The sequence below is a fragment of the Eumetopias jubatus genome, unplaced genomic scaffold, assembly GCF_037043125.1.
Source record: "Eumetopias jubatus isolate StellerSeaLion01/CBP00866 unplaced genomic scaffold, mEumJub1_p1.0 scaffold_7, whole genome shotgun sequence".
Lineage (NCBI taxonomy): Eukaryota > Metazoa > Chordata > Mammalia > Carnivora > Otariidae > Eumetopias > Eumetopias jubatus.
In genome coordinates, this window is record NW_028274813.1 from 117,746,879 (window position 1) to 118,025,178 (window position 278,300).

Genomic DNA, 278,300 nt, shown 5'->3' on the forward strand with positions numbered 1-278,300 from the left:
AACACAGACGATTGATAAGTCCATGTACAGAACATGGTGTCAAGGGGGAGGGAGAAGAGGGCGTGGCTCCCGTCACTTAGACAGGGGTGAGGTCAGGGGTTAGGGGTCGAGGGGGGTCTGGCCCAGGAGGCCAGACTGGAGCAGGCAGGTGCCCGGGGAGAAGAGACGCTGCTCTCCTGCAGAGGGATGGGGTGGGTCTTTGTTAGACATTCGGGAGAACCACCCAGAATTCGGTGGAGCTGATAAAGACACGCACCGTATTCCTACAACACTAGTATTTTGAGAGCCCTATTCCAGTGATCTCCGCCGGACCGCCGTGTATTTTATTGTGTGCAATTCCGAGAAGTCCGTGGGCATCACCAGACCCCAGAGGGGGAGCTGGGGAAGCTGGGATCCGACGCAGAGTCGGTCTGCTGCCAAACTGAGGTCCTGCACATATTCAAATGCAAAGAAATGTGTTTTTATGATTTTCCATGAGGCATTCTCTCCCTACCTCCCTTTTAGGCACTACTCTCCCTGGGTAGAACCTGGTCATTTGCATAGGAAGACAAAGGCGTTTTGTGCTCGAGGGCCAGGCTGAGGATCCCCGGTGGGGCAAACAGCCTGGAGTCTGTGTCTGAGCTCAGAGAACGGGTGCGCAAGGCCCAGGGTCTCCTATGGGTGGGTGGTCCCCAACAGCGCCGCCCACCCCGCTGCTCAGTCCCCACCGTGGTCATCTGGGGGACACTGGTGTGGCCGTGCCCCTTCAATTCCCCTTCCCCGGGCGCCCTGGCCCCCGTTGGCTGGCTCTGCGGTAGGTCCTAAACCTCACCATCTCTCAGTGCTCTCGTCTATACAAACGGAGGGGAGAAACCGCCCTGGCAGGGTTTGGGGCATCAGAAGCCCATGCAGGTTGTTGGGCGGCTGCAAGAAACCTCAGCCCCCACTCCAGGTCCCCAGCGGCTGGGGAGTCTTCCAAAGCCAAGTGCGTCTGTCGGATCGACACCTCCTCGTGCTGGGTTCTCCTCCCAAAGTCATGCTCCTCCTGTGACCCACTCCGGGCGGCGGGCCATTCCACAGGGGCTCCCGCCTGAGGGCGCCCAGTCTGGCTTGCCCTCCTAGAGGCCACCCCTGAGGTCTGTCCAGCCGCCCTGCCCGGGGACCTGGCCCCAGCCCCCCACGCCTCCTTTCCTGAACCCATGCGGTGGCAGCGGGAGGCCAACATGGCCTCTTCAGAGAATTCTAGTGCTTGTCGTTGTTTGTGGACATGATGTTTTCACACCCTTGGTCGTTCTGTTATGGGCGTGGGTTTGCTCCCTGGAGAACGAGCAAGCCGACTTCTTTTCTCTCAAGTCGTCTGCTTCAATCTCTACTCGGTCCTGTGCCTAGGACAGGGCTTGGTACCATTAGAGGCTCAACAGGCACATTTAATTTAACTTAAATTATTTACTTATTTAGGTAATTATTCCAAGGGCGGAATACTATACTGTACTTGTACAGTGTTTCGCTTTATAAAACAATCCATCCTGGAGCTCTGCCCGTAGGAGGACGCCCAGGGCGCCGTGCGGGCCGTGGCAAAGGTACATTCCCGCCGTGGCTGCACCATAGGCTTTGTGACCAGCCCCCCGCGGGAGGTCACCTGAGTCGTTCCTAATGTTCCCCTATTTCCAACAACGTGGAAATACGCACTCGACCATGCACAAGCGTGAGAACACCCACAGTGGTCCCCCAAGTGGGACCCCTGCACTCAAAGGGTGCTTGCATCTGTGGTTTTGATAGATGTTGCCAAATTGCCTTCTTTCGGGGTTGTATCCATTTGCGCTCAGTAAATAGTGGAGGAGTAGTTAGATGGATGGGCAATATTTTCAAGCTCAGTCATTTTGGGGCCTCCTGTTTGCACGAAAAACCAGGGGAGGGGCTGACACTGGTCAGGAGAGGTCACCAGTTTCACTATGACTGTTTCGGCCCCTCAGTGCTGCTGAGCAAGTTTGTTTCTGCATAGCTGCTGGGGTGGAGGGGGGCTCCCGGGAGATGCCCTCAGGGCCCCCACCCCCCACCCCATGCACACAGGTCTGTTGTAGCCACAGGACAATGGCCATGTCCTGGGAACTCGATGAGGGCCTGTAAAAATGTGTTGGACCCGAGCAAGGAAACACCCCCCAACTCACACGAGTGCTGGCTCCAAAATCCAAAAAGAGAAAACTGTAAAATCACTATGAAAGAGTGCGTACGCAAATGTCTATACAATGGAATATTGCATCAACTTTATTGAGCATTCATAAAAGATTCATCACATCTGAAAACGGTTTGGAGGTCAGATGGTTCCCCACCCCCAGGACCCCCGAGGGTCGCAGGAAAACTGCCAAGAAATTATCACCAACCGCCAATTAAATGAATTCTCAAAGCCAAATCATTCCAAAGCAAAATCATAAAAATAATATTTTCCCAAAAGTTCAAAGCAAAAAAATGTATATATATGCACACATTTTTTAATAATGTAAAATGGGACTGTCATTTCAGAATTATATATATATTCAATATGAAGTGAAATGGGGTCTCCAAAGAGTATCTTGGACCTGTCATGGTCTTAAAAACACCGCCAGCCCCACCTGCTCCACGGAGCACCCGTGCGTGGGGCCTGTGGGCTCCTGAGCACCGCGGAGGAAAGGGAAACCACCTATCAGACCAGCGGGCCTCCCTGTCCGCCACCTCTCAGTCTTAGTGTCAAGAAGTGAACTTCTCCATAGATTATCTGGCCTCAGCAGTGACTAGTTCTGAATCCAGGCAAAAGTGAAAACCCGCAGCGTTGCAGGCCATATGCTCGTGAGGCCCGAAGGACGGGCAGCCATGGAGAGGTCAGCTTCCGGCGCACTGGGAAGATCGGGGTCAAAGACCGTACGTTAAGAACCCTGTTCTACAGCTTCTCGGAGGCCAGATGGCTGCCCCGGGCCTGGCACGACCGCCTGCACGGAGGCCCCAGGGTGCCCTCCACCCCCCACAGCTAGGAGCATGGAGCCGACCACGGCAGGTCCGCGATGATGCACCGGGCACTTCAAATACACCCCATTTCCTTTCATCCTTGTCCCAGGCACAGTGGTGTGACTGCGCCCGTTTGTCCCCACCGCAGAGACGGGAACCAGACTCAGGACTGGAAAAGGCCCGGCCCGCCTCAGACCACACAGATTCTGTACCTAGCTTCCAAACGCACCGAATCAACCTTAGTAGCTATTTAGCCATATATTCAAACTTCAAAATACAAAAGAAACTCCAAAACAGACTCCATATGGGGCCAGGGCTGGGTGCCAGGCAGTTGAGGCCTGCACAGGAGTTCGGGGGAGCCCCAGGGCCCAGGGAGCGGGTGAGGCCTGGGCCCCGGGGCAGCTGCAGAGGCCCTGGGTCCTTCCCGTTCCCCGTGCTGTTTCTCAGCCGGGCCCTGTGCCCAGTACAGCAGCCCACCTGCCTTGAGGGCTCCCCTCTCTGGGCCCCCTGCCCTCAGGTTCCTGCCCCTGGGCAGCTCCCCTGTGAGGCCCGTCTGGGAGCTGGGGGTGTTTCAACCGCGTGGAGAGGGGCTGCACTAATGGCAGAGTTGGGGCAGCATCCTGGCTGGGTGAGGGGGTCTCAAAAGGAGCAAAGGAGGGGAGCAAAGGAGTTCTCTTGCTGAGTGTCCTCACATCCTGACCCCTCCTTCGGGGGGTCTTCCCCCCCTCCAGCTCTGCTCCCCTCATTGTTCGGCCTGCATCAGCACCTCTTAGGCTCCTTTTGAGGCAGGTGGGCTGCTGTACTGGGCCCAGTGCCCGGCTGCCTGCCCCGGGGCCCAGGCCTCACCCGCTCCCTGGGCCCTGGGGCTCCCCCGAACTCCTGTGCAGGCCTCACCTGCCTGGCACCCAGCCCTGCCCATCCTCTGTCCTCCATTAGTTCCCTGGGGCAGCCTCTGCCTGTCCAAGCCCTGGAGCCCTGGACCCCGGGGCTGGGAGGTCACCTCAGGTGACCTCCCTCTAGGAAAGGCAACCACAAGGTGTGGAGATTTGCCTGCACATTTGGTAGGGAAATGAGGCTTTCTGGAAGCCAGTCTGCAAATCCAGGCCGAGAGGGCCTGTGGGGGTGGGGGTGGGGTGGGGTGCTCCTGTCTCTGCAGCTTCCTCGCCTGCCCAGGCCGCTTCCTGCAGCGGGGGGCAGGCCTAGGCTCTCCTGAGACTCAGCGGCACAGAGCCCAGAGTCACACAGCCCCTCTCTTCCTTTGGCCCCCTCCCACGACCCTGTCAGGGCAGGAGGAGAGGTGCAGGGCTGTGTGGACATGCGCGTTGAGGGCCCTCCCCTGCAGCTGGTGGTGGGGCCTCCCCGTGGGGCGGCTCACTGGGCATCACAGCCTCGGCTCTGACGTCAGCCTGGCTCCCCATTCCCTCTCCGGCACCGCACCCTGAACTCCAACCCCCTTCCGTCCAGGCCAACTTCCTCCTCACGTGCTCTGGGGTTAGCAAGGCCCTCCCAAGATCCCCGTGTCCCTGACCTCCGGATCCTGTGCTCTCTGCCTCATGCACAGGAGGGCTCCATCGTGCCATCTGGCCAGGGGGCGGGGGGGCAGGCTGTGGTTAGGGCCGCTTCCCAGCAGGACCCATGGAAGACGCAGACGTGTGACCCCCCAGGGGGAATGCTTGCACTGACCATAGAGCCCAGGATGGAAGAGAGCCCCGAAGGGAGGGATCGGTTGCCTGTAATGCTTGAAAGACTGAAGAGGCTGGAAAGAGGAGTCTCCACTGACCCCAGGAGCTGCAGGAAGAAGGCCCACAGGCCTTACAGCTGGGCCTCACCTGGCCGCCCATCCCCTTGCCGTACAGGCGGGAAACGGCAGCCCAGAGAGGGCACAGACGTGTGAGGACACGCGGCACAGCAGGTGGTGAGGTGCCTCCTCTCTGGAGTCCCCGCTCGACTGCGGGGTCCTCCTTCGTCAGGATGGCGACCCGGCGAGCTCGTCCCCCTGGGGTCTGAGACGGGTAGAGGCTGTGCGTGGCCGGGCCTCTCACCCCATCCCTCTTGGGGGAAACTGGCCTAGGATGAGTCACTGGCTCTGTGTCCCTGGGGCTTGTCCGGAGGCTGGCCACGTGGGGAGCAAGCTCACTGCCCAAATTTCCCCTTTCGGGTAAACAGTAGCCACTTCCTCCCGGGTTGGCCACTTCCTTCTGGTCACTGGGCTCCAAGAGGCTAGAGGGGGCAGACCCTGTAGCCCCAAGCAGGCCTGTCCTAGACACGGGGGGCGGTGGTACACAGGCTGCGTAAAACTGGCCCCTGACCACGGGACGCGGACATTCAGCTCGGAGACTTGGGGACCAGCAGGGTGTCCATGAGCCATGGAGGAAGGGCCACGAGGGAGGACACAGGAGCCAGCAGAGTTCCGGTGTAGGAAGGCCCTGAGCTGGGGGTCTGGCTGGAAAGGAACTGAAGCTGCATTTGTTCAGCATTTTACATAATCGACTAAACTTGTCCAACAGAGGGTGGGGGAGGGGCAGCATGGGACGAGATAAAGCGCCATCCTGTAGCCCCTTGAGGGCATGGCCCTCGGGACCCAGGCATGACACAATGCAGGGTTTGTTCCTGGAAAGCCAGCAGCCTGGACTGGCCTTGAGGGAGTGGGCAGGGCTGGGGGCCTGGGAGAGGTCTGGGGGGTCGGGACGGGGGCGGGGTCTGTCCTGGAGGCTCAGGCCCCTTCTACTTGGCGGGGCTGGGGGACAGGGACTTGGATGACAGGTTGTGGCCACTTTGTCCGGCTCACTGGGGTCTCAGGGCCTGCGGCTGAGCAGCCTCCTCAGAGGGCCGCATTCTGGGCCTGGCCAGGGCAGTCTGTTCCTTAGCTTCTGTAGGCTCAGCGCCTGGCTCTGCCAGCTCTCAAGGGGCCAACGAGGTGTCTGTAAGACAGATATACTCGGGCTCCAAAGCCTGAGAAAAAGCAAAATCTACATTAATATGCATTTAATGAGATGTCAAGTGTAACATTATGTCAATGTCATAGTAATCATAAAAACGTCACTCCTTTTCGGGGCGCCCGCCTGGCTCAGTCAGCAGAGTGTGCGACTCTTGACCTTGGGGTCGTGAGTTTGAGCCCCACGTTGGGCGTACAGGTCACTTAAAAATAAATAAACTTTAAAAAGAAATGTCAGTCCCTTTGAAAACAATGCGTAGGCTGGATTTCTCTCACTCGGCCAGGGTGCCCACACAGACATGATGATTGCCAAGAAACTGTCAGCCAAACAAATTAAAATGAATTCCTCACAGTCAGATAATATCAGGATCATAATTCTAGAAATGCCTTCAAACATTTTTAGAGCAATGTTTACCGTAGGATTTGGGGCATTTTAACGTGTTGGATAGGATGTGGGGTGTGGCCCCGGCCCAAGGAAGACGGCGGCAGAGGCAGCCTCCTCCTCTGCCAGGGGTGGCGGGGGACAGAGAGCCAGCTCCGGTGCAGGAGGGTCAGGCTGCGGCCCCAGCTTGTCTGTCGAGAAGCAGAGACATCAGCCACGGAGGGACAGGGACGGTAGTGGTCCTTTGTCCAGTCCCGTCTGCCCAGGCTGGGGGCTCAGGCCTGTGCCTTCCTGACACTTAGCAGATCTCGGTCTCTGCAAGGTGGACCCGGGCTCAGTTCTGTCCTCTGGGACCACAGGCCTCAGCCACCCCCACTTTTGAACAACTGGCTGACAGAGCTGAGGACAGTGGGCCGTCCCCTGCTCCTCCCTGGCCTCCTGTGCGCATCTGGCACAGAGCTTTGGCTACACGTACCCAGGGCTCCCGGCTGTTCCCCTTTCCACGGGATTTCCCGGTCATATCCCACCCTGGCTGCCTCGCCCTGCAAGCCCATTAGTCACTGCCCCTGTCACCCACAGGGCGAGGCCCAAATCGACCTCAGTTCCCTCTGTCCTGCAGGAGAGAGACCCACCCCACTCCTGCAGGCGCTCTCAGGCCTCCCCTGGTGGGGGCTGGTCCACCGCTGGATCGCCCCCTCTCAGAAACTGCCGGCTGAGGAGGATATCTGTGTACGGGACTGGTAAGGACCGAGTGCCGCCGAGCACGTTCATGAGCACAGCTCCTGGAAGCCTCACGAGAACAATGGCATGAGTGGTATGATCCCCATTCCACGGATGAAGAGGCTGAGGCTCAGAGAGGTCAAATAACCTGCCCAAGGTCACAGCTGTGGTGCGTGGCAGAGCTTGGAGACAAATCCCATCCACCTGGCTCCAGAGCCCACCCTCCACACCGCGTGTTTGGTGCTCAAAGAGCACCGGGACACGAAGGTGGGGGCACCCTCCCGTGGCCACCGGAGGGACGGCTGATGGCCACGGGGAGGGGGTGTCCGAGGGGTAGCAGAGGCAGGGCCCGTGTGTGGCTGGCTGGCTGGGTGGGTGGGAGCTCACTCTTCCTGCGTGTCTGAAGTTGGCAGACTCCTGTGGTGCCCTGTCCCTCCCAGAAAGCTAAGCTTTCCCGCTTTCACGAGTCTGTGTAAGAACAGGCAGAAGGAAGGCGGGGGCTATCTGCTTTGATTTGGACCTTGCAGAAACAGAGCTAGAACCTTCTTTCCTTCCGTGCATGTGTAGTCGACACGTGGTGTCACATCAATTCCAGGTGTCTGACGCAGCGGTCGGCAGGGTCGCTGCCCAGCAGGTCCCGCTCCCCCCGCTGCACCTGCTTCGCGGGCCTCTGCAGGCCCCGACCTCCCGTCGCCCCACCTGCCCTCTGCTAAGGTCCACTTTCTCCTCACATTGAAGGCCTCCACGCACAGGTGAAATCGTGCGGGCTGCGTCTTCCTCCGGCGTATTTTGCTCAGCACCCTGGCCTTGGGTCCACGTGGTTGCGGCTGGCTCGGTCCCGTCCTTCCTCGCGCTTCCTCTTTCGGGCGACGGCCAGTTTCGCAAGGTCGTGGCCGCTGCTGGGCCGCCCGCCGTCTGTGGCGGGTTCCTTGCGTCCCTCCCGGAAGGGCGTCCCGGGCAGGTGCTGCGGGCCTTGGGATGCAGGTGCGCCGAGCGCGAGCTTCCCGCCCGCGCCGGCCGTGTGACCGCGGGACTACAAGTCCCAGGCTGCCTTGCGCGCCCGCGGGCCGTGCGCAGCAGCGGGGCGGGGCGGGACGGGGCGGGGCGGGGCGGGGCGGGGCGCGCGGGGGCGGCACGGGGGCGCGCGGGCGGGGGCGCGCAGGGCCGGGGCGGCGGCAGCCGAGGCGGCGGCGGCGGCGATGCCGGGCCCCGGGGCGCGGGCCGAGGAGGAGGAGCGGGAGCCGGCGCGGCTGTGCGGCTACCTGCAGAAGCTGTCGGGCAAGGGCCCGCTGCGCGGCTACCGCAGCCGCTGGTTCGTGTTCGACGCGCGCCGCTGCTACCTCTACTACTTCAAGAGCCCGCAGGACGCGCTGCCCCTCGGCCACCTGGACATCGCGGACGCCTGCTTCAGCTACCAGGGCCCCGACGAGGCGGCCGAGCCCGGCACCGAGCCGCCCGCGCACTTCCAGGTGCACAGCGCGGGCGCCGTCACGGTGCTCAAGGTGGGAGCGCGGAGCCCGCACCTGGCGCCCCTCTCCCCGGCCCTCTCCGCCGCCGCCGCCGCCCTGCCGGCCTCCCTCTCCCCGCGCGCCCTCCCGCCTCGGGCCGGCGCACCCGGGCTTGTCCCCCTATCTCCCCCCAGGGGCTGCGGGCTGAGCGGTGCCGGCACCCCTCCTCCGCCCCTCACCTGGGCTCCCCCACGCGCGACGTGGACGCCCAGCGCAGCCGTCCCAGCTCTTGGCGCCTGCAGGCTTCTGGACCTGCCTAGGTTGCGACCCCTTGGTGCTTCCGCTGCCACTTCTGTAACGGGGCGGAGGCGGGGGGGGGGGGGCGACCGTGGACTCCTGGTGGGGGGGTGGGTCGGAGGGGGCAGGGCCCTCCCCGGTAATTCCCTGCAGCCAGTGCACGGTAGGGCAGGGGCGCTCAGCGAAGGGAAGGTTGCACAGCCTGTAAGTGGCCAAGCCTGTTCTCTTGCTCGTTACTTTGCTGGGAGACGTGGGAGGGGGTTTCTTCAGCCCGTTCTGCCTTGCCCATGCGAGGCTTCCTTCACCCTGTGGCAGAGAAACCCCGCGTGGAAGATCGGTGGAGAGTCCTGGTGCTGGTGCCCGGAGGCCTCCCCTGGCCTGGGGGGGTCCCCTCCTCTCCCCAGGGCCCTCGGGGCCCTCATGCAGGAACTCACACCTCTCTCTTGGCCTGGCTCCCTGCCTGGGGGCTCTGAGCCCCCACCCTCAGTCCTCAGGCTGGGCTTTCTCCGGGGCAGCAGGGCTGGGCTGGCCTGTTTGAGCGCTCTCCCAGGCCAAGTGCAGAGCAGAGTGGGCTGTGCCTGCTTCCCTTGGCCGTTCAAGCCCAGGACTGTTCCCGGGCCTCCAGAGCACGCAGCAGCTGGGGCTGCTGCCCGAGGTCATCTCAGAGCCATGTCAGCTCAGCTGCTGCCATTCAGGCAGACTTTGATTCCTGGGTTCTTTCCGGCCCCTCCACGCCATCTGAGTGGGTGCAGACAGCCTGCTTCTGCAGGGGAAGCCAAGCAGGGTTGCAGTACAACTCCGGCTGACTTGGAAACCGTTTGTATAAACTTGGGAATGACTCCAGGGAGCGCACAGGGACTTCTGCCAGAGAAGGGCTTGTCCTCACTGTGCATGCGGGCAATCTGTGTCAGATGGATTTCCTGTGGAATTGTTTGTTAACAAAGAAAATGGAGCATCCTGTTTCAGGTTTTCTCAGCTGACTTTGGAGCCCTCTGTCCATTTTCTCATTGAGAGAAATGTGAGTAATGGAGGTTCGTCCCTCCATGGGGCTTGGAGGTTCAGGTGAAGACGGTGGCCGTAGAGCCGAGTGGCCTGAACTCGTGTGGGTCTGCCATGCACGTGTGTTGGGCAGTGTGTGCCCCCTGTGTGTCCCAGCCCCCTCTGGTCCAGTGGGACGCTCACCTTCCTCCTTAGGGGGTTGTGAGCATTCTGGAAATGTGGTGGGAACGTCTGGCCCTGCATGGCAGCCGTACGAAATGACGAGTAGCGTCTTTGGCCGAGTGTGTGGCATATTCACGTAACGGAACGTTTATACAGTGGTGAGCATGAAGAGTTGACAGCTGAAACATTAGCTCACATAAAACGGGGCACGAAGACGGTACAGAGTGATTGCAGGCGGACGGCACCGTTGATGGAAAGGCTATGAAGCTCACGCGGCTGTCTGTGCCGTGTGGTGAGTGCAGAGCGGCGGGGGGATGAGCCCTGGATTTGGGATGGACTTGCCGCATAGGAAGATGAGGCAGGCGTCCAGTGTGTTTGCAAGTGTTTATTTCCAGGACTGGGTGGTGGGTGCCCCAGGGCGCTTTATAGCGTTCCGTCCATCTTGTTGTATGTTCAGAATATTTTTAAAAAAGGAAATCCGTTTTCATGTGGATTCCTGACTGAGGAATATGGAAGGTTGACTAGTCGGTAAGGGTCTGCTTTACAGAAACAGTGGGAACGGGAACACAGGCAAGGCTTCTCAAAAGAAGGGAGTTGTGGAGACTTGGGCTTCCGGAGTAGGGGCACGCTTTGAGAAGGATGGTGTAGGGAATTCCTTTTGAGCTGTGGGAGTAAAACTTCCGTGGTGGTAAGGTGGGGAGAAGTCATTTATCTTCCTTGTCACCTGTCAGGGCCTGTAAGCATCTTCGGCTAGGGGAGAGCCCCTGATCTGCAGGGAGGATCTTAGGCTACTGAGGACAAAGCCCTGCTCAGGCTTGAGCTGGTTGCATATCATTTTACAGATACCATTTTCCTGGACAGATGACTTAGAAAAGAAAAATCAGCAATTTGCTTATTGCATTATCATGTGTTTCTTGTTTTAAAGCGTCTTTTCAGCCCTCCCTGGCAAAGCTGTGGTTTCGTTGGGCTTTTTCGAAATGTTTTACTGCTTGAGTCTTAATGAAAGCTGATACTGGAATTTCTTGCTAAGCTTCTCTGTTGCTGAACTCGGGGATCTGGTCCAGCGCCTTGTTTTACGGATGAGGGAACAGAGGCCAGAGAGGGGCTGGGATTTGCCGGAGATTGGGAAGCTAGATTGAGACCCTTTCTGAAAGTCAACACTCCGGGAATAGTGAGGGTCTGAGATGCAGAGTGTGTAATTGTGTTAGGACGTCAGTGCTTTGGGATGAGATAAGGTGTAGTGCTTTTCCCTTTACTGCATTTGATTTCTGTCCTCCTCACGTTGTGAGAAAGCAGCAGGGGCATTTTACATTTGGAAGTTGCTACGGCGATCAGGCAGAGAGGCCAGTGGTGCTGGGGCCGGTGAGGAGAGCGTGCTGCTCACCGGGCTTTCCGGGGCTGTGAGGAGCAGGGGACAGTTCTGGAGGGAGGCCAGCGTGTGACTGATGGGGGGATAAAGTGTGAGCAGGAACTAGCCTCCTCTGCCGGGCCTCTGCAGGCCCTGGAACAAGGGGCAGCGTCAGCCTGTCAAGGACCAATTCCCCGCCCTCCACCCCTTTCTTGGGGCCGTTTGGTGCTCAAATGGACAAGGGGTCAGTTTCTGAGTCACACGTAACTACCCAGTCATGAACCCACTTTCCTGGGAAGGATGCACATTCTCTGGTGTTGAAACCACTCGCAGCTTAGTGACAAACATTTGTCAGCCTGGGTAATCATTGTGTGTCCCACACAGAAGAGAGGTGGGGAACTCTGCCTTCCTGGCGCCACTAAGCTGTCCTGCCCGAGGGCATCCACTCAGGGGTCTCAAAGTGTTACTTAGATCTTTGGTCCAGACTTCGCTTTTCAGGGGTTTGTCAGGGCGGCCCAGCTAGGACACTCCTTAAAGGCAGGTGTGGTGTCCTACGTGCGGTACCTCAGTGGTTTGCCCAGTCCTGCTGCCTGGCCCAGTGCTCCTTATGGTGTGGTCTGCACCCCGCTCCTGAAGTTTGCATCCTGACCTCCTGAGCGGTACCCATGCAGAGGAGGCGCCCCAGTGGGTATGTGTGCAGTGAGAGCACACAGGGTGGTCGCCCAGTAAGCGCTGGTTTGGGGAGGGTTTTGGCCCTCTGGGAGGGTGAGCCAGATCTCCCATTGTATCCAGTGACGCTCTCCCCTTGTGGCATGCTGTGAGCACCCACTGAATACAACAGGCATCAGCTATGCAGAGAGGGTGCGGCCCACCCAGAGCACAGTCGGTCCTGATTTTCGGGCTCTGGTGTTTCACGCCCCTGGCTGGACACCCAGGACACTGGTGTAGCTGTGGGTGAGTGTTTTAAGTCCAGGGCCGCGTGGAAAATATTTTAGGTCTTGCCACCACACCGTCTGACTCCTCTGCTGTCATGGTCCAGAAACAGCCATAAAAGCGTTAACAGTGTTTCTGTAATTTTTACTTATGGACTACGAAACTTGAATTTCATGTGATTTTCACATGTCACAAAATACTGTTCTTTCAATTTTTTTTCTCAACCATTTAAAAGCATAAAAACCATTCCTGGCGTATAGGCGCATCCGCAGGTGATGGGCTGGATATGGCCCCGGAGTGTGGTTCAGGGACTCGCATGTTTCGGGGGGCCTGGGGCCCCTCTCACCCTGCGCTTAGGCACTGGGTGTGCAGGCCCAACGACATGAGCCAGTTCCTGCCTGGCGGGGCTTTCGGTGACGTGGGGAGACAGACGGTCACAGCAGTGGGCGCCATGCAGTGTGGGAGGAACGAGGTGTGAGCATATGTGACAGGACCTCATCTAGTTCACAGGGGAGGGCGGGGAGAGACTTGCCGAGATGTGAAGGTTGGGTTGGTGTTGACCACAGGGGGAGGGGGCCTGGTGGGAGCAGAGGTGCGTAGGTGGGAGTGCTGGTCGCGTGGGGGGCTCTGGGAGTTCAGGGGGGCAGCCAGGGAGAAGGGGGCACAGCCTTTGGAGGGGAAGGCCTTTGGGGCCAGAGTGCAGGATCAGCAGAGTTTTCAGTGGGGGTGAGGGTTTTTTTCCTCTCTTCCAAATGGGTGGGTAGGTCACCCCCAGTACTCGCATCTAACCGCCTGGAGGACTGTGCAGCCTGCGTGTGAAGGGTTGGCGTATGTATGTGACAGCCTGCAGCCTGGTAGAAAGGTTTCAAAGGAAACAAACACAAAGGTGAAGATACTGTGGCCTCTTGCTTCTTAGGCACCATGGTTTCGGGGAGAAGCGGGGTCTGGGAGGCCGCCCGGGGGGGGGGCTTGTGTGACTGGGGCCTGCCCTGTGGGGTGGACTGCCCATCCCAGAGCATTCCTTGTGACCACCTTCACCAAACGCTTGTCTCTTCCACCCGCTCTGCTCAAATGCACGTTGCCAACTTCCTTCCCCTTTGGAGGCAACTGTTTCTTAAGAAATGGGGGGGGCCACACACATTTGGGGTTGAGGTGTAAACACCACCTGCCACTTCCCTGAGGCTCCTGAGGGCTAGACAGGTATCCTTGTTCAGGTGCCTTTACCCATCAGCCACTGGGGTACAGCCTTGCCGTGTGGTCAGAAGTCAGACCATAACCTTCCCTCCAAGAATGGAAAAGACCCCGTTATTCTAGAAATGACTCTCTGATTCAGGAGGGGCTTGGATTAGCAACTGTCATTTCTCTTAGAGACTGATGCAGTCGGGTCTGAATGACACTGGAGTGGGTGGTGTTGGCCTACTTCCTGTCGGGTGTGGGCCTCCGCCGAGCTTGGTTGCTGTCCCAGAGTGAGCGCGGTATGGGTTCGGGAATTAGGGAGCCGCGGGGCTCCTAACCAGCCCCCTGCTGCACACCCTCCGACGCTCTGGGCGCCACCAGGCCGCTCAGGAAACCCCGCATACACAGGTTGCCCCCTGAAGTCGGTCCAGTCCTGTCCAGGTATGTGAGCGGCCGGTGCTGTGTCCAGCTGTGTCCAGCTGGGGCACACACAGCCCGAGGACAGAGATTGTCTGCAGCTCAGCACTGTGTCCCGGGCGCGTAAGGGAAGGTCAGGCAGGTAGTCAGCGCTCAGGGCACCCTGGCCGGCTGAGCGAATGCTCCTGTTGCACAGAGGAGGTTCCCGGTGTCTGTTTATCCATTAGCACCTGCTGCCGTGTAAGCATTACGCTTTTTCTGCAGATACAGCAGTAATTTTCCTATTTGCTTAAGAAACTGCAGTACGAAGACTTTAAAAATACCTCAGCACCTGATGGCTTTGGAGAACCTTTGCAGGAAATCGTATTTGTCTGTCGCCGTCAGTGCGGGTGTGAATATCCAAGGCCCGCCCGTGTCCTGACCCTGGGGGAGGTGTGACATCTTTCGGCAGTGATGACGAGGAGGGAGACCTGTATGTAAAGGACTGATTTGGATGCGGCCCGGGGCCAGAAGGCTGTGGTTGGTGTGATCATTGCAGAATTGGAGAGGCCTGCTTAGTTATTGTCCGAAGTGCTCCCTGGAGAAGGTGGGCTGGGGAGCAGTCCCGTTCGGGTGGAACTGTAGCTGCTCAAAGACTGAGAGCCTCGTGCGTCCGCGGACGTGTCGCCGGTCAGACGGGAGTCTGTGTCTTCATTCGCTGACCTTTCTCAGGTTGACTGCGTGGGGGAACTGGACCCTGGTGGGGAGGGGTCCCGAGCTGCATCCTTGGGACCGTTCCCCGGGGCCAGCCTCCGGGAAGGAGCGCATTCCTCGTGCAGTGTGCCCCTCAGACGAGAACCTGTCTGAGTGTCGGGTGGCAGGCCTGGCGGTGGACAGGGTGGGCAGGCCCTGCCATCGGAGATGTAGATATTGGATTAGAGGGATTATTTCGTTTCCCCTCCAGCTCTGTGATGTCCAGGGAAGACTGCTGGCAGACAGGCTGGCCTGACTGTCCTGGGCGCGATGCAGCCAGTCAGCCCTTCGCCTGGCCAGTTCTGTGGCGTGAGGCCCTGGCGGGCACCTGGCAGGAGTCAGCCGTTGCCTCTGGCCTTGGGGAGCTTGCCCAGCCTGTTCCGGGCTGTGACTGGGGCGTTGTCATTAAGCGGCTCAGTGACTTGGAGGGAGTCCTTACACGCTTTTGCTCCAAGGGTCACTATCCCTGAGTTGGAACTGAAGGGGCCGTGACCCGGGGTGCCAGCACGAGGGAACAGGCCTTCAGTGGGGTGGTGGTGGATACGTGAACCGTGTGTCCTGTTCACCCAGCAGCTCGGTGATGTTTGCTTTGTGTTCCCGCTCTAGGCCGTGGGTAGGCAGTTTGGCTCACGCAGGGTCAGTGGTGGACAGGCACCTAAAATGGGCATTTGCCCGTTTTGTGCTGCAGTGTAGCTTCAAGATGGCAAGTCGCGTGGGATTAGACGTGAGCGGTGTAGACGGTCTGCTTCCAGGAGGGGTTGGCTTAGCGGGAAGTGCGCATCCTGTCGGGAGCCTTCTCTTGGGCAGCGTGTGCCAGAGGGGGAGAGGCCCCTGGCAGCTGGGGTGTCCCGTGAGCCGTGCCCGCTCGCCTGGCGTCCGGGTTCGCACCGCACCCACACACTTCCTGTCCCGGGCGACGTGCTGACAGAGTGCTCGCGGCTGGCTGCCATTCGGAGGAAGCGTGCTGTTCAGAACCATGGTTCTCAGCTATAGGAGAAAAGCCCGTGGAGAATGCACACGGCGGGTTCGCCCCAGTGACCCTGATGCGGTCGGTAGGCGGGGTGCGCCCTGGGGAGCAGCACGCTTATCACCCCTGACGCTCCGGTGGCAGGTGTGCGCGCCTGTGTCTGGGAACCACTGCTGCCCTGGACTGTGAGCGACTGCTCCCTCCGCGGTGAGCACAGAGGGGCCCATTCGGTGACGGCCTTCTGTGTGGACTGGAAATAGCTCAGCCGCGTGGGCGGATGCCCGTGAGGCACAAGCCCCTTATCCTTGGGCCAACGCTCTGTGGTTTCTGTGTATCTGCTTTGCATTCTGAGTTTCTATAGCACTGGTTTGGGGCCTGTCACCCTCTCCCCAATTCCCCGAGGCCCTGAGGTTTGCGTCTCCTGCGCCGGCCGCTCGGTCCCTGGGCAGCACGGCGTGCTGGTGCTCCTCCAGGGGCATTGGTGGGCATCCTGGGGGTATTTCCAGGAGAGCGTCATCATGGCCACCCCCGCATAGCTGGTCAGGACTTGGAGGGCCCCCAGATTTCACCCAACCAGGGGTGAATTACGGAATGACGCCGAGGAGCCACCCAACCCATTCCTGAGATGCCAGCTTGGCCCGAGAGGCAGTTGGAGACCAGGTGCCTCCCAGACACCCCGCAGACTCGCTTGAAGGGCAGTGGATCTCTGCGGCCACACTCCCCTGCCCCCCAGGTCTCTGGCTCGTGGAGCCTGGGACCCCAGTTCCTAAACCTTCATACGAAGTCCTTCCTGTGTCTCGCGTCTGAGTAAAGCACGTCCCGCGGGAGCAGGGCAGCGTCGTGCAGTGTGTGGGAACCGTCATGGCGGGGGGGCTGGGGTGCGGACCGTCCCGCGGCTGCTGCAGCTTTTAATTCCCCTGAGCTCACAGGCCCTGGCTCTCCCCAACTGTGCAACAGCAGGGCTGATAGGGAGCCACGGGAATGCAGCCGGGTCCACTGGGGGCCACATGCCCCCATTGTGTCACCGGGCTTCCTGCAGGGAGAGCAGAGCCAGAGTGGCCCGAGTCTGTCACCTGGCCCAGCCCCCCACAGCCCTTGTCTTTGAGACCCCTTTCCTGCGAGCGTGCTTCACCTTGTTCTGTGTCTGGGTCCCCTTCTCCCCATCATCACCTTTGCTTGCCGGTCTCTGGGACACCCGTTAACACCGGGAAGGTGTCAGGACAGGTGAGTTGTGTCAGCGTATTTGCTTTTGAAAAGAAGGTGCTTGAGTGATAAACGGGAGTCCCCAGCTGACTTCCGCCTCCCGAGTGGGTGGCAGGCGGGGCACCTCCCCTGGGGTCTGGGTTCTTGCTCAGCCTTTGGAAAGGATTGAGATTACAATTGTGTAACTATTTTGATAGATAATATGAAAATGCCGATTTTAAGATAGTTTGAAAAGAGAAGAGGTAAGAGTTCGTGGCACTTGCTGGAGGAACGGAGGGCCGTGCAGATGCTCCCCACTCTGCCGGGCCTGGAGATCCTGCCCGGGTTCCCTTCCCGGCGTCTGCCGCTGGCTCAGACACAGGACTTCCCGTCTGTTTCGTTGGTTCGGGGCCAGATCTCATGAGATTCTTCCCAGGCTCGTGATTTTGAAACATTCAAAAGAAAATTTGGAACCTAAAGTTATTTATCAGATCTGGCTTGTGGTCTGTTTTTCATCAGTGTTGTATCGTCAGGCTGCTTACGATATTCTTGTGCTTTTATTGCTTAGATGTGTCTTGGGAATCCAGATGTCCTCCTTCAGATTTAAGAAACAAAATTCCTTCCCCATGAGCAGCCATTGGGTCCTCTTAAGCAACACGCCGAGTGAGGTGTGTGCACAGAGCCCCCCGCCCCCCCGTGTGTACCCTCCTTTCTGTAGCCCTGCTGTGAATGGTGGTCATGCTGTTCTTCGTAGAGATGGGGGGGGCGGTCCTCTGGGGAGGAGCCCAGAGTCTGGACAACTGGAGTGCTGTCCTCACACTGCAGGATTGGGTTGGGGGGTGTTTGGACTGGGCAACAAGTAGGAGTTTGCAGGTGGTTGCTGGTGCAGCAGGGGCTGTGGAAGCTGAGCCGGCTTCCGTGTGTGTGTGCATGCGCGCGTGGGAGGGGCAGGCGCAGCGTGGGCCCGGTTAGCATGCGGGTCGCATGGCTTGTGGACGCCGTCAGGGAGTCTGGAAGCATGGGGCGCACGTGACTTCGCTGGGTCTGGAGGGGGACGCCGAGGTCGACAGGCCCGTCAGCTCGCTGCTGTGGGGCCCGAGGTGGATGTGCCAGGAGAAAGCCAGGGAGCGCGAGTGGAGAGACTGACGGGGTCCTTGCCTTGATGGCTGGTGACTCCTTCGGGCTGGAGCGCGGTCTCCCTGCAGTCTGTCTGTGAGAAATGTCTTCAGCGCGGGATCGTGGGGCCCCTGTGGACCCGTGGCAGCATTCTCCCTGACCCGGTGCAGCGGTGCTCACCCTGCTGTGTGTCCTGAGGGCCGCCGGCGCCGGCGGGGAGACCAGCTGTCCTCGCCGAGGACCCCGCACACCCACAGAGGCTCACGGTCAGCCTCCCAGCATTCAGGGAAAACCGTGCGGAGCTTGAGTCCTGCTGGGATGCTGGGAAGACGGGCGTGCGCTCCTCCCTCCTCCTCTGTGTGACAGCAAGGAACCCAGACCCCCGTCTGAATCTCCACGGAGCCAGCACCGACTGTGAGGTCTCAGGTGATGGTGGAGACGCGGATCACCATGCCCAGGGAGGAAGCGCCCTGATGAGCTGACTTAACCCTCAGAGCCGCGGCTGCAAGTGCGTTACTGTTGTTGCTCACGCCTTCCTGGGGGGCATTGTAACCCCCGCTCATGGCACGCGGGGCGTGAGCCCAGATGTCCGGCTCCCAGCCCTGGTGCCTAACCCCGGGGGCACGTGGGTACTGCTGTCTGGCAGTTGTGCGCTTCCAGTGACCGCGTGTGCCCCGCGTTCAGTCCACTGTCCGGCATGTGGTGATGGCGCCCCTGACGATGCCTGGCGCTGTTGCAAGCGTGTGGACACATCACAGCCGGTGTGTTGTGTTCGGTTGTGTGAAGGAAAGCGGGATGGGTGTCTGGGGACAGAAGAATGTTTGGAAGGACTCCCAGCGAAGTGTGCATGACGTCATGTCTGGTGACAGGGTTGCGGTCAGTTTCTCTTTTTTTCTGCGTTTTGCAGAGTTTGCACAGTAAACGTGGGTTGTTACTATTATTTGAAGTAAAAGTCTACAATATGTTGTGGTATTTGTTAGCGAAGGTGAACGGGAGCTCCCAGGCAGGCAGGGATCCTCGCGGCGTGGACGAGTGCTGGCTGCATGCACCTCCGCCCCCTGCAGGTTGTTTGCTCTCCGTCTCCGTTTGTCATTTGTCGTTTAATTCTGGGTGGTGTGGTGGAGTTTTTGGACAGACAGACATTTTCTCTACTGCCTTGCTTTTTGGGATTAGAAAGGTCTTTCCGTTCCAAGAGAATAGGATTGTTGCAGCAGCAACCTCCCCTTTGTTTCTGGGGAGAATAATCAGCCCTGTGAAACCCACACCTCCTGCCCGGAGCCGGCTCCCGGGGCCGCGTGCGGGAAGCAGCCCTCGAAGGTCAGTCCCTCTGGCCTTCAGTCTGGGGCTCAGCCTCGGAAGAGCGCTTGGCCTTCCCAGGTGCACGCAGCCCTGGTGGTGGCCGCCAGCGGTGCTGGAGCTCATATCTCTGCTGGAAGCTTCTGTGTGGACTGCGCCTGCCACTCAGTGGGTTTAAAGTCCAGAGTCAGACCCGCTGTGCGCACCTTTGAAAAGCGCGGAATTCTACGTGGCTGTTGTGGGATGCAGAAAGAGACAGAAACTTAATTACGTAGGCATTTTCTTTGGGAGCTTTAAACGACTTTTATGGCCATTCAAATCTGGAATCAAATTTGAATTCATTTTATTTGCAAATTTCTAACCGGTTGTCCTAAGGCCATTGTTTAATAATGACTACTTCTCCTTCTGATCTTGTTTGGGATGCTGCATTCGATACCTGCTCAGCTCCCCGCTGGAGTCCCGGACGCACACCGGGCCAGTTGCGCCTTCCTCATGGCCTCCCTGCTTGGAAGGCCAGAGCCCCACGCCTCCTTTGTTTTGTCCAGAACTCTTGAAGGTTGAAATTTAGGTGAGTTTTACTTTAGAATGTTGACTGGATTTTTGGAAAGTTTCTGTAATGTACGAGGGTTTCTTAGGCCAGGCATTTTGTATTTTGGTTGAAATTAGGAACGTGTTTTTCTAGCTGTCTATTGCTGTTGGAAAGGAAACCCTTTGCTCACTGGGTGTGGCTGAGGCAAGAATCAACCCAGTCGCACCCAGTTCTGTGTCCCCGGTGTGGATGGCGGCACTTGGCCTAAGTTAGGCGCTTGGTAAATATTTGCCGAGCAAATGAACAAACGTTTTTGTGTATGTGGCATTTTTCCCTTTTCCTTCTTTTGGATTACTTCAGATAGATGCTCAGGACTGACGTTGGGTCAAAGGGGATGAGCTTTGTGCGGCTTCTTCCGTGTGCTGAGGTTCGGTGGGTGGAGGTTTCTTCCCACAGGGCCGGGGAACCCGGGGTGCAGAGCTTGGCCCAGGGGGTCGCATGGCGGGAATGTGGGGACGGCGCCCGACGCCCATGATGCTGCTGGGCCGCTATACCAGCCCCTCCCCCAGGAACACGCCCACCTGCTGGGAGTGGGCCCTGAATGAACTCACTTGTGGCCAGATGACCTTATTATAGGACTTTTCTGCGCCCCAGGGAGAGAGCCAGGCTTGGGGTAGTGTCCAGGGGAAGGGGCAGGGGCTGGGGCCCTTCTCCCCAAGTGTGGGCTTCTGGGTTTGGGGCCGGTGGAGGCCTGGGGACTGAGTCTGTGGGAGCAGCTGGGGCACCGTGTGGTTCTTCTCAGCCACTGAGGACTCAAGTTCACGTCCGGCTGGATGTGGGTGGCCTGTTTTCATTCTCTGACCTGACCTGACATGGCACCTAAATGCAGCAGATGTCTCAGATCAGGACCATGCCCGCCCAGTGCAAGTCTGTTCCCTGGCCCACAGCTCGTGTGGCTGGGTAGGGACCACCAGAATAGCTTTCCAAGATGTTCTGTGTGGCTCGTGTTGGGACTGGGATTAGCAGCCTTGGGGCAGTGGGAGCAGCTAGACACGAGGGGAGAGTCGGATATCTGAGTGTGTCAGGCATCTTGGACTGCGTTGAGAGCAGCAGGTCTGACCTCTGCCTTCAGGGAACTCAGGCTAATGAGGGGCACATGAGGCGTGTGCTGCCCTCTGTGGGAAGCTGACCTGGGGTATGCAGTGTCATCCCGTTCAGAGGATAGAGAGAACATGCAGGCTCAGGTCGTGGAAATCTCTTCTGGAGGTAACATTTGCATTGGGCTTTGAAGGATGTATAGGAGTTGGGGAGACAGTGTTCTGGGAGACCTAGGGTATGGCCCTCGCAAGTCTTCTGACGGCAGATACTGGTACCTGGCCTCTTGCTGGACCCTTGGCTCCCACAGGCACCTGCTGAGCTGAGCCTTGGCTCTGCGCCTTCCACCATGATTAGAATGCCCATCTGGCTCTCCAGAATTTGGGATTAGAGCATTGTAAATTGGGGGTAGGGGGCAGATCCTGTCTCCCAGTCCTGCTGCCCATCCCTCTGGCTGGCAGGTGCCGGGCAGATACGGTGCGGTGGTGATAGGCTTCAGCTGGGCTGGGGCTCAGTGAAGGGCACTCCTGGTGATGGGCTCATGGAGATGATGTTCTGTGATGTCACATCGCTTGAGGGTCCTACTTGCCCCATTGGAGAAGGGCAGAGGAGGTATTGAAACTGTGAGCCATCAGCCAGACTAGCCGGACTCGTCGTTGGTCCCTAAAGAGCGTTGGCATCTCCATGGTTAAAGGACAAAGAAGTCACCTTGAGTCCTATAGTCCTGTGGGAGGGGAGAAGTGGAGGCTGCCTGATGCCCTTGGCCTCCACGTCAATCCCCAAGGCTGCTTCCCACCCGGTGGCCTTCCTACCAGCCTTGGCTCCCAAAATGGTCTGCATTTACCATCACAGTCCAGAGTAGCACAGTTGAGACACACATGGTATGAACCATGATATACGTGCTTTAAGTTTTCTTTTTTTCTTTTAAGATTTTATTTGTCAGAGAGAGAACGTGAGCACCAGCAGGGGGAGCGGCAGGCCGGAGGGAGAAGCAGGCTCCCTGTTGAGCAGGGAGCCCGATGTGGGGCTCGATCCCAGGACCCTGGGATCATGACCTGAGCCGAAGGCAGATGCTTAACGACTGAGCCACCCAGGCGCCCCCATGCTTTAAGTTTTCAAGTGTAGGTGAGATAATGTGATGTATCCAGAGTATTCTGTCGTGTGGCGCCCGCTGCATTTCCCGTGCTCTGTGGCCTCGTGTGTCCAGTGGAGGCTGTGCTGGGCAGATCTGGAGGGACTTTCTGTGTTGAACCCAGATTGAACCCGGGGCGACCGAGAGCCTCGTTAGTGATTGTGATCTAATCAGGTCGGGGCGAGGTCTGCTCAGGATCGACATCGACATGCCTTCAGTGCTTTCCAGATTTTTAAAAGGGGAAGGAGCCCCAGTTAATCATTGCCTCGAGGCGGTTTTCCCTGCTGTATTGACCAGATTTCTGTAACATGAATAACAGGTCAGACATTGAAAGCATGTGACTTTAATGTTTGTTTTTGCCTGGGGAATTTAGTGAGAGAGGATCACAAGGTTGCTAACTGTTGCCCGGCCAGATTTTCCCCTTTAAACCGAGGATTCCCGTTCAAGCAGATCTGTCGTGTGCCTGCCATGTGGGGGCACTGGGAGAGGTTCTCGACAGGGCCTGCTGCCCAGCACCCTTCCCGGCACTTGGTGTCAATTTTAAAAAGTTTTACCCATCCGACACGCCCTCTGGTTTCCAGCCTGCCGTGTCCTTTGGCGCCCTCCCAGAGGCTAACAGGTGGAAATACGGTTATTCGACATGGCGAGGCCCGGACTCCACCCCTGCCTGAGCGAGGTGTGAGCTCTCTAGACGGACGTTGTGCATGCCCCGCGTGCAGGGTCAGCGAGAACATCAGCCGTCCTGAAACCATCTGCGGACGGTGTTCTGTGGTCCTGGAATTCCAGGCCCCACAGGCAGGAGGGTTTCTCACCGGGGCTGAATTCCCGCTGTCCTTGCTGTTTGCTCCGCCCGCTTGCATGAGCAGTGGCTGCCTGTCCCGATGGTGAAGTCTTTGACCTGTGCTTCCTACCAGCACCGTCCACGGGGCAGGGCGCGTCCGCCCGTCCCGCGGTGTGGCCGTAACGCTCTCTCCGCTTCCGTCTTTGCAGGCTCCTAATCGTCAGCTCATGACCTACTGGCTGCAGGAGCTCCAGCAGAAGCGGTGGGAGTATTGCAGCAGTCTGGACATGGTGAAGTGGGACAGCAGGGCCTCCCCGACCCCGGGGGATTTCTCTAAGGGTCTTGTAGCCAGAGATAACTCAGGTAAGTCACAGGTGGGGGGACCCGCGTCTGTTCCTCGTGCACAGCCGTTTTCCACGGCAGGTCAGCTGGATGGACGTTCTGAACCAAAGTAGCAATGATCTCTTTCCAACGGTGGTGGTCCCTGCTTTCCGGGGGCTTCCATGTATGGAGTCGTATTCAAGCCTGATGATGACCCCTGTGTTGCCTGCATGTGCCCCCCCTCCACTAAGGTGAAGCACCCGCCCCCCGCCCCACCAATGCGTTCACAGACATTTGTACGCGCTTAGTTCTCAAAGCCTGTGCTCCCGACATCTCCCCAAGGAGACTTTAACCAATTCGATTTTATTCTAGGTTTGTGGCATTTCAACAACTCTTGCTAATTCCCAGTCTCACTGTAGAGATAATGGGTCTTTTTGTTTGAATATCGAGGCAGTGAAACACCACGGCATCTTCGTGCTGGGTTGTGTTGAGCAGCATTCTCTTGCTGACCGTCCATGCCGGGGCTGTGTGCTGGGCCGGTGCTGGGGCTCCTGCCTTCCTCATGGGAGAGGGCAGGCCACGGGGTCCTGAAGTCAGGCTGACAGGTGCACATGTCAGGGCCCAGCCAGTGAGGGCTGGTTCTCTCGCCTACAAAGAGGTGAGGTCTGCACTTCCTGACACCCACGGGACCTTCTGCTCCCCAGAGCACAGGCTCCGTCAAGATCCCTGCAAGCCACAGCCGCCTTGTTCCAGAAGCAGATGCCCACAGAGCCCCACCCCTGCAGGCCCCTGCTGCCCTGCCCACCGTGTGCTCGACAGCCACAGCAGGGTCTACAGCCAGACCCCGCGGTCAGTGACATGGTCACACCTGTCCACATGCACTCCCGTGAGGTCCTCATGTTCTCAGGGGCATCCACACCCTGAGGACACCGAGAGCCAAGGGGGCACCTCTGTGTTCGTGCACAGTTCTGCCGGGTGTTTGAAAGCCGCTCTCCTAGGGGTTTTGACCAGAAGCAGCTGCATGACTCAGTCTTGTTGAGCACACTCGTGACCCCGCCGGTGCCTCGGGGGTGGGGCACACACCGTCTGTCCGTTCCTTTAGTCTTAAAGTTTAGTGATTTATAATCTCCACGCCCAACGTGGAGCTCAGCCTTGAGATGGAGGGGTACACGTTCTAGTGACCAAGCCAGCACGATGCCCTGGTTCCTTTATTCTGAGGACGGAGTACGTCTGACAGACCCAGGGCGCTAGACCAAAGGGTGTTTGTAACTCAGATTTGTATTAAAAATAAAGTTTTTCTCATCTTCTGACCTCGTTGCCCCTTGTTTGGGGCATTCTCATTTTCGTCCCATGCTGTCCCGCCAGCACCCGTGGGCCCTGACGTCGCAGGAGTGGACAGCTCTGGTGGGCAGGCGGTTGTGCATCTTGGGAGGAAGCTCCATCCGCTGAGGCGGCCCTGGGGCCCCGAGCTGAAAGTAGGTACTACCACCTGGGCCGCCGGCAAGTCTGCCGAGCCCTGCTCCACTGCCCCTGGCGCGTCTGTCTGTCTGAGCCTTGGTCTGCTCATCAGCGGGATGGAGAGCATGCCCCACTCCGACAGTCTGTGGTCTGGGTGGTGGGGTCTAAGGACTGAGAAGTCACAGTCTGTGCTCTCGAGGAGTGCATGGCCGGGTGAGGGGCCTAGGCCGGTGCGGGCAGCTCTGAGGAGCATGGCGCAGCCATGAGGCCGGCCAGGGATGCAGAAGGAGGTCCAGCGGGAGCGAGAGGCCAGAGAGGAAGCAGGATGGATGGTCGGGGGTCAGACCCGGGGGGCACCACCAGACAAGGGAGAGCAGGGTGAGCGACGGCTGGGATGTGCTGAGTGCTGGGGAGGGGACCGGTCAGTGGGATGAGGCTGCGATCGGGCTGGAAGCCATGGTGGCCACAGTTCTGGCGGGGGGGCAGGGGCATGGTGGAAGGGCTGGAGGATTTGGAGGTGGGTCAGGTGGGAGGGAGGGGAGGCCCGGCAGGGGGCTGGAATGCGAACCACCTGTCCAGCCCTCGCAGTCCTGTCATGAGGGGCAGATGGGCGACTGCATTACATGTAAAAGTATGTTGAAATTGAGTTGGTGAGGATTACGTTCAGCTGCAGTCAGTGGGGAACCTGACTCACAGGGATGTGTTTGTCTCTTGAGGCGCTGTTCGCCGTCAGTCCCAAGTGGGTGGACTTTCCCAGTTCCCTCTTGCCGGTGCCCCGGGGGTCGGAAACGAGGCGGCCCCCGCCCTCAGTCTGTGCCTCCTTCGCAGGGGGTGGGCGCGTGGCCGTCCCGAGCCAGGGAGGGAGCGGGGAGGCAGGGCGCACGGCCACCGTCCACAGCAGCGTCTGTGAGGAAGGAAGCTGCGAGGAGGGCAGCTGCAGGGAGCCCTGGAGCAGCACTGTCACCCGCTGGCCTACGGCTGGCCTAGGGAACATTCCTTCTCCAGAGTTCGCCTCCTCTGCATAGGGGTCTGTTGTGTCGTGACTGGGATTTGCCGCTTGACATTCGTCAGGCTGCACAGGAGGGATGGCTTGGCTGTGTCTGTCTGCTCCGCCTGCCTGCACTCTGCACGTCTCCGCCTGCCTGCTCCCCGCAGCCTGGCCCCGCACGCACACGGACCCCGCACGTCCCTGGCCGGCTGCACCCCGCGGGAGCACTGTGCCGCACGCACACGGACCCCGCACGTCCCTGGCCGGCTGCACCCCGCGGGAGCACTGTGCCGCACGCACACGGACCCCGCACGTCCCCGCCTGGCTGCACCCCGCGGGAGCGCTGTGCCGCACGCACACGGACCCCGCACGTCCCCGCCTGGCTGCACCCCGCGGGAGCGCTGTGCCGCACGCACACGGACCCCGCACGTCCCCCGCCTGGCTGCACCCCGCGGGAGCGCTATGCCGCACGCACACGGACCCCGCACGTCCCCGCCTGGCTGCACCCCGCGGGAGCGCTGTGCCGCACGCACACGGACCCCGCACGTCCCCCGCCTGGCTGCACCCCGCGGGAGCGCTATGCCGCACGCACACGGACCCCGCACGTCCCCTCCTGGCTGCACCCCGCGGGAGCGCTGTGCCGCAAGTACACGGACCCCGCACGTCTCTGGCCGGTTGCACCCCGCGGGAGCACTGTGCCGCATGCACACGGACCCCGCACATCCCCGGCTGGCTGCACCCCGCGGGAGCGCTGTGCTGCACGCACACGGACCCCACACGTCCCCGCACCTGCATGGTAAAGACCTAGTTTCCACACAAAGGAATACTTGGCGAAGACGAAGTGCAGGGTTCAGAGCCTTTCCCAGCTGCCAGGCATGAGACAGCCAGACCACAGGAAGCAAGCACAGGAGGCTGACGGCCCCGCTCCAGGAGCTGCACGCAGTTCGTTTTGCTGAGCTTACTTCCCATGTAGACTGATAAGCAAACAGCCAGGGATGACAACACCTTGTCTTTTGAGACTTCCTGCAAGTTAGGGACCACGGAAGCATGGTCACAGGCTCTTGAGTGCCCAAGTACCTGTTAGAGCATGGCAGGTGCTTCCTGCAGAAAATGGCAGGACGGTTTGAGGGGAGACCACACACTTCCTTCTTGGGCGGGCGGGTGGCAGCTGCTCCTTTTGGCCCCACGGTCTGTGCAAGGACTGCAGCTGGCAGAGGGAAGGCCCACATGGGGCAGGATGCAGACCCAGCCCGGCAGACTGTGGCGGCTCCACGTACTCGTTTCACATGTCACCTGGTGAGCTGATCAGAGAGGCTGTGCTTCTCTCTGTGACCCCATTTGTAAAGTACTGCAAATGCTACATGTTGTTTGGAAGTGTACGTCTCGGTGACTCTCGCGTGATGCCCAAGGGGCAGCCGGTCCCAGTGGGGAGAGCTCACAGGACTTGGGCACACACCATTTCCCCATGTGTGAACAGGATGTCCTCTGAGGCTCCTTGTGGCCTCACATCAGGCTGAGAAAGTGTGTGAGGATGGCTTCTAGTTGTACCTGGGAGGGGCCTCCTTGAAGCCCGGCTATGGGCGGAGGAGAATGTGGTGCAGGTGAACTGGGTGGGCGTTCGTGTGGGCAGAGGGGGTGCAGGTGAACTGGATTGATGCTGAGGGCAGAGGGGGTGCAGGTGAGCTGGGTGGGTGATGCTAAGGGCGGAGGGTGTGCAGGTGAGCACCTGGGTCTGCATCCTGCCCCATGTGGGTGGGTGATGCTGAGGGCGGAAGGGGTGCAGGTGAGCTGGGTGGGTGATGCTGAGGGTGGAGGGGGTGCAGGTGAGCTGGGTGGGTGATGCTGAGGGCGGAGGGGTGCAGGTGAGCTGGGTGGGTGATGCTGAGGGCGGAGGGGGTGCAGGTGAGCTGGGTGGGTGATGCTGAGGGTCGAGGGGGTGTAGGTGAGCTGGGTTGGTGATGCTGGGGGCGGAGGGGGTGCAGGTGAGCTGGGCGCATGTTGGTGCGGAGGCTGGGGTCTGAAAAGTTTGCAGAAGGTGGGGAGGTGGTACAGGCAGGAGAGGGAAGTCATCTGCCAGGTGTGGGCCCCACCCGACTCCGGGGTCTCTTAAAGGTAGGTGGCAGGGGAGGTAGTTCACAAGGGAGACCCATGAGCCCTGCAGGGAAGTATAGGGCCTCCTGCCCCAGCTCCTCATCACTCCGTCTTTTGTTCGTCCATGGTCGGGTTCCCCAGTGCGTATGAGCCCCTCTTCTCTGCTAGCTGCTGGTCACAAGGCTTATGCCCATGGCGGGAGCAGCCGGGCAGGATGCGTGGGCCAGCCTGCTGGGGGCCCAGAGAGCCCCTCCTTTTTGGTGCTTGGGCATGCACTCTGCCCCCGCTTAGGAGATTTTCTTCCAGCTCTGATCGCTCCTCCATCATCTGGGTTAAAACTCACTCTGATAAAGGGGACAGAAACGTTTTCCCATTGAGCCTGCTCTGTCCTCCGGCTCCCACAGAGACATGTTCCGTGCCGCCTGTGGAAAGGGCCTTCTCCCGTGGCTGTCCCCCTTTCGTGGACGGCCCAGCGTCCTGGCCGGGTCAAGGCAGCGGGAGAGGAGAGGGAGCCCTGCTGTCAGGACGCGTCGGAGTTGCGTTTGGAAAATGTTGGAAAGGAGCGGAGAGCGTCTGAACGCCATCAGGCTTGAGCACAGATGGTTTCCCAACTGAGGCTGGCAGGTCCCGTGGCTCCCGGCAGGACCGCAGGGAAACCCTGCTGTGACCTAGTTTGTGTCCCCGTCCGGGCGGCTCCCGAATCCGGATGTGCGGATGCGGGAGACGCCAGCGGCTCTGCTTCTAATTAAGTAACGGTCACGCAGTCATTTAAAAACCAAAGACAAGGCAAAATGACAGTAATAGCAAAAATGGGGAATTGCTGCTTTTTCACATGGAGTAATAACTTTTGGAGATGGTGTGTTCTGACAGCACCTTCCCCGGCCCCTGGATCCCTGTCTCCAGCAGGCCCCTGCGCCTCGCTGTCCTCAGGAAGCATTTGCAGTCCAGCCCAGGGGGGCCGCAGGGCCTGGGGTTTTCTGGGCAGGAGGTGCTTCACAAGAGCGGTTGACAGTTGGCGCCCACAGCGGGGCCGCCGCTCACCTTGTCCCCAGCCCCACAGAAGCTCTCAAGAGGCTGGCCCAAGCGCAGCAGGCAGGAGCCCCAGGCCCCACGTCCACGTCCTGGCCCAGCCTGTGGAGCTTCGCTGTGAGCTCTGCGAGGACCAGCCCTTGGGAAGCCCGAGCTTGGCCGCCCGTCCTCACAGGGATGGTCACGGCACCTGCTGTGTGGGGTCTGTCTTGTGAGGGCCGGGGAGCTGGACCTGGTTCCCAGTGCTTGACCTTGTTTTTTGTTTATTGGAACTCTTTCCAAGTGAAATCTCGGGAGCTGCAGTCTGAAGGAGGGGAGAGGAGCTGCCGTGGTTGCAGCCGTGGGCGGGGTCCTTCCTCCGCTCCCTCTGAGGTCCCAGGCTCCGGGTTCCAGGGGCTCCCTGCTTCTGCGTGACCTTCTGTTACTTTATGTGTCCTTCCTAGATGTGTGTTCTCGTGGTTGGCTGTACACCGTGCTCACCGTGGGGTGGTAATTCAAACCAAGAATCGGGAATCTGATCTCTCTCCCAGTGCCCCTTCTGCTTCTCCCACTCAGGACCCCGCTCTGGGCCACAGCCAAGCTCCCCCGACAGACACGGCCCTCACTTCTTTCCGTCACACGCGGTGTGCTTTCCCCGCGAGTTCTCAGAGCCCCTCCCACGCTACCTGGTCACTTGGTGCCCCACCTCTGCTGCAAGAGCCCGTGGGTGAGGTTGGTTCCCCTGCTGGCGCTTGCGGCCCTCCGCGGACACCGTCCTGAGCAGCTCGGATCCGACGCTCCTCTCACGAGAAGTCGCATTTTCCTTGGTGTCCGTGCTCAGCACGCTGTTCTGATTTTGCTTCACAGGGAGAGTGAGGGTCAATGCGGCCAGAGTAGGGGCACTTTGTGAAAGGGACGTGTAGGGCAGGCTGGCCTCTGTTTACAGACATGCTCCGCTCTCAGGGAGAGGATCCACTGTGGAGAATACAAAGTATTTGTAGCTGGGGACATTTTTTCAGAATGTTAAAAGAAGTTCTTATTACGGGGAGTTTTATGCAAAGAAAGAACCTGTAATATTACCCCACGTTTCCTGGGTGATTTCCAAAATTACTATCTCATGGACCCACCTGGTTTCCCAGACACCCCTACCCACTTTGTTATTTTGAAGCAAATATTACTGTTAAATAACCAGATATTCTTATCTTAAAGCAAATCCTACACGTCAACCGTTTCAACATTCGGTATTTCAAATGCTTACGTTTTGAAACCATTCTGAGATGTGATCGCGCTTTAGCGCCAGTGTTTGCCTTTTCTGAGCCGCTCCTCTGGGACGTGCGAAGTTGCTTCCACGGATCACCACTGCCGATGTTAGCAAATGTGTGTGGAATACTCCCATTCGCCCGTTTTCGTGGAGGCAGAGTGTTCGTATGATCTGATCTGCACTTTGCTTTTCTACATAATGACCCCAGTTGTCCCTTATCAGCACAGGCGAGTGGACCCTGGCCACAGCTTCCTGCCGCTTTGCTCATCTGCGAGACCGCGCAGGGGACCGCGGCCCTGGGGCCTTTGAAGCACCTCACAAACATGGAGGTGCTTGAGGTGAAAACAGTTGCAGAACGCTGATGCCACCACGGGTCCCGTCCCGTGGCTGATTGTGCGCGGGTCCGTGTCTCACGTAGGATACGGAGTTCCACATGGAAGCGTTGAGGACTGACCTTTGTTTGCCTGTCTTTCAGATGTAATTTGCTCACATCCGGATGCTTCTGCAGAGAAAGCCAGGAATGTCCTCGCTGTGGAAGCCACCCCCGGAGGGCTGGTAGGAGAGGCAGCAGCTCACCAGCCGGCCCCCGGGCACCCAAATTCCATTAATTTCTCTTTCAAACAGTGGGGCACTGAGCTCAAGTGAGTCTTTGGAAAGCAAAGTATGAAACTGAACGTGGGTTATTTCTGATAACGTGTTACAATTTTGTGCATGAAATCCTGCAAGCACCTTGCATCTGTCGCTGACAAGTTCCTTTCAGGTGCTGGGTTATTTCTTTAGCCCATGTAGAGGGTCTGCTGCACACCTTGTCCTGAGCCAGACGTGCTCACACCCGGGGTTTGTTTTCACTAGCTTGACTCTGTGAGCTAGGTCATAGGGCCGACATGCTGCAGAAACAGAAACTGGCCCGGGAAGAGTCCTCGTCCGAGGTCACGAGGCTCCCAGGCTGCGGAGCCGGAGCGTCTTCCCAGGGGGCCAGTCCCCTTCCCAGGCCCCCGGGGCTGTGTGTGTGTGTGTGTGTGTGTGTGTGTGTGTGTGTGTGTGTGTGTGTAAGAAATACTTGGTTGAGATATAATTCACGTGCCATACCGTTCACCCATTTACAACGTGCAGTTTGGTGGTTTTTAGTGCACACAGCTGAACAGCCGTCACCGCAGCCAATTTTAGGACACTCTCATCCCCCGAACAGGAACCCTAGCACCCACTAGCAGCCCCTTCCCACTTCCTGGCCACCCTTGGCAACCGCTGATGCGCTTTCTGTCTCCGCGGCTTTGCCTGTCCGGCACGGTTCCAGTGAATGCCCCCCGGGAGACGAGCCCAGCTCATGTTTGCGGGCCCCCCCAGAACCATAGCCTCGGTCGGGACCTCGTGTCTCCGTTCTGTGGGCAGACCACACTGTGCGTGTCCTTTCTGCCCTTGACGGCCATGCTCTTAGGAATGGCGCTGCTGCGAACACTGGGTACGAGTTCTGTGGGGCGTGTTTTCGTCTCTCTTGGGTCGCACTAGGGGTGGCCCTGCCGGACCGGATGGTAACTCTGGGCGTGACCTTCTGGGGACGCAGTGCGTACCCGCCAGCGTGGGTCAAGTTGCGGTCCCCTGTCTTTCTGGTCCTCACCATCCCCCTGGTAAAGTGGAGTCTCGTAGTTGGGGTTTGCATTTCCCTAGTGACTCATGATACGGAGCGACTTCATGTGCGGATTGCCATTTATAGATCTCTGCAGAGACCTCCCCTTAGATCCTTTGTCCACTTTTTAATTGCATTGTCCTTTTTTTTTCTTTTAATGTCTTCAAGGTATTCACAGGCTGACACGCATGGAAGTATCTTGTTCTTTTATTTTTTATTTTTATTTTCTTTAGAGAGGGAGGTTGGGGGCCAGCAGGGAGGGGCAGAGGGAGAGGGAGAAGCTCAAGCAGATGCCACACCCAGCACTGAGTCTCACACAGGGCTCGCTCCCATGACCCTGAGATCATGACCTGAGCCAAAACCAACAGTCAGATGCTTAACCAACTGAGCCACCAGGTTCCCCCAAATTGTCTTTTTTTAATACTTAGTTTTTTAGAGCAGTTTTAGGTATACGATAAATTGAGTGGAAAATAGAGATTTTTTGTACATCCCTTGCCGCACACATGTGTATCCCACCCCCATGATCACCGGAGTGGTATATTTTTTACCAAGGATGAGCCTGCACTGATGCATTGTACTGACACAAAGTCCGTCGTGTATGTTAGGGTCACACTTGCTGTCGTGCGTCCTGTGGATCTGGACACAGGTATGATGACGTGTGTCCATCTGTTACAGTATCACACAGAGGATTTTTCATGGCCCTTAAAATCTTCCATGCTCTGCTTATTTGTCTCGCTCCCACCCCCCAGCCCCACCATTGGCCGTCACTGATCTGTTCATTGTCTCCATAGTTCTGCTTTTTCCAGAATGTCCATTTTGTTGGAATCATAGAATATTGGCCTTTTCACATTGATTTCTTTCACTTGGTGATATGCATATAAGGTTCCTCCATGTCTTTTCAGCCTGACAGCACATCTGCTTTTAGTGCTGAATGATATTACATTGTCTAGATATAGACAGTTTATTAATCCATTCACTCACCTAAGGACATCTTTGTTGCTGCCAAGTTTGGCAATTATGCACAAAGCTGCTATAGACATCCACATGCAGGTTTTTGTGTGGACATAAGTTCTCAGCTCCTTTGGGTAAATGCCAAGGGGCATGACTGCTGGATTGTATGTAAGAGTATGCACACTTTTGTAAGAAGCCGCCAAACTGTCTTCCAAAGTGGCCACACCATGTTGCATTCCAGCCATCAGTGAGTGAGCTCTGCATCCTCACCAGCATGTGGTGTTCTTGGTGTTCCAGGTTTTGGCCATTCTTCTCGATGTGTGGTGGTGGCTCACTGATGTTTTAATTTGCATTTCCCTGATGACATATGACACAGAGCATCTTTTTGTATGCTTATTTGGCATCCTATATCTTCTCTGGTGGGGTGCCTGTTAAGGTCTTTGGCCCACTTTTTTAAAAAATTTTTTTCTTTAAATTCAATCTACATATAGTATATTAGTTTGAGAGGTAGAGTTCAGTGATTCATCAGTCTTATATGACACCCAGTCTTTGGACCACTTTTTAACTGAGTTATTTATTTTCTCATTGGTGAGTTTTAAGAGTTCTTTATATATTTTGGATAAGAGTCCTTTGTCAGATGTGTCTTTTGCAAATATTTTATCCCAGTCTGTGGCTTGTCTTCAAATTCTTTTGATCTTGTCTTTCCAGAGCAGAAGCTTTTACTTGCAACGAAGTCCAGTTGATCATTATTTCTTCCATGAATTGTGTCTTTGGTGTTGTATCTAAATAGGCATCATGACACCCAAGGTCATCTAGGTCTTCTGTGTTATCTTCTGGGAGTTTTAGATGTTTTGCATTTTACATTTTGGTCTATGACCCATTTTGAGTTGATTGTTGTGAAGAGTGCAAGGTCTGTGTCTAGATTCATGATTTTGCATGTGGATGTCCAGTTCTGGCACCATATGTTGAAGAGACTGTCTTTGCTCCTTTGTCAAAGATCAGTGGACTGTATTTATGGGGTTTATCTCTGAGTCCTCTTTTCTGTTCCATTGATGTATTTGTTCTTTCTCCAACACCACACTGTCTTAATTACTGTAGCTTTATACTAAGTCTTAAAGTCAAGTATGTCATCCTCCAGCTTTGTTCTTCTCTTTCAGTACCATGTTGGCTATTTTGGGTCTTTTGCCTCTCCATATAAACTTTAGAAATAGTTTGTCGATATCCACAAAATAACTTGCTGGGATTTCGATTGGGATTGCATTGAATCTATAGATCAATTTTGGAGAACTGATATCTTGACAATATTAAGTCTTCCTACCCATGAACATGGAATATCTCTCCATTATTTTGTTCCTCTTTTTTTTTTTTTTTTAAGATTTTATTTATTTATTTGAGAGAGAGAGAGAATGAGAGATAGAAAGCACGAGAGGGAAGAGGGTCAGAGGGAGAAGCAGACTCCCTGCTGAGCAGGAAGCCCGATGCGGGACTCGATCCCGGGACTCCAGGATCATGACCTGAGCCGAAGGCAGTCGCCCAACCAACTGAGCCACCCAGGCGCCCCTATTTTGTTCCTCTTTGATTTCAGTCATCAGTTTTGTAGTGTTCCTCACATAGATCTTATATATATTTTTTTAGATTCACATCTAAGTGTTTCATTTTCAAGGGTGCTAATGTAAATAATACTGTGTTTTTAATTTCAAATTTCACTTGTTCATTGTCTGTATATAGGAAAACAATCGGCTTTTGTATATTAATCTTGTATCCTGCAACGTCACTAATAACTGCTTATTAATTTCAGGAGATTTTGCTTATTCTTTCAGAGTTTTTACATAGATGATCATGTCATCTTGAACAAAGACAGTTTTGTCTTTCTTCCCAATTTGTATACTTTTAATTTCTTTTTCTTGCCTTATTACATTAGCAAGGATTTCTGGTACAGTGTTGAAAAGGAGTGGTAAGAGGGAACATCCTTGCCCTGTACCTCATCTTAGTGGGACAGCTTTGAGTTTCTTACTATTAAATATGATGTTGGCTGTAGGATTTTTGTAGATAGTCTTTATCAAGTTGAGAAAGTTCCCTCTATTTCTAGTTTACTGAGAGTTTTTATCATGAATGGGAGTTGCATTTTGTCAAATGCTTTTTCTGCATCTATTGATATGAACCTATTTGATTTATTTTTAGTGTTTTGATGCGATGGATTACATTAATAGATTTTCAAATGTTGAGTGAATCTTGCATTGCTGGGATAAATCCCACTTGGTTGTAAGGTATAATTCTTTTTATATATTGTTGGATTTGATTTGCTAATATTTTGTTGAGGATTTTTGCATCTGTGTTCATGAGAGACATTGGTCTGTAGCTTTCTTTTAATGTCTTTTTGTGATTTTGGTATTAGGGGAATCCTGGCCTCATAGGTGAGTTAGGAAGTATTCTCTCTGCTTCTATCCTCTGAAAGGGATTGGACGGGTTTGGTATAATTTCTTCCTTAAATGCTAGGTAGAATTCACCAGTGGACTCATCTGGGCCTGGTGCTTTCTGTTTTGGAAGGTTATTATTGATTCAGTATTTGTAATAGATATGGGACTACTCAGATCTTTTTTTTTCCTTGTGTGAATTTTGGCAGATTGTGTCTTTCGAGGAATTGGTCCATTTCATCTAAGTTATCCACATTTATGTTACAGTATTTATTATCCTTTTAATTTCTATGGGATCTGTAATGATGTCCCATTTCATTTCTGATATTGGTACTTTGTGTTTTCTCTTTTTTTCTTATCCTGCTAGAGGCTTATTAAATTGATTGATGTTTTCAAAGGACCAGCTTTGGTTTCATTGATTTTTTTTTTTCCTATTTCATGTTGACAGTTTCATTGGTTTCCACTCTAATTATTATTTCTTTTTTTTCTACTTATTTTTGGATTTAATTTGTCCTTTTTTTAGTTTCTTAAGGTGGAAATATAAATTATTGATTTTTAGATCTTTCTTCCATTCTACGGTGTGCATTCAGTGCTATACACTTCCCTCTGAGCACTGCTTTGGCTGCATCCCACAACCTTTGATAAGTTGCATTATCATTTTCATTTAGTTTAAAACATTCTAAAATTTCTCTTGAGATTTCTTTTTTGACCTGTGTTTTTTTTTTTTTTTAGAAGTGTGTTATTTATTGATGTATTTTGGGATTTTCGTTATGTTTCTGTTACTGATTTCTAGTTCAATCCCACTGTGGTCTGAAGGCAGACATAGGATTTCTGTTTTATGAAATTTGTTGGGCTTTGTTTTGTGGCCTGGAACGTGGTCTGTCTTGGTGAATGTTCCACACGAGCTCGAGAGGAATGTGCATTCTGCTGTCGTTGGACAAAGTTGTCTACACATCAGTGATATCCAGTTGATTGATGGTTGTTGAGGTCAGCTAAGTCCTTACTGATTTTCTGCCTGCTGGGTCCTTTCATTCTGACTGAGGGTGTTAAAGTTTCAAACTATGGTGGTTGGTTCTCTTTGTCCTGAGGTTTTATCAACACTCTGTTGTTAGGGTGTATGCGTTGAGGATTGCTGTGTTCTTGGAGGATTGACCTCTCATTATGAAATGCTTTCTTTATCCCTCATGACTTCCCTTCCTTTGAGGTCTGCTCTGAGATTCGTACAGCTGCTCCTGCTTTCTTTTGGTTAGTGTTGTTCACACAGCGTATTTCTCTCCTTTTACATTTCATCTATGTGTGCGTGTATTTAAAGTGGGTTCCTGGAGGCAACATGCCCTTAGGTCCCGACAACCTCTGTCTTAACTGGTGCATGTGGGCCTTTGACATTCGCAATGATTCTTGGTGCAGTTGGATTAACGTGTTTGGTACTGTATTTCGTTTGTGGCCCTTTTTGTTCCTGGTTTTTGTCTCCCACTCTTTTTCTGCCTCGTGTGCTTTTATTTTATTTTTTAAGTAATCTCTATGCCCAGCATGGGGCTCAGAGTCACGACCCTGTGATCAAGAGTCACGTGCTCCAGTGGTGGAGCCAGCTGGGCGTCCCTGTCTCTGTGGTTTTCATCGAGCATTTTATATGGTTTCATTTTCTCTCCTTCCTTAGTATATGTTATGCTTCCTTTTTAGCTTTTTTTTTTTTTTTTGCGCTTGCTCTGGAGTTTGCAACACACATTTACTGCTAATCCAAGTTCACTTTAAAATCACACTGTGCTGCCCCACAGGTGGGAGGGTGCCTCGTGACAGCAAAGCCGTCCCAGCTCCTGCCCCCATCGCTGCTGTGGTGTTTGTTGGGAGACAGGGGCGTGTGTCGTGGGCATGTGGGGCACACGGGGGGCATATACCCACGGTGCACATGCAGAAGCAAACACAGCATTGGCACTATTTGGAACAAGCTGTTGTAAGTTAGATCAGTTGGAATGAGAAGAGTAAAGGTCTGTATTTTACTCTCCCAGTCCCATCTCTTCCTTCCTTCTTTCTTGCTGGGTCTGAGTTTCTGATCTGTATCGTTTTCTTTCGCGCTGAAGAACGCAGCATTTTTTTGCAGGTCTATGAGCAGCAAGTGCCCTCACTGTTTATCTGAGAAAGCCTTTTTCTCCTTCACTCTTGAAGGCTGATTTCGCAGCGTACGGAGTTCCAGCGTGGTGGTTTCCTCTCCAGAGGTTGGGCTTCGCCCTCCACTCGTGTCTTGCTTGCATGGTTGCTGAGAAGACATTGATGCAGGTCTTATCTTTGTTCCTCTGCGGGTCACGCATTTGTTTTCTTGGTCTTCTGTCCGGATTTCTTCTTTATCTGTGATTTTTCTGTAGTTTGGGAAGGGTGTGCCAAGTTAAGGGATTTTTGGCCTCTGTTTTGCTTGGTGCTCCCTGAGCTTCATGGAACTGTGGTTGGATGCCTGACCTGAATTTGGGGAAATAACCTTCCTTGATTAAAATATTTATCCTCCTCTTGTCTCTCGAGGATTCTATGGTCATGTCCTGTAGTTCACAGAGTCTTTCCTCAGCCGTGTCCGTTCTACTGACAAGCCCAGCAGGGGCACTTTTCATTTCCCTTGGGGTGTTTTTTTTCTGTCATTTCTTTTTGGTTCTTTCTTGGGGGTCTCCGTCTGTTTATGTCACACATCTGACCTTGCATCCTGGATGCTTTATCCCTTAGAGCCCTTAGCATGTTAATCAGAGTTGTTTTGATTTCCTGGTCTGAGGATTCCAGCGTCCCTGCCTTGTCTGGCTCTGCTGCCGCCCGCACACTCCACATCACGTTGGTTTGCTTTGTCCCTTTTTCTTGATAGCTGGACAGGACGTACTGGGGAAAAGGAAGGCTGCAGGCCGGCCTCTAGGGGGCTGGTGGTGAGGTGTGGAGGGAGGAGGTGTTCTGTGGTCTTGTGACAGGAGAGCCCTGCCACTGTATGTGGACCCACAAGGGTTTCTCTGTCTTTTCCCCTGTAGGTGGCCAGGATGGCAAGGGAGGCCAGAGCTGGGGGTCCCTGGGCCCAGGTCAGTGAGGCTCTGGCTAACCAGGTTCCCCTGAGGGCAAGCCTTGTTAAGAACAGAGTGCTCTGGAGAATTTAAAACTGGTTCCTTTCTGTCTCTCTGCCAGAAGCCCAAGGGGACTTTCCCCCACGTTCTCTGGTGGAACCTGGCTGAGCTCCTGGAGGTAAACCTCACAGCACCTTGGGGGCCCCTGGGACCCAGTGCCCCGGGTCTGCTGCCCTCAGAGGGGTCTGCACGAGCCTCCAGTGACTGCCAGTCACAGTTCGGGGTCCCGCCCTGCACAGGTGTGCTGCTGAGTCTCCCCTGCAGGAAGCTGGGCCTCCCGCGCTCGCCTGCCTGTCTCTCCCGTCTTGGGGGCAGCACTTTGCCCCACGTCCCTGTCCCTCGTGGATCTGGGAAGGTGTTGGCTTTTCCGTAGTTCCGCGCTCTCCTTGCCGTTGGGATGCAGTGGCCCCTTCCAAGCTCCTCAGGCAGGACAGGAACCGGGCCGCCCCGCTGCCTTCTTGCAGCCGAGCTGGGGGAGTTCTCTGGGTTGTGGTGTTTCTGCTCCTCTTCAAGGCAGCCACAGAGCCCTGGGGACTCGGCTCAGCGTGGCTGTGCTGCGGGGACGCGGCTGGGGCTCCCTGCTTTCCCGCTGGGCCACCGGCTGCGTGCGGTTGGCCAGCCGCTCCCACGGGGTTTTGGGGTGGGGGGTGGCCACAGGAACTACGCACATGCGGGGACACATTCTTTCCCCCAGTGGCCCCATTCTCCCTTTACCTTTCTGGCTGGATTCAGTATAACAAAGAAACTCATTCTCCCCATGTTGTCAGTGGTGAAAATACGGCTGCAGTGTGCAGGGAAGCTGAATGGGGTGTGGTGGGGCACCCCACCAGCGGGAGACTCACCCCTGCTCGTCCGGCCATCTGCTCTCCACATGCTGCTCTCTGCCCGGGCCGTCCCCCATGTCGAAGCATCACTGGTCCTTCTACACCTGTGGGTGTCTCCTTGGTCTGACTGTGGTCCCGTCGGCCCCTGCGTCCCCATATTCTGACCCTGGAGCCACGGTGTGTGGCCACAGGACCCTTGCTCCCCCAGGACCTTCACGCACTGGGTGTCCTCCCATGGGGCCCCCGGCCGCCAGCACATCCGGCTCATCCAGCTCCCGGGCAGGCGCGGAGGAGGAGTTCTGTGCTCCTGCAGATGCTGGGGAGCTGCTGAGACTCTGTCTATGCGACCGGCTACGTAGCGGAGGCTTAGAGTGGGAAGGTGACTTGCTCAAGGTCTTAGCAGGCGTGCGGCAGAGCAGCGAGGCACCCGGGGTCCCTTGGTTGGAGCCCGAGGCCCCCCCACCCCCATCCATCGTAAGAATGTAATTGGGGAACTGTTGATGTGCCAGATTTTCATGTCGTTCTGTCAGCAAAACGGTAAGCCCGTGTGGATGAAAAGGAATTGTTTTCTCTGTGAAAAATAAGTTGAACACTTGGGGGAAATTTGATAAAAGTGAGTCCCTAAAGAATTGTCCCTGGGATGTGGGCGACACGCTCGGGGAAGAGTTGTGAACAACCTAGAGACTCTGTACGTAGATTATTTCATAACCCTAAGTCCAGGGTCCACTTTTAAAAGAAGCAAAACAGCTTTGGACAAGTGAGATGATGTCCTGTGTGGGTGTGGTTGACCCATGAGAGATGCCAGGGAACGGGGTCAGCAGCCCAGACTCGAGGACCAGGCCTTGGCCCGCACGGGTACCTGTAGAGGTGCTCACGTTTGTGTTCAGTTCCTTTGGGATAAGGTTTCCTGCTTTTACCAACCTTTCCGTTAAGGTCGCTTCAGGTGAGAGAATCGTTCTCTCCGAGAAGCTCAGGCTGGCCCGCGTGTGCGGGTAGGCTCAGGGCTGGGGGCAGGCGTGCATGGGCAAGGCGGGGGAAGCGTACACCCAGGCACTCGGTAAGCACGTGCCAGACGGGTGTGTGTGGGAGGAGCGTGCGGGCCGTCGTGAACAGCGCCCTGTGGCTCCGTGGGCCTGGAGGCTGGGCCCGCCGATGGGCGCTGAGCTCTGCGCGCTGCGTGACCGGCAGCTCTGGGTCCTCCATGCAGGGCTGGTCCCACCCCGGCCACTGCTCTGTGCACCCAGCCCTGCTGCTCGGGAGCTGTGTGTGCTGGGCCAGTGGCCGAACCTCTCTGAGCTCTGTGCTCTCCGTTAGTAAACCGGCGTGTGTGTGCATGTGTGTGTAAACGCCCTCTTGCTGGTGGGTGTGAGGGCTGAGGTCATGAACAGGAGCTGCCCAGCTCGGTGTCGGCTGCTCGTGAGCCAGACCTGCTGACGCAGCTGCTGAGACCATGGGCGCAGTGGATCTTCCCATCAGGGAGCCGGCGGCAGTGGACCCTAAGCCGGCTGGGAGCACCTGCCCATCCTGCCAGGCCTGCCCTCGAGCCTTTGGTCTTGCTTCTCTCTTGCCCCTCAAGCCCGGTGGGAATGGTTACTTGTGCACGTGGCCAACCATCCTGGGGGGCTGTTTCGGTCTCGCTGGCTGGGACCATGCACCCACATGTTTGGTGAACCCAGGGAGGCCACACCCGGAGCTGTGACGTGTTCATTTGGGGTCGTCTTTGCAGGCACAGCTCTGTCCACACAGGGAAAACGAGGTTCAGGACTTGGAAAAATTCTCAAAAACTCTTTGTGATGAATGTTAAGGTGTAGGGTGCACTGTTTGCAGGGTGGGGGGCTGACAGCCCCTGGGGAGCACGAGGGCCTGCTCAGCACACCCGTCCGGCAGCTCTCTTGACCTCGGCTGGCCCCACGCTCCACGTCTGGGGCCACGCATCGCAAGGGCCGCCGCCACGGGATGCCCCGCCCACCCGCGGAGACCACTGCGGCCCTGAGAGGAGCTGCAGACCGTTAGGCCTGGCTGGAAAGTGCGGTTGGTCACCTGGCACATGTGGGATGCACTCAGAGGATGTCAGTGCATCGTCCAGGCTGCCAAGGGCGTGACTGACCCTTGCCTCCTCTTGTATTTGGAGTTGGGGGCTGGGAGGGGGACCCTGTCTGCATTGTCTGCCGGTCCTGGACCCTCCTGTTGCAGGGACCCTACTCCCAGTGACCCAAATCCGTTCTTCCCAGTACCGCAAGCCTTTCAGAGGTTCCTCACTGTCGGCTAAAGGCTGTGCTCTGAACCTGGCCTTCGAGGTCCCGTGGGCTCAGCCGTGTTGCAGGCCTGCTTGGCCTCTCTCAGTTCTTCAGACACTGTCTTCCCCCCAGGCCCTGCCTCAGGCCATCCCTCTGCTGGGTGGGTTGTCTCTCATGGGGAGTCCTGACCTTGCTCTGCCCCCCACCCTGAGCTTCTCCACAGCCGTCCTACCGCTGGTACTCATTATATTTCTCTGCGCCCTGGCCTGTGGCCCCACCTCCCACGTGAGCCCGTGTGTCCCCGTGTGTCCCCAGCACCTCGTGCAGCGCCGGACGCGTGCTGGGTGGCTCAGCGTACACAGGGAGGGACTGATGGGTGCGGTCTCTGCCCGGAAACCCACAGCAAATGGTAGGCTCTTATATATAAATGTGTGCTGCTTGGGGGCGCCTGGGTGGCTCAGATGGTTAAGCGTCCGCCTTCGGCTCAGGTCATGATCCCAGGGTCCTGGGATCGAGTCTTGCATTGGGCTCCCTGCTGAGCGGGGAGCCTGCTTCTCTCTCTCTCTCTCTCTCTCTCTCTCTCTGTCTCTCATGAATAAATAAATAAAATCTTTAAAAAAATAAAAAAAAAATGTGCTGCTTGGAAGCACATGAGACCCAGACAGAAAATTCATAGAATGCCAGCGTTCATCTGGTAAAGTCGTATTTTCTCTCCCAGTGCATGGACAGCATGCTTGGCATGACCTTCAGGATTGATGTTATGAGTCCTTGACTCGACTTTGTGACCTCTGCTGGGATCGCCGCCCACACTTGAGAAGCACACTCTGGAGGACCGCCCCGGCCGTGCAGCCTGGCATCGTCCTAATCACCTGTGTGCCCTCCCGTGCCCTCCACGCAGGATGGGGCTGAGGGTGCCCGCAGACCAGAGCTGGCCGCTCGCTGCCATCGGGGAGGGGGGCGGCGGGGGTGCCTCACGCACGAGGCCGTGGGGTGCCGTTGAGGGCCGAGCCAGTGGTCACTGCCCTCCCTGGGTGCACGGAGATGTGGAGGCGGAGGCTCTGCAGGACGGCGGGTTTTGACTTAGGTCTTGAAGCACAAGGCGGGACCTGCAGAAGGGGGGGCAGGAGCGAGGCAGCTCATGTGAGGCAGTGGCTGTGAGAACAGGGTTTCCCGAGTCCCCAGGTCCGCGTGCCAGGAGCTCGGGCGCTGAGCAGAGGTGGTGCAGGGGGCGGGGGCTGGATGCAGGGTCTGCGTGTCGGGCATGGGGCACCAGCCCGGCTGCCCCTGCCTGGAGGTTCACCGCTGAGATGATTTCCACTCCGATGGGGTTTTTGAGGTAGGACACACTGTCGTAGATGTTGCCGTATATGTCTCGAAGCGGAAGGATGGTGTACTCGTTTGTCCATGTGCGGTGGACGGGCAGTGGCCTTTGTGACCACATTCCCGCGTCACTCTGGCGGCGCTGCAACTGCTTTAACGGTAGACGTGAGGTTCCAGACTTGCATGCCGGCCGGGGCTTGTGCAGGGATGAGGAAGGGTCTCCCGCGGCCACGGGGCTCTGTTTGCTCCAGCTGTTGCAGCAAATCACCCCAAACGAGAGCTTGAAAGCAACACAAATTCATTCTCCCACACTTGGAGCCAGAAGTCCAAAATCAGTGCCTAGGGCTACAGTCCGGGTGTTGGCCTGCTGGTTGCTCCCCGAGCCCCGGGGGGCCCTTGTGGCCACCTCCCGCCCCTGGTGGCTGTGGCACAGCTCCCTGTCGTGAGGACGCCATGAGGCTCCCCGTCTCCAGGCCCCTCGTCTCATCTACAGGCCCCTTCCGGTTACTTCTGCTTTTTATCACTTCCGAGAATGTTTCCTGATGCGCTCGTCTATCCTAAGAACTGATCTGTTATCAGGGGCGGGGGGGGCCTCCCCTCTGTTGGGGACGTGGCCTGTGTCTGTCAGACACGTTGGGCATCGTAGATGTAGGTGGAGAAATTGATCTGAAATACGTACATTTGGAAACAGCTGTTGTGAATTACATCGATTGCCGGTGTTCAGACAGTTGGGGCTGAAGGTGCCGGTTGGGATGCAGCGGTGGAAACGTCACGGGATTGCTGGTTTCCCTGCAGTCTTTGGTCTAGAGCACTTCAATATGGTTCAAACCAGGCAAAAACCATCTGCTTGGCAAGCACACCAGCATTGAGGAATGACCGTTGTCCGTGAGGGTGTGGTCGGTCTGCCTCCCACGGACCTGCGCCCCACTCCGTCCCCCGCTCCGCATCCACCTCAGGGAACTCCACACGACACACGTTTCTCCCCGCTCTTTGTTTCAACCACGTCCCCGAGGTGTAATTTACCTGCAGGAAACTCAAGCGTGTTCGGTGTATAGGCTGACGAACGTCTGACACCGAACGTGGTCATATAAATTCCTCTGTAACGGAAACACCGGGCGTTTCCATTCCCCTGCGACCGACTGCTCCCCTCGCCCCGGCCGCCACTGGCCCGCCTTCTGTGGCTGCCACTTTGTGAACGTGGCCATGCTGTGTGTGGTCCTTCGCAGTTGTCTTCTAGAGAATCATCATCTTCGTGGCCCCTCTGGGCTGACGAGTGTTTCATGGTTCATTCCCTTTCTTTGCTGAACAGCGTGCGGTGTGCGTGGACGTGTCCCAGCTGGGCCACCCACTCCCACTCGGGGACACGTTTGTGGCTGTGAGGAGTCAGGCAGCTGTGACTGTCCATGTGCAGGCCCCGCGTGCACACACGTGTTCTCATTTCTGCGGGTAAATCGTGGGCTGTGCAGGCTCAGCTGTGTGGGCTGCCGCGTGGTCTGTGCGTCCTGGGTCCTGCTGCAGCCTGCACACCCGCCTCCTCACCCTGCCCTTCATGGAGGCGGCAGGGTCCTGTGTCCGGCGTTCACAGCCTTGCCACATGTGCAGGCACAGCCTCTGTGACCACTGTTCCCATGAAGGTTTGAAACACTGTCACATTGCACACATCATTGTCCCATTTTCTTTCTTCATTCAGCGGTGGATGCGGAGCGGGGGACGGAGTGGGGCACAGTCCATTGCACGGGGGCTGTGGCTGATGTGTTCATGGGGCAGGACTGTGTCTCGGGCTCGGTGGCTCCTGTGCTGGAGTCCTGGCCAGCGCACGGTGGGCTCTAGTGATGTGTGAATGGACAGATTCACTTACATGGCGCCGTGGTGCTTGATCCATCACACCAGTTCTCCCGTTGATGGGTGTTCAGCCGCCACGTTCACCTGGGTCCCACGTGAACAGCACAGCGGTGGGCACTCTCCTCCATGTCTCATGCCCACACCCGGGAGTTCGTTTGGGACACGCAGGTTCTTGGGGTGGGGCCCCCTTCACCTGAACTTGTATTGCTGATGGCCCCCCGTGTGACTGCCGCCCGCAGCACCAACCAGCCTCCCTCTCGCCTCCCTCCCTGACATTCAACATTCGATGTTACCGTATCTGTTAACTTTTGCCAGTCCTGTATATGTGAAGTTACATTTTATTTTACAGTGTTTTACATAACTCATTTCATTTCTCCTAACAGAAACTCAATGTCGTCTTTCCGTCCTGGGAGAGGACACGGTGACAGTCGGAAGAGTGTGTTTTACACCAGTGAAGAGTGGGAGCTCTTAGACCCAAACCCTAAGGACCTGGAGGAGTCCATGGCGCAGGAGGAGAGGAAGAAGCCGGCCCCCGAGGGGAACAAAGGTACGGACATGGCTCCTGCCACCGTCCTGCTCTCCGCGGCCCCTGTGGTACCAGGCTTTTCTGGAAGCAGGAGGCGCACTGGGGCTTGCGCCCTCTCTGTGGGCGATGACCCCAGAGGGCGTGTGAGATGAGGCGTTACAAGAAACGACCATCCAGCTGGTGCCTCGTAAGCTTTTTCGGGAGATAGAGCATCTAGAAGTCACAGTGCTCTTTACAGATATATGGATTTTTTAAAAACCCTTCTATTTACGGGAATCTGGAACGTACGTAAAGTAGAACGTACAGGGTCACGGGTTCCAGTGTAACCTCAAGCGGCTCCCACGGTTTCGAACTTAGGGCCGCTCTCTTCCTCCAAGCTTCCACCACCCCCTGCGTTCCGTGTCGGTGGAGTTGTTTTAAAGTAGATTCTAGACATCGATCCATTGCATCTAAATTTTTTATTTCGTACGTATCTCTAAGAGATAACGACTCATGTTAAAACCTCATGGCAGCTTCGTTATTCTACCTAGAAACAGCGGCAGTAAATCTAATAACCGAAGCCCGCTCTGGTTCCACAGCCGAGTGCGCACGCCCCGGGCACGTGAGGCACTGACGAGGTCTGCGGGCGGTTTCCTTGCCGGTCTGCACTGGCCTCTCTGCCCCTGACAGCTCCCCGTCCTCATCCTCCCTTTGCCTTGGCGTGCGCGTGGCCAGGATGGTCTCCGCGCCGAGGATTCCCCACGCTCTGGAGTCCGGGTCCCTTCTTGCTCCTCGTGTGCCCCATGTGTGGTCGTGGGCCGAGGCCTGCCCAGATGCAGGGCTGACTTCATCAGACGAGGACGCCCTGTGGTCGGGGCCTGGGGCTGTGCGCCCTCTGGCACCACAGCTGGAACCACGTCGTGTCTGGTCCCCGCCAGTTTTGGGGAGGGTCAGGGTTCACTTGTCGTCAGCCTGACCCCGTCTGTACGGCCACTCCTGATGCTCGTCTGGGGATCCACGAGGGAATATTGATGTTTTAATGTAAAAGGACAGTAATTTTGAAATTCTGCCTTGTGCTCGAGTCAAGCATGGGCTGACAGGTGGAGGCAGGATCATAGGAAGTTTATCGGGAGAGCAAGTATTTACTAAAGGAAGTACTTCTGTGCCCCGGGAGGAGGGCCCTGACTGGCTCTGCAGGGGGGCTTGCCTGTGTTCTCAGGGTCGTAGCGTGGGACCTGCAGTCCTGTGTGACGCGGGCCTGGCGTGCTGCGCTCCCTGGTCAGGGCCCGCGGGAGCACCTCCTGAGCAAGGGGGACCTGGGTTCTGGAGGAGGAACTGCGAGCTCAGTCAGGAAGGAAGGGTCTCTGAGGCTGAGCGGCTCGCGTGGGCCGGAAACTCCCCGGGCCAGACAACGCAGCCCCCCATGGGGTCTGCGGACTCTGATGGCGCGGGGTTGTGGACCCTTCCTGTACCAGCCGCGGGCGTCAGCCCCCCAGCTTGTCCCTGTCGTGCAGGGGGCGTGAACTGCTCTCCCTTCTCTCTGTTCCCCTGCGTTTAAGTGCACAAGTCCCCCCGCATCCATCAGAAATGTGAAGGCGACGGGTTGTCACAACGAACACAGCCACGTAGGCAGCACTTACTTCAAGAAACAGGACGGGGCCAGCCCTGTCCCCCGGCCCCTCCAGTGCCCCACCCCGCCCAGGGCAGCCACTGTCCCGACTTAGGAGCTTCGTGGAATCCAAGTACTGTGTTCTAGTTCACATTGCCTCCTCATAGTTTGAGTATAAATCTGAATTCATCTGTACTAACCTTTATTTGGATCCATCAGTGTTTTAAAGGCCCATCTTTAAGGAAGAGAATGTAGTCATGCTTTAAAACACTTGTTCACAACGAAGAAGACATACGTTTAGGGCAGGGCTTTGTTTTGTTTTCTGAGAACAGATGAGCGAAGGGAGCCAAGGATCCCTGTGTCCGTAAGTCCCGCCCGGGAGCCTGTTGTCTGACTGCAGGCGGGGCCTTGGGGAAGGGGCTCTGTGTTGCTGGGACGCTGCGGGCCCTCGGAACCACTGTGCTCTTCCTCGGCCTGTGTCTCTGTCCCCTTTGGTCCTGAAAGTGGCAGAAATGGGAAACTGGTGAGGAGACCTGAGCTTCAGGAAAAGAGACGGCATCCCAGATTGAGTCTTGAGCGAGGTGTCCCGCGGCCTTGTCCTAAATTCCTCATCTGTGCCAGTGCACTCCGCCCATTTTCCCCTGCGTCCTAAGGCAGACGTTGAGCAATCACAGCCAGAACGTCTTCTTGAAAAGGGACCACGTGACAAGTCTCCTAAGGAAGGATCCCAGGTGGGGGGGGCGGGGGATCGACTTTGAGTCGGGGCTCGGTTTTCATCAAGAGCGAGCCGGGGCCCAGAGGCGTCCCGGCCCCTGCCCGTGCTCTCTGCGTGGTGAACGCAGAACTTCCCCTGAGGATGGCGGGTGGGAGTTTCCAGAAGGATGACTTATCCTGCACTTAGAAAACAAGTTTTGTTTTTGTATGTAGGAGTAACTGGCTCAGGATTTCCCTTTGATTTTGGACGTATTCCCTACAAAGGAAAGCGCCCTTTGAAAGACATGATCGGATCGTACAAAAACCGCCACGTCAGCGGTGACCCTTCGGCGGAGGGGGCACAGAGTGCTGGCGGCGTCAGCAAGCCTGCGTCTGAGATGCAGCTGCAGGTCCAGAGCCAGCAGGAAGAGCTGGACCGGCTGAAGAAAGACCTGTCCAGCCAGAAGGTAACCGTCCTTCTCACCCGCGTGCGTCCCCCCCGGCAGCCGGCCGGCCGCGGGAGCACAGCCCGGGCCTCTGAGTGTCTTCGTCCCCAGAAGGGCTTTTCCCCGAAGCATTTGATGGAGGCGCCCGCACCCCACGAGGTCACTTCTTCAGGGACGTTTGGATTTCCAGGGCGTGTGGGGACGCCGCCAGTGGGTCGGGGGAGGGTCTCGGCCGCTGTGCCCACTCCCACCCCAGCGCGGCATCGGCCGAGTCTGTTAACAGGAGGGAAAGGAGTTCCCACGTGGTGTCCATTTCCCTCTGAGACCGAGGACGCCCCGTCGTTGGGCAGGTCGGAGCTGACGGAGCTCCCGTCCCACGCACAGATACGCGTGTGCTGGGGCCGCGGCGGACGGCACTGTGTGCGTCCACGGTTTCCTGTTTCCTGGCATTGTTCTCTGCAGGCGGGCTTGACGGAGTGCGTGTTTCTTCCTCTCGCTTCCGAGACCCTGCAAGAGGAAGTCCGGTGTGAGCGTGTCTCGGCCCCGCGTTGCTCCGTGTCGCGTTGTCACAGTCTCTGCTTCTCTCCTCCCCGCTCCCTCCTCTGCTGCAGGAGCTGGTGCGGCTACTGCAGCACACGGTCCGGTCCTCCCAGTACGACAAGTACTTCGCCAGCAGCCGGCTCTCTGAGGGGGTCCCGAAGGACACGCTCGACCTTCTGCACCGCAAGGATGACCAGATCCTGGGCCTCAGCAGCCAGCTGGAGCGGCTCTCCCTGGAGAGAGAGAGTCTGCAGCAGGAAGCCAGGACGCTCAAGAGCAAGGTGGGCGAGCTCAGCGAGCAGCTGGGGATGCTGGTGGAGACCATCCAGGCCAAGGACGAGGTCATCATGAAGCTCTCGCGCCAGCTCAGCGAGGGCACGGACCACACACCCTCTGCTGCAGGGGTGCCCGGCTCCCCCACCTCCCCCAGCAGGGAGCACCTAGAGCTGGACAGGCTGAAAGTAAGTGGAGCGTGGGCTCGGTGGGGTTCAGACAGCACGGCAGACGGAGCAGACAGAGCAGGACTTGTAGGCAAACGATGGGTAGTTCGCTAAGAAGCATCCTTGGAAAACCAAAGAGTGAGTCCAGCAATGCCGTTGCTCAGAGTGGTTCTGCAACTTTTCCTCCCTTGCTCTCAGGCAACTGAGCCTCCCCTTTCTGCTCTGCACCCCTAGAGCTTCGTTACCGCACGTAGCCCAGGGGGCCCTGTGCGCCCCCATGCATGAGTGTCCAGGCCAGCACCGCGCACACGGCCTGCCTCAGCTCCCTGGGGGTAGGGGGAGCCGAGGGAGCATCGTTTCTGACGGCTGGTATGGGGTTGGCTCCCAGGTAGGCTTGCTCAGAGTCAGGGCCCCTGCGCCCAGGCTGGGAGGGTCCTGGCGCTGAGGACAGGGGGGCTGCTTCCTGAACTCGTGACTGTCTGGGTTGTAACTGAGGTGGGGAAGGGCCGTGTCCCTGGCCATGAGGACGCAGAGAGGCGCTGAGTGTGGCCCAGCCCACTCCAGGCAGGTCTGTAGCCCCAGGCCGCACCCAGCCCTAACATGCTCCTCGCCTGGCTACCCTCTTTGCGTAAATACCTCGGCACCAGGGGTGTTTGGCTCCCAAGGGCAGGTTATCCTTGAAGGCAGAGATTTGCCATGTTGAGGTTATTAGTGAGCACCTACTGCATGCCCAGCATTACCTCTCTGGCTTGTCAGTGGAGAGCTGAGTCGGGGGGTGGGGGACAGAGTCCTCAGAATTTGGAACAGAAGTGAACACTGGGCTGACGGCAGCATCATCGGGACGTGTACGTGGCCTCCGTAGTGACCAGTTCTCAGTGACGCGCGTGCACGTGTGAGTCCAGAAGGACGACAGCAACAGAGCTCCCCACCCCATTCCTCTGTGATTCGACCACAAACACAGCCGTGCTTGCACAAACCATCGTGGTCGGTGTGGCTGGTAAGACGCGGCTCTGCTCGTATTCGCAGTCGAGAACGCGCCCGACCTGGACGTCACCGCATTGGCGATGCGCGTTTGACCATGGCTTACTTTAACGTCAACTGAAATTGGTATTTGGCGAGCATGCCTGTTTTGCGGTGTTTGGTTGCAGGCCTCGTGAGCAGGCTCAGCGGGGACACACGGGAGCTGAACCAGGGCATGTGTGGGAGCGAGCGGCTTGTCTCTGGTCCACACGGCTCCCTGTGAAGACAGCAGACAGACTTGATAAGAATTAGACGTCCCCCCCTTATTCACCCTTTAGATCTTGTGGCAAGATGGGTGGGGTGGTTTTGAATCATTTGGTGATTTCATGACTTTTTTCCTCCAACATTTCTCAACAGTTTTTAAGGCTCTGAAATCCCACCGTGGTCAGGTGACGTGCGACAGAGCTCATGGAGGAGGCGGCTGTTCAGGGGCCGGCGTGTGGCTCTGGGCTCCAAGTGGGCCAGCCGGCCGCCCTGAGATTTCTGCCGCCACCAGCGCCAGACGCCCGCTCCCACCACAGGCTCCCGCAGCGGCTCCACAGGAATTGAAAGCAGGCTTGCGGGCGGGGGGCTGTGGACAGAAGTAGGGTTTTGCCACATGTGTCCTCGGTGCCCCCCACTTCTCGCGGCTGCATGGTTTTCGTACTGATTTCTTGCCTTGACCCCGAATTTGGAATGCCTCCGCGGGGGACACTGTGTGTTACTGGGGGGGGGGTCTCATCCGTCACTGTCACGGCCCACTTTCTCCGGCTCTGGTCAGTTTGTGTGGCCTGTTTGGAATTTGCTGACACTTCTTGTTGCCTCTGGGAGAGGGTCACTTTCTGTTTCTGGGGTATTTTGAGGAAGGAACACACATTGGTCGTAGGATTTTACCAGTGTAAGTACTTTACTGTTTTTGTACTTCCTTCCCGGCCTTTCCGTGGCTCTGTGACTCTTCCTTGCTCGGCGTAGGTGGCTGTCTGCTTCGCTGGGCACGGTCGGGGCTGCTGTCGGGTCACTGTCCCCACCTACCTGTGCGGCTAGTCTTCCTGAGACTTGCTCTTTGGCGCGGGCCTCCATGCCAGCAGCTTTTCTTTGTCTGGACTCTGGCGTGCGCTCAGCCGTGTGCCAGGCTTTGTGCTGTGCTGGGAGCGCAAGGCCTCTCCAGGAGTGCCCGGCGTAGTTAGCACAAAACAGACCGCTTCACAACCGTAGGGAGCACGGGGAGGAGCTCAGACCTACCCAGCTTTGCCGCTCACGAACCCCACCTGGGGGTCGGGTCCCTTCCTGCCCCAGCGCGTTCATGTGTGAACCAGCCCTCCCCTGGCAGGGTCTGGCGCTTTGTAGGGGCTCCACTTGCGTTCTCGTCATCGTCAGCGTAGGGAGACTCCTCACGATGAGCAGTCACACGGAACATAACCGGAGGAGGACCCGCTTACTCTGCTCTCCGCCCATCACCCAGCCGCCCGCATCCCCCGCCCTCCTTCCGTCGGCCTCCTCCTTGTTACGTGTGTGTTGGCGCTGCCAGAGAGCTTTCAGTCGCCGGGACGGGAGGACGGAGAGCGGGGGGTCCAGGCTGCCATGGGTTTGGGCTTGGGTGTGTCACGGGCCTGTCGTGACGTGCAGTCCTACTGACACAGGAGGCGTGAGCGTATCTGTTGGGCGCGGTCGGTGGCCCAGAGCCTGGTGGCCCGGCTCTCAGAGAAACACGGGGACGGCGGCCAAGGGCTCTCACTCACAGAGACGTCCGGAGTCTCACGTGGACCCTGTAGCCTGTAGCGCGAGCTTCACAAGTGTTAGTGACCAAAGGGGCCATGGAAACATTACAGTCCCTCTACGTTTTAGGGTGATTGTGGGCCCCCATCATCATGGTGGCGTCCAGCCTGGAGACAGGGACGTGTCTCAAGGAATGGCCATGGCCTCTGTCCCGTGAGGGGTGGACACTCCCGGCCAGTCCAGGAATTGCCCAGTGACCCAGGGACCAGTGCAGCCCCAGGAACCCCACAGAGCGGGGGGCGCATGTGGGTGGAGGACTGCGCTTGGCCGAGCGCATTTGTCCCAGACGCTTGCCCTCCTCGCGGGCTTTCACAGGCCACAGCCGATCCTGTCGCCACACTTGGCAGAACTTGTCACCAGCCTGTGAGGCTGTCCTACGTCCCACAGCAGGTGCGGCAAACATTAACAGCTGGTGAATTTTAGGCGAAGGGCGTATCACGTTCCTTTTCTTTTCTGTCAGGTTTTCCAGAGTTCAAAATGTTTTTTGTTTTTTTTTTTTAAAGATTATATTTATTTATTAGAGAGAGAGAGAGAGAGCGAGAGAGGGAACACAAGCAGGAGGAGTGGGAGAGGGAGAAGCAGGCTTCCCGCCGAGCAAGGAGCCCGATGTGGGGCTCGATCCCAGGAGCCTGGGATCATGACCTGAGCCGAAGGCAGATGCCCAACGACTGAGCCACTGTTTCAACACACAAATGGGAGGAACGTGCTTCCTGGAGCACGTCGTCCACTGCAGGTGGCCCATGGGGTTCTGTAGTCGAGCGCCGTGTGTGCGCGAGGCCTTCCCTCCACCCTGAGTGACTGACAACCCACAGAGAACGTGTTGTTTCTCGAGCTACAGAAGAAACTATCACGAGGGTTTGCTTTGTGCCACGGTCAGTGAGTGCGGGGATGCAACACTCGCAGCGTGAGGATGTAATTCTGCTTGTTCCTTTGGCACCCCAAGGCTGGCGGCGGAGTCGTCTCCATCAGGAAGTGCCCGGCGGTCGGTTCTCAAAGCTCGCGCTAACTTGGGCTCTTTGCAGAGACGGTGATATATTAACAGAGAGAGACTGGTGAGAACTGATGGCTTTTTTTTCCCAACAGGATAACCTACAGGGGTACAAAACCCAGAATAAGTTCCTAAATAAGGAGATTTTGGAGCTCTCGGCACTGCGGAGAAACGCGGAAAGGAGGGAGCGGGACCTGATGGCCAAGGTGGGTCAGGGTGCAGCTGTTTCCTGGCAGCCGGGGACACCGAAGCCTTTAGAAGTGGGCACGTCGTAAACCAGCCCTGCCCCCACACTGGGGGCGCAAGGTCACTGAACCCGAAATACAGGGTGCAGAGTGCTGCGTATTCAGTGTCGCCGTGTCTGAGACGGAGACGAGTAGAGGTGCCCTGATGTGTCTTCATCCACACGCATCACGGGGTTTACGGAAAACCGTTCACTCTGATGCTCAGGTTCCCCAAACGAAGGGGGTTTGGATTGTGATTTTGTTCCATTGAGTTGCGTGGACTGGTTTCCCCTCTACAAACGGGGACGCTGGGAACCCGTCAGTTGCCTCTCTGTCGGCATTGTGGCCGGAAGAGCAGTGCCAGCATGGCCGCTGCCACCCGGTGGTGTCCGATGGCGCTCGTGGTCCCCGCTGTGTGTGCTCCGTGTACCTCTGGAACCCAGCTCCCCGCGTCCTCCCGGACCTGCGTCCGCGTGGCCCCAGGGTGTGCCTGATGAGGCAGCAGATGGGAGCTGGTCCTGAGGCACGGCGTGCTGGGAAATGTCAGTGCCACGTGGGCGCCTGCTCACAGCCCACATGCTGGGTGACACTCAGCATGACTGCAGGGACAGCCACGTGGTCCTGTTCCTGCCGCTGCCTTCAGCCGTGCGGGAGTGATGTGGGTGTTGCTGGGCCAGCGCCCCGGCAGGAGGGGGCCCGGGGCAGCTGCTGGACACGGCAGGTGGCCTGGGGCGACATGAATCTGCTGTCCTGTGTACAGTCCCTGGCTCACCTCCCCATAGCCGGTGCTTGTTGTTCTTCGGCTGCTCGAGGCACCGAGGGTTGCCGATGCTGCGCCCTGGTCGGGATGGAGGTAACCTCCCTGTTCTCTGTAGTATTCCAGCCTGGAAGCTAAGCTGTGCCAGATAGAAAGCAAGTACCTGATCCTGCTCCAAGAGATGAAGACGCCGGTTTGCTCGGAAGAACAGGGGCCTTCTCGCGACGTCATAGCTCAGCTGCTGGAGGACGCCCTGCAGGTTGAAGGCCCGGAGCAGGCATTCGTGAAGCCTCATCTTGTCAGGTAAGAGCACCGGCGACTGTCATGGGCCGTGGGACCTGTTTCAACGACGGTCGTCGCTCACAGTGGACCAGATGCAAGTGCGTGTCCCATTGTGTGCCCGTCATCAGAACGGATGCTCTCGGCGTTCTTGCCGTCATAGGCGCGCAGCAGAGCCAGGCTCAGGCCAGGTCGTTGAGTTCAGGACCTCCCTCCCAAGTGCATCAGGGTCCACGGTTCCAGCAGCAGCTCCGGTCCTGCTGGGAACCAGTCCCCCAAAGAGTAGGAGCCCCGTCCTGAGACACAGTTGCTCCCACGTGTGGTTCAAGAGCAGAGAGGCCCCCGCGTGGGGAGAAGGTTTAGCTAGCCTGGCACAGTGGCTCGGCACCCCTCAAGGGTCTGACCCACGCCGCGGACGCACACACTCCAGCAGGACCTGCCATTTCAGCTCGCAGCACGTGAGCCTCGCCCCCGTTGCAGAGCGCTCCCTGAGGCCTGCGTGCAGGAGCTGCGCCAAGGGCTCTACCCACTAGCGCGTGTTAGTGCTCCGCGGACGGGGAGGGACACACAGCCCCCGAGTCGTGGGGACAGAACCCCAGCCTGGGTGGCCGGCTTCCACACTGCGCTCTCCACGGGTCCGCGGGCAGCAGGGCTGCTCGTGAGGGCCTGTCTTCCTCCCTCGGGCACCTCTGGGCTCGTTCTGTTCGTGTTGTTTCCAAACCTCGTGTGTAAGCAGAACGGCAGCTGTGCATATTGATGTATTTCTGACTTGTGGAAAATTTCAAGCCTGCAGCATAGAGTCACATGACGACCCTCCAGGCGGCCCTTCTGTAATTACTGTCAGTCTGGTTGCACCTGCTCCTCCTCGCCCCCAGGGATTTTTCTGGAATACTTCACAGCAAATACCGGACGTTGTGTCCTTCCACATTACGACGCGTCAGTGTGCGTTTCTAAGTCCTCACTGGGGACACCTTCTAAGACACGAATCCCACCGTACTCGCAACTTTTTCAACGTTACTTCCTGGAATCTCCCAGGTGGATCCGTGTGGCCCCCGAGCTGCGTTTTGTGGGCCTCATGCCCCCTCCACTGTCGGAGGCGCCCGAACCTTGGTGTCTCTGCTCCTTCCCCTCGTGGTGGACACACAGGGTCCTTCCACGTCCCCTTGTGACAGATGAGGCATGGCGAACATAGGGATTCGTGTTTCCACGTGCCCGGGGTGGGGGGGGGCTCCTCCAGGGTGTAGACAAGAAGCGGGATCCCCGGCCTGCAGGGCACACGTCTCTCCAGCCCCACTAGGTTGGCACAGGTCACACCCTCGGCAGCAGGTGCGAAAGGCCCCGTGTCGGTCTGACCTCACAGGTGGTCACAGACGTGGCCGCTTACACACCACCCGTTTGCTGTCTGAGCTTGTGTGGGCCGGCTGTGCGGCGGGCCTCTCTGGATATTCCAGGTGTCACGGGCACCGTGTGTCCTCATGCACTCGAGCTGTTCCCTGGGGCTGTAGAGCGAGGGCTCCGTTTCCACGCTGGCTGTCGGGGTGGTCTTCCCTGCTTCTGGAGGCCACAGGCCTCCTCCTCCGTTCCTCAGCCAGCAGCAGTGGGCCCTGTGGTCCGCACGTCCGCGGTCCTGCCCTGTCTTCCACCGTGAAGGGTCTTGTGTGTCCACGGGCCCCCAGCGGTCCGGGGTAGCCTCCCCGTCCCAGCTGAGTCAGCGTGACGCCGTGTGCCTCTGCCATACGATGTGGCTATAGCCACAGGTGTGAGTCGCCACGGCTGGACGTCCTTGGGGCCACGGTCCTGCTCCCACACCCACATTGTCTTCATCCCCAACGTCTACGCAAATACTTTTTCTCTCGCCTTTCCACGTTTTAAAATGACATTTTCCGAACACGGAAGTTACACGTACAGACACGTATGATGTGTAAACACACGTTCGTGTGGCCAGTTTACCAGGTGCGTTTTTTCTTACGTGCTTTTCACAGGTAGGGCTTTAAACCATCTGGAATCTATTTTTATTCTAGTACCAAGAGATGTAATTTCATTTCCTCCCACGGAGCTAGCCACTCGTCCTGCCCCGGCTGTTGAGGTTTTTTCTGCCCTCACCGGGCTCCAGTGCCTGGTCCCAGATCAAAGGGCCACGTATATGTGGGCCAACGTGCTTTTCTGTTTGGTTGGTGCTTTTGTCAGAATCCCGTCATTCAATTTTCCCTCTGTTTTTCTCAACAGTGAGTATGATATCTATGGGTTTAGGACCGTCCCAGAGGATGATGAGGAGGAGAGGCTGGTGGCCAAGGTCCGAGCGCTGGACCTGAAGACCCTGTACCTCACAGAAAACCAGGAGGTGTCCACCGGTGTCAAGTGGGAAAACTACTTTGCGAGCACTATGAACAGGGAGATGGCGTGCTCCCCGGAGCTGAAGAACCTGATCCGGGCGGGCATCCCACACGAACACCGCTCCAAGGTGTGGAAATGGTGCGTGGACCTCCACACCAGGAAGTTCCGGGACAGCGCCGAGCCCGGGTACTTCCAGACGCTGCTCCAGAAGGCACTGGAGAAACAGAACCCGGCCTCCAAGCAGATCGAGCTGGACCTGCTGCGGACTCTGCCCACCAACAAGCATTACTCCTGCCCCACCTCAGAGGGCATCCAGAAGCTCCGCAACGTCCTGCTGGCCTTCTCCTGGAGGAACCCAGATATTGGCTACTGCCAGGGTCTGAACAGGTGGGTCTGAGCGGGTGGGTGCCCGGCCTGACCGTCCCCTCCACTCCTGCCCAGCTGAGGAAGGCCAGCATCGTTGGGCAGGGTTGCCGTCAGCTCGGCTCAGTTATGTGACATCCCCAGTTCTGGAGTAATTGAGAGAAACAAACATGCTTTCAGAAAGTGTGAAGAACACCAAATGGGCGCCTGGCTGGCTTTTGGTGGAGCGTGCGACTGTTGATCTTGGGGTTGTGATTTCGAGCCCCACGTTGAGTATAGAGACTACTTAAAAGTAAAATCTTTAAAAACACCACCACCACCATGAAACATTATCTGAAACAACTAGGTTTTCTCATTTTCATTTTTTACTACTCTTTGTCACGCTCCGGTTTTGACCAGAAGTTTGATTCCATTATAATTATAACTTTATATAATTTTGTGTTTATAACACACGAGGTGGACAGTGGTGGCCGCTCCTTGTTTATACCGGATCTTTGGGAATCAGGGAGCTGCCCCACCCGGCTCTTCAGCTGGCCGAAATCGGGCCCTTTTGGACCAGAGTCTTTTTCTGCGGGTGTCACGAGCGCTTCCATAGACAGGGGACACTGGACAGCCTGTCACCTTTCGTGATGACCCAGGCCTCCTCATTCGGAGCCGGGCCGAGGGGGGACGAGGCCCCAGGAGGCCCTGGGGTCTGTGCGGCACGGACTGCACGTGGCTGTTTTGTGCCACGTGTCCGGCCCATGCACCTCCTGCTCATGCTGGTGTTGCACGTGTCCACTTAGGTTCTCTCCGTGCAGGGATCGTGGGCCACCAGGCTGTTAGAGGTTCGGACAAAGAAGGAAGAAGCTCTGTGCACACTCTTTAGGGATTTTCCCAGGAGCCCAAGTGCTTGCCTTGAGTTTTGAATGCTGAGGTTTATTCTGGCACCTCAGAGGCCTTTTAAATTCTCCTCCACCAGCTACTGACCTCCAGGAAGGGCCGTCGGTTTGCATCTGAGATGCGTCTTGCAGGAAGGAAGGGTTTCGGGTGGAATGTCCAAACCAAGCTTCTGGGAAGTCACCCTGCCTCCGTGGTGCTGAGGTTGGGGCAGCCCCTCTGAGCCCTGGAAGTGAGAGGGATTTTGGCTGCCCCTCCATGGCCCCCATTAAAGAAACAAAAAGCAAGCCTGTCAATAGGATGCTGCCGAATGAAGCAGTCTTGTTTTGCTTAAATCCACAATTCACACTGAATACTCTAAAAATTTCCAGAAGCCGAACACTTCTAAAGCCCAGAAGATCCGGCGGGGACCTGTGCATGCCTGTTTGGGGGGACACTAGCACCCTGTTTATCTGGCATGGTCACAGAACCCGTTCTTCCCCACAAAAGTAAGACTTCCAGAAAATGAAAGCTTTCCCCCTGCATCCCCATCACCTTTAGGGCCTCTTACTTTTAACCATTTTACTGGATTTATTTTTTTCCAAATATTTTATGCGTGTGTCCTGAGAACTCAGAACTTTGGTAGAAGAGTGTTAGCCTTCTCTGAGTGACTCGAGCCCGTCCTGCGGGGTCCCGCTGGTTTTGGATGCTTGGCCCCGTGCCCCGGCTCCGTGGGTTCTGTGGCTTTGCTTTCTCTCCTGTCGTCCCTGCTGGGGCCACCTTCCTGCTGACCATGCGGTCAGGCCTGCTGGAGGCATCCCCTCCCCACCTACCCCATGCCCCTCCTTTTAGTCTTTTAGTTTGAGATGAGTCCATTATAATTTTATCTAAGGAAGCAAAAGGCCAAAAACAGCCTCCAAGAATCAGTTTTCAGGTTTTCCGTGACGCATAGCAGCTCCTTGTCTGAGAGGAACCTCTTGGATTCCAGATGCCAAGGGAGGGGCTCCTCTCTGGCTGCATTGTGTCCAGACCCTTCCTGGACGCCCACGGGGTGCCAAGCCCGGGACAGGTCACCTCTTGATTGGTGACCCCGTCTTGGCCAGGCCCAGGTTTCCATTACGAACACCCAAAGAGTGGAAGCCACACCTCCTTCCCCCCACATGCCCGCGGCGGAGACGGTTCCTCCCGAGAGCCCCTCAGAGCGGTTGTTTGTAAACCATTTTTATTCTTCGTGTGTTACACTCACCCCTGGGTTTTTTGTGCTTGGAAGGATTAGCTGCATTAACTACACCTCTTTTTTTTTTTTCTCTTTAACAAGGTTGATTGATCATTGGGAAGGAATTTCATCACCTTTTAACAAAAACCAAATGAAAAGTTTGGGGGGGAATAGTAGCTTTGCTTCTTGAACTTGAGAAAATGCCTCCCTTGGGGCTCCCAGCTGGCTCAGTCGCTAGAACGTGCAACTCTTGATCTTGGGGTTGTGAGTTCGAGCCCCACATTGGGTGTGGAGACTACTAAAAAAAAAGAGAAAAGAAAGAAAGAAAGGAAGGAAGATGGCTCACTTGCCTAGGAACGCTTACCTGTCATTTATCGGGGACTGGAGAAGTTGTGGCCGTGAGAACTAAGGGCACGCCGCGGTGCCACTGTCCAGACCGGCCGTGGGGCCTGGGTCGCAGGCTGCAGGGTGCTGGTGCTCACCTTGCTGTCATTTGCTTGCAGGTTGGTGGCGGTGGCCCTTCTGTACCTGGAGCAGGAAGATGCTTTCTGGTGCCTTGTTACCATAGTGGAGGTGTTCATGCCGCGAGACTATTACACAAAGACGCTGCTGGGGTCCCAGGTACGTGCAGACATACTGTGCCTCAGTCAGCAACGTGGAGAGTTCGAGCTGGGACAGGACTGAACTAAGCCTTGGGGAGGTGGGTTCCTGCTCGCGGCTTCAGCCACTGACCCCTGCGGCGGGTGCAAAAGGCAGGGCATACTGCGGACCCTGGGCCAGGCTGAGCGTGAGCCGGCGGGGCGGGCTGGCGGTTACACACCCTGAGGAGTGGACCAGCCCCATAGCCCTGCTGTTCATGGTGGCTGTTCTGCTGTCCACCCCGCCCCCCGGGCTCCGCTGTCCCCTCCCCGGGCTCCACTGCCCCCCCTGGGCTCCACTGTCCCTCCCTCCCCGGGCTCCGCTGTCCCCACCCCCCACCGGGCTCCGCTGTCCACCCCCCCCACCGGTCTCCACTGTCCACACCTCCCCCCGCCCCGCCACCCCCCGGGCTCAGCTGTTCCCGGACACAGCTACCTGCAGGGGCAGCTAAGTTGCGGTCCAAGAATGTCTGGGAACCTGGTGTGTCGTCTCGGGTTCTCCAAGAAGCTGAGCCAAGGCAGGAGTTGACGAGCCAGAGATTTCTGAGGGGAGGCACCTGTGAAGGATGAGCGGTGGGAGCGGGGAGGCTGGGGAACCCCCAGACCAGGGAAAGGAAGGAGGCGTGGGTGGGACGGATCTCCGAGGAAGTTTTGGCCAGGCCAGTGGGGAGTCCGCAAGCTGGGGCTGCCTGTTACAGGCATGCGTCTCGTGGGAACGGGCCGCGTCGGGGCCTGCCATGGTCACTTCCTGGCTGGGAGCAGCCGGAGGTAGTGCTGGATCCAGAGGGACGGCCTGGGGGCCACAGTCACCTCCCCAGCAGGAGATGTGAGGGCACAGCTCATGTCCGCTGCACCTGGAGCCTGAAGCCAGGGCCGGGCAGGGCATCGTGGGCGGGGAGAGCCCAGGGTTGTCCCCACGTGGGCAGTCCTGGCTCTGGACCAGCCCCTTGGACCCAGGCCAGGGCTCCCTTGGGCCAGGCTGGGGCCGCTGCCCCGCTGGCAGCCCTGCTCGTGGGCCTGACCTTCCAGGCCTTGCGGCCTCCAGCGTAACCCCAGCAAGACACCAGCAGGGGGCAGGAGGGAAGTGCATGTAGTTCTCAGCCCGCCCATCACAGGCACTGGCTGCCCGTGGCCTTGACTCCTCCCTGGCCCAGCTACTGTCTGGCAGGCCCCCCCATGCTGGGGGGACCTCCCTGCTCCAGCCTGGGGCGGCTTCCTGCCCTCACCTCTGGGCCACCTCACCACTAGCCACGTGGCTTCTCGGCTCTTCTGTCCTCATGTGACCGGTCCCTGCACAAAATCCTTCTGTCGTACACATTTAGGGTGGCGTCTGTTTGCCTGGCTGGGCCCTGAGTTCTGCTGTGTATGTGCATCTCTCGCCGTGGCCTCCGTTACCGCCTGCCCCCCACCCCCTGCGCCCCAGCCTGGACTCGCCCTCATGCCTCTCCCTCTGCGGCCCTGTGGTCACTGCCACCTGCCTGGCAGCTCGAGTACCTGCTCCCCCTCTGACCCCTGACCCCTATCAGGGCGCCACCGCTTCTGCATCACCGTGTGGCCTCCCCGTGTCACTCATGGGGTCCCCTGCTGGAGGCACAGACTGCCCCAGGACAGAACACTTGCCCCCAATAGCACCACTTGCTCCAGGTGGAGCTAACCCCCTCCCCAGGTCACTGTCCCCCGCTTGCCTCCCTAGAGAGCTTCTGCCCGGCCCGGGCTCTGAGCGCCCCGTCCTCTGTGCCCCACGCCGCCCCAAGCCCCCTGCTGTTCCTGCCGCTCTGGGGACGGGGACTCCCCATAAGCCTGCTTGTCCTGCACCTGGTCAGCGGCCCTGACGTTCCTTCCAGGATCACCGGCCGCCGTGTGGCGAGTGGCTGAGCGTCGTGCACGCTCCGACCACGGACGGGGAGAGCTGACACTCGGCACCAGCCCAGCCCGTGCCGGCAGTTGCACAAAACCACCCTGGTGAAGGCATCGTTGTCCCTGTTGTACTCGGGGAAAACTGGGGGTCAGGGACATGAAGCAGCTCTCCTGAGGTGCCCCCACCGTGGGCCCGGACCGGGGGCTGGGCCATGTCCCAGCGTCATGGGTGCCAACTGATCCCAGGACAGGCTCAGCTGGTCTCCCCGTGACCACGTCACTTTGCTACGTTACCTAGAGGCTCTTCTTGTCAGAATATTCTGTAAATTAGGAAATGAGAAGCCGTGGGAAGAGGCAGCAGTCACTGTCTGGTGGGAGTGAGGAGGCCAGTAAATTAAGTTCTGTGTGTCACAGACACCAGGGAGCTAACAGCTTTACAGACTCAAAATCTCAGATGACTGTGTTTCAGAATAAGAAGAATGAGGTCTTCATCTGTCGTAAATCCACTGAACCAGGCCCTCCCACCTATGAGCCGTGGAGCTTGGCCGCCTCACTCCACATCCCCGTGCCTCAGCTTCCCCAGCTGGAAGACCAGCATCATACTCCCCTCGTACGAGTGCTCCAGGTTGAATTTAGATGCGTTACAAGCTTACCCTAATGCTTGGATTGTAAAAACTCAATAAAACACAGAAGGGCAAAGCCTATTTTAAGCATGTAGATTTAAGATAAAATTTGCATCACATCGTCACATAAACATAATCGTAAAGTCCAAGGAGATTGTTTTCTCCCTGACGGTAAATGTCGTGGGTGCTCACAAAGGAACAGTTATTAGGGAATACGAGATGTTCAGAAGAAAATGAAAATCCTGTGTTATTCTAACCCACACTCGAGACCACAGTTGGCACTGTGACATAGTTCCTTTTTGGTTTTTTTCCCCCAAATACATTTTAGGTACTCACGTTGGGGGCAAGACGTGTCCTAGCTGGTTCACACGCTAGCTCGAGCGTCTTCCCATGTCATTCTGTGCTGTTTCACCGCCGTGTTTGGTGGCCGTCACCCTCCATCGGGTGAACGCATGTGACGCGTGTTCTCTCCTGCGGTGGGCTCCGTGTAAGGCCACACTGAGGGTCGGGGCAGCCGTGTGTGGCCAGCCCCCTGCGCCGTGCTTCACAAATCCCTGTCAGACTGCCACCATGGGCCAGATGCTCGCAGCCTTTCCATCTGTTCATGAGCTGAGTGCGTGTTGTGTGCCAGGACGTTGGCGGGCACTGAGGATACCGTCTTCCCACGTCCTCCCGAGCTCGGAGGGGTGGGGGCTGAACAGAGGCCCAAGGGCCGTTCCCAGCAGGCTGCTCCACGCTGGGCCTCCTGAACGAGGCACCACCGGCCACCTGACTGGGAGGGCCCAGGTCATGGCTCTACTCCCGCTCTGGGGTCAGTTTGCTTGCCCTTCCTCTGCAGAAGGAATCCCGCTGCTGTCCCTTGTCCCTGCGGCCTGTTGTCCATCCCCCTTGCCCGTGCACAGCTCCTACAGCTCTGGCCGGAGCCAGGTGCAGAGTGTGTGCGGTTCAGGGGCCGTCATTGGACGTCCAGCACCTCCTCTAGTGGGTGATGCTGACCCCGCCTGGTGACAGGAGCGGAGTTCCCGGGGAGACGGACCATGGGGGACGGACCCTGGGGATGTGTGCCCCGCCGGACGGTCGTCCAGCTTGCCCTGTGGGACTTTGTGCAGCTTTCCTGGGGGGCGCGGTGCGGTGCGGGGGGAAGGGGGCAGCTGGGGACACTTTAAAGGCGGCTTATATGCTTTTGTCTGTTGGGTCCTTAAGGAATATTCATTATAATTCATTTCAACCAGTTTACATCTTTGAAACTTTGTCTCTTGCTCTAGTCAGAGGGCAGATTGGCTAAAATGTATGTTTCCAACCTGATTCCTGTATTTTGTTGTCTTTTACGCACTGAGAAGATTTTATAACTCTTTAGAATCATTTTTTGTAAACAATGTTTTTGGCATTTTGTTATTTTGCCTTTTAAATTTTACAATTTCAACCAGTAATGCCTACTTGAATCTAATCATGCCCTTTAAAAAAAAAGAAAAAATACATTTTTGTTTGTTAAGGGTTCTATGATAAAGGAAAACTTCCAAAAAGGAGGAACTGTGGGCTTTTTAAAAGTTTCAGATTCTCCTAAAAAAAGAATCTTTTAAAATGTCATTTTAGGGGCGCCCGGGTGGCTCCGTCGGTTGAGCGTCTGACTCTTGATCTCAGCTCAGGTCATAATCTCAGGGTCATGAGTTAGAGCCCCGTGTTGGGCTCCATGCTGGGTGTGGAGGTTACTTTTAAAAGGTGTGGTTGTAGCGTGTTTGTGTAGATGGTTTCTCGTTGTTTCAGACTTCCAGTAACCCCAAGCATCAGTGCACCTTTCATCCTATAGCTTGGCTGGTGTGCAGTTGAGAGTTGGTTCCAGTTTCTCTGGAATCGATTCCGAGGAGCCGTGTGGCGTCCCCGCGCTTTCCGGGTGTGTCTGGGCTGATGTTGGCTCTGGCGGGCAGCGCGTGGCTTCCTGTGTGGTGGCCTTGGGGCTCACGGAGCACTGGGGGCTCCTGACGAGGGTCAGACCCTCCCCGCGGGGCGGGCCCTTCCTCGCTGGTGTTTTGTACGCGTGGCTTGCTGTCCTCAGCGGCCCTGGCTGGCACCCGTCTGGCTCTGGGAGTGCTACCAACACCCCTCACCGGGGCCCTGACCACAGCGGACCCAACAGGCCGGGCATCTGGCTCCCCCACGCGGCTTCTCGCTCCTCCGGGGAAGCGGAGGGATGCCTGTGCCCAGCAGAGCACCATGGCCGATGTGGGGAGGAGGGCCAGAGCTCCTAGCTCGATGGTGGTTTGTACGTGGCTTGTGGTACCCCCACGGCAGCCGTGGGAGAGTGGGTGAGATGTGCCCCAGGCCACCCCGTGTGTAGGAGGTGGGGCCGCACCCTGGACCCTGGAGGCCACGCCCCCTCACCGCCCCCTTGCGCTCCCACACCCCGTAGGCGTCTGTGGGACGGACCTGCGGATGTCGCACCTCCTCTGGGGCCCAGGACTCGGCTCCCGCCCCCCATAGCCCTGGATTGCGAGGGGGCAGCGAGGCTGACTCTTCCCCAGCTCTCTGTAGTCTCTTCTCGGGCGGCTCGAGGACAGGAGTGCGTTTCCGGCCGAGGCGCCCCGGGCGTGCGGGACAGTGGTGCCCGCGGCGCACGGACCCCACGCTCCCGCCCTCTGCTCCCCTGCAGGTGGACCAGCGGGTGTTCAGAGACCTCATGAGCGAGAAGCTGCCCCGGCTGCACACGCACCTGGAGCAGTACAATGTCGACTACACCCTCATCACGTTCAACTGGTTTCTGGTGGTGTTTGTAGACAGCGTCGTCAGTGACATCCTCTTCAAGATCTGGGACTCTTTCCTTTACGAGGGACCAAAGGTGGGCCCGCCGCTGGGTGACTGGGCAGGCCGCTGCACAGGGGCCAGCTCCCCGGGGACGTGGCGGGCCGCCGTGGGAGGGCCTGGGGCGCGGGAGGCCGCCGGGCGGAGGGCCTCCCTGCTGACGGACGTCCCCGTGCTGCCCGCAGGTCATTTTCCGGTTTGCCCTGGCGCTTTTCAAATACAAGGAGGAGGAGATCCTGAAGCTGCAGGACTCGATGTCCATATTCAAGTATCTCCGCTACTTCACTCGCACGATCCTCGACGCCAGGTGAGTCCTTGGGCGGGGCGGCCCCAGCTGCCTCTGCTCCCCGGAGAGCAGCCTTCCCGGGTGTGTGGTGTGCAAGGGGCAGTGGGAGAGGCTGCGGACACCCGGTGGCCTCCACCAACGGGGAACCAGGGTGGAGGACGGCTGGTCTTGATGCCACCGACATGTGTCCCACAGGCCGGTCTGTTTGTGTTCAGCAAGTGTTTCCCGAGCTTTCCTGGTGGGGCGGGCCGTCCGCCAGGCCCTGAGGGTGACGGGGGAGGGACAGGCCCTGACGTGAAGAACCCGAGTGGAGATGGTGGCCTGATGGGCTGGGTGCTGCCGTGGAGGAAGCCCGGGGCAGGACAGGTCGGGGGCAAGGCGGGGGGAGCGGGGCTGGGCCTTGTCCCCGGGGTGTCGGGCAGACAGGAGGGCTGGCAGCGGGGAGGAGGCCGGGGGGTCCGGGTGGCCTGGGGCGGGGCACGAGGTGCCCCCAGAGAGGGAGGGGGGCAAACTGGAGGGCAGGAGACGAAGTGGACCTGGGAAGACCCAGGACTGCGGGCCAGGCACCGCGTGTGGGGGGAGCATCTCCCCGCCACCCGCCCCCCCCCGCAGGCCACACAGTGTCGCCTGTGCCGGGCCATTGTCTTGCATGTGCCCCGACCGCAGCTGGCGGCTGTTCTGGCCACGCTCCCACAGACCTGCCGCGGGTTGGGCAGGGGAGGAATATCTGGGGCTTATATATGCTTTCAAAGTTTTTATTAAAGTATTTTATTTATTTATTTGAGAGCGAGCACAAGCAGGGAAGAGGGAGAAGCAGACTCCCCGCTGAGCAGGGAGCCCGATGCGAGGACTCAATCCCAGGACCCTGGGATCATGACCTGAGCCGAAGGCAGACGCTTAACGACTGAGCCACCAGGCGCCCCACTTTCAAACTCTTTGGACTGTAGCTCATAGGAAGGCTGCTCTGTCTCAGGACCTGGGATGCCCGTTCTGGAGTGTGTAGAAATGAAATAATTTGTTGAAATGTTTGTGGTTCTTGCTAAAGGTCTGTGTTAGATATTGAGGTTTTTGATTTCCTTTTGGTTATGAAATGCTTATTGCGACTCCCCACGCGGACTCCTCCACCCACTGATGTGTCACAACCTGCTTCCAACCCCCAGGGTCCCCGGTAAGCAGACAGGCGCCCCTCTCCGGGGCCGGCCCGTGAGACGCTGCGGGGCAGTATCCAGGCCTCAGCGCTGCAGGGCGCTGGTGTGGGGGCGAGCCCGGCCGCAGGCATCTGGGACCCGGGGCGGGAACTGGGGCTGAGGCCCCCGGGGGATGGGACGCTGGGAGCAGAAAGGGCTGACGGAGGCCACACCTGACTCCTAGAAGTCATTGCTATTTTTAGGGCCTCCCGCTGGGGAAGTGGATTTGTAGGGTATATTCCGGCATCCTGAGGTACCTGCAGCGGTGACCTAAGCCTCACCGTGTGGAGCCTGAGGGTGACGTTGGCCACTGAGACTCAGTCTGGGGTGAACCTCCAGGGTGTCCACTGACCTCGCACAGGGTCAAGGTTGAGAATGGCTTGGCAGCAGGGATGTGGGCGCAGCCGGCCCCTTGTCAGTGGCTCTGGGGCAGCTGCCCGGCTGTTGCCTTCAGGAAGTCGGGGTCCACCCTGGGACCCGGGTTTGCAGACGCCGTGACAGCGCAGACCCCAGGGTTTTAATAAGCTCCCGAGACCAGTGGTTCCGGGTAAGTAAGCGCTTCTCTGAGGAAGGAGGGAGAGGCTGTGGAGTTGCACGTGTTCAGGGGATGTCGGGTTAACAGGATTAAACCAGTGTCGAGTCAGGGCTCCTGGGTATTCAGCCTTAACTGACCACGGGACACCTGCTGGGCTCCCAGCCGGGCCTGCAGGGCAGTGTCCTGCTGTGCTCGCGGGGTGACCGGCCGCGGAAGCACCGGCCCACCGAGGACTTCGGGGCTTTCTGTGTTTGCCTCCTGTAGCGAAGTGGGGGCTGGACGCTCAGTCTCGGGGGTGTGCAGCCTGGGGCTAACAGCTGTGGGAAGCGGCCAGGCGCATGGGCCCTGGGCCCCAGGTCCTGGCTGGCACTTCCACTCCGCTCAGGCCAGCCCTGTTCTCCCGCACACCCGTGTTCTAGAACACTCCGGAATGTGCCCTCTGAAGCTGGCCTCTCTGACCTTCGTCCTCCTGCGGGAGAATGCTTTGGAGTCAGGCTGCGTGTAGGCGTCTGAGAAGTCGCCGGCTGACGTCAGGCCGGATAGCACCCCGGGCAGCCGGCGCGAGGCCTGGGGCAGGCCTCTTGGTACTGGAGGAACCGACTTCTGTTTTCAGCCCCCGGTGGCCACGGCTGACCCAGTTAGTGCTGGAACCCCTAGCCAGGCCTCGGGGTACATTCTGGCTCTGTTTTTGTTAAACTGCTGGTCAGCGGCCAGGGGCAAGTTAGCAGGGTCGGTGCCTGGACCTGCGGACGGTGGGAAACCCATCGAGTGCTCATCCGTCTCTGGACCATGTCCAGCCCTTGTCACGCGGCGGGCTGGGTCTGACCGTTCCCGCCAGGTGGGCTCCTTGCCCGTCAGTCCTAGGAAGCCTGAACCAGCCTCCTGCTGGTCCTGCTCAGGCACACCGGCCCTCAGCCGCCCAGCACATGCCAGGCGCTGTTCTGTCCTCATGGGGGCCGTGCTGGTAACCCCACACCCCAGGAGGTGGCACTGCAGTCCTCCCAACATACAGGGAATCAGAAGCCAGAAAGGGAAGGACCCTCACCTGCCCCACGGCACACAGCGAGCGTGGGCCCCCATCCAGGCAGTGGCTCGGGGCCAGCCCCGTAGCCTCTGCACGAGGGGGCTGACCTCCAGCTGACACACCTGCCCCAGGCCCCGTCCCGTGTCCTGCCGTGCTGACCTCTGTCCCCATCCTCTGTCCTGCCAGGAAGCTGATCAGTATCTCCTTTGGGGACCTGAACCCGTTCCCCCTGCGTCAGATCCGGAACCGGCGCGCCTACCACTTGGAGAAGGTGCGGCTGGAGCTGACGGAGCTGGAGGCCATCCGCGAGGACTTCCTGCGTGAGCGGGACACCAGCCCCGATAAGGGCGAGCTGGTCAGTGATGAGGAGGACACCTGAGTGCCCCCCACCCCGTGACACTGCTCTTGTCTTCACAACCAAAGCTGAAAGGATACACGGCACACGGGTCTCTGCTCATCGGAAAGGCCGAATGTAATGCCCGTGGTCTCTGGCAGTCTGCTGGGCGGACGGCCACGGCCACGCTGCACTTCCTCATTTCCACGCGGGGCGGGGTCCGCTCCGGGTACAGCCGTCTCCGTGCCATGGCGGGCGGTGTCCGTGTCCCGTGTGACTTGTGCACCCCCAGGGGAACCAGCTGGCTGTTGTCGAGCCTGTTGACAGCATCTGTCTGGATCCTGTGGTTGGCTTGCACCCGGCGTCTCCCTGTGTCGCCCCCTAGGCCAGAGCGTGGCTGCTTTGGGTGGCGTGAGGTGAGCGAAGCAAGTGCCTCTGTGTTCAGAAATAGCCTGGAGAAAACCCACACCTTCCGTGCTGGTCGAACCACCGGCCATGCCCCATCTCTGGACTAGCTTGGGGAGGGGCTGGTCCTCCGGACACCCCACGCTCCCCGCTCGGCCCCAGCCGGTGTCGGCGCACTGCCGGGCTGTCCCGCCCCCAGCCCGCACTCCGCCCGGCACGGCTCCATGAGGTTCTGTGGTCTCTTCTCTCTGAGGAGTGACTCGTGGAATCACTCTGCGTAGGGATGAGAGTCCACAGAAGCTGTGGACCGCCGTCCTGCGAGGCAGGCCCACCTCGGGGGCAGGCCTTGGTGGAGGAGACAGAGGAAGCTTCTGGGGACGCCTTACAGGGCAGCAGTGAGGCTGCAGGGTGACGCCGTCGGCCCGGCTCCCGGGGCCTCCCCCACCTGCTGGGATGGCGGGGAGGCCGGCTGCCAGCGCTTTGTTTGGGACAAAGCTTTGGTGAGCTGTCCCGTTCGGGATCCCTCCCCAGTGCTGCCCAGAGGCATCCGCATTCTGGCGGCCGGCCTCCCCGCTCCCCGGGGTCAGCGTGGTCCTGGCTGTGGGGTCACCACTGCCTCCAGCAGGTCAGGCTGCCCACGCTGTTCGGCGGACTGGGAGTGCTCTCTTTCTAAAGCTCTGCTAAGAGGCTTTGCCCAGGGAAGGTTAATTTTGCTTCGTCCCTCAGAGGACCATCCCTGATCCACGTGTGGATGCAAGGGTGTTTCCTGGCACGGTGTTATCCAAATAGGAAAGAAACCATTTCACACGGAATTTTTACATGACTTGGAGAAATTGGAAGTAACCCCCAGTTGAAACGTATCAGACGCAGCCTAAGCGTTGAAGGAGTCCCCTGAGGAAGCGCATTTTCTGAGGACGGATGTTCTCAGTCCGTGCTTATCGGTGTCCCGGCTGGGCTGGCGTCCCCGCATACCACACCGAGCTCGGCTTTTGTGCTGTGAGGTTGGTTAGCCTGATCTTTCAGATAGCAGACGCGGTGCACCAGTGCTCCGGCGGGGGGTGTGGATGGCTGCTGGAGGTCGGCCTTAGGACGCGGCCTCCCTGCCATCGCAGACCCCTCCCTGCCCCAGCTCTGCGCGGCTCACCTGCTGGGGGACAGCAGTGAGGACGCGCGGTAGGGTCAGACTCTAGTTTCCAAGTTGACTTCCCCAGAACTGCCACATCCTGGGGTGAAAATGCTGTCTTTTGGAATAGGCTGGTTTTGTCGGTTTTGCCCCAAAAAAGACCTATCTTAAAAGCACCTGGATTGGGCCCAGGTGCCTGCCGGGTGTGGCTGGAGCCGTGGTTTCGGGGAGTGGCCAGCAGCGCCGTGTTGGTGTCCGCAGGCGGCTGTCCGCGACCGGGCAGTGGCTGTGAGAGCAGCGCGGTCGTGGAGAGGTGGATGGGGGACACCTTCCCGGAGGCCGCCCTGTCTCTGGGTGTGCAGAGGGCGGCAGGGATGCTTGGCCTGGCCCAGACGGGGCAGGATGCTGAGCCGCAGGCCATGCCCCACAGCCAAGGGCAGCTACCAGCTTGCACGTGGACGGGTTTTGTGTCTTACGGGCTGAACATCTGTTAATACTTTTGTATATTTTTCACTACAGTTTATATTTTTATAGACTATTTTTATCAAGGGTTTTTAGATTATGTATATCTATTTTATATAACGAGTTCTCTGTGAGCGGCTGTGTGTGAGCGAGAACCCGAGCGGCCTGGGTCACTCTTGGCTCCTGGGCCATCTCTGGCCCCCGGGCTTGCGTGCGCCGGCGCGGCCTCCCGCGGCCTGTGGTCACGCGCACCGCCGTCCCACAGCAGCCGGGGCCCCCAGGGCTGGAACGAGTCTGCCTTCTTCCCACACTGTATCCATATAGGAAGTATTCTAGGCGAATCGCCAGTGCATTTTTTTTTTTTAAACTGTTTGTATTCTTGCACAGATCCCCACCCCGGCTTTGTCCGGGGCTGTCCTCCTGCACGAGCCCTGGGCAGCTGGGCCCCGCACGGGGCAGCCCCTGCAGGCGGGAGGCTGGCTGCTGCCTCAGGGGGCTGCATGGGGGGGCAGTGCCTGGTGACTTCCCCTGATGTCACTGCGGCTTCTCGGCTTCTGAGTTAAATTTTGGAACAGTCTTTATACTAAAAAGCCAAATAAACTAATTTGTATAATGTTCTGGTTTGAGATGCCGTTACAGTTGCTCCACCCCCAGGGCTCAGGGGGGGACAGGACTTCTGGGGGCAGGGGGGCTCCGAACTGCCAGCGGGCCCTTTTTGTTACACATTCTTGGTTTGTTCTGGGTTGTGTGGGATGCTTCCGTCGACCGTGCAGCCCTGGGAGCCAGAGTCAAGCTGCAGGTGAATGCGGGGGCACCGAGGTGAGCACTTTGGGGTCCCGGGCCTCAGCCAGGAGCTGGAGCAGCTCCCCCTACCCCACCCCACCCCACCCCACCCCAGCTGCAACGTGCCCTGCCTGAGTCACGGGCTGTTTGCCTCCTGTCTGGGCTGACCAGTCCAGCCCAGCTGCCACTGGGGACACCATCCCCCTCACCCCCCATCGTCGGAAGAACACACGAGAATGATTAAGACCAAATGTCTTTCCATGGTGTGGGGGAGGGGGCTCCAGGGAGGATTCCCAGAGCGAGCACATAAGGACCTGCTGAGCCCGTCTCCTCCTGAGGCCGACTCACTGAGGCTGTGGGTGCCGGAGGTCACAGCAGTGGCTGAGCCAGGACTGGGACCCACATGCTCAGCGTGGGTCAGGGCCCAGAGGCAGAGGCCCCGTTCCGTGGAAGGGTTGCTGCCGTGGACAGCACGAGCCCTGGGAAGCCGTGACGGAGTGTGGGTCCCCAGGGCCTCCGTGGGCCACGGAGCTGTTGCAAACACAGGAAGGAAGTCTGATGCTCCTGCAGCCCCTGACGGCGCAGTGATCCTGAGGCTCTTGCAAGCCCTGGTGACTCGCCTTCCTGAGTGACCTCAGCCCTGCCTGCCTCTGCGTGAGCCACCGTGGGGCTGGCCTGGAGCCGTCTTCCTGCCAGGTCGGAGGGCTCAGCACGGGCGAGAGGGGGCCTCCAGGATGGCGTGGCTAGGGCCTCGGGCCCCAAGCCAGACCCACGCAGAGCCCTGGGCTTCTCGGGCCCCGTGGAGCGTGTTACTGAAAGGGGTTTGGGGTGTGAGCGGAGAATGGGAAGCCGGAGAGCAGCTCTGCCCTCCATCCCTTCCAGGTAGGGACTGGCCTGGGGACAGATGCTTGCGGATGGCTTTAGCCTCTGCTGTGTTTTCTTGCTCTCAGTCCCCCGGGTGCGACTTTCAGTGATCCCCTCCCACCGAGCCACAAGTGGCCACATGGTCCTCATCCCACTACACAGCTCAAGGACCACCGTGCACATCACAGGCTGCGTCCCCTGCAGGCATCCACGGGGTGGGGGCCTGGACCTCTCTGACCCTCTGTGTCCCCCGTTTGGAGAAGGCGGATTCCACCTTCCAGGAGTAGGCCTGGGGAGCAGGCTCTAAAAGACATGGCTACTTCCCAGAGGAGGGGCTGGGCCTGGCAGGCTCAGGGCTAGCCTGGCTGGAGCCCAGGACCCTCTTGGAGCGCCTCCTGCCCATCTGCTGTCCACTGTGTCCACCGGTCTGACACCATGGACGTAGGTTTGGCAGGCAGGACAGGGCTGTGGGGGGCAGGGGCTGGGTCGCACCGGGGCCGGGCAGGGGGACAGGAACCAGCTGCAACCAACCCACACATCTCAACACGGAGCCCATGTCGGGAAGGGACGAGCGGGGGCCCAGAAGGGGGTGGCCGTCCGCGCCTACCTGCACCATCACTCCTGGGGGGTTGCCAGCTCCACTGATCTCCCCTTTGGTGCAGGTGAGTTAAGTGCTAGACCACTCACCGCCATCCCCGTGGGGGCAGTCCCTGCTGGAGGCAAGGGCCTTGGTGCCCGAGGTGGGGTGTGACCCGCTCACCACGAAACCACAGGTCTCTGAGGCCCGGGAGTGGGGACGTGGGGCATGCAGAAGGAGCGTGGCTGGGACCAGCACTCCCCCGCCCCTCAAATGCAGCCCGCTAAGGACGCCGGACTCCTCCTCGAGGAGCACGTGAAGAGGATGGAGGGCATATAGGGCCTCAAGTTCTCCCGATGCAAGAGGCAACCAAGCTGCACGTTGAAACTGTAGCTGCTCGTTTATGTATAATAATAATAAAGGTTATGCAAACCGTTAAAATAAAAAAATACCTTTTCTTGGGGGAGGGGGCCCCAGCCCGCCACCAGCAGGCCAGGTTAGCACCTTCGGGGTGCAGCCCGTGGTCGGGCGTGAGGTCCGTGTGTCCGGGTTGGGGGGTCGGCGGACCCGTGCAGCCTGGCCCGGCTGGGGTGGCTCAGCGGCGGGCGATGCGCTGATGGCCGCGGGAGGGGGCTCCGTGGCCCAGAGGGGGGCAGGAGCGGCAGCACTGGGTGTGGACAGCAGGCAACTGGCATCGGCCCAGCAGACGCAGAGTCTCACAGAAGCCGAAGGGCAGGCGGTCCCGCTCACAGCCTGCGGCAAGGCAGGGGGGGCCCTCAGGATGGAGCCCACACCTGCACCCCCAAACCTGCACGCCCCCGCGCCCGTAGCCCCCCGCGCCTGCACCCCCTGCGCCTGCAGCCCCCGTGCATTTGCACCCCCCAGCACCCGCACCCCCCCGCGCCTGCAGCCCCCACGCACCTGCACCCCCAGCACCTGCAGCCCCCGTGCACCTGCACCCCCCGTGACCCTGCACCCCAGCACCTGCACCCCCCGCACCTGCACCCCACAGGGGGCTGCCCGCCACCCCAGGGCCTCAGGTCCCCAGCTGTTGCTAGCCTTGTCCCACCTGCCCACCCAGGTCTCTGGGGACCCGGCCTGGCTGCACTCTGCCTTCCAGAGGAAAGGCGCGGGGACCCCCACACCTGACCACCTCAAGTGCTCGAGAGAAGTCAAAGAGCCTGCCACCCCTCCCATGCCTGCTGACCCTCAGTGCCCCTGACAGGTCCTGGTGTCAACGGAGGCCCCTTGTGCCTCCTGCCCGCCTGCAGTGGAATCGGCCCCCTGACCCCGACACCTGTCCTGCCAGGTCTCCCTGATCCCCTGCAGCCACCTGGGTTGGACTCAGCCTCAGTTCCGGGTCACAGAGTCCCATGGGGCCAGGCCCCTAGGCCCGGGCCCTGCGGCCTGAGTACAACCCAGGCCTCCTGAGGAGGGACGGAGGAAGGCTGCAGGCGACTTGCGTCCAAGGCTGAGGCTTGGCTGGCCCTCCCGCCCTGTGCTTATCGGAGCTATTTGGGGAAGCGGTTTGCTTCCCACCACCTGGCCGTGCTCCCACTGCTGCGGCCAGCCACCAGCTGCCCCGCTCGCTCCAGCAGGCGTCCCGGGGCAGGAGGAGGGAAGGGCAGTGGACGGCCGCGGGCCTGGGACATCCCCCTGGGCCCGGCAGAGGGGAGGAGGCAACAGCTCTGAGCTGCACATCTGCGGGCCTGCATCCTGTCTGCATGGTGTGACCTCATGCAAGCTTCTTAACCCTGGGTCGGGGGGGGCAGTTCCCTCCTCTGTTCATACCCCCCACCTCCGCAAGCGGATGTGGGTCATGCTAAGTCAGCTGCTCACCGTGGTGACCGCACACCCTGGAGTTTCCAGGCTTTCTAAATGTCTTGCCATGTAGCTCCACAAACTATCAAAACATCCTGGGGCTCTAGGGTCTTGGGGTCCGAGTCCCCTCCCTGCGCTGGCCTCCACCCCGAACACCTGACTTGGGACGGCTGGTGGTTCAGCCCTCTAACCCCTGACCCAGGCCCCTGCCTGCGGTCCACCCGACCCCCAGAGACCTGGTCTCAGTTCCCAGCAGACACCACAGCTGCCCGAGCCCCCATGGCCCCGAGCCCAGTGTGAGGGGCAGTGAGGAGCCGTAGCTGGCCTCTGTGTGGAGGCAGGTGCTGTGGAGGCTGCGGCTGGGAGATCTGACGGGCGGGGCCCTGAGGCCGTGGACTTGCAGGAGGCCTGGGCAGCATGGCGTGGCAGCCGCTACTCTGGGCCTGGACCGGGGCTGCCCAGAGCCAGCAGCTGTCAAGAAGGCAGGTTGGGGGGGAGTCTCCGAGGCGCTGACGGCCAGTCGGAGGACCGCAGGCTGTCCTCGGAGCAGGGGGCAGCGGCTGAGAGGCACAGAAGCTGCTGGGGCCTCCCTACTGACACGGGGCCCTGGGCTCTCTTCCTGACCTCACAGTGGCTGACCGCGTTGACGCAGTGACCACCTTCCCCCCCAGCACCTCGCTTCTGCTCCCCCCACCCCTCCCCAGGCTCTGGAAGGGGAGGCCCAGACAGGGAAACAGCCAAGGCCACCCAGCTGGGAAGGGGGCCCAGGTGTGACTGCAGGGCCAGCTTCCCGTGCTCAGCACCGCCGGGGAGGTGTGCGCGCCTGGGTCCACAGCCACCTCTGGCTCGGGCGCTTCCTCCAGGAGGACACAGCTGGCCGGAAGCAGCCAGCCAGACCCTGGCAGGGAGGCCGTTTCCTGCAGCCTCAATGCACACGCCGCACACCCCTCCTCCAGCCAGCGTGGGGGCCGGGGCTCACCCCGGTGTGGCCTCGCTCGGCGGGTCACGGAGACCCAGGGGGAAGAGGAGCTTGCTCGAGGTCACAAAGCAACCTGGGGGCACGTCCACTGCCTCCCCACTTCCTGCGCCAGAGAGGGGTGCCCATGGGCCGCCGTGGGGCTGGGCCTCACAGTCCTCAGTGGCTGATAGTTCGAGGATCCCGTGTCCCGCTGCTCTCCCTGCCCCGACTGCCCGCACGGCGCTGCGGACTCACGTGGCGCCTCAGTGAGCTCACAGTCCTGGGTGCCACACGGCCGGGAGCTCTCTGGCCAGGCCTCGTGGCCGCACTGCTCGCTGTCTCCCTCTGGCAGCCCCGTCTGGGTGTTGACGCACTGGACCAGGCGTCGCTGCACGCCCCCGCCGCAGGGGGCTGAGCACTGTTCGGAAGGGGGATTGGTGAGGGTCCACAGGAGCACCCGCAAGGGTGGGGAAGCCGCCAGCCCCTGACGCGGGGCCGGGAGGGCCTGCCACGGCCCCTGGGCCACCAAGGGGAGGTGGCGGCAAGTTCCTCCACCAGGACCCTCCTTCCTGAGTCAGGCTTTATCATCGATTAGGATGAGATGTTGTAAAAGGCCCGAAAAATAGGTTTAATCTCTGGCACCGGTGTCAGACCGTGGGCGAAGTGTCTACTGCTCTGCTCTGTGTATCCTGCACGCCCATTTTCCGGGTGAGAACACAGGCCAGCAGGTGAGGCCGCCTGCCCAGAGCCGCTCAGCAGCCGGGGCGCAACCGCGGAGCTCCAGCAGGCCCGGCAGGAGGGTGTCCTGCGCCTCGCTCGCCACAGCAGCCCCTGCTTCGCTCCCTAAACACTCAGGTCCTTCCTTCCTGTGCCAGGACTTCCCACTTGCTGTCCCCTGGCACCTCTGCTTCCAACCGCTGAGTCCCACAGGCCTCCCCCCTGCACCACCACCACCACGCCTTCCCCGAGCCTCTGCTTCCAACCGCTGAGTCCCGCAGGCCTCACCCCTGCACCATCAGAACGCCTTTTCGGAGCCTCTGCTTCCAACCACTGAGTCCTGCAGGCCTCACCCCTGCCCCCCCCCAACCCAGGGCCTTCCCCGACATCCCAGCACCCGCCTGTTTCCTTTCATCCCTATCTCCCCAGCAGGCCGGAGCTTGGGCAGGGTGGGGACCCCGTCTGGCCACCCCCCACATCTGCAGCGACCAGAGAGCCTGGCGCAGGGCACAGGACGATTCCCTCTTGAGGGAGCAGAGGGCTGAGCGGGGGGCCCCGTCCCTCGTCCGCACACTGGCTCACCTGGCTCCAGGGCCCCACCACCCACTGCGTACAGGGGTGCGTGTTGCAGGGCCGCGTGCTGTTGGGTCTCAGCGCCTCCTCACAGAGGCCCGGCTCCGGGCAGGTCACCAGACGGTGCTGCTCACCCCCACCGCAAGCCTCCGAGCACTGGAAGGGTGGGATGGGCAGGGAGAGGAGTCGGGGCGTGGCCAGGGTCTGAGGACACCCCCACCCCGTCCCTGGACCCCCAGGTCTCACCTCCCTCCAGGAAGAGATGTACCAGCTGAGGCAGGGCTGCACCCCGCAGGGACGGCGGGCGGGCGGCATGGCAGGCCCCGGCTGGCAGTGGAAGGGCCGCAGTGGCCGGAGGTCCTGTGTGTCCACACACTGCACGTCCCGCACCGAGGACCCTCCGCCACAGCTGCGGGAGCACTGCAGGCCAGGGGCACGGTGTGAGCAGACCCCCCCCACGCGCACGGCCCCGCGAGGGGGTGGCTGGGCAACAGCGGACGGACCCCCACCCCCACCCCGCCCGGGAGAGCCGGCCAGCCTTGGGCCGCGGGCGTGGGCCAGGGGCAGCCACCGCAGGCGACAGGTGGACAGGGAGGCACGAGGGACGGCGGGGGGGCGATGAAATCCCGGGCGGCGGGGAGGCAGGTTCAGAGAAAAGGACGCGGCCAGCAGCTAAGGGCCTGCGGCAGGGAGAGGTGAGGACGCAGCGGGACGAGCCCAAGGACGGCGGCGCAGAGCGGCCCCCCAACCTGCACTGGGGCCCGGGCGGCCCGGCTGGCACCCCGAGGCCCCCACGCACCTTACTCCAGTTGCCCGTGTGCCAGGCGGCGCAGGGCCTTAGGTGGCAGTGGCGGGCAGGTTGGGGCCGGCCGGCGGGCGCGCAGTCCTCCTCTCGGCCCGAGCTGCAGTGCACGGGCCTCCACACGGCACCCAGCCCGCAGGTGGTGGAGCACTGGGGGCCGGGGCACAGGCGTGAGGGTGGGCATGTCCCCACAACCCCCAGCCCCACGGCCAGGCGCTGCCCATCGAGGGGCGGGGCCCGTGCTGGAGCCAGAGCCTCGCCTTCCCCATCTGCAAAATGGGCTCCTCCGCCCCCCTCCCAAAGAGACAGAAGACAAAAACACCTCCGCAAGCATCTGTGCCTGCTCACGGGACACAGGAGGTGGCCCAGCTGTCCTGCCCAGACTCGCTGCTCCCCACAATCACCTATGAAGGGAGTCTGGATCCCTCGCTGAGTCCCTGCCTGTCCCTCCCCACCCCAGAATGAGAGGTCTGAACACAACTTCCCCAGGGACAACGCAGGGGCACCGGTCAGCCTCTGTCCGTCAAGTTCAGACCCTTGCTGGCCCCTGACTGGAAGGGGGAGGCGCTGATAGTGGGGGGTTGGGGGGGGCCAGACAATGAGGGCCTGAGTAGCCCCTGGAAGAGCCAGGCTGAGCCCGGGGGAGCCCGCTAGGCTTGGGGGCCACAGAAGCAGCTTTCCCACCAGCACAGCTGTCCAGGGGAGGGCCCTGCCCAGGAGCACACAAGCCAGAGTAGGAAGGACGTGGCTCCTGGCTGCCCCCCATTTGTGCCTGCCCCGCCTTCCCGGCAGCCCCCCGTGCTGCTCAGGCATGGGGGCCCCAGAGACTGGCAGATAGGCCCTCGTCCCACCTTACTGCTCAGATGGGAACCTGAGGCTGACAAGGCAGAATGCCCCAGGGGCACATGGAGGGCAAGAGGACTGATTTGGGGTCACGGGCTGCCAGTTCCCAAATCCCAGAATCCCCATGTGTCTGGGAGGCGGGGCCCGTCTCCAAATGAGGACACCCCAGCCCCTTACCTCACTCCAGCTGCCCACCTCCCAGCTGGCATTTCCGGCAGGTGGCAGGTCCTTGGCCAGGCCGGGTTCCAGAGGCTGGGCCTCGGGGACTCTGCTGCTGTTGGCTGAACTGTCCCGAGCTGGTGTGGGCAGCGGCGCAGGGCTCGGGGGCACCTCTGAGCCGGGGGCTCCCGGCTGGCCCACAGGTCCTGGGCCCGGGCCCCAAAACATGTGCTCGAGGCCAGGGGGGCCTGTCTGAAGGAAGGTTCCTGGCACGGCCGCGGTCTGCAGGTCCCAGGGGGCTGTAGGGGTGGGAGTGCCCAGTTCCGGGGGGCTGTCCCTGCCCCAGGTCACTGGCAGAGCAGCTGGGGGAGGAGAGGGGGAAGGAGCTCCCCCAACTGGGGGCCACAGCTCAGTGTCCACAGGGCCCAGGCCACCTTCCAGAACGGGTTCCCAGGCCACAGTCCCCGCCTTCCACGGATCTCCTGCGTCGGGATTGGGGGGGCCGTGGCTGGTGCTGAGGGAGGGCAAAGGGGGCGATGTGGGGCAGGGTCCTTGGGGCAGGCCGGTTGCTCTGCAGTCGAAGGCTCCCTCCTCATCCTTGGAAAGCTCGTTGGCCCCCTGCCAGTGCGGAGGAGGTGGCCGGCTCTGGCTGGCTCCACCTCCCGGGAGCCTGTTTCGGCTCCCAGGGGCAGCAGGTGTCTCCATGCCCCCGACTGAAGCAGGGGGCCAGGGCCAGCTGGGGAGCCCCAAGTCTGGGGCCCCGGCAGGGGCGTCTTCCTCTGGTAAGAAATTGGCCAGGGGGTTCCCAGGGGTCTGCTCTGAGGGCGGGGCTGGAGAGAGGACAGCCCGGCTGGGCCAAGGGGCAGGGGACCCGTCTCCCAGGGCCCCCTCCTTTTCGGTGCCAGGAGGCTCTGAGGCTGGCAGGGGGGTGCCTGCGGGGAGCTCAGCAGGACTGCTCAGGGGTGGGGGCGTCCAGCCCCCCGCACCCGGCAGGGCTGGGTCGGGCCCCCCGAAGGGCCCGTGGGACAGGTCCTCGTGGAAGTTAATGAAATTGTAGTCGTAGTAGAAATCGTCAACAAACACAGGCCCCGGCGGGCCCAGCTCAGGGTCCTCCTCGATGGCATTGCCCATGCTGGCCAGCTCAGGTGACGAGGGGGGCAGAGGCTGTGGGGCCAGGCGCGGGGGGATGAAGTCGATCTCATTGAAGAGCTCGCGGCTGGAGGAGCCGCTGCCTGAGCCCTCGGGGTCCAGCGCCCGGGGGCAGGGCGGCAGGGAGCAGGCCGCCTTGCTGGCCGGCCGCTGCGCCTCATCGCAGGGGATGCCGGTGTTGTCGGTGCAGAGGACGCTGCGGTGCCGAGCGGCCTCCCCGCACGTCGCCGAGCACTGCGGGGGAGAGCAGGCTGAGGGGCGCAGACCAGGAGAGGCCGGGGCCGAGCGGGTTCCCTGGCCCTGCCGATGTCAGACGAGAGGCCTCCGCCAGCCGTCTCCCCCGTCCAGCTCCAGACCGTGGCGGTGGCGGCTCGCCAGGGCGCCCTAGTCCCTGCGGCTCCGGGAATGCCCCAGCCTCCCCGCACTGTGGTACCTGGCAGTAGGGGCTCTCTGAACACCGTCTCCACCTCCCCATAGCCCAAGACCGATGGCGGAGCCGGGGCCGTGGGGGGCGGGCCCCTCCTGTCCTGACACTCACCTGAGACCAGTTCCCCACGGCCCAGGTGGCCGGACAGGGCACATCGCGGTTGCAAGGGGTTTCGGCGGGGGGCCGGGGGAGGTGGGCGCAGGCGGGGGGCTCCAGGGCACTCTGCTCATCCAGCCCCACGCTGCGGACGCAGAGCACAGCACGGCGGGAGAGGCCCCCAGGCCCACAGGAGCTGGAGCACAGCCGCCACTCCCCTACCCACCACCTGCCGGGCATACAGGCCACGTCAGCGCCGGGCTGGCTGGACGGCTGGGCACTCGGGGGCGCGGCAGGGTCAGGGCTGGACCCAGGGACGGGACGCGGTCCCCTGTGTTCCTGCCAGCCTCACACCAGGGGGAGCCGGGCAAGTCCCAAGCACGTCCGAGCACACGCGCCCTGGGACGTCCCAGGCTGGTGCTGGCTGCCGGGGGTCGGGGGACGCAGGCCCAGGCCAGGGTGGGGGCAAGCAGGGCCTGGGGCTTCGGCCTTGGGAAGAGAGGCCCTGCCCTGCTCCATCTGCCCCTCTGTGGGCCCCGGGAGTCAGGAGCCTGGGACAACGAGCAGGGTGGACTCACCGGGCCGGGCAGGGCTCCTCGCTGCACTTCCTCTGGCGGTCATCCGGCCGGCCCAGGGGGTCACAGTGTCTCTCGTCCACAGGCCCTGCCTGTCGCTCAGTGCAGTGCACGCTCTGCCTCTGCATCCCTGGGGGCCACAGGGGCTCAGCCTGGGCCTGGCACCTAGGGTGCCCCCTGCCCAAGCTGCGCTGCACCCCAACACAAGGCCACACCCACTCTGCTAGAAGCTCCCAGAGCAAGGCCTCCCTGCCCCCTCCTCGCTGTCCTCCCGGCCTTCACCACTGGCCCTGGAGCAGCAGAATGCAGGCTCGGGGCACGGGGGCCAGCCCCTGGCTTCCCAGCTGGGAGGCCTTGGGCAGCTCACTGGGCCTCTCTGAACCTCAGTGTCTTCGACTATAACAGTGATACCTGCCTCAAAGCCACCAGGGAGTGAGTCCAACATGGGGTCATGCAAATCCAGCCCCAGCCTGAGCGCCACCCCCCCAGCAGCGTCCGTGCTCAAAAAGGGGAGCAGCGGGGAAACTTGTCAGTTCCCTTCCCCCCGCCCCCAGCAGACATCCCTCTCCAGCCCCGGAGCCCAGGCTACCTGTGTCACTGTTCCCCTCCCCCTGCCACCGTCTGCCTCTGGGCCTTTGCACAGCCATGCTCCACACCTTCCCCATGCACCCCCACCCCATCTCCAGCTCTGCCTTCACCCCTGCCTCCCTCGCAGCCCAGAAGAGTGGATCTCTTCCACCTGAGCCTGCCACCTCCTATCCACTCTTCCCGCCCCGCTAACAGAATTCGGGTTCTGTGCAGGGTACCCACGGGCCCTGCGGAAAACACCCCCCACTGTGGTGCCCATGCACCGAGGGAGGTCCGGGACACAGTCCTTCTAGGGAAAAGAGGGCACAAGTCCCCCCGGGGGTCAGCCCCTGGCCCCTTCTTCTTCCTGCCCGGACCACTGGAGGCCAGGAGGGGGCCATCTCGACAGGTATGAGGGGGACTCAGTGATGGGAGGAAGGTCCTGGGTCCCTAAGGAGCATCCTGCCAGCTTGGATTCCTACTGCTGGGGGCAAACAGCCCCGGGCCGCACCAGCCAGCACAGGCCAGGAGCCGCACCCGCAGCTCAGCACGCCCCTCACCCATCCACCTGTGGGCCCCCCCTCGTGGAAAGACAAGTCCCGAACCTCTAGTTTGTCCAGATTTGCTTTCACGTTTGTAAACTTAGAGATGCTTATATGGCACAGAATATTTTAACAGCTTTTGAAGATTTCTGCCAAGGTTCAGGGGGCGGGTTTTCATGCTATCATCATACGGTCATTTTCGGGGACATTCAGATGTCTGTCCCAGATTCCTGATGCTGAGCTCCCTGGACACTGAGGGGCAGGGTCGGGGCATGGGGGGCGCCTGACGGAGCCGCATGGAGAGTTAGTGAGGTCCTTCTGCGTGTCCTACAGGCCACTGGGCGCAGAGGCTCAGAGTTGGAGCGGGGACAAGCTTGGCGTCCTGGCTCCGTCCTCCCTGAGCGGGGGGCTCCACAGCCTGTCTGCAGCACGCGCCTGAGGAAGCAAGGAGCCCATGCCCCCAGGGGCCTCGGGTCAGGCTCCGGGAGTACGAAGGGGTCAGTTCTCCGGCGAGGAGCCGAAACACAGGTGTGAGTCCAGCTGGTGCCTCTCTGGAGGCAGAATGCCAGCCGCTGAGACACAGTGAGCACTCCCCGTGTGCCAGACACGGTGCTGGCCGCATCCCTGCCCCGTGGACCCATGAGACACGGCTCTCGGCAGCCCCACTCTAGACCTGGGGCCATGGGGGTCCGGAGGGGCAGCACTCCAAGCTCGTGGTGGCTCCCCACCCAGCAGTGAGCTGCAGGTGGATGATGGGCACCACTGCCCAGAGATACAGGCCCTGGTGGGCAGCAGCTGTGCCCGCCCCTGTCCTCACCTGTGCCACAGGTGACCGTGCACTTGGTCCAGGGCCCATAGCTCCAGGAGAACTCGGGCGGCTCAACCTGGCCGTGGCCGTCCGCCTCCCTGTGGATGGTGTACTCGTAGCGCACCCCAGGGTTGCTCTCCTGGAACAGCAGCTGGGGGGGGGGGGGGCAGGCGGATGGAGGCCCTGTGAGCACAAGGTGTCCCTTCCATCCACCCGTGCAGCCATCCCCCAAGGAGCCGACCCAGCTCCCTCCGGGACCTGGGGCTGCACTGTGGCAGAGGCCCCAGGGCTGTGTCCTGCCGTGGGACGGGGGCCCTCCGGATCCCTCAGGTCCTGCCCCTGCCCCCCAGCTGGAGCCCCGGGAAGCGGGCACCTGGATCCAGACAGGCTCATCGGTGGGACCGGGGGATGTGAGGTTCTCCCAGTTGCCGGTGCGCGCGTACGTGAAGGTGGTGCCCGCCACCTGGTAGTCCCCGTTCCACTGGATGGTCCAGCCCCCATTCAGGAAGTACTTCTCGGGGTCCTCACTGCGCAGGGCCAGGAAGTTGGCAGCCTCAGCCACCTCCTCGATGCGGATCTCGCGGGCGCCGGCCGGGATCAACCCCACGTCCACGTAGCCTGTGGGCCGGGGTCGGGCAGAGGGTAAGGGGGTTGGCCGTCCCCTTCTACCCCGGGCGGCTGATGGCAGATTCCACCATGAGGTCAAGATTCTGAGCTCCCCGAAAGGCAGAGGCTTCCCCCGTCCTAGGTCACCTAAACCTCAGAAGGGCTCCTCAAATCCTGCCACCATGACCCACGCCTCTTGACCCCTCTCCTGGAGACCCAGGCTGGTGTCCATGTCACCAGCCTGGTCCCTTCCCCCGGGGATGCGGACCTCATGGCCAGCCTCTCTGTCCTTTCAGGGACTACACGCACTTCACCCTAGGATGCAGGTACTGCTGTCACCCTGTCTGACAGATGGGGAGACTGAGGCCCAGGGAGATGAAGTCACTTGCCCAGCTGGGCTCTGGGGGCTGAGCGTCCTGGCAGCCCCACCTCACGGTGCCTGGACAGAGACGCACCTCTACCTCTTCCCACCCAGCGCAACGCCTCTCCCACCTCTCCTGAGTCTTTCGTGATTCAGCTAACCGGCCACCGGACTTCCCCAGGTCAGGACCTCCTTCCGCAGTGCTCTCAGCCCCCCGTCAGACTGTGAGCTCCTCACCTAGCCCACAGTTGGCACTCAAGCAATGTACGCAAAACAGACCCGCAGGTGTGGGAGTGGACCTGGAGGTCTCTGAAGCCTCCCAAGAAGGGAGTAGCCAACTGCCAGGGCTGGGGTCACCCATAATTACCCCTGATCGGCCAACCCAAGGTCCCCAGGCAGGAGGACGCTCCCTGCAGACGTCTCCGCATCTGGGCCTATGTGCCCCGACACTTGCCAGGACCAGGCTGGGCAGCCTGGGCGGGACCCCCGGGGGCCAAGGAGGGGACACCAAGTTAAGAGCACCCCCCGCCAGGGGCCCCTGCCCGTACCCAGGCCCTCAGACTCCTCGAAGGTCCCGCTCACGGTGTGGCAGGTAGAGCCGTTGCCATGGCATACACCACAGCGATCCTCGACGGCCCCAGAGTCGATCTCGAAGTCACAGCCCACGTTCTGGAACACACAGGAGGCAGGCCCCAGCTGCCGGGGTCTGCCAGGCAGGGAGGGGAGGGCTCCGGGCGGGCCGCGGGCCTTTGCTGCAGGCCTGCCCCCCAGGCATGCCCTCTGACCTCAGGCAGCCCCTCTGCCTCTCCAAGTGTGCTTCCCCAGTGTGAGTCGGGGCGGCCCGTCTGGCCGTAAAGCCACGCTAAAGGGGGTGTGAGGCACGAGAGGGCAAGTTTTGTGAAGAGGGACAGCAAGCAGGGGCATGGGCATGGCAGGGGCGCCCACCAGGGTGGACAGGAGTCTCCCAGAAAAGGGATCCTCCCTGCTGCTCCCCGACACCCCAGGGATGCAAGCGGGGGAGAGTGGCTGGGGACACGAGCCGGGAGGAGACACCGCCACTGGTGCTAGAAATAAGAGTATGTGTTGCCAGCAAACACACACGCACCCGGCCAGAGCCAGAGCCCCGCGGGGCCCCGCAGTGACCTCGCTGAACCCCGCAACACGGATGCAGGCCCGGCCCACCTTTCCAGGACAGAGGGAACAGCGGCCTGGGGTCCTGGACGCAGCAGGACGCTGAGCCACACCTGGGCCCCGGATTCCTGGCGGGGGCTGTGCAGTTGCAGGCCGTGGCTCAGGGGCTTGGACAGTGGGCAAGGAGGGGGTGAGAAGGTCCGTGGGGCAGCGGCTGGGGTATGAGGCCCGCCCATGAGGGGCTCCAGCGCCAGGAGGGGTGGGGGTCTCTGCTGACGGGACAGCAGAGCTAGGAAGCCCGGGCTACAGCCTGGGGAGGGGTGGGGGCCGGAGGGGAACCGGGAGGGGCCCAGGGGCGGCCCGGCTCAGGCACACCTTGCAGATGCCGTTGATGCAGAGGTCGTGGCCCGGCTGGCCCTGGTAGCAGGGGGTGCCATCAATCACGGCGTCCCGCAGCTTCTCAGCGAAGTACTCGTTGGAGGGCCGGCAGTGCAGCTCACAGGGGTTCACTGGGGGCCCAAGCGGGGGAGCCGTGAGGGACAAGCAGGGTGGCAGTCAGGGAGGCCCCCGGGCCACTGGCTCTGCGCCAGGCTGCATGCTGGGGAGCAGGGGGCCCCGGACCAGGGTGGGTAACCTTGAGCTCCAGGCCCTGCCCCGGGGGCTGCCGAGGCCCAAGAACAACAGGACTCACCGTCGTTGACCACGGGCACCCACGTGTGCAGCTGGCCCTTGTAGAGCATGGCGTCAAAGTGGCTGCACTGGACGTGGCGGAAGGAGGGGCGGCCGGGGGGGCAGGCCTGCAGGTTGCACAGGCGGAAACGCCTCCGCTCGCCCACACAGTACTTGCCCTTGTACTTGGGCCTGTAGGGAGAGCCGGGTGGGGCTGAGTGAGTACACAGTGAGTGCCGACTGTGTACCTGGGTCCAGGAGCAGACCCTCGGACCGGAGACTCCAACGCCCACCCGCCCTTTGGCTCTGGCGCAGACCCTCTCCCTGTGTGTGAGGACCTACGGGTGATGGTGGCCGCAGGAAGCAGGCTCTGCCCTCACCCTGCAGTGCAGCCCTGTCTGGGCTCCAGTCTGCTCACCTGTAAAACGGGGATGGGGCTGCCCCTGCAGAGTGCTGTTGGGAGTCTGCGATGAGCCCTGCGGGGATGGGGCTGGCACTGCCCAAGGGGCGGCCCTGTCTCTGGCCCAGGAGACCCAGGGTCTCAAGGACCCCACATGTCTGCAGCCTCGTTCCTGGTGGCAGCCCCCCAGCCCGGCCTGGCTGAGAGATGCACCCGCAAGCACAGCACCTAAACCCCACCCTCACATGGGCCAGGGTGCCAGCAAAACCCAGCCTAGGCCACAGACTGCCGAACACAGGCCCTAGACGGCGCTGGCTCTGAGTCCTGCACCTGCCAAGGCAGCCTCACGAAGAGGGCTCATCCGAAGGTGCCAGGGACCCCTCGGTCTGCACTACCGCTGACTCAGCATCTCCTGAACCTTCAGATCACCCTTTTTAGGTGGGGAAACTGAGGCCCAGATTTGAAGTCACTTGCCCCAGGCCACACAGCTGTCCCCTCTCGTCTCAGACCCACAGGTGCATCCAATGCCAATAAGTGAGTCTTTACTAAATCCTTTCCATTGACTAGTTGCGGGTTTTCATGCTTTAGCTCTGCTGGGGGGATCCCTGCAGTCACCCCAGAGTACGGTTTCTCTGGAAACTGAGACCTGGAGGAGGGGTGGAGAGGGAATTTGAACCCTGATCCACCTAAGGTCCAGGGTCTAAGCTCCTGCCTCCCTCCAGCCAGTTCCTGAGCTGCTGGGCCTTGCTGTTCCCCTCTCTGCAGTAGGGCCAGCCCGGGGGACTCTGCCTGCCTCCTGGATGCCCCTCCAAGTGACCCAAGGCGGCCCTGGATACTCTGGGCACGGTCTCTATGGGGACACTGGACAGAGCCAGACGTTCCACGGTGGTGCCCAATCCCACCCGTCCCTGGTGCCCCCAGACGCACACTCACACGGGCTGTGTGCACTGCCGCTCAGCGCTCCGCACACCCCCGCCACAGCTCCGCGAACAGACAGACCAGGCGCTCCAGCCGGACCAGCCGCCGTCCACAGCCTCAGGCCGGAAGCCGACAGGAACGCACTCCCCATTCAGACACCACTAAGACAGATGGGGGTGGAAATGCCACCCAGTCCCACCAGTCATCCCTGCCCCTGTGGCACCGAGGAGTCAGGAGGCCCCCTCCTAGCCACCCAAGACCCAGGCCCCCCGGGGAGCAGAGCAGGGAATAGACAGAGCCCCGCTGCTGACTTTCCGCAGACAGGCCGGCTGCACCACGTCCGCTCTCCAGATGCGCGGAGGGCCGCTTGAGTCGGTCCGAACCAGGCAGCTCCAGAGCGCGGGCACGACAGGGGCCGGGCCTCTCCCCACCACCCACCCACCTATGCAGCAGGGGCTGCAGCGCCCCTACCTTGCTCTCCCCACACCTGGTACCATCCACAGCTGCGTCCAGCTTGGAGTGACAGGTGGTCCCCACGGAGCACCAAAGAGTGTGGCACACATTCTGCAAGGAGGATACGGGCCACGCTCTCACCCCCCCACCCCCCGGGGCCTCTGGGGGGTGGGGGTGGGGTGGGGTTGCAGATGGGGCTCCCAACGGGCCCCTCCCATCTTCCCCCATCCATGTGGTGGGGGGGTGCCCAGCCCTGGCGCCTGCGGCTCAGAGCGTGTCCAGTCTCACCCACACCTCAGCCCCGCCCACTCTTACAAGCCCTGCCCACGTCCCCCAGCCCTGTCCACTCACACCGGCTCCACCCACACCCCTCCCAGCCCCGCCCACTCCTACAAGCCCTGCCCACGTCCCCCAGCCCCGCCCACTAGGGCCGGCTCCACCCACACCCCTCCCAGCCCCGCCCACTCTCAGACCAGCTCCACCCACACTTCTCCCAGCCCCGCCCACTTACCTAGAAAGGCACCCACCCCCCCCCCCACAAGCCTGGGGACTCGGTAACAGGGCGACGGATGGCCTTCCCTTCAGGCGCTCTCCCCCGGCTCCATGCAGTGTAGGTTTTGTTTGGCCTTTTATAACCTGGCCCTGGGAGATGAGGGGCTCGCCCGGAGCCACAGTCGGCGAAGGGTCCACCCGGAAACCGGACCTGGGTCTCTGGCCGCCCAGGCCACAGCGGATGCCACAGGCCATGGTGGCTCCCAGGCACCACGTATGGGATGAGCCCAGGCCAGCGGGCACTGCAGGCTGGGGAGGCGGCCCCCCGCCCCGCGCGCACCCCAAACTCACGTCCATGTCGTCACAGAAAGCAGAGTAGGCCCCATACTGGAGGCGGCACTGGTGGCCCACGTCGTAGAGGACCCCGGGCGGCACGGAGGGGAAGTCGATGACGTCCTTGCTGGGAGAGTCATCCAAGCACAGGCCCCACCCTCGGCTGCAGAGACCGCACGGGACAGGTCAAGGGGGGCAGCCTGAGAGACCCACAGGGGCGGCCTCAGAGGGGAGGGGAGGGCACAGAGCCCAAAACCGTAGGAAGACCGCAGCCCACCCTCCCACCCCCCACCTAGCATTTGGGGCGCTCCCGCTTGCCCCCTTCACCTCCAGGCACTCTGGCCAGCCAAACAACACCCCTCCCCAGGGTCACACATCTGCACAAGCCGCTCCCTCCACCCGCAATGCTGTGCACACTCTACCGCAAAAACTGTCCCAGAGACGGAAGGCTCCCCTACAGCCCAGCCGGCCCCTGGCCCTGCCCAGAGCTCCCGCAGCCTCCACCCCTGCTTGGGGCCGGCACCACCTCACTCAGGGATCTGGAGAGCATCACCTCACAGCCAAGACAGCAGCCAGCCTCTGTGGGCCCCACCCTGGGCTGAGATCTGGGGTCTCTGTGGGGGACAACAGCCCAGGAGGGCCAGAGACAGCCCTGCCTGCCCTCCCTAGACTGACCTGACAGTGCAGGGAGCACGGACGCGGCCGGGCCCGGCAGAGGGCATTCCAGGCCCCGCTCGGGCCCACCACTGCCCGCATGTCTCTCCACCGGCCCCTCGTGCACAGCTATTGCCTCGGGGGGCCCGTGTCCACCCCACTGCCCTGGCCAGGTCCCACAGGTTGACCAAGCAGCCCAGGGCTCACTGCTGTCCTGTAGGAGTCAGAGAAGTGTCCGGGGACCTTGCTCAGGGCAGCAGGAACTGGAGAGAGCTGAGGCTGGGGGCGATGGGTAGTTGGCCCAGGCAGCAAGGACACCCCAGCCAGGCAGGGTAGGGGGAGGCAGAAACCCTCTGGTTTTCCAGTCTGGGGTGCTTGAGGGTGGCTGGTAGCAGGTGGGGGGGCCAGATGAGTAGAGGGTCCTGATAGGGTCAGAAGGGCAGAGGCGACGGGTGCTGGGGTCTGACAGGGAGGCGTAGAGAAGACACCACAGGATGGGGACAGGCCAGAAAATGGGAGCAGGCCAGCACATGGGCCAGTGGGGGGGGGGGGGTCAGCCTCTGGGATCTTGGAGTTCCAATTTCAGAGGGGAGCTGTGGGGCCCAGGGCAGCGTGGGTATCTGTGGGGCTTCCTGAGGCCTCCAGCACCACCCAGAGCTCAGGGAACACAGCCTCTGAGATGAGACCCCTGCTGAGGGCCCTGGGGACCCCTCCCCCCAAATCACCTGGACCGCCTATGCTAGTGGAAACCAGACCCTCTAAAATGTGTGTTGGCGAATAAGCAGCTATGGGACCCAGCCCTCTGCCCCCGAGTGATCATAGGCCAGGTCCTCAGTTGCTCCTCAAACACCCGTCCCCTCTCCGTACACACGCAGGGCCCAAGGCAGAGCGTCACTCGCCCTGGGTCACACCCAGGCACTAGAGGTCAGGATCTGATGCCAGGCCCAAGCAGCCCGTGGCCACGCATACCCACTTGCTGGGCGGCCCCGGTGCAGGACTCCTCCCCTCCACCCATAAGCCTGACCTCAAATACTTCACCCCAACGTAAGTTCAAAACCATGGCAGCTGAGCCCTGGCAGAGAGAAAGGCGCGTTCTGACCGCTGGCCTGGCCCGTGGGGCAAAGTGTTAGCTGGGGTGGAGCGTGGGGGGCCGGGTCAGCCTGGCCCTGGGGCTCCTTCTTTCCTGCAATTCAAGACATGGGCTAGAAGGGCTCGCCCACCCTCGGACTCAGACCAGGCTGGGGGCCCCTCCAGCTCCGGGTCTGACAGGCCTCCGTGCCACCCCAGCAGCCCCAGGGCCACTTCTGGCCTTTGTCAGCTGGCTGGAACTTGCCATGTGTCATGTCCTGTGGGCCGGGCAGCTGGAGGGACACCAGCCTATCTGATCCATCCTATATGTGTGTGAGAGGTCGGAGGCACTGGGGGACCCGCGCAGGACCCGCCACCAGAATCAGGGCCATATCCAGGCCCAAGTGCTGATGGGGAGTCAGCACCCCACGTTCTACTCTCTGCCAGGTGGCCTTGGGCCCTCCCTCCCGCTCCCTGGGGGACCTTGTCACCAGAGGCTGAGGCTGCCCGAGGGATCCCAAGCTGTGGAGGCGTCCCAAGCAGCATCTCCTTGGGAAAGTCACACGGGCAGCCACAGGCAGCCCTTCCTTCCTCCGGCCCGGCTCTCCGCCAGGCTCCTCACACTGCTGACCCCCACCCAGAGCTCTCTGCAGGGGCCCAGGAGCCTCTGGTCCCGTAGGGAAAGCCAGGTGGCCTGTGCATGCCTCTGAGCTTCCCCCAAGCCCAGGAAACACCTGACCCCACTGGACACTGTCTCTGCGTCCTGCTCATTCTGTCTCAACCCTGTTTGGGCGGAGCCCGTCCTACCCCCAGCAGGGAGATGGAGGGTGAGGGGCTGTAGGACAGACTGGCACCCCGCCTCCCACCTGAGGCCCCCCTCTCCTTCCCCCTTTCCTGGGCCCCAGAGCACCCTCTGCTGCAGGCCTCTCTCTGGCCTTTGCCCTCACGCAACCCCTCTCAGTGCCCCCCCCCCCCAAAGCCCCTGGCAGGCTCAGGCTCTGGACTGATCTTCCCGCCCTCGCCCCAGGCCCCGAGCCAAGGCCCTCCTACATTCCAGCGGCTGAAAGAGCACAGAGACTGTGTGTGTGACCTGTGTGTGTGTGACTGTGTGTGTGTCTGTCTGTCCTGGAGGCAGGGTGCTGGGTGGCTCCCTGGGTGAGGACAGCTGGGAACAGGCCCTGGGGGTGTTGTGGGGGTGGCTCATCTTCCCCCCCATTCCCTTCTTCTCTGACCCCATCTGGGGTAGGAGACACGCCCTTGGGATTTTTCCAGGCCTGCTCTACTTGCCCAGGCTACTGCGCTGGTTCAGATCCATCTCATCTGCCGCTTGGAAGTCGTGATAACAGGCACTCAGCACTGAATGCGAACCACGTGGTCGGCGATAGGCTGAACACTCACAGCCACCCGCGAGGCAGGCCCATCAGGAGCCCCCTGGAACGTGTCTGCCAACACGGGCAAAAGCCGGGGCCAGAGTCCAGGCCCTAACCATCACCCACAACTCCTCTCTGCCTCCGCCCTCCGCCCCCCAGCCGTCCCTCCACCGTCAGAGGCCAGAGTCCCCGCTCACACCCGCAGGGGACATGCTCTTGTCCCCACTTAAACCCACAGTGAGGGGCTTCTAGAAAAACATGGCAGACTGAGCTCCACACCCTCCCAGAACCCCACTAGGATGACAGCAGAAGAATAAACAAGGACACAGGGAAAGGGGGACATGATGAGGACAGATGACAAACGTCAGCACAATTCCAGAAGCTGGAAAGCAGATGGTCAATTAGTAGCTGGGCTGGTGGGGCAGTAAGAGCTAAAAGCCAAGTGCTACAGGGAGAAACCACCCAGAAGCAGAACCCTAGAAAGGCTCAGGCTTAGGGCCCAGGAAGCCATGCAGGCCAGGACACCAGGAGAACAGGAGACATCAGACCCCACCTCTGCTCCCCAACCCTGTGTGGCCAGGTGATGGCCACCTCCCTGCCTATGGAGAGCCAGGGGTCACTCTCCGAAGAGGGTGAACCAGGGGACCTGGCCCAGGGACACCTACGGAGGGACCTACAGAGAAGGGGACAAATGTAAGTCTACACATGGAAGGGTGGGAAGCCCCCAAGCCCCTTCCCCACCTGGGTGCCAGAATGTCACAGCCAGACTTCCCTCCCAGGGCAAGATGAGAGAGTATCTCCAGGGAAACAGAACCACTCCAGAAAGGACCCTAGGTGCTGGTATCTGAAGATAGTGTGTCCAAAGACACAGCCCGGTCCCGGCCAGTCCCTCGGCACAGACTCCAAAAAACCTGCCTGATCCACAGGCCTCCCAACTGGTATCCCGGTGCTGCCTCCTGCGCATGACAGGAAGCCGAACTGGTTTAAAACCTTTAACATGAGATATTTTTTAAAATTAAGGAAAGGGGGCACCTGGGTGGCTCCGTCAGTTAAGCATCTGCCTTCGGCTCAGGTCATAATCCCAGGGTCCTGGGATCGAGCCACAAATCAGGGCTCCCCACTCAGTGGGGAGTCTGCTCCTCCCTCTCTCTCTGCCCCTCTCCCCCACTTGTGCTCTCTCTCTGTCTCTCTCTTAAATAAAAATCTTTAAAAAATAATAATCCTCAAAAAACCTCTTGAACGGGTCCCTGGTTGGCCCAGTCGGTTAAGCATCTTGCCTCCAGCTTGGGTCATGATCCCGGGAGCCTGGAATGGAACCCCACATCGGGCTCCCTGCTCAGCGGGGAGCCTGCTTCTCCCTCTGCCTCTGCCCCTCCACCTGCTCATGCTCTCTCTCCCTCACTCAAATAAAATCTTAAAATATAAATAAAAGTAAATTAAGGAAAAAAAGATATTGCAGGGAGAGAAGAAAAAAGTTTAACCCATATAAGGAATAACCTCAGGAAGAGAAGAGAAGAAACCACGACTGTGGAAACGTGATAATAAAAAAGAAGTATTTAGTGAATAAGGAAGTTCAGGAAGTTAAAAGTATAGTAGAAAAAACTTAATAGAAGGGTGAACATAAGGATGTCATCCAGAAAACAGAGATAAACGCCAGTAAAAAAAAAAAAATACAGGGGCGCCTGGGTGGCTCAGTCATTAGGCGTCTGCCTTTGGCTCAGGTCATGATCCCAGGGTCCTGGGATCGAGCCCCGCATCAGGCTCCCTGCTCTGTGGGAAGCCTGCTTCTCCCTCTCCCACTCCCCCTGCTTGTGTTCCCTCTCTCGCTGTGTCTCTCTGTCAAATAAAGAAATAAAATCTTAAAAAAAAAAAAAGTAAGAATGTGAGAGAATAGCTGAATGTTGAGAGTTTCAAAAGGAGAAAATATAAATCATTGAATAACACAAGAACATGTTCAGGAAGGACAGGAGTTTTTAGAGAAAAAGCATCCACCAGGTCTAAAGAAGCAAGAAAAAAATCTCAAAGAGACAACAACCTAACCACCTTACATGTGAAGGAGCCAGAAAAAGAACAAACAAAATCCCAAACTAGCAGAAGGAAGGAAAGAATAATGATCAGAGCAGAAATAAAATAGAAACTAAAAAAACAGATCAATGAAACCAGGAGCTAGTTCTTTGAAAAGATCAACAAAATTGATAAATCTTTAGCTGGACTCATCAAAACAATGAGAGAGAGAGAAAGAGAATAGAGAAAGGACTCAAACAAAATCAGAGATGAAAGATGAGAAATAACTGATACCACAGAAATACAAAGGATTATAATTATGAAAAACTATATATCAAAACATTGAACAACATGGAAGAGATGGATAAATTCCTAGAAATATATAACTTCCCAAAAAGAAATCAGAAAGTAACAGAAAATTTAAACAGACCAATCACCAGCAATGAAACTGAATCAATAATCAAAAACTCCCAACAAACAAAAGTCCAGGATCAGATGACTTCACAGGTGAATTCTGCCAAACATTTAAAGAAGAGTTAACACCTATTCTTCTCAAACTATTCCAAAAAATAGAAAAGAAGGAAACTTCCAAATTCATTCTATGAGGCCAGCATTACCCTGATACCAAACCAGACAAAGACCCCACTAAAAAAGAGAATTATAGGCCAATATCCCTCATGAACATAGATGCAAAAATTCTCAGTAAAATACCAGCAATCTGGATCCAACAATACATTTCAAAAATCATTCACCGGGGCGCCTGGGTGGCTCAGTTGGTTAAGTGACTGCCTTCAGCTCAGGTCATGATCCTGGAGTCCCGGGATCGAGTCCCGCGTCGGGCTCCCTGCTCGGCAGGGAGTCTGTTTCTCCCTCTGACCCTCCCCCCTCTCATGCTCTATCTCATTCTCTCTAATAAATAAATAAAATCTTTAAAAAAAAAAATCATTCACCATAATCAAGTGGGGTTTACTCCTGGGTTACAAGGTTCACAAAATCAATACAATATATCATATGAATAAGAGAAAAGATAAAAACCATATGATCCTTTCAAAAGATACAGAAAAACCATTTGACAAAGCACAACATCCATTCATGGTAAAAACCCTCAACAAAGGGTTGATTCAGATTAGACAGAAGATGCCTCAACATAGGGCGCCTGGGTGGCTCAGTTGGTTAAGCGACTGCCTTCGGCTCAGGTCATGATCCTGGAGTCCCGGGATCGAGTCCCGCATTGGGCTCCCTGCTCAGCGGGGAGTCTGCTTCTCCCTCTGACCCTCTTCCCTCTCGTGCTCTCTCTCTCTCATTCTCTCTCTCTCAAATAAATAAATAAAATCTTTAAAAAAAAAAAAGATGCCTCAACATAATACCACATATGAAAAATCCACAGGCAACATCATACTCAATGAAAAAACACTGAGAACTTTTCCTCTAAGATCAGGAAGAAGACAAAAATGTCCATTTTTTTAAAGATTTTATTGTATTTATTTATTTGAGAGAAAGAGACAGAGTGAGCACAAGAGGGGGTGTGGTCAGAGGGAGAAGCAGACTCCATGCCAAGTAGGGAGCCCAATGCGGGACTCGATCCCAGGACTCCGGGATCATGACCTGAGCCGAAGGCAGTCACTTAACCAACTGAGCCACCCAGGCGCCCAAAAATGTCCATTCTTGACACTTTTACAAAACACAGTACTGAAAGTCTTAGCCACAGCAATCAGACAAGAAAAAATAAATAAATAAAAGGCATCCATATAGGCAAGGAAGAAGTAAAACTTTCATTATTTGCAGACGATGTGATACTACATATAGAAAACCCTCAAGACTCCACCAAAAAACTAAATCTCAGGATATAAACCCAACATACAGAAATCCATTGCATCTCTATACACTAATAGTGAAGCAGCAAAAGAGAAACTAAGAAAACAATCCCATTTACAGTCGTACCAAAAATAATAAAGTACCTAGGAATAAACTTAACCAAAGAGGAAAAAGATCTGCACTCTGAAAACTATAAAATACTGATGAAGAAAATCGAAGATGACACAAAGAAATGGAAAAACACTCCATACTCATGGATTAGAAGAACAAAAATTACTGAAATGTCCATACTACCTAAAGCAATCTACAGATTTAATGCAATCCCGATCAAAACACCAACAGGATTTTTCACAGAGTTAGAAAAAACAATCTGCATGGAACCACAAAAGTCCCCAAACAGCCAAAGCAAGCTTGAAAAAGAAAAGCAAAGCTGGAGGCATCACAATTCTAGACTTCAAGGTATACTACAAAGCCGTAGGAATCAAAACACTATGTTTCCAGCACAAAAACAGACACATAGATCAATGGAACAGGACAAAAAGCCCAGAAACAAACCCACAATTATATGGCCAATTAATCTTTGACAAAGGAGGTAAGAATATGCAATGGAAAAAAGACAGTATCTTTAATAAATGGTGCTGGGAAAATGGGACAGCCACATGCAGAAGATTGAAACTGCACCACTTTCTTACACCATACACAAAAATAGACTGAAAATGGATTAAGGACCTAAACATGAGACATGAAACCATAAAAATCCTAGAAGAGAACATAGGCAGTAATTTCTCTGACATCGGCCCTAACAACTTTTTTCTAGATATCTCTCCTGAGGTAAAGGAAACAAAAGCAAAAATAATAAAGTATTGGGACTACATCAAAATATAAAGTTTCTGCACCGTGAAGGAAATAATCAACAAAACTAAAAGGCAACCTATGGAATGGGAGAAGATATTTACAAACAACACATCCAATTAAGGGTTAGTATCCAAGATACATAAAGAACTGATACAACCCAACACCCAAAACAAATAATCCAATTAAAAATGAGCAGAAGACAGGAACAAACATTTCTCCAAACAAGACATCAAGATGGCCAACGGACACATGAAAAGATGCTCAACAACACTCATCATCAGGGAAATGCAATTCCCAACTACAATGAGAGATCATCTCATACCTGTCATAATGGCTAAAATTAACAAGTTAGGAAACAATGGATGTTGGCGGGGATGTGGAGAAAGGGGAACCCTATTGCACTGTTGATGGGAATGCAAACTGGTGCAGCCACTCTGGAAAAATAGTATGGAGGTTCCTTAAAAAGTTAAATATAGAGCTACCCTATGATCCAGCAAATGCACTAGTAGGTATTTAGCCAAAACATACAAAAATACTAATTTGAAGGAGTACATGCACCCCTATGTTTATTGCATTATCCACAATGGCCAAGATATGGAAGCAGCCCGTCAATAGATGAATGAATAAAGATGTGGTGTATATACAATGGAATATTACTCATACATCAAAAAGAATGAAATCTTGCCATTTGCAATGACATGGATGGGATTAGAAGGTATTATGCTCAACAAAATAAGTCAGTCAGAGAAAGACAAATACCGTACAACTTCACTCATATGTGGAATTTAAGAAACAAAACAGATGAACAAAGCGGGGGAAAAAGAGAGAGAGGCAAACCAGACACCCGTGACGCTGCTGGTCACCAGAGGGGGGAGGGGGGACGGGGGAGACAGGTGATGAACACCAGGGGGTGTATGGAACTGTCGAATCACTGAATTGTACACCTGAAATTAATATTACACTGCATGCCAACTATACTGGAATTAAAAGTAAAACAAAAAAAGAAAAGCGTCCACCAACTACCCTCCAAAATAAAAACAGATCAAGGCACATGATCGCAAAATTTCCAGTCACCAAAAGAGAGAGAAAAAGAGGAAGAAAAGCTTCCAGACGTTTTAGGAGGCCAGAGACAGAGGCCTGGGAATGAGACTAGAATGGGACTTCTCGGCGGCCATGTTAGGAGAGCTAGAGGACAATGGGAAAAAGCCTTTGAAACGCTGAGGGAGAGTGACTTCCAGCTTGAAGTTGATTATCAAATCCAACTACCAATCAGGTGTGAGGGTAGAATAAAGCCGCTTTTGAACAAGCAAGCCCCTCCCCTCCACACACCTTTTCCCAGCAAGCTACTTGAGGATGCGCTCCACCAAAACAAAGAGGCACCCCCTCTAACATCGGTAGCGGGATGACCCCACAGGCCAGTGTTAGGACAGGCCTAGAAAGCCCCCAGTCTACACTGGGACAGGAGACAGGAGGGGATGTGGGGCAGCCCCCAGACCCTTCTCCCTTCAGACTTTGCTTACTGGCTAGCAAGCCGAAGGTGGGGAGCGTTGGCAGAATGCACACATGTGAAGAAGGGAAATAAATCCCAGCAAGTTACTCTTGTGCAGGTTTCCATTATTCTGGTAAATAGCTATGAGATGCGCATTGTGGCATTTCAGTGACTCACATAGGAGTTCAGTGCTCTTACACTTGCATTTATAGGGGCGCTGTGCAAGATAAAGGCCAACGGTAACATGTGTGCTAATAATTTAAACTTTTCTTTGCTTAGAACATTAGATAGCAAATTAAAAACACTCTAACAATCTTGCCATTTGCAACGACGTGGATGGAACTGGAGGGTGTTATGCTGAGTGAAATAAGTCAATCAGAGAAAGACATGTATCATATGACCTCACTGATAGGAGGAATTCTTAATCTCAGGAAACAAACTGAGGGTTGCTGGGGTGGTGGGGGGTGGGAGGGATGGGGTGGCTGGGTGATAGACATTGGGGAGGGTGTGTGCTATGGTGAGCGCTGTGAATTGTGCAACACTGTTGAATCACAGATCTGTACCTCTGAAACAAATAATGCAATATATGTTAAGAAAAAAGAAAAAGAAGAAGATAGCAGGAGGGGAAGAATGAAGGGGGTAAATCGGAGGGGGAGACGAACCATGAGAGACGATGGACTCTGAAAAACAAACTGAGGGTTCTAGAGGGGAGGGGGTGGGGGGATGGGTTAGCCTGGTGATGGGTATTGAGGAGGGCACATTCTGCATGGAGCACTGGGTGTTATGAACAAACAATGAATCATGGAACAGTACACCAAAACAAATGATGTAATATATGGTGATTAACATAACAATAAAAAATTAAAAAAAAAACACTCTAACAAATTAAGAGGATGTGAAAGAAAGGAAAAACTTCAGTTTTGGTACCTTCAACGGCATGTTTTCCCTGGACTCTGCTGGCCATGTGGCCAGTCCTGTGCCCTGTCTGGCTTCCTTCCCATCCCAAACCCAAGGTTCGCATCCCCCTCCTGGACCCATAATCCCTGAGGCCTCACTCAGTGCCCGCCTTCCCGACAGCCCTCAGCTCCCTTGTGTCTCAGCCCCTGCTACGCTATGGGAACACCACTCATCCTCTCGCTTCTGCGTGTCAGCTCTTACTGGCTCTGAGACACAGCTCAAATGGCCTCTCCTTCCAGCCCAGGGGGACCCGCTCCCAGCTGCACCTGCTACCTTCTGTGCTTCCCTCTACCTGCTAGCCCCGAACTTCACCTGCTGCCTTCCATGCTTCCCTCTACCTGCTAGCCCCCAGATCTACTTGCTGGCCCCCAGATCCACCTGCTGGCCCCCCCAGCTCTACCTGCTGGACCCCCAGCTTCACCTGCTGGACCCCCAGCTCCACCTGTTGGCCCCCAGATCCACCTGCTGGCCCCCCCAGCTTCACCTGCTGGCCCCCGGCTCCACCTGCTGGCCCCAAGCTCCACCTGCTGCCCTCTGTGCTTCCCTCCATCTGGCACCAGAATGCCACTCCAGCAGCCCCCCTCCCACCCGGGGCAGGGCTTACTCCAGGAACCTGGTGATATACTCGCGGCTGCAGCGGGACCAGGTGAGGGGGGCGGTGTCGTACAGGAGCTGTGGAGACATGATGAAAGGCCGTTTCCCAATGGGCTCGCAGTCATTGCCGCTTCCGTCATGCTGAATGCCAAAGCTGTGTGAGAACACAGGCCGCAGGGGCGGGTGAGCTGCGGGATGCCACCAGCCCAGCCCTTCCCGCCGGCCTGCACAGCATGAATCCACCAAACCACTGTGTGGCCTCCGGGAGGTCAACCCCTCCGGGAGCCTCCGCCTCCCTGGCCTAACATGTGGGTGGGACCGCTGTGCTCCCTGAGCCCTCCTCCCGGGACACCTGCCTGAGCCTCATGGGCACCCGCAGGGGCCGGCCAGGGGGCACGGTGGGGCCAGCAGCCCCTGCTCCCTCCCTGGCACCCAGCACGGTCTGACACGGGTCCTCGGCCAAGGCTGTGCACCAGAGTGAAGGGTGTCTGAGCCGCCCTATCACAGAAAAGTTCTCAAGATGCCATCCTTGGGAAGGAGACGAGAAAAATCATATTTGCTTGGCACTTACAATGTGTCAGGTGCTGTGCTATGGCCTTGCAGAAACCCCATCTTGCTCAATCCTCAGAACTGGCCAGGGTGGGGCTCAGAGAGGCTCAGGAACTGGCCAAGGGGACACAGCCAGGGAACGTCAGATTCGGGGCAGCTTTGAGACCCTGCACGCGTGGCTGTCACTCAAGGAGCCCAGAACACGTAAACCATGACCCCCCCAAACCTCTGAGTGGCAGACCTGGCTGTGGACCACCCTCATTGGAGCCTGGCGGGCTGAGGTGCTGCCCCATCAGCCAGCCGAACAGTCTGGAGCCTCATGCAGGCGGGCCAGCTGGAGGGAGCCGTGAGCATCACTGAATCCAACCCCCTCGACCAACAGGGAGCACACAAAGGTCCAGAGAGGGCAGGGCACTTGCCTGGGGTCACAGAGCAATCGGGAATACAGGTGTGGCGGGACCAAGAGTCAAAATGCAAGCACAGAGAGCACTGTGGAGGGACCGCTCAAGACCTGTGCTGACCTTCTGGCCGTGTCAACCCCACTTCACATAAGACTCTCCCCAACCAGACCCAGGGGGACTGAGGTGGGCCTCTCCCAACTGGACAGGAGAGCAGCCTGGCTGTGGGGACAGTGCAGGGACAGCGTGTGGCCAGACCAGGGTGGACTCGCTTCGCTGGGACCTGGTGCCCCCAGCAGGGTGGGGAAGCTGGGCTGGTGGAGCGGCAGGAGTACCTGTGTCCAAGCTCGTGGGCCACGGTGAAGGCCAGGGGCAGGCCCGTGTCCTCGTTGATGTTACAGCTGCGGTGTGGCTGGCACATGCCCGCCACGTGGGACAGACCCAGCGTCTCGCAGGGCCGGTTCATGGCCGCACACAGGTCCTTCCTGCACGTGCAGAGAGAAGCGGGCCTCAGGCTGAACTGGCCCGGTGCCAGGCCCACCTGAGCCCAGAGCGAGTGAGCGAGCGAGGAGGGAGGCTGTCCCCTCCCGCCCAGACAGCCCACTGGCACCGCGGCCACGCGGGGGCAGGGCCCTCACGCACACGGGACACCCATTCAGGTCTGGGGAGCAGCCTCGAGCAGCACTTTGGCTCCTGTCCCAGGGAGGGTGCTGAAAGGCGCTGCTGCGGCCCGGCAGAGGGAGAACGGCCACCGACTGCCTCCCATAGACCTGCACTTGTCCGAGGTCGGGGGGGTGCTGGCGGCCGAGCGGCGGCCTTGGGCTGTCCCATGCGGGCACAGGGGCTCCTTCTAACGAACTGCCCCGTGTCCAGACCGCGGGGTGGACATGGGAACTCACACGTGTGATAAAAGTACGTAAAGCACATGCACACATGAATACCAGCTGGGGTAAAGCGGGGCAAGCGTGAGCGGGTCTGGACTGGACCAGGGTCCGTGTCCAGGTTGTGGGCTCGTGCTCTATGGGGCACCGGGGGAACGGGCGCGGGTGCGGACGTGAGCACAGGGGAAATGGCACAAGTGTATGGTGTCCCTGCTGTCTCTGACGGTTCTAGAACCTTATCATTTCAGTATAGAAAGGTCTCCCCAAGCGCTGACGGAATCTCGTCCCCAGCCCCCATCCTGAGGCTCCAGAGCAGCAAGCCCAGCCTCAGCCCTGCACCCCCCACCGCCGGTGGCACCTGGTGAGCAGGATGGCAGTGTCGTGGTGCAGTGGATGGGCATCTCCCTTCATGTTGATGCTCTTCTGCCACTTGCAGAAGCTCCTCAGAGTGTTGTCTGCGTGGTGTGTGATCTTCAGGTCTTCCTGGGGGCAGACAGAGCAGCCACTGATGCCTCCCCCGAGCCGTGAAGGGTCAGGCCCCATCCTCCCCCATACGGACAGAGGACACAGAGGTCGGGGGGGGGGGGGCAGCAGGAGAACAGCCAGCCTGTGGGCCCTGGTCCGGTTCCAGTCTGACCGCCCCTCCCGCAGGTACATCCCAGGGGGAGCGGAGAGAGGGCTGGCCAGGGGCTCAGGGGCTCAGGGGGCACTGCCCGGGGAAGGAGGCTCGCGGTGCCCTTCCACACGGGGCAGCTCAGGGGACGGGGCAGCGTGAGGCCACGTAACCTCTCACCTCCTCATCCTCCAGCAGGACCAGGCGCACGATGGTGATGTGGACAGGGTTCCCGATACTGGGGTGGTGAAACAGGCCGGCCACCTGCCCAAGAGATGGGGTTGGGCTGTCACCCTGGAGGGAGGGTGTAGACAGCCATCTCTGGCCCACCCAGAGGTGTGCACACCCACATTCACACACAGGCTGCACACTCAGTGTGTCCACGCGTCCCCAACCAGCAACAACACAGTCTGCACGTGACACCTGCCCAGGCCCAGGCCGCTCCTGAGCACCAGCTTGGGATCAGCTTCCCTGGCTCACAGCTCAAATACTGGCTTCTCAGCCCATCCCAGCGCCCTGGTTTGCCTGCTGTCTTGGGCTGGGACAGCCCTGCAGTCTCCTCCTGCCCCGGGGACATCAAGACCAGCACCCCAGGAGAGAGCCCTCCCACGAGGCAGGAGACCTGGGCAGGGCCTACAGAGGGGGCGGGGGCAGGAGTCTCCCCACTGCCCTGCTAGCCCATGGGGCAGGTATGCACATGTCTCCGAGGCCCCGTGGCTACACAGGAGCCCCCCACTCAGTCTGGGGACAGAAGGCCACCCCAAAGACGGCAGGTGCATCGAGGTGCCGGGAAAGGGGCGGGGAAAGCTAGCTTCTCCCTGAGAGCTCCCTCAGAACAAGAAAGAGGCCAGCCCACGACCGGGGCAGGCGTCAGGTTCCCAGCAGGCGGAGATAGCAGGAGCCTGTCCTGCCTAGTTATGAGCTGGCTGCTAGTGATTCCATCAAGAAAAATAAATATTCAACTGGGATGGACAAAACACAGACTTCAAAAGGGCACCGTAGGCCCCGATAACAGGGACGAATTGCACTTTGAGACCCAAGGTCAGGAATGGGGGAGACAAGCAGTGCTGCCGTGGGCCACCATCCACCTCCGCACAGGGGCTGGAGCCCCGGGGGCCCCCGTGGGCCGCCCCCTCCCACTTCCCCGCATCCACCTCCAAGGCCACCACCCAGGCCAAGGGACAAGCACCTCCTGTGTGGCCGGCAGTGGAGGTTGCTCCACGGTGTCCCCACGTACCCTGCCCACCTACAGCCTCGCGGCCACCTGCCACACAATCACACTGTGCCCTTGCTTAAAGCAGTAAGCGGGTCTTCCCGTCCACAGGGAGGGGACAAAGTCCCAGTCCTGACCCACACGCTGACCGCCCCTCTTGTCCCCACTCCCTGGTTCCGACCACTCTGGCTGGCTCTCAGAATCCCCTGAGCGTCTCTACCACAGGGCCTTTGCAGCTGCTGTGCCCTCAGCCCGGAATACCCTTCCTCTCATCTTTGCCCAGTTACATCCTCCCCTCTCTGCAGCGCTCAACCCTCCAGCACGTCTTCCGGGGAGCCTTCCTTCCAGCCGACACCCCCAAAGCACCATGAACTTGTCCTTCCTGGCAGCCCCCCTGCTGATCTGCGTTTTCTTCAGGATGATGGTTTGACTGCTGTCACTCTCCTCGGCCAGACCCAAGCTCTACGCAGGCCGTGTCTGTGTGGGCTCCCTCCGACAGCCCAGCAACCCATCCATACCGGACACACGACGGGCACTCAAGAAATATCTGCTGAATGAATGAATCTTGGGCGCTCGCTAAGTGTTTTCAATACATTATCTCATTTTTAAAGTAGCGGAAAATGAGAAAGTCAGATTAAAAGAACAAGTCTTTCCTAGATGACAGACAGGTGGATTTGGCAGTTAGGTCCCAGCAAAGTGGCTCTGGAGGGTGAGAAGCCCCCGAGTTTCTGCTAAGACCTGTCCCGACAACTGGCCCCCTATAACCAGAGTTAGGGCTGGGGGCAGCTCTGTGCTTGCCCCTTAGCACGTAGAACATCTCTGCCCCCAAGAAGCATGAAGGCAAAGCAGACACTGGAGGCTCTGGAGGGAGGCAGAGTCGTAACTGGCCGACCCACTCAACAGTGAGTGTCTGCCAATGGCCTGAGGTCAGTCAGCATGGGTGTTTCAACTGGATAAACGATCCCCAGGAAGCCCAGCCCTCCTCTGCTGCAGGCCCGGACAGCAAGCCCCGGTGTGCACTACTGTGAAAGATCTGGGGGTTACAGGTGACCACAAGCTTCCAGTGAGCCGACAGGACAACACAAGCTGCTCATAAAGGGCTGGTGACCTCAGACAGCGTAAACAGAATTAGGGATGCAAAATGGAGCAGGCAGGGAACTTGTGATGCCCAGTGCAGACCCAGCTGAGCTCCCAGACTCAGATCTGGGTCTGTCACAAAGAGGACACTAACAAACTGGGGCCTGCCGGAGGCCCTCACAGAGTGAGGCTGCGCTGCAGGTGGCTGTGGGGCTGGAGGGCAGCAAAGGACACATACCAAGCCCAACAGGAACAATCCCTGTACGGAGCAACCTACCTGCAGTATCCCGTTTGATCGTCTTCTAAGGTAGGTGTAACTATCTGGTCCGTTTACGGTTGGAGCAACTGAGGCTCCAAGAGCTAGGGTCAGAACCCGGTTTGACCCAAAGCCCCTGCTCTTACTTCTTAATTTTGGAAAATGCCATCTGTGTAGTTTTAGAGATTCTCATTGCATTTTAGCTCTGAAGGCTCTGAGAAGTCCTGCAGTAAACAAGTCTGTGTTCCATTTTGTTAACCCCGTTGCCAAACTTCTTCAACAGGGGCATCTTTTTTCACAGGATACTTATTAGCATCCCTTGGAATAAGTCCTCCGTGGAACATTCTTTGAGAAATGTTACAATGAGGCAGTTTCCCATACATGGGATCCTGTCTTGTAACAGCGTTCAATGAACACGCATCTGCTGCAGAGGGACAAAGGGGGTGAGCTCTCCCCATCTCCACCACTCTGTTCCCCCACCCTTCTAGCAACTCTGGCCACCACAGCCTCCCGGCTGCCCGTCTCTGGGCACAGAGGACAGAGTGGGGCTTTGGAGGCAGACAGATCTGAGCTCCAGCTCGGCCACTAACCAGCTGTGTGACTATGAACAAGTCCCTAGGCCTCTCTGAACCTTTGTTCCCTCCCCTATAAAATGGGGTGAGGTTGAGGCAAGGCAGTCACTGTGGGACCCTGAACGACAAGCAGGTGCTCACGAGGCTGCAGCCCTTCTCGGAGGCTGTCCACATGCCCCCCCACGTCCCTGCCAGCCCTGCCGCCTCCCCCAGGTGTCTGGCACTGTGAGGCTCCTAGGCGGCCCCACGCTGTCCTGACCAGTGCTAGACTTGCCAGCTCAGGAAAGCCTGATATGGTCCGGACAAGTGCGGAGAGCCCAGACCCCTCCTCCAGGACGGGCCTCACAGGGCGAAGGCATGGGTCCTGTGTGCCCCGACAGGGAGGCAGGCAGGGGCCCGGGCCCAGGCCAAATGGCTGACCCGTCCCCTGGGGGATGCCCTGGGAGAGCCTGGAGGGCTCAGCACCTGGCCTACAGGGAACACCTAGGAAAGGTGAGGGGAAATGAACGGCCAGGGGCTCCAGCCGAGCTCCTGGGCCTTTGTCAGGCGAGCCCTGAGACGGGAGGACCACCCCGTGGCCTCAGAACCTGGCCTTGCTCATCCTGCCCCCCACCCCGGGGGCCAGGCCCTGCTGTCCATCTATAGTCTCCCCAAACCCTGGCCTGTAGGGGGTCCCCTTGCTGGGCAGGTGGGGCCACACGGAGGCTTGGTGGGGCTCTGAGGTCTCCTGGGCCAGGCAGGGGATGGTGGCTCTTATCTGTAAGGAGCAGGGAACCTGGGGATGGCCATGTCAGGCAGCAACTGGCCCACAGCTGAGCTTGCTGGTGAGGCTGCGGCAGTGGGGGCGTGGGGGCCACGGACGGAGGCCCCCCCTGTCCCAGAGCCCCTGCCTCATTGCTAGAAGTGGGCGGCCAGACTGGATGTCTCAGGGGTGCGGGAGGCAGGCTCGGGGGAAGCAGCGACTCTGGCCCCGGCACGCAGGGCACACAGCCTCCCTCACCCAGGACAGCGGGGCCATGCGGCGCCTGCACGCTGGGCGGCCTGCTACGGCCGGGCCCAGATCTTTCCTGTCACGGGGCGGCCACAGGGAGGGAGTGTCGAGCACTGCAGGCAGTCCCGTAATCACCAGCCCCAGCCGGCCACAGGGCACCAGGGAGACAGGACGCCTGGGCTCCCGCCGGCTCGGCCTTGTCTCGCTCGCTATGACCCGAGCGAGGCACTCACCCTCTCACGGCCTACTTTTCTCAACCGGCACATGGGGCCCAGGTCAGTAGGACCGGCCCCAGCTACTTTATCATGCCTGGTTCACAGATGAGCAAACTGAGGCTCCGTTGGGTCACGTGTCGCCTGAGGTCAGCAGCTGGTGGACTGCAAAACCGGAGAGACCCTTCAAACTCTCATGAACACTGGTGTCGCAGGCAGGGGCTGCTCTGACCCGTGTCCCCGGGGCCCACAAGTCCCGGCACAGAGGAGGAAGTATTGCTTCCACCAGCATGAGTGCACAACCCCACTACGGCTCCCCCAGGTAGCGTGGGACAGTGGCTGTACCCCCGCCCCCGTCCGCCCACCGCCACTCCCCCTGCTCTGCCCGGCAGCTCCCCGCAAAGGCCAGCAGAGCCCACAAAGGCCCTGTTGCTGCCCCAGCTCTCTCGTGGTGACTCCCCGCGCCCTGCCCGCCCCACCCGGACTCCAGAGCCCGGATATCGTTCCTCCTGCCCAGGCCTGGGGTCCGGCCCGCTGGCCATCCGCACCAGCACCACCCACCTCAGCCACCGCCACCCCGCGCGGCCTCACCATGTTCATGATGGTCAGCACGTAGCTCTCGACCTGCGGCTGCCCGTGGTACTCCACCATTTTGGCGTCGGCGACCACCAGGGTCTCCACCCACTTCTCTCTGCTGACAGAGCGCTGATGGAGTCGCCGCGGGCGCCGCCGCCGGTGCCGTTGCTCCCAGCGCTCGCGCTGCACCTCCAGCTCCCCAGACGCTGTGGGCCCCGGGGGGTGGGGGTTAGCGGCCAGCGGGGTGCGTGGCTCCAGGGCCTCTGCTCAGCAGTTCGCTCTGGGGCTGCAGGGACAGCGCCGGGACCAGAGCATGCAGCCTGGACTCCCACCATGGCTCTGCCCCAGGCCTGTGCCGTGCGACCCTGCCCCAGCCACTTCCCCTCCCTGACCCTGAGCATCCCCCGCTGTAAATAGGAATCAGCCAGAGAGCTCAGAAGATGCCCTCGGGCCGCAACGGAAGGGTAGATGTGAACACAGCAAGGAGCTGTGGGCCCCCACCTCCCCATGTTGCTCCCGGTCTGCAGGGGTTGGTGGGTCCCAGCACAGGGGGACCCCAGGGCCCAACCCCCCCGCCGCCTGGGAGGCCGTCCCCACTAGAGACCTGCTCCCCTGCCCCAGGTTGCCCCAGGCAGAGGAGGACGCACATCTAGGAAGCCGGGAAGACTGAGGCCCCAAGTGTGAGTCTGGATGCCTGTTCCGCTGAATGGAGGCCCTGAGCTGTGGCAGCCTCCGAGGCTGGCGTGCTGGGCAGCTCCTTACCTGGATTGGCCACCGATGTGGCCGCCAGGCAAGGAGGTGCCGGCTCCCCAGTAACAGAGGTCAGCTTTGTGGGCTGGGCCCAGAGTGGGGAAGGAAGGGGGTTTCCTGGCTGGCCATTCAGGGAAGAATGGCTGACAGGTGCAGCAGGCAATGAGCGGGAAGGGGAGGCAGGTGAGGCGGGCGTGAGAGGGTCAGCCCAGGGCCTCGGCTGGGGCAGGCCCGGCAGGCAGAGGCCTCAGGACCGTGGCCCATTTGGAAGGTAGAGGCAAGCTATGGTGATGGGTCTGTCCGTCTGTCCGCATCCCTTTGGCTCGAGGGGAGCTGAGCATGGAGGTGTGGACAAGAGAGGCTTCTGGAAAGGAGCTCGATGCCTCTAGGCCCGTCCCCTCCCCCAGAGCTGGCTGCAGAGGCTCATACCTTGTACCCCACAGGTGCCTGGAGCCCCGGAGTCACCCAGCGCTGTTTCCCTCTCAGGCGCTTGGCGCTTGTAGACCACGTGGGGCTGGGCGTGGCCGGGCCGGGCCGGGACACCGTCTAGGGGCTCAATGAAGTAGTCCTCGTTGGAGAGCTGGAACACACCTTTCTGAGAAAGAGCCAGGGTCACAGGAAAGGGCCAGCACTGGGCGCTCTGCCCACCCGTCCCCAAGGCCCATCCTGCCCAGCTGAGTCCACCCCGCTCCCAGCACCCCTGACTGACCCCGAATGCACATGCTTTCCTCCCACAGGGCCTCTAACTCTGTACCCTCTGCCTGCCTTCCCTGCCATTTCACACAGCCCAAGGCTGAGCTCAGAGGCTACCAGTCTCAGGAGGATGCTGCCCCCCCCCCACCTCATCAGAAGCAGGAAATGGGGCCACGCTAAATCTAAGACGGCATCTTCCACGCAGTCCCGGATGGCTGTCGAGTCAGGCAGCCAGGCATCCAGACCATTTTCCCTCTTCTTGTCATGCCAGTCATTGTGTACTCTTGCATCCCAATCTCCCCGAGGTGATGAATCACTCCCAGGGCCGCTCTGCCCACACCCAAGCTACAGGGATGCCCACTGTCACCAGGACATCCTATCTCCTGGTCCCAGGGCCTGCCAGAGCAGGGAGGCAGGCAGGGGTGTCTCAGGCACATCCGCCAGCATTCAGAGAGGCCGGGGGGTGGGGGGGAGCTTGGGAAGTGTCTTTTGGGCAGCCCACCACCTCCAGAGGAAGCCCAGGCCTCCAACAGGAAGACAGGTTTTATCTCCCCTGCAGCTCCCTCCTTGGCCCCACATCTGCCCTTGGGCTGTGCAGGGCCAAGAGCCCGGAGCACCAGAAAATGCACCACCGGAGACTGGGTTCGAGTGAGGAACTGGGTGGCCCCAGGCAAAGTGCCCCTCTGAGCCTGTCTCATCATCTGTAAATGGGATTGGCACCCATATGCTCAGCTGCTGCACAGATTCAACAAGATTAACGGGATGAAGGAGGACAGGCTCAGGCTCTCCGAGGTCTAGATGACCTGCAGCTGTGGTGCCGGCTGTCTATCATCAGGTCCTACCCTGCTACAGCCCATGGACTTCCTGAGCACTCTGAGCTGAGGGCCCTCCTAGGAACGGTGGACAGCTGACAATGCACACGTCCCCCCACTCTTCCCACACCCCACCCGCACCTCCCAGAGTGGGGAGGGCAGAGCCGGTCACCTAACCGAGAGAAGGGGTCCCTGTGCTGCCCGGAGTGGGAGTCGCTCCGACCCAGCACCCAAATGGAGAGAGGCGACTGAGGCTGCAAGCCCTAGCCAGCATCACCTCCACCGGGAGCAGGGCGGTGGGGCCTCATCTCCCGGGAGGAAAGGTAACGGGGAGGCTGCCTGAGCCGGAGAAGAACAGCCTCGAGGGGTCCGTGGGGGAACACAGAACCGAGGCTCCCAAGGAAGGACTGCACTATGTTAGGAGTTACCCGGTCTACACAGTGATTCTCAAAGTCGGCTCTCTGCACCTGCAGCTTCCACACTGGGAAAGGGTCAGAAATGCGGGCTTAAGACCCACCCAGACCCACCCTAGCGAACTATTAACAAGGCCTGCGGGTGCTCCCGGCTCGAGTTCAAGCCTGAGGACTGCCATCCTGGGGGGCAGCACCCCCACCATACAGGCGCGAACAACGCCCCTGGCAAGTCCGACGTGGGGGGGGGGGGGCGCACTCACCAGCCCGTCGCAGGCGCTGATGGCCGCCAGGCCGCCCTCCAGCTCGGGGTCCTGCACCTCGCCGAGCAGGTGGCAGGCGGGCGCGCGGGCGCGGATGTGCGTGCGCCCCAGGCCGCCGCGCCGGCGGGTCTCGCTCACGAAGCCAGGCGCCAGCAGGTGCGCGTTGGCCGTCAGGTTGAAGCGCAGCTGGCGCCCGCGGTACTGCAGCTCGTAGAAGGCGGGCGCGGCGCGGCGTGTGGACACGTCCCGCTTGCGCAGCGCGCGCGGCCACAGCTCGTAGGACAGGAAGGAGCCCCCCGCGTCCACGCGCACCGGGTGCACGATGTCCAGCGCTGCGCGGCCGTCCACGCCGCGCCCTAAGGGGAGAAAGCCAGCGGCGACCGACAGGTGAAGGGGCAGCGGAAGAGTCCGAGGCCCAGATGCCTCCCCCAGCCCGCTTCTCTGCCCGGGGTTACCCGGATAACCTCCAACCGCCCCCCCCTCCTCCTGCCCCTGGGCCGCTTGCAGCACAGCGGCCTGAGGGAGTCATCCCAAACTGATCGATCGAGCCCCCCCCGCCCCCGGCCCCCAACCCTGCCGTGGCCACATCTCAGAAGGCAAAGCTCTGGCAATGGCCAAGGAGGCCCCGGGCAAGGTAACTCCTTAATCTCATCTCTGCTACACCTGCTTGAGTTCCTTCACCTCCTTCCCGTGCTGCTCAGAGGGCTCACTGAAGCCTCGCCTGACCACTTTATTTTCAAACGGCAGCTCCCTGTCCCTCTTAGGGGCTTTATTTCGTCCCAAAGCACATCGGACACACCCTGTGGCTTAACATTTTAACTATTTTTCTTTTTTTTTAAAGATTTTATTTATTTATTTATTTGAGAGAGAGAATGAGATAGAGAGAGAGAGACCATGAGAGGGGGGAGGGTCCGAGGGAGAAGCAGACTCCCCGCTGAGCAGGGAGCCCGATGCGGGACTCGATCCCGGGACTCCAGGATCATGACCTGAGCCGAAGGCAGTCACTTAACCAACTGAGCCATCCAGGTGCCCTTAACTATTTTTCCATTTGTCTATTTTCTCCCAGTGTAAAGCCCAGGAGGGCGAGAATCCTTAGTCTTTGCTGGAGACTTTACCCGCCAGCCTTTATCGGTCTCAGTGCTCTGGGTAGTTAAGACTTAGTGGTTCCTCAGTAAATGCTGAGTGAATCTGTAGAATGGGGATAATCACCGCTTGCACTCTTGGGGCTCTTGTGAGGATTAGTGAACTGAACCCCCACCCCCACGGCCATGCCTGGCCCGCTGACTGCACGTGTGGGCGATTGTGATTATTACGATGGATCGTATGGCCTGGTGGATTTTAAAATGTGCTCTCAGGGGCCTGAGGGTTCTGCACGTGCCTCCAGGACCCCTGGCGTGGGGAGACAGAGGAGGACCACCCAGATGCGTGGTCCCCTGCCCCAGCAGAGAAGCTCTGCTTTATTTGTTACCCCCAAGAGTTCATTTGAAGAGAAGTTTCCAGGCCTAGAAAAAATTTGCAGGCCTGCGCTCAGGCCCTTGCAGTTGGCAGAATCCCTGTCATCGTCCTCACGGAGTTCCCAGTAACACCAGACTCTTAACCTTTTTGGCCATGGACCCCTTCTCAGAATAACGTTTTGAATGCATACGGTAAGATGCAAGCAAGTGCCAGGAAATGGATTATATTGAAATACAGTCATCCAAATAATTCTGGAAGTGGGATATAGACTCAAGCGCCCCTTTATGAATGCATGAAGCAAGATCAAAGGGCAAATCTAACAACTACAGTAATTTTGCAGTAGTGATGAGCATCAGTCTGAGACAGAAAAATGTTGGTTTTCTGGCTCGGTAACAAAGTCACAGGTCTGCGAATGCTACTGCAGTTTGGTACTAATATGCATAATTGAAGGAAATGCTAACTTAGAGGTAAAAAACTTAAAGATGTGGTATCTTCCCAACGGAGTTCATGGATCCTCTAAATTTTGCCCATGTCCCTGGGGCTGGGGATTCCAGACGAGGACACCTGCGGTGAAGTCTGCAGCCTGCTTCTGAAGAAAGCAAAGGGAGGTTCAGAGATGTGCACAACTGGCCCAGAGCCACACAGCGAGAGGAACAGAGCTGAGACTGGGCTCCAAGTCTCCCACATGGCTTCAGTCTCCTTAGGAACATTGTTCTGCATTCTCAGCAGTCCGTCCCTTGCTGGGCCTGTTTCCCCATTGCAGCCATAAAGGACTTGCCCTAGATCAAGTTTTTCAAACTTCTGTAGCTACCAGACCTGGTCTTCAAAAGAAATCTTGTGTGGACACATAGACACATCAGAGCAGCGCCGCTGAGGGGGCCAGGGATCCTGGGGCTGATGCTCACATCCCATTCCCTCTCTGCTGTCCCCAGGCTCTGGAAGCAGTTAGGAAACTGGCCCGTCTGATGTTTCTCTCAGCCTGAGGTCCTGCCCTGACCAACTGGGTGTATGCCCAGCTCTCCGGAATCCCAGCTGCCCAGGACAATGACCCCTCGGGCCATAGGAATGCCTGGACGCCCTGCAAGTGTCCCGCCAGGGTCCTATCTGTGGCTGCCTGCTGGGGCTGAGAGGGCAGCCAAGCCCAGCCCGAAGCTCCATCCTGGCCAGGCTGCAGAAACCAACTCGCCTGTCTGCTGCCAAACCACATGCAGAGCCCTGTACACACCAGCGGTGTGCCCCCCGCCCCGGAGGACGTGCCCCAGTGTCCACAACTGCCCAGTGGGCAGCCCGCAGGGTGCTGTCCAAGAGCACAGTCAGTCGAGAGGCAGACAGGCGGGGTCACTCCGTGGGGTTCCGGGCAAAGCTTCCCTCTCCAAGTCTCCGGAGGACATGAGTGCAAGGACTTTCCAGACTTCTCGGGTAAGGATTTGTTGAAACCAAATTAAACCAAATTCCCAGGCCCCATCCCAGACCCACTGAATCAACGTATCCAGGAAATGGGACTGGGAAGCTGCGTTTTTTTTACCAAGAGCCCCAGGGGACTGTGATCATCAGGGAAGTCCGGAAATCCTCCATGGGAGTGAACTTGGCTGGAGGTCAGCGGTACCTGGAGAGCTCTGAAAGGCTGCAAGGGCTCAGGACCCGGCCCAGAGATGGATTCCATAGCCCCGGGGCTCTGGGGCCCCAGAATCTGTATGTTCCTAAGCCTCGCAGGGACTCTGACATGACCCTTACCGAGGCTGGCCTTTGGAAGCCAGCGGGCTGGCTGGTTTGAGGAGACTCCTCGCTCTGACGTCCTCGTGAGGGCATTCGGGGTTATGGCACTGCCTGCAGACTTGGTTTTGTCAGTTCATTGATCTTGTTTGTTCATTTTGGCTTGCAAAAATATTGAAAAAAAATCGGTTGCCTATGTTTAAAAATGACATGATCTTGTCCGAAAATGTCAATTTCCAGCTCTCCTTGAAAAGTCTTATCATCCATCCATGTCAGGCCTCAATGCCCACCTCGCAGAAGTGCCTGGCATGGAGCAGGGAGCCCCCTTGGAGAGGGTCCATACCCCCCGCCCATCCCCACTGCCCCCTATTGTGTTCCCAACTGTCCTTAAATGCAGGCTGCCCTTTAACCTCTTGTTACGCTGTCTTTCAATGACTAAAGCACCGAACTTCTGGGCGCCTGGGTGGCTCAGTTGGTTAAGCGACTGCCTTCGGCTCAGGTCATGATCCTGGAGTCCCCAGATCGAGTCCCATGTCAGGCTCCCCGCTCGGTAGGGAATCTGCTTCTCCCTCTGACTCTCTCCCCTCTCATGCTCTCTCTCACTCTCTCTCTCTCCAATAAATAAATAAAATCTTTAAAAAAAAAAAATAAAGCACCGAACTTCTAACAGAAATGGGGTAAGAAGAGATGGGCTGCCCACCATGTTTGTTCACAAGCAACACTGCCCTGGTGCATGGCATTTGCTGGGTCACCCCTGGCTACTAACTGTGAGGGAGCGTTAGGTGCGTCAAAGTCCGGGAAAATATGAGACACCATTCTTCTCCTTAAGATCGAGAAAGGGGTGTAGGGCCCTCCTGACCCTCGCGCCTAGCCCAGTGCTGAGAGGCCCTGCAGAGGGGAGGGGACACTGCCTGGATGGACAGAGGTGAAGAAAATCCTCATCAGACAGGGTGGCGTGAGCTCCTCTGACCCTGGAATGTCCTGGAGCGGACGCCACGTGATGGGCCCGGGAGATAATGCAGGTGCGGGCAACAGAAGGCGGTGAGCTTGGCCCACGCACGCGTCTTGTAAAATGAGACCGTGGCCTGGCAAAATAAGGCACTGTCAGGAACATGGGCTTGGAACACAGAAGGGTTCGGGTCCCAGCTCGGCCACCCCATAGCTGTGCGGCCCGGGCAGTCCCTTCATCACGGTGCTGAGCCTCAGTCTCCCCGCCCGCACAGAGAACCAGGGCCGTGATCGGAAGGAGCGGCACGGGATGAAGAGGCGGGAACGAGACTGCAGCTGCATCCCAAGACTCCGTTTTTAAGCATTATTTCCAGCGGTGCCCCGGGCACGGGCAATCCCCCTCAAGGCCGCTAAAGCCAGTTGAAGGGAAGGGTGTGCAGGTGCCGACCAGCCCGAAGCGCTCAGGGTCCTGAGGAACCGGAGCTGTGCGGCCCACTCCTGGGCAGGAGCAGCGTGTTCGGCGCATCGGGCGGAGGTGGGGTACAAATGTGATGGGGAAATCTGAACCACGGGGGGGGTGTGGCCCCAAGAACTCCAAACAAGTGTCCCTGCGGAGGGATCCACGTCCCTCGGGATGTGCTGTCCTGCTGAGGATCCCCACTGTAGACCTTGGGCAAACATCGCAGGACGGAAATTCAAAGTGGGTTATAAAGAAGCAGCCTATTCGGTTCAGAAATGTGACCGAAAGGCAGTTAAAAGGCACGAGTATGCGTGTGCTCTCCGGACAGCCCGGGATGAATCTCAGCTCTGCTACCCACAGCTGTTAGCCCACAGGTAAGTTACTGAACCACTCAGAGTCTATTTCTCCACCTGTAAAATGGGTACGATCATCACCATATCTGCTCCCTTCGGCTGTGTGAGTTGAATGAGCTCCCATGTAGGTGCTGACAACAGGAGACAGCATCAGCAATCGGGAGCTAAGTTAAAAGAGAAAATTAGCAAGAGAGGTTCTAAAGAATACGCCACAATTTCTTAGAAGCCTGGGCGCGGGGCCTGGCAGTGGGGATGGGCGGGGGGTATGGACCCTCTCTTTATCTCTTTATCTCTTTGCCTAATGGCTTAAAAAAGCGTTTTAATAAAAAAAGAAAAATACAAGAAGTTATCACTCTGCAATAACTTTTATGTTCTTGTTTTGCTCTGCACTAATCTTTTTTGTAACTTATATTGTTTTGCCATTAAAATATTTTATAAAGGGGATCAGGGCACCTGGGTGGCTCAGTCAGTTAAACATCTCCCTTCGGCTCAGGTCATGATCTTGGGGTCCTGGGATCGAGCCCCATGTGGGGCTCCCTGCTCAGTGGGGAGTCGGCTTCTCCCTCTCCCTCTGCCCCTCTCCCCTGCTCGTGCTCTCTCTCATGCGCACTCTCTCTCAAATAAATAAGGTCTTTTAAAAGATAAATAAAATATCTTATAAAGGGGGCTGAGTGAGTTACAAGTCAGACGTCCCTCCACTGTCTCCTAGAGCTGACCCCTGGCAGAGACTGGCTGAGACTCTCACCCCCGGAACTGCGGGCTCCAGGCTCTGTGGGTGCCGCAGGGCAGAACGAGAGTGTGGCTGCGAGCGCCAGGCAGCAAGACTCCCAGGTCAGGAGCCCTGTTCCGAACAGACTGAGCCCGGCCATACCGGGTGTTAAATACTTGGAATTTCATCCCTACGTGACAGAACTGTCACTTCACTGCTTCTACCAGAGAAATGCCAACGTGTTTACCCTCCCCTCCCTATCAGAAACCAGAGTTACAGTCCAGCCCTTCAAACGACCTGACCCCACGCTCATGCCAAAGAGGAAAAAAATAACCAGAGTGTGCGAGAGACAGGTGCTGCCCTCCTCCGGTCAGCCGGTGTGTGCCCGGCATGCACACAGGGCTCACACATGCCATTCAGCAATTAGGGTTGGGCATTACTGGGCCCCAGTCCCATCAACCCCAATAGGTCCCTTGATTAGTCACAGGAGAAAAACTCATAATACACTTTCCTAAAAGTGAGTCCAAGATATGCCCTTTTGGTCTCAAAGAAGGTAGTGTTGAGTGGGTAGAGCCCCTGGTCGAGGACTCCCAGGGCAGCCCCAAAGAAAATGACAGCTCAGCAGCTGGGACTCAGGCATCCTGAGTGGGGGCAGGTGGGGGGTCCCACACTGTGTACCTATGGGGATACCAGAACAGACATTCCCCCCGGGGGTGCGGGCAGATTAGATGGGAGAGGGTACCTGCCCTGTTTCCACTGCCAAATGACAGGTCCGAGCCACAGGACTCCCCAAGATCTCCCTAGTCTCACTGGGTCTCTGTGGGTCACTCTACCCTGTGCTAAGCAACTGACATTCAGCATCTGGATCCTCACAAGCACCCCGCGGGGGAAAATACCATTCTCCCCACTTAACTGCAGCCCTGGGGGGGGGGGCAGAGGGTTGGCCAAGCTCCTACCGGGGTCTGGCCTGCAGTGGAAGTGGAGAGGGTCCTGACTCCCCATTCCTCCCACCACTGCCAGGGGGCCTGGACCCAAGTCCGGGCTCAGGGACAGTTCCCTGGAGCAACCACTTCCTGCTGCCTCATCTCCATCACCTGGTCAGTCCTCACAGACCCGGCTCTGGGCAGTGGCAAAACAGGATTCTCGCAGTAACTAAGGGGCCCAACCTGGCAGGGTACAGCCTAACCCCTGGATCCTGAAAGAACTTTCTATCACCTGCCTTGCAGGGCTGTTGCAGAGATGATGAGAAATAAGAACGCATTAAATATTTGCTCCTCTCCACCCTGTCCACACTGCTGCTAGAGGGAACCTCCCTAAAACCCCATGAGCATCCATGAGCTACGCCCCTCAATGGCTCCCCAAAACCTCTAAGATCTGGTTTAAATGCCTCCTACACTACGGCCTCGGACGCTTTTCTAATCAGTCCCTGCACTGGGGAGGCAGGAGTCCTCCATCCTCAGCACGCAGGCCTAAGGAGGCCCACGCCCCGCCGCACGGACGCCCCCACCCCCTGCAGCCCACCCGGAGTTCATCCATCCCGCGTCCCTCCGGGCTCTGGCTTCTCCTTCCCTACAAAGCCTTCCCGACCGCTTCGCCCGCATGGCTCTCCCGGCTATCCGACCGGCCCCCATCAGATCAGGGGCTCCCTGGGCGCGGGGCCTGGGGTCTCCTAGACCCTCAGCTCCTAAACTCCCAGGCCGGCTGCCTCGGACGCGCCTGGAGCTCCGCGGCCGAGGAAGGACCTGGCCGCGGGCCAGAGGCTCGTCGGAGGCCGGCCGGGCGGGGCAGGGAGAGCCGAGCCCAGGGTCGGGAGAGAAGCTCCCCTCCGCTGCGCTCGGGCGTCTGCACACTCGGTTGAAGGGAGGCAGGAAGTGATAGGGGCGCGCGAGTCGGGCCCCCGCGCCACCGACCGCCCGCCGCAGCCCGGAGCTGTGACCCCACGCCCCGGCCCGCTGCGTCCCGGCGGGCTGCTCTGCGGACCAGGCGCCGACGAGGCTCGACATCGAGCCCTGGGCGAGCGGACCAGAACCGGAGGGGCCCCACGCCGTACGCCCGAGGGCGGAGGGGCTGCCTCGAGGCACAGGCAGGGGGCCGCCGGGTGCGCGGCTTCGCCCCCCGGCCCTACCCGGTCCCAAGCCCGCGGGGAACGCGGGGGGCGCGCGGGGCCGGCCGGCGGGGAGGGGCGGCCACCCACCTGGTGCGGGTCCGGGGTCGCCGGGCGCCAGGGCGCAGAGCAGCAGGATCAGGGGGCGCAGCCGTGCGGGGCTGCGGGGGCTGCGGGCGCTCAGGCGGCCGGGCATGGCCGGGGCGGGCGGCGCCGGGGTGGGGGGGAGAACCCCGCGCGCGCGCTCTCGTCCGTCCCGTCCGCTCGCTGTCCGGTCCGGGTCCGGCTCAGGACATGCCCGGCCCGCGCGCAGCTCCGGCGTCGGGACCCGGCCTGCGGCAACAAAGGCTGCACGGCCCGCCCCCTCGGCGGCGCAGGAGGCTCCAGGGACCGAGAGCCCGACGGCGAGAAAGAAAGAAAGAAAGAAAGAAAGAAAGAGAGAGAGAGAGAGGAGAGGAGTGAGGGAAGGCGGGAGGGGGCCGCGCGGCTGAGCCGCGCCGCCCCGCCCCTCCCGCAGCCCCGCCCCTCCCGGCCCGGCCCCGCCCCCTCAGCCCCGCGGGCCCCGCCGGCCGCTGTTTGGAGGCGGGCCCGGGCCGGACGCGCGCGGCGCCCCCCGACGGCCCCGACCGGCCGCCCGGCCGCGGGCGCCCTCTGGCGGCGGAGCCGAGCCGGGCCTCGGGCCGCGACCCTCCAAGGCCCCCTTAGAAGCCGGAATTTCCGGAATGTCGGCTTTCCCCGAACAGGCCGGGCCCCCTAGGAAAAGGGGTCCGGAGGCCTCCCGGGGACCCTCAGGTGGACCCTGCTCCAAAGCCGGCTCAGGAGAGAGGCCTGGCCGGTGGGCGGCGGCTCCCACGCAAGGCGGGTCCCACAGCCTTAGTGTCCAGTCTCCGTCCTGCTTGGCCGTTGGGTTAGCGCGGGCCGAAGCGGGGTCCCGCGGGCGCAGGCCCGGCCATCTGTCCTCGGTGGCCGCCGCGCTTCCTCCTGTGCTCGCAGGAGCCTGCTCCCAGGACACTCCTGCCTTCGCTCACCCTGGCCCGGCGCAGGGACCTCCTCGAGTTCGCCGGGCTCGGCAGTGGTCAGCTTCCCGGCCCTGCCCTCTGAGGCCCGCACACCTCCTTTGCTGAGACCTCCCCGGCACCTCATTCCTGGAAGCTCGCTCCCGGCTCCTGCTGTCCTCCTGGGACTCCGGGAGCCCTGGCCACTCAGTCTCTTGACGTCCTCAATTCCAGAGACCTTTCATCCCACCTCTGCCACCAACCCCCATGGCCAGAGCCTGGGCTGTGTCATCCCCAACTGCCCCGCGCCTGAAACCTGAGGACCAGGTGCCCGACCTTCAGAGCTGACACCCTCCCCAGCCCACCCTCCTCATCCAGTTGTGTGTGTTCCTCCTCTGGTCCGGAGTCACCTTCTTCCTCTGCCCCTCCTAGCTACATTTCACTGCTTGACCCCTGGCTCCCACCCAGCCACCTTCCATCCTCCCCCCATGCAGGGACAATGCACGCCACCACATCCAGCCACACACACCTCTCCTGGCGCACCAAGCACCTGTGACCGGCACCCAGCAGTTTGAGACAAAGGCTTCCACCCGGCCCCTCCGCTCGCCTTCTCAGTCCCGCTTCTCCAGCGCGTGTCTGGACCTCTCCCCTCCTGTTGGTTCCCCAGGCTCACCCCTCCTCCAGCCTCCGTGTTGGTGCATGAGCCCCTGGACCCTGCTCAGTCCTCATCTTGACCTGCCCTGAGCATTCTAGAGATGCCCCCCCGCCCCACTCCTGCACTCCACCCTCCTCGGCCTGGCCCGTCGCCTCCTCACCCTGCAGGTGTAGCGAACGACACGGACACAGTGTCCGTTGTCAGGGGCCCTCACTCGGGAAAAGGACCCCAGACCACAGGCACAGCGACAGACCTCGAAACAAGACCCACGGCTGAGAGGGGCTGCAGGGGAATAAAGCTGGGAGACCGGAGGGGTGGTCAGGGAGGGCACCTGAAGGCCCTTTGAGTGGAGCCGCCGGAGTGATGAGGGCCAGCCATGTGCTGTGAAGGCAAAAGGTGGGCGTAGACCTGGTACACCCGAGATTTGTCCTTGCAGACGCTGAACGTGTCCGCGCTCGCGGGCAGTCTCCCTTCCCCTTCTCAGGGCTCCCAGAGCACCTGTTGCCCCGCCAGTCAAGGCACCCATCACACGGAGGGCCTGTGGTCTGTTGGTGGGTCTGCGACCCCACCCACCGTGAGAGGCAGCGTCGGGTCTACTTGCCTTCGTGATCCAGCCCCCAGCACAGTACATCCAAGAGACAAGAGGATCGGGCGAGGGGACACACAGCCCTCCCCGGCCAACTCCACAACCTGCGACCCTCGCGCCTGTGGCCAGCCGCCAAGGCCCACACCGATCCGAGGCCTCTCTGAGAGAGTGTGTGTTTGCAGGCTCACCTGCTTCCGCTCCAGTCCCAGGTCCTGACCTTCATCCCGTGTGCACCTCCTCGCAAACCAGACTGGACAGCTCGGGGTACGAAGGCATGCTGAGCTCCGTGCTGCCCTTGGGACGTGCGTAGTAACCCAGCCAGAAAAACAAGGCCGACTCCAAATTTGGGGAGCAAAGAGTACATTTTGAACAAAGCAAGAGAGATGATATTTCAGCATGTTTGATGTAATTGTTCGGAATGTCCAATTAGAGTCCCCCTCCCAAACCTTGACAGATTATTTTGTTTTAAATGATCACCGTGCCACGTAGCCCAACATCCCCAGTGAGATTTATCTTAGCTAAAATGTGACCAGAAACTCATCAAACTACGTCGGAGACTACAAGTATTCTCCTTCTATATACCCATGCATATAGTGATCAGTTGCTTAAAAGGTAGCAAGCAGAACAGAGCGTTGTCTATTTAAGATTACAAACGAATAGGTAACAATAAAATGAGGCACACAATTTTTTTAAATTTAATAAAAACTCTGGGCCTCAACCGTTGTATCCAACTAACGGAGACGCTGATCCCCACTTCCCACTTCACGGGTTTTCTCGGGCGGTCGTTCTCAGCCAGGGGTGATTTCACCTCCGTGGAATTTTGCAATGTCTGGAGACATTTTTGGTTGTCACAGCCAAGGGGGAGGTGCCACAGGCATCCGGTGGGTAGAGGCCAGGGATGCCGCCGAACCTCCCACAGCGCACGGGCAGCCCCACTGCAAGGGATTATCCAGCGCGAACGTCTCTAGGGCCCAGGTTGAAAATCTCTGGTTAGTGGACTAAATCGTTTGAAGGCACGTGTGGCAAACCAAAAGCCTTATGTTCTAGTGTTTGGTTTTAGTTTGCGTTTTTGGGGTCAGGCAAGCACAGGGTAAACATTCAACCTTTACACACAGTGAAAAGTAACTCTTCCTCCCAAAGCGGGTCGTCCCTGGCCCCTCGGTGCTCCTCCCCAGGGGCCGTTTCTGCCTCAGGTTCTCACGAATCCTCCCAGGACGGCACACATCCACTCTATCTGTACTTGGCTTTTTTCACTTAACAGCGTAGCTTGGAGATGGCTCCACATCCTTGCTTGTGGATCCATCACAGCATTTAACGGCTCCTTAGCATGGGATGCACACACCGGATCGTGACCTGCAAGAGGGGAGGAAACCTTTGTTTTACCCACTGATGTACTCTAAGCAGCCGGCTCTTGCTGTGACCATCCTCCATGCATGAGGGTGAGTCCAGCTGGGGGATCAGGTCCAGCACCGGGCTTGCTGTCCCGGGCGTGTGTGTTTGTAACTTTGACAGAGAGATAGGTATCGCCAAATTGAAGGCACTTCTTTTGGTGGGTCTCCCCCACCCCAGTACATTGCAAGAGTTGCAAAAGTAATTCTAAATTCCAGTGTAGGGGGCAGATTGCTAAACAAGGATACCCCAAAAGCCCCCTCCGTGGGACAGGCACTGAGTGTTCTCAATTTGTCGCCATCTCGGAAGCACGGCACCTTCCCTGGCAACCACCCAGGCCTTGGGAGGGTGGCCTGCCCCATGCCGAGAGGGACAACTGCACGGGAGTCCCAGCGGCTACCCACCCGCGGAGTCCTGAGCCATCGGCCGGCTGCTGCCTGGCCAGCAGCCCCCTGGGCAGTGAGAACAGTGATTAGACAGGTCAAATGTGACATCGAACGTGCACCGAGTCCCATGCGCTGGCCCAACGCCCCACCTGCAATGTCTCGAGTGTCCTGCTCCCAAGGTGAAGTAGAGGTCATCACTATCCTCGGCATACCAGTGGAGAACTGCAGTGCCCCCAGGCCACGTCATCTGCCGAAGGCCCCCGATGTGGGGGTGTCAGGGCCCGGCCGGGCCTGCCTGCAGCACCTGGGTCCCTGGCCGCTGCGCGCCTTGTCCCCCCAGATGGCCAGTTTGGACTGCTGTCATCAAAGGGGCCATTGTGTTGTGGCTCCTCCTTCTGGAGCTGTTTCCTTGGGCAGCTAGATGCGTGGGAAATAGGCCCCTTCCCCTTCACCAGGGATTCGCGGGGGCTTCCGTTCACGAGCGTCTGGCAAGTGCCGGGGGCCGAGGGCCAGACTGAGTCCAGAGGGACCCTGGTGATGGCGCCGCTGTCCCCTGCAGTCCCTCTGGCCTCCACCCCAAGCCCAGCAGCCCCCAGAGGACCGGGGCTGGTCTCACGGGCCGGCACCCACCAGGACCGGGGTGGGGGGGGGAAGACTGTTGCCTGCGAATCCCAGCAGCTCTGCCCGTGAGCCATGTACCTAGCCTGAGCCTGGCACGAACCTGGCCCCCCAGCCCCGCTCCCGCCTCTTGCGGCCTGTGCACTCCAGCCGCTCATCACCTCCGCTGCTTTCCTTCTCTGTCCTGCCCTTCAGCAACGGGTGTCCCATATCCCTGTGTCTGGAAATAATTTGAAAACTTCTTAGGCTTTTCTGTTGCATTTACTGAGGGCCTAGGAGCTCTTTCTGCTCATTTATCCTTCAACATTTTTCCCCATGAATTTTGTTAACTTTTGTAAAGAAAACACTTGTTTCAACATTTATTTTTTTTAAATATTTTATTTATTTATTCATGAGAGACAGAGAGAGAGAGAGGCAGAGGGAGAAGCAGGCTTCCCACCGAGCAGGGAGCCCGATGTGGGGCTCGATCCCAGGACCCTGGGATCATGACCCGAGTGGAAGGCAGACGCTTAACCGACCGAGCCACCCAGGCGCCCCTTGTTTCAACATTTAAAGACCAGAATCTTGGAGCTCCTGGCTGGCTTAGTCGGGGGAGCATGTGACTCTGGATCTCGGGGTCATGAGTTCGAGCCCCACGCTGGGGCTTAACAATAAGATCTTTAAAAGAAGAAAAAAAAGAAAAACAGAATCTTCGCTGGTAATAAAATCCTGGATAAAATAGATTACATGGGCTGTTTTTCTTTTTCTTTTTTTAATCAATAGATTGTTTCTCTCCTTGATTCACCCGACGAAAATTCACGTGTGCTGCCTGCAGTGGAGCTGAGTTGAATGAAAACAGCACGAGCCTTATTATGAAATTACTCTCACCAACATTAAAAATGGACCTGGTTATATAATTTGGGGGTTGGGAAGAATACTTTAAAGATGAAATCAACAGCAAAATCTGTAGGGGAAAAAAAGTTAATAGATGTGCCTACATCAAAAGCAAAACTTCTTCCTATTACAATGCTCCATAAATCCAACATCCAAAAACCAGGAGACCTGGAAAGACCAGAGGGAACAGAGAAGCCCATCAAGCAAGAGGATGCATCTCAGACGGAAGCACCGAAATTTCCAGACTGGAAGAGTTTACTGGCATCCAGCACAATGGAGAGAAAGCAAACAGACCCACACAGGAACACAGCCTCCTCGCATCTTTACGTGCCAACACTCAGCTACTCGGGTACTCGAGAAAAGTCACGCCAGGAGTTTCCAGAGCAGGGGTAATGGTCACCAAGCCCATGGTCGGAAATGCGCAGGATTCTCTCCGGTAACTCCATGAGCAAGAGGCCCGCAGAGCCCTGCTTTCAAAGTTCCCAGGAAAATGGTTTCTGACGTAGAGTTCAGTTCTTGGACTCTCGATCCTGTTGCTAGGATATGAAACATAACGAAAGAGATAACCCCAAATCTGAGTGCAAGGGGGTGGGGGGGTTGCTCCTCTGAAAAGTGGGCGAATGTTTTGGGAAGACCCTGGAGACCCGCCTGGAGCCAGAGTGGATCACACAGGAGGCTCGGGGATGGCTGACACCTGGAGCTCTGGCCACTGGGTGCCCAGGGACAGCAGGCCCCCTGTGTACCCTGCGTGGGCCCTGCACCCCCCCAGTCCCACCACCCCGTTTACAGCGGCTCGCTCCTGGTAGAATACGAGTCCCCTTATTCCTGAGCTAACATTGGCTCCTGTACATGGCGGATGCTTTACCGGAATTTTCTAGTTAACCCTCGAGCAGCCTGCGAGGTGAGAGTTACTATCCAGTTCGCAGGCGAGAGAAATAGACCTTAAGTCACTGGCGTGAGGTCACACAGTAACTGACAGAGCAGGACCCAGAGCGGATCTGCGCGCACCCCACCCCGGTGCCAGGCTCCGACCGTCCCACCTCCGAGTTCCGAGAACACACACCGGGTGATGCTCATCCTCACCGGGGAGGAAGGGAGTGCCGGTCCAGGCACCCATGAAGCACTTTGGCACCTGTCAAATTTGCAAAAGTGTTTGTCTTTTGGTGTTTAATTTGCGTATCTATCCAAGTAATACATGTTCAAGGTTTAAAGAGGCAAATGGTGCTCCACGGAAGCTGGAAAGACGCAGAACCCGCCCCGACCTCCCCACCACACACGCCCATGGCAGGTTCTGTGGGGGGAGGGGACGCAGCTCCAAGGGGGCTCCTGAGCCAGGCCCGTCCCCACCGTGGCCCCACTGTCCCCTGCTTCCCGGACCCTGCGAATCCTGGGGGCTGTCCAGGACCGCTGGGCACACCCTCTCTGCGATCTTCCCAGCACCACAGAGCGCGGTGCGCCGGGAGGGCCGGGGGGCCTTGGCGGGGACTGTGAGGCAGGAGCCCAGAATAGCGCGGCCCGGTGACTCAGCCACCTGTAATCTCTCTGTGGGGGAATTATCCCACCGGGAAAAACACTGGCCACATCACTGGTGAAAAATGATCTATGGAAGTGTTATTTTTCCACTGTCCTAACAATAGCCAAGAGATTGTTTTTAGAAAAGAAAACTAAATGTCCCCAACCTGCGACCCTCTCCCACACATGACTGCTTCCTCTTGGGTGGGTCCCGAGCGCAGGTCCTTGGCGATGCCATCAGAGCCACACGGGGTAGACGGGAGGCACCTCAGTTCCCTCCCGTGTCAATGGGGCCCTGCCCCCCACCTCTCAGGGGGCCGTAGGGGTTGGAGGAGCCGATTCTTGTGACAGTCCTGGCCCTGGGCCTGGACACAGGGGGTGCTCAGCCACGGAGAGGGACAGTGTCCCCTCCCCCGGCCTCAGCACGGCTCCCTCCCCTGGCTCCATCCACCCTCCCGCCTTCTCTAGGCCATCCCCCCATCCTAGTGAATGCACTTTCCAGCCCATGTCCCCCACGGCCCCTCCAGCTCTGCCTGCCCGGGGCCCACAGGGGGTCTCCTCACAGCCACGGCCCACCCCACAAGGTGTGCTCACAAGTGCTGAGTCCTGCAGGCCCAGTGCAGAGCTCGGCCCTCCCGCTCCACCCCACGACCTCTGCCCCCAGCACTGTGTGTCCCCCACTGAGTTCCTCCTTCTCTGTGCTCCCCTATGCCCCTTGAGCTCCTGGGGTAGGACTGATGCTGGTCCAGCTCTGTCTCCATCACAGCGGTCCCCAAATGCTGGGCCTAGAATAGAATGGGCAATGTCCTGCAGGCTTTCAGGCCACGGTCCTTCACCAACCCCCTCCATGTGTCATGCTTTGCTTCTTGATGTGGGTGCTGGTTACATGGGTGTGTTTGGTCTGTGAAAATCCATCATCCATACACTTATGACACATGGGCATGTGTGTGGATATTACATTTTACTTAAAAGGTTTTTTTAAATCCTAGGGTGATGAGAGGGAGACTTGAGGTGGGGTGGAGTTGGGGATATAGGTAGAGTGGTCAGGGAGGACTTCTTGGAGGAGGCAACATTTGATCTGAGACCTGTGGGGTAAGAAGGAGCCAGTCTTGGAGCAAACTGGGGAAAGCATTCCAAGCAGAGGGTCTGGCAAGTACAAAGACCCCCGAGGCAAACAAAGGTTTCGTGCTCTGGAGGGAGGCCCAGGCCCCGTAGGTGGATCCCAGCGCTGAGTGGGTGGGGTTAGAGGACTGACTGGTCAGAGAGCAGGCACCAGATCAGGCAGGGCCTGTGGCCAGGTGAGGAGTGAGGATCTTACTCTAAATGGGACAGGAGGTCACGGCGGGTTTTGGTCAGGGGCGCGCTGTGATCTGACTCTCCTTCTGAATGTGGAGGACCTGGGCTGAAGCACCCAACAAGTCATACATGAGTGAACGAAGGCAGCGGGTGCACAGAGAGCTCTTAGAGTATGAGAACTCAGAGACCATTTTACAGAGGAGGAAGCAGGGACTAGAGAGGACTTGCCCCAAATCACACAGCATGTTAGTGGCCAGAGCACAGAGACTAAAAACCCAGGCCACCTGATGCACAGGGACACCTCCCACCAGACGAAGAAATCCCTAGGCCCCAGGGTTGAAAGTATGCTCTAATTTTGCAAACTTCCTATCAGATTACTAGTTCATCCAGGGTCCAGCCCAGACTAGAGCTGAGTAACTGGGTTAATTTACCCCTTTCTGGTCACTGGGCAGAGAACCCCACATGTTGCTGATTCTCCTTCTCCTGGGCAAGGGAGGCAGAGGCCTGGGAGCAGGTCTGGCTGTGGGGACTGATGGCGGTCAGGAGGCGTGGGGAAGACCTGGCCCCTGGGGACCACCTCCCAGCTCCTGGTGGCATGCCCTGCCATTGTTCCTGATGAAGGCGGGAAAGAAGGAAAGAGCTAGGGCCAGTGGGGGGCTGTCCACCACAGAGAGGAACCTGGGAACAATGAGAAGGAGGAGGAAGGGGGGAGGGGGAGGAGGGGGAGGGGAGGGGAGGAAGGGAAGAAGGAGCAAGGCTCCCCAGCAGCCAGAGCCAAGGCCTTGCCCCCATTTGCTGGGCTAATTCTCCCATGACCCTGGCAAGGGGTTATCATCATCTTCCTTTAGGCGAGGTTGATGGGTCAGCCCCAGGACACACGGCTGGTAAGTGACATAAAGGGGACTATGGTCTCCTCCTCCCCGGGGGGCCCTCCGGTCCTTCAGCCCATCCCACGTTCCTGGAGATTCACCGTATTTCCCTGTTTTGTTTTACCTGCTGCCCATTCCCTGCACGAGCTCGTCTGCTGTCTCACCCCCAGCAGAAGACACGGCCCCCGTGCGCGGCTGCACCCCTAGTGCCCAGCAGAGCGCCGGCTGCACACGAGGTGTGCGCGAACTACCCGGGGACGCGAAGAAGGGGGTAGTTGAGGGAAGGCTTTCTGAGGGGTGGCATTCGAGCCGCGGCCCGGGTGCTGAGGAGGAGCCAGCCGCGGGAAGATCAGAGGCAGGTCCGGCCCGTGCGCCTGCAGGAAAGTGAGGCAGGTTCACAGAGGTCGGAGACAAGGTCCAGGCGGTGGGCAGGCAGACGCTGGCGCACGCTGGGCTCGCTCGGGGCACCTTCACAGATACCGGGCCTTAGCCTCTACCCCAGACCTCCGGGGTACGGCGTTCGCCTATGGGTTTTGTTTTAAAGCCCCTGTTGAGGGTCTGCCTCGGTCGTGAAGCCCGGTAGGCCACAGCAGGAAATCTGATTTTATTCCAACTGCGCGAGGAAGCCACTGGAGGGCGTTAGGCCAACGGAGTATTGTGAACAGCGCAAAGCTGCCTCCTCTGAGAAGGCTTCCAGGCTTTCCCTGGTATGGGGCCCCTACTCCGAGTACGTTCAGCAGGGCGCCGCCCGCGGGTCACCCGTCGGCTTCTCCTCCCCGGGCTGCCCCGGCTTAGTCGCCTCTCAGTGTCCAGCCCAGGTGCGGCAGCCCTGCCGGCCTTGGGAACCAGGTCCCGGACACGTGAACAGGCCAAAACGGGGTTGGGGACGAGGGGTGCACACCGCTGCCGCGCGGGGGAAGCATCTTTATCAGGCAAGGGGGCTTCGAGGGCGCGGGGCTAGAGGCGGCTGGCCCGGCCTCGCGCAGCGGGACGCGGGGTACCCGCCAGACTGTTCCCCTGCCCCGAGGCCCAGATCCCGAGGAAGCTCGGAGAGACGGCCAATAGAAGCACGGCCTGGAGGCCCTGGGGCGGGGCTCGGCTGCGGCCGGCCAATCAACTCTCCGAACGTGCTGCCGCGCGGCGCCGCAGGCCGGCCTCCCCCGGCCAGAGGGCGCGGCGGGCGCAGCGGGCCCTGGAGCGGGCGGAGGGGGCGCGGACCCCAGAGTGGGCGGAGCGGACGGAGGGGGTGGAGCAGGCCCTGGAGACGGCGGAGGGGGCGGGGACCCCAGAGTGGGCGGAGCGGCCGGAGGGGGTGGGCAGAGGGGGCAGAGCGAACCCCGGAGCGGGCGCAGCGAGCCCCGGAGCGAGCGGGCGGACGGGGCGCGGACCCCATGGGGGGCGGAGCGGCCGGAGGGGGCGGGCAGAGGGGGCGGAGCGAACCCCGGAGCGGGCGCCGCGGGCTGAGCGGGCGCTGTGGGGAGCGAGGCCTGGAGCGGGCGGACCGGGCGGGGACCCCAGAGGGGGCGGAGCGGACGGAGGGGGCAGGGCAGAAGGAGGGGGCGGGAAGAGCGGGCGGATGGGGCGCGGACCGGGGAGTGGGCGGAGTGGGCGGAGTGAACCCCGAAGTGGGCGGAGCGAACCCCGGACCGGGCGCAGCGGGCGCAGCGGACCCTGGAGTGGGCGGACGGGGTGCGGACCCCAGAGGGGACGGAGCGGACGGAGAGAGCCGGCAGAGGGGGCGGAGCGGGGCGGATCCCGGAGCGGGTGCGGCGGGAGCAGCGGGCACTGGAGAAGGCGGAGGGGGCGCGGACCCCAGAAGGGGCGGGGCGGGTGCAATGGGAGGGGTCCCCGCCGTCTAGGCGGCCTAGGGCGGCGGACCGAGAGTGCCCAGCGGCGCCCCGCAACCGCGACGACCCGCAGGAACCGTCCCGGCCGTGCGCACCGCGGGGCGGGTCCCGGCGCCGCTCTAGCCGCGTGCTGCCCGACCGCATGCCCCTCAGCCTCGTGGCCACCGCCCTGCAGGAGGTGCGGACGCTGCCCGTCTACACTGTGAGCGTGTGCGCGATCGCAGTTGGGCCTTCGGGGCGCCGCGCGAGGGGGTGCGGACGCTCACACGCCCTCCACCCGCGTCGGCGGCGTCTTCCCCGGGCTGCCCCCTGTTCCCGGCTGCCAGGCCAGCGTGCGGGGCTGTCGCCTGTGCCCGCCGCGCTTCCCCGCCCGCCGCCCCGGGCCCGCTGGCCGGCCCTCCGCCGTCCGCAGGTGTTCGCCGCCTCCTTCGTGCTGCCGTGGGCCACGCTGGGCACCTGCTGCTGCTGCCCCTGTCCCGGCCTGTGTGCTACCGGCGCTCAGACTCTGCTGGCGGCCCGGCGGAGCCCCCACGTTCTGGGGGTGCTGACCAAGCTGGCAGCGGAGCCAGCTCCGTCTGCTCTGCTCACTCCAGCAGCTGCCCCAGCCCGCTGCCCTGCTGCGTGCGGCGCCCCGAATTCCGCCAGAGCGGAGGAGATCCGTGCGGCCCCAGCAGCCGCAACGCTGGCCAGGCCTGAACCCCAAGAAGCGGGGTTCTCAGTAAGGACCGCTCCCTCCATGTCAGTACTGGGAGCGATGGGGCAGAGTGGGTCGCTTGCGGGATGGGGGGTGACGTCGAGAAGCAGTGTCTGGCGTCAGGGCTGGTGTTCTCGGGTATCAGGAGGGCCGTGGAGATTGCTTAAGCCGAGAGCTCCCCACCAGCCTTCTGGGCGACCCGGAGTGATGAGTCCCTCCCTGCCGGCCTCTGCCCACCGCGCTCGCCACTCCTCGCCAAGGACTTAGTCTGACTCCCACTTTAGGTGTCCCTTTGTGTTTGTAGGGGAGCTATAAGACAGGCACCCGGGTATCTGTGGAATCCTCTAGGGGAGAAACAGAAGGCCGGAAGGTAGGCCTCCATAGCTGGAGATTTCTGAGCTCTCATCCGGGAGGCCTGCCTGCGATGGGTCCTCTCTGGATCCTGGGGCTTCTCTGACTAATCAGTATCATTGATTCAGCAGTGTGCTCGGACTTGGACAGTGCTAGCTGCTGCATGAAAAGGGGCCGCAAGGAGCAGCCCGGAGGCTTGAGATGTACATGGTGGAGTGGGGGGTGCTGGAGGGGTGCAGCAGTAGCCTGTGTGGCCACAGAGGGCGCAACTGCCACCTGTGGGGGAGAAGTCATGGGGAGCAGACTTTGATCCCTAGTTATGACAGACCTTTCCCATTTTTGAGCACCTTAGCATCATGAGGTAGTGAGCTCCCAGTCCTTGGAAGGATCCTAGTAGATGTTGGTTGTTCACAAAGAATGAAGGAGACAGACTGATGCATCACGTGGGGGTGTGGAGTTGCTAGGTTATTTCTGCAATCCCGTGAGCCTAGACTGGGGAAGCGTATCTTCAGTATGTGCTTAGTGTAAGCCTTAGCTAGAAGCACCTTCTCCCCTTGCTCCCCACATGCACCCCGAAAGGTTAATCAAGAGGTGCGTGATTTAAATGCCTTCCCTGGTAGACAGCAGTAGATTCTCCTGATTCAGAGCCAGTGTAAAGCATTCTCAGCAGCATCACTCGAGAGGAGGTGGTCAGAGCTTAGAGCCATATTCGCATCCTTGCAAACATCTGCGCATATATTTCGTGCCTGGTGCTTCTTTGCAGGAAGACTCGAGGCGAGAATGTAAAGGAAAACCCCATTCCCCCTGCGTGGTGTCCACCAGGCCGGGAGTCCACACAGGACCTCGGGTCAACCTAAATGTCTGCAGATGTGTCATCCCAGAGCTAGCACTGCACCTGACGGAATGAGAGTCCCTGAAGCCCACGGTGTGGGCAGTACAACCCTTCCTTTAAAGCACCACAATCTGGAAGAATCTTAGTGTCTTGGAGTACTTGTCCACTTACAAAGAAGATACTTTTTTGGAAAGTAAAGAACTGCAGTGCTTCATCGGTAGTGCCAAACCGTGATTATTTTTCTTGGTGTTCATTTTAAAAGCGATTTGCAGCTCATTTCTCCCTCATGTGCAGGGGAATGTGTTTTGTGGGAGCAACAGGAGGGGGAAGGACACCTACTGTAGTTTCCACCTTTCTTCCTGCCACCCAGGCCCCAACAGTGTGACACAGGGCGCTCTCCCGAGAGACTGTGAGACTGTCTGGGAGCCACAAGTACTCTGAAGTAATAGCTTACGGGCGCCTGGGTGGCTCAGTCGTTAAGCGTCTGCCTTCAGCTCAGGTCATGATCCCAGGGTCCTGGAATCGAGCCCGTGTTGGGCTCCCTGCTCGGCAGGGCGTCTGCTTCTCTCTCTCTCCCTGCCCCTCCACCCCACTCATGCTCTCTCTCTCTCACTTACTCTCTCTCAAATAAATAAATCTTAAAAAAAAAAAGAAAGTTACACTAATCGGTCCATAAATACCATCTTGTGGACACCAACCAAGGTGTGGGGAGGCAAAGACATTCAGCTTGGGGTCCACCTGGTCAGAAGCCGCTGGTCTGCCTTGCTGTGTGACCCTGAGCAAGTCACATTGCTTCTCTGAGCTCCAGTTTCTTCCTCCATAAAATGAGGGGGTCAGTGATTCAGGGATTAATTTTTACGCCTTCTGTGTTCTTTTCTAACTGCTCTTCACATGCAAACTGTTATTAGGGTCATTTCTTGCCACAAAGCAGAGATCCTCTAAAGCATCACAGTTCATTTGACTCTTCGTTCTTGTGAACTGTTTCCTTGTTGGAGGTCAGGGCGACCCTTCCTGGCTCTCATCATAGAAGCATCATCCCCAGGAAGACTGTGCATCTTAAGGAGGTGTTGGCAGTCACGGCCTGAGCCCTGCTCTGAGCCAGCTCTCATGAGGCTTCTCTGGGAACGGCCCTGTGTGTGGGAACAGGACCCAGGTGTGGCCTCCAAGGACAGCCCAGTCCTGCTCCTGGGGCGGAGGGGACAGTGAGGCAGGGGGCGCAGGTCCACGGTACCCACGTGCTCTGAGAAGTGAATCATCAGCAGATGTGACGATGAGGGACACAAGGGGATCCATGCACAGCAGTGCAGTGTTGGTGAGATTTCTGAGCGAAACATCTAACCCTGGAGCTTGCAGAGCATGAAGAGCAGTGAGCTGGCGTTGACCCATGCTTCCCAAGGAGGCAGGCGCAGTGCTTTGCATGCAGTGAGTCTCCCAAAAGGCTTAGAAGGGCAGAGTGTGATTCACGTGGTCTGGGAAGAGGTTCGGGAATTGCCTGCGGTCACCCAGCCTGGACAGTGGTTCAGCTCTCCGATTCCAAAGCCCAAACCCTTCACCACCATTCGATCGTCTGCCCAGAGCGGAGAAGGCAGGGAAAATGCTCTGGGAACATCTGTCAGTGAGAACTCACCTCCTAGACTCAGAAGCGCCCGCCCGAGGAGCCAGGTGCCTGCAAAGAGGACAGGTATTCTGGAGGCCAGGTTGACTGGGCGTCGGATGCTGCGGGGGCGGCAGGGCCTGGGGGGGGGGCGGTGATGGCCTGAGTGGCCCCAGACACATCTGGTACTGTCCTTCCTCCTGCTAGGTGCTCGTCCCCTCGGTGCCATGTGGGGGAGAGGCGTGAGGACACCCTCAGACTCCGGACGCCCCTCCAGATGGACGAAGGTGTGAAGCTGTCAACCCGGTGCTGGGAGTAGGGAGAGTGGGTGGCTGGAAGAGCACCTTCAGCGTGCACGGGTGGCCCACTGCCCCAGCGCTGCTGCTAAATCCCTCCCCAGCCCCCGGCCAAGAGGGCAGCACGCTTCCCTGCACCCCGACCCTGAGCCACCCAGCCGGTCCCCGGCACTTTGTCTTTGCCCCTCAGGCACTTTGTCTTTCCCATCCAGGTGCCCCCTCCCGTTGCCTCCCGGGAGGCCTCCAGGTGCTGGGAACCCAGCAGAAGGGTTCTAGACCTTGCCTCGATGCCTACCCGCTCCCTGTGGAAGCTTCTGGGGCCCTCTGCTCCTGTGCCGGAGCCCTCTCTCTGCCTCTGTTTTGGCTCTTGGTCTCTCTGTGCCGCCGGCACCCCTGCAGCGCATCTGAGGGCCAGGCGTGCAGGTCTTCCTTCCCCAGGTGCTGGCGGGCAGGAGCCTGCAGAGCAGGAGGGCCGGGCCTGGGAGCGGGAGGAGGCCATCCCTGTGGGCCATGACTTCAAGCTGACAGCCGTACTTGAAAGCACGTGCTTTGAGGACTGAGCCCCCAATGAGGTCAGCTCAGTGGGCCCCCGGGCCCTGGGGGTGCAGCCTTATTTGGAAACAGGGTCCCTGTAGGTTGATGGGGTTAAGGTTGGGCTTGGTCCTAAACCCCATTGCCGGTGTCCTCATAAGGAGGCCCCATGAAGACGGAGAGGAGCAATGAAGATGGAAGCAGAGCTGGGGCATCACCCAAGCACTGCGGGCATCGTCGGGAGCCGGAGGTGGTGGAAGGGCTCTTCCCCAGGGAGCGCGCCCTGCCAGCACCGCGGTCTCGGACTTGTGGCCTCCAGACCTGAGAGAAGAGAGCACTGTTGTTCTGAGCCGCCCACTTGTGCTGGTTTGTGCGGCCGGCAGCGCTGGGGGGCTAACCCGGATGTCCTGTGGGCCGGCCTCCCGGCTGATGTCCACAGCCCCCACGCCTTCCTGCCAGCAACCTGTGGTCCAGCGGCTGGGCAGGTAGGACATGTGGGACTGAGCCACAGCATCGAACCAGGAGCCACACTGGAGGTTTGGGCTCAGGGAAACACCTGTACAGTGGTGGCCGCGGGGCATGGAGGCCCTGAGCCTAGGGCAGGTCATGTGACCTCTGGGGGCCTCCACCTCCCTCACCTGGAAGCGAGTCCTAGCGGTGCACTTACTAGTGTTTTCATTCTCCTCGTGAGGATCAACTCACATCCAGCAGACGTTTCCTGCCGGCTGGCTGTGTGTCAGGCCCTGCGCCAGCCAGGGGGACAAGGATGCGCACGCACATGCGCGTGCACACACACACACACACACACACACACACACACACACGCTATTTATGCCCAGAGATTGTCAGACGGGATTTGAAAAACAACCCCACAGTCTAGCTCTATTCTGTTTGCACGGACTCACCTAAATACAAGGGCACTAACAGGCCGCCAGTTAAAAGGATGGGGACTGGGAAACCTGAGCCCGAGCAAACAGGGATGGTGGGGCTTTGCTAACGTCAGAGGAAGGCGTCCATGGGCGTGAAAGCATCGTGACGAGACGGGGGGAGCAGCTCAGGGTAGGACAATACGGAGTAACAATTCTCCAGCAAGATGCTTGGAAATGTTCAGCTTGTATTCACAAAACGGAAGAGCCTCAAATTATGTAATGCAAAGACCAATACAATTATCTGAGCAAAGGACAAATCCTTGATCGTGGTGGCAGGTTTTTAACACACCTCTCAGTAACCGAGAGCTCAGCAGATTAAAAATCAGGGTACAGAAAAATCTCAACGACGCCATTAACAAGCTCGATCAAAGGGATAAGCGCAAAACCCTGCAGCCAACAGAGAATACACATTCCTTCAAGTGTTCAGGGAATTAACTGTGTAAAGATTGACCATGAACAGCCACAGAAGAACTTAAAGAGAACTAATGAACTCCCGTTAGGCAGACCTCCAGCTTCCGATCACAATCCAGTAAAAACGGAACAAAATCCCCCATGTTGGAGAAAAACCTTATAAATGATGCAAAAAATAAACCACAATGGAAGTTAGGACACATTCAAAACTGAATAATGGAAATGCTACCAGCTAACATGTCCTGAGTGTCTGCCGTGAGTCAGGCCTGTTCTAGATGCTTCTTACCTCTGCATCCCCATTTCCCAGGTGAGAAAAACGAGGCAAGGCCTGGCTGAGAAAATCGTGCAGGGTTCCGGGGAGGCTAAGTGGCAGAGCCGGGAGCCAGAGCTGGCCTGGAGGTCAAGTTCAGAACTCCATGTCAAAACCCACCGGAGCAGCTGTTGTGCTCTCAGCTTCAACTCTTGGAGAGGAAGTGGCTCCCAGGCCAGTCCTACCCGCGGGAGGGGCAACCAGATGGCAGGTGCCCCGTCAGGTGCTGTCATTCCGCCTCGGGGGCCTCACCCACCACCCCCTGCGGCTCCTTAGTAGGAGCTCTATCCCCCACGTTATTCCCACCACCCCCCCACGCCCTGCCTGGCCTTTCCCGCCTCTCCTCCCTGGCTCACTGGGTGCCTCCTGACCCCCCCTCCCAGCCCCATCCTTCCCTGACATCAAGGCCCAACTCAAAGGAGCCGTTCTGGAGCCCTCCCACCATGTGGGGTGCCCTGGGGCCATAAACTGCAAAGCTGATCTTGCCGCCCCTCTGGGTCCCTGCTGCCTGGCGGTGCTCCCGCAAACTTCTCCAAGGACATATTCTGAAGGGCTCTGCATTCAGTTGGTAGGGAAGCGTTCCTAAAGCCTTGAGTTTTATCTTCAAAATTCATCCAGTTTGCAGTCTGCTCCGTGTTTATTTTATAATAAAAGCATCTTCATCCTCAAGTGACAGACTTAGAAAATGCTCGAAATATCTGCTGCGTAGCACTGTAGAGAACCCCGTGTGAGAAGCAGGCACTTGCAGGGTAGAGCCCCAAATCCCCTGCCTCCACATGGGCTCCCTGTCCAGCCTTCTCTGGACCCAGACCCTGCACAGATCCGCTCCTGCCGTTCCCTCTGCCTGGGGGGCCGGCCCCGCGACATGGGGGGTCTGCCTCTGCTCCCACTGCCCTCACTCACTCTGTGCCGTGATGCTCCGTTGTCCTGGCTGCCAGGTCCCTGGACTCTCAGCTTCCTGGTCTGAACCCCCTTTCCCTTCCCTGCCTGCCCTCTGTCAACACGTCTTCAGCTACCTCTTCTCAAGTGCTCAGGGACCACAGACAGTGGGTTGGGCCTGACAAATGTCAGGCACGTCCCCGGTTTATGCACTGATAAGTCTCACGGTCCAGCCGCCCTATGTTTCAGCTTCCCCCACGTCCTGGGGACCTGGAGGGCACCTGCCACAGGGTGCCTGTGGTTTGGTCCCTTGTGGCCTGACACCCTCCCTGGGCTGAGCAGGAGCCTCTTGAAGCCAGGGACCCACCTCCCTGCTCTGGTCGTCGGGCCAGGAGGGCTGTTGGAAGACTCCGCTGAACAGCAAATGAGCATGGTCCCCACCCTGACATTTCCACCTAAGTTTCTCAGCTCTTAAGTCATTGGTTAAAATGCCAAGTAAACAGGGATCCCACTTTCAACTCCCTGGGGGTGGATGGGCTCCATTTCAAATGCGGCTGTTGTGCTGAGCTTGCATAATCACCTCCTAGCTCATACACTAGATGAATGGGCAGGCGCTCCTGCAGGGGATCCAACAGCCCCCATGGGTTATCACAGTTGATGCTCTGCACAGTAGATGAACCGCGGAGGTTTGAGCCAAGCCCCTGCTTTAGAGATGGGGAGACTGAGGCCTGGGGAGGGGAACCCCATCACAGCCTCTCTCCCTCGGTCTGACGAGGTCCCAGGAGGAAGGCAGTCCAGCCCTGAGGGGTGAGCAACCATGCTTGTTGGCCTGAGGCTGGTTTTCTGACACCTGGGACCTGTCGTGCAGCATGTGGGCAAACACAGGTGGGGGTTCCCCTGCCCCCCTGCGTCACGGTTTCTCTCTCCTCCCCATCTATAAGGTCTCCCAGACAAGTTCTAGGGGGGAAATGAAACAGGCAGACATAGCTGAGGCCCAGCCTGTCACCTGGACCCTCCAGGCCCCACCAGGCAGCGGGCGGGCTGGTGGCCGGAGCTGCCCCGAGGCTCTAATGCTGCCCAGGCCCTGCCTTGCTGGGCGCACGTCCCCCAGATCTCTAGCGCGGCCGGTCTCCCACTGACTTGCTCTCTTGTACAAAGGACAATTTAAAAGCTCTCTTGGAGCTGCTGAACTTCAATCTCCGTAAACATTTCTTTTGATAAATGCCAGGATCCACACGGTGGGTATTTTGAGAGGCTGTTTAGCCACGTGCTGGCACGTTAGGGAGACCCAGACAGCTCTGTCCCTGATTCTCTGTGTAACCTTGAGCAAATCCCCACACCTTTTTTTTTTTTTAAAGATTTTATTTATTTATTTGACAGAGAGAGACACAGCGAGAGAGGGAACACAAGCAGGGGGAGTGGGAGAGGGAGAAGCAGGCTTCCCGCGGAGCAGGGGGCCCGATGTGGGGTTTGATCCCAGGACCCGGGGATCAGGACCCGAGCCGAAGGCAGATGCTTAACGACTGAGCCACTCAGGCGCCCCTCCCCACCCCTTTTTAAAAAAAGTTATTATTTTGGGCGCCTGGGTGGCTCAGTTGGTTAAGGGACTGCCTTCAGCTCAGGTCATGATCCTGGAGTCCCGGGATCAAGTCCCACATCGGGCTCCCTGCTCAGCGGGGGGTCTGCTTCTCCCTCTGATCCTCTTCCCTCTCGTGCTTTCTATCTCGCATTCTCTCTCTCTCTCAAATAAATAAATAAAATCTTTAAAAAAAGTTATTTTAAAAATTTTAATTCCAGTGTAGTTACTATTCATTTCACATGTACAATATAGTGATTCAACACGTCCATGTATTACTCAGCGCTCATCAAGCCCACGCCTCTCTAAGCCTTGATTTCCCCAAGTGTGACATGGAAGACGTATACCTCTACTTTGTTGAGTTGCTCTGTGAAGTAAGGGAGAAACCTTGGCCTGGCACATAGTAAGCCCTCAGCTAAAGCTCGCTGTTCTTATCTCTGACGCCTGATGGCTCTGAGGCCAGGCTGGTTTGGGGAAGGTTTGAGGATGTCAGCCAGGGTTCAGTGAAAACCCGGGGACTCCCTAGGGAAGGAAATTTAAGATTTCTGCCTCCTGGCCTCTGCCCATGCAAAACTCAGCTCTGCTGTTAAATATTCGTCAGTTTCTTTTTCAAGCTTGCTTTAGCTATTCGGGGAGAAAGGGGAACTCTTGTGCACTGTTGGTGGGAATGCAAGCTGGTGCAGCCACTGAGGAAAACAGTATGGTGATGCCTCGGAAAGTAAAAAATAGAGCTACCCTATGACCCAGCAATTGGACTACTACCAAAGGATGCGAAATACAGATTCGAAGGGGCACCTGCACCCTGATGTTTATAGCAGCAATGTCCACAATAGCCAAGTTATGAAGCAGCCCAGATGTCCATGGACTGATGAATGGATGAAGAAGATGTGGTCTATATATATAATCGATATAATTACTTAGCCATCAAAAAGAATGAAATCCTGCCATTTGCAGTGATATGGATGGAACTAGAGAGTATGATGCTAAGTGAAATAAATCAGGCAGAGAAAGACAAATACCATATGATTTCACTCATATGTGGAGTTTAAGAAAGAAAACAAAGGAACAAAGAGATAAAAAAAAAGAAAGAAAAAGAGGCACACCAAGAATCAGATTTTTTTAAAGATTTTATTTATTTATTTGAGAGAGAGACAGAGAGTGCATGAGCAGGGGGAAGGGCAGAGGGAGAAGCAGACTCCCAACTGAGCAGGGAGCCCGACATGGGACTTGATCCCAGGATCCTGAGATCATGACCTGAGCCGAAGGCAGATGCTCAACGGACTGAGCCACCCAGGCGCCCCAAGAATCCTTTCTATGACTGAAGACTATTCCACTGTGTGTGTATATTGTGTTTCGTGTATCTACAGACCTGTTGGGAGACAACTGAGTTGCTTGTACCTGTGGATGTTGTGAATAATAATGTTGCTGGGAACATTGGTGAACCAGCATCTGTTCACGTCTCAGAGGTTGTAAAATGGCCCCGTGGGGACCTGTTTCCTCCTTTGTAAAATGAGCAACTGGGTGACTTCCTGCTCTAAGAGTCTGTGAAATGTATCTGCTTCCAAAAAAACTAAGGGGGAGGTGAGGGTGAGGTCAAAGGTCATCCTACCCTCTGGAAGGACAGGGTTTGTCAGGGGCCCAGGGCGTTGCGCGAGCAGTCCTCCTGGAGGACACATGGTGGACACAGCTGCAGCCCTGGGGACAGGGGCTGGACCTGGAGGGGATGTCTTGGGTGGAGCGGTGCGGGGCATCTGCTTTCAGCCTTGGTGGCAGGACCCCTAGCCCTCAGCTGACCCCCACCGTGCCTGGGATGGCAGGAGGGCAGGGAGGCCTGACCCCACCACCCAACCGGTCCTGGGGGGGTCCAGGGACTGAATGAGTCCAGGGCAGAGGGTGGAGACGGGCAGCCTGCAGGTTGCACGTTGCCCACCGGCGGGTTTTGTTCAGCGGGCTTGGTGCTGGCTGCCCGGGAGCCTGGGTGGCTCAGTCGGTTGAGCGCTGGACTCTTGACTTTGGCTCAGGTCCTGGTCCCAGGGTCCGGGGTCCCACTGGGTGCTCAGCGAGGAGCGGGCCAGACGCCAGCGCCCGCTGCCCCTCCCCCGCTGCCCCCCCGCGCATGCGCACAGGCGCTCTCTCGCTAAAATTAAAAAAAAAACCTTAGTTGCCAATATTTTAAAAATCAGGAGTTTTTAGTTAAAATCCAGATTTGTGATCCCCTTTTAACTACAGTCAGAAAAGCTGGTGGGGCTGGCCCGCGGGCCCGTCTGATCCGGCCTCACAGGCGTCCATCCCCGGCCCCTCGTCTGCCCGCCCCATAGAGCCCATTCAGCTCTCCTTAAATCCCTTAGCCCGCCTTCCTGAGCTCCAGAAAGTGAAAGGTCAGAAGTGAGGTGCTGGGGCGGACTGCCTCATCCGTGTTCCAGCTCTATTATTCATTAGCTGTGTGCCCTTGAGCAAGTGACTCAACCACTCTGTGCCCCGGTTCCCTTATCCCTAGAATGGTAACACAACACTTTCCTCCCAGGACAGTTGTGCGGCTTCAGTGGATACACACACACACACACACACACACACACACACACACACACACACAGCGCTTAGGCAAGTGTCCAGGTCGTGGGCAATGAGAAGGGGCACGAGAGCAAGAGTCCGCAAGGGTGCTGAGCCCCGGCCTGCAGTACAGGCGAGCGTGAGGCCCAGTCCTGCTATTGTTATAGCTGTGTGGTCTCCCACGGGCCACGTTTCCCACCAGGCTGACGGTGCTTCTGGTCCTCGGAGACCCCACGAGCCCCACAGTCATTACTGTGAAGTGCCCGCTGAACGTTCTTGGCGCTGGTTCACAGCTCTCCCCAGCCCCGCGGCCCACCCCTTGCAGAGCTGGCCAGTGGACACTGATCCCAGAGGCTGGGAGATTGAGCTGAAACGAACAAAGAGGCTCTGCTGGGCTCACAATGGCACCATTGTGAGCACACGGGGCTCACAGTTTCCCTTCTGTCTTCAACCTGCACAGATGCCCTGGAGGGCCCCGGGGGGGGGGGGGAAGGCGTGGGAGCCCTCCCAGAGTTCTGCCCACTGTCCCAGAGGTCAGAGAGGAGGCACAGCCTGCAGGACCCTGGTGTGTGGGGGGGGTCTCCTTGTTATGCAGATGAAAAATCTGGGGCCCAGAGTGGGAGAGATACTTGCCTGACGTCACAGAGCAAATGGGGGGGCGGGTTGCAGAAGCAGGAGGCCCCTCTGCTCCAGGCCTTACCTCTGAAGCCAGCACCATCTTTCGGATATTTCCCCTAAAACTCTCCAGGGCTGTCCACTTCCTCGGGATGGAGTCCAAAGTCTGAACCCCGTAATCAGACCTGCCTCGTCTTGATGGGTCTTGCTTCACCTCTCGGCCTCGATGCCCGCCCCCCCCAGAGACTTAGACTTTAGACATTTGACCTTTTATCCAAATGAAGTTGTATATTCTGGCACTAAACACACTGACAAGATGTAAAAAAGTAAACATTTATCTTGCAACTTAAATATTTAGAATATATCTAAACTTGTATCCTGTTTTGGCATTTTTTCCCTTCTTTTAAAATAATAGCTTATTGAGATATAATTTACATACTATAAAATTCATTTTTTTGTTCCTTAGAAAAGGAAGGGGCCGACGGAGAGGGAGAGAGAGAACCCCAAGCAGGCCCCAGACCTGAACACTGGGTACAGGTTTTGTGGGGACATGTTTTTGTTTCTCTTGGGTCCACGCTAGGGGTAGCCCTGCAGGGCTGGAGGGTAACTCTGGGCACGACCTTCTGGGGACCTGCCTGCAGTTCTCCAGCTCCGCAGCCAGGTTCCGTTCCCGCCAAGCGTGTAGGAGGGTCCTGGTTCCTCTCCTTCCTCACCAATGCTCTTGTCATCTATCGGCTTCCCGACAGCCTTTGGGGAGTTTGGCAGCAGTGTGGCCTCTGCCTGACTGCCAGGCTGCCTCGCCACCCCCCCATGATGCCCAGGGATGGCCCTGGGCTACTTCTTCCCTACGGCAAGCCTGTCTCCTTGATATGAATGAGATCACTGGTAGAGAGCACCTGGCAGGTGGGAGGCACCAGGGGTGGGAAACCAGGTCCTTGTCCTGCCAGACCCACAGCCTAGTGAGGCAGTCAAGTGCCCTGCGGCACACATATCCACTCACGCAGGCCTCTCTGAAGTCCAGTGGGCAGTTTGCAAACCGCAGGCTGTATGGGTGCCCAGTGGGCATTCGAACCCAGCTGGGCTCAGGCCAATGCCTGTGTGCTTACTCTCTGCACACTTGACCAAGGGGCAGCGTTGAGTCAGGAGGGAGTGTGGTCGACCACGGGTGTGCAAAGAAGAGTATGTTCGCCATCTGGGAAGCAGTAACGCCTTCACGGGGAAGGCCTCCCCGACCGGGGTCTTCTAGGATGGAGCTGGGAAAGGAGAGTGGAAATGAGACACCAGGCCCAGGAGAAGGGCACCTGGCCTCCCGGAAGCCTGCAGATGCATGGCTCTGCTCTTCCCAGCTCAGTGTGGCTGCGGCGGCAGGCGCGGGGTGGGGGCGGGTGGGCAGGCGGGCGGGCATTGAGGCCGAGAGGTGAAGCAAGACCCATCAAGACCAGGCAGGTCTGATTACGGGGTTCAGACTTCGGACTTCATCCTGAGACGGTGGAGAGCCCTGGAGAGTTTTAGGGGAAATACCCAAAAGATGGTGGTGCTGGCTTCAGAGGTCTCCCCCAGATCACCGAGGAGTCTCGTTTAGCTGAGGCTGGTACCCAGGGGAAGAGGGGAGGAGGCCAGACTGGTTCTTGTCTCAGCCGTTTCCATGGTGACACTAGAAGACGGTAGGGTTCCTTTGAATGAAATATCCCTACCGACATTTCAAGTGTCTTTGTGTTTCAGGCTGGCCTGGATCCTGTCTCTGAACAGAGAAGGTGAGCGGAGAGGGGGAGGGGCAGGAGATGCTGGGGTCAGGTGGTGTGGGGCAGAAGGGCCCTGTCGTGCTGCCGGCCTGTGCAGCCTTAGCCCCCTATCCTCCATCCCTCCATCCTCGCCGCCAGGCCTCTCAGGACCAGCACCTAATGGTAGTCAGGTCATGCCTCTTGGGAAGAAGAGCTTTTCTCCTTGTACTCAGGGAGATTCTACGGAGACCAGCACTTTCATTCTGGGGCCTGGGCAGTCACTAGTTCATGAGCTCCTTAGGGACCTCCTGAAGCCCTTTCTCACCCCCCCCTCATATTTTGCAGCTGAAAAATAGAGGTCCGCATTTGGGAAATGGTTTACACGAAGGCTAAAAATTGCAGAAGACCTGCCTCAAAAAACTAAACTTAGAATTACCCTAGGACCCAGCAATTCCATTTTGGGATGTATGCCCAAAGGAGTTGAAAGCAGGGATTCCGACAGGTATTTGTACACCAACATTCAGAGAGAAGGGGAAGTAACGCAGATGTCCGTTGACAGACAAAGAGGTAAACACAAGGGGGCACAAGCACACGCTGGAATATCACTCAGCCTTAAACAGGAAGGACATTCTGACACCTGCTACAACATGGATGAACCTTGAAGACAATATGCTCGGTGAAATAGGCCATCACAAAAGGACAAGTACCGTATAATTCCACTTGTATGAGGTACCTAGAGGGGTCGAATGGCAGGTCCCAGGGGCTGTGGGAGGCAGAGGGGGACCTAGTGTCTAATGGGCACAGAGCGTCCGTTTGGGACAATGAAAGGGTTCTGGGGACAGATGATGGTGACGGTTACATGACTACATGAACGCACTTAATGCCCCTGAGCTGTACGCTTCAAAATGGTTAAAACAGAGAATTTTACGTATTGTGTTATTTCATCACAATTTTGAAAACAAGAAACACGCACACACAACTTCCACAGGAATAAGGATCCAGGTATCTTTGGTCTCAGAACAGCTCTTTCTGAATAACAGGCTCTATTGAGCTGTATCATTTTGGTCCTGCTACCCCAGGAATTAGTTTGGTTTAAACAGCTTAATATCGAGGGTACTATGAGCCCCACAACGATCAGCTTTCCTCCTTTGCCTGGACTGCTAGGAAGGTGTGGACCAGATTTACAGTCCTCTTATACATGAGAAGAACCCAGCACTTCTGGGTTCTCATTTCTGCCAGCCCAATTGTAAAGGAACGTATAAACACGGAAAATGTTCATTCTCTAGTCATACCTTTGTTTTACTTTCTTTTTTCTTTCTCATCTATTTTTTTAAATAACCTTTTTTATGATTATACAAGTATATATATGCATTTTAGGAAGCTAGAGAATAAAGACAAACAAAAATTCAAAAAGTAAAACTTGGGATTCCTCTTCCCCAAGTGTCACCATTAATATCTTACTACGTGGCCTTCTTTTCCTAAGAGAGATTACATTTTGCCTGCAATCTCCTTCTTTCAATCAGCCACCTCCACTTTTCTCCTATAGTGAATTTTCAGCTCGTCTGATATTCAAAATATACTCACTTTCCCCCCATGGATCCCCAAATCTGACTGATAGCTGGTTTATCCAGAACAGTGTCTGATCCAGGATCACCTATCTCATCTGCCTGGTATGGCCCTTGGGCCCCCTCATCTAGCAGAAGTCATTTCTAGAAATACAGAACTCAGCGAAGACCCTGGGCCAGTTGTCCTGCAGGTTTCCCATCTTCTGATTTTGTGTTACTGCTTCCGAGTGGTGTCATTTGTCTGGTTCATCATGCCTCTTCACTTCCTATGAACTGGAGTTAATATCTAATGGCTGGCAAATACACACAAAACATTTTTGGATAGAATAAATAATTACCACTGATCCTGTGTACTTCGAATTGCGTTCCTACCAGAGACGCACGCTCTTGTTGAGGATAAGTAAAGCCACTGGCAAAACTCAGATGAATTTCTCAGGGTGGTGACAGCCTATCTGTCCATTCTTCCATTCAACTGCCCCTCCTGCATCTAGGGAGTGAGGGGGGTCCTGTTACTTTGATCGTTGTGTATATCCAGTTCCCCACCAACTGTTAATGTAATGGTTTAACTGCAATTTGATCATCCTTGTTTCCAAAGGTTTGTGAAATTATGCTTTTACTCATCCTACATGTGTTTTTTTTTGTTTTGTTTTGTTTTTTGTTTTTCCTTTGAAGTAGAGCACTCCCTCATCAATGGGAACTAGGCGGTGATGAGAACTACAGTTCCTACTAGAAAAGCAAAATAAGTCTTTGATTTTTCAGTTTTAGTGGGGAGAGGCTTGAAATAGTGTCCCTTCCCACACTGAGGTGTTATCAGTCTATAGGATAAAGGTCTTCACCTTTTAGATCTGTAGGCGAAAAACACCATATGGTATTTTCAATTAATTTCTGAGACTGCTTAGTTTTTCCATAACCGTCTACTGTGTGAACAATATGGCATGGCTTAGTTGCAAAATCCCATAAAACCTCAGGAAAATTCCAGAAACCTCAAGCGCACACGGGCCCCCAGAGGCCAGCTAGCTCTACTACTGTGCCTTGGGCTCTGAGCTTTTCTGCAGGACATGCGTCCACGCAGGTGTCCAGCACTTCCCCCGCCCCCCGCATCGGGGCGAACACCTGCCCCGGGGGTCTCTGGGAGGACCTGGAGCAGGTGTCCGGCGCTTCCTAGGTCCCCATGCATGGCGGGCGAGAGTCCCGCCCCGGGGTCTCCAGGATGGACGCGAGCAGGTGTCTCGCACGTCTTAGGCCCCCCTGCATGGGGGGCCGGGCCCCTGCCCCGGGAGTCTCCGGGATGGACGCGAGCAGGTGTCCCGCACCTTCGCGGCCCCCGCCCCCACTCCCACTCCCGTCTCCAGGCCGCAGTGGGGGTAGCCTGTGTGGCCGGCCTTCCCTCTGACCACTAGAGGGCCGTCTGCACATTTCATCAGACAATAAAAGTTTGTGTGCGCAGAATCAGAAATGAACCCCAATGTTGAGAGTAGTGAAAAACTCTATTCCCCAAAATATGAAAAATAAAACTAATGAGAAGCATAAATCTCGAGCAGGTTAAAATAATCTTATTCCTTTGAAAGCCTCCAGAAAAGAGAAGGCTTGCACCTGCCCGGCTAGCTCAGTCGGTAGAGCATGGGACTCTTAATCCCAGGGTCGTGGGTTCGAGCCCCACGTTGGGCGACCGCGATTTTGCTTTTCTAATGAGCCCTGGGGGGCTCATCAAGCCCGGTCTCACCAGTGTGTTTTCATCCGCGGTGCTCACTGCGACCTTCAGCTTCTCGTTTTCAAACAATGCAACCCGTAAAAATCCACGGCTACGTGGGGCGGAAAAACCCTTGTCGCAGCGCGCCCTGTGTGAGGGCCAGTGACTCGCATGTTAGGGGTAAGAGGACTGAACATTGGTGAGTTTGTGGGGTTCTGCCCAAAATATTTTTAATTAATATTTAATTTATAATTACTTAATATTTAGTTGAATGCTGTGCAGTATTGATTAGTTTGGAGATCAGCAGTGACTCGAGGGGTTTATTATGCATATTGATTTCCTGTCCTTAAATTCACTTGCTTTCTGCCCTTGGGAAGGGCCCCTGGTTATCGGGGGCTGTTTAAAGCCCCCCCACCCCCCAAGGACCGCTTCAGTGATCAGCTAATGGGGTAGCTGTTGTGAACAGACCGTTAGGACTATTTTAACGTTTTTTCCCCCTAAGTTAGTGATTCAAACTGAACATTTTTCCACCTGCCATTTGGGAGTCTCAAAAGACCTTTTCCTGCATAGGTTTTCCTGAAAGAACCCAATTTCTTAGGGGCAAAACGTGGCTTTTATGTTGACAGCTGCAAATGTTTTCCTTATCTTAGACACTTTCCATCCTTCCTAGCAACTCCCAAACATTCTCCACAGCCACCGGATTGTTATCATCAATTCAAGATACAATGTCAGACTCTGGAAGAAACACATGGAAAATTTCAGCAACAGAAATGAAGATCCCTAAATACCTCTATTATTACAGTAGTTAAAAAATCTTTAGGTGATGCGGGTGATGTAGAATTTTTCAAAAGGCAAAAATCCCATCCGTCAGAGAAGAGGTAAACTGGTAAATTGACAAGAAGTCAATGAAGATATCACCCAGCTATTGATTTACTGATTTTTCATTCCAGTATCGTTAACATACAGTGTTATATTAGTTTCAGGTGCACCGCACAGTGATTCAGTAATTCTGGACATTACCCAGTGCTCATCACTGTAAGTATACTCTTTTCCCCAGAAGTATTCATCATGCATCCATTTTATTTTATTTTATTATTTTTTTAAAATATTTTATTTATTTATTTGACAGAGAGAGACACAGTGAGAGAGGGAACACAAGCAGGGGGAGTGGGAGAGGGAGAAGCAGGCTTCCCGCTGAGCAGGGAGCCCGATGTGGGGCTCGATCCCATGACCCCCAGGATCATGATCTGAGCCGAAGGCAGACGCCCAATGACTGAGCCGCTCAGGTGCCCCCATACATCCATTTTAAATTGAACACTGTGTTATGGGTTGAACTGCACTCCCGTAAGATGCATGTGTTGAAGCCCTAACCCCCAGTACCCCAGAAGGCAGCCTTATTTGGAAATAGGGGTTTTGTAGATGTAATTAATCAACATGAGTTCATACTGGAGTAGAAAGGGCTCTCAACTCAGTACGACTGGTGTCTTTATAAAAAGAGGGAATTTGGACACAGACACACACCCAGAAATGCACATTTTGGACACAAGAGAGAAGGCCATGTGAGGATGTAGGCAGAGGGTGGAGTGTTTCCACAAGGTGGGGACACCAAGCATTACCAGTAGAGCTAGAAGGAGAGTCCCAGACCAGGTTCTCCCTCCCGGGCTCAGGAGGAAGCAGCCCTGACCACACCCTGATCTCAGACTTCTGGCTTCCAGAACTGTGAGACAGTAAATTCCTGTTGTTAAGCCACCCACTCGTGGCAACTTGTGATGGTAGCCCCAGGACACTAATTTAATCAGCATTCTATTAGGAGGTGATTTTGATTTAAAATTTATTTTTTAATGCTCTGTATTAAGTAATTACCATTCATCTCATTTCATTTCATTTTAAAAAGTGTTAGGAAAAGCGATGGTTTGGTTGGATGCAAATGTTCAGCTCTAGGGAAGGAGTTAGGGTCACAGTTCCAGCAGAAGTAACATTTAAAAATGAGCTTGATCTCAAAGGATATTTTTTTCTTGTTGCTGGCTGGTGATTTATTATGTTGACTGATGATTGATTACTATTTTTGCTAAAAGAATATATTCAAAGATATGCCAAATCAAACACACTTTACTCTCCCATGGAACTTGTATTACAAGACTTGGCATTCAATTATTCTTTTTTTTTTCTTTTTTAAGATTTTATTTATTTATTTGAGAGAGAGAATGAGAGAGAGAGAGAGCGCACATGAGAGGAGAGAGGGTTAGAGGGAGAAGCAGACTCCCCGCTGAGCAGGGAGCCCGATGCGGGACTCGATCCCGGGACTCCAGGATCATGACCTAAGCCGTAGGCAGTCCCTTAACCAACTGAGCCACCCAGGCACCCGGCATTCAATTATTGTATAAATGATTCATTTTAAGAAAGTGCGCTAATTCTCTGTGGTTCCGTTTCTTTGACAAGCAAAGGGCAAGAAAAAGAGAGAGATAACTTACAATTGAAATGTGAAGAAATGAGTGAACTGTGTTTGGATCCTGATTTGAACCAACCACTCGTAAAAACACATGTATGACCACAATCTGGAGAATCTATTTGCTGACTGGGTACTTGAAGATACTAAGAAGTTATTTATTTTTAAATGTAATAACAGTATTGTATTTAAAAAAAGAGCCCTTCGATTGTGGTGAGCACCGGCTGTTGTAAATAAGTGATGAATCACTGAATTCTATTCCTGAAACTAATATTACACTGTATGTTCACTAACTGGAATTTAAATAAAAATTTGGAGAAAGAAAAAATAAAAAAGAGATGTGTACTAACTTGTCTATGATGGAAATAGGTATCATATCTGGGATTTGTTACAGATTTTGGTGGAGAGAGGAATGGTTGGTAGCAACGAAACAAGATTAATAACTGTAGTGGCTGAGTGATGCATACATCATCATACTACCCCCTCTACTTTTGTATATGTGTTTAAATCTCCATAAATTTAAATACTATTTGATTATGCAAAAACAAAATCGTCTAACCTCCTTAGCCCAGTGACCAAATTTAGCATCACTGATGAGACGCACAGACATCATGAGTCTCCTGATGTGACCCAGTTGAGAAGTACATAGCATCACCTATAAGATATTCTTGTCAAAAGCACTCAACTTAGATCTAATCAAGGCTTTAGACCCAACTTTAAGCTTATGGAAAGTATAAGGAGAAGAGACATGAGTTAAGTAAGGCCGTGAGTAAACAGTCAGACAAATCCAGAACGTCAGACATTCAAAAAGGCTCAGGTTCTTCAGAAAGCAAATGTCATGAACACACACTAATACCTTTAAAAATAAAGTGTGTACGTGGGTGGACTGTTCTGTGCAGAGGGCCCCCTCCCACCCTGCAGCAGTCTGGTGAAGTCATTGAGCTCTTTTCAGAATGATTTCAAATGTACAAAACAAAAACATACAGGATGATAAAGGAAAACAATTCTACTGAAATAAAGTTATCAAAATATCTTAAAATATGGTAATGTACATGCTTCATTTCTAATGCATTAAATAACAAGATCTAGCAGCAGGTCTAATAAGTATAGTAATTTCAAAATCATGATGAATGTAAATGATAGCTTGGAGATATATACAAGAACTGTCATGTGACATGAAAACACCTGGCAAAGGGGCAGGTGTTGCTGATATTGTTGTAGTTCGTTTCTTTCATTTATAATGAAAGGACAGGCTAAATTTCACTTTGAATGTGGTGAAAATAAAGACATAATTTTTTACCTTTGAATTGTATCCATGGATTCCTACCGTAAGAGCTTCTGGCCTAGATTTAAAAAAGATTTAAAAGATTTAACAACCAAATGCAAAATGTCATTTAATGGATTCAGTTTTGAAAAAAAAAAAAGCAACAAATATACAAATATTTTGGGAGCCAGTGAGGAAATATGGAATGGGAATTAAATGATTTTAGGGAATCACAGTTAATTGTGTTGTGTGTGATAATGGTATTGTTTTATATAAGAGAACGCCTTTCTGTGTTGGAAGTACGTGCTAAGGAAACCAGGCATGATACATAGTGTATTATTTTTTCTAGTTGTCTGTATTTTTTTTTTTTTTAAGATTTTATTTATTCGAGGGTGCCTGGGTGGCTCAGTCCTTAAGCGTCTGCCTTCGGCTCAGGTCACGATCCCAGGGTCCTAGGATCGAGTCCCACACCGGGCTCCCTGCTCAGTGGGAAGCTCGCACTCCCCCTGCTTGTGTTCCCTCTCTTGCTGTCTCTCTCTCTGTCGAATAAGTAAATAAAATCTTAAAAAAAAAGAGATTTTATTTATTTGACAGAGAGAGGGAACACTAGCAGGCTTCCCGCCGAACAGAGAGCATGATGCGGAGCTCGGGGCTCGATCCTAGGACTCTGGGATCAATGACCCCAGCGGAAGGCAGACGCTTAATGACTGAACCACCCAGGCGCCCTGTGTGTTTTGTTTTGTTTTTGAGGGAGAGAGAAAGAGCCCTGGGGGCAGGAGGCGGCACAGAGGGCCGCCTGAAGAGAGAATCTTAAGCAGGCTCCACACCCAGCGCCCAGAGCGGGATTGGGGCATCCATCCCAGGACCCTGAAATTAGGTTAGGACTTGAGCCAAAATCAAGAATCAGATGCTTAACCGACTGCCCCACCCAGGCGCCCCCAAATAAAGTGACTTTTAAAGATATTTTTATTAAAGTGCATTACTTGTAACTGTATAATGTGATGAATTTTTACAAGTGCCTTACTCGTAAAGTGCATTACTCGTAACCATACAACCTGATGAATCTTTACATATGTAAACACCATGTAACCCACCGCAGAGAAAGATAAAGCACACAACCGGCATCCCCTCCAGCCAGCCCCCTCCCGCCTCAGGTAAGCACTACCCTGATTTCTGTAGGAGATTCTGCTCCCGGTCTGGCTTCCTGTCCACGGAACACCAGGCTCTAGGGACTGATGATAGCATGGCTGGCAAGGATGTGGGAAAACAGGCTCTCTTAAATTGTTGGTTGAAATGTAAGCTGATGAAGCCTTTCATAAGGCTGTTGAACATGCCCCCAGCCTCTGACTCAGTAATTCCACATCTGGGGCCCTAAAATAATAAAAACAATGTGTACAACGGTTTAGGTCGAAAGACGTGGGTTTCCGGCAGTGGAGCCCTGAAAGCAGCCTCAGGGTCCTGTAAGAGAACCAAGATCCCATCAGTTAAGGTCTATGAATTCCGGGGATGTGGCGAGCCCTGGAACATGGCAGGTGGACGCAGACGTGATTGCAGGTGTGTGTCCCGGCGGCGCGGAGGCCGGGGAGGGACAGGAGGGCGACGCCGGGTCCCCGCAGTTGTGCCCCGTGTTTTACGCAGCTGAGTGGCAGCCTCAGGAACGAGCAGGGGGTGGTAGAATCACAACACAGAAGGCAGGGTGGGTGCCGGGGGCGGCCAGCGGACACGGGTGGGTCCGCGGCCACCGCCGTCGCGGGGGGGGGGGGGCGGGTGAGGGGCTGCGGCGGGAGCGGGGCGCCCACAAGCCGCCACCCCCACACCCCAGCCCCGGGCACTAGGACGCGGGCGGCACGGAAGAGCGCCGAGCGGGCTCGCAGGGACCCTCGCCCCCGCGTGTGCTCCAGGGGTGCGGACCTGCGGGCGGGGCGCCCCGGCCCCCCTCACTCTCGGGCCGGCCGCCCCTCCCCCACCCCGCGGAACTACCGATCCCGGCGTGCCCCGGGGCGGCGCGGGCGCAGCGGCGCGTGCGCGGCGGGCGGCCGTTGGCTGGGGCGGCGGCTGCGCGGTCGCGGCGCGGTGAGGTCTGCGGGCGCTGGCAAATCGGGCCCAGGATGTAGAGCCGGCGGTGCCTGACGGCGCGTCTGACGCGGAGCTGGGTGGGGTAGAGAGTAGGGGGCGGTAGTCGGGGGTGGTGGGAGAAGGAGGAGGCGGCGGCGAATCACTTATAAATGGCGCCGAAGCAGGACCCGAAGCCCAAATTCCAGGAGGGTGAGTCCGGGCCGTCGGGGAGAGGCGGCGGGCGGCGCGGGAGCGGGCGGGCAGCGGCCGGGGGCGGCGGGGGGCGGCGGGGGCCGGGGGGGGGGGCGGCGCAGGCCGCGCCCGGGGTGGCGGGCAGGGGCCTTGTGAGGAAGGCGCATTGCGGCGGCGGCGGCGGCGGGCTTGGCCGCGGGCGAGGGCGCGGCGCGGGCGGGGAGCCCGGGGAGCGCCGGGCGCCCCGGGGAAGGCGGGCGCGGGGGGCCGCCCATTGTGGGGAGGTGGCGGGCGCGCCATGGCGGCGGCGGGGAGCTGATGTGGCGTGGGGGAGGGGCGGCCGTGCGCGGTGCGTGGGGGGGGCGGCCGCCAGGCCCGGGACGGCCCCACGGCCGGCTCCCCGCCCGCCTCGGCTCGGGGAGCGGGGGCGCCGGGCGGGGCGCGGCCTGGCGGGGCCCTCGCGCGGGAGGAGCGCGCTGCTGCGAAATGGCCGCTGTGGGGCGGCCGCGCCATCATGGCCGCCGGCGCCCGCCTCGGTTCGCGCGCGCAGCGCCCCCTCCTGGCGAGGGCCGCGCAGGGGCTTTGTGCGGCCGCTGTCCGCGGGCGTTCGCGGGGCGGGCGGGCGCGTTCTGGCGGCGCGGCGGACGTTCTTCGGGCGCAGCACACGGCTTCTCCTAGTGGTGTTCGTGCGCCCGCCCGCCCCGCGCCCGCTGGCGGCGCTGCTGGCCGAGCGGGCGCTCGAGGCCCGGCGGGCCGCGGAAGCCGGCCCCTCCCGGTGGCCGCGTCTGTTGTCGGGGGGGGGCCCCCAGTGGGCGGGAAGGGGCGGAGAGTGTCGCAGCGGAGCGGGAACGCGTCCGCCCCTCGCCGTGGGTCGGGGTCGCTCGTGGAGTCGCGGACCCCGGCGCCCGCAGCCGAGCTGACGGCGGGCTCGGCCCCGCGCTCTCCCACCCGGACGGCTGACGGCCGCCGCCCGTGGGTTCGCCCGCTGTGGCAGCCGGCTGGTGTGGGTCAGTGCGCACGGCTCGGATCTGGGAACTTGGGAAGGGCTTTTGTGGGAACGAGGGAATCCCCGCGGCCCCGGCCGTACTAGCCGTGCGCTGCGCTGCGGGAGACGCGTGCACATGCTGGCGCTCCCGGCCCCTTCGGAGGCCTGGCGGGCTGGGGTTAGCTCGGCGTGGGCGTGACGTCACCGCGCTGGCACGGCCGCGCGGTAGAATTTCCCCCGTGGCGCCGGGCGCTTCGTGTCTCCGTAAAACCGTCCTGCGAAATGGGCGGCTGGCCTTACCAGCCCGCCCGGGGCCGTGGCACGGAAAGTAGCGCCTCGCAGGCCGATGTCCGAGGTGCGGAACACTCCCAGAGGCTGGTGGGCAAGGCGCCCTCGTTCGGAACCAGCGGGGGGTGGAGCGAGGAGGGGGTAACGGCGGAGGAGGAGCCGTGCGCTGCGCCCGAAGTGCGGTTGGAAAGTCGCGGGGTTTGCCCTGCCATCCCTTGGCACTCCTGCGTGGAAGCTGAAGTGCGTGGCCGTGTTCAGAGAACAGAGACGGCCTTGAGAGGGGACCGAATTGCGTTAGAACACTGCAGAGGTGGGCTTATGTAATGGGGGAGATACGATCCGAAACAGTATTTTTTTCATGGTTCCAGTAAACTTGGACGTTTTCCTCATTTAGTAATGGCTCAGCGTATGTTAGGTAAGCAGTTTTTAAGCGCTGGGACTGTTTTGTACTGGACTTGATCCGCCCTTTGAAGTTCTGTTACAGCAGAGAGTAAGGAAAACTGTTGGGCAGTTAACCCGTTGTCAGAGGGAATGCCCTTTTGCCTTGTCAGGAATTGACCAGCTAGTAGTAGCTTTTGAGCGTTCCCACTGAGCACAGGCTAGGGGAGGAGGGGGATTGGAATCTCATCAACCTTGAATTTGAGAGCACTGCACAGAATTCCCTTTGTCATAGGATACTGGAAGGATTAAGAGTGGGGAAGGGCTTTACAAGCCGTATCTGATACCGTGGTTTGCTCTTTTCCCCCATTACAGGTCCTTCTCTCCACTTTTATGAAAAGTAGGCTGTAGGCATTTGTTATCCTGGCTCCTGTGCCTCCAGCTCTCTGTGTATTCGTCAAGAGAATAGGCGGGTCTGGGAGCTGGAATGGAGGTCAGAAGGGCCTTAGTCTCAGTATAGTTGTTTTTGGCAGGAGCCAAGAGAGGGAGGAATAAGGCCATTTTCAGGGTGTCTTTATTATTTATTTTTAAGCAGGCTCCATGCCCAGCGTGGAGCCCACAGGGGGGCTCGATCTCATGACGCTGAAATCATGACCTGAGCTGAGCTAAGAGTTGGACGCTTAACCAACTGAGCCACCCCGGCGCCCTTCAGGGTGTCTCTAAACTGTACCTGGGAAGTGAAGTTAGGAGACACAGGTGTGATCTTTGGTGCTGCTGGTAAGCGCTGTACCTTACTTACATCCCCAGGTTCTCATCCCATAGTACTCAGTGATGGTTCCAGCCTAGCGCTCTCCTGAGCTCTAGACTTGGTACCCAGCTGCTTACTAGAGGATTCCATCTTGGATGTGCTGTAGCCACCGCTGTAACATCGTCCAAAACTGGTCTAAGCCCCCCTCCCTCCATTTCCTGTTCTGGTTAATGCTCCTTCCAGCCTGGAAGTCAGTTTAGACCTTACTGCTTTTGCTTAGTCGTCCTTTACTTCTCACTGCTTTTGGTTCAGACCTATTTCTCTTACCATGGACTGCTGGGAGAAGTCCTTGACTGGTCTCCCTATTTGCAGTCTCCACTTGAAGTTCTGCATAGGCCCACCAACCTCTGGCAGGTTCTTCAGAGGGGACCACTGCGCAAGAATTACATAGAGGACTTTGATCAAAGTAAAGTTCCTGGGGTTGCTAGGGGAGGGTCTAATACGTCTCTGGTGAAGCTTGAAAATCTGCAGTTTTAAAAACTCCCAAGAGACTCTTAGTCAGATTTGGGAATCCTTTTATAGGATAAGGTCCAGACTTGGTAACGTGACACGTAAGGCACTCTGTGATCTGTGTGATTTTGATTTCTCCTTCTATATGTTTATCCTGTGCTGCAGTGATGGTGAATTATTTATGTTTAAATGGTAGGTAGTCTGGTAGTGTCACCTTGTCATGTTTCTGTGCTTTTGTACCAGTTGTTTTCCTAGTAGCTCATCATTCACTCCTATTGCATATGAAGATAACATAGGAAATCCAGTAGATTGTGCAAAACTACTTGCTTACATATCAGTGTCCCCTGTTCTAAGGGTGCAAAGTAGGTATGTGAGATTGGGTATAAATATGTTGAAAGTGAATGTATAGATTTGCTTTAGATAACTTAGGTTTGTTGTCAGTTTTTTTTAAAAGTAGCAGTAGTTTTTTAAAACGGTGAAAACTTTTATTGCCCTATAATTTCTGAAGAGTTGAGCTGGGGTGCCTGGGTGGCTCAGTGGGTTAAGCATCTGACTTTGGCTCAGGTCAAGATTTCAGGTTTCTGGGATCAGCCCCCTTGAGGCTCCTTGGTCACTGCCCAGCTCTCCGCTCAGCGGGGATTCTGCCTCTCCCTCTGCCCCTACTGTTTGTGTGTGCGCACGGCTCTCAATAAAAAATGTTGAGCTAGGGGCGTGTGGGTGGCGCATTCGTCAAGCGTCTGCCTTCGGCTCTGGTCATGATCTCAGGGTCCTGGGATTGAGCCCCGCGTTGGGCTCCCTGCTCAGTGGGGAAGCCTGCTTCTCCCTCTCCCCCTCCCCCTGCTTGTGTTTCCTCTCTCGCTGTGTCTCTGTCAAATCTTTAAAAAAAAAAATCTTAAAAAATGTTGAGCTAGTAGGTAATTTTAATAATTTTAGAGCTTAGGGGCGCCTGCGTGGCTCAGTCGTTAAGCGTCTGCCTTCGGCTCGGGTCATGATCAGGGTCCTGGGATCAAGCCGCTCAGTGGGAAGCCTGCTTCTCCCTCTCCCACTCCCCTTGCTTGTGTTCCTGCTCTCGCTGTGTCTCTCTCTGTCAAAAAATAAATAAAATCTTTTTTTTTTTTTAAAGATTTTATTTATTCATGAGACAGAGAGAGAGAGAGAAGCAGAGGGAGAAGCAGGCTCCCAAGGAGCAGGGAGCGCAATGCGGGACTCGATCCCAGGACCCCGGGATCATGACCTGAGCCGAAGGCAGACGCTTAACCATCTGAGCCACCCAGGCGCCCCGAAATAAATAAAATCTTTTAAAAAAAAATTTTTTAGAGCTTTTTGTTAACCTTTGGGTCTGATGAAATCCAAGGGGACTGAAAATAATGTGCAAGAAATTCATTTCTACGATAATCAAATGTAGTCTTCAGGTACTGTCAGGAATTAACAGCCTGATTTGTCTGAGGAGCTGAGTTGGCTTCCAGGTCTTAATTCCTTCTATTTAGTTATTCGTGCAAGTCTTAATTTTAAGTTTGACATAGAATGTGATTTCCAAAAGTTGGAATTCTTATTTTACTTGACCAGTAAAAGGTTTGGAAGCAGAAATAATAGGGAGAGCATAAGGTCCTAAATATGGGAATATTTTAGGGGCACCTGGGTGACTCAGTTGGTTAAGTGTCCGACTTTTTTTTTTTTTGGTAAAAGATTTATTTATTTGTTTGTTTGTTTATTTATTTATTTTAAAAGATTTTTTATTTATTCATGAGAGAGAGAGAGAGGCAGATCCCAGGACCCTGGGATCATGACCCGAGCCGAAGGCAGACACCCAACCATCTGAGCCACCCAGGCGCCCGTAAAAGATTGATTTATTAGAGAGAGAGACAGACAGCTAGAGAGAGGGAACACAAGCCAGGGGAGTGGGAGAGGGAGAAGCAGGCTCCCCTCTGAGCAGGGAGCTCGATGCGCGGCTCGATCCCACGACCCTGGGATCATGAAGTGTCCGACTCTTGATTGCAGGTCAGGTCCTGATCTCAGGCTCCTCGTATGGAGCCTGGCATCAGGCTCTGCCCTTAGTGGGGAGTCTGCTTGAAGATTCTCTCTTTGCCCCCCCCCCCCCCCCCCAGCCCCGGGTGGCGCACGTGCACGCATTCTCTCTCAAATAAATTTAAAAAAAAAAGGAAATATTTTAAAAACTGTATTTTGAGATACACATTGAAAAACCCAAATTCTTCCGAAAGGTAGATATTGTAGAATTTTATTGCCTTAACAGATGATAGATGATTTGATGGTCTAAATGGATTGACATTCTAATTAATTGTTTTTTGTTTACATTGCATACTGAGGTGCTTTTGTTGAAGGGTACTATTGAGGTTTGATCCGAGGTATTATTCTGTACACGGCCATACTCTTCTAGTTTTGCGAGGATTACGTGCGAGTACAGATGTGATGGCTCTCACATGTGACCCTTAGGTATGAAGAGAAATTACAATTAACTCGGTATTTTTTTTTACTTTTACAGGTGAGCGAGTGCTGTGTTTTCATGGGCCTCTTCTTTATGAAGCAAAGGTATGAAACCTGTTTTCCTTTGAGAAGTTAGCTGAAATGACTGATTAGATGATTCTTGAGCATCAGATTGCAGTGGTTGGTAGGAAGAGAGTTAGTTGCCTTTTTCACAGATTGGTAGTCCATAGTGTCCGTCATTTCTCTTACTTGCCGAGTGGGTCAGATACAGCATTGCCACCTTGCCGTTCACCTTACGACCTGCTGAAGGCCCAGCAGCTGGAAGGAGCATTTGAGGGGAAAGGTAAAAGACTGGTTGGTTGTGGGAGCAAGTTGCATGTGTAGTTACTGACTTGTGAGAAAATACTGCCAGAGTCAGTTTTGGGTGTAAATATAGTATGCTGAGTAAGTCCTGAGCTAACTTGACTACGTTAAAGATCAAAGTGAACGTAAAAAATGTGAGGACATTTAACTTATTTGTTGCTTTGTCTGTCAAAGTTTGAAACCTAGGGGCTTCCTCTCCCCTGTATCGGGTGTGCTCCCGTTGTCAGAACTGATTTTACATTTAGCTAGAGGTAAATGAGATGATATATTCCCCAGTAAAAAGTGTTTTTAGTATTCTCTTTCTGGTAACTTTTAGCGCAAATATGTAAGGTGTAACTGTTTTTAACGCTTGTAATTTTTAAAAACGGTATACAAAACAATACAGCATTTAGTTAAATACAATTTCTACAGCATTCTTGGTGAGTATATGTGTGAAAATGGTCTTTTTTTTTTTTTTTTGAAAACGGTCTTAACAGTCTTGAAGTGCCCGTGTGACCAAATGACAACCATTTTCACTATTTTTCAGTTGTTTTGAATACATAGATTAGATACGTGTTTTTAAAGTTCTAAGATGACTGCATTTGGATTTATGGAGACTCTGTTAACTTTATGTGTATGTACATCTCTCAGTGATGCCATACTAACACAGCTTGTAAGTAAGTTGTGAGCTCTGTTGATCATTTATGTTCCTGAATATTATTTTTGTTGTGTCAACTCCATTAACCTGACAGTTTTTTTTTTTTGGTCTGGCAGCAGAAACTCCAGTGAACGATTTTTGAATGGCTGTTGGAATAGCTTAAACTATCCCAGCTCTCTTGGTTTGCGCAAGATAAAGACTTTGGATAGTGATCACTTGTCATAGTTGATAACTTCCTCTAATCGTGCATTCTAATTGTTAGGCCACTTTTAAGAAGAACATAAAATGTTTTCTCATCTGTAACTTGGCTAGTTGCTAATACTTTGCAGCAAAACAGTTTATTGCCTTCCATAAGTTAATGACACTTTTTAATGATATGGTATAAATAATTTTCTTCAGGTGAATTTGTCTTTGAAATATGTAATGGCTTCTGATTGGTAGATTTTGAGAAAGTGCAAACGTGGCTTCCATCAGCTGTTCTTAGAGAGCTAATCAAGCCCACTGATTGAAGGCTCAGGGTGACCTGTTACGATGGGTTTTCTGCGTTTGCTGGACTAGGTCCAGCAGATGGTGACTTTGAGGCAGTTTTATGACTGTGGGTGGATGTGAGTGAGAAGCTTGAGCGCTCTTCCTCCTGACCGTCACGTCGTGTCGTGCTCATTGTGGCCACCGGAGTTTGAGGGGAGGGTCCTGGAGATGTTATACCTGTAAAGCATACAGGTCGTTTTTTTCAAAACCTATTTCTGAGTGAATTTTTTCTTCTTTATTTCAGTGTGTAAAGGTTGCCATAAAGGACAAACAAGTGAAATACTTTATACATTACAGTGGTTGGAATAAAAAGTGAGTATTAGTATTAGATCTTTGAAAACAATGCTTTATTTCTAACAAGGTAGCTTGTGTCATGTGTGTCACAAACCCATGCCTCTTAATTCTTGTACAGTTTTAATGTATTCTGTGTATCAAAGCAAGGGTGAAACATTTGTAGTATGGAGAAAGTAATAGAAACTAGGGTACACAGCCATTCTATTTTAAATTCTTTGGATTATTTCTCGTGCTCTAGTATAATGTCTGATAATTGTTAGTCAACCAACTACTTTTTTTCTTGGTTTAGTACATTTTAGGACAGCTTTAGTTTTTTGCCTTAGCACAAACTCAGTTACTGTATATGTTATTGCAAATAGTTATACTCAGAGCTAGTTGGATTTTTCTGCCTAAAAAAGGAAAAAGGATGAGCTTGTTTGATTAGGAAATAATGACCAACTTATGTTCTGAACTTTGGTAACATAAATGTTGGCAGAGAGTGATTTCATGTGTTCACTTTTTAGAATATGGTTTAATACAGATAGAAGAATTAAATTACAGTACCTAACTTTTCACCTTAAAGAGTTAGACATTTTTATTTTTTTAAAGGAGTGGTGTATTGATCCATTGCCAGGCGTGGACAGTGGTCCTAGAGTGAACATATTCTAGAATATCTAGCCAATGGAGTTCTCTTTTTCAGTGATGACTCTTTCTCCTTGGGACCCACAAATATCGTATCTAATAATTTATTCATTTTTGGTGCTTGAAATAGAAGAGCCTGTAATTTTTACTGTGAGCGGTTTTAAATTACTTTTATTAGTGGTGTTTTGTCCTTCAAAGATTGCCAGAAAGTACTTCTTCCAGGGATGTTTGCAACTTTTAAGGCTTTGTGTCCCCTGAGCTGTGCTCTGGTGTCCGGTTCCCCACGTGAGCAAGCCATCTGATTGCATGAGCACTCTAGTGCTATGGAAGGAGGTGTTCTCTGACTCTCACTGGCCCTGTGATTTTAGTCTTGTTTAGGTGACCCAGTTTTATTTTTTAGAAAAATTTTTCACAAAGTGCTTTTAGCTAAGAAATTCCAGACCCTGGGGCGCCTGGGTGGCTCAGTCGTTAAGCATCTGCCTTCGGCTCAGGTCATGAGCCCAGGGTCCTGGGATCGAGCTCCGCATCGTGCTCCCTGCTCTGCGGGAGGCCTGCTTCTCCCTCTCCCACCCCCCCTGCTTGTGTTCCTCTCTCACGGTGTCTCTCTGTCTCAAATAAATGAATAAAGTCTTTAAAAAAAAAAAAAAAAAAAAAAACCAGACCCTTCACTTTTCTTCCATTAGTATAGTTGTAGAAAGGCGGACATCTAAAATGTTTAAAAGCACATTCCTTGTGATTTCCCCCCCCCCCACTTAAACTATTGCTCATAATGACAGGATTTTAAATATTGAGAAATTGGGAAAGCCATAGGGAAAACTATCCTTTTGTCTTTCAGAAATAAACTATGATTTTAAATGTGATTTCTAATATCTAAATTATTTCTAATATCCAGGAAAGTTCATCGTATGGCTTCTGGTGTGTACTGTAGATTTCCCTATTTAAACTGCGTTTCAGTCTTGTATTAGATTTATTATACATGCGGATAATACTCTGTTAGTATTGGGTAACGTTGAGAGCATTACAATACAATAAGAATCTCCATTCTCTACAGGTAATAAAATATCTCATTTGTGCATACCATGTGTGGGAAAATTAACGTCCATCCAGGAAATCGAAAGAAAAACAAATTCATGATACAGGATTGTCTCCCTCCCCATTTACTCTTGTAAATAAGTGTTTTAGGATTCATCTTAATAGCTGTGAACACACAGGTTTTGGGCTTAACTCTTTTATGTGCAATATTTTGTTTAAAATTACAGGTAGATGTGTACAGCTTAAAGACTTGGGTTTTGAGTGGCATTTGTAGCTTATAAGAAATTATGAAAGTGTCAAACACTTGCATTTCCTGATTTTAGGACTTCAAAATAATGTTTTTTGCTTTGTTAGAATTCAGTAACACACATAAAATGATAGGCTGCATAGATTTGTTTTCAGCTACTTTTATATACTGATTCCTTGGAAAATTTAAAAATGGCACTAAACATCAGAGATCTTTAATATCTTTTAGATGTATTGAGGATATTAATGAACAAAGATGTATTTTTTGTAGGTGATTTGGGATGTAGATCAATATACATAACTTTGAAAAATTTGATCTTAGTATTTAGAGAAGGCTTTAAATAAACCCCATTTTGAAATGGGGAAGAGTTACTCAGATGCCCAGCAAGTGTGTTATGTTTATGTTTAGTACTGTGTAAGTAATGCCGCAGATCACTGTGCTGTTGGAATTAGTGACAAGCTACCTTTAGAAAATTCTGACCTTACACTTGTGACCTCTGAAAATTTCTGAACGTCTGGCCTTCAGTTACCACCCTAGTAGTGATGTTCCTCAGAGCAAAAGATATTTCATCTTCCTGTGGTTCAGCAAGGGCTTTCAGCTTCTGACACATAAAGGAAACTCTGGAATTGATTTGGTTTTTGTTACTTTTTAATTAAAAAAATTTTTTTAAGTAAATACCATGCCCGATGTGGGGCTTGAACTCACGACCCGGAGATCAAGAGTCCCATGCTCTACTGACTGAGCCATCCAGGCACCGCTTGATTTGGTTTTTAGATCAAAGTGCTTATGAAGATGTATTTTATATCAGTGGGAAGGGGTCTGCAGGGATCTAAAATGGAGCTTCGTGGGAAATAAGAATTCTGACAGCTCCCCTTAATTTAATTTAATTTAATGGGAATATAGATACAAGTAGATGCATAAATAAAAATAAGATTCTCATTTTGAAAATGGTCCCTAAGGTACCTTACTTTTAGAAAGTCATAGGACAAAAGCCCAATCTCCAAATGGGAGTTTTTTAAACTTTAGTAAATATATAAATATTTTCAAAAGCACAATAGAGGATATATTTCTAAACTTTCATAATCCTTATTGGAACTTGTTGACACAGACATTTAAATACTCCATTTGTAAATAAATCTTAATAAAGCTTAAGCTAAATTCTGCACCTAGTTACTGAGATTACTTTGTACTATGCTGTCTGTATCAGAAGTGCTGTGAGGCCCAGGCGCTCTGAAAAAACTTTGAAGACACGTGAGGATATTGTAGCCCTTTTTCCTGTTCCTGAAGGAGCTCCCTCAGTACACCACCCCCTCCTGACCTCTAGGTAAATGCATGTTTTAAAGTTTTCTCTAGGAAATCATGTTGAGGATTGCTTTTTAATTACTTATTTTCCTTTTGGCTATCTAATGTAAGAGGTCAGAGGTGGGAAATCATTAAATGAAAGATTTTGCTTTGAGGATACATCTGATTGTGTCACTAAAGGAGCTCCCTCAGCAGGAGAAAAGAATCAATTTGCATGAATAGTTCAGCATTCCCTAAGAAATACCTTGTTTTTGTTTTCCCCTCTGGAGAAAAACCACATCAGAAATCTTGAAGGAGCTTTTCTAAGGGCCAGAATGCTTAAGCAACTAGTTATTTTTGGAGTGGTTCGTTCTACCTTTTGATGTTTAAAAAGCCATCTCTCTGGTTATGTCTTGGAAGTTAGTGCATTCGTTCATTCATGAGTGAAGGTTGAGGATGATGTAGTCTGATAAACCATGTGAGAATGGCTTGATCCACAGTCTTAGCTGAGTTGGTCTGGATGTTGTTTGAGTGTGGTAGACCTAGTCATGTTCCTGACCTACCGTGAGTGTATTTTGTGTGTCAGATTCCTGAGTATTTTACATGTATTATTTAATCTTTGTAACAGTTGTGTAAAGGTAGGTATAGTTACACTCATTTTACAGGTGATGAAAATCACGCACAGCTAGTTCTGTAACTTTGCTATTATGTTTCACAGTATTAGCTTTTGATGGACCTTTTTTTTGGAAATTAAAATTCTTTAAGATCTCTTTATTCTGTAAGGGTAGTTGCTTAGGGACTCTTTAAGTGCCATGCTCTTAAGTCATTTGAAGAAAGGATTTCAATAATCTGTTTTTGTAATCTGGCAGTTAAGATTTGGAATGCTGCTTCTGTGGATATGAAATGTTTACTTCCTTTATAGAACAGATTTTCATTTTAGTTGAGAATGGATTTGTAGTCCTACTAAATTTTTGTCAGAGAAATCCAAAGTCTTGCCTCTTAGATCTCTAAAAAGTAATTGGTGGACAAAGTCTGAATAGTGGTAAAAGTAATTTTGAATGATAATTTAACTTTTGTCTTTTTCAGTTGGGATGAATGGGTTCCAGAAAGCAGAGTACTCAAATACGTGGATACCAATCTGCAGAAACAGCGAGAACTCCAAAAAGCCAATCAGTAAGTTTGTTTTGCAGCCATGAATAGGAGGAGAAATGTCTGTAAATTAATTTTGGGAAATGGAATGAATACTAGAATCAAATTGGCTGCCCGCTGACAAAATGACTCTTGGTACCTGTCAGGTGCTGTGTTGGGGCTTTAAACTTCAATCAGAGAAGCCTTTCCTAGAAAAAGGAAGGTAGATAATTGGTCATTTCTTGAGTCTGTCCATAGAGTTAGATAGAAGACAGCAGGCTGTTGTTGGAAATTCCTGTAGTTGCAAACTCACTGTGATCTCCTTACCTCCTGGGCTCTGGGGGAGTTACACTTGGGAAGGGGATGTGGGACCTCAGTTTGAATATAAATTTCAAACGCAATCAAGCTGGCACAATTTATTTTTCCACATACGTACTCATTTAATGACAACTATTGAAATTATTTTTGAAGGGAGCAGTATGCAGAGGGGAAGATGAGAGGGGCTGCCCCAGGAAAGAAGACATCTGGTCTGCAACAGAAAAATGTTGAAGTGTAAGAAGCTCTATCTTTGTTTTAATTTTACATACTGTTTTATAAGTGGAATTCAAACTCAGTACTCATTATCATGTATTAGAATTTATTGAAAATGGAAACTGGAACATTTTAACTTGAAAAATGCCAATGAGAATCCCATTCTCAAGTGTTGGGTTGTTGAAAATATGTAATAATTACATATTCCTTAATTTCCCTTAGCAGGTTTTCTGTACCACCTCCCCCCCCCCCTTTTTATTATGGTGAAAAATGCGTAACATAAAATTCACCGTTGAACTCATTTTTAAGTGTGTAATTCAGTGGCATTGAGTACATCCCAGACCCTTTTTAAGGTGTGTTTGTGTGTGTGAGCATGTATGTGTTTTCTTTTACAAATAGAGTATTATCAGTAGAACACAAGTCTTAAGATATTTTTTGGGCAGATTTGCTCTTTTAGTAGTATTGAAAAGAAATACTAGCTTAACTCTTCTTTTGAAACCTGTGGTAAGAATGTGTGAGATGTTAAAGTTTCAAATTACCCACCCGCCCCCGGGGAGGCGAGGGGGGGTGCATTTCTTGTTGTTAACTCTTAAGATTTAGAACATCTTGGTAATAAAAACCTATGTGTGGAAGTCATGCACACATAACAGATCAAAAACTTCTATTAAAAGATCATTTTATTTTTTGTGACTTATTTTCATTTAAAAACAGGTAGTTTAGGGGTGCCTGGGTGGCTCAGTTGGTTGGGCAGCTGCCTTCGGCTCGGGTCGTGAATCCTGGAGTCCCAGGATCGAGTCCTGTGTTGGGCTCCCTGCTCAGTGGGGAGTCCCCTTCTCCCTCTGACCCTCCCCCATCTCCTCTCTCATTCTCTCTCCCTCTCTCTCATGAATAAGAAACAAACAAAAAAACAGGTAGTTTAGGGGGCGCCTGGGTGGCTCAGTTACAGTCCACCTTTGGCTCAGGTCATGATCCCAGGGTCCTGGGATTGAGTCCCACATCGGGCTCCCTGCTCAGGGGCAGTCTGCTTCTCCCTCTCTCTCTGCCTTTCCCCTCGCCTTTGCTCTCTCACTCTCAAATAAAGTCTTTAAAATAAAAGATCTAAAAACAGGTAGTTTAATGAGTGGTCATGTTCTTGTCAAAGGGTCAAAAGTAACAGTGTTCTAAAATATGATTTATTGAGGAGAAGTTTGTATGTTTTTCCTCAGAATTATATCGTATTGCTTTAGAGTTAGTGGTCTGACATTACTACCTAAACATGAGATGTTAGTCATGAAGGTAACTAGGCATTTGAAGGTTGATCTTTGTTGAGTTGATATTTGATAGGCAAGGAGTGGGTGTGCCACTGAGGGCAGCCTGCAGCTTTCATTAAAAAGCAATAACAAATTACGTTGTTCTTTGGAAAACTGCCATGTAGTAGTAGTCATTAGGATTTTAATAGCAAGTGAGTCTTAAAAGTCAGCAACTTTCTCATATGGGAGAATAGATTTTGATCGATAAAATATTTTTGATTTAATGTTAATCCTTTCTCGTGTTAAAAATTGGTGTAGAAAGTTAGTCTAGTAGTAGGCTTAAAAATTATTTGTGTTATAAAGTGTACAATTTCAACTACAAAAATAATGGCTCAGTAAATATGAAGTAAAATTTTAAAACTCAATTTTCCCTTCCTGTAGAGTGGGGTCCTCTTCAAATTTATTGGCTCCTGGGTCTTTTGGGTCTTCTTGTCATTAGGTAGGATAAGATATGCTCTAGGCTCACCTGGTACATTTTCTGATGTTCCTGAGACATGGAACTTCCTTTCTTCTCCAAGAACCTTTATTAATGGGAAAGATGACATTTTGTGGAGATCATAATCTGAGTAGTTAGAGAAAACATCAAGTAATTTTATTTTATTTTTTTCATATATTTTATTTATTTGACAGAGACACAGCGAGACAGGGAACACAGCAGGGGGAATGGGAGAGGGAGAAGCAGGCTTCCCGTGGAGTATTGAGCCCGATGTGGGGCTCGATCCCAGGACCCTGGGATCATGACCTGAGCCGAAGGCAGACGCTTAACTACTGAGCCACCCAGGCACCCCACATCAAGTAATTTTAAGTACTACTTTTCCCTGGTAGAATAGTAGGTATATTTTAAAGTAAAAAGAGTAATTAAACCAGTATTTTTTTCCCCATTTCTTTCATTTTGAGTTGAGGTTTGGATGTAGTTTGTAATGTTTAGTTTTATCCTACTCTATCCTTTAGCATTTAGTAAGTGTTCTTTCTCCGGATATGCATAAACACAAACGCATCTGGTTAGAAGATAGAACCAGGTTTACCTTCGCTTTGTTGACATTTCGGTCCTTAAGTTTGGGTGCTCATCTTTCTAAACTGTTAGTGAATACATGTGATGTTTGCTAGCAGTTTGGCTTCAAAAGGCTGTGCTTTGTTCATTATTTAGTGGAGTGGCTTTTTTTTTTTTTTTTTTAAGATTTTATTCATTATTTGAGAGAGAATGAGAGCCAGAGAGCATGAGAGGGAAGAGCGTCAGAGGGAGAAGCAGACAGGGAGCCCGATGTGGGACTCGATCCCGGGACTCCAGGATCATGACCTGAGCCGAAGGCAGTTGCTTAACCAACTGAGCCACCCAGGCGCCCGCTTTTTTTTTTTTTAACATTTTATTTACTTAGCACAAGCAGGGGGGAGAAGCAGAGGGAGAGGGAAAAGCAGGTTCCCCGCTGAGCGAGGATCCAGTGTGGGACTCCATCCCAGGACCCTGGGATCATGACCTGAGCCAAAGGCAGACACTTAACCGACAGAGCCATCCAGGTGTCCCTGGAATGGCTTTTCTTAAGAATGACTTAGGACTTCAGTTACTCTTTAAATTGAATCTAACAGCTGATGTTTTGACTATATAATACTTAGTCATAGGGCTTAGAGAAAGGAACACAGACAACACCAGACAGTTTATTGTAGGAAATCTGTTGCCTAGTTTGAGAAACTAGCTTGCTTGTTTAATTTATATAAGCAAGAAGGTTGAAGCAAGAAGTCTGTGAGTCTTTACTGCTGTGATTCATTGAAGTATAGTTTATAGATTTCAGAGTTAGGGTCAGCTGTCAGTGTTTTCTCTTTAATTTTGTGGTATAGAATGAGTGGGTAAGGAATACGTGTCAGGGCTCTAGGTTTCTCTTGGTCTCCACCTGTTCTTAACACATAAAAGTTCATGGTTTAATCTGAACCAGAAATACTGTCCCAACAAGTACTTGTGTTCCAAAAGTTAAACTTGGAGAAACAGGAAAAATCTCGTACTTTCAGATGGCCAGATTTTTGTACTTATCCCTAAACATAAGTTAATATAAATTGTAAAATGAACCTCATGCTCTAAATTAGATCAGTACAATTAATGAGATTTATAAATATCTTTTTAAAGCAGAAGAGTCAGCCTACTCTGGTGTTCTGGTTTGGTCCCACCAGATATAGCCCATAGTCATGGGCTTTGCACATGATTTTCTTGTATTCTATAAATATTGTTTATGAAATTAAAATGAATAATTTCCTGTTTGCTAGTTTGTAAATACACATGAGTTAAGTTGCAATTAGAGATGATGACCAAGAGGAAGGAGAGATTAGCTTTGTTCTGTGTAGGGGAAGAAAAGAGTATTAGGTGTAGAAAAGGACGGAATATCCAGTTGAGAGAAGTACAGGGAGACAGTGGCCCCTGAGGGTGGAGCACACACATGCCTCATCAGGTTCTTGGACTGAGCTGATGGGGTTGCTTGAACTTTTGGAAGTTTGTTTGGGTAGAACCAATAATGTAAGGTTCTTATAAACTATATAATATATGCTGTGAACTTGTAAATCAATAACATCATGGAAGTCTCCCAGCGTGGTTTTGGTTTAGTTTTGTATTATATGGAGGGAGGTGTGAATTTAGCTAACTATCAGTGAAAATTCTTGTCTGAGCAGGAAACTAATTCACAGCCTGGGCTTATCATCCAAGGCAGTATTTCTCTATGAACTTAACTCTGGTAAAAGGGAACTTTTACTAGCAATAATGACTTACTATTCTTTCCCTTTTCTTCCTTCTCCTTTTAGGAAAACCAAAAAGAACAAACAGAAAAGTAAGGATATTAAATTTGTTTTAAAATTATTTTATCTTTATAGCATTTACATTTTGAAATTAGTATTGTTAAAATTTACAGAGTTTTTAGAGTAAGCGTATGTTTGTTGCTCATGTCAGAGATCAATCACAGCAACATTCTACAGAATCCAGTACATAGTAGTATAGTACTTGGGTAGTGGAGACCCAGCTTTGATAACTCTTTTTACCATGGAGAAACCTGTGTCATGTTTAGTCTTAATGCTAGAGAAGATAATATTTTTTAATAAATGTAAGATGATATTGTAAATGTTGCCTTATGCTAAGTGTTCGGTAGAACTTTATAAGTTGTATTTTTGGTAGGACTATGATTCTTTACGGTAGATTTGAGTAACTCGTGTGTAATGGGAAAATGAAAACAGCGGGGGTGTCATGAGACTATTTTCCTTACGAGTCTCTCCTATGTGAAGCTGAAAATCTCCCTTCTCCTAAATCTGTGCAGCACCTGGAAATGGGGACGGTGGCAGCACCAGTGAGACCCCTCCGCCTCCTCGCAAGAAAAGGGCCCGCGTGGATCCCACTGTGGAGAATGTGAGTATTTTCTCAGCTTTATGAATTGCATTTTAGTATTTATAGTTTGTGCAATAAAAGAGTCAGAACTTGAGTCTCGAAAACATTGTTAATTTGGTTAACTACCGAAGTGAAAATATTCCTCCTCTTGGATAAAGGTTTTTTTTTTAATACATCTGTATTTCACTCGTAGCTCTGAATATGTCCCTGCTATGTATGTCCTCCCCAGCTCATCATCAGATACTTGTTTTCAAGCTCTGTTGATGTACAGAACTTAATATTTCATTGATGTTTGACTGTATAGACTTACCAGTTCACGTTAAATGGTTTAGTATGTCCCATGATGACTCAACAAACCCATAAAAAAAACCCACAAAAGCTTTATCCGTTCTACATACATGTGTGTGTATATGAGTTTAGAATTTCTCTAAGTGATAAAATGTCTTATTTTTAATTTACAAAGTTAATGAATTGGAAGTGGGATTTTTTTTTTTTTAATATCTTGTTTATTTGAGAAAGAATGAGAGAGAGAGAGCATGAGGAGGGGAGGGTCAGAGGGAGAAGCAGACTCCCCGCTTAGCAGGGAGCCCTATGCGTGGGACTTGATCCTGGCTCTCCAGGATCATGACCTCAGCCAAAGGCAGTCGCTTAACCAGCTGAGCCACCCAGGCGCCCTGGAAGGTAGGGTTTTAATTTAATTTTAATGTACTGACAGTTTATATTTCTGAAACTGAGATTAGGAAACTTAGAGTGCTGTGTTCTGAGAATAGGCAGCTTTGGGCAGTGATGAAACACTTCATTAGGAGTTTGTACATTTAATTTTATGTATTAAAGAAGTAATTTTAAGGTAGTCATATTTGGAACAGTCCCTGGATATCAACAATAGACACGAAAATACCGTTAGAGTGCACCAAGTCTGAGTGCTCATTTGCAGAAGAAAAGAAAATGTGCTGAAGAATTTGTGCCTTCACACGAAAAAGCACTGAATAGACCAATTATCTATGAAGACCAGATTCTTCCATCAGCTTAGCTATAGGTAGGGGTTTTTCATTTACAAATTTTTGAATGTTAACTCTGGCAGTCCATTTGAGTACTTCAGATTAGTTTATATCTTTAGTGCCTCTAAAGATTGAGGAAAGCCCTGAATTTTAGTTGTTTAGTGAGAAAAGGTGGGTTTTTAATGCCATTCCCTTTTCTGTCCAGGAGGAAACATTCATGAACAGAGTTGAAGTGAAAGTGAAGATTCCTGAAGAGCTAAAACCATGGCTTGTCGATGATTGGGACTTAATTACCCGACAAAAACAGGTACCTTGAAAGCGACACAGATTGTCATCTATAGATGTTCTAGGTAGTGTGAAACAAAGTTTTAAGGAAAAAATTGTATAGACTTGACTATTGAAGGGGTGTGACTGATGAGTGTTATTTTTTTAAGATTTATTTTTTGACAGAGAGAGACACAGCGAGAGAGGGAACACAAGCAGGGGGAGTGGGAGAGGGAGAAGCAGGCTTTCCGCTGAGCAGGGAGCCCGATCTGGGGCATGATCCCAGGACTCTGGAATCATGACCTGAGCCGAAGGAAGACGCTTAACCGACTGAGCCACTCAGGTGCCCCTGCTGAGTGTTACTTTAATTCAGAGACTGAACAGTGTGATCATCAGAAGGCCTCACTTGTAGAGGACTAAAACAAAAGTACATACATAAAAGTCGCATGAGTTTATAGTGAGAAGAGGTGGAGAGAACTCCGTTTTGGATGTTGCTAGGATAGGAAATCATTTCTGAAGATTGATAAGGACAAAGAAGCATGTGTTTCCTGTTCTACTGTCATTGAAAATGGGATATTCTCACATAATGTTGCTACTAGTGGAATGTAACAGGAAGCACACAATAGTTCCTGCAAGGTATTTGTGGCCTCCAAAAGAACCTGAATCTCCTCCAGCTCCAAGTCTGATTACTAGTGTAAAGGAAATAGGGGCATTATGAGGTACATGTGTGACATCACAAGGGTGCAGCCATCAAAACCAGAATGAGGACTTTATCAGACGATGAACCAAGTTTTTAGAACGGATGGCATGGGCAGGAATAGGGGCGTATAGACTGCTTGGGGGTCAGGAGACTTCAGAGACCTCAGTCCTAGACACTGTGTGGACCTCATTTGGTTCTTGATTTGGTTCTGGTGCTGAACTGCTGGACTCAAACCTTGGCCTTACCAGTTACTGAGTACTCAGCCTTTCTGTGTTTTAGTAGGTTCCTGTCTCCCACTACTGATGTGAGGATGAAAAGAGATTTCATTTTTGCTTCCAACAGGGTCTGGCACATGATCCACATACAGTAAATGTCAGTGTCAGGGAGGTACATTTCTACATTTCTGTGTGGTGTATTCCATAGATCGTGAGCAGTAGGAATGCGTGTCCAGCAGATGACTGGTCTTTAGAGCTGTGCTGTCCAATATGGCAGCCTCTAGTCAACGTTTGGCTATGTACTGAGATTACTAAACTAAAAAATTTTTATTAGTTCCTCAGCCACATTAGCCATGTTGTAAGTGCTGAGCAGTGCCATTTCCTATTTCGTAACTGTTAGGTGGTCTTTTATTGCATTAAAGCTTTTCCAGTGTAGCTTTTCTTAAAAAAAAAAAAGGAATACTGTGGTATTCAAGTTTTTTTTTTGTTTTCATAGCTTTTTTATCTTCCTGCCAAGAAGAATGTGGATTCCATTCTGGAGGATTATGCAAATTACAAGAAATCTCGAGGAAACACAGATAATAAGTAAGAACATATAAATCTTTTAAGTATACACAAAGGTATTTTTCTTTTAAGTATTATTTCCAAGTAAATTCTCTGAAATGTCTACTTACTCTTAGTGCCATCAGAAACCAGCAAAATAGAATTTCATTGGTTTGACGTGCAGTTTGGCTGGCAAACTTTTTTTTTTAAAGGGCCAGACGGTAAATATTTTAGGTAAAATTGAAGCTGTTATGTGTAAGTGCATGTATAACCATTTAAAATACAATTGAGAATTTTTTAAAAAACCATTCTTAGCCTGAAGGCTGTAGTTTGCTTACCACTGGTTTATTTTTGGAATTGATTTTTCTTGTTCTTTAAATCCCTTTAAAAAAATGTGTTCATTAAAAGTTCATTGCCATTAGTTCAGCCTTTCAGTTCAAGTCCCTTGCTCTTAATTGATTGAATTAATCCCCATTTCTCAATTCTTTTCAGTGACTTGCTTTGAAAGTAAATATTTTTGTCTTTGTATCAGGGAGTATGCTGTTAATGAGGTTGTGGCAGGAATAAAGGAATACTTCAATGTGATGTTGGGCACTCAGCTACTCTACAAATTTGAGAGACCACAGTATGCGGAGATCCTAGCGGATCACCCGGATGCACCCATGTCCCAGGTGTATGGAGCACCACATCTACTGAGATTATTTGGTAATGTCCTATTTAGAAAAAAAATTACTTTTTATCCTTTGGTTTTTTATTTCTTTATCTTATTCTTTCAGATTTTATTTGAGAGTGAGAACGAGTGGTGGGGTGGTGGGAGCAGACTCCCTGCTGAGCCCGAATGTGGGACTTGATCCCAGGACCCTGGGATGACCTGAGCCAGAGGCAGACGCTTAACCAACTGAGCCCCTCAGGCACCCCTATCCTTTGGGTTTTTAATATTTTTTGTCTTTACTAATTGATATCAAGGGGTAACAAAGTAATATTATAGAACATTCCATTTTGAACTTTCTACCTAAAATGTTAAATATCAAATCTGTTTAAAAGTAGAGTTTTTTAAAATCACATATTTTAAAGGAATCAGTGATCGCATTTGCTGCTCACATAAAAATAGTGCTTCCTAGTGCTGTCTCGTACGTAACTTTGACTACATTATTTGTTTACACAGTACGAATCGGAGCGATGTTGGCCTATACTCCTCTGGATGAGAAAAGCCTTGCATTGTTGCTAAATTATCTTCATGATTTCCTAAAGTAAGTTTAAGGGTGTGCTTGAAATTACAAACATGAATTAGCACAGTGTACCGAGAATCACTGATCCATTGGCACTGTAGATAAGAAGACAGACGAGAACACAGCAGTGTGCGGACGGAGAGAGATGTCAGTGCAACAACAAAAGTGTAGGTGGTGACTGTCGCAGATGCCGGGGTGGCGGCTGGCGGGATCAGCTGGCTAGTCTTTGGAAGGAAACAAAATCTGATCCACACTTACTGTCACAGACTAAAATTCTAGATTAATCCAAAGTATAACTCTGAAGTGGAAACTATTAAGATAATGATGGAAAAATGGTAACATTTTCATTATTTTTAGAGTGAGAAAGGTCTTTCTTAAATACTCACATAATAGAGGGAATAATCATCTTGACTTTGTAAAAAGTTAAAGTTCTGTGATTAAAAATTAGTAACACAGAAAGAAAGAAACAGTAACAGAAGAGGTATGATCACGGTGAGCAAAGCAGTGTCAGCATGGTGGGTTTCCACAGCAGCGGCAGCTCGGTGGCCTTCCGAAATGGTGCAGGGTTCCCACGGTCAGGGGGTCTCTGTCGCGCTGGCTGAGATCAACCAGACTGCAGAATTGGGGGAAAGGGCAGTTCTGGTTATTGCAGCTTTTTGGAGGGCATTTTGGCAATGCCTGTTGAAAGTTCAAATGTGCTTCCCTCGGACCAGACCGTTACCTCTCTGGGAACTGACCCCATAGATAAGTTGAAGTGCACAAAGATTTCCAAATGCACAAAGGTGTAAAATACACGTGTATAGTAATGAATTGTCAACAGCCAAGCCCCCTGCAAAGGGTGTAGCTGTAAACATCCTGATGAGAAAGCTTGTCCATGTTGCGGCAACTGAAAACAGCCAACTTGCAGGAAAAGTAGGTGTGTGAGTCCCCTCATTTGTGGAGAAACGTTTGTACTCTTTGGAAAAGATCAAGAAAAGTGTGGATCCTACCAAATGGTGGATTAGTTCCTGGGCACCCTTCTGGGAGGGAAGGCTGAAATGGTCAGTTTCTACTTCATCTCTTTCTGTATTTGAATTTCCTTAGCGTGATACCATGTGTTTTGTAATCATAAAACTGCGACAGGTGCCTGGGAATGTATGAGGCATTCTAGTCCTTGCTCTTCGGGTGATGAGGAGAGGTCCTCTCTCTGCCTGGATTTTTTTTTTTTTTTATTTAAATGAACTCAAAGTGTTGTACCACTGAACACTTCAGTTCAGGACCCTTTGATTTTTATGGTGTTTGTCAGTTTCTGAATCTGTATCTCATACATTGAGTTTCAAAGAGCTAAAGAAAACACTAGATGTTCCTTTAGGATGCCACATCTGTTTCCTAAAAACAGTCCTAGCTCTCAAGTTGGTATTCTGAAGACAGCTATTCTTTACTGTTCTGAAACGAGGGAGTGGCTCTGGACTTCTTCGTTCTTTATGCATCACTGACTGGTGTGTATGGGCCTATGTATCTGAATTGTAATGACAGGGTTTTACTGTGAAGTTGCCTTTATTTTAGTATATTTTCAGAGAAACTGTTCTGTGTGCCTTGATTTAGATCAAGGTAGGATTCTCCTTCATCTTTATAATGACTGACATTTTGTTTTTAGATACCTGGCAAAGAATTCGGCAACCTTGTTTAGTGCCAGCGATTATGAAGTGGCTCCTCCTGAGTACCATCGGAAGGCTGTGTGAGGCGAGGTGCCGGCCCTCACTTCGTTTGGATCTCTGTAAACACATTTTTGTTTAGTCCTTCTCTTGTACAAATGATGTACTTTGAAAATGTTAGTGTATAACAGAGTTGATGTTTGTTTTCTGTTTGATCTTAAACAGAGAAAATAAAAGGGGTTACAGCTCCTTTTTTCTTTTCTTTTTTTTTTTTTTTTTTTCATTTCAAAGTTGCTACCAGTGTATTCAGTGATGGACAACGGAGAGACATACTGTAGACTGTTCTATTGCCTAGTCGACAAAGCTGCTTTGAATGCTGGTGGTTCTATTCCTTTGACACTACGCACTTTTATAATATGTGTTAATGCTCTGTGACAAATGCTCTGATTCCTAGTGCCAAAGGTTCAATTCAGTGTATATAACTGAACACGCTCATCCGTTTGTGCTCCTTTTTTTTTTTTTTTTTTTTTTTTTAATGGTGCTTAAAGTAAAGAGCCCATCCTTTGCAGGCCATCCATGTTGTTCCTTAGGCATTTTATCTATGCTCAGATTGTTGAAGAATGGTGGCTTGTTTCATGGTTTTTGTATTTGTGTCTAATGCACGTTTTAACAATAGACGCAATGCATTGTGTAGCTACAGTTTTCTGGAGAAGTCAATCTTTTAGGAATTGTTTTTCAGATCTTCAATAAATTTTTTCTTTAAATTTCAAAGAGCAATGTGCTTGTGTGGATGCGTTACGAAACCTTTTCGTATCTAGACAGTGATTTTTCAGGTAGGTGTTGAATTATATTTGGCCTTTATGGAAGGAGGTGGGTGGCTTCAGCATCAACCTCTAATCCACGAAGCTTTGGCAATTTGTTCTTGAGTCGTGGCTAAGCAGTTAGAGATCCACAGGACTATTTCTCTACTTTTCCTAGATGACTTCTATACTTGCATGACATCTAGCTGTCTAATTACTTCAAAGTGTTTACACCAACACGGTCACAATGCGTGATGCCGCGTTTTCTTAAGTATTCATTAATCTCTCTCCTCCCATTACGAATAGAGTGTTGACAGGTTTGCCTGATGATACTAAAGGCAGTAATCATCTCTGGACAATAAATGTGTTAAGTAGTGGTGAGTATGTTCATTCAGTAGTGATCTTGGTGTGGCTCCAGAACGTGATGCGCAGTAGTGAGAGTAGCTGGAATAAGACATAGGATGGTCCTGAATGGATGGTTCTAGTTCATTGTAAACATCAATCTTAAAATCTTCAGTCGAGGTATAATTGATAATAAAACATTAGTTTTACGTGTAAAACATAATGATTCTGTATTTGTATTTATTGTGAAATGATGACCACAGTAAGTCTAGTTAACGTCCATCATGATAGGTGGTTATATCAACTTTTTAAAAACATTTTGTTCTGATCCCAGGACCCTGGGATCATGACCTGAGCCGAAGGCAGATGCTTAACGACTGAGCCACCCAGGCGCCCCTCTAATAGATTTTTTTAAAGATTTATTTGAGAGAGAGAGTGTGTGTGCGTGAGCTGGTACGAGGAGCAGAGAGGGAAGCAGAGGGAGAGAGAATTCCCAAGCAAACTCCCCTCTGAGCGTGGAGCCTGACCTGGGGCTTGATCTTAAGGCCCTGAGATCAGGACTTGAGCCAAAACCAAGAATCAGACGCTTAACCAACTGAGCCCCTCAGGTGCCCCAGTAGTATATCTTTTTAAACCTAGCTCTTTGTTGGGGGGCCTGGGTGGCTCAGTCATTGGGCGTCTGCCTTTGGCGCAGGTTATGAACCCAGGATCCGGGGGTCAGGCCCCGCATCGGGCTCCCTGCTCTGTGGGAGGCCTGCTTTCTCCTTCTCCCACTCCCCCTGCTTGTGTTCCCTCTCTTGCTTTGTCTCTGTCAAATAAATGAATAAAATCTTTAAAAACAAAAACCTAGGTCTTTGTTTCCAAATACCTGCACTTCCCAGTGTTTATTGCAGGAAGCAGTTTGGTGGGAGTCCCAGCCATGTTTGATACTTGGGGATCAGCATACAGCATGTGCTGCCGTCTAGAATTTTTGGTCTTAAAATTTATTCCTTGAACTAGTGATTGAACCACCTGAAAGGCAAGGGCTGGAAGGGCAGGAGGGGGCCTTGTTCCTGATGAGGGTGCTGTGAGACTAGCAGTCCTGCCGCTCCGCCGCCCATCTCCCTCCCTCGTACCTCCTGTGGGTCAGCTAAGGCAGGACTGTTGAAAGGTAGTGCATCACTTTCTAAAGCTCTCTATTTTCAGACCGCTGGTAAATGGCAGATTTTTACATCCTGCTTCAGCACGGTCCTGGAACCTGATGGCCATGTCTCTGGAGACCTAGCTTGGTGGGGTGATGGACTCGGCTCAGGGCGGTGTGACCGCATTCCCAGCACCCAGTGCACCAGTGTGCTGGCACCTCATTCACATGGTGGTCCTATTTAATTAGTTGTGCTATTTCCCAGGTTTTGAGATTGCTTGCTCAAAATCGAGATACTTTGCTCATCCTTAGGCTCCCAGCCTTGCCATTTTTTGCCGTTCCTGAGTATGCCTCTTGTGCGGCTCTGTCGCTGCCCTCTGTCCATGGACTTCTGTTCATGGTAGCGGCTGGTGTCTGCAGTGTCTGTCGCCGGGTGTGCGGTTCAGCTCCGCGTAGCACAGCCCCGGCCCTGTGCCAGCCCCTGGCCACACAGACCCCGTTCTGTGACTGTTGGCGGTTACTGGCCTCTTGGTGTCCACCGTGGAGCGTCCCTGCCCCTCACACTGGTCCGCTGTCCCACTGTTGCCAGTATTTACCTAAGACAGTTCTGCTGCTTCCCTCCTAAAAGTGGATGGTTTCCTGTTTGAGAGAGTTTGTAACCCAACCTGACTGCACTTTGTAATTCAGACCCAGCTCTGGAAGGGACACCACCTCACTCACCGCTCTCCTTGAGTGTGTCTACCCTAAATCTAGTTAACACACAGATACTACGTATAAAACACCCTCAATAATAGCTAAAGAGAAGAAGAATTGTACAGAAGAGAAAAGGAACATGGTGATTCAGACAGCCTCCCGCTGGGGGTTCTTAGAGCCTGAGTGGGACTAAAGCTCTGCTTGAAGGCACCTGGGGGCCAGGGTCCGCAGGAGGATGGGCCCAGGGCTTGTGAGCCCGTGTGCAGTGCTGCTGGTGTCCTGCCTGGTGTTTGTCCAGGTCAGGGCGCAGGGGCCTGATTGGCTCACCTGTGTTTTTGACAGTCTCCACTTGGGCGGAGGATGTGAATTCAAGTCGGGGGCTGCCGAGACCTTAGGACCCCACCTTCACTTAAGGTTATGAGTGAAGGAGACCTAATTGTTTATACAATAAATGTAAATAAAATGTTCAGCACCTCATTATGTGAGACAATGAAGAACAAAACATCAAGAGAAGATTTGAGAAACAGACTCGGGGTAGAGGCTGTTAGATGCAGTGCGTTTCTCCCACAGAACCAGCACCCTGAGCCACCCCCTGAGAAGAGTCGTTGAGATGTGGGAGGGACTAAGACACTTTAACTCCGCTTAGCATTTCCAGAGAGAGAAGCGTTGAGATGGAGGATTCCAGCAGAGAACTGAAGAGAACCAGGTCCAGAGTCAGGACCTCCAGGAGCTACAGTAGGAACTCCGTGAGCGTGATGACAGAAGCAGATCCGGAGACCCGGGGGCAGGAGGGGGATGGCTGCCGCTGCGGTACACCATGTAATGATGCGCATCGTGGCGCGGGGCTGTGATGGGGCGGCACCTTCACGGCCCTGCTGAAGGAACAGCGTCCGAAGGTGGAAGAGCCTCAAGCATGACAACCCATTTGAACCTCTGTCCTTAAAACCCGTAGGCGACTTAGAAAGCCTCCCAATGAAAGCTGATCGGTGCAGACCATGGAAGCCAGGAGACTGGGGTGCTCACGGTGATGGCAGAAAACCTCAACCCAGCAACATCCTTGAAGAAACAAAAACTTTCTGACAAAGCCAGAATATGTCGGAAAACTTACCAGCAACCGAGATAGAGAATCCCAGCGTATTCAGTGAAGGAAGCTGGACTTGGGTGCAGCTGCGCAGGCCAGGCAAGTTGATGAGTCCAAGGGAGGTCAGGGTGAGGTCATACCACTGAGCAGAGCTGCACAACCTCTCTCTCGTCCAGTCGCTAGGTAAACTCCAGCCCCATGATGACCGCAGCCTGGAGGTTCTCACATCATTGAGGTGAAGGCGAAGGTCAGGAAGGCATGTCGTGGAATCTAGAGTGCCCAGGAAAATGGATTGATTGAGAAAATGAAAATCAGAATAAGAAGGTGGTCTGTCCGGACCCAGATGTACTAATAATTCTAAGTGGCTAAATGCTTCTTGAAAGGTGGTCGTGCTGGTGAAAGGAGCGAAAGCCGATGATAGGCTGTTAGAAGGGACACAGCTAACATCCGGGGTGATGATGAAGGAAGAAGGAGTGGAGGCCTGAGAGAAGGCCGTTACTGCTCACGACAGAAGCTATGTTTTCTTAGGCCTGGGGGGCTTGTGGGGCTCAGCTGGGCAGTTCTGATGGTCCTGCCTGGGGTAGTGAGCCAGATGGGACGTGCCGCCTCGGTGGGGTGTCCCGACCTCGCCTTCCAGATGAGGGTCCACTCGGAGCAGTCTGGAGCAGGAGGCCTGGCACGCAGGGGCTCTATTGAGTGAGGCCCAGACCTGCTCCGATGTGTTTCTCACCACCCCAGAAGCAGTGGTTCTCCTTTGGTTCCCGTGGAGGACTCCAAAAAGTTCTTGTTGACATTGATCGTGTGTGTTGATATTTACCGACTTAGAAATTAAATGGAGAACTTAAAAAAATAAATCATGAAAAAAAACATTGTTACCATCATTAGCATATTTCTAATTAAAAAAATTATTCCCCAGTGGCATTGTTTTTTACACTTTTGCAAATACTAGATGACTCATTCTCAGTTGTCCCGCGTTCAGTCTGTCGTAGTAGTACCTTGTTTTGGCTGAGGCATGTGAGGAAGATCAGTCTCACATGGAGCAGGGGGCAGTTTAATAGTTGTCTCAGGTAATTATGGATATTCTTCGAGACTACACCAAAGCTAAACAGCTGGTCATTTTCTTTTTGTTAATTGGCCATTTGAATTTCTTCTTTGAAAAACTTTATTATTGAAGTACGGTTAACAGGTTCTATTTAGTTTTAGGCGCACAGTGTAGTGAGCTGACTGTTCCAGACTTGACTCCGTGCTCACTGCGGTAAGTCACCACTTGCCACGAGACCACGTCACTGCAGTAGGATTGACTGTATTCACTAGGCTGTACTTTTCATCCCCGTGATGCATGTACTCTGTCACGTCTTAGTCCCCTCCCCCTATTTGGTCCGTCTCCCTCCACTGCATCACCCGCACGGTGCCCCTTCTGGCAACCTCCAGTTCATTCTCTAGTTACCTGTGTGCTCATTCATTTTGTTTTTTAGATTGCACATAGGAGTGAAATTACATGGTATTTGTCTTTCTCTGCCTTATTTCACTCAGCATAATCCCCTCTAGGTCCATCTATGTCACAAATGGCAAGATTTCATTCTTTTTGGTGGCTGAGTAATATTCCGTTATATATATCTCCCACATCTTCTTTCTCCATTCATCAGTCCGTGGACATCTGGGCTGCTTCCATGATTTGGCTACTGTTGATTATGCTGCTACAAACATCGGGGTGCATGTATCTTTTCTAATTGGTGTTCTCATTTTTGGGGGTAAATACCCAGTAGTGCAGCTGCTGGGCCATAGGGTAGGTCTGTTTTTAACTTTTTGAGGAACCTCCATACTGTTCTCCAGAGCGGCTGCACCAGCTTGCATTCCCACCAGCAGTGCAGGAGGGTTCCCCTTTCTCCGCATCCCTGCCAACACCTGATGTTTTCTGTGTTGTTGATTTTAGCCATTCTGACGGGTGTGAGATGGAATCTCATTGTGGTTTTGATTTGCATTTCCCTGATGATGAGTGATGTTGAGCATCTTTTCAGGTGTCTGTTCTTTAGAGAAGTGTCTATTCTGGTCCTCTGCCGGTTTTTTTAAACATTATTTTTTAGGTGTTGAGTTGTATATGTTCTTGATATATTTTGGATATTAACTCCTGATACATCATTTGTAAATATCTTCTCCTGTTTATAGGTTGCCTTTTTATTTTGTTAATGGCTCCCTTCACTGTGCAAAAACTTTTTATTCTGGTGCAGTCCAGTAGGTTATTTTTGTCTTTTTTCTCTTGCCTGAGCAGACCTATTTTTAAATGTGTTGCTAAGGCTGATGTCCAAGAGGTTACTGCCTATGTTCTCTTTTAGGATTTCTATGATTTCAAGTCTCACATGTAGGTCTTTAATCCATTTTGAATCTATTTTTGTGTAAGAAAGTGGTCCAGTTTCATTGTTCTGCATGTGGCTGTCCAGTTTTCCCAGCACCATGTGTTGAAGAGATGGTCTTTTCCCCACTGCATGTTCTTTCCTGCTTTGTCGAAGATTAATTGACCATACAATCACGGGTTCATTTCTGGGCTCTCTGTTCTGTTCCATTGATGGGTGTGTGTCTGCTTTTGTGCCAGTGCCATACTGTTCTGATTTGTAGTAGATCTTGAAATCTGGGCTTGGGATATGTCCAGTTTTGTTCTTTCTCGAGATTGCTTTGGCTATTTTGAGGTCTTCAGTGGTTCCATACAAATTTTAGGATTATTCCATAAAAAAAAAGTGCTAATTTTCTGAAGGTTAATTGCAAAGTGGAATATGAAACCCTAAGGTTTTTTTACTCTTACGCCATTAAAATCATTTAGTCTCTGAATGGATACCATGCTCATGCATGGTTTTGTAACAGTGTAATGGTCCTTTGGAAAGTGTTGGTTCCCTGAGTCACGCACGTTTTCCAAATGTTAAACAGCTCTTCGTACCACACAGAAGGTTGGTACCAGCGTTTCTGGGGAGAGGGATGCAGTTGTGAATAGCTCCAGAGTGGGGATGTTTGGGCCCATGAGAGTTCACAGAGGGCATCCATGTGCCCCCCGGGCGTCTAGCCACCTTCAAGCCTTCTCAGCTGATACTGAAATGGGACAGAGATGAGCTGTGCCTTCCACATCCTGCCCAACCTGTAGATTTGTGAGCAAAGAAAATGCTCCAAAAAATTTGGGCAACTAAGTTTTGGTGTGATGTGCTACACAGGATTAGGTAACTGCCCCTCCTGACCTGCCATCCAGCCGCCCGTGACAGCATGGTAGATTTGGGTCCATCAGCCATATAGGGGAATCCTGTTTGTCCTTGCTGGATAGACGTACATTGTGGATACCTAGAGATGGATTTGCCTTCCCCACAATCCTCTGGCCAGCGCGGTCATCTGTGGACTCAGAAATCTTGATTTGCTTTCATGGCGTTCTGCACCACATTGCTTCCAACACCGCCATTGGCCTGCGAGTGTGGTCGGTTGCACTGGCCGGGACAGGCTCCACATGAAAGGACTGAGCGGTCCCCGCGTGGTGGCCGCCCCCTGAGAATACACGCTGGAAACAAAGAGGAAGAGTGGCCTCTCTCACACACCACATGCAGAATGTTTGCTCCCCAGCCCTGCAACTTCGGGCTCTGCTGGTTTGGAGAGCACGTTATGCGTGAGAGCCTGGGCTGTGGGAAGCAGAAGCCAGACGCTTGCGTGAGGGACTTGTGCGGAGGCGCCGTCTCTGAGTGAGCGGGGGACTCTTCATGCTTTGAAGCTAATCTATTGCAGTAACCTTTTGTTTTTTTTAGATTTGTTTATTTATTTTAGAGATTGCGAGCAGGAGGGGCAGAGCCAGAGGGAGACAGCATCTCAGGCAGTTGCCTTACTGAGCTCAGAGCCTGACGCGAGGTTCCCTCCCATGGCCCTGAGATGATGACCTGAGCTGAAACTGAGAGTCGGACCCTTAACCGACTGAGCCACCCAGGCGCCCCTGCAGTAACCTTTCTCTCCGAATCCGAAACGGAATTCCTCAAAGGGGCGGCTGAGTGATAGCAAAGAAGGTTTGGGGTCTGTTGATAGTGAGTCAGTTTATTCTAGGCTCCTGGGCCCAGTCTGAGAAATGAGCTTGCTTATTTGGATGTTCCTTTATTTCAGAGTATTTATCATATGCCCACTTCGTGCCAGGCTCTGGCCCCACCTAACAAAACCAGAGAGGAGAGTGGGAGAGGGATCTTACTGGAAGACACCCCCACCCCAGTCTGCAGTGCAAGGGAGTGAAGTTCTGCAAGAGCCTGGGGAGACTCGTGTTCCTTGGGAGGTCAGGGTGGGCTTCCCTGAGGAGGTGGTGCTGGGGCTGAGATCTGGCGCATTAAGAAGGGCTAGCGTGCAGAGTGAACAGCCTGCGTCCTGGCCCTGGGGCAGGAGGGTGTGGGGACACCAGAAGGACTGAAATCCAGTGGGCGAAGTGGGGGTGTCGGACAGGAGCTACTGGGGACGACTTGAGAGGTTCAGGTGAGCAGAGGTAGGGAGGGCTTGTGATAGGACTTGCATCTTGAGCAGCTGTGCCTCCAGGAGCGGGGTGGTTGGGGGGCATATGTGGGGGGGCTGGCGTAGTCACATGTGTGAGTTTGGTGGAGTTGGAGGGGTGGGGGGGCTGGTGTCACGTGTGAGTTTAGTGGAGACGGGTGGGGTGTGAGGGGCTGGCGTAGTCACGTGTGAGTTTGATGGAGATGGAGGGGTGGGATGTGGGGGGGCTGGCATAGTCACACGTGTGAGTTTGGTGGAGATGGAGGAGTGGGGTGGGGGGCTGGCGTCACACGTGTGAGTAGTGGAGATGGAGGGGTGGGGTGTGGGGGGCTGGCGTAGTCGTGTGAGTTTGGTGGAGACGGAGGGGTGGGGTGTGGGGGGGCTGGCGTAGTCACGTGAGTTTGGTGGAGATGGAGGGGTGGAGCGGGGGGCTGGCGTTGTCACACGTGTGAGTAGTGAAGATGGAGGGGTGGGGTGGGGGGCTGGCATCACACGTGTGAGTAGTGGAGATGGGGGGTGGGGTGTGGGGGGCTGGCATAGTCACATGTGAGTTTGGTGGAGATGGAGGGGTGGGGTGTGGGGGAGCTGGCGTCACACGTGTGAGTTTGGTGGAGATGGAGGGGTGGAGCGGGGGGCTGGCGTCGTCACACGTGTGAGTAATGGAGATGGGTGGGGTGGGGGGCTGGCGTAGTCACACGTGTCCGTTTGGTGGAGATGGGGGTGGGGCAGTTACGCGTAGTAGCCGCCTGTGGAGGGAGGGAGTGGGGACGAGGGGAGAGGTGTCAGGGTGACCAGGTGTAGAGCTGGGGCTGGGAGCCCCTCGGCTCCCTCTCCTGGAAAGGGTCTCAGGCCCCGCCCTGACAAAGGTGCTGTTTGCGGCAGAGTCCTTGAGAAGTAGCGGAACCTCGTGTGGTGCTTCCAGGGACCCCGTGGGTTGCGTTTGGTGTCCCTGGTGCCCTGGCGGTCTGCATGGCAGGTGGTGCAGTGCGGGCCGTCTCGGGGGGCTGGCAAGTCGAGGGACCTCCTGGTGAACCCTTCCCGGGCAGTCGCTCCCCCCACTCTGAACCTCAGGCTCTTCCTCTGGGGAACGGGGGCTGCTGAGTGCCTCCACGCACCCAGGTGCCCCGGGTGTGGACAGATGAATAATGAATGTTCCACGGTGGGGGAGAGACCGAGGCAGCTCTGGAAGGTTCTCTGCTGTGGGTGTTAGCTCAGTGGGGGTCAGGCTCCCCAGGCGCCCCGCTGGTGCAGCAGGGGCCTCATCATCCCAGGTCATGTGTCCAGCCCCCGCCGTGCCCCCCACCCCCACTACTGGGGAATCACGAGAGCCAGGGGTCTTCTCTCGGTCTCCCGAAAGGGCTGGTGACGTGTGTGGGAGGCCATGACCCCCCCACGATGTGAGTGTGCCAGCCGTGGTTCGCGGGACATCTCGGGCCACTTTCCACCTTTGAGACTGGGCTGTTGTGGGCGAGGGGGGCGCTCCCCGCCCCAGAGACCGCCACGTGGGGCTCCCGCCACGTGGGGCTCCAGCCACGCTCACTGTTGGGCTGTGAGAATCTTTCTCCATGTTTTATTTTGAAGGCAGTGTCACAGGAAGGTTCCAGAATAGCAGGATGAGCACTGGTTGTCATCGCTGCCCGTGGATACTGCGGCCACGTGTGCGCTGTCCACGCACCACCTTACCACTCTTGCTCTGCATCACCCGAAAGTCAGTACAAACGTGAGTGCCTCTTCAGCCATGTCAGCGCCAGCTTCTGTCTCAGAAAACTGGCCCGGATGCGACTCTGCCTGCATCCCCGGGGCGGTGGCGGGGCCGTGGGCGGACGGGCGCCGTGAAGAGGAGCTCACACTCTGGAACATGGGCCACAGTGGCCTGTGAGACGGCACAGGGTCACACATCCAGTGGTCGGCGTCCGGGGGGGAGGGTTTGGGCTAGTGTGGAGCAGGGGTGCTGAGGGCTCCCTCCCTGCTGCCTCCCTCTGCCTTACGGAGGGGGACCCTGGACACAGGTGGAGCAGAACCCCCCAGGGCCCCCCAGGACCCGAATGCCTCCCGTCCCCCAGGAGCAGCTGGGCGCACGCAGATGATCATGTTGGCGCTCTTCAACAAGTCCTTCCCAGGTGTTGGAGGGTGGCCTCCCCCCTTCCCGGTTCCTCCTCCGTGAAGCGGCGAAGCGAGCTGCCCCCTGCCCGACCTGCTCGTGACCCCCGACTCCCTTCTGTGAAACCCAGGCCACTTCCTTCTGAGTTGTCTCCTCGCGGAAGTGGCAAGAAGGCCGCAGCGCGGAGGCCTGGTGTGGCCAGAGGCTCCTGGGCCCTTCCCGTGGCCGCACACCTGGCGGGGCCACCAGCGACACAGGAGGCGTATCAGTCACATGACCCAGACGGCTGTGAATGCTCCCCCACGCTCACAGTGGGGGTGCAGGTCCTTCCAGAACTTTCCTTGGGGATGCCACTGGGGCCGGGCGGGGAGAGACCCGCACCGGGGGTACAGCCCTTGTGTGCACTGGGCAAGCGCTGAAAGCTGACCGGTGCTGCTGGTGTTGAGAAGCCGCTTGGGGGTCCCAGCGCCCTCGGAGATTCTGGTCGGGGAATCCTCGAGAACGAAACCAAAGTCAAATGGTCTTTGTCAGTAATGCCTGTCTCTATCGTGACACTTGAAATGTTGAGAATAATTAGGGGCGCCTGGCTGACATGGTTGGTGGCACCTGTAACAGTTGGTCTGAGGGCTGTGAGTTTGAGCCCCACGTTGGGCATAGAGATTATGTAAAAAATAAAAAATCTTTAAAAAAAATAGGAATTGAAAATGGGAAAGGAGAAGCAAGAGATGGGGTGGATGGTTTCAGAAGTAGAGGTGACGAGCTTCGCAAGGCAGCTCTGAGCAGGGTGTGTGGGCAGGCCTGCTGGACGAACTTCTGGGGCTTGTGTGTTGGGGGGAAGGGCTCTGCCCCTGTGGGGCCCTGTGGGGCCCTGTGGCCTGTGTCACCACGTGGAACCCGCGCTTTCAATCCCTCTTGAAGATGCTCCTCCAGCCTTCACCTCCACGAGCAAGGAGTGTTGCCCCCTTGTGACCACCCCTGCCCAGCCCTCCAGGAATTCTGGAGTTCAGTCCTCAAAGTCAGACGCAACCACGGGTCTCCCCAGAGCCCAGGGCCGGGCCCACTCCGGGGACACCTGCACCAGGTCATGCCAGCACCCCAGAATGCCCTAAAATGACGCCCCCCGCCCCCATTCCCAATTCCTTGGGGCTTTGCTCGGCCCTTCCTGGTGTGGGATCTGCCCCAGGAGCCTTTAGATTCTGAACTGGGGTCAGCTGCCAGGGCCTCTTCCCTTCCTCTCTGGGGGTCCCCTTCTTTCCACCACGAGCCTGCTTCAGGGCCACCCAGACCAGGGGGCTGTCCCTGAGCCTATCCTCTGGCCCCCTGTCACCTGGGAAGGAGGGCACTCCGAGGCAGACTGTGTCCCCACTTCCCAGCACAGCTGCGGGCTGCACTACACAGGGGCATGGGAGGCCGCTCAAGGGTTTCCCAGAATTACATCTTTGTCTGCAGCCTAGACGTACCTACTCTCAACATTAAAATACTTCCTTGAAAAGAGTTGAAACAGCTACCAAGGACTATAAGGAGAAAATAGAAAGAATCTTTCAATATTACCCTCCAGACATGGCCCTGGAGCAGCCAGGGTCCCGGCAAGACAAAGGGAGGAGGAGGCCTGGCCGGATGGTGGCAGCTGCTGGCCCGGGGCCTGGCCGGGCACGTTCCGATGACTCGGAAGGACTTTGGATGTTTAGGAATTGTAAGGACTATAAATCCTCCGGATTTAGAGCCGCAGGGCCGGCAACAGCATGGGAGCCTGGCCCTGCTGCCTCCTGATTTTGTGATTTGGGGCACGTTGCTTAACCGGTCTGTTCCTGTTTCCCCGTTAAAGATGGGGTCACGACAGCATCCCACTCATGGGGTCAGGCCGGGACACCGGCAGCTGAGCGCATCAGGGCGCTGAGCTGAGGGAAGCTGCCCAGGTCCTGCAAGGGAGGGCCCGCCTCCGCCTCGCCACGGGCCACACGTTAGCTGGTCTGGTGCCCTCAGCGCCCCGCGGGGGTAGCAGGGGAGGGCGTCCTGGGCCTCCCCCGCCTCCCCCGCCACGCCTGGCCCTTGTCCCCCACGGTGGCTGTGCTCTGGGGGTCCTCTGGCCCTGACCTCCCCCATCAGTCCCCGCGGACGGACGGATGCAGCCTCCAGCCCAAACTCGTGTGTTGACTCGAGTTCTGCTTGCCCGTTCTGTGCTGTTGGGAGCTAAGACAGTTACTAAATGTTTAAACTCCGGAGTTGAGAACAGTCACTGGATGAAGTGACTTGCTGCAGGGAGTCAGGGAGGCCTTGCGCTCAGCTCTTCGGCATGGAACCCGAGTGTGGGGTCTCCTGCTGTTGCTAGGAGCACCGTGGGGTTTCTCTCCCCCTCCCCAAGAGTGCGCTGCCTCACTTGTCTTAGTTTGTAAGGCGCGAGGAATATAGTTCCAAGGGATAACCGGGGTATAACGTATTAGTTGGCACAATCATTGGCGTTTGGCCTCTCGGCTCTCGTGGAGTGAACGAAACGTGATCGGGGTTTTGGGGGGAGGTCGGGCTCCTGCCCTGCTGCTCTAGCGGATGCACAATGGTCTAGGCTGTGCTCTCAATGTTCAGGATTCCCCCAGCGTCATCTCAAGACCCGATCCCGGATGTGAGGGTGTTAGGGGGTCTGTGGGGTGCTTGGGGGTGCACTGGGGCCCACAGGGCAGCAGGACGTGGGCCCTTGCCCACAGAGCTGCCACCAGGATGCTGAGCAGTGCACGTCTCTGGTATTTGTAGCAACAGCCCCAGTGGACGAGCAGCCTTTTTATTTGGAAGCTCTTGAGCGATGCTGCACCATCTTTAAGATGACACCTTGACCTTGAAATTACAGGCCGTATGTCAAAGGGGAGGGGAGAGCGAGCTGTTCTCTCCCCTCTTTCTGCGTTCCGTGCTTGGCGCCGGTAGCTTGCAGACACTGTCCTGGAGCGGCTGTGATCCCATGGGGAGCATGTGTCGTTCCCACTTCTGGGGTTCAGAGTGGGACCCAGGTCTGAACCCCTGCGCTGTTATATTGTATTATGTAGGCATTGGGGTCATGCTCTCACCTGCAAAGTGAGGATGACAGTGAACTCCCCCTCCCCCCCGTGGGGTGGTTGTAAGTGTTTGCAGGTCATACGCGTGAAAAAGCGCCGGACGGAAGCCGTGGGTCCGTGTTCGCTCTTCTGCCCGAGGTGATCGAGTACATGGCTCAGCGGGAATTGGAGCCCGGGTAACCCGAGACCCACGCTGCGGCCTGCCGTCCTTGTGTTTGGGTGACGGCCGGAGGGAGCAGGCCCTGTACGCTGTCCTGAGCGCCGGCTGTTCCTGGCAGTGGGCGGAGGTGGGAGCTCCGTCTCTGGGCCTTCCCCTGCACGTTTCCCTGGCCCAGGCCACGCATCCAGGGGCCACCAGGAGCTGGGCTGGGTGGTCCCATGGGTGCATGAATGTGGTGTGTGTGTCAGGACACTTACAAAGCATGGGGACTCAGGGTGCCCTTGGCCACCCACCCAGCAAGCTGGACCTGCCTGCCCGTTTTCCTGGGAATGTCACCACTTTAAATTCCAAGTCTCTGGAACCTCGTCAGTGCAGGCAAAATGGGATGGTTGGTCAGCTTACGCCCAAAGCAGGGCAGCCTCCACATAGTTCCCCTCAGTGCCCAGAGTGAGACCCTGAGAACCCAGAAGGAAGCTACTTTGATTTGTGCATGCACGTCCATCCGTGTGTCTCTCTCTCTCACACACACACACACCACACATACACGCGCGTCTGAGGAGGGAAAGGGGCTCCACCCTTTCAGGACTGGGGCCTCCCAAGGGCTTCATCCCTGTCCCCAGAAGGACGGCTTCTGTGCGTGGACACTGCTCTCTGGAGGGGGATTCGGAGGGGGGGGCAATGCCCGCCCCCCCATGTGCTCCCCCCAGCCCCCCGGGAGTGGGTGTCCTCGCGCTCAAGCTGGAGTCACTTGGCAGGTGTCACCCACTGTACTGAAAGGGAAGTTTCTTCTGCTGACGAGTGCAGCCCTTCTCATGGACGCCTGGCAGGCTTGCTCCTGCTGCTTCCTCTCCCGGGACCACAGCCGGGACCACCGGCAGGCCACAGCCTCAGGTCCCCCTCTGCAGACGAGGCCACCTCACCCACCAGAGGTCAGTGGGAGTCGTGTCGCGGAAGCCCCAGCCCTGGGCCTTTGCACGTGCTCCTCCCGTGGAGCAGAGTGTCCTCTCTGTTCCTCACGGAAGCCCACTCGTCTCTCCTCCCTCAGCTTGGACGTGCCCATCCGTGGAGCCCCCGGGGTTCCTGGTGGCAGAGCAAACCCTCACTCATCCCTGCACTTGTTTTTTAGACACCATTCACATACCATAAAATTCCCCCTTTTCATGTATACAATGCAATGAATTTCAGTAGAGGCACAAAGTTGTGCAAACATCACCACGATCTAATTCCAGAACATTTTCAAGACCCCCAAAAAAGAAAGCCCAGACCCGTAAGCATTCACCCCCTCCCACCCGCCAGCCCCTGGCAGCTGCCAGTCTCCTTTTCATTTTGGTGGATTTGCCTGTTTTAGACATTTCACATGGATGGAATATACAATACGTGGTCTTTTGTGTTTGGCTCCTTTGGCTGAGCACAAATGTTTCCAGAATTTACCCTGTTGTGGCAGGTGGTGGTGTTCTTTACTTCCAATAATATTCCGTTGGACGGACAGACCTCATTTCGTTTATCTGTGTGTTTGAGGAGGTGGACACGTGGCTTGTTTCCACATTTTGGCAGTTATGAACAGTGCTACTCTGTGCGTGTGCACACTTCTGGGTGGACATGTTCTCAGTTGTCGTAGGAGGGGAATTGCGGGGTCACACGGCGAGATGATTTTTACCTTTTTAAGGAACTGCCCCGCTGGTTTCAGAGTGACTTCCCGCACCGTTTGGTCACCAGCAGGTGCGTGAGGCTCGCAAGCCCTGCGCATCCTCACCAGCTCTCACCGCTGCCCGTCTCTCTGGCCACAGCCCTCCTAGCACCCGTGTGCATCTCCCGGACGGCGGGTGATGTTGGTTGTCTGTCCCGTGTGCTCGTGGGTCACTTGCTTATCTTCTTTGGAGGGATGTCTACCGAAATCTTTTGTCCAGTTTTAAATTGGGTTAGTTGTGTTTTTACTGTTGAAATGCATTTCTCTATCTGTTCCAAATACTAGATCACTATGATCCACAAATGTTTTCTTTCATTCTGTGGGTTCTCTTTTCACTTCCTTCACAGGGTCCTTTGAAGCACAAAAGTTTTTTTTTTTTTTTTTAAGATTTTATTTATTTATTTGAGAGAGAGAGAGCGAGAGCACGAGCCGGGGGAGGGTCAGAGGGAGAAGCAGACTCCCCACTGAGCAGGGAGCCCGATGCGGGGCTCAATCCCAGGACCCCGGGATCATGACCTGAGCCGAAGGCAGACACTTCACCAGCTGAGCCACCCAGGTGCTCGAAGCACAAAAGTTTTTAATTCTAATGAAGTCCAGTTTATTTTTTTGTGGTTGCTGTCACTGTCACCTCTGTGTTTGGTGTTATATCTAAGAAACTTGCCAAATTAGCCTTCTGAGGATTTGCCCCTTCTATGAGTTTTATAGTGTTAGCTTCCACATTTAGGTCGGTGATGCATTTTGAGTTAATTCCTGTAAATGGTGTGAGGCAGGGGTCCAACTTCATTCTTCTGCATGTGGACGTCCAGCTGTCCCAGGACCATTTGCTCAAAAAAAAAAAAAAAAAAAAAGATTCTTTCCCCATTGAATTGTCTTGGTGTTTTTGTCGAAAATCAACCACAAATGGAAGATTCCTTCTAGACTCTTCAGTTCCATCCCACTGATCTGTATGTCTGCCCTTATGTCTGTACCACCATCTCTTCACCACCGTAGTAGCTTTGTAGTGAGTCTTGAGGGGGAAGTGTGAGTCCTCCAGCTTTGTTCTTCCTTTTCAAGATTGTTTTGGCTGCTCTGGCCCTGATTTCCATATGAGTTCTAGGATCAGCTTGTCTACTTCTGCAAAGAAGCCAGCTGGGGTTCTAGGAGGGATTTTGTTTGTAGATCAATTTGGGGAGTATTGCCATCTTACAATATTAATTGTAACCCACGAACATGGGATGATGTTCCACTTATTTAGATCTTAATTTCTTTTGATAACATTTTATAGTTTCCAGCATAAAAGTCTTTTGTTAAATTCTTCCTAAGTTTTTTGTTCTTGCCAGTTCTGTTGTAACTTGGGTTGTCTGTTGCTGGTGTATAGAAATACAGTTGGTTTTGTATATTTATCTTGTATCCTGAAACACTGCCAAAATCACTGACTGACACCAATAGTGTTTTTGGGTTGTGTGTGTGTGTTCCTCAGGATTTTCTGCATACGGGATCATGTCATTGCAAATAGAGGCAGTTTACCCCCTCCTCTCCAGTTTGGTGCTGTGACATCTCCCTCTTGCCTAACTGCTCTGGCTAGAACCTCCCTTAAAGGTAGAAGAGAGTGGGGAGGACACCCATCCTTGTCTTATGTCTGATCTTAGGAGGGAAAGCGTTCATCTTTCAGTATTAAGTGTGACGTTAGCTGTGGGTTTTTCATAGATGCCCCTGTCGGGGTGAGGAAGTTTCCCTTCCATAATGAGTTTGTTGAGTGCCTTTGTCAGGAAAAGGGTATTGGATTTTTTCAAAATGCTTTTTCTGTCTATAGAGAGGATTATGCAGTTTCTGTCCTTTATCGATGTGGTGTATTTTATTGATTTCCATATGGTGAGCCAACCATTTATTGCTGGGATAAACCACACTTGCTCATGATACAGAATCCTTTTCATATGTTGCCGGATTTGGTTTGCTTTCAGTATCTTGCTGAGGGTTTTTGCATCTACAGCGATAAAAAACCGTTGCTCTGGAGTTTTTTCTTGTAATGTCTTGAACTTTCGCACTTTCACTGGTCTTGTTTGGTTGGTTTTACGTCTGTCTTTGTTGTCTTTCCCCCCCCAGCACGGGAGCTCCTTGGTGCCAAAGAGGTGTCCCATGAACTCAGACCTCCAGGGCCTGGCGCCAGGCCTGTTACAGAGGGGTGGGTGATGGTGACCCCGAAAAATGATAGGCCATTCTTCTTGTTTCACAGCAGTCATACCCATGGAGGACGCCGAGAGCATCCTCGCACCATCGTGCCCCCCCCCCCGCCCCCTGTGCCTGGCACAACAGGGGAGCTGCACATGGCTGACCCTGGTAGGTGTTTGGTCACTGAAAGGCTGGGAATTGACCTTGGCGGCCCCTTTTACAGGAGATCCATCATCACCTCTGGGTTCAAGGGCAGCACACAGCCCGCGTTCTTCGGGGGGCCGTCTGCCCCGAGACCCAGAGTTTGTGGCCACGCCTAAGCCCACAGTCTGTAATGAGTGTGGAAATTTTGAAATGGCTATTTGATTTCTTGTGGTAATTTGTATTTCTCTGAAATCTCCTCCAGAATATTTTTCAAAAAAAAAAATGAGTAACTTCATGAGAATAGGATTAATGAGTGTTCTGTATTGGTTCATTAATTTTGATAAATATACCGTACTCCATACCAAGACAGTAACAGAGAGAACTGGGTGTGAGATATATGGAAACTCTTTGTACTGTCTTCATAATAATTCTGTAAATCTGAAATGTTTACAAAATTTAAAAAGTTTATTTTAAAAAGTGTGGGTGAAGATTTAGGTTAAATTGTTGTTCCAAATAGTTGCCCAATTTCCTAGCACCTTTTATTTAGTAAAGATTAATTTGTTCACCTGCTACTTATGTCCTGAATTCTCATTTTGTGGACTTGGGGTCATTGATCTACCTGTTCTTAGATGGGGACACTTTCAAGCATTCACATCCATTCCCATCACTTATAAGATCTTCTTAACCATTTTGGCCTTGTTTTCCCTCAAAAATAAAAAGTATCAGACAATTTTATTCACATTTTATTTGGGAATGTACCAAACCCGTGCTTTTATTTTGGGCAAGAGTCAACTTCCTTGTGTTGACCTTCCCACTCAAGGGTATGGCGTGCTGCTCAATATGGTCAAGTCTTGCTTTTGCTTTTAATAATTGTGTCATTTTCTAAGTATGTAGACTTCTGGTATTTTTCTGATGGTGACTTCTGGCCACTAGTTTCGTTGCAGTCATGGACATGTTTTTCTTTTGGGTTTTGTTGACTTTCTGTGTCTTCTGTGTCTGGTAACCACCCACTTTCTGAACTGTTTATTAGTTCTGGGTTTTTACGTAGACTCTCTTGGATGTTTTTAAGCCACATTGTCATACTGTCTGCAGACATTCATTTGGTTTTTTTCCCTTATTGCAGTGGCCAGATCTTCCAGATTGATGTTAAGCAACAGTGCTGGTATTGGGCCTATTTGTCACATGTCTGCCTTTAATGCCACTGACCATGGGTCTAGGACTGTACTGTATCAAAGAAATACACTTGTGTTTCACAACTCTGTCTTGTTGTTGCAGCATCTCATGTTACTGGAATTTTCTAATAGATGAAAACCATACAGTTATTTTTTTTTTAAAGATTTTATTTATTTATTTGAGAGAGAATGAGAGACAGAGAGCACGAGAGGGGGGAGGGTCGGAGGGAGAAGCAGACCCCCCGCTCAGCAGGGAGCCCGACGCGGGACTTGATCCCGGGACTCCAGGATCATGACCTGAGCCGAAGGCCCTCGCTCAACCGACTGAGCCACCCAGGCGCCCCAGTTATTTTCTAAATGAACCTTATCAAAAACTACATTTTTTTTTCTCAAATGTTCTCAAGCCTTTAGCTGTCCAGGTGGCCCAAATGACACAAGAGCCTTCACCTTAAGGGAACCGTGAACCGCAGGACGAAGAGCAGAGCCGCAGCTCAGCCCGTGGACCCTGCTCCCGGAGCCCAGATGCCACAGGACGTGGCAGCAATCCTGCGGCCACCTTCTGAACGGAGAACCCTGAGTTCTCAAGAGGGAAGGGATGGCGTGGAGTCGGCAGGAGCATCAGGCATGTTCAGGGGAGGGGTTGGTGAGGATGGGGTGGGCAGTCCTGGCAGGAGGGCCGGTGTGTGGGGACGGAGGCCAGGCTTCCAGGCTGATGACCGGGTCTGAATCCTGACTCTGACAAGCCTGCCCATGTTTCCTCCTCCCCGACCCATGGGGCACAACCCGCCAAGGTCTCGACTTGAGCCTGCTCCTCCTCCTGGGCATCTCGCGGGGTGGACAGTGACCCCTGGGCCCACACCATCCTCCCAGCCAGGCAGCCCCTGGATGCCCCCCTGCCCCCCAGGGGACGGGAGCCTGCAGGATGGACCAGGCCCGTGTCCGTCCCGGGAGGGCCCCGCACACACACAGGCCTGGCCCGGGGAGGAGCTCACCACATGTTTATTGGGTAAAGATCACAGAAAAGACAGTCGGGGTGCTGTGGGAAATAAAGAGTATTCTCGAGTCAGTTAAAGGCATGTTTAAGGCACACAGCTGGTGGCCTCCTTCACCTCGGAAAACACGGGTAGGCCTGTTGCTCCGGGGCGGGCGGGGAGGACTCTTCTTCCTCATTTTCTCACGGCCTCCAGGCCCGGCACGGGGCCACGGGCCCCCCTTCCTGCAGAGCAGGCCTTCCACCACCGGCCCGCTCTGCCCTTGCTCGCCGGCGGGCCGCCGGGGCACCCCCACTCACACCAGGGGGATGGGGTAGGAGGCGCAGGCTGCCAGGCCGCACATGTTCTTCCCACGCTCGATGAGGAAGTACCTGGGTGGACAGAGCAAGCTGGGGCCTGGCTGGGGCTTCCTCACCACTGCCCTTTCCGGAATGTTCTGCCACTCCCCGAGATCTGACTCCAGGGGTGAGGGCCTGGCTTACCGCCAGGAAACCGCTGACCTGACTCTGGACAACTTCCCCTTCCGTCCCTCTGGCTGCCGTACTGTGTCCACTCTTGCTGTCCTCACAATTTACCGGGGCTCCTCAGCCCCCACGAGGCCCTCACTCAGTGATGGACTCGTCACAGGCCCCCCGAGGACCCGGGGTCTGACGGCAGACACGACACAGCCCCTGCGGGGTGTGCACCTGCGGCCCCCGGTTCCCTGGGAGAGGCTGTGAAGCGTCAGCGGTAAGCTTGCAGCCTGGATTTCTCCCGACCCGCCCTCCCGGCCGCCGGCTGGGTCCCGCCCCCAGATCCTACTGGGACAACGTCCCGACACAGAATCATTGGGATGTGGGGCCCAGGACAGGAGAGGGTTGCACGGGGGCCCCTCGGGTGTGGGGTTCAGCCTTGGGCTCCTCCCCCGGGCCTGCACTGGGGCCCGGCTGACCAGCCCTGGCTGAGACGCCATGTACCTGAGGGAGAGGAGACCCCCTAGGCCCCCCGACCTGAGCAGTGACGCCCCTCCCTGCACACGGGACCGGATGATGCTTACCCGTTCATCCCCCAGTAGGGGCCCCAAGAGTTCTTCACGATCCAGTAGGGTATCCCGTTCTGTTCTCCGTACCCAACAGCCAGGACCGCGTGGTTGACTTTATCCGGAGTTTTATGACAAGAAGTGCTGGAAATGGAAAATAAAGAAGGTCTGAACACACAGGAAGGAAGAATGCATTGGGACGGCTCAGCCCCATCCGACGAGGGTCCTCTGAGGCTCCGAAGCAGCGTTTCCCAGCGCGGGGAATCCGCTCTGCTCCCTTGGTGCAAGACCCCGTCCTCGGGAAGCTGCTGCGTCTGGCAGGGAGCCGACCCAAGGAGGGGGTCAGCCCAGTAGGGGTGGGGGGCCCTGGGAAGGCCCCTCAGTGTGGCTGCGGTGGGCAGTGGGCCCAGATCCCCAGGGTCCCCCAGCCCAGCTGACCCCGAACCCTGGGGGGCGGGGGACACTGGCGCCGCTGAGGCTGGTGCGCCCAGGGAGCGCTCCAGGAGGTGGATCCTGGCCGCGTAAGGGACAGACTGGTGGGGCCTGCACAAGGCCACACGGGTGAGCGTGCATGTCTGGGCGGCAGGGTCTCGGGCAGCACGGGGACGGGGAGGACACGTGCTGGATCTGAGGTCTCCGCGGCCACGGCTCGAGAGGGCAGGACGGCCCTGGGACTCGGGCCTGCTCACGATGCAGGGCAGGCGGGTGTCCGGGGGCAAGGGTGAGGAGAGCCTGTTCCAGAACAGCTCGGTGGGGAAGCCCCCCTTCCCGGATCCTGAGAGCAGCTCCTTCGTCCTCCCTCTCGGAACTGGGTTTTCGGAACTGGAGGCCGCTGCTGCCCTCGGACTGGGTCTGCCCTCCCCGACGGCCGCAGGGTCAACGCGGGGTGTGTGGAGGGCCAGCCCTGCCTGCCACGGGGACACCGCCCGGCCCCTGTCCCTGCGGGGACCCCGGCTCACCTGGAGTAGACACCTTTGCTGTACATCATGAAGTCGCTGGTGACCTCGAAGGCGAAGCTCACAGGGTTGTACAGGGCCACGGCTTCTACCATCGCCTCCTCGTCATTCTGTGGACACACACTCTGTCGCCCCTCTGCCCCCCTTCCCAAATACAGCCCTTTGCCCCGAGGCAGGGATGGGCGCCCGGGGTGGTGCGGGTGTCCGGAAGGAAGGAAGGGAAGGCTGTGTCAGGCCCAACAGCCACCGAGGGGCAGGCTGCCCCCTCCTCACAGCAGATGCTGGGGCTGTGTGGAACGGCCGGGCTCCTCTGGGTCTCTTATTTGGCTTATGGGTCCCTCCTCCGAAACCCTGGCTCCCCCGTGGGCTCCCCCACTTGGCTGGTCTGGTCTGTGGGCCCTGTCTTCCCAGGGACACCCCACCGTACAGTAGGGGCTGTGGGTGCAGGCGGACCGGCTCACTGGGTCCCTTACGGCCATTCGCGGCGGTCCCCCTCCAGTCCCCCTGGGACTCCCCCTGCCCTGCCCCGGCACCCCTGCCCCCACAAAGCCAGCAAAGTCGACCACTCTGTCCCTCTGCTTGCGTCCTGGATGGAAGCCAGCCTCCAGGAGTGCGGCCGCGCCACGCCGACAGCCCCGCCCCGCGGGAGACACAAACTCCACACTTGGGGGTTGTCTGCTGCCGCAGTGTAACCTGGCGCATCCCGACCGGATGAATTTGCATTCAATCTCTCACACGCTGACGCCGGTCGCTCTTGCGGTCATGCCCTCCCCCGCGGGAAGGGGATTACTGCTTGCATTTTACAAAGGAGAAAACAGACCAGACTGGAGCCCGGCCCAGACCCAGGTCAGAGCCTGAGTGCCTGATGCTCGTCCCACAACCCGACCCCCCCTCCTGCAGACACCGAGACTGGGGCGCCACGATCATCAAGCCTTTCTAGTCTCAGGGATATGCCACCAGGACGGCTGCTGCGCCCACTGCCCAGCCGACCGTGGTGGACGCTGGCCTCCTGGCGAGAACACCCTGCCCATCGGAGAGAAGGGTCGCTACTCACGATGGTGATGTTGGCCACATCCTTCACGAAAGCGATGGCCTTGCTGGGCTGGAACTTGCAGTCACCGTCCTGTTCAGGGCAGCAGAGGGTGTGGAGCTCGACTCAGGGGGGCCTGGCCCCAGGCTGAGACTTCAGGCCTCCCCTGTGCCACCTGCTGGCGTCTGTGCAGCCGAAGCTCCGAGCGCAGGGGCCGGGCGATGGGGGTCACTCAAGTCGGGGGTCAGAGGCATCCCTGTCCTCCAGGAGCTCACAGGGGCGACCCGGCCCAGCGCTGGCTCCCACGGAGGTGGGCTCGCGGAGCCTGGGGGACCTGGCGAGGACTGCAGGTGGGCAGGAGCCTGCCTGGCGGGGGCGGGGAGCGCCAGTCCCGGTGCGCACAGGTTCGCGGACACAAGGCAGGCCCAGCAGCAGGTCACATGGGAAAGAGCGCGCTCTCCCGAGACAGGGCAGAAGGTGGGGACGGCGAGAGGCACGGCGTGGTGTTTGGGAGCCAGCAAGCGGTTGGGCCGGAGCCTGAGGTTTACGAGGGGCCACACGAGGCAGGTGAGTGGTCAGAGCGAGGTCTGGGAGACCACCTGGCGGCCCCAGGACAGCTGGACGGAGACAGGGTCATGGACGGACCGCAGGAGCGGTGTGGGGTCTCTCATGGCTGGCAGGCAGAACTCAAGTGAGGGTCTGGAGTGGTCAGCCCGCCAGTGGCCAGCAGGTTTTGGGAGGACTGGTGTTAGTCATCAGTGAGAGGAAATGCTGGTGGAGCCACAGGTTTGGGGGGAAAGACAGGGCCGTGGACGGGCCGGGGTGAGGCGGCAGCAGGCCCGGGGCAGAGCGGGTGCAGGTGCTGGAGAGCGTGGTCAGCATGAGAGTGACCGCGCGGCCGGTGCTGACGGGCGGGAAGGGCAGTGGAGGCCGGCGCCCCGGTGACTCGGCGGGCAGGGAGGACCCGGGAGAACGGGAACTGTGGGGGGTGGCAGGGGGCTGCCAGAGACCGGGCCGGAGGCCGCGGGTCTGGGGAGGGCGCTGGGCTCGGGCAAGCCGAGGAGGTGAAGGAATGAACTTGGTGAGTGTACATGATTCTGGTGGGAGGGGCCCTGCTGCAGCTCAAGGGGAAGACGGTGCTCCCCGAGGCTGAGGCGGACTGCGGGCCGAGACCGGGATTACCTGGCCCTTGTAGGGGTAGCTGTCTTCACCCATGATGCCCTTGTTGTAGCGGATGTACTCGAAGGCCTGGCTGGGGAGGCCCCTGCAAGAAGCACACGCAGAGATGCCCACCTGCACCAGCCCAGGTGGCGCCTGCAGAGCTGGAGGCCTTGACCAGGGCCACGGCCCGGCGGCAGAAAAGCTCTCTGGGGTCCGGGAGGGGCTCGCGGAGCCGCCCCACCTGCCTGGCCCCAGGACCGCGCTCGACAGACTCGGGAGAGACGCCTGGAGTCCACAGACAGCTGCATGTGCATCAGGGACCCCGGGCCAGGCCCCTCGTCAGGACAGCGGAAGGGACCCGCCCGGCGCCAGGGATTGGCCACCACTGGGCCCCGACTGGCAGGCGCTCGACAAACTTGACTGCCGACCCCTCACACCCACCCTGTGGAGCCGACGCGGTCATTTCCTGGGGTTCAGAAAGGCTGAACAGCTTGCCCAGGATCCACGCACGGCCATCCAGCCACGGCTCCCGGCAACCCCGGCCCTCCCGCTCCCCCTCCCCGGCACCCCCTGACCCACGGCACACTGTTTCCAGTCTCACCAGCTAGAACTTCAGCCCCTCGCGCTGCACTGGCTGCTGTACCCCCAGGGCCCAGCCAGGTGCTCACAGAGCTAGAGCACACAGACTCCCTTGATACGTGGGGTCAGCTCCCCCCGAGCAGGTGGAGCCCGCCTAGGCCACGGGGGGAAGGGGGCCGGGCTGGACGCATGCCAGTGCCAGGACAGCTACCCCGGACTCGAGACACACGAGCAGATAAATCCCCGGCGACCATTCTAGGAAGGGGCCAGGAAAGCAGGTCCAATAAAGACACAGCCTTCAGGCCCGAGCACGTCACCTCGTAGAGGGTCCCTCACAGCCGGCGAAGCTGAGCTGCTTGGAGCTCCCTCGGTGCGGGAAGGCCAGCCAGACCCATGTGGTGACCTGGCCGCTGGCCTCGGGGGCTAATGGAGCCACGTGCACGGGGGGGAGAGGGCTGGGGGACACTGTGGAGGTAGGGCCCTGTTCTGGCCGAGGGACCCCAGGCATGTGAGGTGACCGTCCCGTTCGTGACAGTGTGTGGGGTGGGGCTGTGCTGGGCGGGACAGAAGCCATCGTGGGGAGGGAGGGGGGCTCCGGGCCCACGCGCAGTCAGGGCCGTACCCTTGGCAGCCGTGATTGTTGAAGTTCTGGGCGCAGTCCACTAGCTGCTGTTCTGCCTGCAAGAAGGCACGGGGTGCAGAGCAGGGCTGGACGCCGCCCAGGCCCGCTGCGGACCCTGCTCTGCCTCCCCTCGAGGCCCTCAACCGCCCTCGCCCCTCGCCCTGGGGTCAGCGGCTGGACACACAGGCCCTGGCCCTCTCTCGGGGAGGCCTGGGCAGGGCACAGCTCCTAGAGGCCTGCCCCCCCCCCCCAGCTCCGCTCTCCAAAGGCCTCGGGTGCCAAACAAGGACCAGCGGGACCCACCGGGAAGAGCCCTGGGCTGCCTCCTCAACAAGCCGCGTTTCTTTCTAGGAAAACGGGCGTCCGGTTTCGCAGGCCAAATGTCCATGAGGCTGGGGCGCCTGATGTCCAGGGAAACAGCACCCCCACCTGAAGCCCCCCTGGCCCCCCCGTCAGGCCTTGGGGCGAAGCTGTGACCTCGGGAGGTGACCCCCGCGGCAGACTGCTTACCAAAGACAGCAGCTTCCCACTTTTGATGGCGATGGCGGACTCCAGGGCCCCCGTGGTGGAGAAGGTCCAGCAGCTGCCGCAGCCGCCCTACAGAGGCCAGGGTTGGGGTCGGTCACGGAGACCCCAGGACGCAGGCCTGGGAGAAGCCCAGGCTCCCATCCATGCTGACCCTTGCGGGCCCTGTGTGGCTAGGGTCCTCCACGTCGCCACTGAGGTGACCAGCCTCACCAGCCTCACCAGTGCCCGCCCAGTCCCGGCCCCTCGCAGACCAAGCCCACCGGCCATTCTGTGTGTTGCTGGCTTTCCCTCTGCGTCTGGATCTTATGCCGGCTCCTCTCCTCCCCAGGCTTTCTCAGAAGGACTCACTCAAGTCTTGTTTCCAGAACCTTCTCTGCCGCCGCCCCCCCAACCTCATTCCACCCACAGTCCTCCCGCTTAAACTAGCAACTCCTCAAGCCTGGCACCAGCCCCGACCTCCATCCGGGCCCAGACACCTGCCTCTGCTGGGCTCGCCCCACCTCCTGCCACAGTCACGGGCCAGGCTCTGGACGCGAGGGTCGGGCGCCGGAGCCCGCCTGCCTGCCTGCCCGGTTCCAGTCCCGGCTCTGCCACGTGCCCACTGTGAGAGCCAGGGGGTCACTTCCCGCCGCTCAACCTCCGCTCCACCATCTGGAAAACGGGGCCTCGTGCCTGACTCCCAGGGCCGTCAGAGGTGCAGATGTGGTCCTGCTGGCTCGTCTGTCTCTTCGCCGGACGGTTCTGCCTCCCGAATCCCTCTCACCACCCACGCTCTTCCCTGCCCTCAGGTCAGTCCTCTCGGCTTGCGGGCCTCCCTCCTGGTCTCTGTCCCACATCCTTCCGTCAGTACAGGGACAACCCTGTGTGAGCGTCTCTGGCCGGTCCAGGCTTGGGCCTGGCCCGGCTGAAGGTGGCAGAGCAGGCCGAGCCGTGGGCGCTGGCCTGGGAGCGGAGACCTGCTCTGGAGTTGCCTGTGTCCCCCGTCTACCTGGCCGCCGGGCCAGCCCCTCGCCCTTGTTTGCTCCTCTGTGAAGTGGGAAGCCCTCGAGGGGTGGCCGAGCTAACGTTAGATCCTGCTGCTGTGTCTACATCACACAGTGGCCACGGCGAGATGCCGCGAGCCTACGGGTGACCGCCTCCGTCCAGCCCCCACAGCCAGGCGGCCCAGTCTGCCTGACGGACGTCTCTGCCTACCTGCCCAAGAGTGAGCATGTTCAGGCTTCCACACTGAAAACCTGCTGTTTTAAACTGTCATGGGATTCTTGGGGCGCTTGGCCGGCTCGGTCGACTAGGTGGCCGACTCATGGTTTCAGCTCAGGTCATGATCTCAGGGTCGTGACATCGGGCCCTGCACTCAGCAGGAATCTGCTTGGGATTCTCTCTCTCTCAAATAAATAAAATCTTTTTTTTTTTTGAGATTTTATTTATTTGACAGAGAGACACAGCGAGAGAGGGAACACAAGCAGGGGGAGTGGGCAGAGGGAGAAGCAGGCTTCCCGCCGAGCAGGGAGCCCCATGCGGGGCTCGATCCCAGGACCCTGGGATCATGACCTGAGCCGAAGGCAGACGCTTAACGACGGAGCCACCCAGGGGCCCCAACTGTCCTGGGATTCTTAGATGGTCTAAAAACTGCGTCTGGGTGGTAGGGGAGAGCGCGGCTTTGTTCTGCCCCTGGTGCTGGGAGGGGAGTCACTCTGGCTCCCGGGTGCTGGGGTAAGCGTCCAGATCTCTCGCAGGCTCCGGGAACCCCGAGCCTGGGAGGAGAGGATGCCGTGCCCCCCCCCCACCCCCCGGCTTGAAGGACAAGGAGAACATGTTTCTCAGGGAGACTTTCAGTGGGAAGGCCAGTGTCTCCAGGAGGGTAACCTTCCTCCCATTTTCTGGAGGTAAGAGGGTGACATCCTTCTGGAGGGAGGAACACAGTGGGCAGAGGAGACAGCAGGGGGCGGGCTCAGACCCTCCGGCACAGAGCCAGCCGCCTGGTCCGCAGCCCTGTGGGTGCAGAACGTGGGACACACGCTGTTCCCCGCGGCCAGAGTGCGTCCGGAGCCTGGCATCGCTGCCCGCTGAGCTCCCGCCACCACCCGGAGGGAAAGCGGCTGGGCCGGGCCCTGCAGAGCGGGGGCCCCGCTGTCCCATCTCTCAGGGCATAGGGAATATGACGTTTCGGGCGACTCTGAGGCCTGGGCCAGTGGCAACTCCGGGCAGGGGTGCAGGTGAACTGCAGTCCAATAAAGAGGGACCGTCTCTTCCTCCAGAGCAGCCCACGGACCTCATAACCTCCCAGCCTTTCAGAGGAGCGCAGCTGGAGGGAGGACGAGGAGAAGCAGAGCTGGGGATACGCCTGCCACAGTTCAGGGCTCCTTCTGAGGTTCTCTTCCTGGTGTACTGTCTGCGAATGAGGCTATTTTACGGACCAAGGATGGGGGTGGCGGCCCATACCTGATTTTTCACCGGTGACACAAACTTCCCTTTTTTCCTCCAGTCCACAAAGGGCGGGTAGGGACCAGTCCCTCGAAGGTAGTTACCTTTGGTGGCTGAGCAATTCTGGAAGGACCAAATACAATTCTTTCAGGAGAACAAAAAACCTTTTTGACAGAAAAGTGTGCAATTAAAACAGAATCACCAAGAGAGCATGAGAAAGACCATCTCTGTAAGAACCGTCCTGCCCCCACTTGCTGGTCCAAATGCTGGATGACCTGTCGCCCTGGGAGCACCGGGGGCGGGGGGCGGCGAGGACCAGGGAGCCAGATTTAACCAATAAAAACACAGTTCCCATAGTTCAATTTTAACTTCATATAAACGAGGAGTAACTATAGCGTAAGTATGTCCTGCCCGGTATTCATGATGGATTTACCCTGAAAGGCTAGGTGTTATTTACCTGAAATTCAGTTTTATTTCTGAAATTGTTTTAACTGCGCATCTGTGTTTCCTCTGGCAGCCCTAAGTTCGGGGCCCACGTGGCTGAGGCCAGGGGCGTGGACTGAGGAACTGCTGGGGGCCGCCTGACTCCCCAGGAACCTGCGGCCCCCCGAAGCTGGGTGGGGAGCAGTCTGGCTGGGAGCCGAGCCGGACTCTGAACTTATTCCAAAGGTCTGAGTGGGAAGTCAGATTGGTCACAAGGAACGACACCTACCTGAGGCTCCGACCAAAGATACTTGAGTTTTATTTCAGCAAAGCTCATGTCCGAAAACTGGTTCAGCCCCACTGAAAAAGAGAAGGAAAAACAAAAAAACCCAAAGAAAAAAGAGACGCTCAATAAGACAGTCATATAAAGAAACAGAAGAAAACCAAGAAACCCCAAGTTAACCTGGGTCCTATTTCTAGCTGCAGCAACTGGCTTCTTTTTAGGTTTTAAATGTAATTTAATGGAATATACCAAGGTCAACGTTCTCTGGGCTTCAGAGCTACCCACGTCTGGGCTGCACGGCGGGGTTGTGGGTGCAGGTGGCGTGTGGTGGGGCCCGGGCACCCAGCGTGTAGACCCCCCCCGGAGAGTCCGGTGGGCGTCCCAGCGAGGAGCATCGACACCTGCCCAGGTGCATTCCTACCTGCACCCCCTCCGGTCCCCACATTGTCCCGGGGCGGGGAGGGTTCGCATCTCCCCATGACAGCCGGGTAGAACGTGAGACGCTCGTCGGCCCCCCCACGGTCCCACAGAGCGCTGGGCACAAATGAGATTCAGGCACCACTTCCCCCCATCTATGCCTGTTGCCCACATTCACAACGTGGCTGAGGCTGCGTGTGTGTCCGAGGGCAGAGCCCGTTTCTGCCACCCAGCAGTCCAAGGGCAGGGCTCGGTGTCCGGGACAGACCCGGGGCTGGCAGGAACAGGTGGGGCTTGTACAGGGTCTCCCGTAAACTCTGCGACCACCCAGCCAGCCACCGGCCCCGAGCTTCACGGAATCTCCGAGAATAACAGCAGAGCCAGAACCTGAGATCAGCTCAGTACGGCTTCGGGCCCTGCGCTCTGACCATCCCTCCACCCTAAGTCCCCGGTGGGCCTTCAGTCATCACTGGTTTCTGAGACGCGGCCGCGAGGAGCCTGGAGGAAGGGCAAGCCCACGGTACTTTTAAATGTGTGGTTCCCAGCGTTGTGGGCATTTATCTTCCTCCAGTTGCCGACAAACGTCTGCAGCCTGTGGTGGTATTCCTCTGAGCTGTATTTCTTTTGGTGCTAAAACAAAACACATCAGCGGTAAGTCACGGAAGCAAGATGCAGCTCACCAGAAGGAGACAGTCTGTTTTCTAAGAGGAGGGACGGAGGTCTTCCTTCCAGCACAGTTCTGGAGCCAAAGCCGCGTTAGGAGGCAGGACACTGTTGCGGGTCTCAGCTGTGAAAGTCAGGAGGTTACAAAGCACACGCCGGGCCTCCAGGGACCCGAGGCCAGCCCAAAGCCTCGCAGCTGCCCGAAATCAGCCAGCATCCCACAGGCCCTGGTGAAGAGACACGCCAAGTGCAGGCCCTCCACGGACGCCACGGCGGGGGCTGGCTCCCGTCTCTGGCAAAAATCACCCTTTTGCAAAAGCATGTGCAGTAGAGTTCTCCAATTAATTTTGCGGCCAACACGCAATGTCCCTGAACACAAAATACGGACGCGGGTCCCAAGGCTGGAAGGCTGCCAGCCACCTTCACCGCTGGGGACAACTCTCTGGAAGGCGTGGACCTAACTGGATCTTTCCCACTTTGGCCAATTCCCAGTCCCGAGAGACCCAGGGGTGTGGGCTGGGAAGAGCCTTTCCCACTGCCTCCAATCTGGCCCAGTCGGGTCAGGTAACAGGCAACAGAGGAATGAAAAGCTTCAGGGAGAAGCTGAGCACTGACCTGCACCATCCATGACTTGAAGTGAACTTTCTCTGTAAAAAGAAAAAAAAAGAAAGAAAGAAATGAGGCCGGGGCGCCTGGCCAGGAAGTAGAACCTTTGGCCAAGCAGGGCACTTGGGAGCCGATTTGCATTTCAGGAAACTAGGTGACACTGAAGGCACCAAAAATGGCGTGCAGAATGCAGAAGTCCGGCTCGTCCCGCAGGGGTGGCGGCAACTAAGGTAACTCCCGACAGTCGGGACAGGGGATGTCCCCAGGGCGGGCGTCTGCACCTGCTTCTGCTCATACAACGGCGCGTGGATTGTGGAAATTCAAAGAAACGTGATTTAATGACTTGTGTACTTTACTGTATGATATATTTCAACACGCAGTTAGTTAAAAAACCTATACCCCGAGGGTCAGCATATTTTTTCTTCAAGGGACAGCTAACAAGTACCTTGGACTTTGCCGTGTCCGGTGCCCTCTGTCCCAGCCGACTTGGGGCACAGAAGCAGGCTGGCCTGCTATTTGTGGAAGGACCCCCCCGATTACCTGCCCTTGTGTGTGTCTGAATTACCTAAAATTTCATCCTAAATTTAAACAACCACAAAGAATGTATTCCAGCTTATTGGAAATACTGTCATTTTAATTTTTAAAAAAATTTTAAGTAGGCTCCACGCCCACCATGGGGCTTGAACTCACGATCCTGAGATTAGTAAGAGTCACACGTTCTACGGAGTGAGCCAGTCAGGCGCCCCCTAAATATTGTCATTTTAAAATAAGACTGCCACATCCTTCTTTTAAAGCTAGCTGAGGGAATCCGCGTACCATCTGATTTGATGCCCGCCGTCAGTAAGACGCACATAAGGAAGCGTATGTTTACACTGGATGCCCTAGCATCCTTTGATGCAGCCACAAGGACAAAAAGCATACACTGAAATTACTTTTGCTTCCCGTGACTCACACATCTCTGAACATTGTATGAATTTATTCTGAATTGAATACTCCTCATCAACACCCCAACTGATTAAAATATTTCAAATATATTATACATTATGAAAAGTAATTGTCAAACATAAAAAGTAAACTTGTATCAGAAATGCATCACTTGGGGCGCCTGGGGGGCTCTGTCGGTTAAGGGTCTGACTCTCAGTTTTGGCTCAGGTCCTGATCTCAGGGTCGTGGGATCAAGGTCCATGTCAGACTCTCCGCTCAGCGTGGAGTCAGCTTGGGATTCTCTCTCCCTCTGCCTCTGCCCGCCCTCCCCTCCATGCTCTCCCTCTAAAATAAATAAATAAATCTTTTAAAAAAGAAAAAAGAAGGGGCGCCTGGGTGGCTCAGTCGTTAAGCATCTGCCTTCAGCTCAGGTCATGGTCTACTCCCCCTGCTTGTGTTCCCTCTCTCGCTGTGTCTCTCTCTGTCAAATAAATAAATAAAATCTTTAAAAAAAAAAAGAGAAAAGAAATGCATCTCTTAATGAGATCAACAGGACTTTACTAACTAAAACCCCCTCATGGACTTATAAATTCATGGGTGAATATTTCCTTTTTATTTTTTTTAAGGGGTCAGCATTAATTCTGGTCTTTGTTTTTTTTTTTTTTTTAGATTTTATTTATTTGAGAGAGAGAGAGCACAAGTGAGCATGCATGTATGAGCGGGGTGGTGGGGAGAGGAGAGGCAGAGGGAGAAGCAGGCTTCCCGCGGAGCAAGGAGCCTGACGCGGGGCTCGATCCCAGGACCCTGGGACCATGACCTGAGCTGAAGGCAGACGCTCAGCTGACTGAACCACCCAGATGCCCCTGGTCTTTGTTTTTTAATAGGTCAAAAGACTCAGAAATCCTGCTAAATAAGCAAATCCCTAATTACTTATTGCTTCCAGGAAAAGAAGGCAATTTTTTTTTTTTTAAGATTTTATTTATTTATTTGACAGAGAGAGACACAGTGAGAGAGGGAACACAAGCAGGGGGAGTGGGGGAGGGAGAAGCAGGCTTCCCGCAGAGCAGGGAACCCAGGACCCTGGGATCATGACCTGAGCCAAAGGCAGACGCTTAACGACTGAGCCACCCAGGCACCCAAGAAGGCAATTTTTAGAGCAAGGTTTCTCCATTCCTACGCCTCAATCACATGACGCTCTAAGACCCCATCAGCTGATACCTCGGTGAGGTCCTCTCTTCTTCAATTTCAGTTTCCTTGAAGAACCAACAACAGTTTTGAAGAAGATTTGTTACCGTCTGTCTCTTGCTGCTCCTGATGTGTTTAGAACCACAAATTCAGATTCAGGAGGAATGAGAGGCACAGATTGGTTTTGGCAAAGAGGATGTTTGTAAAGGGGCTGGACACGGATCCCCTCTCCGTGCCCACAGTCACTTGGAATTTCTTTGTGTTTCTCCAGGGACTCCTCCCACTCCCCAGGCTGGAGATCATGCTGCTCAGCATTCTGATTTCCCTTTGTGGGGCACACATCTACCCTAGGAACCAAGCTACAGCCATTTTCCCTGGGGAAGAAATGCCCGTTTCCCCCAGGACAATCCTGCGAAGACTGTAGGATCCCCAATCCTGGTTACAGGGCCCTGCTGCAGTGGGATGGCTTCAGAGGAAGACAGACCTCAACCCAGCAGGATTTCAGGCAGGATAGAGTTCAGGACAACCCACTGGCCTTCACCTCTGGGATATTTCAAAAGCGACATGCAGGCATGACAAGCCCAGGCTATTTCTCATTCACAGGAGGTCAGTGGAAGAAAAAGCTAGAGATGCTCTTGGGCTGGACCAGAAGGATCTGTTGCTGAGCCCACGGCCCCAACCTCAGACAGACCCATTTCAAATCCACTGTGACTTCTGGGAGAAGTACATTTATGTATGCCCTGTCTGGGGGACTGGGGTGGGCAGCCCGGAGAACAGGGGTCAGAAAATGATGGCAAACTGAAAAATGTTTTTTTTTTTTTTATACTTTCAAAAGATTGAAAAAAATATATTAACATTTTGTAAGACGAAGCATCTGCATTCAAATTTCAGTGTGCATAAATAAAAGTTTACGGGAACACGGTGAGGTTCATTCATTTGCATACTCTGGCTGTTCTCAAGGGCCAGTTAAGGAGTTGCTGCACAGAGGGTGTGACCCACGATATTTACCATCTGGCCCTTGACCGAAGAAGCTTACGGAGCCCTGCTCTGGAGCTGGGATGGACTCGGCGCCAACACAGGCGGGGTGAAGCAAAGCCCCGGGGCACTAGGCCTTTCTTAGGTGGGGGATGGCCCGAAGCTGCCCTGCTCCCGGCCCCCAGGTCTGCGAGACTGGGGGCCCTTCTTGTACAAATGAGCAGAGAAGAGTGAGCAGATTCTGAGCCTCAGGGACCTTCATCCTGTCTCCAGGCTGTTCTCCGACAACCCTTCTCTGTGCCCAGGGTGAGTAGGGCAGGTGGTCTTGTGAGCTCAGAGCCTGCAGGTGGTGGGCTGAGGGTGGGCCGCAGCAGGGAAGCAGGAAGACCCACAGGGAAGGGCCTCCAGCCTGGGGAGGTGCCTAGACCCCCAGCAGGGCAAGGGCTGCAAGAACAGCGCAGCTGGACCCGGCACAGCGCACGTGGCCTACAGGGGACTCCTGGTGTCCGACACCTTGGGAGAGACACCCTCGGGTTTCAGGGCTTAGAACAGACGTCGCTGTGGCCACAGTCCAGCCAACCCATTTTACAGAAAGACTCTCAAGGCGCCCATGGGGATCCCCGGGAAGTTACCAGAAAGGCTGGAAAGCCCCTGCTCACACTGGCAGGGGGCATCGAAGTCCTCTATGCCCCCAGGCTGGGCGTGGACGCACGGGGGCTGCGGGCTTCTCTGGCATTCCAAGCCCTTCAGCAGCCTGCGCCAGGGAAACCCTGGACCCCCAGCCCACCGCTCCTCTGGTCACGCAAGACGCCCTCTGAGACCTCCCCCTCCTCCCGGCCCCTCCCATAACGCAGTTCACCCCTCCCGGGTCCCCACGCGCAGAGGCCCTGGTCCCGGGGCCGCGGAAAGGCCCTGTCCCGCTGCCCCCAGCCAGGTGCCCCCCACCGCGCAGTCCTCCGAGGACCCAGCCGGCCCTGCGAGGCCCTTTTCCCGCGGCGCCCCCTCCCCGTACCTAAGGAGCTCGCGTAGAGGTCGGTAGCTCCGCAGGCCGGGGGTCCCAGGAGCCCCGCGGCCGCGCACAGCAGCGGCAACACGACCCACATCGCGGCGGCTCGGCCCGCAGACTGGCTGCGGGCGCCCGGGAACGAGGCCGAGGCGGGGGCGGGGGCGGGGCCCCGGGGGCGAGACTCCCGGACTCCGGGGGCGGAGCTCCGGGGACAGCCCTGCGTGCCCGGCCCGCCGGGGAATCGGACGCACCTGCCCTCCGCCGCCCGCCCCACCGCCCCTTCCTGCTGCCGTGCCAGGAGGGGGCCCGCGGCGGGCGGGGGTGCTGCGGGGGCGGTCACGGCCTGACCTCGCCCTCTCCCTGCCCGCCCGGAGCCCCGGAGCTCGCCCTCTCCCTGCCCGCTACCACCCCCACCCCCGAAACCCCCCCCTCCCTGTCCGCCCCCAGGGGGCATATTCACCTACAGCCTCACCTAGCAGAGTGCATGTTGTTGACCCCCCACCTTCACTCCCATTTTACAGATGGGGAAACTGAGGCTCCAGAGTGGCTGGTAACTGATGTGGGAAACAAGGGGGCTTCCTCTGGGAGCTCAGCTGCCTCACCAGACACTCTGCTAAGGGCAAAAGGCAATCTCAGCTTAACACTATCCCAACCCCACAGGATCCTGTGAGTCTAAACAGAGAGTTCCTTTGGAAACGTCCTTTTTCTCAACCCCCCCAGGATACATGTTAGCAATCATCCCCCAAGCATATGGCCCCCTGATACACATTTTTTTTTTTTAAGATTCTTTTTATTTGAGAGAGAGAGAGCAGGGGGAGTGGGAGAGGGAGAAGCCGACTCCCGTGGGGCAGGGAGCCCAATGCAGGGCTCCATCCCAGGACCCTGGGACCATGACCTGAGCCGAAGGCAGATGCTTAACCGACTGAGCCGCCCAGGAGCCCCATCTAAAGGGTCTCCTGACTAGAATTTCCCTTGACAGTAATAAATGACCTTTCTAACAGGAGCTGGCCTCCTCAAGATCCTGGAAACCTTGCTTCCAAAATTCCTTAGAGACTTACACTGTCCCTAACCCCTCCCAACTCGAAAGTGTATAATAGGCCACTCCTCCTGACCCCAGTACAGCTCCTTCTGCCCAGGGTCGCTGTCCCCCGTGCTTTAATAAAACCACCTTTGCGCACCAAAGATGTCTCAAGAAGTCTTTCTCGGCTGTGGGCTCTGAACCCCAACATTTTCCTACATCCTTAACTTTCCTAGTCGGTGTGCAGAGGGAGTCTGAGCCCAGGTTTGATCTACTGCAGTCTGTCATTCTGCTTTTTTGCTGCCAGAGGCATTTTGGTGAGGTCAAAGCCCTTGGGGCTGGCCTGTCTCAGCCCTCCGCCCCTCCCCCCACACCCTCCCCCTCACCTCCCGCCCTTCCTCCAGCTGAGGTTTTCTCTCCCAAAGGGCTCAGCCCAGCCCTGCCTCTGAGGCCCCAGGGGAGCAGGTTCTTGAGTCTCTCTCCTGGGATCTGAATGGTGGGTAGGGCCCAGGAATGTGCACTTAAAGGGCCTCTGGGTGATCTCTGTACAGCATGCGCACGCGACACTGCCTCGGCTGGAGAACCAGCAGTCCAGACCATCTTTGCAGAGAGAGCAGATCTTTGTCAGTTTATGATTTTGCCCTTGTTTGGATGCCCCTCCGCATGCACTTTGAGGCAAGGATCTCAGAGAATACCCTGCATTGTTATTTGCAGTTAAGTCACTGGCCTTGGGAGAAAGGGGTCCTCTCTCTGCAGGCGTTTTGTCCTTTGGGTGGGCAGGAAGCTCCTCACCTTCCTGCTCATCCCAGTTGCCTGGAGTGTGGCGGGACCAAGGGCCCTAATGATCTCAGACCCCAGGCTTGCCCTGTGCTGGGTCCCTGGTGACCGTCTTTCGTTGATCATTCCAGAGGGTCTGAGCTGCGGTGTGAAGGCACTGGCTTGGTCAGTTAGAGACTAGTGTTTGGCTCTCGTCCTACTGCAGATCTATTGTGGGACCTAAGCAGGTGGTTCACACCATTGTAGTGACTCGCCCCAAACCTGGGCTCAGTCTTGTACTCTCCGTCCTTGGCTACCTGCACCCATTTTCATGGTGTTTGTCTGCATGTCTGGCTCCCACTGGGCCTCACCCATGTGAGGGCTTCTCCATAGTTCTGGTCATCTGTGCTTCCACAGAGGTGGGGTTGAAGACTGGCGCTGGCAACACAGCCCTGCTGGGCCGGGGTGGTGGGCAGAAGTCTGAAGGTTCTGTCCTGGGTTATTCAACCAGGCACAATCCGGGCACTGCCGTGAAGGGACTTTGCAGGTGAAATTAAGGTTTTGAGTCAGCTGACTTTAACTGGTGGTCCTGGATTATCTGAGGCCTCCAGTACAATCGCGTGGGCCCTTCAAAGCCAAAGAGGAAGGCGGAAGAGTCAGAGAGATGAGCCAGAAGGAGGGCCGAGAGCTTGAATCCCAAGAAGGGCTTTGCCCGCCATCACCTGCTTCGAAGGGGGGGCCAAGAACGTGGGCGGCCTCCAGAAACAGAACGGCCCCAGCCGACAGCTCTTGGGGAGGCAGGGACCTCAGTCCCACCAGCCAACAGTTCTGCCACCAACCTGAATTGGCTGGGGAGCGGACTCGTTCCTAGAACCTCCAGAAGGAAGACAGTGTGGCTGACGCCTTGAATTTGGCCGTGTGAGACCGAGGGCAGAGGAGCCCGCCAGATCCGCATGGACGTCTAACCTTCAGAGCGGTGGGATCGTGTATTTGTGTCGTTTGAAGTTGACAGTGACTGTTAGGCAGCAGTGGGCCACCAGCGCACCAGGTGAAATGCTCAGGTTAACTGGCGCCTCTGGAGACAGGTGGCGGGTGAGGAGGCTGGCCCGCGTTTGCACTTCTGGGGTCTGGGAGGCTAAGAGACGGGAGCAGCTTTTACCCTCCCCACTCAGGAGTCATTACCGCCTTCAGGGATGTGACAGACCCAGTGCCAACTGCTTTTTGTGAACAAACTTTCTTAATGCTCACTATTTATCCCCATTCTACAGACGAAATGACTGAAACACATAGGCAACTTGCCCAAGGCCACACAACCAAGTGACGGAGCTGGGGTTTGAACTGCTGGCCGACTGAATCCAGAATTCTCTTCAAAAGTAGGCATCGGCCCCGCGGGAGCAGGTGGATGACAGCGAACCCCAGGCCTTCCTACTTTCCTGACCGGCCGGGTCTGCACTCCCCTGAGGCACCAGCAGGGGCCAGGCATCCAACCAAACCACAGCTCCTGGATTCTGGGGTGACCACCTGCATGCCTCAAGCCTCCCACTTACTGTTCTTGGGACTGCAGCCTGCCTGCCCCACCTCTGTTTATCCCTTTTTTTTTAGGTCACATCTGTTGCTCATCCCCAGCTGTTACCTACAGGTTTAACTGGTTTTCCAGATCACCTGTCAGAGTCAACCTCTTAGGAGATAAACTGAGTGAGTCCTTGCCAGATAAATTTCTGCACCCTGGCTCTGGCATCTTGTAATAGTAGAAACTGCGTTAACAGTGTGATCTCATAGCTACCACTGACATGGATTGTGTTGTTCCAGGCTCATAACAACCCCGTGAAGCTTGTTGGAGTGTACATGTACCCACTTCCCAGGTAAAGAAGGTGAGGCATAGAGAAGTTTGGTAGGTGTACTGGTAGGTGGTGGAGCTTCACCCACACCCACATGCTGATTTTGTGCGGTAGGCAGACAGAGGTTTGGCTGAGTGATTGGGCAGATGACTGTAGAGGTGCATGTATGATGGTTGAGTGGATAAAAGGGGCCATTGCTTGCTGGCTGGCTGGCTGGTTGGAAGGGTGGATGGATGGAAGGATGGATGGAAGGATGGATGGATGGATGGATGGATGGATGGATGGATGGATGGATGGACGGAAGGATGGATGGATGGGTGGATGGATGGATGGGTGGATGGATGGATGGAAGGATGGATGGATGGATGGATGAATGGAGGGATGGATGGATGGATGGATGGATGGATGGATGGATGGATGGACGGAAGGATGGATGGATGGGTGGATGGATGGATGGGTGGATGGATGGATGGAAGGATGGATGGATGGATGGATGATGGATGGATTGCTGGATGGAAGGAAGGGATGGATGGATAAATGGGTGGATGGATGGACGGATGGAAGGAAGGGGTGGGTGGATAGATGGATGGAAGGAAGAATGGGTGGATGGATGGAAGGATGCATGGATGGAAGGATGGATGGAAGGGGTGGATGGATAGATGGATGGAAGGATGGATGGATGGATGGAAGGATGGTTGGGTGGATCGATGGAAGGATAGATGTATGGATGGTTGGATGGATGGATGGATGGAAGGAAGGGGTGGATGGATAAATGCATGTATGGAAGGATGGATGGATGGAAGGAAGGGGTGGATGGATGGATGGATGGATGGAAGGGTGGATGGATGGATGGATGGATGGATGGATGGATGGATGGGTGGGTGGATGGATGGATGGAAGAATGGATGGAAGGAAGGGGTGAATGGATGGATGAAAGGATGGAAGGATGGGTGGATGGGTGGATGGATGGGTGGATGGATGGGTGGATGGATGGATGGATGGATGGATGGATGGGTGGATGGATGGATGGATGGATGGATGGATGGGTGGATGGATGGATGGAAGGAAGGGGTGGATGAAAGATGGACGGATAGATACAGAGGTGAGTGACAAAAGGGCCTGCCGAGTGGGAAAGGTAAGGAATAGAGGAGGGGTGTAAGTCCGCATCAGGGAGGTTCATAGGAACTCAAACCTCTTGCTTATTCCATCGTCCACCAGGAGACACTCTGCTTAGTCATCTTGGTTACCACCTGGGCTGTGGGCTAGAGAAGTCACCCTGGAAATGTCTTCTGAGTGCAAGAGAAGTCATCATTTGTGCGCTGAGAAGACCGCAAGCACCCTTGGCTATGCCCTGGAGATGCTGCAGCCAGAAATGTGAAGGCTCGCAGCCAAGTCCAGAAGCTGCAGTTCGTCAAAGCCAGGACTGGGGCAAAGGCAGTAGGTTATGTCGTAGGAGGGAATGGTTAGATCCCATCATTGTTTTAGTTATTAGTGATATTTTGTTCATCACAGATTTTTGGCATTAATTTTTTTATTTTTAAAAATATTGCACTCAAATATAATTTATCTTGATTACTCTGTTCTTTTTTTTTTTTTTGGCACTCCCTTCCATTTTGCACCCGAGGGATGTGTCTCACTTCGTCCACCCTAATCCCGGCCCTATGAGGGAGCAGCAGTTTCTGGACTTCTCTGCAACCTCCCACACTTCCCCTGCTCAGTTGGTTTTGCTCTTGCATCTAGGGGAAGCAGGAGCTCGGGGGCTGGAGCCCAGAGCATGTCTGCCTCCAGTCATTTCTCCTACAGAGCCTCCTTCAATCTCTTGTTGTCCACAGATTCTCACTGTCTACACTCCTTTGCCTGTCACTTAAGACCTCCTATGATACATCCCTATTCTGCTTGTAGTGTCCACCACCACTGCAGTCCTCATCAGTCCACAAGTGAGCTCCTTGCCGGGCACAACCCCCAGCTCTCTCTCTGTTCTCCTGTCTTGTCCTCTCTCCTCTACAGAAGCTTCCTCTTCCAGAATCCCCGAATTAATAATGTGCACCACACACTGTTATGCTTTCTCCCTTACTGTTTTGGAGAGCGTCTCGCAGAGCTGGTTGATTTTCAGCCAGCTTGTACCCGTTAGGCTGTTAGTCTGAGTGGTCAGGGGCCAGGCTATACTGGTGGTTAGGTATTTTGAAAGTCAGGTTTCCTGTACCTTGCCCTCCACAGTGGAGATACCAGGGTGCTGGGGCTCACGTCCAGGGCCTGGTATACAGCAAGCACAATGTAAATGCAGCAGCAACAGCCGCAGTAGCTGACATCATTCATTCTGAGTCCGATGGTGACAGGCTGGGGCATTAAAGGTGACATTTGAAGGGCCCTGGGTCCCGGATGAGGGAGGTTTGGAGGTGCTGGGCTCCCCTCCTGATGGGGTTGCAGTCAGCACGAGAGGAACAGGAACGGGTGTATGGGTTTGTGGTTGGGTTTGAGGCTCAGGGGAAACCGAGGGAGAGGAAGCAGCAGGTGGGACCGGCGGAGGACCCAGACCCAGAAGAGGATCCGCAGGTTGGCCGGGCCCCTGGCCGTGTGAGCAGCACATTGCCGCCCCTGTCCTGGCAACGAGAAATGGCCTTTCCTGTTTCTAGCATGAGTCACTTGGCCTGAGTGTGGGTCACACTTGCACAGTGAACATACACGCTTGCAGGTGCGAGGGGGCTCACGAGGGGCTGCCTGAGGGATGGGACCCGGCGGGGCGAGATGGCCACGGTGCTTGGTGCGTCTGGGTGACCCCCGGCCAGATACCTCCCCTGCACCTGCCTGGTCCCCGGGGCCCTGCCAGCCATCATTCGGACCCTTCCTCATCTGACACCTGGCCCCTCCTCTCTCAGCCAGACCCCTTGTGTTCCTGACCCTGGGAGGCCCCGCTTGAGACACTCCGGCCGAGAAGCTCTCTGACTAGACTCCCTCTCTCTTGCTGCCGCGTCTTCCGGCTGCCGGGACATCTAGGCAGCTCACAACCCACCGGTCTGAAGTGTATACTCAGCGGCATATGCCACGAACTGATCTAAAGCGTTTCTGATCACAGCTGGAGTGCTTCTCAATGGATACTTGCATTCAGTTCTCTCTCTCCCTCTTTTATTTTTTAAGTAGACTCCACGCCCAACGTGGGGCTTGAACTCACGACCCCGAGATGAAGAGCCGCTTGCTCTCCTGACCGAGCCAGCCAGGCACCCCATTTCGCTCTTATTTTTTTTTTTTTTTTGAGCTGAAATTCAAATAAAATGAAATGAAACGTTTAAAGTGTGTAGTTCAGGGCACTTAGCACGTTCACAGTGTTGTGCAACCACCACCTCCATCTGGTTTCAAAACTTTATCATCCCTTTAGAACAGCCCACGCACATGAAGTAACCACTGCTCATTTCCTCCACCCCAAACTCCCCTGCAGACACGAATCTGTTTTCTGTCTCTGGGGATTTGCCTGTTCCGGACATTTTATATAAAGGGAATCCTATACCAGGTGACATTTTGTGTGTGGCTTCTTAACATCATGTGTTTGGGGTTCCAAACTGTAGCACGTATCAGTATATTTTATTTTATTTTATTCTTTTGAGAGAGAGAGAGAGAATGAGGAAGGAGTGGGGAAGGGCAGAAGGAGAGGGAGAAGCAGACTCCCTGCTGAGCAGGGAGCCCGACGTGAGGCTCGATCTCATGACCCTGAGATCATGACCTAAGCTGAAACCCAGAGTCCCACGCTCTACCGCCTGAGCCCGCCAGGTGTCCCAATTTTCGTTTAAGGCTGAATAACAGCCCACTGTATGGACAGACCACATTTTGTGTATTCATTCCTCTGTTGGTGGACAAGGTTGTTTCCACCTTTTGGTTGTTGCAGATGCAGCTGCTGGGAACATTTGTGGGGAGACACCTGGCCAGGGCATCACTGGATCCCATGGGAACCGCATGTTTACCTCCCTGAGCACCTGCCAGACCCTTTCCCACAGAGACTGCATCTTGTCTCAGTGCCCCAGCAGTGAGTGTGGGTCTCCGTTTCTCTTGTGGAGACCCGTGATTTTCTGGGGGTTTTTGGGCTGTAATCATAGCCATCTGAGTGGGTGTGAAGCACTATCTCATTGTGGTTGTGATTTGCATTTCCTTCATGACTAATGTTGTTGAACATGTTCTCATGTGCTTGTTGGCTATTTGTCCATCTTCTTTGGAGAAATGTCTGTGTAGGTCCTTTGCTTATTTTTTAAAATTGATTTACTCGCTGTCTTTTTGTTGAGCTGCAAGAGTGTTTTATATATTCTGGATACTAAACTCTTACCAGATATGTGATTTGCGAAAATATTTCTCCCCTTCTGTAGGTTGTCCTTCAGCTTTCTCCATGACGTCCTTGGAGGCACAGAGTTGGTAATGTTGGTGGAGTCCGCCTTATCTGTTTTCCCTTCAGTCCCTTCTTTGCAGCCCCTCTTGGAAGCGGGCCTGACCCCGGAGCTGGTGGGTCGGGGGTGCTGGGAGCTGCAGGAGACGCCAGGCGTCCTGCCTGTGTGGGGTCTCGTGGGAGGGAGGTGACACAGGTCTGTGGCATGAGCCATCGGCCGGCCTGAGATGGGGCAGATGAAGTGCTGGGCTGGAGAAAATTAAGGAAGACTTCCTGGAGGGACAGTGCAGAAGGGTGGGGTTTGGGAAGGCAGGATGGTGCTCTGGGTGGGGGGACCTGCATCAGCGGGGGCAGGGCAGTGGGGGTGCTGGGGTGGGGGGCTGCAGATCAGCAGACCTGACATCAGAGCCCGCTCTGGCAGCCACCCAGCAGCCCCGGGCTGCCACGTGCCATGTGACAGCCTTAGCCCCTTCCCCGTGTGGGAGGATGATGGTGCCCACAGCACCCGGATTCCCAGATGGGTCACTGTGGCTGCTGTCACAAATGATCACAACCTTAGGGGCTTAAAAACAACGCCAATGTATCAGCTCACGTTCTGGAGGTCAGTGCTCAGGTGGGCACGCTGATTCCTCTGTTCAGGTCTCAGACGCCCGGAATTGGGGGTCCGTGGGCCTGGGCGGGTATGTATGTATGTATGATTTTATTCATTTTGAGAGAGACAGGGAGTGCACACGCAGGGGCAGAGGGAGAGAGAGAAGCAGGCTCCCTGCTCCCGACACGGGGCTCGATCCCAGGATCCTGGGATCATGATCTGAGCCGAAGGCAGATGCTCAACGGACTGAGCCACCCAGGCGCCCCAAGGGCCTGGGCTTTTATGTACAGGTTCTGGGGGGAGAATCCTTCCCAAACTCATCCCAACTTGGGCAGAGTTTAGTTCCTGCAGTTGCGGGACTGAGGGCTCTGGTTCCTTGCTGGCCGTGGGCTGGGGTCTCGCAGCATAAGGCCACCTGCGTCCCCCTCCGCCCCCCGCCCCGTCTTCCAGCGGAAGTGGGGAGTCCTCCTCTGCGCCGTCTGTCTGCCTCCAGCTGGAGAAAGGGCTCTACTTTTAAGGGTATATGGGATTAGTTCGGGCCCGGTGATAATCAAGGCTAATCTTCCTAATTTAAAGCCTGTAACCTTGATTTCATCTGCAAAATCCCTTTTGCCAACATAATAGTCACAGGTTCTAGGGATTAGGGCACGGATGTCTCTGGAGGACCATCTGCCTGCCACAGGCCCAGGCGACACCGAAGAGAGTTAACCATGATAGATACCAGCCGATGGTGTGGTCTGGGTCTGGCTCGTGTGGGATTAGGGGGTGCTGAGGTCGTACCGGGGGCTGGAGCGACATTTGCTTGGCGAGGCTTTGGTGTATTATTCTCCAGTCCGGTGCTGCTGACACAGATCACCTGGGGATACACGCACATCACCAGGGATGTTGTTAAAATGCGGATTCTGACTCAGGAGGCCTGGGGGAGGGCCTGAGATCCTGCGCTTATAACAGATTCCCAGGCAATGCTGATGTTGTTGGTTTAGGGATCACATTTTGAGTAGCAAAGATCTGGTTCATTCCTTCAACAAGCATTCCCTGTAGACCAGGCTCTGTGCTCCGCAGCGATGAGTGTTCTCCCCCCCTTGCAGTTTACAAGTTAGTGGGGAGGACAGGGACGTACAAACAATTGTGTGATGAAAGCAGAAAGGGTTTTCATAGTAATGATGTAGGAAAGAATGTTAGGGTTAGAAGCCGACGGCCAGGAAAGACATCTTGAGACGTCTTTGGTGCACAAAGGTGGTTTTATTAAAGCACGGGGACAGCGACCCGTGGGCAGAAGGTGCTGCACTGGGGTCTTGAGGGGTGGCCCATTATATACTTTCAAGTTGGGAAGGGGTTAGGGACAGTGTAAGTCTCTAAGAAATTTTGGAAGGAAGGTTTCCAGGACCTTGAGGAGGCCAGCTCCTGTTAGAAAAGGTCATTTACTGCTGTCTAGTGAAATCCTAGTCGGGAGACCCTTCAGACGCGTATCAGCGGGCCATATGCTTGGGGGATGATTGCTAACGTATCTTGGAGGATTGAAATAAAGCTTCCAAAAGAATTTTTCTACGTTAAAGTAGACTTACGGGATCCTGGGGGTCGGACTTGCCCTCAGCCAGGTGTCCACATCGAGGCAGCTGAGCTCCTGGAGGAAGGGCACCCTGCCTGTTTCAAGGACTTGTCAATGGGCTGGAGGGAGTAAGGGAATGTAATCATTTTCCTTCTGCCTTTGTTCCCACATCAGTCACACGAACACATGGTGTGCCTTTCCCACTCTTATTTCTCATGAGTGCGCTAGAGGGTTTCCCAAGGGCCACATCACGTGTGGCAGATTGAGTGCAGAAGCAGATACGGGAATGCCATGCTTTTGTTTCAGCCAAACGTGAAGGAGATTTGCAAAAATGTACAGTGATGCTATTTTCCCTCACTGAATTATTATTTTTTTAAATTCAGTGATTTATCATTAAAAAAAAAATAGGCTATTTATGTCTGTTGAAAAACAGAAGTCATCCGAGCAAATTTGTAGATGTATGCTTTATTCGGTGACTCCTGGGTGGGGCAGCACGTCCCCAACTCACCAGCACGTTGGGGGCCTTGACAGGAGGGAGGGCCAGGAAGTCAGCGACAGGGAAGGAAGGGTTGTTTAGGGCCCGGCATCTTGTTTCCTGGATAAGGGACTGGCAGAGTGTTTATCCTGCAGATGCCCCCCGTCATGCTGGTCTGGAAGTTTCAGCCTGTTCAAAGGTGACCTTCTTGTCTACAGAGTAAACGGTGAGCCCACGGAAGAGGCCGGTGAGGAAACGCCCCCACTCTGCGTGGACGCGCGTTCTGTGACTTCTGGCACCACCGTCCGCTGAGCCACAGATTGCTGAGCTGGCCCTTGTTCCGTGCCCCCAGACACTCACCCCACAGGTGGTCTGTTTCCCCTCGAAGGAAGCCTGGTCATCCACATGCTGTCTGTCCCTGGTGCAGTTCGGCGACAGCTACCCCCCCGGCCCCCCGCCAGCCTGCACAGCCTGAATGTGGCACGGAGCTTCTGCTGACCAGCAGGTGCCCGATGGAGGGCCGGGCTCCGCTGCAGTCCAGCTCATGCCTCTTCCTTGACCCCTCGGGCTGGGGCAGCAAATCCCAGAACGCAGCTGGGGTGGTTTTCAGGGCGCAAAGCGATGGACAGAAGCAAGTGGGGTAGGGGCGCCTGGTGGCTCGGTCGTTAAGCGTCTGCCTTCGGCTCAGGTCGTGGTCCCAGGGTCCTGGGATCGAGCCCCGAATCGAGCTCCCTGCTCAGTGGGAAGCCTGCTTCTCCCTCTCCCACTCCCCCTGCTTGTGTTCCCTCTCTCTGTGTGTCTCTCTCTGTCAAACAAATAAATAAAATCTTAAAAAAATAAATAAGGATTAAAAAAAAAGAAACAAGTGGGGCTCACACCCGTAGGGTTAGTGCTTCATGCTGGGCATCGTGTGCGTGGGCTTGTGGGGTTGTCAGATCGCAAATGGACTTCTAAGGCCGGCTGCCCACCGAGAGGCACATGTTCCGTGCTTGTCCACACTCATCCTGCTCTTCTCGAGAACGTGAGTGGGGGCTGTGGGTCCTAGTGCACCTGAATCTCTCACCCACGGTGACGCACCGGTAAGTGGAAAAGCAAGGCTGAGACCTGGGTCTGTCCATTGCTTGCGGTTTGTTTAGCCGGTTGAAAACATAAGATTCTGTTAAATTTTTCCTAGTGTCTTGTCATTTGAAAATAATAGTCATGGGTGGTTGTGAAGGTCAGGCTTGTATCTCAATAATGTTCCAGCTTAAATTCCAAGTTACATGTAGTTGAATTGTATAATTTAGACTATAACGAATCTACTGTGTTAGTGAGACAGACACAGTGATGTTTACTACTGAGCACAAAAGAGCCATTTAATTTAAACAAGATAATTCAACATTTGCTTTGCCTGGAGCTCACGAAATGTCATTCCATTAAATCATGTCTCCATTTACGTAAGAGGACTGTCTTATCAAAGCTACTTTATTGTTACAGAAGTTAGAATGGTTCAGCATATTAAGTTATGAACATACCCTGGAAAACACTGTTTAGAATAAAGTACACTTGGCTAGAATAAGAACAACTGAGCATCTGCTATGTTGTGAGCACAGTTGTACACGCTTTGAGTCACGGAGGGAGACAGAAACAGTGGGGAACTGGATAAGGGTCCCCGCAAGATATCGGGCCCTGATCCCTAGAACCTGTACACGTCACCTTGCGTAGAAAGAGGTTCTTGTATTTGTTTTGTTTTTCTTTAAATTTTTATTTAGGGGCACCTGGGTGGCTCAGTGGATTAAGCATCTGCCTTTGGCTCAGGTCATGATCTCGGGGTGCTGGGAGGGAGCTGCTCAGCGAGGAGCCTGGTTCTCCCTCTCTCTGACCCTCCCCCTCCCCTGCTCATGCTCTCTTTCTCTCTCTCAAATGACTAAATAAAATCTTTAAAAACAAACAAACAAATAAATAAAGTTTTAGTTAAATTTTACTTAGTTAACATACAGCACGATATTGGTTTCAGGAGTAAAATTCAGTGGTTCATCACTTACATATAACACTGAGCGCTCATCACAACAGGTGCCTCCCTTAATCCCCATCCCCCACCCACCTCCCTCCATCAACCCTCAGTCTGTTCTCCTTAAGGGTCTCTTATGGTTTGCCTCCCTCTCTCCTTTTTCCCCCTTCCCATATGTTCATCTGTTTTGTTTCTTTTTTAATTTTTTTTAAAGATTTTATTTATTTATTCATGAGAGAGAGAGAGAGAGGGCGGGAGAAGCAGGCTTCCCGATGTGGGGCTCAATCCCAGGACCCCGGGATCATGACCTGAGCCGAAGGTAGATGCTTAACGACTGAGCCGCCCAGGCGCCCACTGTTTCTTAATTCCACACATGCATGAGATCATACGGTATTTGTCGGAAGCAGTTCTTTGTAGATGTGGTGCAGCTAAGGGTCTTGGTATGGGAGGTTGCCCTTGCTTAGCAGAAGAGCCCCAGGCATGCTTACCGAACTCCTCCGAGAGGCGAGCAGAGGGAGGCTCCTCCATGAGCAGGAACAGGGGGCTGAAGCAAGAGGGTGCAGGCACTGGGCGGGGGGAGGGAGGGAGGGCACGCACAACCTCCTCCGAGCCCCCGGGGCAGGGCGGCCCTGCGGACAGACACGGAGACTTTGGCTGGGAGTTGAAGTCTGCATAACTGTGGGCAAATGCGTTTCTGCTGTTTCAGGTCAAAAATAAAAGGTGACATTCTTGGGAAAGGATGAAACTGGGGCAAGTCCTGTGGGTGAAAGACTGCATTTTGGGCTTGTTGTTTCTGTTTTAACATGTAAATCCATCACAGATTTCTTTTTGTTATTTAATGAAATCTTACAGATTGTGGTAAAACACACAGGACACAGACCTTACCGTCCTGACCGCCGAGAGCTCAGCGGTATTAAACACACGCGCACCAAGTACAGCTGTCCCCGTCCCCGAGACTCTCCTCATCCTGGGGGCCAAGGCCCTGTCCCCACCACACAGCAGCTCCCCAGCCCCCCTTGTCCCCCTCCCCCCTCCCCATCGACTCTGTCTGTGTGAGCTTGAGACTCCGGTGCCTCATGAGAGGAGTCTTACAGCATCTGGCCTTTTGTGACCGGCTCATCTCACCAGGCATGATGTCCTCCGGGGGCATCCTGTTGTAGCAGGTGTCGGGCGTCCTTCTGAGCGAGGACCTCAACCACCTCCATTCTGACCTCCGTCTGTACTTGCCGATTACGTTCTTCTTTCCGGCTTATCTCTTAACCCGGGCGAAAGACCACAGCATCCCGTGATGGGAACAGAAATCGCCCCCTCGAGCAGCCAGGACGGCCCTGAGCCCGCGAGAGCCCCGGGACCGACCCCGAGACAGGGACGGACCTGACCTTCACCGCCCACCTGCCCACACTCTCCTCCTATAGACCTGGAGGTGTTTTCCGCACTTTGGACGCTGGCCCGCTGTCTTCCCGGTGCCGGCCTCCCTGAAATAAATCCCTTTCCTGTCTGTCTCTCTGCCTTTGATTCTGCCAGCGGCGCGTGGCCGAGCCTGGTCCGTCTGGGGCCCGCGGAGCCAGGGGCTGGCGCACCCCGGCGGCCCGGCCACACTTCCCTTTCGAGGCCGCATTGTGTATAGAGACCATGCGTGTTTATTATTCATGCACCGACGGGCACTCGGGCCGCTGACTCCTTCCGCTGCTGTGAAGGTGGGTGCGGTTTATCTTCGGGAACCTGCTTCCTGTTCTCTGAGCACAGGAAGCACATGATATAACGCTCATGTGAGTGGTGACCTCGCCAGTGCTGGGACGGTGACATCACGGTGTTGCGTAATCCGGGTCAGGTCGGGGGGCCTCGGCCTCCTCACCACCCCCTGCCTGATCGTCCGCATGGCGCTTACCACCCTGCCCTGGGCATTTCCAAAACTAGCCCACTGCCCGTTATTTTTAAATGGATTTAACAAATAATTATTTAAAGACTTTCCTGACGTTTTAGTTTTGAATACACTAACCAGTAACTACAATTATAGCGACTGATATAACCCACTTATGTGGGTTTTGGGGGGGAATTCGCAAGAGTTTTTTTTTTTTTAAAGATTTTATTTATTTATTCATGAGAGACAGAGAGAGAGAGAGAGAGAGAGGCAGAGGGAGAAGCAGGCTCCCAAGGAGCAGGGAGCCTGATGCGGGACTCGATCCCAGGACCCCGGGATCATGACCTGAGCCGAAAGCAGACACTTAACCATCTGAGCCACCCAGGCGCCCAAGAGTTTTTTTTTTTTAAGATATTAATTTATTTATCTGAGACAGAGAGAGCGCGAACAGGGGGAGTGGCAGAGGGAGAAGCAGACTCCCCACTGAACAGGGAGCCCGACAGGGGACTCAATCCCAGGACCCTGAGATCATGACCTGAGCTGAAGGCAGATGCTTAACCAACTGAACCACCCAGGCGCCCCAGAGTTCTCGGCAGTTTTGAAGAGTGTCGGGGTCCTGTAGTTGGAGAACGCTGGCCCAGGGTGCTGGCAGGGGCGGGTACAAGCTGCCACCTGCCTGGAAGGTGATTAGGAGGTTAACATGGACGAGAGCCGTGGGACCCTCTGCAAGTGGGAGTCCGGGGTGACCTCTGGGTTTCCGGCTTGCACAACTGGGTGGGGTGCTGAGGAGGCTGGCATGGGGCGGGAGGCTGCTGAGGTCGGTTCGGTCCACTTGAGTGTGAGGTGGCAGTCAGTCACCCCCAGGAGGATGGCTTCCAGATGGTTGGCCAGACGGTCCGAAGCAGGAGGGAGGTGTGGCTGTAGCTGGAAACCTGCGGGTTATTGGCTCCCAGCTGGGTCAGGAGCTCCAGGAGGTCAGGAATGCGGTGGGATGCTGCTCACCAGGTATGCACACGCGGGAGTTTGATGAATGCTTGGAGTGTGCGTGGGTCTGGGCGGCACCACCGTATCCTGTGACAGCACGGCCTGCCTCTTCAGACCCCTGCCCCCGCCCGCCACTGGGACGGCTGCACCCGGCTGCGCGGGAGCCTGGGGCCAACGGACCGATCAATGACACTGATCCTGTTTGCATTGCAAATGCTCAAATTTTGTGCATCACGATGCTTGCATTGATTTTGACTTTTTAAAAGCATTAGAATGTTACCTTTACTACAGAGATTTTTGGCAGCCCCTTAAACTTGACACCTGTTGGGGGGGTGGCGTTCCTCCGGCCTCACTTTAGTCCTGCCCCGAAACAGCTCTGAGCGCCGCCCAGCGCCTGACCCCGATCCTGAGCGCCTGCATTCATGTGAGTGGTGACCTCGCCAATGCTGGGACGGTGACATCGTGGTCTTGCGTTATCCGGGTCAGGTCGGGGGCCTTGGCCTCCTCACCACTCCCTGCCTGATCGTCTGCATGGCGCTTACCACCCTGCCCTGGGCATTTCCAAAACTAGCCCACTGCCTGTTGCCCAGCAGAGAGCGAGCCTGGCAGGGGGTATCGCTCCTACCGGAGTCCACGAGCCCGAGTGTTCTGTAAATACTTCACGAAGGAACGACAGTCAGGGGTTGTCAGGCAGGTGCTTGCCTTGTGCTCATGATGTCACCGAATCTTCACAGCAACGCGGGCAGTGTTATCGTCCATGGTTTACAGAAGGGGAAACCGAGGCACAGAGCGGTGACATAACTTGCCCAAGGTCATACGGCTGGTGAGTGGCCAGACGGGGATTTGAACCTGGGCAGTATGGCTGAGCACAGGGCATTCTGGGTAACTTTGGGGTGCAGGGCCTGTGCACTACGCCGTGTGGAGCTGCTGTCCCCATTTCCACCCACCTCTGTGACCAACCCTGAACCCCCAAAATGCCCCCAGATGCTCCCTGGGGAGAGCACTGTGCAGCGAGATGCCTTCCCATCAGGAATAGATGTACCCCGGGCTCCGGTGCATCTGCCGCCTCAGGGTCTGCTCATGGGGGGAGAAGGTCCAGGCGGTCCCCGTCCTGAAGCCAGGAGGCCAAGGACCCCCAGTTGGACTTTTCGCCTTCCTTCCTAGGACGGCTCAGCCACGCCTGCACCTCGGGGTTGTCGCAGTAGCCAAGGCCCATGGAGCCTGGCACGGCCTTCGATGCCAGAAGGGGTAACAGCTCGTGGCTTCGCTTTGAAGAGGCATGTTTCCCGTACGCCCTCCTGTGGACCTCAAAACGCACTGGTTCTCCCCTACCGTAACTGTTCATCCTGTGCTAAGCACTTTCCGTGAGTTAGCTCATTTAATCCTATTCTAAGATGAAGTGTTTTCATCCCCATTTTTCAGATGAAGAAGTTGAGGCTCAGAGAGGTTGAGTGACTTGGCTGGGCTCACCAGCAGGTAAGTGGTGCAGTGGGCGGTCACCACCAGCCGGGTCCTGTGGAACCGTCCCTCTCAGGTCACAGCAGAAGTGGGCTGAAGAGTGCCTGCAGAGACCGCAAGGGCAGGTGCGCCCGCTGGCCGCGGGTCCCAGGGAAGGTGGCCCTGGGAGGTTCCGGAAGTGGGTCTTGCCCTACTTTGGGCTTCGTGCCTGTAACTGAGGGCGGCGTGCGGGCCCCGGCCCCCATGGGAGACCGTCAGGGGTGCCCCCGGCTGCTCCCCCCGCGGCGTGGGTGTGGGGCTCAGACCCTTCTTCCTCGACGCATTCCCGCTCACCCTCTGTCGCCGCTGGGTGCTTCGGGTGGTGGCCAGGAGCTGCCCTCCCCTCTGGGAATTCTCATTCCCGGGGCTTCCCATGGCCTGATGTCCCCCATCTCACCTCCACCTCTGTGTTGCACGCTCACGCTAGCCGTTCCCGAGCAAGTGCACTTTCTCACGCTTCTGGGCTTTCTCTGCCTGGGGTGCCCCCCCCACCTGCTCTGCCTGGTAAGTCACCCTCGCCTATCCCACCACCTCGTAACTCTGTGGGGCTTTCTCCAACCCCCCACCACGTGCCCTTTCCTCTTTTGCGTCCCCAAGGCCCTTCCCGCCCCATCATCTGACAGAGGCTCAAGTGATCTCTCTCCAGAGACTGAAAGATGCTGCAAATCCTTTGCTCCGCTTCCCATTAGGAGGAGCAGCTTGGTCCCCTTCTCTTGTGACCCAGCGGGCCTTGGTGACATGCTGGATCCCTGGGATGTTGGAGTCTGAGGCTGGGTCATAAGTAGCCTTGCAGCTTTTGCCCGAGCCTCTTGGAAGGTGGCTCTTGGGACCCAGCAGCCACCCCAAGGAACCCAAGCCACAAGGAGAGGCCAGGTGAAGGTGCTGGGTGGACAGCCTCAGCTCAGCCCCCCGCCAACATCAACTTCCAGCCACTGGACGCCCCACCCAGTCGAGCCTTCAGTAACCCCAGCTGCTGTGACCGTGACCTCAGGAGAGCCCCATCCTCAACCCCCAGGACTCAGAAACCTAACAGAAACTGTTTCGAGCCATTAAAGCATTGGGGTGGTTTGTCCCAGGGGTAGCAGATCACCAAAACGGTCTCCCTCATCAGACCACGAGTTCCCAAGGGCGGGGTCCATGTCCTTGTCCCTCTGGATCTCTGGCCCCAGCCCAGCAATCTGCTAAGGACCAGGGGCTCCTCAGATACCCTTAGAGTGAATGAATGAAACCCATCAAAAGTCACTGTTCACCCTGAGATAGAAGAGATTTATTAGCAAGAGGTAATCAGGAAACATATATTTTTACAAAAATGGAAATTTCTTTTTTTTCCAAACAAGCTGTAAGTTGAAATATTGTAGGACTTGAAATAGAATTCTCATACCACTAGGTATTGCTTACAGCAAAAGTTGTTTGTCTGTCGTCATGAGCATGCCTGCCGCTTGAGTGAACCCGCGCTCTCTACTGTACAGTGTAAAAAATCGACGGTAGTATTCACAGAATAAGCACTACGGTACTATATTCCTGCTAGAAGGCGCTCAGACAGGACCACAGTATATGCGATAAAAACACTCGGTTATTGATTCCCTAGTTCTACGGCGTGGTACTATTTTCACAAAGCAGACAGACTCAGAGCATCTCAACGGAAGCTTGGAGTGACCATTGGGCAGCTAGGAGAGGAGGAGTGACGTGTTCTGTGTCCCCGACTTGCAGTGAACGCCGGGCCGCGGTCAGTGCAGGCCAGCGCGACCTTGTGTTGTGACTCCGTGTCCCTCGGGGTGCTCCGGGGCCTCGCCCGGGTTCACGGAGACAGCTACTCATGCTGCCTGGTGTGAGTCCTAGAGCGCGCAGCACGCAGGGCCGGCGCGAGGTGGTGGTGCTGGTGTCACGGGGCATGGTCCTCAGTGGAGGGGACACCCCTCCGTCCGGGTTACCGGGAGACGGGGGAGCTTGGACCCCTGTGATTTTGGCTGAAAAAGCTGCTTTGGAAATTGGCATCACCGTCAGCGGGAAGATCTGTGAATGACTGGGCTTCAGGGTGCGGTCCCCTCCCGCCTCCCCCCACCCCCCAGTTAGAACAACTACATGGAACATGCTGGGAGGACACCCGGGGGTGGGGGGCGGACGCAGCCCGGGGGCCGGGGCCGGGGCGGGCCGGAAGCAGGACGGTGCCCGGGCTCGCGTCTGCACGGGCTCCGTCCTCCCTTCCGAGAGAGCGAGGGGCCGGGAAGACTCGGACGTCGTCGCTGGAAAGAACCAGGAGCTGCGGGACGCGGGGAAGGGTGACGTCGGAAACGGAGCCGAGCGCCTATTCCGGTCTACAGGAATCTAAGAACGAGAACGGACTGGTGTTCTTGGAGAAGCACAGACTAAAGAGGAAAATCCAGGAACCAGACGACTATGTACAACGTCACACAGCGCGTGTCCGTGGCGCGGCTGGGGCCGGCCGGCTTCAGGTGGGCAGTTTGGGCTCCATGCGGAGAGAGGACTCGTAGAGGCTTTCCTCGTCCATCACGAAGGACCGGTCCAGCAGGTACTGGGTCACCTGAGAGGAGGAAGAGACAGAAGGAGAAGCGGCCACAGGGCTGTGGGGCCTCTGGGACACCGGATGGCGGACGCAGGGCCTGGGAAGCAGGCCCTCCACGGGGCGGCCAGGCCGGCGCACGCCGCTCACGGGCCTCACGCCGCGTTTTGTCTTCATGTTGTCTCGGTATTGTCATTGAACATCGTCCTGACAGTAATGCTAAGTCACGGTGGGTCAGCATGACCCTCGACTGCTTTTCTTTGGCGGAACACTAGATGAAATGTTTTGGGGCTTTTTAATTTTTTTAAAGATTCTAATTATTTATTTGAGAGAGAGAGCGAGAGAGAGAGCGAGTGGAGGGAGAGGGAGAAGCAGACTCCCTGCTGAGCAGGAAGCCCGATGCGGGGCTTGATCCCAGGACCCTGAGACCATGACCTGAGCCGAAGGCAGATGCCTAACCAACTGAGCCACCCAGGCGCCCAGATTTTGAGTTCCAATCTTGAAAAAAAATCGACCATGTCAAGTGTAGAATCTAAGTGGTGGGTGTCTGGGGGTTTACATGTTCTCTCAACGTGTCTTTATGCTGCAAAGATAGATTTAAACATTAGGTTGACAGAGCTCCAAGCCACGTTCACCCCAAGAAGGAAACTGGGAACGGGCTGGGTGAGGGCTGGGGCTCCCCGTCTGGTCTCGCATGCCTCACTCCGGGGAAAAACCTTGGAGTGGACAATCCGGAGGACCCACGGCCTGGCTGGGTTCCTACAATTAAATGTGCCTGAGGGGCCAGAGCCCAACCCCGCCCCCCCCCCCCCCCGCCCCGCCGCCCCGGGGAAGCCCCAGCTTCGCCGAGAGTCTTTCCAAGGCTCGTTCGCTTGTCAGCTGTGGAACCAAACACATCACACGTCTTACATCGTATTAGGGCATCTTCGGATGGCTGCTAAAGCAAAATCACGTCTCTGCCGCGAGCGTCTTGGCTCCTGGACCCTGTGCTATCGTGGGGACGGGAGCGGCTAACAGGCTGGCTCCCAGTCACTGACAAAGGGATGACTGTGTGGTTTACGCTCTCACCAACACCTCCAGGAAGCGGACTCCAGACGTCACAGTCTAGGTTAGTCCACACCCGCTGATAAAGATGTGAGTGTCTGGAGCTCCAGCCTCCTGCCAACACCCTTTTCTAGATAAACCTACAGAAATCTGGACACTCAAGCCTCCTGGGCACCAGCACACGGACCAGCTAGTTCTCTCCATCACGAGCATGCTCAAGGTCGAGCTCCCACAGCTCTGCGTCAGGGGAGATGGGCCGCAAACAGCACCCCCAGGAAGCGGTCAGGGACAGGAGAAGGGGCTCTGGGCCTGATCCAGAGCCTGGCACGTAGCACATGCTCAAGAAATATTTGTGGAATGAGAGAATGAACACAGAGCAAGGGGAAAGGGGTAACTTGATAACTCACTGGTTCTTCTCAAAAACATTCTCAGAGGGCAAATCTGCTGTAAAGGAAAGTGAAGCTTGACTTTCTGGGTTGCGTGGGGGTCAGTCTGGGGCTGGACACTTTGTGAGCTGTGAGCCAGAAGGCTGAGAGGCTCTGGACGGGAGGGGACAGATCTCCGGGCAGAGAAGGGATCATAGGGTTGGGAGCCAGAGTTTGGGTCAGCAAGTCTCAGTGACTTTATCTGTAAAATGGGGCACATGGTTCAGAGAGTGAAGTGAGATCAACATGCTGTCTTTACAAACGCAAATTAAACCAGTTCTGTAAGCTCCTTTCCTGGCTTCCCAGGGTCCCTCAGGACCAGGTTCCGGATCCTTCCGGGAGCCCAGGCTCACCTGGCTCGGCCCGCCTGCGGCAGCCACCCCCACACACGCCCTCCCCACCTCCCGGAGCCAGTCTTGCTCACAGGCCCCCCACGCGGGCAGCACCCCTCTGTGTGGACCTGCGCGTGCTCTCTGCCGCCCTGGTGGTCGCAGCCAAGGGCAGACCCAGCCTAAGTGCCCATCACGACAGAGCTGGCTAAGTAGGTGCTCTCTCTGCCGCTGTAAGGCCAACGGTCTCAGAGACAAGCTGTTGAGGAAGCAAGGGACTCGGAGCAACGCTGCCACGTCAAAGCAAGTCAGCTGGGCGAGCTCCTGTTTGCACAGAGATGGGGATCCCGCTGCCTCTGGCGGGGGACTTGGTCGCGGGGGGGGCTTCTCACCGCCTGCCCTTCCCACCTGTGACTTGTGCAACTAGGGAGCGTATTCCTCTTCAAAAGGAAGTTGTAAACGCTGCCTCCCTCGCCTGGTGGGGGATCAGACGGGATCACCAACCATCTCTGGCCTGGAGCAGCAAGGTCGGCACCTGCTGCGGGAAGGTCAGCGGAAAGGGGAGAGGGAGGGCTTCCTGGCTGGTGTTGGAGCGGCGCCCAGGGGAGCCCGCGAGCGAAGGGGGTTGGATGTGGAGGCACGAGGGAGGAAGGGGCGGGTGGTCCAGAGAGAGCACCTGTGTGAGAGCCGGAGGGACGGACGGTGCGTGGGCCGCTTACCTTCACTTGGTGTTCTATTTTATATGCAGTTTGTTGAAACTGGCGAATCTCTCGGATAATATGAGATATCTGTGAGAAGGAGGGGAGTCTAAGAAGACAGTTTGCTGTCTCCGTGCCCCCGCTTCGCAGAGCAGAAGGGGCACCGACAGCCAAGCCTGACGTCGGTCTCCTAATTCCCAGACACGCCAACCCCTGGGAAGCCCCACCGAGGCAGGTGCTTTCCTTTGAACCAGCAACCTGTTCCCATGGGTGAGACTGGTCAAAACTCTACAGGTTAATGATGCAAGGGACAGAAATGGTATCGTTCCACGAGTGGGGCAGGCTGGCCAACATCCCGAAGCAGCCCCCACTTCTCAGCAAAGGTCAGGCCACCTGCCACGTTCTGAATGCCCGCTGTGGGCAGGCACCCCGTGAGGGGGCCCTGACCCGGCCCCAGGACAGTGCTCCCGGCTTGCGTTTGACCGAGAAGCCCTTCTAGGGAAGGAAATCTTCAGTGGAAGCCCATCACACAGCACCGACCCAACATCCCGTGAGAAGGCAGACAGGCTGGCTCCAACTCTGGCCCCCGCCCCCTCCCAGGCCCCAGCAATCTCTGGGAAAATTTGAAACCTATTCGCTTGCGCTTGGGAGGTGCTGTGTTCATGATTTTGTTGGGCCCCACGAAGCAAGTGTCAGTATGGACACTAAAAGAAGGGGTGCAAATAAAGGCACAGGCCTTGGGTCAGACAGACGCGGCTTGAGACCCAGCTCTGCCCTTCACCCGCGGAGTGACTGTGGGCCGGTCACTGACCCCTCGAGCCTCAGGTTGCTCCTCTGGGGGGGTGGGGCATACCATGCCAAGAGCACCCACCCTTCCGCTGCAGGCATCATCCGAGGGGGTGCGGGGAGGCCGGCTGGCGGGGGAGCCCCGGCTCTCGCTGGAGGAGTCAGACCCAGGCTTCCGAGAGCACGTGCCCAACGGAGCAGACCTGGTGGTCCTGGGACTCGGTTCTGGGCTTGGACGGCCCCCCCCCCCCCGCCCCGCCGCCCTGGGAGACTCACCATTCTCATCTTGGAGAAGTTGACCAGGCCGTCCTCCGTGTAATTGGGCGTCCCCTCTTCGATGAAGGCCAGGTCGGTGAGGTACATCCCCAGGTAAGGGACACAGGGGGGGTCACAACTTCGAAGCGAATGGCATTAAACAACAGTTTTTCATTTAGAACCATGAGCCTCTGCTCACATAGAGCACCCTGCATGCAACTTTTGCTTTGTTGCAGGCAAAGGGCTTTCTCTTCACTGGGAATCACGGGAACTCTCGGGCCCAGGATTGTCAAGTGGCTCTGAGGGCGACGGGGTGACACGGAACCAGCAGGCCCGGGGCCTCTCCACCAACGGTCTCCTCCCTCCCTGAGCCAGAAGGCCCTCCCCTACCTCTCCGCCCTGTCCGGGATGCAGCCCCCTCCCCCGTCTCTCCAGTGAAACTCTCCATCCAGTCCTGCTCTAGAGTCACCTCCCGGTGGGCTCTGCAGCCCCCGCCCCGTTCTGCCAGCTATGGTACCCAGCCCCCCGCGCCATTCCGCTCCTTGAGACTTCTCTGCCTCCACATCTGGCCCCACGGGGATGTCCTGCCCACCCAAGCACAGGGGTGCCTGAGCAGGAAACCCTGGCCCTCTGAGGTCACCCTCCTGCAGGTGGCCTCTGGGCAGGGGGTTGGGGGACAGTGTCCATGACAGGTGACTTTTTTGGGGGGCATTTTTTGGGAGATGGGGCCCAGGACTGATGGACTACACCTCTTCGATTTGTGGCTCTGAAGCAGGGGCTTTTGTTACGGCTCTGTGGTGGCATCTTCCAGTGCCTCTGGGTGGGGCCAGGAAAGGGCCTGATTGAGTGATGGGTCCGGTGGCCACCATGTTCTGGCAGAGCTCCGGGGAGTGCCCTCAGGGGACCCTCACAGTGTCCTACAGCCTCCTCTTAGCTCAGCACCCAGATGCAGGGGGCTCTCCGCACGTACCTGCCGGTGCAGCTGACCCCCTTCCTAGACCCTCCGACTTTTGTCTCCTCCAGGCCACGTGGCGACCGGCCCCTCTAGAGGCCGGGGGGTGGGGGGCAAGAACAGAAACCCGGCCTCCGCCCCGCGCCGGCTGGCTGTGTAACCCCCGGCCAGGTCTCCGGGTCCCGAGGCGCCCCTCGTGCAGGCGAGCGGGTGGTGAAGGCGGCGTTCGGTGCTCAGACAGTGGAGTGGGGCCAGGGGACGCTCTATTAAATAACACTGATTCCTACGGTAAGAAGCACCAGATTTCCATCTGGTGGTGGTATGGCTTTGACGCCTTCTGACGCTGGCCATTTCCTCCCCCACTTCCTCCTCTGTGAACAAGTAGCAACAGGGCTCAGGGTGTTGGCACAGACCAGGATCCCAGCCGGGACTCCGTAACGTTGCTTTGTTCCCACTGTATCTATTTATGGCAGGAACCTTGTGTGATGGCAAGTAAGGCGGTTTTCCGTTTACTGCCCTGATAGCGTTTTCCTTCTTAATTACATTGATTTTTGGGGGAGCGTGAGCTACTTATAGGGAGACCTGCTAAGTGAATGTAAATACGGCTGGCGCATGGGTGGGAGGTGGGCCCTTGAAGTTGTGGGGAGAGACCGGGGACACGGCAATCGGTTTTGAACTCTAGGTCTGGACTCTTTCTTGAAAATAATTTAGCAGGTGTTGATCAGATTTTTTTTAAATAAAAAAAAAAGCAGAAGTAGAATAAAAAAAAACCATCTGAGTTCATTGCATGGACCAAGAGTATACGTTGCTTTGTGAAGTTTTAGTTCCTGTTATGCATATATGCATTTCTAAAAAAAAAAAAAATATATATATATATATATATATTTTTTTTTTTTACTGTGGGTTGTGATTTAAAAAAAAGCCAGACCTGCACGGGTCACTGGCAGGTGTCTCTGGGTCCCACCAGACAGTCTGTGACCATTACAGGCCCGGCTTTCCACATCCCGCCCATCTCCCTGCGAGTCTGAGGCATGGGCTCAGGGCAGGCGGAGATATAGTTCAAAGATGGAGAAGGAGCCCCAGGGCCGGCGGAAGGGGGCAGCTTGCTGGCCAGCGGTCTCTGACGGGGCTTCCCAGCTCACCCTGCTGGTTCTGCACCTGATGGGGTAACTTGGTAACCTGAGGCTTGGAAGCACCTCTTGTCTGGGATGGAGGGGGGAGTGGGGGGGCCATGTGGCTGCAGAGTGTTCCTGGGGGCCTTATGAGGTCTCCGACTGTCCAGACTAGTGGGAAGGATCAGGCGTTCCCCTGACCACGGTGGTGGCTTTCCCTGACCTATTTATGGCGGCTCACAAGCCACACGGCCGACATGTAAGTTAGTCACTTGCAAGTGGCATCACCAGCCCCATTACCACTCTGTCCCTACTCCCTGCTTCCTAGTGAGGTGCTTCGAGGAGGGGCCCGGGGAAGAGCACACGAGGCACTCGATCACGTGCATGCACATGTACTCGCACGCACAGCAAATCCATACACGTAACCAACCTACCAAACCCAGAGGCTTGCCGGTCACCGTGTGGGGTCACCGGCGTGGAGGTGGCAGGTGGGGGCAGGTGTGTGGAGGAGAGGGCCAGTGGAGGGTCCCCAGAGAGTGCCCCTGTGCGGGGAACTGACCTGAAGGAAAGGCAAGCATGCTGAGGGCCCTTATGTCTGGCTAGCTCTGAGCTTTCCCTGGGGGCACCCCGGGCCCTCTTGGGTGGGGTCTTGCCCTGCCTGGATCAGGGCCCACCCACAAGAGCCGGTATGGGGTGGCTTCCTCTGCTGACAGACCCCTCACATGCCCGTACCTGGGGTTTTAGGGAAAAGAGAGGAAAGTGCCCCACTTTCCATTCTAAATGCTGCCTCTGGCTTTCTGGGCAGTGCCTAGATGTGGTCTTGCCTTTCTGTGGTTCTTTGGGGTCCCCAGCTGGGATGTTTCTTTCCACCAAGAAATTCTTGATGCTGTCAAGGGGGACGGCAGAGATCACAGGGTACCAGCAACTGAAAGTCAGAGGCGGCTGCCCATTGGGCTTCCACCGAGGGGCCACCTCTCCCTTCTTCCTCCTCTGCCCTGCCCCGGCAGGGGGACGGACCACTCTCCCACCCACTGCCTCTGCTGCCTCTGGTTAGGGCCCTCCTCTCCTTCCCAGGGAGGTTGTGAGGGGCACTCAGGCTGGGCTGTGTGGCCCGGAACCCCTGTGGCCAGGGCCCAAGCCTCTGGCATGCGGTGCAAGAAAATTAGGCACTCAGATTTGGGGGAAAAAATTGCCATGGGGCAGGAGTGGAGGTGGGGCCCAGAGTCCAGTCTTGTTTTTTGCCACCTGGACACTAACTGCTCTGTTGTCTCATTAACGGGAGACCGGGCTTTGCTGGGTGGGCACAGGCAGAAAATCAAGGCGGGAAGAGGTATTCGGGATGTTGGAGCCCTTGGACTCCTTGTAACCCCACAGATGGGTGGATTTTCACCCCTGTGAAGAGGAGGGTCTGGTGAGGGGCTGGGGGTCAGCCAGCCGACTGGCTCCCCCATGGCCACCCCTGTCTTTCACTCATTCAGCAGCCTGCAGCGAAAGCCCGGCCCCCGGGGTTCCTCTAATGGCAGGCTTCCTAGTCAAATTAAAGCCAATGTGCGGATAGGCAAATGTGCGCTGGGTTAAGATTAGACCGGGGTGGGGGGGCGGCAAAACCAGAATTGACCCCAAAAGGGCTGGTGACCAAATTTTACTGACAAATTTAGATCTCAGCCAAATCCTGTGGCACGGAGCTGTGGGAGGCTGTGATGGCTGGCAGGCTGACAGGAGGGGACAGCCTCACGGGCTCCTCAAGGTGTGGGTTTGGGGAATGAGCAGGGCAGATGACGTCATGCTCAGGGTGTCCGGGCAGGGGACTGACAGGTGCACACAGCAAGTGCTGTAGGTGGACCTGGGGGGATTTAAGAAGGTGGGAGAGGGGAAGAGGGGTCAGATGGAGGGGTGAAGTCTTGGCTGGTAAAGGTAATAAGGCTCTTCCTTGTCATAGTGTTGTGGGCTGGGACCCACATGGTAAGGCTCAGCACGGCTCCTTGTCCGGGTCACCAGCTGTGCCCACAGACTGCCACTGTCCCCTGCCTGGTGAGATGGACCCCCGGGGCCCACACGGCACGGATCTACCGGGAAACCACAGCGCCTCTGGAGAAGGGGCACAGGACACATCTGCCCCGTGTCTCCCCAATCTCTCGTTCCCCACAGGGCTTGGCCTACGCGTCCACAAAGCAAGAACCTGGTTTGCACGAAGGCCTCAGCCCCCAGAATGCCTGGAGACCCCGCCGCCCCGCGTGGCAGGGAGTGGAGGTGCCTGGGAGTCACTGACACAGGCCCAGGGGAAAGGGGAAGACAGCATGGGGACCGAGACAGAACAGGGGCCATGGAGGCGCGGAGGTGGCGGCGGACGTACAAGGAAGCCGTGGGAAGGCAGATGGAGGGGCGCCCGGGGCGGGCGAACAGGTTGGTGAATGCACGATGCGGCAGCCCTCACAAGCACAGCCCAGGGGGCTCCGCGGAGCCCAGGCACCAGAGACACAGCACAGATGCAGGTGGGACATCTGTCTGGGGACAAGTACATGGAGATGCGTACAGCAGTGGCACACGGAGCTGGCAAAGGGCGGGCCGGGGCAGCGGGGGGCCAGTGAGGAGGGCAGACAGGGTTGGCAGCAGGGTGTGCAGGCCTGCCGGGGGTGTGGGGTCTGCCTCGTCCCCAGGCCCTGGGGGCAGTGACCGTGTGGTCTGTCCTGACGGCAGGACAGGTGCTCGTGGGCTCTGTAAGGAGCCAGGACCCCCGGGTGGCGCAGGGTCTCTCCACGGGGCGCGGGGAGGAAAGGGTGAGGCCAGCCCGGCTCGGCCCACGGAAGGCTGGCAGAGCCCAGCGCAGCGGCCCGAGGCGCACAGCTGCGGGGGGGGACTGTGAGCGCGTCGCGCATGAGTGGCCACGGCGGGGACCGCTGGGTTGGGCTCTACTCTGCTGGGACAGCCACACAGGACGCGGCCTAGGGCAAACCGAGCGCTGGCCTCACAGGCTACTCTGTGCCAAGTTCTGGCTCTGTCACCACTGCCCCAGGGCCTCAGTGTCCTCGTCTGGAGAAGCGGGATGGGAGAATCTACGTGCAGCGGTGGTTCTCTGGGGGGGGGGGGGTTTGCCTCCCGGGGTAGTCGGCAACGAGCGGAGGCAGTTTCGGTGGTTAGAACTTGGGGAGGGGGTACTGGCATCTTGTGGGTGGGGACCGGGGCTGCTGCTAAACATCCTGCAGGGCACAAGACAGCCCTTGATACAGGACCATCCTGGTCTAATGACAAGACGGTCGAGGCTGGGAGGCTCTGCAAACAGTAAGGTGCAGCTGTTGGGGGGGCTCTGCAAACAGTAAGGTGCGGCTGGGGTCTCTGCAAACAGTAAGGTGCAGCTGTGGGGGCGCTCCGCAAACAGTAAGCTGCAGCTGGGGGGCTCTGCAAACAGTAAGGTACGGCTGGGGGGCTCTGCAAACAGTAAGGTACAATTGTTGCCCCAACCGCATTTCTTTGATTCTAAGATGCCATTTTCTGCACAATGCGGTCTTGTTTGGGGGACTAATTCTCAATTAAAAAAAGGAACGCAATCACATTAAATTAACACATTGACCTTAGGGCATATTCTGATGTCAGAAATACTAAAACGTGGGCAAGCGTGCACGTCAGAATGGAGGCCTCTGCATCACAGCTGTTGGGCTCATGGGGACGGTAGCATGCTCCCCCTACCCCCTCCTCTCTCTCTCCCGGGAAAGGCCACCGAGACTCTGGGATTTCTCCAGCAGACCACAGAGGACGAAGCTGACCCACCCTGGAGGTCTGGGGTGCCTAGGGGTCTTGTGGGTAGACGGTCGGACAGACAGACAGACAGACCTCCTGCTCCAGCTGATGTGGCCCGTGAATGCTTCTGCAATGCGGTTCTACGATTTAAACAGTAATGGTGACAAAATGACACACACTTACTTTTTCAGAGCTTCTCTCAGATTCTTAAATCTGCCCTCTGATGATACAAGCTTTTGGAGCTTATCAATCAAAGCTTTTGTCTAGAAAGAATTAGAAGCATTTACTAACACGTGGCACGCACTGAGGCCCAAGGCACCGGCCCACACTCCACGGGCTGCCCTCGGGGCTCCAGAACCCCCTCTGCTCTGCCCCATCATGGGGCAGGGCGTTTCTGGGGACCGCCTGAGTCTGGAACCTCACCCCCCAGCTCCTGACGAGTCAGACACGGACCCTTGTCCTGTGTGTCTCCAGCATGCACGCACCCTTCAGAAACACAGAAGTGGGGCGTGGGGGACCTGGAAACCCTGGGCACCCTGCGAATGGGGGGTGGAGTAGGGCTTGGCAACTGCAAGGAGCCCCCCTCCAGGGCAGAGCTCTCTCACGCACTGCACCCCAGGGCTGCCGATAAGGGTTACACCTTCACCTGTAGCTCTCAGGACCCCACGTGAATGTAAGAATCGAGAAGGAAGATGGCAGACGAGCTGATCCTCTAGAAGAACAGGCTTTGCAAGGGAAGAGCCAACCCCCGGCCGAGGGTCCCGTCTGCCGCACGTCAGGCTGGAGACTGGCGTCGGCCTAAGTGAGGCCGCCCTGGGTCCGGCTTGGCGCTCCTTTCCTGGTGCGGCCGGGGGGCCCCTGTGCCTTGGCGGCCCCCACTCCCTCATTTACACAACGAGGAGGTGGACTAGAGAGCCTGCTTTCTAGCTCCTGTCCTCAAAGTCCAGACCGTGGCCGAGGGGACATGGGCCACAGCCCCTAAGCTTTGGGCCAGACATTTTCTGAGAAGTCTGCCCCCAGAAAATGACACGACAGGAGAAGAGACCCACGTGTGCGTCCCAAGGGGCGCGGCTGGAAGAGCACCCCCTTCCGGTTGCTCCCCGACTGGTGAGAGGCGTCGTCACTGGTGTGGACCAATGCTGCTCAAAGCAGAAACGTGTTCCGGATCCCGTGAAAGGGACACACACAGCCACGGGCACGGGATTCTGCTTCCTCCCGAATGGCTGCCCTCACGGATCTGTCCTGAAGCCTGGACGCCCAGGCCCCCCTCTGCCCCGGCGTCCCGGCGTCCTCCCTGTACTTCCCCAGAGTTTTCTGTCCAGGGCTGCCGCCCCATGCGCTCCTCCTTCCCACCCGCCCGGGAGGAAGGACCTGAGGCGTGAGGCCAGATGCGGCGGCTGAGAGTCCGAGACCCGGGGGCCTGGCTGGGCGCTGCGGCCAACCTCAGCGAGCACACAGGCAAGGCTGCCTACCTCGCAGAGCGCTGGGTCTCCACGTTCCCATCTGGAGAATGGGAGGGTAGGCCCAGGTATTCCCTAAGGCAGTAAGAGCTCAGATATCCTAGGACCGTGGGCCCCACAGAAGCTAGATCAGGAGGCCCCAGGGGCCACGTAGCTCCAGACCAAGTATCACCCGCCAGTGGTCGTGGGAACCTAGGGAGGGTATGCTCACATGTGGAGGTTTGGGGTATACACTTGGGGCCAATCTGTGGCTGTGAGTTGGGCATGCTTTGATTCCTTCCACATCTGTGTTCCTCTGGGGCGTCGCTCTGTCCAGGAAGGAGCTCTGCAGCCTGGGAGACCACTGGATTTTCCCAGCCACTGCTTAAAAAACTGAGTTCCGAAGCCACTCAAGTATCTCCTGGTGGGGCCAGGAGCTCAAGAGGACACAGGCCCCCGGGCCCCTGGGCGTCTCTGCTGCGGGCAGAGATAAGGGGCACTTGGAATATGTCACTGAACCCAGAGACCAAGCGAGGAGCCTGCCTTGGACGTGGTGTGGAGGACAAAGGTATTCACAGAGCCCCCGGAAGCTCATCCCTTCCCGTCCACCAAACAGAACACTTCCGGATGGCCAAGGCTGCTCCCTCACAAAGGGGCCCCGAGGTATTGTGGGCCAAAGAGAGACTTCTGTCCCCCCAAGAATGCAACCATCCTCCGGAGGGGCGATACACAGATCTGTTAGTCATCTGCACCCGGGAGGGCCCCCCCCGCTTCAAGAGGATGGGGCAACGGATGGCAGAAGAGCAGGGTAATGGAGCCAGAAGTCCCCACCTAAGCCTGACTGCTTGACTCTTGCACGGGCTGGCCTGGACTTGGACCCAAGGCTTTCCTGCTTTGGGCCAGCACATTCAAGCCAACGATGAAAACCCGATGCTGGGGCTGTGTTTTAGGCCCTGCTAAGAAACGTAGCCCCTCTGGTGGGTCTCAAGTATCCACAGGACACCTGCAGAGGGACAGCAACCGTCCCCGGCTGGTGCTGGCCAGGGACTGTGCAGACACAGAGGGCCCAGCCAAAGGGCTGGGAGAAGCCAGCAGGGCCCAGTCGGCCACAGAGTGTGCAGATCTGCGTGCGCTGTCCAAGGCACCTCTGACGTTTGGACCCAGGTCCCGAATGGCATCTGAGAATGCAGGCCACGCCATGCACCTTGACCTCTAGCTGCCCTCCATTTGCACTCCCCTAAGAGAACGGAAGACTTCGGGATGGTCAAGGTGGTTCCCTCCCAACTTCAGACCACGGGTGATGCTGGGGAACAAGGCCAGGAGGGTCACGGAGCCCCCAATGTGGTGGGAAAGTGGGGCTGGTCTGAGGGCAGGGGGAGAAAGATGCGGGCCCGGACCAGGCCCTCAGACTCCACCACCTGCCCTGCCTGAGCCCTGACAGGCCAAACCAGCCTGGATGACTCGGGGGTCCCACAGCAGCCTGCTCAGCCCCTGGCTTCAGGAGTTCCCAGCGCCGCGTGCCACCCACGGCCAGATGTGCCCACGCCTGAGTTCCCGAGCTCCAGCCTCTGTTCTTTCCGGGAGCCCCTGCCCTTGTCTTAGCCCTGGCGTGTCTGTGTGTGAAGAGGCAAGAGGTCCAGGCTTGCCAGGAGCAGGGCCAACCCTGTAACACGCTGTAGGCTCACCGTCACCGGGGCCAGGGTGGCCAGATATGGGGAGGGGCGGCACCCCAGGCCTTCCTGAGTCTGGCTGCTTAGCTAAGGAAGAGGAATTTATAGACCTGCTGCCTGCCTGGGGGCGCAGGATCGTGACCTGCCGCTGGCATGGGGATGGTGGGGCAGGTAATGAAGAGGAGCGAGGGGGACTCAGTGTGCAAATCCAGAGCTGTCCAAATGAGACAGGCCCCTTGGAGACACGGGGCCCCACCGAGCCCACCCAGCTGCAGGACCACGGACTCCGCTGCCAAGTTATCAGTGCCTTTAGAGGCTTGCTCGGCCCTTTGGCGGTGCCTGTCCAGCCTCCTGCACACGTGTAGGCCGGGGCTGGGGAATCCACCATGTGCACGGAGGAGGTGGCCCCACTGTGTGCTCCTCTTAGGAGAGCTGCCTCCTCACGACCACAGTGTAGGGAACTTCATCCCCGAGGAAGAATCCACATTTCAGAATCATGTTCTGAATGAATACAGATCAAGCTCACATTTAAGATCACTGATTATCCCTGGTCATCCCTGGTGGCCAAAAGGGCTGGCGAGACTGGTGTCCTGGGAGGGAACTCGCAAGACCATCCGGCCACCGTCTCGGCGGCCCTGCAGACCTGGACTGGCACCCGCACGAAGCCACCGCTCTTGTCCCAACACAAGGAAAAGAGCACTGGACCAATCGTCACTGTCTTACGTGCCCTGCTTTGCAGTGTTAATTATTCAAGTGGGAATTCGAGTTCCATGGGTCCCAGTGCCATACTGGTGGGCCCGACACCTGGTCCCAGTGGACATAGGAGAAGAGGTTCACCTGGGAGTGTTGGCCCTCACCCCGTCCTTTGCCCACCTATGGATGTCCAGAGGCCAGCACTCTGGTGCCCCAGCCCAGCCAGCCCCAGGCAGGCAAAGGTGCCGGCTTCCCGCCCGCACCTGCTTAGAGACTTTGAGCCACGTCTTTTTCAGCCGGAATATTGCGCTCCGGTTCATGGACGAGGTGATCTCCAGCACAGCATTATAGTTGTGTAAGCAGCGGCATATGTCGGCCACGGCCACCCATTTCTCGATGGCGCTCACTCTTGCATTGATGTCCTCATTGCGGATGATTTCTGAAGCAATCAAGTTGCTGATCTTTAAGCCCATGCAATAAGACAAGAAAAAAATACGAGTCATAAGTATTGCAAAGCTGATAAATCACCATTATTTGCAGATGATAGGATTGCCTGTTTGAAAATCCCAAGACAGTGCTGGAACATTACCAGAACAACTATCAGAGCTCGTTAGGGTGGCTGGTTAAAGATTCAACATACAAAAATGAGAAGTTTTCCTATGTATTGGCCATACCAACTAGAAGACACCGTGAAAAAGATCTTCATGATCCCAATGGAAATGTGTAAATTACCTAGGAACCTAAATTGATGCGAACTTTGGAAGATCTTACATAAAAAAATGTACTACATGAAAAAAAAAGGTTTTATGAAGAAAAAGATCAAATTCCCAAATGGGAATATAAATATACCATTTTTCAAAACTAAGACATGACTTTAATGCAATCCAATAGACATGAAATGGGAGGTTTCCTGAGAACCTGACACAGCGATTCCACAGTTCATCTGGAAGAATAAGGGAGAGCCAAGCTCTGTGACAGTCTCCACTGTACAACTGGGGCTTGGGGAGGACCCATGCTTCGTGGCACCCCGGTCTCACATGTCAAGTGGAAGGGGTCTCCCTGCCCCCACAGACAGGCACATTCACAGGCACAAATCAAATGTGGGCAGGACTGGGGGCAGTTGAGGAGCTGGGGCGTGGGACCAAAGCATTGGTCCAAAGCACCCTTTGCAATTTCCTATGAATCTATAATTATTAAAAAAAAAGTAAAAGAATATTTGTTATAAAAAAATTAAGGTAATAAAAGGACATTTACAGATGAATAAAAACTGTAGGGCTTTACTGTCAAGAACTCTTTTCAAAAATAGTTTCTGAAGGATGTATATCAAAAGGATGGATTGTAAAACTATTTAAGAATGGAAACCCCTGAAGAGAATCAGGAAGGAATGATAACACAAAATAGTGCATATACTATAAGTCTTAATTACATTGAAGTCATAAAGGTTTCTTTTTTTCCACCACAAATATTGAACCCAAAACCAGTTTTATATATAAGTTATACAATTTTTTTTTAAAGGAGTAGCTCAATAGAATCTTCCAGAAAATAGAGAAAAAAGAGTATCTTATAACTTATTCTATGAGGCCAGTATAATCTCAATACCAAAACCAGATACAGACAATACAAGAAGGAAAATCACACGCCCATTTGTTTAACATACCACGTCCATGTCAGTTTGTCCCCGGAACGTGAGGGTGGTTGACTATTAGAGAAAAATCTGCATTCACCACATTAGCAGACTAATGGGGGTAAACCGTAGGCCCATCTCAATAGATGTGAAAAGAAGTGTTGATAACATTCATCATTTATCTGTGGTAAATACCATTAGCAAACAAGGAAAAGAATTTCTTTAACCTCATAAACAAGCATTATCCCAAACGTGGAAATAGGGGAAGTGCTCTGGAACCAGCACTGAGGTTCATTATCAACATTTGCACTCAACTCCGTCCTAAGGGGCTGCAGGCTGCAGGGGTGCACGCGGGCACGAGGGCGGGTGCACTCCGGGCACCTCGGTTCCCCGCCCTCATTCTAGCCCTGATGCTGGAGAGCCCGGTCGGACTCAATGAGGCAAAGAATCAGAGAAAGGTCTAGAAACAGTGGCAGGCTGTGATGGTCTCGGTCATGGAGGCACACATTCTGTGTCTGGTGGAAATGCCGGATTTTTAAGAGAGGTGGCCAGGTGCCAGGTGGTGATGAGGACAGCCCTCGGAGGTGGATTGCGTGGGTTCAAAGCAGGCTGTCCTGCTGTGTAATGTTGGGGATGGAATTTAACCCCCTCGGGCCTCAGTTTACCCAATCATAAAGTGAGAGAGACGGGGTTAAACGAGATGATGATGACGCAGCCCGCGGGGCACCGGCCGGCATGAGGCAAACAGGCCGCTGATGCTTAGGTCGTGTCCTGGCCCTTGGCTCGCCTGGGTCCCGGGCACACCCTGGGGCAGGGAGGGCGCGGGAAGGTGTTTCTGGGACCCGCCCACCTTCTCCACTTACTCTCTCCAGCTCCGACAGGGGCCCCCTGTTCTGCTGCTGGGTTCCCTACAGGGCTCCGCCCCGAGCTGCAGTAGGGGGGTCTCCTGCCTTTCCTCCCGACAGCCAAGGAGCCTCCCTGGTGCGGGGTGTTGCCCGGGCAGCCCGAACGGACCGTCAGGACAAGCAGAGTCCTGTGCTCCAGCATCCAGCCACCAAGGGCTGTCATTTGGGCGATGACTCGGCTCAGAGTGCCCTCGGGGCTCGTAGGGGGCGGGAGCCGCCGGCGCCCTGTGCTGGAGGGGCCTGGAGCCGGCGCGGTCCTGGGGATGTCGCCGGGACACCTCTTCCTCCAGCCAGACACTCGTCAGGAGACCCCAGGCATCCGCCCTGGGAGCCTTGGTCTCCTTGTGCCTACAAGGTGCACTAAGAGTCGGTGTGAGATTATTGACGCCTACAGATCACAGGAGTCCGGTGCCTCATGTGGGGCCCGCTCTTGCACCCAGCACCTCAAGGGTCCTGCCAAAGATTCGCACCACCTTCCTGGAGCTCCCAGCGTACCACCAACATCCGTTGACAGCCTCTCTAATAAGTGCACGGTATTCCGTGCACTTCCAGAAAAACCCGGAAGAGAAAGGCACTGCCCCCTGACCCCGGGCCCCCGTACTCACGTCATTGAAATGCTTCGTGGTCTTCATGATGTAAGGGGTCCGTTCGTTCTTCTCCAGTTTCATCCAGCCCTGTCCGAAGAACTCCCTGTGGGAAGTAAGGAAACCCAGGGCCAATGAGCTCTGCCTTGCTCAGATTCTCTGAGCTGAGAATCTGATTCTTTGCTGTGATTTCTCTGCTCTTTGAAAGGCTTTTACTTCTCGGGGAGGAACTTCCTGCAGAGCCCCAGAGAGGAAGGGATCCTGGGCTGGCGTCTAGCTGTGCCTGGCCCTGCTCAGGGCCTCATCTGTGAAATGGGAACATGAGCACACTTTCCCCACGGGGCTGCTGCCAGGCCAAGACGAGAGACTCTGCGGGAGGCACATCATCTACTGTGGAGTGCAGAGTGCCGGCTGGTCCTGTTCTGGAGCTCGGGCCTGACGGGGAGAACTCACATCCCAGGCTGGTGTGCAGAGAGGAAGATCTGCAGTCTACGGGCGGAAGGGGAAGGAGCCCGCAAGCCAAGCCGGCCGAGTGCTCTGCTGAGGAGGACCACGGGGAAAGGCCACAGACGGCCCGAGCCTCCCAGGGGAAGCTCTGCGTTTGGTGAGGGACCCCGGCCGCGTGCTGTGGGCAGGGAGGGAGTGAACTGGGTTTGAAAAGATTCTCTGTTTCTCCTCCCAGAGCAACCGGGCTTCACCAGGAGACGCAGCAGGTGTCCGAGATGCTGCCACCCTCCACCCGGTGACGGCCGGCTGGAGTTTCCGGAAAGCAGAGACCAAAGGCCCTACAGCGGTTCAGAGCTCAGATCCGAAGATCCCAATTTTGGGAAACTATTCTCGGACAGTTGTCAGAAACTCAGAAACACTTGGTTACGAGGAGGTTGACCGCAGCTTTAGATACAAACGTGAAAACTGCAAAGCACCCCATGGGTCCGAGCACCGTCGGGGAATACCGTGCACTTATTAGAGAGGCTGTCAACGGATGTTGGTGGTACGCTGGGAGCTCCAGGAAGGTGGTGCGAATTCATTTAAACAGTGTAACTACCAGGAGCACCCAGGGGAGACTGACTACAGCCCGGCGTGGGTGATGCCAGACCTCGGGGCTTCTTCAAGATCCAGAGCTGCCCACCTCCCCCAACTCCTGGGGCACGCACGTGTGCACACTCACACACACGCGTGCACACTCACACGCTGCGTGCAGAACCTGGGGCCAGGGAAGAGGATCCTCCTGCACCCCTGCGGACACCCACGTCTCTGTCCCCCTGCGGAGAGTGCACGTGGCTCGGGAAGTCTAGCGCGCAGGTCCCAGGGATGCAGCGAGGCCGGCTGCAGGGAGGAGGACCCGGAGGGCCCGGCACCTGCGCCCACTCACTCATAAGGGATCTTCTTGAAGACGAGGTGGTCTAGCAGGGTCAGCTGCTCCGCGATCTCCAGGGCCGAGTGGTTTTCAAAGGGCTCTGCCTTCACGCCTTCGGCCTGAGGGGAGCAAGTCCTGAGTTAGCCCTCTTGGATTTCTGGCTGCTTCTCGGACAGACGTGGTCTTGGCCTAGGTTCTGGTGGGTGGGGGAGGGAGGGGTCGGCGGGAGCCTGTGCTCTGTCAGAGCTCACACGGCAACGAGGCGGCCTTGTCCCAGCCGCGACCGAGACCACAGAGGCGTCCAGAGGACTGCGCGCGGCCCACGTCCCTCAGCAGGAAATGGGCTGACTGGGCCTGGAGCCCCGGCTGTGCCTCCCAGTGACCCGTCCCTCCCCGCAGGTTCTGTCTGGACACGTAGCCGGCTCCATAGCGTCTCCTTTGAAGACTCAGCAGGTGTGGACTCACAGGTGTGATGACCCCCGGGGCACCCAGAAGATGGCTGCCTGGCCTTCGTCTTGGGGTTCCCATGTTTCTGGCCCCCAGGGCCACCGTGGGCACCACCTTTACAGCTGTCCACCGCCTGCCCTCCCCCACCCCCAGCCACAGGAAGTCCCTGGGAAACACTTGTCGGGGGACCAAGGCCCCAGTGGCAGGGGTTTGATCAAAGGTGGACATGGAGAGGCCAGTGTCCTTGCCACAGAGGCCCCATGGATGGTCTGCTGGATCCGGGAGGGGGTGGAGGGAGCTGGAGAAGAGAGGGGAAGGAGCACCGGGGCTGGCCGTGGGAGGGGCCTGTGTCCATGAGGGAGGAGGTCAGGAACGAGAACCACCCCGACCTCCAACTAGGCCACATGGGACAGAAAGGCCAGCTACCCTGCCCCGAGGCCCCAGGGCTGGGCTGAGCCCCCCAGAGCTGCACTGCTTACAAGGGAATGGGGTCCACGCCAGAGCGAGGGGGCAAGCCCTCCCCCTAACTGTCTGCCTGCCTCCCTCCCCCACTCCCTCAGCAAACAGTCACTGAGGGTCCTTGCTAGACACTGGACACAGAAGGACCAGAAATCACTGTCCTGGGCTTCAGGGAGCTCCAGCCACGGGACGGGGCAGGGACGGAATGCAGGAAAGTAGAGGAAGGGTATCCACGCAGTCGGCCATGGGCCAGAAGCCTAGATGCAGCCGCATGGGGACACGAAGCCATCAGAATGACAAGTGGGGACAGGAGCAGCAAGTTTTGGGGTAGGGACCCTCCTGGGGGCCCAGGATGGCTGAACTGTCAGGCCTGAGGGCCTGTGGCTGGCCTAGGCCAGGGAGAGGCCCGTGGGGGCCGGGCAAGGACAGGCAGGCTGCTCACCCTGTTCCCTCTTGGTCACCCAGGAAATAAGATGACCCTGGAGGGGAGGCCAGAAGCACAGCTTCCCCCACCTGCCATAGGGCCAGGCAAAGTCTCCCTGCAAGCAGCCCTTAGGCTCTCCGGTGAGGCCGCTGGAGCCTCCTCCACACTGGAAGTGCCCCCACGGGCTCTCTGGGCTCTGGGAACAAGTCAGGGCTGGGGGGCAGCTCAGCGGTGCTTTGTTCTGCAAGAGCTCAGGATGTTTGCCAGGGAGCAAGGGGCTCTCGTGCGCTCGAGGGCTAAACATTCCAGCTGGCCCATTGGGCAACTGCTCTCCTGTGGGCAGGCGCCAGGAAGCAGCCCCGTCTCCCAGGGCACAGCTGGCGTCCTGCCCCAAGGGTCAGTGTGGTGTCTGCATGCAGGAACAGCTTTCCTGCCTCGGGGGCCCCCCTGGCTGAGTGCTGCGCCCAGGGGGCAGGAGGTGGGCCGCTACAGGGAAGTGCTCCCCTAGGTGCTCCCCGTGAGCGGCCTCGCCCATGCCCAGGCCCCGGAAAGCTGGTTTCAGGAGCCAGGAGGGGAGGGGAGCGGTGGGTCCAGGCCCCAGAGTCCTCAGTGTGAGCCCCGAGTAGGGCAACGACCGGAGCTCAAGCCGCCAGTTTGGGAAGTGAGCCAGCGTGGGGCTGCGGGGGGGCGGTCAGAACCAGTCTGCCTTGAACTTCCCTGGCCACCATGGTGGCAGGGGCCCAGGCTCTGGGGTGGCTTGCGGTGGCATGCTGGGGGCACACCCCTGACCCGGAGGAAGAAGTGGGCCGGGCCAGGCCCTGGGACACACATCACTCCCTTCCACTGCGTGAACCGCCACCATTAGCTCGCATTCCTCGTGGCAAGCACAGCGCTCCCCGGGGCGCCCACATTTCTGGGCAGGTGGCCAGTGGCACCCCGACTCCTCGGGATGAGGTAGCATGGGGTGTGGGGTGAGCTCTTGCTCCGGAGTCGGAACCGAGCTGAGTGCCAACACCAGTTCTGACACCGCGACCCTGGGTGGGGCGGCTCACCTCCCCAGACCCCCGCTGCCTCATCGTGAACGCGGGGGTGATGGTATAGACTTGCCGCTGTTGATGAAAGCCTGGCACGGGGTCAGCACAGAGGAGCAGCCCACCAACCCCAGCCGGGGCCCCGGCCCCCCTCCTGCAGGGACCGCAGAGCAGAGAACACGCAGTTGGGGGCTGGGGTGGGGCCGGTGAGCGGAGGGTGAGGAGAAGAGGGGCAGAGGTGTGACGGTTTGAATTTCCTCCCTCCAAAATGAGGCGCTGAGGTCCCACTCCCTGGTATCTGGGAACGTCACCTGATTTGGAAATAGGGTCTTTGCAGATGTGCCCGGGTTAAGAGGAGGTCACTGGGGTGGGTCCCGATCCCACAGGACTGGAGTCTTTACAAGAGGGGGGCTTAGACACAGGGAGAGACATGCTCAGGGAAGGTGATGCAGAGACACGCAGGAGTGAGGACCGCCTGGAACAAGGAGGCGGACATCAGAGGTTCAGGGCCACACGCCAAGGGCCGCCCGGGGCTCCGGGAAGCTGGGAGAGGCAGGAAGGCCCCTCCCCGGAGCGTCCTCCAGCGACGCCTGACTTCCAACCCCTGGCCTCCAGGACCCGGACAGGACGCAGCTATGAGTCAATCTGCAGTGCTCGGCTCGGCCGCCCCAGGGCGACGCGTGCTGGACGGGACGGCCCGGTGAGCGGGAGCCCAGCTCACCATCTGTGTGATCTCCTCCAGCGTGATCTGGTTGTCGCCCGGGTCCTCCTGGGTCAGCGTCCTAGGGGACGAGACGGTGCGATGGGCCCCGTGCAGCCTGTACCCCCACCTCGCCTCCCCAGGCAGGTACCCGCGGCTGCCTCGTCTCTGCTCTGTGCTTCCCGAGCCGGAGCCCACTGCCCATTTGTCAGGGACGTCTCCCTGATGGCCTGACCGTCAGGACTCAGCTTCCTGACCCCTGGCCTCACCGTCTGCACAGGAGGAAGACGGACGAGTTCGGGGATGAACACCGTAACCCTTGTCCGTCCCGCAGATGCCCCGAGCACCGGCAGACAGGAGCGAGCCTGCCCCGTCCGCACAGCTCTGGGCAGCGGTGCGAACGCTCCTCCTGGGGGCGTCGTGTGTGGCCATGTGGCTCATGTGACTGAGGAGCTGAACCCTCAATCCGTGAAGATTTAACAGCCCCGGGAGGGAGCGGCGGCCGCGACGGGCGCCACGGACCAGGCAGGAGTTGGGGGCTGTGCAGGGAGAACGTGGTTCCTGCCTCCAGGGTGTCAAGGTCTGAGGGGAGGAAGGACACATGGGCCGCCTGCCCGGGGGCCCGTCGGCAGAAGCGGGGCGCACGGCCCCCCGGCGGCTCAGGGCTCCTGCCCCCGCACCCCTGCCTGAGGCCAGCCTGCCTGGAAGGGCCTCCCCGGCTCCCTGCCCGGGGCCGGCTGTGTGGGGCAGAGCCTGGGCCCCGGGCAGCGGGCCAGGCTCAGCAGGGCTGGGGCCGCCCATACCTGATGATGTTGGCCGCAGCCTTTCTCTCCTGGGTCAGCAGCTCGGGGTCGTGCATGACCTCCTCCAGGAAGCTGATCACCTTGCATCTGAGCTCGTCGTTGGTCTCAAAGTCCTGTTGGGGGAGACACGCTGGCCCTGGCCCCTGTCCAGCCACACGCGGAGGGCTGCCTGCCTTGTCTTTGTTTGCCCTGGCCGTGTGGGCGGGCCACCAGGGGAGCCTAGAGACCCTTAGGTGTAAAACTCTGGGCAAGACCGAGGGTCATCCCCTGGCCGGCTGCACTCCGAGGCCAGGACCCTGGGGGTGCGAACCTCCTTGGCCCCCTGCTGCAGGCAGAGGTGGAGGGACATAGCCCCGGGCCCCCTGCTGCAGGCAGAGGTGGAGGGACATAGCCCCGGGCCCCCTGCTGCAGGCAGAGGTGGAGGGACATAGCCCCGGGGCCCGGGAATGTGCTTGGTGCCCTCCCAGGCCAGACACTGGAGCAGCCCCTTCGGAGGGTGCTGGACGGCTCACCTGGGCTCCCTCCCTCCCACTGTCCCCGAGGCCGTCCTGCTCACGGTCCTGCTCGCGGTCTCAGAGGGCAGCGGCTCCTGGGGGCCGGCACGGGGGGGCCTCCCACCCACCTGAGAGTGTTTGGAGACCCAGTGGCGAAGCACGTTCAGGACGCGGTTGGTGGCTGCTCGGCGGATCACGAACTCCTTGTCCCCGTTCCTCTGGTCGGGGGGAAACCCTGGTGGCACAGGGGACAGAGGGTACAGGAGGGCCAGAAATGGGGCTCAGTGCTCGTCTGGATGTAAAGCCCAGGCCTGGGGAAGCTGGCCACTGCCGTGGCTGAGCTTCTGCCATGGCTGGGCCACTGCCATGGTTGGCGGGTGGGCAGCTTCCGGCCGGGGGTCGGTGCTGGCCAAGGCCCGGAGCAGCAAGCCCTGAACACCGGGAGGGGGACAGTTCCCCGGGGCTGGGGTGGCCGGCCTGCAGCTGGGCTGAGCCCACGGAGGGAGGGGACCCCCTCCCGCGTACCTGTGCTGGCCAGGGACATCCTCCGGTACTTCTCCTTGTTTGGGGTGCCCTCGTTGGCTCCCGCCGTGGCTATGGCAAAGGCAGAGGCCGCTGACAGGGCACTGCGCGTGTTGTCCAGTTCCCGACACGAGGTCATGACAACCCCGTTGTTGTAGGAAAAGAGGGGGAACTCTGTGGAGGAGGCAAAACCGACCCTCAGGCTTCCCTGGTGCAGCCCTCGCTGTCGGGAAACCGGGGGTCCCCACGCTGCAGCAGCCTCAAGACGGGCAGCCTGTCTTCACTGTGTCCCGGGGCTTAGCAGGCAGAGGTGGGGGCCGTTGCCCTGCTCAGGTCCCCAGAGGGGCGTGCCACCCCCAGGGCGGTCTTGGGGTAGGGAAAGCCCCCACCTCCCTCCGCCTTCTCTGGTCTGCAGAAGTCCCCAGCCAGCGCCCCGTACACCCCTGCTGTTCCTTTACCCCCGGGGCTCAGCCGGGCCCGGGCTGCTTGGGGACGGCGTCATGAGCCTCCTCACGCTCTCAGCCTATTTGGGATGAGCATGTAGCCCGTCCAGCGCCTGACACCAGGAATTCATACTGACGGGCTCGTGGGCGCGGTTGGGTGGGGAGCGAGGCCTGGCTCGCCACGTGGCCGTGTCTCTGCGCAATTGGGACGTCAATACCTGCTCCAAGCAGTGAATGTCACGGTGGGAGGAGAGGGCACAGCCCCAAGTACGCGGCGTCGCGCTCCGTGGAGCATCGGTGCCGAATAATGCTTAACTTTTAGCGGTAAAGGCCATAGACCCTGACTCTGGAAACCTGTCATGCCATCTTTAAGTCTCTGCAGAGCAATCCACACTCAAGACGAAGTCACAGTACTTATGCTGTAGGGAGCTCAGTTCTGATGCTTTTGCGCTGCGGTGGCTCTGAGAAGCCGTGGCCGTGGGTGCACGGCTGGGCGGCCCTGGGACTCACGGGGTCTCCCTGGGCGGCCGGCACGGCCGGGGAGTCCATGGGCTGGAGGCGGGAGGGGCCGCCCTGGGAGGGGAGGGGAGCGCCAAGTGGGGACCCGAGACCCTTCGGGGTCAGGAGTCAGGCGTGGGTGGGGGCTGTCAGCACCTGTTGGGGTCTCCTCCCTCGGTCCGTGACTGGGACCCACCTGGCCACTCCACAAGGCCGCCTGACCGTGAAAGGACCCGGGTCCCGTGAACGAGCCCCCCGCTGGCCCCTCCTGCGTCGGCCGCACCGTCTGGTAACGCGTCGGGGTGACTGTGCTGGGCAGAGGTGGCCTGAGCCCTGCCATCACCCTGCCGGCTGTGACGCACAGCGGCAGCCCTGCATGCGGCGCCCTGGCCCCTGGCCTGCACTCAGCGAGACCACCCCCCCCCATCTCATGGCTGGGGCCTCCCGTGTTCTCCTGGAATCCACCTGTAACGTCCGAGGGCTCAGCTGTACCTGAGGGACTTTTGCTTTTGATGGACTTTGGCGTCGTTGGCGACTTGGTGGGTGAAGCCTCCATGTCGCCGTCGTCACTCTGGTTTTGGTCGCTGTCCGACTCTTCCCTCACGCAGACTTCTGAGCCTGTGGCAGAGAAGAAATAATGGCACGTGCCTTCAGTAGTCAATCCTTTAGAAATTCAGGCCCATAAGTGACCGAAGCAGAACAAAGTGGGTTTGGGATTTGCCGGCTGAAGGAAGCGTGACAGCTTTATTTGCCGTGGGAGTGGTCAGAGCCTTTCCTGTGCCAACGGGGGTCGTGAGGCTCCAAGATGGCTCTTTTCCAACCCGGGCTTCTCAGACCCTCACGGGCACCGCTGGGGACCTCGTTAGGATGTGGGTGCTGACTCGGGGCATCTGGAGCGGGGCTGCACATTGCTAATGTGTCCCCAGGGGATGCCCGTGTGGCTGGTCACAGACCACACTCCGAGTGGCAAGGTGCCATACCCTGTGACCCTTTGCGTGTGTACGTCTCTGTGTGCATGTGTGTGTGTGTGAGTGCACGTGTGTCTGCATGTGTCTGAGTGTGTGCATGTGCGTGAAGCATCTCAGTTAGGCTGACCATCTGTGCCACGTTGCCTGGAAAGTCCTGCTCTGTGCCTCTGGTCCCACGCTTCTGGTCACTATCAAAAGTGTCCTGGTTTTGGTAATAACTTACAGTCTCCCCAACCTTGGGAGACTCATGGTTTACACGCTTCGGAGAAAAGTGATGAACTGTGTTCAAAGTGAGATCTTGGTCAAAAACTCTTAACCTATCTGGTCCTCAGTTTCCCCAACTGGAAGGAGAGTGAAATTACACGTGACCGTTTTGAGACTGAGACAGGCTTTCTCTTTAGGAACGAACGTCTGCACACACACAATTTGGTGCACAATCAGACGGGTTCAGGGGCCCCTCGATCACTGGTCAAGAAACCTGTTAGGAGATTCACTTTTCAGACTGAGTCATGTTAAATTTCGGAATGTGACAGGCCTGGATTCGCTGTGGGTTTAGAGCAGATGGTCTGCCCTGTCCTCTGCCCCTGCCGGCTGGCATTTGGGGCTCAGAGAGGCAGGCTTTTCTCTTGGTGACAGGCTCTCAGGCACTGGGCTTCCCTCCCTGCCCCTTGACGCACAGAGGAGACGGCCTATCTTCAACGTCTATCTCCAAGGCCTCTTCCTCAAGGCCTGGGGTTCCAACCAGCCCAGGTGTGTGTGTGTGTGTGTGTGTGCATGCACACGCATGCTAACCGAAACTGTGCCCGGGGCACCCAGGACATGTCCTGAGCTGAACTAAGACAGAGAACCAGCCCAACCATCCAAGGAGATGCCCTTCCAGAATGGTCAGGAGGGCTCTGAGAGTAGGGGGTTGGCGGCCTGTCCCTCCTGGTCTCTGTGCTGCCCTCACCCCCACTGTTTCAGCCTCACCGAGTTGTAGGCGGTTCCTGAACACACAATGCGCTTCCTTGCTTTGGTCTTGCCGGTCCCATCATGCTCCCTTCCTTCTGGTGAAAACCTGGGCCCTCCAGAAAGCCTTCTCTGACTCTGCAGACCCCGTCCCCGCCCACCCCCAGGGCCCCTCGAATATCCCTCGAACAAAGCACACCAGATGTCCCCATGTGCATGTGTGGTCCTGTTCCTCAGCTGCACCGTGAAGCCCGGGGTGTGGGAGCTGGGTCTGCTGACCTCTTCTCTCCCGGGTCCAGGACCCAACCCGCAGATGGATGGACAGACCGGGGACGCAGGACAAACCGCACCGTCAGGTAGCCTGACCACGGAACCGCTCATCGGACGCCCTGGGGGTCTCTGCCTGCCTCCTTGCAGGCGGGGCTCACATGCGTGTGGCCACCACCCTCTGGCCGGGACCCCCAAGCCCCTGCTGTCCTTGGGGAGCCTGGCGGGGCCAGGGGCCGAAGGGGTGGCTCTGCCCGCACGTCCACTCACTCTGCTTGCTGAGAGCCGCGGGCTCTTCAGGCTTCTCAGCGGCCGTGTCGCTCTCGTCCGGGATCTTGTTGGCAAAGCTGCTGGACACGTAGAGTTTGCTGGTGTCCAAGGTGGCCTTGCTGAAGGGCGACACGGCCGAGCACAGGCTGGTGTAGCCGTTGGAGCTGCAGCTGAGGGCGGCCAGGTCCAGAGCCTTGCCACCCGTGATGATGGGGATGTTCAGGGACAGCTTCCGCCGGCGGCTGGGGGACGACGTCTTGGTGATGGACAGGGGCGGCGGTGAGGAGAACTTGCGCGTGGCGCGCGGGGACTTGGGAGGGTCACCGTATAGAAGCTTGTTGTTCTGACCACTGGCGAACAAGAGTTCCAGCGACCTGTGGGGCGGATGGCAGACGGCGACCAAGGGTGAGCGTGGGCCTGGCTGCCTTCCCAGGCCTGGGGTCCCCCTGTCTCTGGCGGGGGAGGTCCAGGGGCAGCAGGACACAGGGGGCCCAGGCCACCTCGGGATCTACGCCCACCCGGCACCGCTCGCCTGAGCACACTCCCTGCAGAGCTGTCTGGGAGATGCTGAAATTGCAGAACAGACCCCAGGGTGTAGTGATCTAGAGGGAACCGAAGGTGCGGACAGACAGGCACTCCCAGGCGGGGGACAGCCTCCTCATTTCAGGAGCAATAAACCAGTGGTTCAACTCCCAGTGCCGGTTCAGAAGTCCAGACTGACCCGACACACATTCCTGAGTCGTGTTTACAGGACTTAAACCCCTCTGAGCACCCACACCCAGGATCAACGGGAGGAGCAAGGGCCTTGAGGACACCAGCCCCCGTCGGCCTCGTGACCTCACTCAACTCGGACCTGGGCTCTGCCAGCTCAGGACAGCTTTGCCCCAATTTCCGTGAATGCTGCATCGCGCGAGCCCCTCCATCAACATGCATCTGCCCTCTGCCTACAACTTCCCAAGATTGTTTTTGGAGGGACGTAGCTTTGGGAAACATCCCTGGTGTTTTTGCTACTTGTTGCAAGGAAAACCCTTCCTTATCCCACTCTGGCTGGTGGTGTCCTTTGGCTCGATGCCCCAAGAAGCAAAGCCAGTTTAAGTGACACCTCAGGACACTGGCACCTGGGCCGGCCCTCGGAGCAGGTGCATTTGAGGGGACACAGGACCAGGGGGCGGTGTCATGACATGGCTTGTGGCCGGAGGTCTGCATGTGCAAGTGTCCCATCCTGGGGTCTGGGCAGGGACGCGGGCTTCCACGTCAGCAGCGGGCTCTCTGTCCACAAGGGCCTGATGTCCCCCACGCGCTCTGACATCGCCCTCACACAGGTCCTGAGAGTGTTTACGGATGGAGGCCGAGGCTCAGAGACGGGAGCGGGGGCGAGCCTGGGGCAGGGAGCGGGACGTGGGGTCTCCCAGCAATCCCGGTCAGTCCCCTACCTCCGAACGCCAGGACCCACCACCGCTCAGGGCCAGGCTAGAAGCGGGTGACATGCATGTAATAATACATAAAATCGCTCACAAGTCTGCAACATGTCTGCTCTGTGTTCTGTATGGGACAGACCTCTGGGGCCCCAGGAATGGTCTCCTTAGTTTGCACGTGGGAGCCCAGCCTGGATGGGGGTGGTTTGTCCAGTTTCTCAGGATGGGGAGGTTCCAGAAGTTCAGAGCAGAGACAAGACCTGCCCTGCCCCAGTGAGGCCAGAGCAGGTGGACTGTGAGTGCTGGTGTGGGCAGGCCGAGGGACTGGGGCACGGGGGCAGTCACGTCCTGGGCTCTCATTTGGGACCAGCGTGGCCTCCCAGCGGCCCTGGGAAGCTGGTGGGACACAGTAGCTCTTTTCTAAGTAGCCCTAGAACTGAGGCTCTGGGCCCAAGTCTCACCCAGGGGTTGGGGGACATTCAGCGGGGCTCTGAGGCTCGGGATGGGCTGGCCTATCCACTGCTGGGGTCTGGGCAGAAAAGGAAGTCATCTGCCGGCCCCTCCCATTTCCTGACGAGTCCCCCCAGAGCAGTGAGGTCCCTCGGGGGCTTGGATCCGGTCCCTGAACGTGGCCGACCACAGGGCAGCCCTCGTGACTCGGCCTCGCTGTCCCCGGGCCGAACGGGGATTGCTAACTGCCTTTGCGCGCATCTCCGCGGGGCTGCGGGCCCACGTGGGGTCGCTCCCCGCCCGGCCTCGCTGCGTTCGGCTCTCGCCTGGGGAAGTCCTTGGGGAGACGGGGTAAAGGCTTCTGCTGGGTGCCCAGCCGGTGCACTGACGCTGCGGTTCTGGGCCGGCCCCCAGCCTGTGACGCGGGCTGCACCTGCCCTTCGAGTTCTCACCTGGCAGGGACCCGGGGCTCGCGGTGACCCACCGGGCCCCTCGAGGCTTGGCCAGAGCTGGGGGTGGGCAGGTGAGCAGCGGTTGGAGCAGGACAGCAAGAGGACAGGAGGAAAAGGAGAGTGAGGGTCGCCGCCACCTGCCGCCGCAGCGACTCACAGACGGCGCCTCGAGGGCACGCAGCCGCCCAGGGCCCTGGCCCCCATCAGCCCTGGACCCTGGGGGGGGCCCGGGACCGAGTTTCCTGGCCTCTCCGGGCCCCGGCTGGCGTGACGGCAGGGCTGCGCCGTGGCACTGGGGGTGGAAGGGCGGCCTTGACCTAAGGCCGGGTGGCCAGCTTTCCCCATGCTGCGCCAGCCCGCGTGCGCCCGACGGGGTTCGCCCTCTCTCCACGGCAGGGTGGGGTCCCGGCAGGGAAAGGCTGAGGGTCTCGGCCTCTCTCTGTGTCCTCCCGCCCACCCCCTGCCCCTTCTGAGATGGGAAAGGTGGGGAAGCCCTGTGCTTGGGGTTAGAGCTGCGTGCACCCTCAAGACGCCGCCCCACCCCAAGAGCCCACGGGCAGAGGGGCAGACAGCGGGGCTGGGGCCGCTCAGCCCTCCCCGCCCCTGTGCAGAGGGCTGGCTGGTTCCTGGGGAACCCGCATCATCCCCCCCCCCCCCCGCCCCCGACTCGGGTCGCAGCCTCGGCAACCACCTGGACCCCAAGCCCGGCTTCCCTCCCAGCCTGGAAGGCCCCGGGGGCCCGTCGGGAAGAGGAGGTGCCTGCCCACCTGGCGGGGATGGCGCTGATGGGCTTCCTGTAGATGGTGATGAGCTTGTCCAGGACCACGACGGCGGTGGTGAAGACGCGGTAGGAGTGCAGAAATGTGTTGAGGAAGTCGATGCTCAGGAAGCGCAGGTCCGTCAGCCTCTCGAGCAGCCGCCCCACACTGGCGTAGCGGATCTGCAGCACTTTGCAGGAGTTCATGGTCTTGCTAAAGCGAATGTCCACGTCATCGCAGTACAAGGAGGCGTCGGACCTGCGGAGGGAGGGAGGGCCACGGGGAGACGGGAGTCTGCACCAATGAGCCCGCGGCCGTCTCCCCGACACGCCGCAGACGGGCGGACAGACGGACGGACGGGCGGCAGCCGAAGGACTGGCTGGCCTACCCTGGGGACAAGGGAGGTGTGGGAGGGGCGACACTGAGCAAGAAGGGGACACTGGGACGGTGGTTCTAGCTCCCAGCGACCGCCCACGTATCCGGCGTAAAATGCCTCGGAACTCTGGACAGAACGTAACCAACTTAAAAATAACGTGTTCCTGAGGTCACAAGATAAGAGGATCTGCCTGCAAACGCTCACGGCACCGCTGTTCATAACCGCCCCGGAGTGGGGGCCACCCCGGGGTCCACCCGCTGCTGAGAGAACAGCCTGGCGGGCTGGGTCCGCGCAGGGAGGCTTGCTCGGCTGGGAGAGGGCGCCGCGTGCGGGGCAGGGCCCCAGGGCCGCGGGTCTCGAGGACACACCAAGTGAGGGAATCCAGGAGCAAAGTCCGCACGTCGTTCGACTTTGTCTATATGAAACCTCCCGAGCGGCCAAGTCCACCCACACAGAGAGTCGGGGGCCGGCCGCCAGGGGTGAGGCACTGACCGCTAGCATGCATTCTTGGGGGCTTCTGGGGGATGACGGAAACATTCGGCAATCAGGCGGCGGTGATGTTTGCCCAACATACTGATGTGCTAAAATCCACTGAACCGCACACTTTAAAATGCTCAGTTTTATGTTACACGAATTCCATCTCAGGAAAAACTAAGCAGGGGCAAAAAAGCTATAAGGGAAATTCCTAGGGGCCAAAATTGAAGAGGAACTTGGAAACCAGCTGATGCTTTATGTGTCTTTGGGGCATCAGCTGCTTATGGATACAGAGCGCCTCGGGTTTCCACAAGGAAAGGCAAGGCCTGGGTTCCGTGGCGGGAAGGGTGTTGGAGTGAGACCCCCACAGAGGGCTGAGGACCTGGGCGGTGGCCTCGAAAAATCTATCCACTGGGGGGAGGGGAGATATGAGTGTCCTGGTTTAGCCCAGACTCCGGGGGGAAGGGAGGACAGGGCACGGAGGCTCCTGAGAACGTACTATTTGGAGTACAGACAGGTACCACCGTGGTCTGGGAGCCCCAGATGGCATGAAGAGTAGTTCCAGGCTGTGAGCCCCCCAGGGCACCGCACTGCCAGGCTCTGCAAGATCTTCATAGATAAATCCCTCCGGAAAATGAGCTCACACATCAAAATTACGAGCCGTGCGAGGAATCAAGCCCCATGAGTGACAGTCAGCAGATGGGAACACACATCACTGAGTTATGTCCCCAGGAGTCTAATGCTTTCTGACCATCCTACTACCTCTTAGCTGTGATTCCTCCCACTAGCAACCCACCCACAGCTGTCCATCCTTCGGCTCAGGATGAAGCCGGCTTGCCACGGCTGTTGGTGAGGAACCTCCAGGCTGGGTGGGGGGAGGGAGGGGGCTCCCTAGCAGCGCTGTCCCTTCACCTTGCTGGCCTCCACAAGGGAGGTCATACCCCCCTTTAGCTCCCTCTTGGCTGCCTATTAAAGTGTGAGGGTGGGTCTTCAGCCAGCAGCAGATCACTGGACCTCAGGTATTTGACTAAAAGTAAGACTTTCAAGGTTGGGCAGGTGTCCTGGGCCTTCCGGAGTCTGGCATCCCTGGCCAGAGGGATTTCTGCATGGCGTGGGATCCCAGCTGGAGCAACTCGGCTCTTCTGGGATCTTCGCGTTGGATCTGGTGGCGGGACGTCTCTGTCCTCTCGACAAGTGTCAGGTGCAGCCAACCCGGTCGTGCGGGTCTGAGGACCTGACGGCCAGGCCCACACAGCCGCACCCCTCTCAGCCGGGAGCTTGAGATCAGGGGCCCCTCGTGGTGTGGTGGGAGCTGGAAGCCCCGACCACGGTCCCGCCACGCAGCGCCCCCGGGCGGTGAGACCACGGGAGGGGCGTTCCATCTTGTCCTGTGTAGCTGTGGTCTCTCACATCCGGACGTTGTGAGTGTCTGAGTCATGGTTTCCGCGTGGGCACGGCCCCCGAGCAGCCTGGGGTCAAACGCAGTGCCCACTCCCAGCGGGTCCACGGCAAGTGCATGTAACCCCCCCGGGGGCCCATTTTAGGTCTCCTTCCTTGTGCTGCGTTTGCCCTTCATCCTCACACACGGGCAGCCGCACCTTCCTACGCATGGAGCGGCTGCCTGAAATCTCTCGTGTGTCCTGCTGGGACACGAGTCAAAGGATACACAACGAACAAATAAAAGGATAAGCCTGGAAATCTTATCAAAATGAGCTTCTGGTGGGGGAATCTAAAGACATACGCATTCAGCTCACGCAGGTCGTCACGGCAAGAGCAGGTGTCGCATCTGGGGTCTGGCGAAGGACGCTGGGCTGGGGATTGGAACACACGGTTCTGAAGGAGACCTGTCACCCCGAGTCCCCTTTGTCATTAGACACGGTACTTCCCCTCCCTTTCCTGATCTGTAACTTGGAAAGAGTAAGGTCTACTTCACAAGGCTTTTGCACACATTTAATAAAGGGAGCGGCCTCCGGGACCCAGGGCGGTGTGCGGCGCTCCGTTCGGGTCGTAAATGGGGTCACGGGCTCTCCTGGGGGGGTCTCCCGTCCAGCAGCGCAGATACTGCCCTTTCAAGGCCTTCTCCAGACACATCCCTGGGGTTCGAAATGTACCCGGGAAAAGAGACCGCCTTTACCGAGTGCCTCCAATGGGCACGGCAGCGGGGATTCCTTCCAGGACGAGGAAGGAGCCACAGAGCCTGTGAAGACACCAGAGTTTAGAGGGACCTTCCTGGAGAAACAGATGGAATGACGCCTTCCAGGGAAACTCTGCTGCAAGACACAGACGCTTTACAAAACCTCGGCTTCGTGGGTCCATTGTGACTCAGGAAAACACACGATCACCTGAGATCACAAAGGTTTCCTGGAAGCCGAAGATGAGGTTGTGGAGCCAGCGGCCGGGGCGCTAGGAAGCCAGTGGAGGGACGCCCCGAGCGCACCCGAGAAAGCGTCCCGGCTCCGGCAGCGGCAAAAGGGCTAAGCTGGCGAGGGAAAACGTAAGCCCCACGGGGGACGCAGAGAGGGACCGGCGCCGGGAGTCTTCAGAGGAAGGAGAGGCGGGCACACAAGAACGAGAGAGAGAAGACACGTCTGCAGGCAGGAGTGCTCCCGGTCGGCGGCACCCAACCCGCGGCTGAGGGGCTCCCGCACGGTGGTCCGTCCCAGGAGCGTGGACACCTCCCATGCCTGGGCCCCAGCGTGTCGGGCCCGGGCCCGGCATCCTCACGGGGACCGCGGTCCCCTCTGCAGCCGTTTGCTTCTAGCACCTTCTCTTTGGGCTCCTGCGTCTGGATGGGTAGAGAAGGCTGGACACATCGCCCGTCCCCCTTCTCTTCTGTTCCGAACTGACTGCCCCTGTCGGTCACAGGGCCTCTGTCCACTGTGCAAAGCCAGCCTGGACTTCAGCCTCCGTCAGTAAAACAGGAGAGTGCGCTACAGGGATGCCCGTTCCGATGACTCCCTCACGGGCTGGCCTGAAAGATCGCCGTGGTCCATTAGCGGCATCTGCGGCGGCCCCACGGGAACGACGCCAGCCTTCCTGACTGTGGGCTCAGCCTGACTTCTCTCTTCACTCTCGTCCACACTTCGGGACGAAAGCTCCAAGCGCGTCCCGCCTCCTGGTGTCGCTGAGCGGCTGGGCTTCCGGGAGGGCGCTCCACCTCGAGGCCCTCATTCCTGAGGCCACATGCAGGGGCCGCTGTGGCACCCCGGAGCCTGCGGCAGGTGCCGTGAGAGTCCTCAGCTCTCCGCGTGGCTGTGGATCTTCCTCTCGCCCATGTCCACCCGCGTCCACACCCCAGAGCGCCCGGACACGCTGCGTCAGGAGGCAGCAGGGGACGTCATGCCTCTTCGTGCCGCAAACGCCGAACCAGGCCACTCCTGACTCTGTCTGATGTGGGGGCTGTGCCAGGAGCTCAGAGACTTGTGGGCACAGATGCAGGGAGTGTCCCCTGCCCACTGGCCGTCCGGCCAGGCCCTCGGTGCCCACGCGCTCCCTGTCGGAGTGGCAACTGGGGGCAACTGTCGCCGCCCGGTGGAGACCCCGACTCTTCGCCCATCACCTTACCCTTCTCTGAGTCCCGCCCTCACTCCGCCCCATCGTTCACGAGGCAGATCGTGTAAGAAATCCCAGCAGCGCAGTGAAAAATGAGAGCTGCAAGCGGGACAGACGAGGGAGCCAGCCGCGTGTGGGACACGCAGACACACGCAAACTCAGCCGAGCATAGGAGTGCTGAACGCGCACAGGAGGGGAGGACCCAGTGGGCACCAAATATTCAGGACACGATGTGCTCCAGGCACAGGAGACACTCAGTGCTCATGCCTGGCAGCACCCCATCTGGCCCTTCACCCTCTGCCCCGGGCCGGGCACACCTGCGGGGACAGCTCAGCGGAGACACAAATGTGCGGCCGGCCAGGGGCTTTCTGCTGGTGGACCGCCCGGTCGGGCCTGCACGCTGGTCCTTGCAGCCCATGCCAGGCGGGGAAGGCTGCTGGGGCCAGAGATGTTGTGTGACCCAGTGTGACACCCACTCCAGCCGTGTCCGTCCCTGGCTGCTCGTGCGCGTTCAGAACCGATGCACTGGACTGTGATAGGCCCCTTCCTGTCCCGGGACCTTCGTCTGGGCAGGCGGGTCTGGCAGTGAACATGGAGGCCGGTCACCTTCCCCACGACACTCCGCTCTGCCAGTCCTGCCGCCCCACGGGGCTAATCATCATCCCCAACGCAGACGCGCTATCCTGCCTCTGCACCTTCGTTCACGCTGTTCCCTCCTCCCAGAGCGCCCTTCCCCTCCACCATCCTCACGGCCGGCTCTGGTGTCCCCTCTGGGGGGTGTCCTCCCCAGCGTGCCAGGGGCCGTCGCCACTCGCCTCTGGACCCTCTCAGACTCACGAGCGTTTCTCCCACTAACGGGTGATTGAGGCCAGAGACCACGCCTGACCTCCGCCGCCCCACGGCTCTCACAGACCGAGGACGCCGCGCACGGCCACGCCTGCCCGAGCCTGGGGGCGGAGCATCGGCGCGATCACTCTGGCTTGGACGCTCCCTCCTCTCTGTCACTGTCATAGCTTAAAACTTGCTATTTTTCCTTCACAGGTGACACCTGGCTCACTTTTGCCGCCTGGATGATGCGTCCTTGGCAGAAAACGAGCGCGCGCCTGCCACACGTTTAATTCTACGTGTGACTGTAATTTTCTCATTAAAGCAAATCCGCCCTGTGCCTCGCTGCATCCGAGACAGACGGGGCGCCCGCAGCTGCTCCCGGGCCGCCGAGAGAATTCAGCCAGGTTCGCGCTCCCGCCCCCCGGGCTCAGGCCAGCACGGTCCGCTCGGGAACAGGGCCTCAGGATGCGCCTCAGAGCGCAAGGATGTGCCTCGCTAGGCTGGACTTCACTCAGCGAGCTTCCCTGAGTGGGTCCTGTAGTCATTGCCCCTAACCTTAGAAATGACACTGAGTCTTTGTACGTGAAACCAAAAACACAGACGCGACCTTCTCCTGCCCGCAAACAAGAAAACAAATCCAGGAGGTTGGTAGGGAGGTGTCATCCCCTCCCACTTACCAGTGAGAAGCCCAAGCTCAGAAGCACCGAGTGACTTGTCCGCCATCACACACAGAGCGGGAACTGGGGCCCTGCACGTTCCGGCCTTCCTTCCGATCCCGCCAGCCCCGGTTCTAAACAGTGCGCTCACGGAACGGAACCATACCCCGCTAGTATGCACGACCCTGACTCGGCTTCACCAGCCGTGTCCTCACCGAGGCTCCAGGTGTAGCGCCTTCACGCACCGGGCTGAAGAATGCACCCGCCGCTCCCCTGAGCGCACCCTTGAAGTCTCAGAGACAGTGGGGTACCCAGATGTCCGCGGCTATGCGGCCCGGGTGAGATTTGGGTCCCAGCACCGCCCAGGCGGCGTCAGCAGGCTCCGAGGTCAGAGGTTTGGACAGAGACCCGTGGGCCGCCCGGATGGGGCAGGAAGGAGGGCGAGGCAGGGGCCGGACAGCGCATTGCTGGGGGGAGGGCAGCAGGTCTGGCGCAGCCTGGGAGCTCCGACTGCGTGCTCAGTGGATGCCCCCCGCCGTCCAGCCCCTGTCGTCACTCAAACACCGTGGCCCTGGAGCCTGTGTTTCTGAAATGTTCTCATTTTATAAATACGAAAAAAAGTTATTAAAATAAACGCATCAAGCTTCACTCCTGTTACCGTTTACACAAACACAAAAATCCACTTCTTAAAAACAACAAAAATGAAGCCGGAGCCCCCATTCGAATACATGTTAACTTAAACAAGCACACAGATGCCCCCAAGCCCCGAAGATGGAGCCCGGCACGTCCGGAAGACCTGCAGCTGGCGGTCCAATGCCCCACTGTGGCTGTGGCTGCAGCCGTCCCCTGGTCGCGAGCCCGCCGGCTGTAGAACACTACTTACTTGATCATCTGCGGCACGGTGACCTTGGAGTTCTCCTCGAATGCATTCATCATCAGCCCGTTGCACCGGATGTTATCCACACACTGGAAGCGGGGGGGGGCCCAGGGTCAGAGCCACGGCCGCCACCCCAGGCCCCACAGCAGCTGTACCCAGGGAGTGGCTCACGGGCCCAGCCTGACGCGGGTCCTCATGCCTTAGCGTCGTCCTGGCAAGGGAGGGTCAGCCGCAGCCTCCCTACACTCCCACCGGGGGCCACCTCTGACTCCAGCAACATTTTGGGGACTCGCCTGACCTCCCTGGGCGCGCGGATGACGCCTACCTAGCTGGGTTGTCGGCAAACGGGGGCACCCGACCTGGCCGCTCTGTCGCTGACCTCTGGGGCCTGGTGGGAGGGGCCAGGTCAGGTCCACCGTGGCCGGCACCAGCCTCCATGACTCTGTGCAGACGTGCACACGTCCTGCACCCTGGTCCTCTGTCAGCCACGGTCACACTCTGGGGCCGCAGACGGTTTCCACGTTAGAAACCCCGTCTGGGAGAGACCAGGCTGCTGGGACCGGGGGCACAGAGGCCCATGTTTCCCTCAGCCTCGGAGAAACTCAAAATTCACATTCTGCTTTGAATCAGAAGTGCCCCCCAACGAGCAGTGCGGCTCTGGGGGGGTCTTTCCTCGCCCCTGCCCCCGGCCTTCCCCTCTTAGCTGCGGGCGCATCTCACAATGTCCTGGTTTCGAGGGCTCGTGTTTCAGGGGGGCTGGCAGAGGGGCCGGCCCAGCGGGGGCGGCCCACCCGGTCTGCTGGGGACCAGGGTCCCGTCAAGGCTGGCCCCCCTCCCCCGTTCTTTGGGATGGGGTCGGGCAGAGGGAGGTTCTTGTTCCTTGCACTTCCCAGCCCAGCATCTTCAACCCGCGGCTCTGAGGCTCCCTTCGGCTCTGGTTCTATCCGCAGCAGTGGAAAGCCGGTGCCTGGCCATGGCTCCCCGGAGGCATTGGGACCCCGGGAGAGGGCTGGGGGCCCCCACTGCCATCGGCACGGTTTCCTAGTTCCGGTTTTCTCTGGGGCACGCTGGGAGCTTTGAGAACAGGTGCCAGCATGTAGGAAGAGCGGATACTCGCAACGCACCCCCCTGGCCTGTGTCGCCCTTCTGGCATTTCCAGATGGGCAGGCAGGCCAGAGGGTCGGGGGAGCGGGCGGTCTGGGCAGCCCAGAAGTGGGGCATAAAACCAGGGCTGGGGGGCCCACCATTAGATAGAGCGGAGCCTCTGCCCCAGGCCTCCCGCCCCCAACAGGGGGAATCCCAGCTTTGCTGTCTCCTTGCTCCCACCGTCCGCTGCTCCCCAGCATGCTTTCCCTGTCTGCAGAGGGCAGCCGGCAGACACATGGCCTGGACGAGCTCCCTGCTACAGGGACAGGCCTGCGCTAACCCCGGGAGAGGCCTGTTCTGCCCCCCGGGGCCACTGGCAACCTCTTCCAGACTCAGCCTCTGCCCTGGTCCCACGGGAGCCCACAGCCCCCTGGGTCAGCTCACCGGTCCCTGGGAAGTCTCTGCTTCTGGCCTCACCGCCAGACCTGCCTGCTACCCCCAGGTGATACAGGGCCAGAAGGGGAACTTCAGATTGTCACCGTTTGTGGGCCGGCCTGGACACTCAGCTCAGTGTCGATCCCCCAAAGCCAAAGTACTGCTCCCAGTGGGGTGTGCCGCCCTAACGTGTGTGCAAAACAGAGGCCAAGGCTTCTCTCTGCATAGCTGACACTAGGCCTTGCAGGGCCCTTCCTGTCTCTCCAAGCTCTGTGATGCCCAGCATCCTAGGGAGGTGGTGCTCAGACTTTTCTGTGCCTGCCAAAGCCCTGGGGCATATGTGCTAAATAGCAGATTCCCAGGCTTTGTGCCCGAAACTTGCATCTAGGAAGTCTGTAGGGAACCTCAGGGGAGCTCAAGAATCTGGAGTTTTAAAAATCACTGTAGGGCATGATCCAGGTGCAAGGGGTTCCCCGCCCAGACTCTGCCAACGGGAGGGGACGGCTGGCCTCAGCCTTGGCCGGGGCTGGACCCGGAGGACACCTGCGTCTTTTCCATCAGAACCTTGCCCCCGGGGCCCCAAGAGCTCAGGCATGACGGGACTGCATGCTTCCAGGAACAGGTGATCTTGCTAACCTGGCTGATGTCACTGGTCCACGCCGCCTTCTCCTGTCTGGACGAGGCCACAAGAATGACCGTGAAAGGCGGGGAATCCTTGGGCTCCACCCCGATCTTAAAATCCAAGTGGTCTATGTCTTGGTTGGATCCTTTGGCTTCCAATTGCAAAACACGGAGTTAGCAGAATGGGCGGGGCCCTTTGTGAGCCGGGCAACATCGTAACGATGCCCTCCCTGGGTCACCCGCGGGTGAAGGCCGCGCAGGGGCCCCTCGCTCCCTACAGAACATCTCCTCCCCCCGTCGGTGAGGAATCCCCACCCCAGAGACGAGCAAAGGTGTGGAGTGAGGAGTCGCTCACGAGCACACGGGGCCGTCCTAGCAGCAGAGCCGGGGAGCCCGGGTTGGGGGGTCGGCCTCTGGGCAACGGGCAGCTGAGGTCCGGAGCGAGGACATCCTGGAGACACGGCAGCCGCGGCGCAGCCAGGACTAGAACCGGCCTCACCGCCAGACCCGCCCGCTACCCCCAGGTGATACGGGGCCAGAAGGGGAACTTCAGATCGTCACTGTTTATGGGCCGGACTGGACATTGAGCTCAGTGTCGAGCCCCGCAAAGCCAAAGTACATTCTAGGTATTTTTGTTACTATTCTCAACCTGAGAACTTCCTTGCACTCTTGGGAGACTTCAGAGCACCGTTTATGGTGCCTTCCAGGGTGCCCGCATTAACTGGGGGTACAGCGAGTGGGGCGGAATGGTGTGGGGCCGTCGCTGGTGATGTGACCCTGGGGGGCCCTGCCCGCCCTCCTCCCCAGGCTGCAGACCATATCCTATACAGAGTGGATGTGACGTGTCTGGGGCCCCACCCTTCCAGTTCTGACACTCAAGAGTTTTCGGGTTCCGTGCTGGGCACGGGAGCCCCTGCTCTGGTGGCGGCTCAGGGTTGGGACGGTGCTGGTTGCTCTGGGAAGCAGGCTGCCTGTGAGGGAGCGTGCCGAGCGGGGAACATATGGGCCCTGGAGGGAAAAGGCCTTTGGGGCCTGACCCTTCTGCTTGAGTCTGGGCTTCCCCGTGGCCCAGCTGTGGCCAAGGTTAGAGCAGGTCAGGCCTCAAAGAGTGCTCCGGGTGGACCGCGTTACACGTTTGTCCTGCCCTTGGGGGCAGCGTGGCTCGGCTCCCAGGGCAGGGGCAGGAAAGTGTGTGAGTGTGGATGGGGCCCCGGACCCCCTGCAGACCCCCCCCCTGATCTGAGGTGGTTCAGACGCAGCCCTGCCCTGAGGCACCCCAGTCTGGGAAAAGACAGAGATGCAGAGTCCTACTGGGAACCCTCCAAGGGGAGGGCGGGGGGGGGCAGAGCAGAAGGGACGTGAGGACCCACGTCAGCCCAGTCAAGCAACAATAGTGACCCCATCCCCCAGTGACGCCCAGGGAGGGAAATCCCACAGAACCCCTCCACACCAGCTCTCCTGCCCCCCACCTCCCCACTGAGTGCCCCTCCCTGCCGGGGCTGCCACCCCATGCGTCCCCATTCCTCCCGCTGGAGGACAGAGCCATGCCTCCCCGGCCCCTTCTGCATGATCCAGGGGAGCCACTGTGCATGGGACCCATGGACACGTGAGTGACGGGTGCTCATGGGGGTGCTGGGACCCCAAACCGAATGGGACCAACAAGTCCAGGGGCCCAAGGAGCGTGGAGGGAAACGGGGCGGTGGACGGGGGCTCCCACCTGCTGGCTGGCCTCACCGGGTCCAGGACCGGGACCACCACACCTCAGAGCCCTCCATGCCCCCAGCAAGACTGGGCCGGGCCGAGCGGGTGTCTGCTGAGCGCACACAGACTCATGAGCGGCTCGCACACCTACCGTCTTCCTCCGTGTTCTCTGGGTCCTCCAGCAGGGTGCAGTCGATGAGGGAGATGACCCCATTCTGAAAGACAGCAGGGACCACCTCCAGTCAGCGGGGACACGCGGGGCAGAGCCCTGCGTATTGGGGCGGGACATGGACCTACAGGTGTGCACGCGCATACGCACACGTGTGTGTGCGTGTCGTGTTCCCGTGGGCATTGTGGTTTTCGTGTCAAAGAACATTATCCTCGGGTAAGAAGCCCCACGAGGTGGTTCAGGTGGGACCGTCTCACACGGGCTTCCCCCGAACTGGGTCAAGGGACACCTAGGGCCGGGGGTACAGTCCGCACCGTCTGGACCCCTCAAGTCTGGGCTGCACCTTCACATCACCAGCTGGGACGCAGGGCAGTTGACCGGATGCGTCACAGGTCCCATTCTGATTTTACAGGTGAGGAGAGGAGATCCGGGGGAGGGGTCTGACCCGAGGTCACCTGGCCACTAGTGCTGGGGTTGGGGAGAGCCTCGAGGCCTGACCTTGCCCAGGTCACTTGCTGGCTGCCTGTTCTGAGGGACACCTGGGAAAGGGCCTCCCGTCCTTGAGTATGGGAGCTTCTCCTGGGTGTGAGACACCCCGATACCGTGAGGAACAGGGGCCACGACCATGGGGGTGGAAGATGTCAATACCCCACCCCCTCAAAAGGTGAGGTCAGCTTTCCTCCCCGTCGAGTGCGGGCCGGGCTGGTGGCCTGCTCCTCGGATGGCGTGCACCTCCTGCTTCCTCTCTGGGTGCCTCTCGGACCACGTGTTCTGGGGAAGCCGACTGCCATGTGGGGAGGCCACCCCGGGAAGGCTGGTGCAGCCCCTGGGCCTGGACGTGACCCCGTGAGACCCTCACCCCCTTGCCACCCAGCCGAGGGGCTCCAGGCCGCCCGGCTCGGCATCTGAGAGACCATGAATGCCGTGAGCCACTCTGTCTGGGGGTAACTTGTCACCCGGCGCGGACACGTAACGTGAGAACTGAGGGCAACAGACATCCGGCCACGGTGTTTGCAGGGCAGGCTGCCCCCAGGACGCAGAGGCGGCCCCAAATCCTGGGTTCTCACTTTGCTCTTTGGTGGCCTCGGCGAGCCCCTAGGCTTGACCGTTGGCAAAGCCCCACGTTTTGCTCTGACAGCCTCTTTCTCCCGAAGATCCTGCCGAAGTTTTAGATCTTGGGACACGTCTCAGAGCGTCAGGAAGCGGCCCGACTTCGGCCTGTGGTTTCGGAGCACAGATCCCGGAGCCAGACGGCCGGCCTGGGTTCAAAGCCCCGCTCTGCCACGGGCGGGCTTCTAGACATCTCTTACAGACAGGGAAGGAACAGCATCTGCTTCAGCGGGTTGTCTCGGAGGCGGATGCACGTGAAGTGGGAGGGTAGCACCCGGCCCACGGTGATCACGCGAGCGCTCGCGGCCACGATCGTTGTAGTTCATTGCAGCAACAAGAGTGACGATCTGCACCCGCTGAGCTCATACCGCGTCCCAAGCGCTGGGCACGCACTTTGCACCCACTCCCTTAATCCTCACAGCACCCCCTGAAGCAGGTGTTTTCACTCCCGTGTGCAGATGGGTAAACCAAGGCTTGGCGGGCGCCCTCTAGTTGGGGGCCCTGCGGGCACTGGAACAGCACTCCCGTGTTCTTTATGCTGAGGGAATTTAGAAGCTCAAACACCCCCGCCCCAGCCAAAACAAGAGAAAACTCACAAACAGAAAAACACATGTTTTCAGACTCCATCTCCGCGCGACCTGCCCCGCTGACTGCTGCCTCCTGGGGGATGTCCTCCCCCCGGCACAGAACCTCGCGGCAGAAACCCCAGAGCTAATAAATAAGGAAAGCGCTCCCTGCTCTCCTAGCAGCTCACGGGATGTTACGGGCCAGGCATCCAGGGTCTGGAAGGACGGTTTGCCTGACGCTCCGGCACCTTCCAGCCCTTTCTCGGCCGCAGCGTGTTCAGACGCCAGGTCCGCTGAAGCAAGCTTCCAGGGGAGCCCTGCTCAGAGGCCCACGTGCTTCACCTCAATCGGGCACTAGCCACCTGCCACCTGCGCCCCCGCAGAGCCCCTGCTGGGGATTGTTACCCCTACTCTGCAGACGAGGAACGGAGGCAGAGACGGGGGCCAGACCCTGAACTCAGAGCCGCGAGATAAGCAAGCTGGGGAGTAGGAGATCCTGCCCGGGGTGCACCTTTCCCCGTGCTGTTTGAGCAGCCATGAGGACAGGAAGGCGGTGCTCCAGGGGAGAAAGAAGCAGACGGCACGAGCCAAGGCCCTGTGGTCTGGGAAGGAGCGGGAGGAGCTTGAGGTCCTGATTCCCCTCACTTTTTCCCTTTTTGACCATTTCATCGTGGGGGGAAGCTGGAGTGCACTGCCCCCCACCATAAATGATGCAGTCGAGTTTCCCGCACTTGCGGAAATTGCAGGGCTGCCCTCATCCGGAGGCCACGGAGAAGCCTCACCCTTGGAAACCAGTTTCGTGATCACGGCATCTCCCCTGACAGGTAAGTGTTCCCCTTTCCTTGTGGGATGGGCCAGTTAGTTGAGTGTGGGGTCTTGTGTGGGGCTGCGAGGTGCTGAGGGCTGGCCCTGTGTGCAAGCAGCTCCGTGGGCTGCTCGCGGGGCCTGGACGCGCCCGGTGCTTTTGCACCGGCACCGTCGGGCCGGAGGGGGCCCCGGGAGCGGCGGTGTGAGCGCCTCCTGAGGGAGGGAAAGGGTCCGGGGCTGTCTCACCCGGCCCCTCCCACGCTGCGGCGCATGCACACACACACGCAGGTGTACCCTCAGGGCTTCGCCTGGACCCCCTGGCTCTTCTGCCCTGGCACCAGCAGCTGGGCTCTCTTGGGGTCCCGACACCACTCACCCTCCCATTTCCCATGATGTCTCCAGAAAACCCGACCGCGGCCGGCTCCCTCCAGCCCGCCCGTCGGACCAGTGCACACGTGTGCACTCCGTGTCTCTGCCCACGGGTCCCGGGCAGGGCGGTGCCCACCACGAGCCCCCCGCAAGCCCAGCCCCAGCGGCCCCTACCTTGGTCAGGTGGAGCTTCCCACCAGAGCCCCTGGTGCAGATAATCAGATGCTTGGAGAACAGGAAACACTGCCGCTCGCCCTCCTTCTTCAGGGAGAGAGACCCCAGACGGCCCCTGGTGATCTTGCCCTTCTCAGACATGGGCACCTGGATGAGGGAGCCTGCGGGTGGGGGGCAGACCCTGAGCCCAGTCCCAGAGCTGCGTTCACCTCTGGCCAGCTCGGCAGCTGTGGGGGTCCCAGCATCGGGACCAGGGAGTCCCGGTTCCTGGCAGCAGGTGCGCACCCCGGACGATGCTCCCTCGGCCCCGTCAGCCCGATGGCAGAGAGGCATGCTGAGCAGGGCCCCCAGGCCCCCGGCCAGGGCCTTGGCAAGCGGGGGAACCTTCCAGGGCTGGGCCTGTGTGGCAGGCATGCAGGGCTGGGCTGGGGTCTGGGGGGCAGCACATGTGGGGAGCTGGCCCGGACAGATCGGCACTGCGCGCAGCCCCGCGGCCCGCGCCGGGCAGACATCACCTATCAGGTGCGGCACGTGGGCTGCAGAGCCAGACTGAGCCCCGTCCCAGACACTGGGTGCTGGGAGCAGGTCCTGGGGACGAAGCCCTCTGCGCGCCTGCGCTGGCCCCTGCCCCTGGCACACACAGCATGCAGTCCTTCCCACCTACTCAAGGCCTTCCCGGTCAGGCACGGGCATGCCCCCTCCTGAGCCGCCTAGCTCCAGCTCATCACCGTGCTCCTCAGGGCCACTCCCGGCCCGGAAAGCCCTTCCTTTCCAGCCCGAGAACTACTTGTTCTCCCCCCACCGCCCACTCTGCCCCATGTCCATCCCTGCCCAGACCCCTGCCCTGCGTCTGTCTCCTCACGGCCCCCTGACCCCACAGGTCTAGTCTCGGGCTGTCCCTGGAGCCCAGCGTTGGCCCGGCATGAATGAGGCAGGTGCCAGCGCTGGGTACATGACTAACAAATGAGAAAGGGCTTTCTGGATCCCCCTGCCCGGTTCCAGGTCCAGCACGGCCCCATGGGAGGGGAGAAACACTCTGCTTGGGGAACAGAGCAGATTCCTGGTCTGTGGGGATGCTGCCCGTGCCAGGAGGGGCCATTATTTGGGCATTTCCAGCGTGGGCCCGGTGCGGCTCAGGCAAGCAGGCCAAGGCTGGGGAAGGGTACGGGGGCCACGCGGGGGCTCAGAGCAAAACTCCAAGTTGAGGACAGGTGCAGAGCCAGCTGCCCAGGCTGGAGGAGGGGCTGGCAAGCCTTTATTCTGGTCAGAGAGTCCCAGGGCCGGACAGAAGGACCTCGGGGCATGCAAGCAGAAGCCTCTGCCCATAGAATGTGGGCTCTGGGCGGGGCACCCCTCAGGAGCAACGAAGCTCCAGCCGCCCCGCGTGGGCAGCCAGCCCCCTCCCCGGCCCAAACTGGGGCTGTGCCTCCCAGATGCGGCTCCCCAAGAGGCCGAGGATGACGAGCAGAGGACAGGGGGACTGAGCCACACCGCCTGTGCCGGAAATGCTTGTGATCCAGGGCCGATCTGTATCTGTCTTCGTTCTCAGCTCCCTAAAACACGTGTCAGCGTTTACTAGGACGCAGGACAGACACACCAGACCATCTGGGAAGAAGCACGTCTACCTCTGGAGGGAAGGAAGCGGTGGAGGCCCACAGGACCCGTACGTGGATGTGACACCCACAGCCCTCCAGTGGCCCTGGGACACTCTACAGGCACGCCACTTGGAGGGGCCCAGGGGCCACCTGGGACCAGGGGGTGGGGGGGCCTACCTTGTCTCACAAAAGTCTGGCTGGTATCCAGCAGGATCTCGCAGCCTTCAATAATCATGCGCTCAATGGCGAGGTTTTTCCGGATGTTCTCCGTCTCACTCACTTCGTCATGCATTATCCTGCGGGGACGAGAAATAAGTCAGGGGCAGGAGGAAGGGACGTCAGGCCTCTGGCCAGACCCAGCGGGAAAGCCTGGCCCCGAGGACTCTCGGAGCCTGCAGTCATGAAGGGGGAGAGGGCACGCATTTATTGAGTGTCCACTGTGTGCTGGACACTCTACAGTCAGGCATGGTCTCCTTTTCTTCTTCTGGAAACCCAAGGAGGAGGCGTTTTTATTTCAGGGAAAAGGAAATGGAGGTTAACAGTGAGGAAGCAGGTCTGTCTGATCTAAGAGTCTGAGCCATGTGCAACCAAATGGCAGAATGGGGAGGACGATGGGAGCTCAGCAAACATCCTTTGTTCATTAGTCTGTCCCTTATCCCACTACTGGCCTTATTTCTATCCACAGAACAAACCAAGTTCATCCCTGCCTCGGGGCCTTTGCACTTGCTGTTTCTGCCCCTTGAATGCTCTTTATACGGCTGTTTCCTTAACGCTGTTTGGGTTCTGGAATGGCTGAGTTTTGGAGCGCTGGCAAGTCGGCTGGCTCAGGGAGAGACTGACTTCAGTTTACGTCCACAGGCTCCGGCACATCCGGGAGGGAAGCCGGACACAGCACGACCCTCATCTGAGCCTGCGGACAACTCTGTCCTGTTCTGACTGCCGCAACGCCCCTCCTCTCCAGCAGGTGGCGCCGTCTACCTGCTTTTAAATAAGCGTTTGGCTGCGGCGGCAGCCGTGGGGGCGGGTGTTGGGAAAGAGGCGCGTGGATTTCCAGGGGTCGGGAAGGTGATGAGTAATTTTGCGGGGAGTCTGTTAGAAGTGCCCCGCCTGCTCCAGTGCGCTGGGGGATTCAGCACGTTGCGCAAGTACTGGAGGCCTCTGGCCCTCAGTCCCCCCACCTGGAGGCTTTCACGGGGCGGGGTGGGGGGGATGGGTTTCATGCCCTGGCCTGACGTCTGGCGCGTGGCGGGTGCTTTGGTGAAGAGCGGTGGTCAGCGCGTTGGAACTCGGAAGGCATTTCTGTCTGTTGTTTCTTCTGCTGTGGGACCCGGGCTTCGGCGTGCGGCCTCGGCGCCCAGGGGCAGCCCGCCTCCGGGAGGGACGTGGGACCCGGGAAGCCGGTGGGACCCGGGAAGCCGCCACGGCTTGGGAAGCAGCTGCAGGAGATGGGAACCACCCCTTCTGCGGGGCTGTCGTTCGTGAAAATAAGGGGGTGGTTCCAAAGCAGCGAACCTGGTTTTGCCGTGAGACACGCGTGGACGGCCGCTGCTCAGACCATGCCAGCCCCGGGCTGGGGTCTGCGTCGGGGTCCCCAGGCTGCACGCGCAGCTCATGCACACGGGGGTGCTGGAAGTGCTGCCTGGTTCTCAGGGAGCCAGGCGGGTGGGGGCCAGGAGGACGGAGGGGCGGGCCCAGAGGCGGGTGGGAGCCAGTCCCCGGGAGGTGGGTGTTTGTGAGCACAGCCAGGGGGCCTGGAAGCTCTCCTGGCCCCCCCCCCCCCCCCCCCCGCCCCGGGCAGGGCGAGGGGGAAGGGCCGATGTCGCGGAGACGGGAAAGCCCCCTTCCGAGCACTAGGGTGGCCCTCTGGGGCAGGTGCAGGTGATGGGGTGGGATGCCCGGAACCCTGGGGGATGGGAATCGGGGTCTCAGGCCAAGCCCCTTGGCCCACGTCTGCCCCCTGCACCCCTTGTGTGCATGGGGACAGGGTGCCTCACTGCCTTACAGGTGCCTCGGGCCTTCTCCTTGGGGAAGAGTGTGCAGGATGTGGCTCCCTGGGACTCAAAAGGACAGGGGTTTTGTGAGTCTGCAATCACACCCTGCTAACACCCTCGCCCACCCTGGCCTGGCGGTCCTCCCTCTGCCCCGGGGGGGAGCTGTGGCCTGACTGGCTGCCCCGGGTCAGCCTGAGGAAGCCTCCTAGGGCCCCGGGCAGGGCTGCTGTGGGACTCCGCAGCCTGCAGGCTGACCTCCTTCGCAGCTTCCGGCAGCCTGTCTCTGGGCGCAGGGCTCCCCACACCGTGGGGCCCCCGGGGTGGTCTCACCAGTCTCGTGGCGACCCCTGACCTCCAGACACTAATGTCCTGCATCTCTGCCACTGCTGTCCAGCTCCGGTCCACGAAACAGGAAGGACTCCCCTCCAAACCGCCCCTCCTGCACTTTCCTCCACCCTCCTGGCTGCTCAGCCCAGGACCCTGCAACACCCCCTTCCCCCCCTCAGTCTCTGTCCCTCCAGCTAACCTGCCGGAGACTCCTGCTGGTTCCACCTTCAAAATGCCCCTGGAATCTGAGCCTCCTCCCCACCCCCACGGCCACCATCTGCCACCGGCTGTCATGTCGGGGTGTCACCTGGGTGCCCAGGGGTCTGGCCTGAGACCCGATCCCTCTCCCCCAGGGTCCTGGGAACACAGCCTGCTCTTCCACCTGGGCCCCTCAGCTGCTGCGCTCGCAGAGAGAAGGCTCCCCTGGGCTCCCCTGGGCTTTGGAGACTGGGAGGGGGCAGGTGTGGGGCCCCGAATGCAGGCCCCCAACTTGTGCCTCCACTGACACCATGGGCTGCAGACCAGAGTCTTAGGCATGTGGAGCCACAGGGTTGACAGAGCCTCACTGGAGGACAGAGGAAACGGGCCCCCGTGAGTGTCCTTCTCCAAACCCTCCGTGCCAGGGACACAGCACCCGTGCCGTCCTGCCGGGGCCCACCTGGGCTAGAGTCATAAACATCTGCTTGCGGAGTCTCTGCTTCCCACTGCTGTAGGCTGAGCCCCTGCCTCCGAATCCTAACCTGGACACCAGCTTTTGTCACCTGGGGCTGGAACTCCTGGAGGGGCATTCTCAGCCCCAGCCTGGGGCCTGGCCACCGGCGTGGGGCGCCCAGGGGTCAGGCTCACCTGGACAGTTCCTCCAGTTTGGATTTGGCGTAGTCCAGGCTGTTGCGCTCCACGTGCTCATGAGGGGTGTGAGCCAGGAGCTCATGCAGCGTCAGGATGTACCTGGGAATCTGGTGTGCGGGATGGGAGGGGACAGGGAGGGAGACGGACGGACAGAGGAGGGGTGGAGACAGACGGAGGGACAGAAGAGGGATGGAGACGGACGGAGGGACAGAGGAGGGATGGAGACGGACGGACGGAGGGACAGAGGAGGGATGGAGACGGACGGACGGACGGACAGAGGAGAGATGGAGACGGACGGAGGGACAGAAGAGGGATGGAGACGGACGGACGGACAGAGGAGGGATGGAGACGGACGGAGGGACAGAGGAGGGATGGAGACGGAGGGACGGGGGCAGGGAGGGACAGAGCAGCAGCACAGAAGGACAGCAAGAGAGAGGGGGAGGCAGAGAATGGCCGTCAGCTGGGAGGACCCCAGGAACTGGACCGAGCAGGGAAACGGGCGCCCTCTGAGTCTGGCTGGGGCCGGTCTGGGACCAGAGCCCCGGAGCAGCTGGAGGCTGGGGGCCGCAGGAAGCAGGGCGGGCTTGGGCTCAGGACCAGGGGCGCTCCTCGGCGCAGGAGGCCGGCCTCCCCCTCCTGCTCCCCGCGGCCCCCAGCACGCGGCCTGGACCGGGCGGGGCGGGGCGCCACCTGGAACATGGGGTAGGTGAGGAAGGTCTCCAGGGTGCGCTCCTCGCAGTCGGGCTTGGCCTCGTAGTGCTTCAGCAGCTTGTCGAAGTCGCGGTTCTGCTTGCAGTGCGCCAGGATCTGCAGGCTGTACTGGTGGTTGCGGACGAACTCCTGGTAGATGTTCAGCATGGGCAGCAGGATGTCGAACAGGTCCGCTGCAAGGGCGGGGGGGGGGGCGCTCAGCGGGGGCTGGCGCGGCTGCCCCACCCGGCGGCCAGCCTCCGACCCCGCCCCACGCGGGAGCCGCGCCCCCCGGAGCCCCGCCCACACGGGAAGCCCCGCCCCGGGGAGGGATCGCCCCAGGGAGCCCCGCCCCAGGGAGCCCCGCGGTGCGGGGGGAGGACTCCGGCACCCCTGCCTCCTCCAGGACCAGACGCGCGAGCCCCAGCAGAATCACAGTTGTAGAGACGGCCCGTCCAGTCGGGACCCCGTGTCTCAGAGGGCCCCTCCGGGATGCGGGCGCTCCCCGTGGGCTCCCCATCTGGGTCCTTCCTGCCAGGAACCGCTCTCCGCCGAGGGAGGCTGCCTCCGGCACAGGCCACACCCTACCCAGTGACCGGCCCAGGTGGGGGTGTAAAGGCCGGCCCCTGCCTCAGTCCGCGACACCTCTGAGGGGCCGGCCCAGCTCCGGAGCTTCTGAGGGGTCCAATGACGCCCCCGTCGTAACTGTGCTGTGGCCCCCCTGCTCTGACTCCCTCATTGGGTCACACGGAGGGCCCCCAAGAGGCCTCCCTCCCAGAGTGTCCCATCTGTGACAGGTAATGACCAAGGTCACAAGGTGAGTCTGCAGGGGCTCGGAACCAGGTCTCCCGACTCCCCATTCCAGGCTTCCCACCATACTGCACACCCTCCCGAGTCTGGCCCTCCAGCCCTCTGCCCCTCCTTCCCGACCTCCCCAGCTGTGCAGCCCCAGGGTCCTCATGCCCTTGCAGCCCCCCAGGGCCCAACCATTCTCTCCAAACTTGCCCTTCAACACTTGATGGGTGGGGTGGACCCACGGAGCCCGGCTTACAAACCCCGTTAAGAAAGAAAAACAGACTCGGAGCGGGAGCTCCTGGGTAGGGTTGTCCCCTGCCAGGGGACAGCGTGCTCAACTGGGCTTCGGCCGCAGGGGCAGCCCTGTCTTTCCAGGGCCGCTTGAATTCTGACCTTGGGGAAAGTGGGGGTCAATGACTTGAAGACAACAGCAAAAAAGTGTCCACCCACTCAGAGGCCTCCATGGCCTAAGGGTAGAGAAGCTCTTTATTCTAGAAATTCTCCTTCTGGAAACCTATCCCAGGGAAAATGCTCCGTAAGAAGGAGAAAATCACACACATAGATGATTATTTCCAGTAACAAGAAGTGGGACCAACTCCAAAAAGCCAGTGACGGGCAGTGGAGCATTACACTGCCATCAAAAAGCACACGTCCAGGATAACAAATCACTTGTGCTATGAAGTTAAGTAAAAAGATTGAAATAAATAAAAAAACAACCCACAGCAAGATTCAAAATCTAAATTCAGTATGTTTGCAACTATGTAAAATGGGGAAAAAAAAAAAACAACCCAAGATCTATGCAGAGAAAAGAACTGGAAGAAAACACACTGAGATGTTTATGGCAGTTATCTTTGGAGGGAGGGCGATGACTGATATTTTTAAACCCTTCTACTTTTCTGGATTCTCAAATTTTCTCAAACGGGTACGTCGATATTATTTTTAAAAGGGAAAAGTAGATAAGTAACTATAAATATATCGCTTCCTCCTAGAAATACGGTTTTTGCCAACACGTGTTTCCCCTTCTCCCCCTGAGGGATTCGGGGGGCTTGTGAGGGGAGTGCCACCAGCCTGGAGGGTGGCCCCGGAGAGGGACGTCGGGGGGGGGGCGGCTACTCACCCAGGACCAGGGTGGGCCAGCTGGAGATGCGGGCCTTCAGGCCTTGGTAGAAGATCTGGTGCAGGAACATGATGGTCTCGCTGCAGGGAAAGCACAGGGTGAGCTGCGCCCCAGGGAGCTCCTGCCCCTCCAGGGTGTCCCCGGCCCCGAGCCAGCAGCAAGCCGCTTCCTCCACGGACTCCCCAGTGAAAGCCTGTACAGCTCGTGGGGTCCAGTGCTGGTCGAGTATGCAGGACCCCTTGTTAAGGATTGGTGGAGAAAGGGCGCCTGGGTGGCTCAGTTGTTAAGCATCTGCCTTTGGCTCAGGTCATGGTCCCAGGGTCCTGGGATCGAGCCCCGCATCGGGCTCCCTGCTCCGAGGGAAGCCTGCTTCTCCCTCTCCCACTCCCCCTGCTTGTGTTCCCTCTCTCGCTGTCTCTCTCTGTCAAATAAGTAAATATAATCTTAAAAAAAAAAAAAAAAGAATTGCTGGAGAATTCCAAGATGGCCCCAAGCAAGGCTCCCTAGGCCAGGGCCGCCAGCCTCCCTGTGCCCCCCAAGTTCTCGCCATCTGGGAGCGACCCTGGGGAACCCCAGAGGAGCCCAGGGCTCTGGAGAATAAGGAGTAAAGGCCGCTGATAACGTGCATATAGGGCTGTGGCCTCAGACCCACAGGGCTGCACTTAGCCTACACCCCGTCCCAGGCTGTGTGGCCTTAAGCAAGCTGCCTAACCTCTCTGAACCTCAGATCTTTCTGCACTAAATAGGGAGGTGAAATGAGGTAACCCCTGCAAGCCATGGGATGATGTCAGCGCCCAGTGCATAGTGGGTGCTCAGTAAACCTAGCTCTCCACCACCCTTTTGGGACAAGTTAGGGAAGCAAAAGAGCCAGCGTCCCCCCCAGCACCAGCTTTGTCACCGCCGAGAGTGCTCGGGGCATGTGCGCTCCCCAGGCAGCCGGCCCCAGAGCAGACAGCTCGTCCTCCTCCGAGGACAAGGGGATTTCTGTCTCCGCGGGGGAGAGGCTCCCTCTTCCTCTGGCAGCCCCCTCCCTGCCAGCCGATCCTCCTCTGCTACTGCTCACCACCCCAGCTCCTACCGCCCTGGAGACCTGGGGCTCGCCTTGAACCAGACCGAGGAGTCCAAAAGGACGCTAAGGTCGTGCACCCTGTTCTTGGACAGGAAAAGTGAGGCTCCTAGAGGAGGGGTTGGGGCCGCCCGAGCCTCTGCTCTCTGCTCACACACCCTCTCCCCACCCCCGGGCGGTCCCCTCTCCCAGCACCGTGTGTCCCCAGGGGGCCTGACTGCCTCAGAACCACAAGGCCGGGCGGGGGTGGAAGGCGCAGGGGGGCACGGGCCTGTGGGCAGCAGAGCATGGGGTCTCCCCCGAGACCTCAGGGGGAGAAGAGGGGAAGGCTGAGGGGAGAGTCGGGGAGAGAGACACACACACAGATGACACCTCCAGGCTGAACAGTACAGTCAGTAACTTGGTCACATCTGCCAGACGTACAGGATGGAAGGAAAACATGGCACCAGAGAGAACATGGAGATTCCGGGTAGAGGAAACGTGAGCTCCATTCTGAGCGTGGGTCCTGTCATTATGGAGACTCGACTGTCTTCTCCCTGAAGTCCCGTGAGAATGGTCCCCCAGGTGTGGTGACACACTGATTCCCTGACCGGGGCCACCCCAAATGGCTGAAGTCATTTTCAGTTTTAGGCAGCAGGTCCCCTATAGAGTGACTTTTGACAAGGCTGGTTTCTGTCTCTCTGCGGCCCCTAACTAGTCTGTTGAGTGAACAAACGCATACCAATCCCGAGAACTTTGGCCGGCCACGTGTGAAGACCACTTGGACAGTTCAGAAGCAAGAGACTGAGTGACCTAAGTGTGTGTGAGAATGCACAAAGGGAAGAATATCTGATCTGAGATGGGGAGATTCGGGTTGGGGGACTTTCAGGGTTCTTGAGGGAGCCAGGCAGCTCTGGACTACCCTGAGCACAGCCCCAGCAACACTCAGGGGCGCCTCCAGGCGACACCTGCTCAGGATGCATTAGGGAGGAAATGAACCTTCTTAAATTCCAACACTGCACAGGCCACTGTAGTAGCATGTTAGGAACATCATAAGCTAGGACTATAAAAAACACAGTTGATGAAGCCTCCATTTTTAAAGTACAAACTGAGAGAATTTCACCTGTAACTTTACTACTTAGAAGCTACCATTGTCACCCATCTCATAGGAAAATAAAATGATCTTATTTTGATTTGATTTTTTAAAAAAATCATTGTTATGTTCTTTGAACATTTATGTACTGGCCATCTGAATTCCTTCTTTTGTGAATTCCCTAGCCATGTCCAATTACTATTTTGTCTCTTCTTAATTTTAAATAACTCTACATATTAAGCACATAACCTAACCTACATGTTGTAGACATTTTTGCTCAGCTATCTGC

The 278,300-nt window shown here is 56.8% G+C and overlaps 5 protein-coding genes, 3 long non-coding RNA genes and 2 other non-coding genes across 15 annotated transcripts in view; 5 read left to right on the forward strand and 5 right to left on the reverse strand.

Annotated features, from left to right (window-relative positions):
• The first annotated feature begins 8,169 nt into the window (after positions 1–8,169).
• Positions 8,170–69,944, forward strand: TBC1D2B (TBC1 domain family member 2B). 5 transcript variants are annotated; one of them, XM_028093838.2, is made up of 13 exons: positions 8,170–8,497; positions 22,815–22,968; positions 30,208–30,373; positions 44,414–44,577; positions 47,072–47,304; positions 47,895–48,284; positions 52,122–52,232; positions 53,126–53,310; positions 55,513–56,007; positions 58,561–58,678; positions 63,823–64,008; positions 64,157–64,278; positions 67,190–69,944. In XM_028093838.2, the coding sequence occupies exons 1-13, from the start codon at positions 8,195–8,197 to the stop codon at positions 67,380–67,382; spliced, it is 2,820 nt and encodes a 939-aa protein (XP_027949639.1). In that variant the 5' UTR covers positions 8,170–8,194; the 3' UTR covers positions 67,383–69,944. The 5 variants fall into 5 exon arrangements, with proteins under 5 accessions (XP_027949639.1, XP_087881045.1, XP_027949640.1 ...); XM_088024919.1 differs by having other exon boundaries at positions 47,123–47,304; XM_028093839.2 differs by having other exon boundaries at positions 8,170–8,464.
• A 2,046-nt stretch (positions 69,945–71,990) lies between these two features.
• Positions 71,991–116,908, reverse strand: ADAMTS7 (ADAM metallopeptidase with thrombospondin type 1 motif 7). The gene is made up of 27 exons (XM_028093836.2): positions 116,794–116,908; positions 116,393–116,518; positions 115,856–116,098; positions 115,572–115,670; positions 108,024–108,379; positions 106,275–106,440; positions 105,111–105,301; positions 100,379–100,462; positions 99,944–100,068; positions 99,040–99,189; positions 97,768–97,911; positions 86,970–87,114; positions 86,145–86,237; positions 85,689–85,834; positions 84,378–84,547; positions 84,062–84,195; positions 83,104–83,224; positions 81,962–82,206; positions 81,598–81,739; positions 79,675–79,801; positions 79,112–79,325; positions 77,443–78,807; positions 76,420–76,572; positions 75,867–76,040; positions 75,630–75,776; positions 74,586–74,748; positions 71,991–72,304 (listed from the first exon to the last, which is right to left on the reverse strand). Exons 1-27 carry the CDS (start codon positions 116,906–116,908, stop codon positions 72,147–72,149), a joined length of 5,496 nt encoding a protein of 1,831 aa, XP_027949637.1. The 3' UTR covers positions 71,991–72,146.
• Positions 116,909–143,240: 26,332 nt separating this feature from the next.
• On the forward strand, positions 143,241–143,313 carry TRNAK-CUU (transfer RNA lysine (anticodon CUU)). The gene has a single exon. It is a non-coding gene; the product is annotated as a tRNA-Lys (tRNA).
• A 5,891-nt stretch (positions 143,314–149,204) lies between these two features.
• MORF4L1 (mortality factor 4 like 1) lies at positions 149,205–172,303 on the forward strand. The gene is made up of 12 exons (XM_028093812.2): positions 149,205–149,310; positions 154,702–154,748; positions 156,416–156,483; positions 160,733–160,819; positions 161,246–161,326; positions 165,376–165,401; positions 165,882–165,970; positions 167,153–167,254; positions 168,623–168,711; positions 169,202–169,374; positions 169,835–169,919; positions 171,535–172,303. Exons 1-12 carry the CDS (start codon positions 149,271–149,273, stop codon positions 171,617–171,619), a joined length of 972 nt encoding a protein of 323 aa, XP_027949613.1. The 5' UTR covers positions 149,205–149,270; the 3' UTR covers positions 171,620–172,303.
• A 19,192-nt stretch (positions 172,304–191,495) lies between these two features.
• Positions 191,496–206,448, reverse strand: CTSH (cathepsin H). Its single transcript, XM_028093800.2, has 12 exons — positions 206,311–206,448; positions 202,224–202,255; positions 201,470–201,575; positions 200,535–200,605; positions 199,841–199,945; positions 197,381–197,467; positions 196,871–196,926; positions 195,691–195,772; positions 194,533–194,601; positions 193,482–193,588; positions 192,541–192,666; positions 191,496–191,875 (listed from the first exon to the last, which is right to left on the reverse strand). The coding sequence occupies exons 1-12, from the start codon at positions 206,399–206,401 to the stop codon at positions 191,800–191,802; spliced, it is 1,008 nt and encodes a 335-aa protein (XP_027949601.1). The 5' UTR covers positions 206,402–206,448; the 3' UTR covers positions 191,496–191,799.
• Positions 196,843–205,240, forward strand: LOC148163984 (uncharacterized). The gene is made up of 2 exons (XR_015768590.1): positions 196,843–202,444; positions 204,595–205,240. It is a non-coding gene; the product is annotated as an uncharacterized LOC148163984 (long non-coding RNA).
• LOC114201246 (uncharacterized) lies at positions 205,295–211,431 on the forward strand. The gene is made up of 4 exons (XR_003607608.2): positions 205,295–205,604; positions 209,347–209,773; positions 209,888–209,949; positions 211,135–211,431. It is a non-coding gene; the product is annotated as an uncharacterized LOC114201246 (long non-coding RNA).
• Positions 211,432–216,096: 4,665 nt separating this feature from the next.
• Positions 216,097–220,592, reverse strand: LOC148163985 (uncharacterized). The gene is made up of 2 exons (XR_015768591.1): positions 220,014–220,592; positions 216,097–219,517 (listed from the first exon to the last, which is right to left on the reverse strand). It is a non-coding gene; the product is annotated as an uncharacterized LOC148163985 (long non-coding RNA).
• A 3,883-nt stretch (positions 220,593–224,475) lies between these two features.
• RASGRF1 (Ras protein specific guanine nucleotide releasing factor 1) overlaps positions 224,476–278,300 on the reverse strand; it is a 99,713-nt gene continuing 45,888 nt past the window's right edge. Inside the window, exons 6-28 of one of the 2 annotated variants that reach the window (XM_088024920.1) lie at positions 275,874–275,953; positions 273,962–274,155; positions 273,269–273,378; positions 270,282–270,400; positions 268,510–268,670; positions 265,466–265,529; positions 263,629–263,765; positions 261,478–261,560; positions 254,718–254,966; positions 253,951–254,007; positions 251,634–252,007; positions 249,673–249,798; positions 248,243–248,413; positions 247,846–247,952; positions 247,224–247,336; positions 246,442–246,502; positions 243,375–243,478; positions 242,024–242,108; positions 239,153–239,350; positions 235,271–235,350; positions 229,310–229,427; positions 228,269–228,337; positions 224,476–225,772 (exon numbers count right to left, since the gene is read on the reverse strand). In XM_088024920.1, coding sequence (XP_087881046.1) covers positions 225,680–225,772; positions 228,269–228,337; positions 229,310–229,427; positions 235,271–235,350; positions 239,153–239,350; positions 242,024–242,108; positions 243,375–243,478; positions 246,442–246,502; positions 247,224–247,336; positions 247,846–247,952; positions 248,243–248,413; positions 249,673–249,798; positions 251,634–252,007; positions 253,951–254,007; positions 254,718–254,966; positions 261,478–261,560; positions 263,629–263,765; positions 265,466–265,529; positions 268,510–268,670; positions 270,282–270,400; positions 273,269–273,378; positions 273,962–274,155; positions 275,874–275,953 — 2,953 coding nt within the window. In that variant the 3' untranslated portion in view covers positions 224,476–225,679. The remainder of the gene's footprint in view (positions 225,773–228,268; positions 228,338–229,309; positions 229,428–235,270; positions 235,351–239,152; positions 239,351–242,023; positions 242,109–243,374; positions 243,479–246,441; positions 246,503–247,223; positions 247,337–247,845; positions 247,953–248,242; positions 248,414–249,672; positions 249,799–251,633; positions 252,008–253,950; positions 254,008–254,717; positions 254,967–261,477; positions 261,561–263,628; positions 263,766–265,465; positions 265,530–268,509; positions 268,671–270,281; positions 270,401–273,268; positions 273,379–273,961; positions 274,156–275,873; positions 275,954–278,300) is intronic. The other variant, XM_028093791.2, reaches the window with a different exon arrangement.
• Positions 267,831–267,991, reverse strand: LOC114201268 (U1 spliceosomal RNA). Its single transcript, XR_003607614.1, has one exon. It is a non-coding gene; the product is annotated as a U1 spliceosomal RNA (small nuclear RNA).

What these genes read in the sequence shown, in the direction of transcription:
- TBC1D2B (XM_028093838.2), top strand. Translation starts at nt 8,195, where the DNA reads ATGCCGGGCCCCGGGGCGCGGGCCGAGGAGGAGGAGCGGGAGCCGGCG. An exon ending in GGCCCCCGAGGGGAACAAAG is followed by an intron (nt 44,578 to 47,071) that starts GTACGGACATGG and finishes TTTTGTATGTAG; the next exon opens with GAGTAACTGGCTCAGGATTT. An exon ending in TAGAGCTGGACAGGCTGAAA is followed by an intron (nt 48,285 to 52,121) that starts GTAAGTGGAGCG and finishes TTTTCCCAACAG; the next exon opens with GATAACCTACAGGGGTACAA.
- ADAMTS7 (XM_028093836.2), bottom strand. Translation starts at nt 116,908, where the DNA reads ATGAGGTGCCGGGGAGGTCTCAGCAAAGGAGGTGTGCGGGCCTCAGAG. An exon ending in AGGCACCTGTGGGGTACAAG is followed by an intron (nt 105,302 to 106,274) that starts GTATGAGCCTCT and finishes CGGGGCCCACAG; the next exon opens with CGTCTGGGGAGCTGGAGGTG. An exon ending in CCAGGTGTGGGGAGAGCAAG is followed by an intron (nt 85,835 to 86,144) that starts GTAGGGGCGCTG and finishes CATCTGTCTTAG; the next exon opens with TGGTGTCTGAATGGGGAGTG.
- MORF4L1 (XM_028093812.2), top strand. Translation starts at nt 149,271, where the DNA reads ATGGCGCCGAAGCAGGACCCGAAGCCCAAATTCCAGGAGG. An exon ending in TACAGTGGTTGGAATAAAAA is followed by an intron (nt 156,484 to 160,732) that starts GTGAGTATTAGT and finishes TGTCTTTTTCAG; the next exon opens with TTGGGATGAATGGGTTCCAG. An exon ending in CAAAAAGAACAAACAGAAAA is followed by an intron (nt 165,402 to 165,881) that starts GTAAGGATATTA and finishes AAATCTGTGCAG; the next exon opens with CACCTGGAAATGGGGACGGT.
- CTSH (XM_028093800.2), bottom strand. Translation starts at nt 206,401, where the DNA reads ATGTGGGTCGTGTTGCCGCTGCTGTGCGCGGCCGCGGGGCTCCTGGGA. An exon ending in TCAAGTCATGGATGGTGCAG is followed by an intron (nt 201,576 to 202,223) that starts GTCAGTGCTCAG and finishes GTTTTGTTTTAG; the next exon opens with CACCAAAAGAAATACAGCTC. An exon ending in GCTACCCCTACAAGGGCCAG is followed by an intron (nt 194,602 to 195,690) that starts GTAATCCCGGTC and finishes TGCCCTGAACAG; the next exon opens with GACGGTGACTGCAAGTTCCA.